This window comes from Halichoerus grypus, chromosome 8, assembly GCF_964656455.1.
Source record: "Halichoerus grypus chromosome 8, mHalGry1.hap1.1, whole genome shotgun sequence".
NCBI classification, from domain to species: domain Eukaryota; kingdom Metazoa; phylum Chordata; class Mammalia; order Carnivora; family Phocidae; genus Halichoerus; species Halichoerus grypus.
The window spans coordinates 42,555,320-42,761,322 of NC_135719.1; the positions used below are offsets into that span (position 1 = coordinate 42,555,320).

The 206,003-nt window shown below is 38.6% G+C and overlaps 2 protein-coding genes, 2 long non-coding RNA genes and 1 pseudogene across 7 annotated transcripts; 2 read left to right on the forward strand and 3 right to left on the reverse strand.

Annotated features, from left to right (window-relative positions):
• Positions 1 to 4,718: 4,718 nt before the first annotated feature.
• Positions 4,719 to 65,531, reverse strand: BBS4 (Bardet-Biedl syndrome 4). 4 transcript variants are annotated; one of them, XM_078079128.1, is made up of 17 exons: positions 65,404 to 65,443; positions 58,108 to 58,273; positions 53,548 to 53,599; positions 26,815 to 26,894; positions 22,978 to 23,041; positions 21,660 to 21,771; positions 20,611 to 20,683; positions 16,442 to 16,495; positions 14,983 to 15,110; positions 12,066 to 12,120; positions 11,083 to 11,151; positions 9,951 to 10,103; positions 9,678 to 9,849; positions 7,828 to 7,924; positions 7,081 to 7,222; positions 6,346 to 6,547; positions 4,719 to 5,681 (listed from the first exon to the last, which is right to left on the reverse strand). In XM_078079128.1, the coding sequence occupies exons 2-17, from the start codon at positions 58,213 to 58,215 to the stop codon at positions 5,566 to 5,568; spliced, it is 1,677 nt and encodes a 558-aa protein (XP_077935254.1). In that variant the 5' UTR covers positions 58,216 to 58,273; positions 65,404 to 65,443; the 3' UTR covers positions 4,719 to 5,565. The 4 variants fall into 4 exon arrangements, with proteins under 4 accessions (XP_077935254.1, XP_077935255.1, XP_077935257.1 ...); XM_078079129.1 differs by having other exon boundaries at positions 7,828 to 7,897; positions 65,404 to 65,434; XM_078079131.1 differs by lacking the exon at positions 58,108 to 58,273 and having other exon boundaries at positions 65,404 to 65,531.
• On the forward strand, positions 18,324 to 20,112 carry LOC118543612 (uncharacterized). The gene is made up of 2 exons (XR_004921158.1): positions 18,324 to 18,504; positions 19,978 to 20,112. It is a non-coding gene; the product is annotated as an uncharacterized LOC118543612 (long non-coding RNA).
• Positions 45,813 to 47,016, reverse strand: LOC144382748 (uncharacterized). The gene is made up of 2 exons (XR_013450139.1): positions 46,108 to 47,016; positions 45,813 to 45,991 (listed from the first exon to the last, which is right to left on the reverse strand). It is a non-coding gene; the product is annotated as an uncharacterized LOC144382748 (long non-coding RNA).
• Positions 65,532 to 78,145: 12,614 nt separating the features above from the next.
• On the reverse strand, positions 78,146 to 199,135 carry ARIH1 (ariadne RBR E3 ubiquitin protein ligase 1). The gene is made up of 14 exons (XM_036104739.2): positions 198,445 to 199,135; positions 149,871 to 149,938; positions 126,543 to 126,687; positions 118,971 to 119,063; positions 118,428 to 118,483; positions 102,990 to 103,056; positions 101,117 to 101,223; positions 98,843 to 98,885; positions 98,261 to 98,332; positions 94,303 to 94,433; positions 89,990 to 90,047; positions 84,352 to 84,612; positions 82,565 to 82,677; positions 78,146 to 81,547 (listed from the first exon to the last, which is right to left on the reverse strand). Exons 1-14 carry the CDS (start codon positions 198,811 to 198,813, stop codon positions 81,463 to 81,465), a joined length of 1,668 nt encoding a protein of 555 aa, XP_035960632.2. The 5' UTR covers positions 198,814 to 199,135; the 3' UTR covers positions 78,146 to 81,462.
• On the forward strand, positions 166,866 to 166,958 carry LOC118543615 (U6 spliceosomal RNA; annotated as a pseudogene).
• Positions 199,136 to 206,003: the final 6,868 nt, after the last annotated feature.

Consider the following 206,003-nt stretch of genomic DNA (forward strand, 5'->3'; position numbering starts at 1 on the left):
ACCTTGCCAGATCCAGTTATCCCTTGTGGTACCTTTATTATTTTTAGGATTCCTTGGGTTTTTCTTCATAAGCAACCATATCCTTTGTGACGTTCTGTCTATACCTTTTTATTTCTTGCCTTTGTAGCACTGAGCCTCTAGTATAATGTTGAGCAAAAGTGATAAAAGTGGACATCCTTGCCTTGGTCCTGATCTTAGGGGCAGAGTGTTGAGTGTTTTACTACTAAATGTGATGTTCACTGCACCTTTTTCCATAGATGCCTTTTGTCAAGTTGATGTTACCGTCTGTTCCTGATTTGCCGGGTTTTTATGATGGCTTTTTAAAAATTGCTTTTTCTGCATCCTACTGAAATCATAGGACTTTTCTCATTTATTTTGTTAACACGTGAAAGTACTTTGCTTTTCAAATAGTAAACCAAGAGTTCATTACATTTAAAATTATACTGGGATAACCCCAACTTGGTCATGATATACATAGTAACCCTTTTATATACTGCCAGATTTAGAAACATCATTAGTTTTTGATGTAGTGTTCAGTGATTCATTAGTTGCGCGTAACACCCAGTGCTCATCACCACACGTGCCCTGCTTAATACCCATCACCCGGTTACCCCATCCCCCTTCCCTTCTGTAACCCTGTTTGGTTCCCAGAGTCCAGAGTCTCTCATGGTTTATCTCCCTCTCTGATTTCTTCCCAGTTTTCCCTCCCTTCCCCTGTGGTCCTCCATGCTATTCCTTATGTTCCACATATGAGTTGAACCATATGGTATTTGTCTTTCTCTGCTTGGTTTCTTTCTTTTAGTATAATACCCTCCAGTTCCATCTATGTCAATGCAAATGGTGGGTATTCATCCTTTCTTGTGGCTGAGTAATATTCCATTGTATATATGAACCGCCTCTTCTTTATCCATTCATCTGTTGAAGGGCATCTTGGCTTCCTCCACAGTTTGGCTATTGTGGACATTGCTGCTATGAACATTGGGGTGCGTATGCCCCTTCTTTTCACTACATATGTATCTTTGCGGTAAATACCCAGTAGTGCAATCAGTGGGTCGTAGGGTAGCTCTATTTTTAACGTCTTGAGGAACCTCCATACTGTTTTCCAGAGTGGCTGTACCAGCTTGCATTCCCACCAACAGTGTAAGAGGGTTCCCTTTTCTCCACATCCTCGCCAACACTTGTTTCCTGTCTTGTTAATTTTAGCCATTCTAACTGGTGTGAGGTGGTATCTCATTGTGGTTTTGATTTGTATTTCCCTGATGGCTAGTGATGTTGAACATTTTTTAATGTATCTGTTAGCCATTTGTATGTCTTTGGAAAAGCGTCTGTTCATATCTTCTGCCCATTTCTTGACTGGATTCTTTGTTTTGGGAGAAGATATTTGCAGACACTGTGGATAAAGGGCTGGTATCCAAGATCTATAAAGAACTTCTCAAACTCAACAACCCAAAAAACAAAGTTATTGGTTGTAGTGTTCTGTAAATGTCAATTAAGTCGAGGTGGTTTATATGTCCTTACACTTACTAATTCTAACAATTGCTGAAAGAGGGAGAGCTAACATATCCAACCAAGTTTGTGGCTTTAATTCTATCGATTTTTACTTCATGTATTTTGAAGTAATAATGTTAGGTACATACATATTTGTTATGTTTCTTCTACTGAATTTTATTATTATGAAATGTCCCTCTTTATTTCCGGTAATGCTCCTTGTTTTGAAGTCTACTTTATCTGACATTAATACAGCTCTCCAGATTTAGGCCTGTAGCTTGAATGGTATAGCTTTTCCATCCTTTTGCTTTCAGTGGCAGATTTGTTTATCCTTTTTTTTTTTTTTAATTTGACAGAGACACAGCGAGAGAGGGAACACAAGCAGGGGGAGTGGGAGAGGGAGAAGCAGGCTTCCCGCCGAGCAGGGAGCCCGATGCGGGGCTCATCCCAGGACCCTGGGATCATGACCTGAGCTGAAGGCAGATGCTTAATGACTGAGCCACCCAGGCGCCCCTCCTTTCTCTACTTTTTAATTGAAATGTACAGTCCAATTACTTTTTTTAGTCTAATCACATTTTAATGTAATTATGGACATGACTGGATTCACATTTAACATTTTGCTATTTATTTTGTCTTTGTCCCATCTTTTTTTTGTTCCTTGGTTTTTTGGGGTTTTTTTTAAGATTTTATTTATTTATTTGACAGAGAGACATAGCGAGAGAGGGAACACAAGCAGGGGGAGCGGGAGAGGGAGAAGCAGGCTTCCCGCAGAGCAGGGAGCCTGATGCGGGGCTCGATCCCAGGACCCTGGGATCATGACCTGAGCCGAAGGCAGATGTTTAACGACAGAGCCACCCAGGTGCCCCATTCCTTGGTTCTTCTTTTCCTGCCTTTTAGAGGAGGAGGGTACTAACTGTATATTTTTTAGAATTTTAATTTCCAGAGGTGCCTGGCTGGCTCAGTCGGAAGAGTGTGCAACTTTTGATCTCAGGGTCATTTGAGCCCCATGTTGGGTACAGAGATTACTTAAAAAAATAAAATCTTAGGGGCCCCTGGGTGGCTCAGTCGGTTGAGTGTCCGACTTTTGGTTTCAGCTCAGGTCATGATCTCATGGGTTGTGGGATGGAGTCCCATGTCGTGCTCTACACTCAGTGGGGAGCCTGCTTAAAGATTCTGCCCCAAACCCCGTCTCTCAAATAAATCTTAAAAAAAAAAACCTTTCAAGCCTAGAGTTCCATGTACCCCCTTCCTTAGTTAGTTATATGTGTTAAACCTCACAATTTTTTGCTTGGAACAGTCATATCATTTTTTCTAAAAAATTAAACCTAGTATTTTATATTTAGCTACTTGTTTATATTTGTTATCTTTGGAGGCTTGGTCTAACATGAGCTACTCTGCTATTACCAGACAATAACAATTCCTCCTTAAAAACAAAATGATCATAGGGGCACCTGGGTGGCTCAGTCTGCTAAGCATCCAATCTTGATTTTGGCTCAGGTCATGATCTCAGCATTGAGATTGAGCCCCCATCTGGCTCCGGCTCCGTGCTGGGTGTGGAGCCTGCTTAAGATTCTCTCTCTCTCCCTTCTCCCTCTGCCCCTCCCCCCTCCTTCTCAAAAACAAAATGATTATAATCATACATTCCAAAGCTTTACTGTCTTTGGAATGCAGTTTTGTACTAATATACTCCATAAAAAGGGCACTTTTCTCATATGCTAGTTTATACTTGCACTTTCCTGCCTCAGTTCAAGCCATCTAAAACCACGTCTGTGTCTGTGATCATGTACTTTGCCTCATTTTCCTAATTCTGTGAAAAACTGTGAGGACATGAGCAACTCCTGTATTAGAAATTAGAATAGCTCCTTTCTCACCAGAGTGAATGAGAAGCTGCGAATCTACATGCCCAAAAGACCGAGCAGGTATGACCTAGTACAGCTGTGCCCCAAAAACAACGTGGGCTTGAACTATAAGTGGATTTTTTTCAGTAAATGCATTGGAAAATCTTTTGGAGATCTGTGACAATTTGAAAAAAACTCAGATGAACCATGTAGGTTAGAAATACCAAAAAAAAAAAAAAAAAATTAAAAGGTATGTCATGAATGCATGGATAACAGTTAAGAGCAGGAGTTCTGCATCCAGACCTGGGTTCAAATCCTGATCCACCACTTTCCATGGAAAACTCATTATACCTCTCCCAACCTCCACTTCCTCCTTTACAGAGAGGGGATAATAGTATTGCTCTGTTGGGAGGGCTCGGGGAGACCAATCCCTTCCTGAGCCTGTCCTTCCCTGGCCTCCCCGAACACCACTCTCCTGGGTTTGTCTCTATCACGGTCACTTGCTTCTGTCTCCTTTGTGGGCTCTTCTGCTTCTCCCTTTAAATACTCGTTTCCCGCTTTTGGTCCCCCTGGCTTCTTGTTCCTAGCTTTCCTCTGGGGACTCCTTTCAAATCTGTGGTTTCAGCCATCACCCAAATTAAGTTACTCCTGCATCTTTACCTTCAAGCCAGATTTCGCACCTGAAATCTAGCTGTTCGTCTACTATCATCATCTGGATGTCTCGAAGATAAACACGTCTAAAACTAGACTCCACAACCCTCCACCTGAGTCCCCCAGTGTCCCTCTTCTCTGGTTTGTGTAACTCTCCCCAGCAGCACGTGCCCACGCGACAGTCTGTTCTCGCCTGCTACCTCCAGCCCCCAACTCCTGTTGACTTGACCTCCCGAATCTCTCCCAGAGCCCCCTCTCCTCCTCCTCTTAGTTTATACCCTTATTTTCACCAAGACCTTCCAGTTGCAGGGACACTAGACCCCACACCGAGATAGAGGTGAGCTTTCTCAGTTGCGCAGGGGGTAGACCCCAGGTCTGCCACACACCTGCCACGGGGTAAGGGACCTGCTGCCGCTACGCTGTCGTCTATCTCTGAGACCCCAGAATCGCAGAGTTTGCTGCTCACTTAGCTGCTGCCTCAGTGTCGAAACAGACCCAGTCATAATATAAAAAACTCCTTCATATGGTTTGGCAATAGGTCTGTCCTCACCTTCAAATTCTGGTGATTATAGGGCACTTTAAGTGCAAAATGGGGACTGGCCCTCATGCAAACTGCTGGCCCCCATCCCTCGGGGCGGCAGCAGAAGCTATGCGGGCACTAAGCAGGAACTTGGCCATGAGGTGCCTTCTCTGGTTTCAAACTAGTTTTGGAAGCAGGTAAGAGAGGACTGTGATCACAGGTTCTTTTAAAAAGGTTTTATTGTGATCTCTTCTTTTTACACCTAACAACTTTCCCCAAAGGGATGATACATAATCTTTATTCTAAAAAGGACACATAGATGATGTACTGATAGCATCTGGCCAGGGGTATCATTGATTATTTTAAGTAAAAAGAAGCTCTTTTTTTCCTTTTCATCCTTGGTGTCGATACCAGCCCAGCCCTTCACTCCTACTTCTCATCATTACGGACACGATCTGGCTCTGCATACGCTCTGATATCTCTCAAGAACAAGACAGAGGGACTTGTTTGGGATTCCCTTGGACAGGTGCAGCTGGAATATCCAACAGGCTAGGCCTCGATTTATAGAGGTTTTTTTCATCATTTTTTCCCCTTCAATTTAGACTGTTAGAGCTGGATTACTAATCCAAGATCTGTGTATGCCTTCGGGGCTGACAAGCCGCACAGCCTGAGGGTCACCTCAGCTAAGCCGAGGCTTCACCGTAACAGGGCTCCTGAGCAGAGGTCGGCCTCAGACTTTCCTTCCACAAAGGAAGGGGTCAGTCATCCAGGAGGTCAAAGTCATTTCAAAAGCAAACAGCATCGTGTGCCCTGCTGGCTCTTGGAGCTACAAACACAGAGCCATGAGCCTTGCACTTAATTCTTAAAGGACCCGTCTGGGCTCTCTCCTATCTCCGGGCTGACGGGGCTAACGGGAGGCCGAAACGGCTGCAGGCTCCTTGTGAGCATCGTAACACTTCTGCGTCCCCTGGTGCCCAGGGAACACACTGGCCACTTTGCTGCCTGTGTCACGTGACCCTTCCTAACCTGCTACATCCTCACCAAAGAAACCCCTACTCCGGGGTCATCCTACTCCTGTTTTTCTCTTATTTGTGCCGATGCTTCAGCTGGGTGTGCTTCCGCAGTGGGCTCTGGCTCCAGAGGCAGAGATGGTGGCTTTGTGAGCTGGGATGTCCCTCCAGCACCTAGTAACAAAACAAATAGTGGGAATGCTCAGTTCCACAATTCTGGAAGAAATCATGATTTTTATTGTCAAATTTCAAAAAGAAACCCCGTATCTTCTAGAACCAATGGGATAGTTGGTCCACTTTGCCTTCAAAGACTCACTGAGAAAAATCCTCAGTTCCCTGCCCCCACGCTGACTTCCGCAGTCTTGCTTGAATTCTCCCTGCTTTATCGTAACAGAAGGTACTGTCGTCTGTTGCTAACCTTGAATAGTGTTAAGCCCCAGTGTTTGGGGTTTTTTTTTAATAATTTTATTTATTTGAGAGAGAAAGAGTGAGAGAGAGACAGCACGAGCAGGGGGAGGGGCAGAGGGAGAAGCAGACTCCCCGCTGAGCAGGGAGCCCGATGTTTTGGGGCTCGATCCCAGAGCCGAAGGCAGACACCCAACCGACTGAGCCACCCCAGGCGCCCCAAGCCCCAGTGTTTTAACCATTCACCTAAGCCTCCCAGTCGCTGTTCCCTACTGCACAACTTGCCTTAAGAAAGCAAGTGCCAATTTGGCCAGCATATGGCTTTTTCCCCTTCCAGGAAACACTACTTAGACGTGTTCTGAGTCTGAGCCTCACTTAAAGCTGTCACCTCTCTGCTGGCATGTGCGGCTTGCAGCCCCGAGGAGCCTCCTACCTGAGGGGAGCTTCCTGTGTGCAGCTGCTGAGGACATCGCCTGTCCCAGAGCCTGATTAGAGCCCAGAGGCTGCTGGACACCGGCAGCTTTGCTTGTTGAAGTGGTCCGGTGCTTTGACTTGGCATCTTTAACTGGTTTCGTCCAGACCAGTGCCTCCCCAACCTGGAGGGCAGCTCCCAGTTTCTGGGCCATCTCTACCATCTAGTGCCCACATGGGAAGAAAAAAAGTCACAGATATCACTGGCAGAGACAAGCCTACCTACTTCTCCCTAGGCCTTCCACCTGGGAGTTGAGCTGAAATCGTGTCTGCCGGTACCAGTATTTGAGGAAGTATTGATTGCAAGGAAATCCTTCTCCAAGAGCAGAGGATACAGATCCCCCCCAGTGGATGGCACGGGAGTGCATACAGGGTCTCAGAACCCGACGATCCAAGGTCGGTGCGCTACCGGGCTAAACTCCTGCCTTTCCCATAAGAGGGGAAGTGGGAGGGAGCTGCAAGGAGACACAGACCTCAACTCAGTTGTATTCTATCAATAACATAACTCAGCCTGAATCTCCCCTTACTGCTTTCTTCTAGGAAAGTTCTTCCTCAGGCGGTGACTGACAAGATTTCATGCTGCCAGGAACATCAAAGCTGAAACAGGCATGAACCTTTCGGACACCCTGTATTCAGATTATTTGGGCTTGGCTCAGAAGTCCCCAGACAGCCTCCTGGGAGCTAATAAAGGACACACCTCAGAGTCAAACTCCAGCGAGCCGCTGTCCCTGAGCAGGCGGACGCTCCTCTCCATCTCCTGGTACTGGGCCAGGGCGCCCTCCTTCTCGCCCTGCTTGTACAGCAGCACCGCGTAGTTGAGGTTTACTAAAGGCTTACACCTGTGGCAAACAGGGATTCTGTGGGGCTCCGGCTTTGCAGCCGTGCTCATTCAGAGATCCTTCTCGTTGCACAAACGACCAGGCACAAACTGGTTAAGAGACTTCTCCATTCTACAGCAAGGTGAGAACACATACTGTGTGGACCTCTGGACAAGCATCACGGCTGCAACTGCCCAACCAGCCGAGCAGGAGGTGGTGGGAGCGAGTCTGCCGTCCCAGCCCTCAACAGCGCCCCCCCTCCCCGGGCAGGCTTGAAAACGGGGGTCCCTAGCCTGCTGCCCGGCAGACGCCGGTGGAATGAATCCCAGGAGAGTTAAGTTTATCTGAAACCAAGCGCAGAGTCCCATCTGCTATTCCAGCCAGCCCATGGCCGTCAGCAGCCCAAGCCCACTGCCATCTCTTTCTCTGGCCTCCCGACTGCTAAACTCGGGGCTGGAAACGTTTTCTCGGAAAGAGCCCGCGTCAGTTCCAGCTGAGCCATGGCGCGCCGAGGCCTGCAGGCTTCCGCGGTTAGGCCTCCGAGAGCAACACCCGAGCTGTGGCGCCACCTGGCGGTTTCGGGGAGTCCAGCCCGCCCCGCTACCACTCCTGCCAGAGCAGCTTACTTGTCCAGGCGGGCGGCTTCTGCGTAGGCTCTCTTGGCGTTCTCTGGATCTTCCAGATTGGTCAGGGCCACTGCAACAAAGAAAGTGGGCACCGCGGCTGGAGAGCCCAGCGTAGAAAACAGAAGGAACGTTTCAAGGCCACCGTTCACTCAGCCCATCCTTTGCCCTCTCAGCTCCTGAAGCCACGGCCTGCAGTCACGCAGCCCGGACGCCCCAGTGTCATCATCAGCTGGGACGGCCCCTCCCCACAGGCAGTCAGTTGACGCGTCTCCAGAATCCTGTTTTTTGCGCTTTCTTTTTGGACACCGCCCTTGTTCAGGTGCAAGTTGTTTCAGGCCTGCCATTTTATCCCCACAGCAAAGTCCCCATCTGCCTCCATCCACTTGCCACAAAGCTGCCGGGGTCGCCCTAACTTACAAACAAATCGGACCATGTCACCACCTGACTTCAGAATCCTCACTGGTTCTCTGTCACCCAAAACCTTGATCTTTAACTTTTGTTTAGCAACAGAACACAGTCTCCTTTTTATTTTATTTTATTTTATTTTTTTTTTTTTTGGCTCTTATGGTAATGTTTCTTTTTTTTTTTTTTAATTTTTTTATTGTTATGTTAATCCCCATACATTACATCATTAGTTTTAGATATAGTGTTCCATGATTCATTGTTTCACAGTCTCCTTTTTAATCAGTACTTTCTGGAAGCCTGTTCTATAAAACAAAGCAAAACAGAGCTGTCTGGAAGCCGGACCCACTCCACCTCCCCCAGCCATGCGTCACTTCCCCCGGACACATAAGCGGTCTAGGAATACAGTTGGAAAACCTCGGCCTCTAGGATAAAGACCAAAGTCCTTTATCCAAAGGCATTCCGCTCATGCGGTCCGTGAGGTGGCCCCAGACCATCTCTCCCGACCACCCCCCCCACTGCGCTCCACACACAACTGCCACTCAGGGCAGGGCCCACACGGCCGCTCGGGCCGCACACCTTTGCTCCCAGCTCCTCGGCCACACTGTGCCGGTGAGTTCCAGCCAAGCCTTCAAAACGCAGTGTGAAGGCCATCTCTACTTTGGGAAGTCAGAACGCTGCTCGTGCCTTACAGTCGGGCTGTCTGTTCCCATTCCTGCATCCCCATCAGAACAGAGCTCGCTCCATATTCAGGCAACCCCCAGTGAACCACGATTCAATTTGCTTTTGCAACCTTCCTCTTATAAGTAAGAACCCCACAATAATGATTCTAAAAAACCCACCTGAAGACCACACTGTCAATGAGAATATGGAAAAGTGCTTTCAGGCTTACATTTAGTAAGTCTAGTATGTGGAGAAATATCCCCCAGAAATTAGTCAGTACTTTAATGTTTTAGTAATACTCACATTAATAATAATAGACCAATTATGTAATGACAAAAAACCAATAGTTAATATTCATTGGTTATTTAATTATGTAATCCTCCCTCTCTACTATGAGATCCAACCAGTACGCAGTGGAAGGAGGACCCTTCCTAATAAAGCCCAAGCTCTTAACACTCAATGGTATCTGGAACTTAGCTGGACTCTCTTTTTCTCTCTCTCTATATATATATGTAAATAAATTGTCAAGTCAGGGAAAACAACTGGTAAAAGATGAACTAGGGATGATCTTGATTTAACCTGTTGGTCTCTGAATGAAATGCCCCCAGGCTAGAAGCAACCAGATACTGTCTTCTTTTTCAAGCTCCAGGACACTCAGCTAGGCTCCTACAGGATCTGCGAGGCACCGGCTTCTACAGGACATTTAACCACTGACCTCCTAAGATTCTAGATCATTTTCCGTCATCACAGACTACAGAGGGGCTCTCCCCACAAATGTCTCTTACCAGCCAAGAGCATGTAGAGCTCCCCCATCTTTGGCTGGAGGTTGATGGCTGCGCTGAGGAAATGGAAAGCCGACGCATATTGCTGCATGGTCAGGTGGACAAGGCCCAAATTATACAGAATCTTCCAATCGAAGGGAGCCAAGTAGTTGGCTCGCTTCAGGCAGCTGATAGCCTGCGGGGGAGAGAGGGCGCCGGATGAGCGGCTGGGGCAAGGCTGGCAGCCCCAGGAACTGCCTGTATGAACACAAACAAGGATGATGGGGAGACACTCACTGCCACGTATTTCTTCTTGCCGAAGAAACACATTCCAATGTTATTCCAGAGCGGAGGACTTTCTGGAACGGCACAAGCTACAACTCTGTATTTGGTGAGGGCAACATCAAAGTCCCCGTGGGTCTGCATCATGCTGCCTGCTGCCAAGATGGCCTGAAAACACAGGACATGAAAAGCCAGTAATGGAGCCATTCCCCAAAGGCTGTCACAGTGAAGTGGTCGTTCTGGGTGTAGCAGGGACAGGACATACACACTTCTTCCGGGCCACAGAAAATATATTCAAGCTCTCAGGACAGATGCTTGGGAGGAATGTCCCCGCACCCACTGTGGCTTTCTCTGGCACAGTACAGAAAAAGAAAAAATGTCAGTGACTTGCCCTGACTCATTTGTTTCCTACTTCTAGTCCACGAAGTCAGTATCTCAGAGTCAATGCCCTTGCAGTAAAAGCGGCCTTTCATCTGTTCCCCACGGCCCCTACTTGGTACCCCCAAGGGTTCCTGACAACCCAGAAACTGCTGTCTGGCCACTTAAGGTCCAGCTCCTTCTGGCACCACCCAGGGGGGTCAGCTGGAGGCCTCCGCAGCCCAGCCCTCGTTTCTCCGAGGAAAGGCGCCCAGGCAGGAGCTGGCAGGATCAGCCTACCATACCTCCTGTGACAGAAGGGACAGGACCGGGTCCGCACCCTTTGTCAAAGCCCGTTCTGCTGCATCTCCCTCCATGATGTTCATCCACCCACTGCACGATCTCAGCCCCAGAGTCCTATCTGGACAAGAGTTGTCCTCGCAAATTCATTAAGAACCCAGAAGTCACTTCACCAGAATCTCCTCGGACAGTAGTTGTAGAGACCTTGCTCATTTCCTGAGTAACACATGGACCTTCACCAGCACAACAATTTCACTGTCTGCCTGACAGACAGGCCTGTGACAGTAAATGTGCACTTGGAGAAAATAAGCAGCAGAGCGCTAACACTTTACAATATGTTCAAAAAAGAAAGGCCATGTCTGTTTATAATTTTTCTAAGAAGCAGGTAATTTCTCAGGTATCCAAACTGCTTTCTAGGACCAGGTCAGCTCTGACAGCAGTGGGAGCGTCTGTGTGAAGGCTCTGGGGTTTGACAGCCTACGTACGATACCTTGTAGTTGGTAGGGTCATAAGTCAGTGCATTTCCAAGGTGTTCAAATGCCTTCTGGTAAATACCGAGCTTGGAGAAAAAGCAAACCAGAGAATTACATCAGTGGGGAGACAGCAGTTAAGGAGTCTGGCCAACCATGCCCCGAACAGCAACACCCAGGCTTTCTGGTTGTCATGATAAAAAAAAAAAGAGCTACAAGAGACCAGATTAAAAAAAAACTAAAAATCCCCATATTTGTTGATTTGTCCCCTGAAGGTCAAAGTTTCCATCTGCCGGGAGCCCCTACGCTCCGCACTGATGCCTCCCCGGCAGGAAATGGGCAGGTAAGCCTCACTCCCCGGGGGCCAGCCTCCAAGCCAAAGCCCAGGAAGGCCCAGGAGTAAGCTCCAGAAAACAAAAGAGACAGAAAGGCCACCCGAGAGGCAGAGCTGGTGGACCAGCTGCGCAGGGCACTTGAGGAGCTTGGGGGGAGCGGGCAGGGAGACAGCCTCAGGGGTGCCAGGCTGGTAGAGAGAAGTGGAGGCACTACAAGAAAGCCATTCACATGCGGGAAAACGTGGAGGGGAGAGGAGACTTGTCATTCTAGCCAACGCTCTTCCTGCTCTTTCCCGTTGCACCTGGCTGGGCAGAAGCAGCAACAGAAACGGCCCCCGGCCCCAGCCCTGCCAGTGCTCCGCTGCCTCACAGCTTCTCCCACAACAACACGATGCCAGCCCCGCCCCCCCAAGTTATTTCTCATATCTGCCCTTTCCTTACATGGGTAAGAATTAGAACTGCAGTAGCCTCGAACAGACTTATTTGCCTGATTCGAATGCAGAAAATTACATTCCTTTAGCAGACAAAGAATATCAAATGCAGACAGTAAGGTTCATGTGCTTCCTATGCCCTTTAGTGGAATGTGTTAAAGTGCAGGGACGTGACAATCCAAACAAATCCAAAAGCATTTCTAACATCAGTGCATGAATGAGTAGAGTTCTCATTACCTGTAAGTAGAGTAGTCCTAAAGTTGTAAGAAGTTCCGTATTTTCTGGCGAGAACCTGCAACACAGAGACCCAAAGAGAGTGCTCAGAGGGAAACAAGATGTTTATGAGACACCGAGACCCCTGCCCGCTGACGCACCCTCGTGCTGCACCTGGAGACACTCTTGTGCCTCCTACTCCCCGTGAAAATTTCTGAAGGTGATCTGGGAATTTCCTCCAAAAGTGGTCCTCTCGGGGCACCTGGGTGGCTGAGTTGTTAAGCGTCTGCCTTCGGCTCAGGTCATGATCCCGGGGTCCTGGGATCGAGCCTCGCGTCAGGCTCCCTGCTCAGTGGGGAGCCTGCTTCTCCCTCTCCCACTCCCCCTGCTTGTGTTCCCTCTCTCGCTGTCTCTCTATCAAATAAATAAATAAAATCTTTAAAAAAAACAAAAACAAAACAAAAGTGGTTCTCTCAACCCTGGGACTTGGAATCCAGACTCCTTTGTCAGGACCCTTCCCTAGGGCCAAAGTCCTAAGAACCACCTATGGAATATTCTCTGTGACTGTCCCTGATTATACAGATACAATTAAAGACTGATGCTCCATAAATCAAGTCCGTCTAAAACACACAGTTGTAGCCAGTTCCCTCTCGTAGGTTTGTAGGGCTTTTTTGTTTCGTTTTTCTGGCCTCACTGTACTGACAGTACCAGCAGAGTTTTCTGTGTGTTTAGGATCCCAACGGCCCTAATGCTCTGCTCTCCACATTAAACAAAAAACCATACTAAATAGCCAAACGAAAAAAAGAAGTAAGACACAAACCAGCTCAAGGAAAAAATTAGCTTTTGGCTTTGGGAAGTAAACACTGATTTAAGTAAAAGATGATTTGCTTGGGGCGCCTGGGTGGCTCAGTCGGTTAAGCGACTGCCTTCGGCTCAGGTCATGATCCTAGGGTCCTGGGATCGAGCCCCGCATCGGGCTCCCTGCTCAGCAGAGAGCCTGCTTCTCCCTTTCCCTCTGCCTGCCACTCTGCCTACTTGTGCTGTCAAATAAATAAATTAAAAAAAAAAATCTTTAAAAAGATGATTTGCTTTCCCAGTCCCTCACTGATCCTTCCCTCTGTCACAAAACCTAAGCAACACTGAGCTGAGATGTTCTGTCCGTAGGATCATCAGCAGATTCAACAGTGAAAATGCCAAAAGGCAAGGAACAGCGTCTCCTGCTTCTAAGGACCGAGTGGGGCACTGGTTACCTACGGGGAGACCAGACCAAAGGGCCAAAGCCCCAGCCAGAGGAAGCATGAGCTGGCCAAACAGAGCATACTCAGTTCAACTGAGTATTTGCCCTTCGCTTTCTGCCATAATAAATATCCACTTTGATCACGTCCCACCCACAAACCAATTACGTAACTTCCCTGATTTTGGTGGCATCCCCCTTGGCCCCCACCAAAACATGACTACCATCTCCAAAGCAATGGGTCATAAACAATGGTCTCCATTCTCAGTGAGGTTCCAAATGTTCAGCTGTCCCCTTTTTCCCTCGGGAATTATACTGACTTAAGTCCTTGATGAGTCCTGGAAGAATGTCACCCTCCAGATTTCTGTGAGCTAATCTCAAAGAGACAACTTTAAAAGGCAGAAGGCTTCCTTCCACCCAGCACTATAGACGCTTAAAATATGCTACATGGGCTCCTTCCTACTTGTCCCTATAAACTTAGCCTCTTGCTGACAACTCTCTTGTAGCTTAACAAATCAAGGGATATTTTTTTAAAGATTTATTTATTTTAGTGGGGAGAGGGGAGAGAGAGAGACTCTCAAGCAGACTCCCTGCTGAGCAGGGAGCCCAGCGAGAGGCCTGATCTCACAACCCTGAGATCATGACCTGAGCCGAAATCATGAGTTAACCGACTTAGCCACCCACGTGCCCCAAACCAAGGGATTTTTATGTCTTTTTAGACACAAAATGTGGTTGAAGAAAATTCAGAAGAGTGTTGTGACTGGTATAACCAGAAAAGTGACTGCTGTGGTAGAAGACAAAGGTAATTAACAGAAATCTAAGTTCAGTTCAGAGACTAATTATCAGGAATAATACACTGTGGCCACACATCCTGTTAAGTGACAAAACAAATGAGACATTTTGCTATAGCTATCCCACTTAAAACAAACAAGACCCTATACAAAAAAGACAATATAGTATGTGTCCCTGGAGAAGAAACTTGGAACACCATCCTGGTAAAGCCAGTCCGTTCCATTATCAATAGGGGTTTGGCCTACCCTAATGATATTTAAAAAAAAAAAAAAAACAAGGTATCGGTCTCATGTTAATAAACGCCACATGTTTATTAGTGAATCAGGAGATTTCTGACTCCAATGTCTCCGGAAACAAGATCTCCTATAAAGTTTGAAACCACAATGGCAGACTACCAGCTGACTCCAAAATCTATCCTCTCCTTCCTCCTGAGCAAGTGTGTACCCACTTCCCTTGTGGCTAGTGGCCACTTCACCTCACAAACCATGGGATGTGAGCAGGAATGATGTGTGCAACTTCTAAACCATTAAAACCTTACTTCGAGCTGCTTACTCAGTAGTTTCCTGTACCACCGCCCCTCACCACAGCCTGGAACATGGATACCACATTAAGTCAGCTTCAACTATGCAGGTGAAGGCAAAACTGAAGGAATGGTGGGTTAATAAAGAACCTGGATCCCGGATCGATCTTGTGGAGCAGAACTGTCCAGCTAGGCTAGACTAGCCATACTGATAGGTGAGAAACCCAAGTCTTCCTTATGTAAGCAAACCACTGGGAGCTTCTAACCTTAGCTTGAGCTTGACTCATGTAACTAGTAATCTGTCACGGTAATCCGTAATCAGTCTTAAGCTTGGGGGTTCCTATGTCTGCTCCCATTTATTTTCTCATTGCCTTAAAGAAAACAGACATACTTACTCCACTGCTTTCTTGTAGATTTCGATGGCCTTGTCCAAGTCTCCCTCCAGCAAGTGGATCTTCCCCAGCATTATGTAAGTCAAATCATGCCTGTTAAGATGGAGGGCATTGTGCAGCTGGTCTTGTGCCTAATATGATTGATGGAGTAAAGAGAACCCAGTCACTACCACGAAAGGACAATGGCTTGCTGCGGCTATTGTAAAGACAGAGCTCCTGCTGTACTCAGGCAGGAACACGGCATCTCAGCAAACAGCCCCTACTACCCAAAAACACTACAACATACCAAAACTGCTTGATGACAGGACAGCTGGCAACACGAGGTGTCTGCCTCTGGAGCCACGTGGGAGAATTTTTTATACATGATGATTAACCTTTCTGAGTGTCTCCTGCTTCGTGATAGTCATACCCATGGCTCATACTTCATAATTCAAAGGAGTGCCGTAGTACAGAATAGAGCACTGCCCTGAATTCGATCCCAGCTGCACCACTGATGAACTGCACAACCTTCCCCGGAGTGGACCTCATTTTCCTCAGCAATAGTTTGATAAATGAATGAACACACTGTTCTCCTTTATTCACTCAACATGTATCCATTGAGTACCTACTGTTCTAGGTACTAGGGATACTAGAGCTAACAAAACAAATTCCTTGCCCTGGAAGAGCTTTATCCTAATCGATGACCAAAAGGGCTTTAAGTCATTCATTGATTCAACAAGTATTTACATCAATGTCAAGTATTATATTTGTTAGCTTTACAGTAAAATATAATTCTCCTTCTTTTCAGTACAGGTCTGACCAAAGACCAATCCCACCTCTCCCGTGGCTCAGAATAATCCTATGAATAGAAATGTACTTGCTTGGAATATTCTCTGAGGAGAAAACTCTGCTAAACAAGCATATAACACTACAGATCTGCCCAGGAAACCTAAGGAGACCCATTAAAAATATAAGTTCTTACATGGAAAATAATGTTAAAAACAGTAACTGTCAGAAATCAGATCGACTTAAAACTTAAATTCATTTCCAATAACCTTAAAAACTAAAATCAGTTGCCGTCAGACCATAAAATAGCTCACACAGTCATGATTACACTTTTAAGACCTAAGGGTTCACTTTTTGATATCTAAGTTTTATCGAACATTTGTTTCTATACTGGAAAATTACAGTGGGGATGGAAGAGAAGAGAGGAGAGAAGCGATTCGACTGCAATTCCCTCATAATATTTCTAGAGTTTGTCATTTTCTTGCTAAAATCAGAAAAGAAAAAGAAAAAAGCAGATGGATGAAAAATGAGAATAAATACAGGGATAAATGTATGGCACTTTCCATTTTTGCTGCCAAGATCTCTACAAGCAGTGCTCAGGAATGACACACCACGAGGGATAGCACCTCCGCAGCGAGCAGCCCGCGGTGCGCCCCCAGCCCGGCACGCGACCGCCACCACCACTCCCACACAGTACCTTACTGAACTGTTTCAGATAAATGTAGCAGACTCCCACGTTGTGACAGATCTCCTACACACAGAAGACAGCAGGGGTGTAAACTCCACAGTTACTATCAGAATGACACGACAGGCAGCTAGACTGTTACTGTCCAGCAAAGCTTACATTTTAAGTGGCACTACAGGTAGGTTTTTACTAGATTTCATACTTAAATACATTTAATTCTATAAAATGGGCTCTTAAATATTAAAAACTCAGATTATAAGAGATAAAATCAGAATGAACAGGTGATCTTCCTGGATCTCAGAGGCACACACCCAGCCCCAGGCCTGCCTTCTCTAAGAGCTGCCCCCTGCCCTCCTCTCAGAAGACATTGCCCACAGCCCCTGCTCCACCCCTAAGTGTGTGTGTGTGTGTGTGTGTGCGCGCCGACCAGATTCCTTCTCCTAGGAATCTGGGACTTGACCAGGTGGTGTGGACTCGGGGACCGACAACAGCATCTGGAGGCCGCTGAGGCGGAATACATGTCATTGAAGCCAATCTGCTGAAGTCTGCAAACCCTGGCCCACAGGCCAAATCCATCCTCTGCTTTTCTTGTAAATAAAGTTTTACTGGAACACAGCCACGACGACTTGTTACACATTGCCTACAGAACTTTCACACTAGAACTTTAGAGTTAAGTAGCTGCAGTAGAGACTATATGAAGCCACAAAGCTTAAAATACTCACTAGGCCCTTTACAGAAAGTCTGCCAACGGCTGACCTACAAAAAGAAAAAACTGAAGCAGAAATGCAGAGTAGGCTACCTTGGTTACTAACAGCTTTCCAGTTCTAGTTCACCTTGAGTTCTACAGAATCTCTCAAGTTCCCTTATATTGAATCTCCCTTTACTAGCAGCAGCTTCAGAGAAAGGAGGAAGCAAGGGTGAGGGAAGTGCTCTATGGAAACAGTGAGGACTTTCTGTTAGTAGTGGAGAGGTGTGGAAGCACATTTAGACCCAGAAGTGTCCCTGTCTGGCAAAACACGGACCCCAGGGCTCAGAGACAAATGGTTTAAAATGTGTTCCAAGTCTCCTAAAATAACAAAATAGGGATCATTGATGGAGTACCTACTTCACAACAGGCTCTATGCCAGATGGCTTTCATATATGTATTACTTTAATTTCCCCAGCAAATCTGAAACACAGGTATAACAATTCTGATTTGAGAGAGAAGAAAATTGAAGGTCAGAGAGGTTAAGTAGTTTGCCTAACTTGAGACAAAGTGTCAGCACTAGGATTTCTTTTCTTTTTTTAGGTCTAAATCTTCAGAAGAATTTCAACTATACATAAATGTAGACAGAAACATCATGGACTCATCACTCTGTCCCAATAACCATCCGATCCATACTCCCATCTACCCCACTACTTGACAAAATGCCAGCTAGCATAACATCCACAAACGTTTTATTATGTATTTCTAAAGGACAGGTCTTTTTTTTTTTTTTTTAAACTACCTACAATACCATTATCATACCTGAAAAAAAAAAATAACTGCTTATATCAGACATTGAGTCATGTTCAAGAAGCATAAAACCCACAAATTTTTTTTCTTAAATCACAATCCAAATAATGTCCACACACTGCAAAGCACTGGGACTTGAACTCAGGCCCGCCTCCAAACTTGTGTCCTTTTCTTTATCCATAACAATGTACACAGGGAGCTAGAGAGGAGAAATGTATCCATGCTTGCCCTTTAAGTGCCCTAAAGCTAACTAACCCCTAACTCTTTAAAAATCATTTGTCACAGATATTACTTGAGAAGGCAGCAGCAACAGGCCTTAAACAAACTGATGACAAAGGAAATTTGAAAAGGAAAACAGAACAAATAAGAGTTAAATCGTGTCTTTCACAGAATGAGGGAATCCAGCAGACATCCTGCAAAAGGCAGCCGGAGAGTGGAAGAATCACAGGCCTGAAGTGAGGAATCTCAGAGTCTAGGCCTGAGTCCTAGCTCTGGTTCTGCCACCACCTCACTATGCCCCCTTCGGCAAGTGACTCCAGCTAGCCAAATCCTCAGCTTCTCACCCCTCTCAGGTCAACAGGTAAATTCTCCCTACTGAACAGAGCTGTTCCAAAAGTCAAATGAGATACCAGCAGGAGGAATTATTATCCCCTGCTGCAGCCGCATTGTGGGATGCCCTGATGAGTCCAAGAAAGTAGGGCTACAAGGTCTTCTGTGGCCACAGGAACTGAAGAAACAAGTAGGACACAGAGTGGCAGTTCAGGGCATGACCACCTCTACTCGCGCCAATGGAATGGCTATCCCAAGTGAGTCAGTAATAGCAGAATGAGCGCTTTCAACCAACTGGATGGACTAACAGATACTCTCATAACCCCTGTGTGACTCTGAGCTTTCCTGTTCCACTTCCTCCCTATCTTCCTCTACAGGCTCTCTTCCTCTTCAGCTCAGGCCTTCCACACTTTTTCTTGGGTTCCAGCCTCAGCTCACTGAAGAGTGATCTCATCCAATTTCATGGTTTTAATCATCACCTTTATACTGCTGGCTCCAAAATGGGTATCTCTAGCCCAGAACACCTGAGTTTCAGACTTCTATATCCAGGCATGCATTGGACACATCTCAATTTAGATACCCTACCAGAAGCTAAAACTCATCATGTCCACGATGTTAAAGACAGGATTTAGCTCTGACTGGTTATCATCCTCCTCTCCCAAAACTGCCTTCTCTTCCTTCCTGTATTTCCTATTCTAGTTGATTGTCCCATAATCCACCAATCCATCTTCACATCTCCAAGGCACAGCCCAGTGCCTGTCATGTAGCAGACACTCATTTGTTGAAAGAATGACTAAATGAATGAAAGAGTAAATGAATTTTCCGTTATCTGTGGCTTCACTTTGGCCTTTAGCTATAAAATACCTGGTGGCATCTCTGTCTTCAGACCTACAGAAGTGACCAACAAACTGAAACTTCTCAAAAATAATAGTGCTGTAAGAACTGCAGGGAAATCCATGCTAGCTCTCTGTACTAACCAATCGAATCCTTCACACATAGAGATAGGTCTTTCCAAGAGTCCTCAGCTACTTGAAAAAAAATCAACAGCCTGAGAAAGAAGAACCAAAACAAAGAGAGGAAGGAAAAGGTAATTCTGGAAGGCAGAACAAAACTTAAAGAGTCAGAGACATGGAGAGGCTATGTCCCTTAATGTACAGCAGAAAGGCAAGGAGGGGGAATATGTGAGATACAAGTTAAGAGCCACAGGAAACAAGTACAGAACACGTTTAATACAGTGGAAAACAGTGTGGCACATGCCGCTGCTTAATATCCACTCTCCCTGTTGTCCTTCCTAAAAGACCCTAACTTTGTTTAGAGTGTCAATGTGTCCAACGTAAAAACTACACGTCCCAGCCTTCCTTAAAGGGGTGGGGATGGTTGATATCACACAAGTGGCAGTCTGTTGGGGATTTCTGGGAAAGCTATACTTCCCTAATATAGGCTATGTCTTTTTCTCTTTGTTGTTTCCTTTTTCTCCCTGCCTGGAATGATGATGTGATCTTAGAGCTGCAGCAGACGACTTGTGAACATGAAGAAAAAGCCTCAGCCTTGACATCCTTGGACCACCAAGTCAATGTTGACAACTACTCACCTGGATCGGTTTCGTGAGAAAAAATAAACCCCTAATTGGTAAAGCCAATGTTTAGTCAGAATTTTTATTGCAGTTATAATCCCTGACTGATACAAAGGGATAATGGAGGAGAAGAAAAAAAAAAATCAAAGAACTACTCAAAGAAAACTTCCCTGACCCAAAATAGGGCAAGGATCCTTAGAGAAAAGCCAACTGAGGGTCTACAGATGAGGGGAAAAAAAGAAAAGAAACACTTCTAGACAACGATGATTGATATTTCAGAACTCCAATGAGAAAATCCTCAAAGCTTCTAGAGAGGAAAGTGGAGTTATCAACAAGAGTCAGACTGGTAAGAGACTGCCCGAAAACCAGGCAGCAATGTCTGCTAAGTTATGAGGAAACATGACTTTGATCTTATGCTTAGTTAAATCATCAATCAAGTGTGAGGATAAAATAAAGACATTTTGGGCATGTAGGTATTCAGTAGCAATAACAAAAGACAGCCATATGACAAATGGAACCATTAGCACATCACTAATAACAAAGAACTTCAAGTTCTCTACTTACCCAATCTTTCTGGTTAAGTTTAGCTGCTTCATTATATACTTCAATGGCAGCTTTATGTTTTCCCAAAAGAAATCTGTGGAAGAGATACATTTTCTTTAATTATTAACTCAAAGCTTTTACAGGACTAACTCCACTAGTCCCTCATTTGACTAATATTCCATCCAGGAGAGAATTCTGGAAGCCTCTTCCCTATTAGCCAGCTGTGCTGTTTTGGCGAATGAGGCTGGCATATATCAATAACAGAAGCTCTTTTGGTAGGGGCTGCACTAATCGCTGTCCCAGGGTCTTGGTCTCACTCTACACCAAATTTAGTGAAAGTCTTCTGTAATTTATTTTCTGCAATGTACCACAAATGTAGAACAAAAAAGAAACAAGCTAAAATATATATATATATATGCCAGTTAAGCAAGAGCTGCCAGCATTCATCATCACCATTTACTTAAGGGACATCCCCTTCCCTTCCAAGACTAAATCTCTTGCCTTGATGTTGGATCACAGTTCTAAAAGAGAGGCAAAGGCAATCCGGGCCTCTATGCAAAGACAGTGCAAGTATGAACGACAGTAGGTAAGAAAGTGGGGATGGGAACCCCATGGACACTTTATGGCTCGGGAGTAGAAAAACTATCAGTGTACCTAACAGCGTAAAGACAGAGGTTGACTATATCCAGGAACTGTCAGGACATCCACTCAACAAACACTTACTAAAACTTACTATGTCAAGTATTATACTACGTGTTGGAACAGCAGATGAAAGAAATTTTATGGGTTGCCAATAAGATTAGGGGACTGAGGGAACAAGATGTCACTATTTGTATGATAAACAGTATCAGGCTTTCCCCATCACACTACACTACACAATGTTTGAAATACTCATTGTTAACTCATTTTCTCAAATTTCAAAATCAATCCACTCTTTAAAGTGAATCCCATTGAGCAACTCTCCCTCTATGTATCAGGCTGATCAGGCTGCCAGAAGCAGCCTCTGCCTGAGAATGCCTTCTACAGTGTTCTCTGGAGTGCCCCGGGGCTTGCAGGCAGCAAATACTCACAAAGATCTGGCCACCTGCTTGAGGTTATCAGCACACTGAGGGCTGAGAACAGCACAGGTCTGAAAGAGTTCTAGGGATTCTTGGATATTTCCTTCCAGGCGAAATATTAATGCTGCCAAGAAACAGAAACACAGAAAAAATCATCACATTCTGGGGAGAACAGAGTCTGGTATCAGAAAAATTGGAGAAGAGGGAGTTAAGAAATCATACCAAAGAAATCCTTTGGATAATTCTAACTTTAACACAATCAGATATGACCTCAGGTAGGCTGAAACAAGTAGCAAAGTTGTTAACGATCTAAAACTTTTTTTAATAAGATAAACCGACCTACTCCATTCCCAGCATCCACCATGCAGATAACCAGGTGCCTTGAAAATTATCCCACAAATTCTTCATAATAAGGACATTCCTGGGCTTCCCCATCAAACACTCTATTCATCATGATAATCCAGACTTCCAACCGCCTCCATCCAGCGGTTTCCAGAGAATACCCAAACAGGGAAAGTGCAATCAAGGAGATTCTGGCCGCGAATGAACTAATATTTTGGACTTGGCTTTCAATATAGCAACCAAACTGCATCAGTAATTTTTCCCAGGCTTAAATTTTTAGAAGAATTTACATGTTTAAGTATTATGAGGCACTGAGAGTCCGGAACTTGTAATATTGGGAATAAAAGAGCATTTTTTTTTTTGCCATGATATCCTAGATGTGTCAGTATCTTACAAATTATGTCAGAAAATTGTATATTAATCTGAAGGCTACCAATCCAATGAGTGGTAAACAAAACCATTCATTTACACCAAAGAATCAAAAGGAAAAGTTCCTAGAAAAACTAAAGATGCTAAAGAGTAAAATTTCAGTCAGTAGTTCCTATATTTGGTTTCTGATAAATTTCATCTATTCTCTGCTTTACCCTCTATACCTCTAGGTTTCTTCCCTTCATCCTAACACCCTTATAAAAAATCGTCAAGCCTTTCCTCATCTCTTTTAGCCTGACTACAAGGAGCCCTTCCAGAAGCCCCTTCTGGACTTGAAGCTGCTGCCTGAGACAGGGACCCTAACATGCACTCTGAAAACACTAGCCAGACACTAGAGAATGGGGGGGAAGGACAGCAGCAAATTTTTTTAACAGAATCTGTCATTTCTGATGTCAAATCCCGCACAAGAATTATGTTCTGATTTCAAACAACATAATACTGAATAAGACCTTTGTAGAACATTTGAACTTAAAGTGCTTCTTAGGTAGTTTGCTCTTCCTTCAGAACCTAGGCAAAGTATTCATTTCTCTAGCAAGAAGAGAAGAAATACATGTCTTACCTTGGACATAGATAGCATATTCACATAAGCCCTGAGTCTCCTGAAGTTGCTCCTTGATAACAGCCTAAAAGAGGAAGAAAAATACTTCTGAGTAGTAGTTCGGAGCCTCGAAGTGTTTTGAAGAAAAGGTAGACATTGGCTGTGAGACAGGAGTCCATCAAAATCCTAGAGGAGAACACAGGCAGCAACCTCTTTGACCTCGGCCACAGCAACTTCTTACTAGACACGTCTCCAAAGGCAAGGGAAACAAAAGCAAAAATGAACTATCGGGACTTCATCAGGATAAAAAGCTTTTGCACAGCAAAGGAAATAATCGACAAAACTAAAAGGCAACCTATGGAATGGGATAAGATATTTGCAAATGTCTTATCAGATAAAGGGCTGGTATCCAAAATCTATAAAGAACTTACCCAAACACCCAAAACACAAAAAGTCTAGTCAAGAAACGGGCAAAAGACATGAACAGACATTTCTCCAAAAAAGACATCGAAATGGTCAACAGACACATGAAAAAATGCTCTACCTCACTCAGCATCAGGGAAATACAAATCAAAACCACAATGAGATACCAGCTCACACTGGTCAGAATGGCTAAAATTAACAACTCAGTAAACAACAGATGTTGGTTGGGGAACCCTCTTACACTGCTGGGAATGCAAACTGATGCAGCTACTGTGGGAGACAATATGGAGGTTCCTCAAAAAGTTACAAAATAGAGCTATCTATGACCCAGCAATTGCATTACAAGGTATTTACCCAAAGGATACAAATATAGTGATTCCAAGGGGCATCTGAACGCCAATGTTTATAACAGCAGTGTCCACAATAGCCAAACTACGGAAAGAGCCCAGATGTTCACTGACAGATGAATGGATAAAGAAGATGTGGTATATATACACAATGGAATAGTACTCAGTCATCAAAAAGAATGAAATCTTGCCATTTGCAACAATGTGGAGAGAACTACAGGGTATTATGCTAAGCGAAATAAGTCAGTCAGAGAAAGACAAATACCATATGATTTCACTTATATGTGGAATTTAAGAAACAAAACAGATGAGGTGCCTGGGTGGCTCAGTCAGTTGGGTGTCTGCCTTCAGCTTAGGTCATGATCCCAGGGTCCTGGGATGGAGCCCCGCATCAGACTTCCTGCTCAGTGGGAAGTCTGCTTCTCCCTCAACCTCTGCCCCTCCCCACCACTCATGCTCTCTCTCAAATAAATAAAATCTTAAAAAAAAAAAAAAAAAACAGATGAACATAGGGGAAGGGAAGGAAAAATAAAATAAGATGAAAACAGAGAGGGAGGCAAACCATAAGAGACTCTTAACTGTAGGAAACAGAGGGTTGCTGGAGGGGAGCAAGGTGGGAGGATGGGGTAACTGGGTGATGGGCACTAAGGAGGGCACTTGATGTAATGAGCACTGAGTGTTATATGCAACTGATGAATGACTAAATTCTACCCCTGAAACTAATAATACAGTGTATGTTAACTAAATTGAATTTAAACTAAAAATTTAAAAAACAAACAAAAGAAAAGGTAGACATGGGCAAGGAGCATATGTAAGAAATCTATAGAATACAAATAATTATTAATAATGTTCGTCTGGAATTTTTTTTAAAATCTCAACTCTCTTCTGGTTACTTACTATAGAACAGGGGTCAGCAAACTATGGCCCACAGGCCAAATCTGAGCCATACAGTCTGTTTTTGTAAAGCTCCCAAGCTAAGAGTAGTTTGCATATTTTTAAAGGGTTATAAAAAAATAAGAGAAGATGAGGAATATAAAACAGAGACTGTGGCCTACAAAGCCCAAAATATTTACCATCTGGCTCCTTACAGAAAAAGCTTGCCAACCCTTATCTAGAATCCAGGCAAGCTAAGGAAAATATGAAAAGATTTCCAGGCATCATTGTAGATGCTAGGGGCTCTCTGATAGCAAAATACAGGCTCTACCTTCCTCCTGTGACAGGCTAAGCTCAGGATGAGATAGGAGTTCAGAGAACAAGCACCTGAGTAACTTAGAGACTCAAGGAAGGCTTTCTGGAATCAACAGTTTTAAAATCCTGTGTTGGCAGGGGTTGGAGGAGAAGCTGAGGTGGCTAAGAGTCAGGAAGAAAAGGGCTTCAATGCCATGCTAAAAAAGTTGAGAGCAGGGGTGCCTGGGTGGCTCAGTCGTTAAGCGTCTGCCTTCGGCTCAGGTCATGATCCCAGGGTCCTGGGATCGAGCCCCGCATCGGGCTCTCTGCTCCACAGGAAGCCTGCTTCTCCCTCTCCCACTCCCCCTGCTTGTGTTCCCTCTCTCGCTGTGTCTCTCTCTGTCAAATAAATAAATAAAATCTTAAAAAAAAAAAAAAAAAGTTGAGAACAACGAGAAAATCTTGGTAAGTTTTAAGCAGGAAGTAACCTGATTCTACTTGCTTAATAGAAAAGTCATTTTTGGAGCACTGCTGAAAACAGATGGAAAGAAGGCAAGATTGGTATAAGAATCCTCACAGTTATTTAAACAAAAATGATGGAAATTAACTAAGGCCTGGAGAGAGAAGAAAGTGGACAGTTTCAAGAGATAGTAGACAGGCTCTCCAGAACGTAATGATTATCTGTAATATATTAGGGACAATGGGTCAGGGGATTCTGACACAGACAGATGGTACCTATCCCTGCAATAGGGTACAAGAGAAGGAATAGGTTTGGAGGAAAGCAGATAAATTCAGCTACACGAAAAGCTGAATGTGAAATGCCTGTGAAGAATCAGTAAGTATCAGCTTGGTCTGAAGACCAGGAGGAAATGTATGAAATGCACAGAGAAAATGGTCAAGGATAGGACCTAGGAACATCCCCAACTCTTAAGAAATAAAGGAGGAAGAGAAGCCAAAAATAGGAAACAGAAGAAGTTGTCAAAAAAGGAAAAGGGAGGGCACCTGGGTGGCTCAGATGGTTAAGCGTCTGCCTTCGGCTCAGGTCATGATCCCAGGGTCCTGGGATCGAGTCCCGCATCGGGCTCCCTGCTAGGCGGGGAGCCTGCTTCTCCCTCTGCCTCTGCCTCTCTCTCTCTCTCTCTCTGACTCTCATGAATAAATAAATAAAACATTTAAAAAAAAAAAAAAAAAGGAAAAGGGAAACAAGAAAAGGATAATATCATAGAAGGAAAGAAAGAAACCTTTTAAGATTCATGCTGGTAATAAATATTGCTAGTTCTGTGCTGCCATAGGCACAAATGCCACAGTTCAAAATTTAAAACCACAGCCTTAGAAGCATACAAAGTTCCAAATGCCAAAAAGAATATGAAGGATACATCTGGCATGTTAATACTACTGTCTGTCAGCAAGTATGTATCAAAGATACAGTATAGAGAAAAAGGAAATACAAAGTTTTTAAATATACAAATGATGATCAAGTTCACCATAATAAGAGAATTAATGAAATTTCATTTTTCACCTATCCAGAGATCAAAAAATTAAATACTATGCTGTGTTGAACATTTGCCATCCACCAAGGACCAACAAGTACCAGACAGCAACTGCTCCTTCACCCTGGTCTTAAAATGAGAAGACACGCGGGACACACCTGAACCTGACCCCAGCCTATAGTCAGACCCAGCCAAGCCACAGCCAGTCTGAAGAGCCATGGGAAATAATTGTCTGCTGTTGGAAGCCACTGAAATTTTGAGGTTGTTAAGCAGCATTAGCATGGCAAAAGCTAACCAATACACAAAGTGTGTGGAAACAGGAACTCATACATTATTAGTGGGATTTAAACTGCCACAAATCTGTGTGACACACTCTGTTAGTTGCCTAACAAAGCCTGCCTCTCATGGTCTGCATCATTACAATTGCTCACCTTGCACGCCTCATAATCCTTCCGGATATAGTGGAGATGTATCAACCAGTTCTGCTTCTCCAAAATCGGAAACTCTTGAGCTGGGCAGCATATTTTGACAAAACAAACAACATCGTCGTTATTAGATTTTCTCCTTAAGCACTGTGCTCACATTTAACTACAAGCATACTGCAGCATCACATTAAATTCTTCATGCTGCTGCCCACAAGAATATCATGCACCAAAAATGTGTAGATTTTTAAACTAAGAGATACTTGTTCTACTATTACACATTGAATATATGCTTCTCCTCAGTTTTTGTGGCTTATCACATCAGTTTCTCAGATCATAACATGGCCTGAAAAAAATAAAATCATTCTTCGTCTCTTCTCTTTCTCTCTCCCTGGTTATTGAAGGTGAATAAGATGACTCTCTAAAGGATATTTCAGGAATATTACCAACAAAAAAATACATAACACAGTTAATGTCCCATCTGATAGATCAGAGGACCAAAAATAGTTAAATACAGTCCTAGCAATAGGAAGGTAAAACATACTGCTACCCAAGAATGAGAAGGAACAATGACAAAAAAATCTATTGGAGTCACTGAAACGATTTATGATAAACCACAAAATGAGTTACTATTCCTTTGAATTCAAAAGTTTAAAAATATGGGTAAAAATTCATTAAGAAATTACTTTTCTGTGGGGAAAAAAAAAGAAAAAGGTTCACACCAACCTCAGGACAGTGGTGAGGAAGGGGGAGAAAGGAAAATTAAAAAGGAGACTTCAGGGGCACATGTGTGGCTCAGCTGGTTAAGCATCCGACTCTTAATTCTGGCTCAGGTCATAATCTCAGGGTCACGGGATCCAGCCCCACATGGGGTTCCGCACTAGGTGTGGAACCTAAGATTCTCTCTCCCCCTCTGCCCCTCCACACCCCCGTCTTAAAAAGCAGGGGGGGCGGAGAGACTTTAGATCTTTAATGCTTTAATTTCTCAAAAAAATAAAAATCTCTAAAGGATACATGACTAAATGTTTTTATTTATTAAATCTGGCCAGCGAGTATACGGAGGTTCGTATTTTTTTATGCACTTTAATACATATTTGAAATATTCCCTTTTAAAAATGCAGAAGAAAGAATACAGCAGGAAACAAGATGGAAATGATTTCTAATTATTTGTAATCATTTGTTCTATAACCATACAAGATACATTACCAGAAAACCTAAGACATACAGGTCCATAAAGTAACAGGAAGGGAAAAAAGCTTACTGTGACCCAGCGCCAGCGGAGCCGGAACACAATAGGGAATATCAATGGAATTTATAAGATACAATTATGAGAGAAAGCATGGGTATGGTTTTCTAGGCCAGAAGGAAGGAAAAAAAAAAAGGTAAAATGTTAAGCAATTGACTATCTTCCAATAACCCATACTCTGAGTGGGACCACCCTTCTTCTAGTCAGCAAGGGCCTATGTGAGGTTCTTTGATGACTTTTGTTTCCTTCCTTCTCTTTCCTCAAGCCCCATCAGTCATCAGATCTTAGCCATTCATGTTCTGCCTGACCACTTCCAGAATTAAATTTCCTATTAAAGGCCACACAAATCACTAAGCTAAGAGGTGGGTGTGGGTATGGGGTGAGTACGCACACCCGCACGCATGTAAAGTGGGTAAAGAAATACACTGTAAGTGCAGTTCTGGGATTAGTGGCTTACTGAGTAATCTTGGGTCAAGTCTCATTTGTAGGGCCTACCGCTCTGTCACCTACCCTCTGAAGGGAAAGAGTAGAAGGAGACACTGAAACCTCTGAGTTTAAAATATCACTAAGTATCACCGCTTCTACAGCTTTAGGCTGTAGACAAAATTCATAAAATGCAAATTTGGGTTTTGCTACTATTAAAAATCTCACAATAAAAGATTAGTAATTTTTTCTGTTTCCTGGATGAAAAATGGAGAAAAAAATATTCAATTTGCAGGGCAGCTTAAGAGCCCAGAGGCTTATGAAAGGAAGACCTAGGGATTAGAAGAAGGGAAGGCATCACCAAATCCAAGGACTTAAGGTCATTTCACACTCCTGGAGATATAGTTTATCTAAATGCTAAGAGAATTTTAGCTTCATCAAAGATTTTAGAACTCATTTCAATGCCCCATAACTGTCCTATTACTGTATGATCTTGGGAAATGTATAATTAAAATAGAGACTCATTCATTCATTCAACAAATATTCACTGAGCACCTACTATGTGCCAGGTACTGTTCTAGGCACTGAGGATACAAAAGTGAACAAAACTGACCTCCTGCCTTTAATCAGTAGGGACAGGGCTGGGGGGAAGTCAGAGAGTGCTAGCAGAAGGGATAGATGATAATAAAATAAGTAACATATGAGTGATATTTTTCTACAGAGAAAAAGCAGAGAAGAGGGACAAGGAGTACAGGGTAAGGGATTACACTTTTAAATAGGAAAGTCAAGGAATAAAATACCCTCACAGAGTTGGGAGGACTGAATGACAATATATATAAAGAGGTTCAATTTCTGGCACATAGTAAGTCCTAGAAGTGTAGCTGTTGTTACTGTTGTTTTTATTATCTGTATTTTTATTTATTTTTCAAAGATGAGGGAATTCTGGATGCCTTAGAAAGAGTCTATAAATCTTGAGTCTATAATTAGAATTTACCTGTAAATGTGTAAATTGAATTTCTTGTATTCCTAATCATTGCTCACTCCAATTCCCTACAAACAGGGGTACTGGTTCTTACATGCTTTCACAAGTATTATGAGAATTACCTACACGAAAGATCCTCTAAAAAAAAGACAGGCCTATTAGTAAAGGCAAAGTAGAGCCTCCTCTATTTTACAGCAGAGAAAGGTGGTCATCTCTGATGCTACACTTCGGGAGCCTCTATTACCACAGAGATCAGGCAGCCAGCTGATGAGACGAAGCAAGGTGATGCCTTTCAGCTGTTGTACAAATACCTCGTCCGTATCTCCACTTCCCACACTGCCCCTCCACCATCATCGAGGCAGTACAGGTGAAAGGCTGGCAACCTGGCAACCATACTCCCTTGGCCCTTCTCTTCTCCTGACCCCATTCTACTCTTTTGTGACATCTCTCCTCTTTCTTTCCCCCTCTAAGGGTGCACCAGACTTCTATGTGAAACAATTACATAACCAAATAAACATGACAATTGCAAGAATTCTTCTCCCTTGTAATCTGCCCTAGGTGCCAAATTCTCTTAGTAATGGCCCTAACTCAAATTTTATATTACACTTTGATTAATGCTAGGGAATAACATCCTGGATATATGAAGGCTGAGCAGAAAATTATTGTGCTTTGAATTTTCAGTTGAAAAATTTTCTAAAATGACTAACACTTTTGTAAGTACATTATAAATGAAGCATTTTTCGGTAAAGGATCTCTTCCAGGATGAGCACATAGCACATGGTTTTTATACGTAGAATTCCCATCCTGATTCAGTACATTATTTAACTTCTCTGGGACTCCATTTTTCCCTCAATAATTTTCAGTGGAGGGTGCCTGGCTGGCTCAGTCCATTAAGGTTCTTCCTTCGGCTCAGGCCATGATCCCAGGGTCCTGGTATTGAGCCCGCATCAGGCAGGGATCCCTGTCTGCTTCTCCCTCTACCCCTCCCCACTGCTTGTGATCTCTCTCTCTCAAGTAAATAAGCAAAATCTTTAAAAAATAATTTTCAGTGGAAAATTATGAAAAATCTGAAAGTGGCCATTCAATAAATGCTAATTTCCTCATATTATAATAGGACTTATAACACTTTTCTACCTCCATATATTATTTGGGACATTGAAAAATACAACAAATCTCCTGAGGCAAGGGAAACAAAAGTAAAAATAAACTACTGAGACTATATCAAAATAAAGAGTTTCTGGACAGCAAAGGAAACCAACAAAACTAAAAGACACGACAACCTACTGAATGGGAGAAGATATTTGTAAATGACATATCTGGTAAGGGGTTAGTATCCAAAATACATAAAGACCTTACACAACTCAACACCCCAAAAATAACCCAATTTAAAAATGGGCAGAAGACATGAACAGACATTTTTCCAAAGAAGACATACAGATGGCCAACAGACACATGAAAAGATGCTCAACATCACTCATCATCAGGTAAATGCAAATCAAAACCACAATGAGCTATCACCTCACATCTGTAAGAATCAACAACACAAGAAGCAACAAGTGTTGGTGAAGATGTGGAAAAACAGGAATCCTTGTAAGCTCTTGGTAGGAATGCAAACATGCAGCCACTGTGCAAGACAGTATGGAGATTCCTCAAAAAATTAAGAATAGAATTACTATATGATCTAATAATTCCACTACTAGGTATTTACCCCCCAAAATACAGAAACACTAATTCAAAAAGATACATGCAACCCTATGTTTATTGCAGTATTTAAAATAGCCAAATTACGGGCACCTGGGTGGCTCAGTTGTTAAGCGTCTGCCTTCGGCTCAGGTCATGATCTCAGGGTCCTGGGATCGAGCCCCACACCGGGCTCCCTGCTCTGCGGGAAGCCTGCTTCTCCCTCTCCCACTCCCCCCTGCTTGTGTTCCCTCTCTCACTGTGTCTGTCTCTCTGTCAAATAAATAAATAAAATCTTTTAAAAAAATAAATAAAATAAAATAAAATATCCAAATTATGGAAGCTGCCCAAGTGTCCATCAATAAATGGATGGATAAAGATGTGGTATGTGTAGGTATGTGTGTGTGTGTATGTGTGTGTATATATGTATACATACACACGTACATATATATGATCGAGTATTACTCAGCCATAAAAAAGAACGAAATCTTGCCATTTACAGCAACATGGATGGATCTAAAAAGTATAATGCTAAGTGAAATAAGTCATTCAGAAAAAGACAAATACCATATGATTTCACTCATTTGAGGAATTTAAGAATCAAAACAAAGGGGGTAAAAAAGACAAACCAAAAACAGACTCTTAACTACAGAGAGCAAACCGACGGTACCAGAGGAGAGGTGGAGGCGGATGGGGGAAGAAGGTAAAGGGATTAAGAGTACACTTATCTTGATGAGCACTGAGTAATATATGGAATTGTTGAATCACTATATTGTACTATATTATACGCCTGAAACTAATATAACACCGTATGTTAACTATACCGGAATTTAAAAAAAGAGGACAAATCTTGAAACGAATGTAAATGTAAGACATTTTTATTACTATCAATCTGAGCTTTGTATCAGTCAGGGTCTAACAAGGGAACTTGGAAACCACTTGAGAATTTAAAACAGAGGGATTTCAATGTAGTGAACAGGTGACGAAAGAAATGAGAGGCCCAACAGGGAATGATGGGGCAAATCAGAGGTTAGCATGGGAGCAAAAAGCCATTACCACCTGGAAGGAAAAGCTGAGGAAATGTGTTGCTGCCAGTATCCAAGGCTGAAGTTACCAGGAAGAAACTAAAAAGAAGATGGCCTGACTGGCAGAAGCAACAGAAGAGATACTTCCAGAGACCACCCACTCCTCCAACTTCCCCAAGCAGAGAGAAAGAGGAAAACCATGGTTTCTTCTTCCTCCTGCCCTCCAATCTCCTTCCAGTTCCTCCCACTTGCTAACCCAGACAGAAACTGCTGACACAGGGGCCTGGTAAGGAAAGAAGCCTGCAAGGGTCAGCTCTTCACAGCAAAGAAGGGAAGGGTGAGGAATGGATCTAGGAGCAAACAGGCCTGATCAGCAGAAACATCAACTCTGTTCATAAATGATGATGGAGGAGGAGGAGAAGACTGGACCAAGTCAGTACCCACCCCACGATAAATGCAGAAGCTGGCTTTTAAAAGTTATTATTCTTAAATTATTTGCTATCCAACTTGTTTGCTTCTTGTGAGCTTAAAATAAATGAGGAAGAAAGAAAAAGTCATATAAAAAGATCAATTATGGTTTTACTATATATCCTATTTTACTTCCTCAAATCAAAATTTAACAATTACGTTTATCCTTTTTAGGGGTGTGTGGGTGTGTATGTATCCTCCCATGTGTATTTATAAATTTTTATTATTTATATATTTATATGAATTACTTAGATATATTCTATAAGCATACAGAATATATAATTTATTTATATATATTTTATATATATCTATCAAAGTGTTTTTCTCCCCTATTTGTCCACTGAATGGTCCTATGAGACTAGTGAGTCCTATAACTAACTCATGGACTATTCCAACATTGCAGATGAGGAAATTAAGACTCCAGAGGCCAAGTGATTTGCTCACATTCACCAGCTAATGAATGAATGAGGCAGGGCTATAATCCAAATCTCCACAGTTACTCATTAAACTACACCAAGCTTCTTCCCAATCATAAAAGACTTTCCAATTTTAAAATGTGTTTGTGCTGTCAACTAGATATAGCTTAGCAACACAAAATTAAATAAGATTTAAAAGTTTTTCTATGATAAGAAAAGCAGAAGAGGACTTTTTATTTTTAAGGAACTTCTATGCCTATATAAGCATGGGGGCAAATGCACATGTGTACATGCACACACAAGAGATTAAACATATTTGGAAATTGTTTGCTTATATCTACTGAACCTAAATCTATCCTTCCCACTGACCAAGCAATCCTACTCTTAGGTACATGCGTGTACCCAAATAATTTCATGGTGGCATTATGCATAACACCTTAAAATTAAAGTATCCCAAATGTTCATCAAGAGTAAACTGAATAGAGGAACCTGGGTGGCTCAGTCGGTTAAGCATCTGCCTTCAGCTCAGGTCATGATCCCAGGGTCCTGGGATCGAGCCCTGCATCCGGCTCCCTGCTCATCAGGGAGTCTGCTTCTCCCTCTCCCTCTCCCTCGGCCCCTTTCCCCGCTGGTGCGCTCACTCTCTCTCTCTCATAAATAAATAAAATCTTAAAAATAAACAAAGAGTAAACTGAATAAACTAGGGTATAGCCTCACAGTGGAATATTATATAACAAATGAAAAAGATATAAAAAGATATTTTTTAAGTACATACTGAATGATTCTGTTTATATTAAGTTCAAAAGCACAGCAAAACTGATCTACATAATCTAAGTTAGATGTAAGTAACCACCTTTGCGAGGAGTAGTTAATGACTGGTAGGGGGCACGAGGGAGGCCTCAGGGATGCTGATGATGTTCTATATCTTACTCAAAATGGATATATGAATACATTCACCTTGTGAAAATTTATTGGGCTATACAATTAGGATTTATGCACTTTTCTTTAATGTATACTATGTATTGATTTAAAAAAAGTGTCAGGAATCAAATTAAATACATCCTCCACCAAAAGAATTAATTTCTACAAAACCAGTACAGAAGAGGAGGGGGCACACAACTCAGTCTGCGACTAAGGGTAAAATTCTCTAGACAAGACATAAAAGGCATTAATCATAAAAGAAAAAAACTTATAAATCAGCCTCATCAAAAGTAAAACTTCTAAAAATTAAAATCATCAAAAGATGCATTAAGAAAGTGAATAGGTGGGGTGTCTGGGTGGCTCAGTCGGTTAAGCATCTGCCTTCAGCTCAGGTCATGATGCCAGGGTCCTGGGATCGAGCCCCACATCAGGCTCCCTGCTCAGCGGGAAGCCTGCTTCTCCCTCTCCCACTCCCCCTGCTTGTGTTCCCTCTCTCGCTGTGTCTCTCTCTGTCAAATAAATAAATAAAATCTTAAAAAAAAAAAAAGTGAATAGGTAAGAATCAGTCTGGGGGAAAAATCGTAATACATAGAACAGACAAAAGAACCTGTACCCCCAATACAGAATTCTTACAAATCAGTAACAAGAAAACAAATAATCCAATTTAAAAACAGGCAAAAGCCTTGAATATTTCCTTCACAAAAGAAATGACAAGTATATAAAAAAGTTGTCAACATCACCAGTCATAAAGATAATGCAAATTAAAGTCACAATAAGATACTATAACATATTTACCAGCATGTCTAATATGAAAAAGACTGACAGTACCAAAGAATTTATAGCAACCAGTCTGGCAGTCTCTTATAAAGCTAAAACATACACTTTCTATATGACCCAGCAATTTCATTCCCTAGGTACTTACTGTCCAGAAATGAAAACACATGCCACCCACACACAAAAAGATATGTAAATGAATGTTCACAGAAGCTTTTACATAACAGTCAAAAACTGGAAACAACACAAATGTTCATCAATAGGAGAATGGATAAACTCGGATATATCAGGTCATACAATGGAACATCAGACAGTACTTTTAAAAAATAAAAAAATTAAAAACAACTGATACATTACAGCAACATGGATGAATCTCAAAAACAATGAGGAAAAGATACATAAAGCTAAATAGTACATATTATAGGATTCCCCCTGTATGAACTTCAAGCACAGACAAAATTAATTCATAGAGCCAGAAATCAGAGTGGCTCTCCCTAGAGAACTGAAGGGAGGATTGATTGGAAAGGGGCATGAGGAAACTTTCTGGGTGATAAAGATGTTTAACTTGTTCTGAGTAATGATTACATGATATATATGTTTGTCAAAATTCAAGAGTTGGGCACTTAAGGGGCACCCGGGTGGCTCAGTCAGTTAAGCATCCAACTCTTGGTTTCGACTCAGGTCATGATCTCAGGGTTGTGAGATTGAGCCCTGAGTCGGGCTCCACACTGGGTGTGGAGCCTGCTTGAGATTCTCTTCCTCTCCCTCTACCCCACCCTCATGCACGCATTTTCTCTCTCTCTTAAAAAAAAGGGGGGAGGTTGGGTGGCACTTAAGATCTACAGATCTTACTAGCACTTCCACTTAAATTAAAAATCAGCATTGTTCCTCAAAAAAAAAAAAAATCAAACAGAATTACCATATGATCCCGCAATTCCACTACTCAGTATATACCCAAAAGAAATGAAAGCAGGGAGCCTGTTTCTGCATTTGCTGGTAAAGTACTTAGTCCTTCTAAGGAAGCTAAGGCCATGTTGGGGTAAAGCCCTCACTTCATCCTGCGAATAGCCCGGCAGCTGCCAGCCCAACACTTCACCTGCATCTCCTGGGCCCTCCTCCTGCACAATGATGAGGTGATGGTTACAGAGGTTAAGATCAACGCTCTCATTAACACAGCCAAAGTAAATGCTGAACCCCTCTGACCAGGCTTGTGTACAAAGGCTCTGGCCATCATCCACACGATGTACAGAGCCTCATCTGTAGTGAAAGGGTGGTAGACCTGCCCCCTTCACCACTGCAGCCTCAGCTGAGGAGAAGAAAGTGAAGCATAGAAAGAAGAACCTGAGGAGTCTAACATGCACTTTGGTCTATTTGACTAAACCTCTAAACCTCTTTTATAACATGTTCAATAAAAAAGTGAATTCTAAAAAAAGAGAGAGAGAAAAAGAAAATGAAAAAGAAAACAGGGACTCAGACAGACGCTTGTACACCAATGTTCATAGCAATACTACTGACAACAGCCAGAAGGTGAATCAACTCAAATGTCAATCAATGACTGAATGGATAAACAAAATGTGGTATATACATACAATGGAATATTATTCAGCCTTAAAGAGGAATTAAATTCCGGGGCGCCTGGTTGGCTCAGTCATTAAGCGTCTGCCTTCGGCTCAGGTCATGATCCCAGCGTCCTGGGATCAAGCCCCGCATCGGGCTCCCTGCTCCGCGGGAAGCCTGCTTCTCCCTCTCCCACTCCCCCTGCTTGTGTTCCCTCTCTCGCTGTGTCTCTCTCTGTCAAATAAATAAAATCTTTAAAAAGAAAAAAAGAGGAAATTAAATTCCAACACATGTACAACACGGATGAACCCTGAAGACTGCATTATTGCTAACTATAATAAGCCAGAAACAAAGGACAAATACTGTATGATTCCACTTATATGACATATACCTGGACAGATCAAATTCATAGAGACAGAAAGTAGAACAGTGTTGGATAAAGAAAATGTGACACATACACACACACACACACACACACACACACAATGGAATATTATTCAGCCATAAAAAAAGAAGGAAATCCTGCCATTCAGGACACGGATGGACCTTGAGAACATTATGATAAGTCAAGTCATAGAGAAAGACAAACTGTCTTTGATCTCACTGATATGTGTAATATAAAAGAAAAAAAAATCGAACTCATAGAAAACAGATTGGTGGTTGCCAGTGGTGGGGGTGGAGGGTGAGCAAATGCATGAGGGGAGTCAAAAGGTATAAACTTCCAGTTATAAGATAAATAAATTTTGGCATGTAATGTATAGCACAGTGACTAAAGTAAACAATACCGTAACCATATATCTGAAAGTTGCTAAGAGAAGAGCTCTTAAAAGTTCTCATCACACACACACACAGAAATTTTGTAATTATATGAGGAGATAGATGTTAACTAAACTTACTGCGGTAATCATTTTGCAAAATACACATCTATCAAATCATGTTGTAGGGCGCCTGGGTGGCTCAGTTGGTTAAGCGACTGCCTTCGGCTCAGGTCATGATCCTGGAGTCCCAGGATCGAGTCCCACATCGGGCTCCCTGCTCAGCAGGGAGTCTGCTTCTCCCTCTGACCCTCCCCCCTCTTGTGCTCTCTCTCTCTTTCATTCTCTCTCTCAAATAAATAAAATCTTTTTTTTAATATATTTTATTTATTTGACAGAGAGAGACACAGCAAGAGAGGGAACACAAGCAGGGAGAGTGGGAGAGGGAGAAGCAGGCTTCCCACTGAGCAGGGAGCCCGACGTGGGGCTCGATCCCAGGACCCTGAGATCATGACCTGAGCCGAAGGCAGACACTTAACGACTGAGCCACCCAGGCGCCCCAATAAATAAAATCTTAAAAAAAAAAATCATGTTGTACACCTAAAATTAATACAATATTATATGTCAGCTATATCGCAATAAAACTGGAAAAAAAGAAAAAGAAAAAAGGAAAAAGAAAGTAGAATGGTGATTGCCAGGTGCTGGGAGAAAGGAGTAATGGGGAGTTATTGTTTAATGGGTACAAAGTTTCAGTTTGAGAAGATGGGAAAAGTTTGGAGATGGATGGTGGTGACAGTGGCAGAACAATGTGAATGTACTTAATGTCACAAACAGTACACTTAAAAATGGTTAAAATGATAAATTTTATGTTCTGTATATTTTACCACAATAAAAAAACATGCCAATGCTCAGCTCAATTTAATCAGTGGAGTGGTCGGGCAAAAGCCAGATTACAATAGACTAAGAAAAGAGCTGAAGATATGGAGACAATTAAGATTATCTCTTCAAAAAGCAAATCAAGGGGCGCCTGGGTGGCTCAGTCGTTAAGCGTTTGCCTTCGGCTCAGGTCATGATCCCAGGGTCCTGGGATCGAGCCCCGCATCGGGCTCCCTGCTCAGCGGGAAGCCTGCTTCTTCCTCTCCCATTCCCCCTGCTTGTGTTCCTGCTCTTGCTATCTGTCTGTCAAATAAATAAATAAAATCTTTAAAAAAAAAAAAAAAAAAAAAAAAAAACAAAAAGCAAATCAATAAAAGTCATTCAGTATTACAGCAGAAACAGTGAAGTGAGATAACTGTTTATCCAAGATGCTGTGAGAGCAATTTCATGTGCATTGTAAACTGAATTAGATAACAACTAAATTACCTTCTAACTCTACAATTCTGTGTACACAAGAACTGAAATACAGGAAAAGGGAGTGGTATTAATGAAGTCAAAAGCATATTATCTATAAAATCATCACTGGGAACCAAATATATAGATTGTAGTTAATCTGTAGAAGAAACTGTTATACACAGAATAGAAAAGGACATATTTCCAGAGTATCTGTAACGTTCCCGAACTCCACAACCTTTAAATTCTTTAATACTGACACATTATGGGGCGCCTGGGTGGCACAGTGGGTTGGGCTTGGTTTTGACTGGGGTCTGATCTCGGGGTCATGGGATCGAGCCCCACAGCGGGCTCTGGTCTCAGTGGGGAGTCTGCTTGGGATTCTCTCTTCCTCTGCCCCTCTCCCTGCTCCAAAATAAATAAATAAATCTTAAAAAAAAAAAAAAAAAAAAGGAATTACTGACACATTAAAAATATTCTATGGAGGGGCACCTGGCTGGATAGTCAGTGGAGCCTGCCACTCTTAACCTCAAGGTTGTGATTTTAAGCCCCAAGTTGGGCATGGAGCCTACCTAAAATTAAAAAAAAAAAAAATTTTTTTTAATTAAAAAAGAAAAAAACTATGGAAGCAACCCAAATGTCCATCAACAAACTGATAAACAAAATGTGGTATATACGTACAATGAAATATTATTCAGCCTTAAAAGGGAATGGAATTCTATACAACATGCTACAACACAGATGAAACTTGAAAACATTATGCTAAGTGGAATATAAGCAAGACACAAAAAGGCAAATACTATATGATTTTGCTTATATGAAATAACTAAAAGAGGCAAATTCAGAGAAACAGAAAGTAGAACAGAGGTTATCAGGGGTTAGAGGTGAGGAAGAAATGGAGAGTTATTATTTAATGGGTATACAGTTTTTGTATGTGGTGACAAAAGACAGTGGTGATGGTTGTACAAAACAGTGAATGTAATTAATGCCACTAAATTGTACATTTAAAAATGTTTAAAGAGGTAAATTTTATGTGACATATATTTTGCCACAGTAAAAAAAAAAAGTCTTCTATTAAAAAACTCTGAAAGCAAACCTCAAGCTGAGACCAAGTTTCTCACAAGTAAATATATTGTCTCAGGTTGTAGACAAAACTCATCTGGGGCTATAGCCACCCCCAAATGGAAAAGGCCTCCAGTGGAAACTCCTTAAAGAAAATAAATATACCCATGAAGTAAATCAATTCACTCACCTCAATGATGGATAGGGTCCTCAACTGAAAGCCAGAAGAAAGTCACCTGAGGTCATACCATAGGGAAAAATAAGAGGACTTAAGTAGCCCCATGTAGAATATTATTTTCTCAGAACCATCAAGTAATTCTGGTAAACAAATCCAAATAAGAAGTTCCTAGTTTGTGAAAAAGTCCAGATATATTTGCACAAAAATCCCAAGTAGAAAGTCATTTACCCTTTCCACAGTTGGCACTCACCATCCTCAAGACCAGAGTCAAGCGAGGATTATAAGCCTCTCAGGCTGAGGGGTGGGGTGTGGTTGGGGGACAGCATCCAAATCCAGACTCTGAGATTCTCAGTCAAAATGCCCTCAACTATTCCTCATTCAGATGAAGTCTTCTGCTTGCTAATCCAACTTCTGTGTGAATTCTTCATGTTAAATTTATCAGCTTCCTGCCTTCTACTTCCAAGTGTCATACTGTTTAACCAGAGCAGTGGTTCTCAACTAGGAACAATTTTGGACCCCAGAGACATATGGCAATATCAGGAGACGTTTGGTTGTCACAACTGGGCACTACTAACTTGTACTAGGTAGAGGCTAGGGATGCTATTAGCATCCCACAACATATAGGTTAATCTCCCACAATAGAGAATTATCGTGCCCAAAATGTCAATACTGCCAAGGTTGAGAAAATCTGAACTACAGGTTAGTAAGACACCCAAGGATTTCACAGTGAAATGTGAAAGCTTTTGTTCAAAATACTACTTTAATTTTTAATTTTTCAACTAAAGTTCATTAATTCTTAAGGCTGATATTTATCCTGTTTTCTTTATATTCCTTATATTTTCCAAATTTCTAAGATGAACTTATGTTGATTTTTCTGATTTTATTTTAAAATAAAAATCATTATCCTTTCCTTTTTCTGTAATAGTCTATTTGCCTAAAGACAATTTCCTTCAGGTTGGCTGTGTGTATTTTTTCTACTCACATTTTATTCTTTATTGCTCTGTATCTGGAGCAGGAGTGACCAAAACTTGAGTTTACTGCACCATCTTAACTGGAAGCCCAATCTGACATCAGATTTCAAGAGAAATTACTGAGCAATATTAAACCAAGTTTTAGGGGCGCCTGGGTGGCTCAGCCATTAAGCATCTGCCTTCGGCTCAGGTCATGATCCCAGGGTCCTGGGATTGAGCCCCACATCGGGCTCCCTGCTCAGCGGGAAGCCTGCTTCTCCCTCTCCCACTCCCCCTGCTTGTGTTCCCTCTCCCGCTGTGTCTCTCTGTCAAATAAATAAATAAAATCTTTAAAAAATATATATATTAAACCAAGTTTTATACAAAACAAACTATTTTCTGATATTCTATTCTTCAGAGTCAATCATTTTACAAACCTGTACAATATAAAATGTGTGATTCAGATATTTACACTATTTAAGATGTTTTTATCATAAAAGGCAAATGAAAGCAAAAGAGAAGTAATCAGTAGCAGCACTACAAGCAAAGAATCAGAATAAACACAAAGAGAAAAACAGAGATGACGCAGACGATGACAGAAACAGAAGCAAGCTCAGGGCTAGTGATTCCTAAAACAACACTGTGCCAGAGGGAGAACAGTCTGACAGCCTCCTGTGCATCCTCATTTGTGTATCCATATGCCACTTACTTATCTGTCTGTGCTCTGCAACCAGCAATGATTAATTACCCTGACTCCTCAAAATTTACTCCCTATCAGCTGATGAAATTAAACTAATTAATGGTAATCCTGTCTCCCTTGCCCATTACTGGCAGGCCTATCAATCTGATCCAATGATAAAAGTATTCCTAAGAGGTTCTGGGGGAATAAAGGCCTTTCTTATTTTTAAAAGAGAACTACGGGAAGCCAGACCATATCTCTGGCATTGGAAAAATGGATGCCAAATGCTACTAGCAGCTTTATTTCAGGAAAAAGCAGGCATTGCATAGCAGAGTGGAAGGGCAGAAAGAACTTAGGGCTTTATATATCATTGAATTGCTTGACCAATGCTAGAGCCCATTCTAATTCTGGACTTCCTCTTCTATTAACCGAAAAAATTCCTTATTATTTAAGCCACTTGGAGTTGGATTTTCTGTTATTTACTACTGAAAATACAGAAAGGAACAACAAAAAAAATTAAAACCTCACATATTCACACTACTCACAGATAATCATGGTTATCAATTTACCATTATTTCTTCCTAATCTTTTCATATGTGCATTTTAAGAAAAATATTTATCTGTAGACAATTTTAAATTCTGCTTTTAAAAAATAAACATTAGGGAAGCCTGGGTGGCTCAGTCGGTTAGGCGTCTGCCTTCGGCTCAGGTCATGATCCCGGGGTCCTGGGATCAAGTCCTGCATTGGGCTCCCTGCTCGGCAGGGAGCCTGCTTCTCCCTCTGCCTGCCCCTCCCCCTGCTTGTGCACACTCTCTCTGTCTCTCTCTCTCAAATAAATGGGTAAAATCTTAAAAAAATAAATAAACATTATTTTAAATAGCTACTTAGTATTTATTTGCATGAATGATCACTTAGCCTTGTTTTACTGCTGAATTTGTAGTTTCCAATAAATCACTACTATCAATAATTCTGTAATGAATATCTTTGCTTAAGAAAAAAATCAGGGGCACCTGGGTGGCTCGGTCGTTAAGCGTCTGCCTTCAGCTCGGGTCATGATCCCGGGGTCCTGGGATCAAGCCCCGCATCGGGCTCCCTGCTCGGCAGGAAGCCTGCTTCTCCCTCTCCCACTCCCTGTGCTTGTTTTTTTTGTTGTTTTTTAATATTTTATTTATTTATTTGACAGCGAGAGAGACAGCAAGAGAAGGAACACAAGCAGGGGGAGTGGGAGAGGGGAGAGGCAGGCCTCCCGCCGAGCAGGGAGCCCAATGTGGGACTTGATCCCAGGACCCCGGGATCATGACCCTAGCCGAAGGCAGACGCTTAATGACTGAGCCACCCAGGTGCCCCCCCGTGCTTGTGTTCCCTCTCCTGCTGTGTCTCTCTCTGTCAAATAAATAAATAAAATCTTTAAAAAAAAAAGAAAGAAATCATACATGTGTTGAGGATACTTTATTAGGATAGATTCTTAGAACAGGAAGTACTAAGTTAAATAATATAAACTTTTACAGTTCCTGATACTGACAAACTTTTACTCAGAAGTATTATGTCAATTCACACTTGAATATTTCTCTGCATACAAGGGTGCCTTGATAATTTTTAAATATAAATAACTTACTCATCACTCTAGTTCTACATGATACTTAAGACATGAGGAAAAAGAGGATAATGCTTAGCTAAAACTTTATTTCCAAAATTAAATCAAGACTAGATTCTCAATTCCTTTAAATCTGTCTTTCTTTTCAGACTAAAGAGAGAGAAAAGAATGTTGGCTTTTTTAAGCTAAATCGTACTGTATAAGGTTCTTAAAATCAAATTTTTAAATAAAATCCTGAAATAACTGAAGCATACACCTCTTGGGGGGGGGCGGGGAAGATATGAATCAATCACTATTAAAATAGCCCTAACCTCAACGACAAAAAGACAACCCAATGTAGAAATGTGTAAAGCATTTGAAAATAGACAGTTCTACAAAGAACATATACAAATGGCCAATAAGAACATGAGAAGAGATGCCCAATATCGTTATGGAAATGTAAATGGCAACCACAAGGAGATACCACTTCACACCTACTAGGATAGCTATTTAAAAAAAAAAAAAGCAGCAGCAGAAAATAACAGTGTTGGCAAGGATGTGAAGAAATTGGAGCCTTTGCACATGCAGCTGCTGTAGAAGACAGTTTGGCATTTCCTTAAAAAACTAAACATAGAATTACCGTACAATCCAGGAATTCCATTCCTAGATATACACCCAAAAGGAATGAAAGCAGCATCTCAAACAGAAATCTGTGCACCAGTGTTCACTGCAGCATTATTCACAACAGCCTTAAGTTGGAAACCACCTGTCTGTGTCCATTAACAGACGAGTGGATAAACATAATGTGAGATACACATACAGTGGAGTATCATTCAGCCTTAAAAAAGAATGACGTCTGTATACATGTTGCAGCATAGATGAACCTTTAAAACATTATGCTAGGGGCGCCTGGTGGCTCAGTCGGTTAAGTGTCTGCCTTCGGCTCAGGTCATGATCCCAGGGTCCTGGGATCGAGCCCCGCCCGCTTCGGCGGGGAGTCTGTTTCTCCCTCTCCCTCTTCCTGCCGCTCTGCCTACTTGTGCTCTCTACGTCTCTGTCAAATAAATAAATAAAATCTTAAAAAAAAAAAAAATTATGCTAAATGTAATAAGCCAGACACAAAAGGACAAATACTATTCTGAATATATCAAAGATCTAGAAGAGGCAAATTTCATAGAGACAGAAAGTAGAAGTTACTAGGGACTAGGGGGGAAGGTACAAAGGAAAATTATTGCTTAATGGGTACAGAGTTTCTGGTTGGGATGAAAGTTTTGGAAATAGACAGTGGTGATGGTTGCACAACACTGTAAATATAACTAATGCCACTGGACTGTATGCTTAAAAATGGTTAAATTTTATATATTTTACAATTTAGAAAATAATGTAATATTACTTTATTTATTTATACTTTATTTATTTATTTACTTTTGGCTCAGTCATTAAGCATCCGCCTTTGGCTCAGGTCATGATCCCAGGGTCCTGGGATCGAGCCCCACATCAGTCTCCCTACTCAGCAGGAAGCCTGCTTCTCCCTCTCCCCCTGCTCGTGTTCCCTCTCTCTCTGTGTCTCTGTCAAATAAATAAATAAAATCTTTTTTAAAAAATAAGATTTATTTACTTTTGAGAGAGAGAGCGCGAGCAGGGGGAGGGGGCAGAGGGAGAGAGAATCTTAAGGCAACTCCGCGCTGAGCACAAAGCCCTATGTGAGGCTCAATCTCACAAGCCTGAAATCACGACCTGAAACAAAACCAAGAGTCAGGCGCTTAACTGACTGTGCCACCCAGGTGCCCCTTTTCTGGGGACACCTGGCTGGCTCAGTCGAAAGAGCATGTGACGCCTGATCTCAGAGTTCTGAGTTCGAGGCCCACATTGGGTGTAGAGATTACTAAAACTAAATAAGTAAACTTAAAAAAAAAAAGATGTTTTTCTGCTCTAGAATCAAATCTAGGACCATATGTTATAGTTTGCATCATGTCTCTTTTAGTCTTCTTTAATTTTTGCCTTCCATGACCTTGACATTTTTCTTTTTAATGCAGGCTACTTATTTTGTTGACTACCTCTCAATTTGGGTTCATCTAATATTTCTTCAAGATTAGACTGAAGGTATTATTTTTGGCAAGAATACCATAGAAGTGATTTAGGAAGCATAGATACTGATTTGCTCCATTAATGTGATGTTATCATTTGGTCAAGGTAGTGTCTGGCAAATTTTTTCACTATGAAGTTATTACTACTTCATAATTAAAATATATCTTATGGAGAGAGATTTAGAGACTTATGTAAATATCCTGTTTCCCATCAAACTTTTACCCACTAGTTTAGATCCACTGAGGAGTTCTGCATGAATCAATTATTGCTATGATGGTTGCCAAGTGGTAATTTTCTATCATTCATTCTACACTTACTAGTTATCATTCTATTTTAAAAGAAAGAGCTTTTCCTTATTAGTATACTTCTATCAGTATGCACTGGTATATTCTTATTTTATTCCATGTGTTATAATCCATTGCTATATTGTTGGAAGCTTAAATCACTCCAGAACTGGCCAGTGGCCAGAGAAAGCCCTTGAAATTCACTTCTGTGTCTTTATGACAAACTCCCATCACTCTGTAAGCCATTCTTTACTTTCTGGCACAAGATATCCCAGGTTCATCTTGTACTCTCCTAGCCTTACACATGGAATTAGGCATTTCTCTAAGGAACCCTGGTTCCTTTTACTGGAACTACATAGAAACTAAGATCTGGGCACTAACCGTGCTCATGGCTACTAGGGTGTATTGATGCTAACCCTTCTCAGTGGACAGAAGTAGGGGAAAAATATATTCTATAAGTATGTATCTGTATTAAAATCCATGCCTTCAATACTAATACCTCTAATTCCAATCCGCCCCTAATCCATTAGGGTTTAATTTCACCTCTCCCCTTTCTATATCATGTAACTCCCTTCTCCAACAGTAAGAAAACTTGACTCCAATAAACCATAGCATATTGGCTTCTGCTTGCATTTTATTTTTAAGATTTTTGTTTTCCAGGGCGCCTGGGTGGCTCAGATGGTTAAGCGTCTGCCTTCGGCTCAGGTCACGGCTCAGGGTCCTGGGATCGAGTCCCACATTGGTCTCCCTGCTCCTTGGGAGCCTGCTTCTCCCTCTGCCTCTCTCTCTCTGTCTCTAATGAATAAATAAATAAAATCTTTAAAAAAAAAAAAAAAAAAGATTTTTGTTTTCCCAATTTTTATTGAAATAATACATGATTCCAAAAGTCGGAACTACACAGAAAGACATACCTAAAGAAGTGTCACATCCCCTATCCTTTCCACGGCATTTCCATACAAGGCCCCGTAGATAGCCAATCTCATTTGTTTCTGATATATCCTTCTGGTGGTTCTTTTTTGTGAAAATAAGCACATACATATTTTTTATTTCCCCTTCTTTCTTATAAAAATGTAGCATACGGCAACTACTCTTTTGTACTGTTTTTTAAGGTAACAATTTATCTTGGAAATCAGTCTATATCAAATCATATTAATCTTATTCTTTTAAAGCGGTAGTGTACTCTATTATGTGGCTATACTACCGTTTATTCAAACATTCTTTATACACAGGCATTTAAGTTTCCAATATTTTACAATCACAGCAGTGCAAAGAATAATAGTTAATAAGCCTTTGTTTATTGTCAGAGATGTTATCTTCAGAGTAAAGTCCTAGAAATGTGATTATAGTTTTATTAGATGTTGCCAAATTCCCTTCCATAACAATTGGGATTCTCACCAGCAATGTAAGACAGTGTCTGTTTCCCACAGCCTCGCAAATTGAATGTGTACTCGCACTTTTTAATTTTAGCTATCCTGATAGGTGAGGAATGGTACCTTAGTATGGATTTAATTTTAACTTCTCTTACTCTGAGTCAGGTTGAACATATTTTTCATGTGCCCAAAGGTCATTCTTATAGTGTGTTTGTGTGTGTGTGTAAATTGTGATTGTGTTTTATCCATTTTTTATTGAGTATTTGGTCTTTTTCCCCCACCCCAAGTTTTTAAGAGTTCTTTTTTTTTTTTTTAAGATTTTATTTATTTAATTGACAGAGAGAGAGAGAGAGACAGCGAGAGAGGGAACACAAGCAGTGGGAGTGGGAGAGGGAGAAGCAGGCTCCCCACTGAGCAGGGAGCCCGATGCGGGGCTCGATCCCAGGACCCTGGGATCATGACCTGAGCTGAAGGCAGACGCTTAACCAACTGAGCCACCCAGGCGCCCCAAGAGTTCTTTATGTATTAGGGATATTAGCTATTTATATGTGATATATGTTGCAATATATTCACCCACTCTATTTCTCTTTGTCTCTCTTTATTGTGCCTTTTGCCATGCAAAAAAAAAAAAAATTATGAGGTAATATTTTCATGAGGTAATATTTATCAATCTTGTATAGACCTGGCAATACCTTCTTTTAGTACTTGCATGGTTATGTACTTTACATTTAGTTTAGATCTCTGACCCATTTGGAGTTTATTCTTGTGTATGGTGTGAAGTATAAATCTAATTTTTTCTTTATCAAAATGGCTATCCAGTTGTCCCAGCACCATTTATTTAAAAAATACATCTTTACTCCAGTAATTTGAGACACCACATACTTTATCATATACTAAATTGCCAAATGTAGGGGGGTGCCTGGGTGGCTCAGTCGGTTAAGCATCTGCCTTTGGCTCAAGTCATGATCCTGGGGTCCTGGGATTGAGCCCTGAGTCAGGCTCCCTGCTCAGCTAGGAGCCTGATTCTCCCTCTCCCTCTCCCTTTCTCCCTCTGCCTCTCCCCCCTTGCTCATGCTCTCTCTCTCAAATAAATAAAATCTTTTATAAAAAATAACAAATAAATAAATTGCCAAATGTATTTGAGCCTATTTCTGGCCTTTCTTTTTTTTTCCCACTGGCTTCTCTTCTTTTTCTTTTTTTTTTTTTAAAGATTTTTTTTTTTTTAAGATTTTATTTATTTATTTGACAGAGAGAGACAGCTAGAGAGGGAACACAAGCAGGGGGAGTGGGAGAGAGAGAAGCAGGCTTCCCGCGGAGCAGGGAGCCCAATGTGGGGCTCGATCCCAGGACCCTGAGATCATGACCTGAGCCGAAGGCAGCCGCTTAACGACTGAGCCACCCAGGCACCCCTTTTTAAAGATTTATTAAAAAAAAAAAATTATTTATTCATTTGAGAGAGAGAGTGTGCACTCAAGCAGGGGGAGGGGCAGAGGGAGAAGGACAAGCACAGACTTGCACTGAGTGTGAAGCCTACGTGATATTGGATCTCATGAACCTAAGATCAGGACCTGAGTTGAAATCAAGAGTCAGTCGCTCAACTGACCGTGCCACCCAGACGCGCCCCACCCCCCACTGGTTTATCTTCTAATTGGGTACCAGTAATATACTGTTTTAATTATAAAAGGTTCAGAGTATTTTTAATACCTGCTAGGGAAAATTGTGAACTCATGCCAATAAATCAGACAATTTAGATGAAGTGAAAAAATTCCTTGAAAGACATAAACTACCAAAGCTCAATTAAGAAAAATTAAGTAACCTGCTTAGCCTTATCTCTATTAAATAAATTGAATTTATTGTTGAAAACATTTCTACAAAAGAAAACGCCAGGCCCAAATGCCTTCACAGAAACATTACAACAAATACTTAAGGATGAAATTAGTCAATTCTCCACAAACTCTTCCAGAAAATTAAAAAGGAGAGACTATTTCCCAAATCATTTATGAGGTATAAGGAACACTCATACTTTGTAGAAGGAAATACAAAATGGTTTAACTACTTTGGAAAACAGCCTGGCAATTTTCAATAAAACTAAACATATACTCACAATACCATCCAGCAATCCCATTCCAAGACACTTCACAAATGAAATAAAAATATGTTCACACAAAACCCTCTAGGCAAATATTTATGTAGCAGCTGTATTTGTAATAGCCAAAACCCTAAAAGTCCTTTGGTGAATGGATGGACGAATGAACTGCAGTATACACATACAACTGAATACTACTTATCAATAAAAAGAAACTCAAACACACAACGACATGGATAAATCTCAAAAACATTACACTAGGTGAAAAAAGCCACCCAAAAGGGTGTGTATACACACATTACATAATGTATGCTTCATTTAAATGATATTCTCGGGGCGCCTGAGTGCGTCAGTCGGTTAAGCGTCTGCCTTTGGCTCAGATCACGATCTCAGGGTCCTGGGATCAAGCCCTGCATCCAGCTCCTGGCTCCTCAGGGAGCCTGGTTCTCCCTCTCCCTCTGCCTGCCACTACCCCTGCTTGTGAGCTCGCTCCCGCTGTCTCTCTCTCGAATAAAATCTTAAAAAATGAATGAATGAATGAATGAATGAATGATATTCTCGAAAAAATAAAACTATAGGTAGAAAAAAATCAATGATTGCCAGCAACTGGAAGTGGAAGAAGTGGTTTACTACAAAGTCAAGGTGAATTATTGAGGGTGATTAAGCTGTTCTTTATCTTGATTGTAGTGGTGGTGGTAGTCACACGACTATTTTCACTTGTCAAAACTCCCAGAACTTCATACTTTAAAAAAAAGGTGCATCTGACTGTTTATAAACTATACATTATCATACAAACACTAATCAAAGCAAAACTGGAACATCTCTATTATCAGCAGACAAAGCTGACTTCAAATAAGGAATATTATCAGGAATAGAAGAGGGACATTACATAATTATAAAAGAGTCAATTCACCAAGAAGTCAAACAATCCTAAATGTCTATGCATCCAACAACAGATCTTCAAAATACACAAAAATTGATAGATCTTTAAGTAGAAATAGACAAACCCATAATTACATGTGCATACTTTAACACTCTTCTCTTATTAAGGATATCAGTATCTTCTTGATAAGGATATTAATATCTGTATCGATAAGTACCTAGATTAACAACATTATCAAACAACTTGACCTAACTGACATTTACAGATTACTCCATCCAACAGGACAATACAAATTCTTTTCAAGGCACATGGAATATTCACGAACACAGATCACATTCTGGGCCATAAAACAAACCATATAAAGTATGTTTTCGAACCATAACTAGAGTTAAACTAGAAACCAATAACAAAAAAAAAAAATCTGGAAAAATTCCATAAAGGGAAATTGATTAGTACCTTTATTAATTATACATGGGTTAAAGGGGAACACAAAGGAAATTTTAAAATATTTAGAATTGTATAAAAGTTAAAACAGGGCGCCTGGGTGGCTCAGTCGTTAAGCGTCTGCCTTCGGCTCAGGTCATGGTCCCAGGGTCCTGGGATCGAGCCCCACATCGGGCTCCCTGCTCGGCGGGAAGCCTGCTTCTCCCTCTCCCACTCCCCCTGCTTGTGTTCCCTCTCTCGCTGTGTCTCTCTCTGTCAAATAAATAAATTCTTTAAAAAAAATAAAAAATTACAAAAAAGTTAAAACATAACATTTGAAATGTATATGAACCAGTTAAACAGTGCTTAGAGGGAAACATAAAGTACTAAATGCTTACAATAGAAAAGAAGAAAGACTCAAACTGATGATCTAAGTTCCTACCTTAAGAAACTGGAAAAATTCCTCATATCAGCTGGAATGGTGGGGGGTGGGAGGCATGGGGTGGCTGGGTGATAGACATTGGGGAGGGTATGTGCTATGGTGAGCACTGTGAATTGTGTAAGTCTGTTGAATCACAGACCTGTACCTCTGAAACAAATAATACATTATATGTTAAAAAAAAAAAAGACAGTAGGAAGGGAAAAATGAAGGGGTGAAATTGGAGGGGGAGATGAACCGTGAGAGACTATGGACTCTGAGAAACAAACTGAGGGTTCTAGAGGGGAGGGGGGTAGGAGGATGGGTTAGCCTGGTGATGGGTATTAAAGAGGGCACGTTCTGCATGGAGCACTGGGTGTTATGCACAAACAATGAATCATGGAACACTACATCAAAAAAAAAAATAAAGCTATTAAAAATGAAAAAAATAAAAGAAAAAAGAAAAAGAAACTGGAAAAAGAAAAAAAGAAACTGCAAATTAAACACAATATTAGATAAGAGCAGAAATCAATGAAATTGAAACAGAAAAGCAAGAGAGAAGAAAAAATAAAATCAAAAGTTGGTTCTTTGAAAAGATCAATAAAATGGATAAACCTCTAGCCAGGCTGACCAAGAAAAAAATGACAGTAGACATAAATCATCAAAATCAGGAACACAGGGACTATCACTACACATCCTACAGATATTAAAAGGAAAATACAGGAGTGTCATGACCTTTATGCCAATAAATTTGATAACTGAGATGAAATGGACAAATTTCTTTGAAAGAAAAACATTACCAAAGCTCTCCCTAAAGAAATACATATAATCTGAATAAACCCATAATATCTATTAAAGAAATTGAGTTTGTACTTAAATGCCTTCCAACACAGAGAAATCATGACCTAGATTGCTTCATTGTCACACTCTAGCAAACATTTAAGAAAAGACATAACACCAATTCTAAGCAAAATCTTCCAGGAAAGAGAAGAGTGAATAGCTCCCAAATTGTTTTGATGCCACCATAAACCTGATACCAAAAAAAGACAAAAGCATTGCAAAAAAAAAAAAAAAGAATAATAATAACTATAGGCCAACATCCCTCATGAAAAGAAGCAAAAGTCCTTAACAAAAAATAGCAAATTGAGTCAGTAACATATAAAAAGGTTAATACATCATGACCATGTGGGGTTTATCCCAGGAATTGAAAGGCGGTACAACATTCCAAAAATTTAATCAATGTAATTCACCATACTGACTGATAAAATCTTGGGTTATGGAACGCAGAAATTAAGGTCAGGTTAAGAGGTTATACCCTCGATACTTTAGGTGCCTGTGTCACTAGCTTGCACCAAGTCCAAAGGTATCATTTATACTGCAGTCATTGTACTCTACATGCATGATACCCCTGGAACTGTATATAGTGGTACTGCAAATGTGTAAAATGGTTGAAAAAGGCAATGCAACTTTGTGCTGGACTAAAAGAAATAAAAGATCCAGATGAAGAGATTTTTACCTTCCAGACATTCCACTTGGCCTTGTTCACACCTGAAATATTCTGTTTAGTCCTGGCATTTATACTTCCAAGGGGAACAGTGAATTCCACCAGAGAACCAAAGTAATAACGGCAAAAGAGTTCTAGACATTTCATATGAAAAAGAGTTGAAAAAGCTGGAAGGCATACACTACACTGCAATAATTTGCTTATTTCTTATACGCCCTGAAGACTATCAATTCCTGAGGGCAGAATCCAGGCCCTATTTATCTTTATATTCCTGGTACCTATCACTGGTCCTGGAACTGGGTAAATACTCGTATATGAGGGGTTCAAGAACAGGGAAAACTAAACTTTAATCATAGAAATCAGAAAGTGGGAAGAAAGGATTGGGAGGGGCACTACAGCACTGTTACATCTTATAGCATAACGTGTCCAATGTGACCCTTTGCCCCATTGCTATCAGCTTTGTATCTCATTAGCCTGATTTGGGCACATGCCAATTTTTGATTGGTATATACTAATTAGTCCCAGCTCTCCTGGACTGGGACTCAGTCGAACCATGGAGTTTGACTCTGGAAGAAGCATGGAAAGAACACTGGAGAGACAATCATACTACCCACTAGCCCCACGTAACTAGCCAAATCACCCCAGCGATTAAACGAAGTGACAGACATCACAGCAAGATGGTTCTCATGTCCAAAACGATGTAATATAAAAAATATTAGCAACTATGTTAGATATTAGAAGAAACACCTAAGCTTCACAAATAATCTAAATTACAGATGTAATGCTCTTTCAATGAAAGATGTATTCCTGAAAAACCCTTTGAAAACAAATTCTGAAGGCAATCATATTTTCCAACAACTTGTATTAGAATTTCAAAGAGGAACAGAAATGGCCCAAGTAAGCTAAACAATTTATTGACAAAATGAAATGTAAAAATCTTAGCAGACAACAGGAAAACACATGCTGCAAAAGGATGTATTGCATTGTCTCATAATGCAGACAAGAACTACACCCATGACCCTGAACAAGTCATGCCTCTTCCCCTCAGCCTTCATTTCCTCATCTAGAAAATAATAAATGGGTAAATAATAAAATAGATGGTCTCTTCTGCTAAGTAAAAAGTCTGGGTATTTTCTAAGTTTGTTAGGCATTAGACATGTTTATTAGACATTGACAGAATATCCAATATAGTAAACTACAATCTGATGCAAGCCTTCCTAAGACTTTATAAGTTAACAAATGAAGGAATCCTATTCCTCTAAATAAAACAGAACATAATCTCTATTAGATTTTTAAATGCAGCTCTTCACAGTATATGCCCTTACCTAGTCTTCACAGACCAATTTTCACAAAACCTCACACTTACTTAACATAGACATGAGATTATGTGAGGCCTGACATGTACCATGGGAACTTCACAGTGTTTTTTCCACAAGTAGAAAATACACACTTACATAATAATAAAGCCCCATTTAAACACACTTACAGGCATAATCAATCCCAAAATATCTAACAACTCCATAAAATAAAAGCTAGGTATGGAGGATTATTTAGACTATTACTGCTTTTCTCCAAAATGCACATTTTTAAAAGCTCTAATGCATCTAAATAAAGAATCAATAAAAAATCTGTGCAAATATACACACACAATGAAATTGCGTACTGACCTTTTTTCAGCCGGGGTTTCTGAGATTCAGCAGATGCAGAAACTGGAGTTCTCTGAAAAGAAAGAAGTCTATGTTAAAGCATCACCATAAATCTTGCTAACTTAAAAAAGGATTCAAATAACCACAATCACTAGCTCTCCAATCATGCAATTAATCCATTAACTACATATAGGCACAAAGAAAAATTAAAAACCATTTTTTAATATGGTTTAAAAAGCAATGTCAAGTCATACTTTTGCTAGCCAAACTATTAATAATGTATAATGCACATCTACATATCTACATACTTATGTGTAATATATAATTACATATATATATATATTTAAGATTTTATTTATTTATTTGAGAGAGAGAGAGCATGAGCGGGGGAGAGGGAGAAGGAGAGGGAATCTCAAGCAGACTCTAGACAGAGTGAGGAGCCTGATGTGGGGCTCGAGCCCACAACCGTGACCCAAGCAGAAACCAAGAGTCAGACACTAACTGACTGAGCCACCCAGGCACCCTGAGTAATATATAATTATAATGCATAAAATGTGCACAAATAAATGTACTAAGCTCTTAGACACTACATATTAGTATTATACTTAATGCTATACATCCTAACAGCCAAACCAAAAAAGTAGTAACTTTGATAAAAAGAAGTTTATGAGGTCTTCTATATAGAAATTACCTATCACTCAATTCTAGGAATTGTTTGTTTTAAGATTTATTTATTTAATTGAGAGAGAGCAAGTACAAGCAGGGGGATGGGCAGAGGGAAAGGGAGAGAGACTCCTCAAGCAGACTCCTTGCTGAGCACTGAGCCTGATGTGGGGCTTGATCCCATGACCCGGAGATCATGACCTGAGCTGAAATCAAGAGTTTGCCGCTTAACCAACTGAGTCACCCAGGCACCCCTAGGAGGGAGTTTTTTTTTTTTAAGGGACATTATTGAATATAATAAATACTATCTTATACTCTAACTTTGCAGAAAATCTTCAAATGGATTTTTCTTATAACTACCTCCTTTGTTACTTTTGATATGGTAAGATATAAACAAAAATAATGGCTGCAAATTTCCAGAAGTAATGAGAGACCCTAATCTTTAGATTCAGAATGTTCAATCAATCCTGACCAGGTTAAATGAAAATAAATCCACACTTGCATACATCACAAGGACCTGCACCAGAGACAGTAAGTTCTTAAAAGCAACCAAAGAAAAAAAGTATCACCAGATAAGCTATACAGAAAGGACAATTAGACTGATAGCTGGCATCTCAACAATTAAAAATGGGAAATAATTACACATAAAGACATTATAAGAAAAATCACTCCCATGTCTCAGGTGCTAAGTAAAATGAATGTTAATCTAAACACAAGGTCAGCAAACTATGGCCTGCAGGTCAAACAAATCCAAACCATTTTTATATGGCCAACACACTAAGAATGCTTTTTACATTTTTAAAAAAAGATTTTATTTATTTATTTATTTATTTATTTATTTATTTATTTATTTAAGAAAGAGAGAGAGCGCGCTCGCGCACACTTGTGCAAGCAAGGAGGGGCAGAGGGGGAAAGAATCTGAAGTAGACTTCACACTGAGCGGGGAGCCTGATGCGGGGCTCAATCCCATGACCATGAGACATGACCTGAGTCAAAACCAAGAGTCAGACACTCAACCAATTGAGCCACCCAGGCACCCCTGTTTTTACATTTTTAATAGTTTTTACATTCTTTAATATTTTGTAACACCTGAAAATTATACAAAATTCAAATTTAAGTGTCTAAAATAAAATTTTATCAGAACACAATCGCACACACGTTTATTTCTTATCTATGGTTGCTTCCACACTACAACTGCATAGTTGAGTTACTTGCAACAGAGACTGGCCCACAAAGCCCAAAATATTTATTACTGGCCCTTTACAAAAAGTTTGTCAACCTCAGGTCTAAACTCTTACATCTATCAAAACTAACTTTCATGGCACCAGGCTGACTCAGTCGGAAGAGAATGTGACTCTTGATCTTGGGGTTTTAAGTCTAAGACCCATGGTGAGTGTAGAGATTACTTAAAAAAACCTTTAAAAAATTTTTTGTTTAAATAAACTTTTAAAGGATATACATTAAGAAAAAGGAAAAGAACGCCAGAATGAAGGAGTGGAATGAGCAAAGGAATTGGTAAAATATGGAAGTATTCTAAACATCCACTAACTGAATAAAACAAAAGTATAATTTGTGGTGTTGAGAAACACAAAAACTACAAAACTGAACAACAGTAGCATGAACTGACAGAAGGCAATGAGTAATGAAGCATTTGATAATCCCTACATTACTGAGTTTTAAATTTAAACTTTCAGTTGAATATTTTTAAAAAATTGTATACTCATTAAAGGAAGACTAAAGAATAGAGTATATAACTTACAAGTAATTAAATGAGGAGAGAGAGAAAAAGAAAGAAAGAAAAAAAAAAAGGCAAGAAAAGAAGGAGAAAAAAATGAAATTCTCCAGTTATCACGGTGGATGTTTTAAAAAATCTAGATGTATGCTATTTATATAAAGACACATCTAAAACAGGCAAAGAAAAACAAAGTAAAATGATGGAAAAAGATACACCAGGAGAACAGAAACAAAAAGAAAACTAAAGTAGCCATATTAACATTAAACAAAACAGACTTCAAGAAAAAAAGCTTTAGGGGTGCCTGGGTGGCTCAGTCGGTTAAGCCTCTACCTCTGCCTTCAGCTCAGGCCATGATCCCAGCATCCTGGGATCAAGTCCCCCATCGGGCTCCCTGCTCTGCGGGAAGCTGGCTTCTCATTCTCCCTCTGCCTGCTGCTCTGCCTACTTGTGCTATCTCTCTGTCAAATAAATAAATAAAATCTTTTAAAAAAGAGAAAAAGCTTTATCAGGGAAATGAAAATGAATTAAGATAAAGACTAAAAATGAACAAGGCAAATTTAAAAACCTTTAGAGGGCTCCTGGGTGGCTCAGTCGTTAAGCGTCTGCCTTCGGCTCAGGTCATGATCCCAGGGTCCTGGGATTGAGTCCCACATCAGGCTCCCTGCTCAGTGGGAAGCCTGCTTCTCCCTCTCCCACTCTCCCTGCTTGTGTTCCCTCTCTCGCTGTCTCTCTCTCTGTTGAAAAGTAAATAAAATCTTAAAAAAAAAAAAAACCTTTAGAAAAAATATAGGATAGGGAAGGACTACTTCAGTAAGATATAAAAACACAAACCAATTGAGAAAAGATCTAAATATTCAACTACATTAAAATTAAGAACTTCCAGGGGTGCCTGGGTGGCTCAGTCGTTAAGCGTCTGCCTTCGGCTGAGGTTATAATCCCAAGGTCCTGGGATCGAGTCGGGGGGAAGCCTGCTTCTCCCTCTCCCTCTCCCACTCCCACTCCCCCCTTGCTTGTGTTCCTGCTCTCACTAACTCTCTGTCAAATAAATAAATAAAATCTTTAAAAAAAAAAAATTTAAAAAATAAATAAAATTAAGAGCTTCTGTTCCAAAAAGGAAGTGAAGATAGAAAACTAAGAGAAGGGGCGCCTGGGTGGCTCAGTCGTTAAGCGTCTGCCTTCGGCTCAAGTCATGATCCCAGGGTCCTGGGATCAAGTCCCGCATCAGGCTTCCTGCTCAAGGGGAAGCCTGCTTCCCCCTCTCCCACGCCCCCTGCTTGTGTAGCCTCTCTCGCTGTGTCTCCTTCTGTCAAACAAATAAATAAAATCTTTTAAAAAAAAAAGAAAACTAAGAGAAGATACTTGCAATACAAAACCAAAAAAATAAATAAAAAGATGGGAGGATTAACAGCCAGAACCTATAACTAACTACAAAACAATCAGTAAAAAGAAAACAGGGGTGGGAGGATGGGTTAGCCTGGTGATGGGTATTAAAGAGGGCACGTTCTGCATGGAGCACTGGGTGTTATGCACAAACAATGAATCATGGAACACTACACCAAAACTAATGATGTAATGTATGGTGATTAACATAACAATAAAAAATTAAAAAAAAAAAACAGTAAGAAAAACATCCAAGTAGGAAAATAAGTAAAACATGGGGCTCCTGGGTGGCTTAGTCAGTTAAGCATCTGCCTTCGGCTCAGGTCATGATCCCAAGGTCCTGGGATCAAGCCCCGCATCAGGCTCCTTGCTCAGCAGGAGCCTGCTTCTCCCTCTCCCTCTGACCCTCCCCCCACACTCGTGTTCTCTCTCGCTCACTCACTCTGCTCTCTCTCAAATAAATAAGTAAAAATTCTTAAAAAAAGAAAAAAAAAAAGAAAAAGCAGCACAACATATGAACCAGGCATTGAACAGAAAAGGAAAAGAGACAACCACTGCTGCTCCACCTAATTAATAATCAGGTAAATGTCAGTTAAAATCAGGGGTGCCTAGGTGGCTCAGTAGTTAAGCGTCTGCCTTTGGCTCAGGTCGTGATCCCAGGGTCCTGGGATAGACCCTGCATGAGGCTCCCTGCTCGGCAGGAGGCCTGCTTCTCCCTCTCCCACTCCCCCTGCTTCTGTGCCCTCTCTTGCTGAGTCTCTGTCAAATAAATAAATAAATAAAATCCTTAAAAAAAAAATCACATTAAGACTTGGGGCTCCTGCGTGGCTCAGATGGTTAAGCGACTGTCTTCGGCTCAGGTCATGATCCCGGGTCCTGGGATCAAGTCCCACATCGGGCTCCTGGCTCATAGCGGAGCCTTCTTCTCCCTCTGACCCTCTCCCCTCTCATGCTGTTTCTCTAATAAAACTTAAAAAAAAATCACATTAAGACTTCATTTCATATCAACCATATTGACAGAATTTAAAACTATGACAATATCAAGGATGTAAGCAATAGGAACTGATGGTAGAAGTATAAATTGTTGCAACCACCTTAGAGTTTCCCACAAGTAATGAAGTGAAGATGTACCTACTCCATGAATCAACAATCCGTTTCTAGGAATATATGTTTCTTAGATTAAGAGACATATATAAGAATGTTCACATTAAAAAAAAAAAAAATGTTCACAACCAGGCCTGAGACATTCTTACTCTTACATTTTGCACCCTAAGCACCTCACTGGCCTTACCCTGGCCCTGTTCACAATAACATTATTTTCAATAACTAAAAATCAGGGGCTCCTGGCTGGCTCAGTCAGTAGAGCATGTGACTCTTGACCTCAGGGTCATGAGTTCAAGCCCCATATTGCGCACAGAGCTTACTTTTACTTAAAGAAAAACTTAAAGAAGAAAAAAACCTAAAACTAAAAATCAGAAGGAAAAAATAAGTTGAACTTATAGGCTCAGAGAGTAGAAATGTGACTCCCAGGTTTGGGAGGTAGGGGAGATAGGAAGAGATTGGTAAAAGGGTACAAACTCTCAGCTATAAGATGAATAAGGTCTAAGGTGACTATAGTTGATAACAACTGTACTGTATAATTGAAATTTGCTAAAACGGTGGAATGTTCTCACAAGGAAAAAAAACATGTGGAGTGAGGATGTGTTGTTAATAACTTGATGGTGGGAATCCTTTCACAATGTATATCAAATGATCACATCGTACACTTTAAATATCTTATAACTTTGTCACCTGTACCTCAATAAAGCTGAACAAATCAGAACTCAAATCTCTAGTAGAATGGATAAATTAATTATAGTATTTTCCTATAATGGGATAATATATAGCATTGAAAAAAGAATAAACTAAACAATTTCTTAAAACCAATATATCGGGGCGCCTGGGTGGCTCAGTCGGTTAAGTGGCTGCCTTCGGCTCAGGTCATGATCCCAGGGTCCTGGGATCGAGCCCTGCATCGGGCTCCCTGCTCGGTGGAGAGCCTGCTTCTCCCTCTCCCTCTGCCTGCCGCTCTGACTACTTGTGCTCTCTCTCTACCTCTGTTAAATAAATAAATAAAAATCTTAAAAAAAAAAAAAACAATATATTATCTAGAGGTATTAAATATAGTAAAACTGTAAAGAAAAGCAAAAAGATTAACATAAAATTGATAAAAGAGATACTTCTGATGGGAAAGGAGGAAAATTTAGGAAGAGACATTTAGGAGGATTCAAAGTTATTGTTAATGACCCATTTCGTAACCTGTGAAGTAGAAACACAAGTTTCCATTACACTGTTCTTTAAAACTTACATATAACCTTTTATTCATTCTTTTAGAGATAAAATATACTTCATAACAAAAAATCCTCAAAATAAAACAGAATACATACTTGTTTTATTAGCTATTTTATTATCTTGACTTAACAAATACAGAAATCTTACTAAAACAAATAATCCATTTTAAAAGGGGCAAAAAATCTGTAGATACTTGACCCAAGAGAAATGGTTGAATAAGCACATAAAACAATACTCAATACCATTATTCATTGGGGAAATATAAATTAAAACCACAATAACCACTATACATACACTAGAATGACTGATATTAAAAGACTGACAATATGAAGTATTAACAAGGCAAGGACGTGGAAAACTGAAACCCTCACATACTACTCGTGGAAATGTAAAATGGTATACAGCAACTTTAGAAAAGTTTGGCAAAGGGGCGCCTGGGTGGCTCAGTTGGTTAAGCGGCTGCCTTCGGCTCAGGTCATGATCCTGGAGTCCCGGGATCGAGTCCCACATCAGGCTCCCTGCTCAGCTGGGGGTCTGCTTCTCCCTCTGACCCTCCTCCCTCTCATGCTCTCTGTCTCTCATTCTCTATCAAATAAATAAATAAAATCTTTAAAAAAAAAAAAAAAAAAGAATTTATAAAAAAAATTAAAAAAAATAAAAAAATAAAAAAAAAAAAAAAAAAAGAAAAGTTTGGCATGGGGCACCTGGGTGGCTCAGCCAGTTAAGCAGCCAACTCTTTTTTTTTTTAAGATTTTATTTATTTATTTATTTGACAGAGAGAGAGAGAGAGGGACAGTAAGAGAGGGAACACAAGCAGGGGGAGTGGGAGAGGGAGAAGCAGGCTCCACGCTGAGCAGGGAGCCCAAAGCGGGGCTCAATCCCAGGACCCTGGGATCATGACCTGAGCCCAAGGCAGACGCTTAACGACTGAGCCACCCAGGCGCCCCCAAGCATCCAACTCTTGATTTCTGCTCAGTTCATGATCTCAGGGCCCTGAGGTCAGGGTCTTGAGATCGAGCCCCATTATCAGGCTCTGCACTTAGCTTGGAGTCTGCTTGTCCCTCTCCCTCTGCTCCTCCCCCCACTTGCTCTATCTCTAAAATAAATAAATAAATAAATAAATAAATAAATAAATAAATAAAATAAAATCTAAAAAAAAAAAAAGTTTGGCAGTTTTGATTTTTTGTTAACATACACTTACCAACCCAGCAATTTCACTCCTAGATAAATAAAAACATATCCATGCATGGGCGCCTGGGTGGCCATGCAAAGATTCACAGCAACATTATGCATAATAGCCAAAAACAGGAAAACAGTCTTAATGTCCATCAATTGGTAGATAAACAAAATGCATATATTCATACCATGGAATAGTGCTTAGAAATAAAAAGGAACAAAGTACTGCTATGTACAATATAAATGAACCTCAAAAAACATGCAAAGTGAAATTCAGACACATAAGACTACATATTGTGTGATTACATGCAATTGTAGAGAAGGCAAAACTATGGAGACACAAAGCAGATCAGTGGTCAGCTGGGGTTAGGAGTAAAGAGTGGTTGTAAATGGACCCAAAGGAACTTTTTGGAATGATGGAGGTAAGTGGATTGTGGTAACAGTTGTGCAAGTATATAAATTTACTAGAAGTGATCAAACCGTAAATTTTATGGTACGTGTATTAAACCTCAACAAAGCTGTTTTTAAAATGCTAAAGAACTCTATTTTTTATCTGGGATTTTTTTTTTTTTTAATTTTATTTATTTAGAGAGAGAGCGTACACACAAGCAGGGGAAGGGGCAGAGGGAGAGAGAATCGTCTCAAGCAGACTCCATGCCCAAGGCAAGGCTCGATCCCACAACCCTGAGATCATGTCCTGAGCAGAAATCAAGAGTCAGACGTTTAACCAAAAGAGCCACCCAGGTGCCCCTAACTGGGATATTTTTTTAAACTTTGGGGAAGAATCTTAAAGGTTCAAGTTGCCTGGCTGGCTCAGTCAGCAAAGCATGCAACTCTTGATCTTGGGGTTGTAAGTTCCAGCCCCACAATGGGCACAGAGGTTACTAAAAAAATAAATAAAAATCTTAAAGACTCAAAAAGCATCTTCATGAGTCAGCAACCTTTCTGCAGAAAGGAGAATTAAAATAAATTATAATTTTTTAGTGAGTCTCTTTTTCAAAAAGTCTTTCAGAACATTCTGAGACAGGATTCTATTAGCCCACTTGATCTCATTTATAGCTGGGATGTATGTAGAGTACATCATGTTCTTCTGGTTCTTCATTTTTATGTAGTTCTATGACCATTTATTCATCTAACAAATATTCATGTAATATTTGGTATATGCTAAGCACTATATCTGAGCCAAATCAACTAGTACAATAGTAATTTTTGCTTTCCGTACTGAAAGGTTTAATCTTTAAATTTACAGGAAGAAAAACAAGTATATATACAAATACATTGAATAATGGGAATTAGGGAGTTATAAAAAATTTGTAAGTATAAATCATAGAAAGCAGTATTATTTGCTTTTATTAAGATCTCGAAATCATTTCTCACATATTCTTTTTTTTAATTTATTTTTTTTTAAGATTTTTATTTATTTTGACAGAGAGAGAGAACACAAGCAGGGAGAGTGGGTGAGGGAGAAGCAGGCTTCCCACCGAGCAGGGAGCCCGATGCGGGGCTCCATCCCAGGGCCCTGGGATCATGACCTGAGCCGAAGGCAGACGCTTAACAACTGAGCCACCCAGGTGCCCCCATTTCTTACATATTCTTAAATAAAATATATCAGTCCCCAGTTTTCCTAAGGAACTAACTGGTAATAATCCTTGATAGTTTAGAATTTCTGTGTGTCCCACGTTAGCCTAGTTTTATTCCATCCCTCCTCAAGGCCTTTACAACAGCAGTCTTATATTTTCACTTATGCATTTGTCCAAAATTCTCTTTGTCTTAAGTCTTTTAATCTTCTCCACATCTATATATCCATATCTACCGATCTATGTGTTTTTTTCTTTATGCCACAAAATTAAGATCACACAATATACCCCTATTAAACCGGGGGGTGCCTCGGTGGCTCAGTCAGTTAAGCGTCCAACTCCTGATCTCAGCTCAGGTCTTGATCTCAGGGTCATGCATTCAAGCCCCATGTTGAGCTCCACGCTGGTTGTGGAGCCTACTTTAAAAAACAAAAAAAGGCCCAAAATGGAGTTATTAAGTCCCATGTCAACAAAGACTGAATTATACTTTCTACCTCTCCCAGAATAGAATCTTAAACCAGTAATCAGAAATCACCCAGTCAGGGGGCACCTGGGTGGCTCAGTCAGTTAAGCATCTGCCTTCAGCTCAGGTCATGATCCCAGGGTCCTGGGATTGAGCCCTCCATCGGGCTCCCTGCTCAGCTGGGAGACTGCTTCTCCCTCTGCTTGTGCTGTCAAATAAAATCTTTAAAAAATAAATCTCAATTAAAGAAAAATCACCCAATAAGTATTAGTGAGGTAATATGCCTGATAGACCCCTGCCATCATCTAAAGGAAAGTGATCTTGCAATAACCAACGTTTTTGTCTCGTGTAACTTCCCTGTTCCCACTCCTTTCTGCCTATGAAGCCTTCCATTTTGTACAGAATGAATGCTGCCTGATTCATGAATCATTGAATAAAGCCAGTAAGTTCTTTAAAGTCCACTCAGTTAAATTTTATTTTTTAACACTCCACTCCACATCAAGCTTTTTTAAAATGTATACCATCCACAACAACATATATAGTTCTAACACTTTTTAATGGCTGCATAATAATCCTCAGAATGGAAGTATCAGAAGTCATCTATTACCCTATTAATGGGTATTCACCTTGTTTCCAGCATTTTGCCACTATAAACAATACTGCAATGAATACCCTTGTACTATATGCTTATAGTTTGCTTTTATTTCAGTGGGATACTGCTCTGTTGATTGAGTGAATGAGACTGTTGGGCCCTTTTAATTTTATTACAAGATACCAGATCACTTCCAAAAAGGGCAGAAATTCAAATCTCCCTGCAGCAGTAACATGAAAAGATGAAATTACTACAAATATAACACTGCTAGCAATAAACATGACAATAATGAAAATAATCAGTTAACTTCAGGCTCAAGTGCTAAAGTCATATTGAAACAAAATTTATCTTTAAAACACTATTAGATTCAAAAGTACAGGACAATTCTGCCATCACAGAAATCAAGTTCATATTCTATTTATGAACACCTATCATTGCAGGTAGAGATATAAGCTATATTTATAGCATTGTGTTACCAGTAAACCTTACATTTATGTAGGTGAAGTATTTTCTTTGATATGTTTCTAATATCTAAAACCCAGTAACATTGGGGCGCCTGGGTGGCTCAGTTGGTTAAGCGACTGCCTTCGGCTCGGGTCGTGATCCTGGAGTCCCGGGATCGAGTCCCGCATCGGACTCCCTGCTCGGCGGGGAGTCTGCTTCTCCCTCTGACCCTCCCCCTCTCATGCTCTCTCTCTATCTCATTCTCTCTCAAATGAATAAAAAAAAAAAAAAAAAAAATCTTAAAAAAATAAAAAATAAAGATAAAACCCAGTAACATTAATCAGGCTTTTTTTTTTTTTTTAATTTATAGCTTAACAAAAATTTTTGCTTTGGGCCTCCTTCCCTGTATTCAGAGTTGTATGATTACACTAAAAATAATTTGACTTCTCGGGTGCCTGGGTGGCTCGGTCACTTAAGCGACTGCCTTTGGCTCAGGTCATGATCCTGGAGTCCTCGGATCGAGTCCCGCATCGGGCTCCCTGCTCAGCGGGGGGTCTGCTTCTCCCTCTGCCCCCTTGCTCATGCTCTCTCTCTTTCTCTCAAATAAATAAAATCTTAAAAAATAACAATAATAATTTGACCTCTCTGGATATGAAAAGAGAACAGAAAACAAACCCCCCCCCCCACAGCATTGGCCTTGCTCCTTAACGGCCAAAACTAAGTTGTAAAAGTCAGCCAGAAACTATTTTGTCTCCTACGTTTCCCAAAGCGTTTTTCAAAGGGCAATACATTCCAAATAAATAATAAAGTCATTCTAACAAACGAGTAGAACATGCTTTGAAACCCAACACTAAAACAACGTAAACAAGGTTTCACACTGAGAACTTCACAGAAATTAGATCCAATTAAAAATATACACTTCACAAATAACTACCACTGGGTTATCCCGAATTCATCTGGGCTACTTTGTATTAGCAGCTCTGTGGAGTTTAATTAATGCCTAACTCAAGCTTCAAAATCCCAAAACAGCACCTTCCTAAACTAAATTACAACAGAGAAAAAACATGGTCTCGACCCACCGGCAGAAGGCAGTGACGCTCAAAGTTTCCAGGCTTTGTCATATTCAATTCCTAATCCAGGGGATTAAACACAAACCGTCTCTGCACAAACGGTAGTGCTTCCTTTCCAAACCTCGTGAGACAGAAAAGATGGGACTAGGAAAAGCGCCATTTCTGATGAAAATCTCCCCTTTCCGTCCAGCGCACCCCAAGAGGGACCACAATCCCAGCACAGGCCCAGCGCTGCAAAGTCAGCCTTGCCCAGGGGGACCAGCTCCCAGGAGCGGGGCCGTAACGCCCCGCGCACCCCGAGCGGCTCCAGAGCCCGCTCCGCACTTCCCCAGGGACAGCTGCGTAGGACACAGGCAGCCCGCCAACCTGCCTCGCCTTTCTGCTCCGCCCGGCTTGGCCCTGGCCTGCTTGCCGGCCGGGACCCCAAAAAGAAACTCCGCGCTCACCTTCACGAGCGGCTCCTCAGCCATCTTGGCTCCGCCCACCGCTTCGCGGCCGGAAGTTGGCGGTTTCCCAGACGACCAGGCAAACGGAAGTCGTGGCACTGGGGAAGCTGGGAGGGGCCTGAGCGGGGAACTAAAGAGATCGCGGGTCCGAACGCTTCACCTGGGAGGGTCTTCAGGAAACCTGTTAAGGGTCGGGTGGTGCTTCGCGACGGCTTGAAGCTGATGGGCCCGGTGAGGGAATACACAGGCAGTTCTCTTCCTCCACGGCAACCCTGACCGCCCCCACGACGTTGTCTTGGGCGCTGCTGGAGAAACTCGGGATCGCGCTGGCCGGAATGGCCGGACACACCCGGGAAGACCGCGCAATCCTTCCGCCACTTTGCGTTTATTTCAGTCCTTCCGGGAATCCTGGCCCTCAGACCCTAGGGTACAGAACCCCATTCTCGACTTTCAACAAAACCTCCTCGTTTCTTAGCTTTCACTGTCTGAGGTATTCGCCTTATCAGGTTCCCACTCTCTACGCCAGAATTTGCAAATCCGCTGCCGGTGGGCTGCATGTGAGCGCAGTCTTGTTTTGACTGGAAATATTTAAAAAACCAGGAGATTTCACAAGAAAGCCAGAAACCCGGCCTCGGGGCATGTAAAAATCCGACAATGGGCTTCCATTCCCAAATGTCAGTAAAACGTGAGAAACCGCTGCGACTGTACTTAGGTTCGCCAGTTTGCCACAATCCACTTCCTGACACACTTAAGCCGTTTTACATTACCCATCAGGGCCCTGGGGTGGTGAGTTAAAAGCTTAGTTTTTCCCGTGAGTGATCGTGGAAAAGCATGTGGACTTTGGAGTCAAACATGAGTTCTGAACTTGACTGCTGCATGACATGAGCCAGTCATTTCTTGAGCTTCATTCATTCTAGTACCTGGAACTAACCATGTAATGAACAAAACTAACAAGATCCCTGCACCCACAGCACGGACCTTAAAGTAGAGAGAGGAAATCAGACATTAATAAGATAAGCAAAATTTATGAAGAAACAGCACACTAAGAAATACAAATGGCTGTTAAACATGAAGTATAACTTTGCAAGGAAGAAAAAACATGCAAATTAAAGTTTCCAAGAGATACTTTCCACCTCTTACATGGCAAAGAAAAAAATTTTCACTAACATAGTTGTCAGGAAACATGCATTTTTCATCTGTGGCTAGTGGGAATGTGAATTGATACAACCTCCATTGAGAGCAGTTTGGCAATAACTACAAAATTTAAAATGCATAAAGCCTTTAATTCCCTTATTTCAATTCTAGGAATTTATTCTATAGGTATATTTGCGGGAAATGACTTTACATACAAAGTTATTCAATGCACCATTGTTTGTAATAACCAAAGCCTGAAAACAACCTCAATGTCTAATAATTGAGTTTAAAATTTTATGGTAAGCCCATACTATCTGGTACATGAAAAGAGGCAACAATTTACATATTGACATAGAAGAATTGTCAAGATACATTATTAACTGATAAAAACAAACTACAGAAAAATGTATATAGTATCTGTGTTAATAAAGAGAAGGCAAAAAATGAAGAGGAGTATTATGTACAGAATTGCTTGTCTACTCAGAAAATAACTCTGGAAGGATATTCAAAATGTTAAAAGTGGTTATTAGTAAGAACAACTGGATATAGAGGGACAGGGAAGAGAAGAGACTTTTTACTCTATGCCTTGTGTACAATTTGGATTTTTTACCAAGTGGATGTATTACCTATTCCAATTAGAGAAAATAAAATTAAATGAAAAGAACTACATAACTATATAATTAGAAGAGTGGTAAATGCTAATAAGGAGAAATAGGGAGTAGAAAGAGCAAATAACAGGGAGATCCAATATAGATTTGTTTGGACAGAGAAGTAAGAGATTTTTTATAATGAAATCTAGGGGATAAGGCATTAGCTTGGGGAACAAGGGATGAGGATGTGGGCAGGCCTGGGGAGAATCCTAAGGCAAAGGAAGAGTTTGTGCAAAGGCCCTGAGGATGGAAGAAGTTTGGCCAGTTTGCAGCACTAAAAGACCAGTGTGGCTGGAAAGAAGAAAGGGGAAAGGAGTTGGTTGCAAGAGGTGGAGAGGTAGGAAAGACTAGTGGTGCAGATCCACAGAGCTCATGTGCGGGATTTTATTCTAAGGGCATTGGGAAGGCACTAGAGAGTTCTGAGCAAAGAGTGACAAGGTCAGACTTATCATGTTAGGTGCATCTGGCTGGCTCAGAAGAGCATGTGACTCGATCATGGGGTCATGAGTTTGAGCCCCACATTGAGTTTAGAGACACTCAAAAAAATAATGAATAAACTTTAAAAAAATAAAGAGTTCATGTTAGCTAATGAGTGGAAATGAATCAAGAGGGGGATAAGAATTGATAATCTAGGAGAGACTAAAGGATACTGCAAACAAAAGACAATGAATAGTTCACTTGGACTAGAGTGAATAGATTCTCAAGGATGTTAGGAAGTACATTTTTCCATGCTGTAGAATTGGATATGGGAGAATGAGAGAAGGAGGGATAGATATCACAGGAAAATTACCAGGTTTCTAACTTTAAAAGCAACTGGATGAATAGTACAGTCAAGTACTGAGATAGGGAGTCTTAGGGAAGCAGATAAGCACACTTTCCAATATATAAAATCTCCCTGAAAGGGGTCCTGTGAGGACTACATGACATTCTTTACGCCTATGTTATTAAATAAAGAGATGTTGTTATTATCTTATGTTTATATATCTTTCCTTGGATCGCAGATCTTAGGAGAAAGATGGAGCACTTTCTGTGCATGGGCCTTTTTCATAAGAAAGCATGTTGGTTTCTCAAATTGCAATAACTAAGTTTAATGTGCTTTAATTAGATAGGTAATTAGGAACAAATTCCTCAAAAAACATAACATCTTCACAGGAAGATCCCAGAATCACAAAGACACTGATTCTTATATAACAAATGAGTCTTCATTTCCCTTAGAAATCCTCCTTGGATGTAATTTTGCTTATCAGGATCATTTCAGTCATACGGCTGGTTAAGGCATTACAAACAAAATGACATTCATCTTTTTCTCCCCCATGGTAGGGCTTGAGGATGCAGGAGAGGAATCAGGCATCAGTAACTTTTAACATCCCCAATATATGTATAAAGAAAGAGTTACACCCCCAAAAAAGAAAAGAAAAGGAAAGAAAAGAGGAAGGGAGGGAGAGAGGAAGGGAAGACAGCTACTACACTGATAGGGTCTAACCCAGCCAGCTTTGTTCTGATATCACCTGCTAGGCAACTCTCTAGCACAGCACCTTATGCCTCTTGTGTGGTACTGGTCCTCCCAAAACTCATACCACCAACTCCTAAGAGCCAGGAAACACCTAGGGAAACACACTATAAAATAATGTGAAGCTCCAGTGGCCTTCATGAAGCACTTTAAATATACCCATTCCTGATACCACAGATACACTCAACAGTGAATGTGGGCAAAGGAATATACATTGCATTGTGAGAAAAACTACTGGCAACAACTTGAATCACCAGGGATTGTTTACATAAACCAAAGTACATCCATACTAACATATATTATAGCCTATAAAAGACTTCAAGATGGTGAAATAATTATATGGAAAAAAGTAAAGTGTAAAAAATAGAGTATGCTTCTGTTTCTTAAAAAAAAATAAGGTGGGGAGGATATTCACATTTTGTAAATAAAATTTTGAGAAGAAATTGCAAGAAACTGGTAATGATGTTTGTACAGGGAGTAAAGAGGGCTATGCGAAATAGAATGGGAAGATGACTTATTTTTCATTGTTTACCACTGAATAAAATTTGACTTTTTATTATCCATTTATTTTTAATTTTATAAACTGGTTAATAAAATATGTAAATGAAACCACTTTGAAAATTCTCATTCCTGGAATTCACTTCTGATTTGGATGTTGAAAATCACAAGAGGATATAGCTCCCATCCTAGCAAAGAAAAGGACAGATTAGCTAAAAGATCAAAAAATCTTTTTAAACCCATCAGAAAGATAAGGACATAAAGAAACATAAATGAACCTTCATAAATGAAGGACTTAGCACTTCAGAGGAGAGACAGACCCATGGCTACTCATATTTCTGGCTGAACTATGCTGGGAAGAGGAATCCACCATAGGGGAATAAAGACAAACCAGTTGAAATTTAACAAAATGTTAACAGGCCCATAGAGACTGGCATGACATTAGCATCGAGAGAACCCAAATCCACAGAGAAAGCCTGAGCCCATTCACCAATCTTATGTCTTGGATCTTAACCAAGTATGGGGAGATAACAGATGAGAAGTGGGAGTGGGGTAGATAATAGAAGAGTTGAGACAGATCAGTCCTTCCTTTGAGGTAAGTGGAGCCTCTCCCAAGTGCAAGATACCCTTTAAAAAGGAGGGAACAAAGGAGGAACACTGAGAAATCCACCAGAAGCACTCTTGAAGGTTAAGCAGTGGGGCAGGAGAGCTGAGAGATCCATCCCCAAAGCACTGTGGGCATTATTCCTCAAAAGACTAGGGTAGGGCACATACAGGAACGGAGAGAAATACCTCCCCATACCCCATTCCAGTGACCAAAAAAAACCTGGCAGCTAGATCACTTTGTCTCCATTGAGATCTCTCACATTTCCAAAGACTGACTGATGACTTGGCTGTGAAGCTAAGTCAGATCTCTGGAATCTTGCCAATGTCCCAAACTCAGGACTTACTGAAGGGAAAGTGCTGATTCTGCCTTCAAAATTTAAAGCTAATGGTGAACTGAATTAAACTAAAGCCACAATAAAGCCCAGACCTAGGTTAACTGAGCCACTACTCAAGTTGGTTGAAAGAAAAATGGGCATGCCCCATTTTGAAGGTAAGTAATATTTCCTTTGGTTTCTCCTGGTTTTTTTGTGCAAAATGTCCAGCATACAATCAAATCAAAGGCATGTGCAAAAGTAAGAAAATGAGATCCATGGTAACAGAGGAAAGGTTCAATAGAAGAACTAGAGACAACCTAGATGCTGAATTATCAGGATCTTTAAAATAACTCTGATTAAAATGCTAAAAATTCTGGTGGAGGCCAAACACTGGAATCAATAGATAGGGTTTTTGAAATAGCTATGATAAAAATGCTAAAAAATCTAGTGGAAATGTAGACAACATTCATGAAGAAATGGGAAATTTTAGCAGACACATGTTAACTATACAAACATAATGAAATGCTAGAAATGAAAAATACAATATCAGGAGCACCTGGCTGGCTCAGTCAGTGAAGCATGCGACTCTTGATCTCAGGATCATGAGCTCAAGCCCCACGCTGGATGTAGAGTTTACTTTAAAAAAAAAAAAAAGTTTATTTAAAAAAGAAAAAGAAAAATACAATATCAGAAATAAAGAATTCATTAGATGGAGTTAACAGGAAAGCATTTAGGGAACTTAAGGACAGCTAAACGGAAAGTATCCAAACTGAGAACAAGAGAAAAGAATGTGGGGAAAATCATCTGAGATCTGTAGGATAATATCAAATCATCTAGTATATGTGAAGGTGGAGTCCCAGAAGGAGAAGAGAGGTGAGAGAGTATGGAACAAGAGAAATATTTGAAGAGATAATGGACAAGAAATATCCAATATTAGTGAAAAACATCAACACAGATCCGAGAGATTAGGTAAACTACATACAAGGAAAACATCTCTAGTCAATCTGCTGAAGATCAAAGATAAAGAGCAGATGTAATCATGGGGGGTGGGAGGGTGAACCTACATTATGCACAGGTAAAAAAAATAAAAATGAAGGATGACTTCCAACCAGAAACAAATGAGACCTGAGGATAAATAAATGACTTCTTTAAAGTACCGAAAGAAGAAAGAAAAGGTCAACATAGAATTCTATATCCAATTAAAATACCACTCAAAGATAAAAGTAAATTAAAAACATCCTCTGACAGATAAAAGCTGAGATAATTCATCTCCAGAGAAACTACAAGAAAAAGGCTAAAAGAATTTCTTCAGATTAAAGAATAGAGAGTCTAGAAATAACCACACAGTCAATTGATTTTCAACCAAGTTGCCAAGTCAATCTAATTGGTGAAGAAAAATTTTTTAAAACAAATGTTGCTGAAACTGGATATCCATGTTGAAATAAACTTCATTTTGAACACAAAAATTAATTTGAGATGGATCATATACCTAAATGTAAAACTCCAAACCAAAGATGTAAAGCTTAAAACCACTGAGATGGGTCATAGACCATCTGCGACCCACCTCAACATAAAACCCCAAACCATAAAACTTTTAGAAGAAAATATGTTCTTTGTGACCTGGAGGTCATAAAACTATAAAAGAAAAAATTGATAAGATAGACTTTATCAAAATAAAAATTCCTGCTCATCAAAATATCCCAATAAGTGAATAGATAACCCATTGTCTACAAGCAAACAACAAAAATCACAGCACATATATCCGTTAAAGGACTTGTATCCATAATTCATAGAATAATCATCACAAAAAGACAATCCAATGGGAAAAGACATGAAAGACACTTCATGAAAGATATACAAATGTAAGGTAAGCATATGAAAAGTGCTCAACATCATTAATTATCAGGGAAATGTAATGTAAATTAAAATCACAGAGTTATTTCATACCGACCAAAATGGCTAATAAAAAAAACACTTGTTAACAACAGTAAATGCTGACAAAGATATGGAGCTACTAGACCTCTATCACTGATGGGAATACAAAATGGTAAACCACTTTGAAAAACAGGAAGGCAGTTTCTTGAAAAGTTAAACATACACTTACCATATGACTCAGTAATTTTCTACTCTTCGGCATTTATCCAAGATAAATGAAAACATGTATCCACAAAACAAAATTTAAAATTTACATAAGAATATACATAGCAGCCTTATTCATAATTGCCCCAAGCTGGAAACAACCTAAAAGTCCATCAATAGGAGAATGGATAAACAAATTGTGGTATATTTATAGAATGAAATACTACTTAGCAATAAAGAATAATTTACCAAAACATACAATATTGTTGAATCTTTAAAGCATTTTAAGTGAAAGAAGAACGAGATGCAAAAGCATACATATTATATGATTCCATTTTTATAAAGTCCAAAAGCAGGCAAAATAAATCTTTCATGATAGAAAATAGCAAATAGTCATTGGAGTAGGGATGGGAGCAGAGATTATTTGAAAGATGCACAAGAGAACTTTCTGGGTTAATGGTAATGTTCTCTGTCTTCTTCTGGGTTGTTATTACACAGGTGTATACAATTGTCAAAACATCAAACTTAGCATGTAAGATGTGCGCATTTTATGAAATATTGATTTCTATATATCAATTTAAAATAAAAGTGAGTGGAGGATTCCTATTCCAGGAGCATCTGTCTCCAAACCTTTACTAACCTATCCGATTTGTTCTCCTTCCTCCGTGTCTGTTCAGGCTAGGCCCTTGATTATAGAATTTATCTTAAAGGACACACAATTGAGTGTCCCAAAGAAATAGCATTTAGAATCTATGAAGCAATTTTGTTGAAACAATAGTTTATTTCCATTGGTTAGTGGGCAACCATTTGACCATCGTAAGGCACTGACTTGTACTAATATGATTTTAACACGAACAGATGGTACAATAATTAACCTACTCTATTGCAAGCTAGTAAAAAAAAAAAAAAAAAGCAAAAATTCTTCAAAGGCATATAGAACACTATCACTCTTCATTAAGCCCGTTCTTTGACATTTGCAGCCGTGACCTTTACAATGCTCCAAACCAGGTGCAGGATTTTTGGATACAGACTCATTTCCTATCCAAAGCAGGCATCTTTCCCCAAAGCTGTTGGGACACTCAGGTTATGCTTTCTTCTTTATTAGAAAACTCTTTAGTATTTGCCCTAGTTATGTAGAAATGAACCACAAGGCAGGGTTATATGGTAGGAATTTATTAATGAGCAAACAACTTTGTTCATACCAGGAAGACCAGCAATTAGGTTATAAATGACTTGAGAGCATATGCAAGAACTTACAATTTTAGAGCATTCCATCAGAATGTCTACTGCCCAAGTAGGCCCACAAGAGGTGCTCCATAAATGCTGGCTATCATTTTATGCTGTACTCCCTCTGAGCAAATGATGTGACCTGCTGAGGGAGAGTACACATAGGGAGCCTCCCTGTAAGGGTAAGCTGGAAAATTCAGTAGGTGCTGTTTTTAGATTGTGTCCCTCAGAAAATTTAGGATGAAATCCTATGCTGTTTGTTTACTCCCCAGGAATCCCACCATGGCCCATTGATTCCAGAGAACCGAATCCTCACTGTACAACCCCCAGATTCACAATTCTAAGAAATAGCCATTTAACGCACACTTCAGTGGCTTCTAGGGCACCGCTTTGTTCTTATACAGAAACCAACATTAGCCATCGGAAGGCAATCTAAAATCTACAAAGCCTAGAGAACTCTCTGGAGAATTAACTACTATACAGAATTAATTTTATATTCCTATGATCACCTTCAAAACTCCTAACCTGAAAGTAACTCGAATACTCCATGGCAAAAAGCAGGGAGCTTGAAAAGCAAATACCAAACTTTTATACAGGTGCCAAAGAAGACACCAAGCCAAGAAATGTTACTCTGTGCATAGGAAACCAGCTCCCAATAGGTAAGATTGGCCTTCTGAAAAGGGTTTGAGAATATGAAGCTTGTTTCTTAACTCTCATTAAAACACTAGGGTGGTTCTCAAATGTGAGGCAGAAAAAGGCATACTTTGGGTCCTTCTTAGTACAGTATCTGAGGTTAACAACAAAAGAAACATTTTGACTAGAGAGCCAAAAATAAGAACTGGTCATTGAGCCTCCAGGGCAATCTAAGGCTGGAAATCCCTTAGCCAGTGAATGTAATTTTAGCAGGTACTTTTGGTCTGTCTAAAGCAACTAGTGCGATGAAATACAGTGTAATGGTCAAAATGTACTTCCAGCTCTGCCACTGTCTGGGGGACCTTGGACAATCCATTGAGTCTTTATGTAGAATCAGGGTTAATAGCTTCAGATAAACCAGCAGACTCTGTTCACTGCCGTACCTCCAGTGAACAGTGCTTGATACCATGGATATCACTGAAGGATTCTAGGTTTGAATTTTCATTCTGCCACATACAAAAGGAATACCCCAGGAAAATTACCCACCTTTTTTGAGCTTCTATTTTCTTACTTATAAAATGGGTATGGTAATTCTTTCATAGGATTTTTATTTTTTATTTTTAATGTACGCTCTACACCCAATGTGGGGCTCACACTCACAACCCCGAGATCAAGAGTCACACGCTCTTCCAACTGAGCCAGCCAGGATTGTGAGTTTAAAAAATACGGACCTGAAGCAGTTCGTAAACACGAAATAAGTTAACCAAAATTGCCTATTATATACTAATTCTTTACATTTATTTTTAAAAAATTTTCAGGTCATTTTGGTTTTGTCGAAGACAACTTTTGTGACATGCAGCTAGCAAACCATGACCTCCCAAGACCTGCCTCCCAACCCATAGGGGTAAGCTCTCAGAAGCCACATTTGTACAGATGATCCTGGCCCACCGCTGTGTGGTTCTCTCACTTGTCTGGCACAGTTAATATGTAACACCGGGGGCTACAGGGTAGCTGACAAGAAAAGCAGAAGCTGTTAGAATGATGTGGATTTACAGATGATACACAATGCCAGTTTAGTTCCTGGGTCCAATCTCATCCTGCCTTTGGGAGTCTATGAGACAGCTCTGGATCTTTTTTTTGTCTAAATTAGTACTAGTATGCTTATTATTTGTAACTAGGCTTTGTTTTCCAACTAATTTTCTTTGATTCTCACAATATCCCCATAAAACAGACAATAGAGCATGATGGAATGAACACATGGAATTAGACAAGCATGACCCTGCCACAAACTCTAATTTTTGAGTGAGTTAATCGTCCATGAACCTGTTTTCTCATTTATAAAATAGAACAGCAATGTTTACTTTTAGGGCTGCTTATAAGATACAGATAATATAAGGCATCTGGCAAGAAGCACTCAGCAAGTTAGAGCTCCTATTAGTATCCCCATTTTACAAAAGAAAAGCCCATAAAAAACTATGGCTAATATTGAGATTTTTTCCCACTACACCACACTGGGAATAAAAACAGGAAAATCCACTGTTTTAACACACAAGAATGAAAACAACAGTGAGAAACTGGAGACTCTCAAGTGCTCTGAACTTAACTCTCAGTGATTAAGTACATTGACTTGGCACAAATAGCTTAATGACAGCTTTGCTAATAACCATTCAACTACCTTTGCTCAGACTCTACACTAACTTACTCCCCAGACAGATTCCTCCCCCTTGGGAAGAGAATATATTGCCAACTGATGGGAACATTCTACTCTGCTCACCAGTTCTACTGTTCTTTTGGTTTTGTAAAATGAATTATTTTCTCCAAGGTGTACCACATACCAGAAAACTGACAAAAAACAAATTGGGTACTTTGCACTAGACCCTTAGAAGACACCAATCCACAAACCCCACTCAGCTAGGGCCTACAGTATAGTCCTTTCCTGAGCTTGTGAATTTGCCACAGGTCCGTTGTCCTTCATGACCTACAGTGCTCACCTGTACTCCCTCCTTGAAACTATACACGTCTAGATCAACTGTCCCAACCTTGTCTGCATGTCTCAGACTGTGTTGCATAATCATCAGGGATGGGGGTAAGGATAGGACTTTAACAATTACTGATGCCCAGCACACAACCAAAGTGATTAAATCATAATCTCTATGGGGTGCAACGTAGGCATTAGTTTTTACTCTGCTTAGTGATTCCAGTGTCAGATGGACAGTGGCATTCAGTAGCAAACCCAAGATTAACACAAACTGAAAAACAGTATGGCCCAAGTGTAATTTTTTTTGACCTACATTTAAGAATATTGTGAATTACCAACATCTCAAAATTGGGATTTCACGTACTGTTTATTTCCCATGCTCCTCTCAGAGCCCACTTAGCCCACAGTAGTCTATTAAAATATTTACCTGACTCTTGTAGATATGATTTTGAGATTCCTGTCTTACTTGACACCCCTTGATTACTGTAATAAAGTTGTGCTTTTGGTATTGTCAGAGCTGCTACATATCAATGTGTGATTGATTTATATACTAATTGGCTCCTACTCTGAAAATGGCCCTAAACAAGTGGTTTAATCATAGTCTGAAAACTGCTTTTCAAAAAAAACTCATAGTATTTTTCCCAACCTGCTGCCTAGAGAAAAGACCAACAGTTGCCTTAAACACTGATTTAATTCCACAATAAGCAAAAAATTAAAACTCAGAAGTTGTCTGTTTACTCCTACAATAGGCACTATTTATTTCCAAGTTGAGCATTTCCAGGTTAGCGATTTCATCTTGGGAGATTAAGCAGCAAATTCCTTAAAATGAACCAGAAATACACCAACTTTATCCCCAAAGAAACCTGACAAAATCTGAGGGGCCCACACTTTTTCCTGTTCCTGAAGGAGCGAAGATTTCCCCATAATGCTCACTACTTATCTTTTTAAAGCCCCATATGCCATCCAGTTCCAAGAAATGCTGAGAACAAGTAGATTTCAGTTGTTTGTACATTTTCAGTTATCACTTACAAAACAAATTCTGTAACAAGTTCTAGTAAGCTATCCAAAATTCTTTATATTAAAAATTCACTTGAACAAATAACTAGACCAATTAACTGCAAATTGCTTGGCCACTATTACCAAGTCAAATAATGCTGAACCCTTTACTCTCAACTATCACATGTGATAGTCTTCCCATGAGTACTGTCCTAATCAGCAAGGTGGGAAGGGCTATTCTTCTCTCATAGCTGGTTTCATTTGATTGGGCAAAACAAAGAGCCACATTTGTTGAAACTGCATCAACAAATTAAAGATCAGAGATAGTACATTAACCTTCCTCAAACAGTAGCAGTGACAGGCATTTATATAGTCTTTTATGTGGTTTCAAAGTACAATGCTGTAGTTAAGAGTGCCCTTTCCAGGTACTGAATGCTAGGTCATTCTGAGACTAAATTAATATACAAAGAGGTAGTACAATGTTGATTGAGTCCCAGATAGAAGAAACTGAAATCTTGGGCAAGTTACTTAACCTCACTGAGCCTTATTTTCTTCTCACAGACGGTAATAGAAATTAAAGTGCTTTGAAGATAAAAGTGATACATGAACTCTCGTAAGTATAGATCCAAATAAAACCAAATTAAATTGTCTTCAAATCTGGATTTGGCTAGAATATCAATGATGGGGATCTCCCAACTTATGGGGACCTTCTCTAAGAAAAAACTCTCCCTCCACCCCTACAGGAGATACTTAGTAGCTTTTAAGAGTGAGCTAAATGGAAGCAATGTGAGGGAGTTTAAATGACTTTTAAAATATTTTGTTTAAAAAATTGACAAAAATCTGAGCATCTAATATCACTGTTACAACCCAAAGAGCAATTTAAATTCAATGTTCAAGACAGAAATTGGAAAGCTTTCAGAAAATGCTCCGAAGGCTTCATTAACCAAGTTAATTGTTGGGGATGGTCTCATTCACAGTTCCCTGCAAAGAAACTGAACCAAATCTCATCATTTTATATTAAGTAGGAACAGTGAATAAGGCACATAATATAGGTGACTTGGGCCACCAATATATCTTTTTTTAAAACTATAAAAATAAACATAAGTAACTAATGGAATAACAAAATAAAAGTTTATTTTATTAGAATTAGGAATGTTCTTTCCCTCTGGGCAACCTGAACAGTCCAGTTACAATGAAAATCTAAGAACAGTTATTTCCACACCACAGGGTGCTCTATGCACAAAATTACAGGGTTAGGAGCATTTAATCAATTTACCGATCTGATTGTCTCACCAACCCGCCCCCTCCCATCCCCCAAGTGCTCTATACCGGGATTTGTAGCTAAAAGATTTTGTTACATCAAGTCCTTTTCTCTCTTGTACTAAATTTCAGTTCCTAATCATGGCTGAACCACATTTTACACTGCAGATTCAACCATTTCAAATCAAGTCAGTCAGTCTTGGATCTGTTATATATGTGTGTATGTATACACATGTGTATTTAATATATTTATTTAAACACACATAAAACACATACAATCTGGGTCGCAGCAAATTACACAGAATTTAGAGTTTGATGATATTATATGCTACTCAATTTTACCACTGTGTGTATCCTGAGCTTTGGATCAAAATTTTATTGAAAATCATTTAAAGTCCATCTACTGCTGAATGAATTGTTCAAATGAAGCATGCACTTTCAAAAGACAATGTAACTGCCCTCAAGAAGACAAGGAGACCCTGGTGCTTACCGTGAATAGAGCCCTCTGACAAAAAGACTTAGGTAGGTGAAATAGGGAAGCTGTCATACAATATGGCTTGCCTATCGCAGCTGGGGTCACTGAAGCTACTAACAATGAAAGCAATTAACTCAGGGAATTCCATCAAATATGGAGATAGCTGTTAAAAGCTTGGAAGTTCAGAAAAGGCCAGTTCACCTTGATCCATACGAATTAGGGAATGCACCCACACCTGCAATACCCTTAGGTAATATGCCAACACTGAAACTAAAAACCATCTCTAAAAAGCACTGTTCCTCCATGGGTGGGGGCTGATATTATGAAGTGCACACACTGTTTTTGGATACTTGTTGCAAGGGCAGCATGTAAAGAGGATTCATGACACTGAAACCTAGATACTGCAGTTAACTGGTTAAGATTTTTAAAAACACCACACATACACAAAACATTTTAAGGGAGCCACATATATCTAGATAGCAACTCTGGCTGCTTTTCAAAGTTACCAAGGAAAGGAACTCATTCAAGCTTTCTGTTAAAAAAAAAAAAAAAAAATCTCCTTAGTTTTGATAAATGTCTTTTAAGATTGATGCAGTCATTTAAAATAAAGTCAAATGAATGACGGGGGAGAGGGGAGGAGAAGAGACTATGGAAGAAGCAGACACTGAGTTCAGATTTGCACCTGAGGTGGCAAGGGAGGAGAGGATAAAAGGTATGGGTGAAGTTGATCCTAAAGCGACAAGTGGTTTAAGGAAGCAGCATAATATACTCAGCAAACATTCACTGATTTTTGATGGGAAAAGAACAGTTGCAAGTACATCTCATGTAACAACCTTTTTCTAAAAGGAAAAGTAGGGTTGATTCAGCAAAGCCTAACTTAGGCAAAAGGCCAGAGGAAAGTGAACCTACTTCCCAATGGAGTAATAAGATGTACAATGCAAGAGCAGACAAAGCTGCCTCACAAATGGTAAACACTCCCTAGGCGCAAGACATTTAAAGGAAGACAAAGAGGTCACGAAAACTGGTACTTAATATTAAGACCTCTTGATCTAGTTGCCTAGCTCACTATGCACTCCTGTATAAAACTGACAGATTTAGGGATGCTGACCTGTTGAAAAATACCACAGCCAGAATGGCCTAAACAGGTATATAGTTAATAAAACCACCACCATCCTTTACTTTTAACATAGCTCTTAGTAGAAATTTCATAAAAATGGACATCACAGCTAAAATGCATTATTAATTCTCCTATCTGCTGACAATAGAAAAGAAGCAAACTCAGTGATTTCTATTTAAATGCACTAGATGGGAATATTATGTTCTAGGGGTGTTTGCCTTCAAACTGAACCCACAGCAACACACACAAGCAATTTCAGTATCTGCCATTTTAAATTCACAATCTGAAACTAAGTGAATGGCTATTTATTTATATTTATATTTAAAGCAAAAACATTCTATTTGACACCCTAATGTAAAGAAGGGGTGAGAGAAGAGCCATAACTAAAATCTTAAAAGGCTCAAAAGCAGCAATTAAGGGGGAAAAAAAAAAAGAAAAAAGTTGAAATGTCTCCTCTGGATGTGACAGGGAGCATAGGAAGCCTTCAGGTATGTGCATGACACGGGTGCACAAAGGCTTAGGTAGATGAATGAGGCCATGGGAGGGGGGGAGGTTGGGGACTGGGTCATTCTTGAACGACAGCAAAAAGCTCCCTCTTGCGGCCCTTATCAGGCCATGGCATTTAGTCAGAGCTTGACCTCCCCGTCCCTGATCAAGAGCTGGAATTCAAGGCGTGAGGCCCATGGCCAGCAACGGACATATCAAAACGAGAAAGGGCAAAGTAATCTCAGGAAAGGAAAATCACAGAGCTCTAGTTAGGTCTTCCAGAGGTGCTAAACCAACACACCTTTATCCCAACCCTCAACCCTGGAAAGATAAAGCAAACTGAAAGAAAATGCACAGCAAATAGACATAATCTTGAAGATTTTTAAAGAATAAATATTTTTTGTAATTAAACATTATGCAAACACGTGCCACGCTTGCTTTGTCCATGCATATGCGCTATATACAATTTTGAAAAATACTGTGTTGTCTTCTTGTTTTAAAAGTCATATACAAAGTTTTTTGTTTTTTTGTTTAATTCCTCTTGCTGCCTACCCCTTTCCCCGCCCCAAGAATTTTCTTTACAAGGAACTAATTCACTAATTCACTCATGACCTTGGGGTATGAGAGAAAGAGAGTCAGTCTGTGTGTGTGGGTATCTGTATGTGTAGGGGAGGAAGGGGAAGAAGTTCTTTACCAAAGTACAACAAAATGGCTGGTTTGGACATGAAAAGCAGTGTCAAGGAGCAGTTTTAAATTTTAACTGTACTATACTCAGGAAAAAGAAAAAGAAAAAAAGGAGTCAGCTTTGAGAATGAAGCTACGTTACAAGTTAAAGTTGGAGGGCTTTTAGTGTGTCTGTCACACTTTTGTTGGCGGCCTAGAATACTGTTGTACAATGGTTTATCTACCTTTTTTTATTACAATATAATTTACTTAAACTTTCCGTTAACAAAACAGAATTCTGGTACTACAGACCAGAGGTGTCAGAACAGGCTTAGTGCCTCCTTGTTTGTGTTTGTTTTGTTTTGTTTTGTTTTAATTGCATGAGCACTCTAGATGGTAAAGTTTTCAGAGTTCATTTTATGCAGGGCCATTCTCAGTCCTCAATGTACTCCCACAGATCTTTTTCATAGCCTTCATGCACATGCTGTAACAAAACCCTTCGTCGACTCTCACAGTATCTGCAATCAAAGAAAAAAAAAAACACTTGTCAGCCTCCAATAATAAAAAAAGGGGCATTTACTTAATTTTAAAGGCACTCGTACAGTTTATCCAGACCTGGAAGAAGCATTTGTTTTTTTTTTTAACAGGCACATTTCAGGTCTAGATGTACACAGCTAAAAACAAACCGTTTTCCGATTTTAAAAGGTATTCTTCAAAAGTTGTGATTCCCAGTTTTGAGAATTAATTCTAGAGTAATAAATTGTAAGAAATTCCTAAGTCCCTTAGAAAGCATTTGATTCAATTCTGTCATTCTACAGATAATAGTTTCAGAAAAATAATTTCAAGGGTTACTGATTCCCACCTATAAAATCTTTGTTAACTGTGAAAGTGACTATAAACACAATGTAGTAACTATAGTTGACTAAGGGAAGTGAAAACATTACTTGGGACTAAATCTCCAAGTCTTCCAAATGCCCAAATTTTCCTACTACTATTAAAAAGATATTAGTATATATATGTCAGGAAACAACTTTGGGGAAAACAGCAGCTCCATGTTGAGAAAGCAAACATTTTGCATCTTTAGCTTAAGAGGCAGCACATTTTGAAGTATCCTCTACCCCTAGGACAAAGTAATCCTCTCCTTAGAAAAAACAAATCTAATAAAAACTCTAAAAAAGCTTGGTTAGCTCACTTGTCGATAGCCATGAACCCCAGAATCCCCAGGCTACAACCAGCACCCTAGTATCATCCCTCCTCATAATAACCATTTGCCCTTTCTTAGGTTCTTTCTTCCTCACAATGTGGCAACTAAGTAGATAAAGCTGAGTGGAAGATGCAGAACCTGCCAATGGGATAAATGCTTGACTAGCACTACTATCTGCAATTCGTTGCCCAAAAGACAGAAGCAATCTGTGGGAAACATGGTAGCAACACAGTTACTGAATATGCTAAATCCAAGTTTTACAATCATCTAACTTCGCCACTAAGGCATAGGGTCAGAAACTTTTGCTCCACAACTGGTAAAGAAATCTCACCTGTACTTATCTTGTACTTTTTGCTTTATATCCTGCAGAGAATCTTGGGAAATATCTCGTTCAAGGTAGCCCGAAAGCACCTCTGTGGCATTCTCTAGATCTGCTTGGTTATTCTGCAAGAAATGAGGAAAAATACATAGTAAATATTAGCTTAGATGAAAGCTAAAAGATACACCATCTGCTTCTTTGCCTATAGACTGCTCTCAACACTGACTGTGTAATTTTCACAGGTGGTTTCTGCACCTGTAAGCTCTTTAATCGCTTTCACCTCTAACAACTTGTTCTCTTTTTTCCAGGATAATTTTTTATGTTAAAAGAACGAAAGATTTACCCATTACCACTGGAAGAATATCAAGAAAAAGTCCTGAAAGTGATTAGGAAAAGTCTTTTTGGAATATTCTAGTTCTGCAAACTGCTATCTGCTGAAACACAAAGAGAGGGGAAACTTGAGGAAAAAATATAAACCCATTCCTGTTTACAGCTGGCTGCACCTACTTCTTCTAAGAGAACAATGCATGTAAGATTAAAATTGTTATCCTTTACTACTATGGCTAGTTCTGTACATTTACCCATTTAATTCCCATCTGCTAGTCAGGGTTATTGTCTAGTCATCTATGGACATCAGTGTTTTATGCATCAATTTTTAATATGCAGTTTACGTTAGTTTCAGGTGTACAATATAGTGATTCAACAATTCTTTACTCAGTGCTCATCACGGTAAGTGTAGTCACCATCTGTCACCAAAAAACGTTAATGCCATCTTATTGACTAAATTCCCAATGCTATACTTTTCATTTCTGTGATTAATTTATTTTGTGAGTGGAAGTTTATACCTCTTAATCCCCATCCATCTATCTCAACCATCCATCCACCCACCTCTCCTCTGGCAACCACCAGTTTGTTCTCTGTATTTAAGAATGCTTTTTTTTCCTCCTTCTTTCTTTGTTTGATCATTTGTTTTGTTTTATAAATTCCACATGAGTGAAATCAATTTACTTATTAGAATTACACTCTCTAGGTCCATCCATGTTGCTGCAAATGGCAAGATCTCATTCTTTTTTATTATACATTAATTTTAATTTTTTTTAAAGACTTTATTTATTTATTTGAGAGTGAGCAAGAGAGAGTGAGGGAGCACAAACAGGGGGAGCGACAGAAGGAGAGTTAGAATCAGGCTCCCCACTGAGCAGGGAGCTCGACGCAGGGTTCGATCCCAGGACCCTGGGAACATGACCTGAGCCAAAGGCAGATGCTTAACCAACTGAGCCACCCAGGCGCCCCTATGCATCAATTTTAAATGAGCATGCCTACTTGAAAAACCTTTACTGCTAAAAGCCCCCGTTAGTCATTACTCTTCCACTGAAGGTAACCACCATATTAACTTCTAATACCATATATTAGTTTTGCCTGAATAAAGGCTTTTACTGAGAACTTATGATGTGCCAGGTGCTATATAAGCAATATACATGTATTGTCTCACTTAAACCTTGTTAACGTCCTTGAGAAGTATTTACTCCATTTTAAAATAAAGATATAGATAACATTAAGTAATCTGCTGCAAGTCAACAGAGCTAAAAAGTGATTAAGTTTCAAATTCAGGGCTGACTCCAGAGCCTGCACACTTAATCACTAGCTGGCTAAACCACATCAACTTGAATGTAGTTTAGGACAAGAAATCTAAATTCTGAGCAAATAGGAACCTTTAAAACTCTATGTATCTTATCTATGAAAGACCAAGTAGACCTATGACACAGGGATATTTTCCCCCACTCAGTAACTATTCCTACCTCAAAGATAATGGACTGGTTATTCTTTTTGAGGTAGAAAGCGAAGACATAAGTGTACATGAGTGTGGCACGACACTGGCAGAGGACATCAACTGCTTTCTTCAGGAACTGCACCTCAATCCAGGACATGTTGTGCTGTTGCATCTCCTCCATTTTCTGCTTCACCTGAGCATAGAGTTTGTGCTCAAAGCGTAGACTCTGCATGTGGTTCATATAGCGATTACAGTAGAACAGGTACCTCTGCAGGGCTGCCCTAGATCGCTGTCCCATTAAGAAAAATTATGGACATGTAATTATAACAAATGTATCAAATACACACAAAAGCTGATATCATATTTACAGATGAAACAGTATAGGAATTTAAGGTAAACTCAGGAATAAACAGATATCTCTTACCACCTTTTGTTATTTAATACTGCTATGAATATCCTATAGCTGCACTTCCCAATATGGCAGCCACTGGACACCTGTGGCTATTTAAACTAAAATAAAAAATTCAGTTCCCCAGTGCTCAATAACCATTTGTGGTCAGTGGCCTTATAAAGAACATTTCCATCACAGAAAGTTATACTGGATAACACTGTTCTGCAGTATGCAATAAGTAAACAAGTAAAAAGCATCAACATTTTAAAGTAGAAAACAACAGAGAGACAGCCAGACATCACCTAACTCCTCACATAATACCAAAGAAAGTCTACAGTATCAACAGGTAGGTGCCCCTCTCACTCCCCAACTGAGTTTGAATTTGAGTATCTAGAATTAACCACCAGTTTCAGGAAATACAGGGATAAAAGAACCTATTAAATGATACCAGGGAGTTACAATCAGCAAAATCCAGAATGTGAAAATTTTACAGGACAAAAGGACTTAGTTTCCTCAACAAATAATGGCAACGTGGAGGGGAAAAAGGAACAGTAGACCTATAGATTAGAGAATACTCAAAAGATATCAATCAAATCCAATTTGTGGACCTGTGTGGATCCTGATTTGAACCAACTTATATAAAAGAAAATTTATGAGATAAATGGAGACATTTGAACACTGGATAGTTAATGATATTAACAAAGTATTGCTTTAAAAACATATATATACAAAGATAATAATGGTATTGCAGTTATATTGAAAGTTTTTTTTTTTTTAAGATTTTATTTATTTATTTGACAGAAAGAGACACAGCGAGAGAGGGAACACAAGCAGGGGGAGTGGAAGAGGAAGAAGCAGGCTTCCAGCAGGGAGCCCAATGCGGGGCTCGATGCCAGGACCCTGGGATCATGACCTGAGCCCAAGGCAGACGCTTATCAACTGAGCCACCCAGGTGCCCCAAATCTGTTTTTTTTTTTTTTTTCAAAGATTCTATTTATTTATTTGACAGAGAGAGACACAGCGAGAGAGGGAACACAAGCAGGGGCAGAGGGAGAGGGAGAAGCCCGATGCGGGGCTTGATCCCAGGACCCTGGGATCATGACCTGAGTTGAAGGCAGACGCTTAACCAGCTGAGCCACCTAGGCGCCCCATATTAAAAGTGTTTTAAAGATACATGAAGTATTACCAAAGAAACAATATACCTGGTCTAGATTTGTTTTATATTATTTATCAGACTGCAAAAATAATTCACCTTGGTCTCTCACAGTATACTGTAAATCTCTAGAGACAGTCTTTTTTAAAAAGTAATATTGTTTTTTTTGTTTTTAATTTTATTATGTTATGTTAGTCACCATACATCATTGGTTTTTGATGTGGTGATCCATGATCCATTGTTTTCGTATAACACCTCGTGCTCCATGCAGTACATGCCCTCCTTAATACCCATCACCGGGCTAACCAATTCCCCCTCCCCCCTCCCCTCTAAAACTCTGTTTGTTTCTCAGAGTCCATAGTCTCTCATGGTTCATCTCTCCCTCCAATTCCCCCTCCGCCATTTTTCCCTTCCTTCTCCTAATGTCCTCCATGTTATTCCTTATGTTCCGCAAATAAGTGAAACGAAAAGTAATATTGTTATCTCTAGTGCCTAATATGCAGAAAATGATTAATAAATGTTTGTTAAATGCAACCACTATGAAAGGGTTTCGTACCACACACACACATTTCTTTTTTTTCTTTTTTAAGATTTTTTATTTGAGAGAGCGAGCAAGAGAGAGAGAGCACGAGCAGGGTAAGGGGAAGAGGGAGAAAAAGACTCCCCACTGAGCGGGGAGCCCGATGTGGGACTCAATCCCAGGACTCTGGGATCATGACCTGAGCCAAAGGCTGATGCTTAACTGACTGAGCCACGCAGGCGCCCCTACGTATTTCTTTTTACTGTCATTTCCTCTTCCTCTCCTTATGCCTCAGAGACTACAAATAGCACAGACGCTACTAGGCCCATGGTTGGGTTCCTGCTTAGAAATACTAACTCTGAACCACATAATTAGCCAATTACATGATCCAGTATCAAACAACAGTGAAATATCTAAAAAAAAATCTATTATTACTACTCAAGAATCAGAGAGGTATCAAATCAATGCTTGTACACTGACTGGAAAATTATGCCAATTATATGTCATTGTTATTAGATTAAAAGCAATATTAATGTTATTAAATGTGTTAATCAAAAAATTAATGCCAATTATGTATAAAATCTAATATGTAGAAAATACTCTGCTTGGCATTTTATCTCCCCCCGAAGCATTAATATTTTCAAGTCTGTCAAATTTCCAAGATTAAATGGAAAAACTAAACTACCATATAAAATATATGATGTTAGTGGACTTTAGTAACTGATTTAATGATTCAATAATTCTAAAATAGCTTCTCACTAAAATACCTCTAAAATTCAACATGAACCCATTTCACCACTGCAAATAAGACCAACTTTTAAATCAAATGCCAGAACCTGGATTGAGAAATGCACTGAGTGATGACCTAAAAACAGTTTGGAAAAAAAGTCCAAAACAACAAACCTGACTGCTTAGAGCTTAGAACAGGGATAAGCAAACTCTGGCATGTGAGCCAAATCCAGCTGCTGCCTGGTTTTGTAAATAAAGTTAACTTGGAACTTTGTTCAACTTCTGTCCATAACTCTGGCAAGACTACTCATCTGAGTCTATGGCTGATTTAGCATTACAAGATCAGAGGCAGAGTCGAATAGTTGTAAAGAGACCATATAGTCTGTAAAGCTGAAAATATTTACCATTTGACCCTTTACAGAAAAAGTATACTAATTCTCCTGGCCTAGAAAATAAGAAAATCCAAATGTCCACCACGATCAGCACCACGGCACAGTATGTTAAGTCAACAACTTTCTACAACACAGGTACACCTTTCCAAAGTACTCAACTACCCATCTATGTTCTTTCTGGACTGTGTGCCAACCTTCTAGTACTTTTTAAGGCTACAACTCCCAGTGAATAGTATGTCAGATTACGGGAGTAGGGAAAGTGAGGAAAGAAGAGGCCAGATGAGCATGCAATGTGTGCTCCATTCTGGGAGGAAGAGCTCCCACTAAATAAATAAACAAATAAAGCCACTCATAAAATCTTTCTCTGTACACCCACAGGATCAGAAGATTCTAGTTCAGTCCAAAAGATGCAAACTAGAAAAATAATGTGTTCTACCCTCTAGAATCTACATGTTAGAAACTGGCTTAGAAGCTATGCACAATAATCCACCCTCCCTGTGGATCTCAGAAAGAGATTCTACCAGCACCCAAATGAGGCCAAGGATAACTCATATACTTTCTCTACTGGTGAATACCGTATCTGGCTAGATCTAGCTAGATTACTATTCATTCAGAAGTAAAAACTAAAAGCCTATATACCACAGTAATTAGGAAAAATATAATGCAGCTTAAGAAAAAAAAAAGAACATTTCTCTGTAGACTATTCTCTGTAGGATAACTATTATCAGAATTAGAATAAACTTTAGAGAAATTTATGGTTTCTTCAACAGGATTTAAGACAATCGTGACTACTTAAAACAGAAGGGGAAAGCCATAAGGGAGAAAGGCTAAGATTAAAACAAACAACAACAGAAAGAAATGCAATGACAAACTGAGCTAAATAAAAAAATACAAAAGTAGAATCAAGTCCAAATGGGAGGTTGGAAAAGCATGACTCTTCAGTATACAACTTTTATATTAAAACTACATGGTGTGATGCATCTCAAACTGGAGTCTAATCATACTCAATGGGAGTGGGGTAGGGGAGCCAAATGATCTGGTCTAAACAGACCATGGGATTTAAAAGTATTTTAAAATCTGATGACAACCTAAGAAAACACAAACACTCTGGGATAATCTCAATGAATTTATAATTAAGAACCAAAGTTTTATTTCAGGTCTTACTTTGTGAAATGGCTAAAACTGGCATTAAGCAACATTAACTGTACTAAGCTAATGAGGAAAACAAGTGAAAGAGAATACATCAATGATAAATTCTGATCAAACCAAATCATGATGCACTATAGGAATAAAGGTTTGCAATAGTTGAGATCTAAAAAGTCAGTGGGAAAACAAGTTGCCACATGGCACTTAGTAGCATAGTACCATTCAATTTAAAAAAACTTGGGCCATCCAGCAGTTTATCAACAGTAATTTTATTTCAACAAACAATTTACCTGTCAAATTAATTTTAACTTGAGTCTCAAAGGTTTCGTAGTTTTCTTGATTTGGTTGTATAGTTGTATATGAGCATAGACGTTTATAGCTGGTTTTATGTTGAAACATTTAAGTAATTTTATAGTGAATATAATTTAAATCAACATGGAATTTGTGGGCATTTTTTTCCCTTTAAAAGGAACACAGATATTGTGAGAATCTGTGAAACACCATTCACCATTTATAAATACAAAATATTATTTTCCAGCTTTTTAAAAAAGTGAGACACAGAACTCTCACTTCTAACAATATGATAGACTAGGCTGTATATATTCTTTTGTATTTATGGTCTTTTCAATTAGAAATCAATTTTAAAGGAACATTTAAAAAGTAAAAAAATAAGCAGCAGATGTTTTGAATGACATCCTAGTAAGGAAAACCATTTGAAAAGAACATTTTTGGGACAACTAGGGAATGTCAATATGGAATAGACTAATGTAAGGAATAATTAAATTCCAGGATTCTACAATTATGACAGAATTACTAAGCTGAAAGGAACTCAAAGTGTTGATGAAGGTAATTCACACCTAGTGTTTGAACCATCTACAACAGTGAGTTATATCCCTAACTAGTAACAGGGAACTCTCCTCTCCTGAGGCAGTCCATTCTAAATCAGCTCATCTATAATCCTTACCACTTCTTGATGAATAATGAGGTTAAAAAAAAAAAAAAAGAATGTATATAAACAGCAGCAAAACTATTTAACAAATACTGTTCTCTAGACTCCTTGCTGGGGTGAGAAAATCTTGACACCAAAACTACTAAAACCCAGAACTGTGCTACATGACTAGATTAATTAAAAGAAAGCAAACAAATCTATAAACAGGAGTGCTACTGATAAGCATTTTGGATAAGATTCCCTTTCTAAATGTACACAGATACCCAGTATTTACTGGGGTGTCTTTCCACAACTCTTTCAGAATTGAAAACTTCTGCTGAATTATTCCCTAATAAACACGTAAGCACATTCTTGTTCAACTGTCACCTGAAAATAAACGTACTTACCTCCTGTGCATCTCTTGCTGCCTTTGCGTCATCCTCATTATAGCGGTTACAGTTGTACCTTAAAGTAAATTAAGAGAATTCTGTAAGGCCAAAAATCAATGAAAAGGGAACAAATCACAGAAGTTTGGATTCAGAGATTATCTAGAAGCAATATTCTTCTTTATACAGGTAAACTGAGGTATTTAAAATGCCCAGGGTTCCACCTTTATGACAGAATTACAAGACTGAAAGGAAATCAAAGTGTTGTTGGATTCCCCACCTCCTGAAGTAGTTCATTCCAAATCAGCTCACTTGTAATCATTAGAAAACACTGTCATTCTAGAATTTCCATTCCTGACTGCAGTGTGAACTTTAAAAAAAAAAAAAAAAATTTATTTATTAATTTGAGAGAGATAGAGAATGAGTGGTGGGGAGGGGCAGAGGGAGAGAAAGAGAAGCAGATTCCCCGCTGAGCAGGGAGCTCGATGCGGGGCTCAATTCCAGGACCCTGAGACCATGACCGGAGCCAAAGGCAGACGCTTAACAACTGAGCCACTCAGGCGCCCCTGCAGTTTGAACTTCTAACTCAGTTTTTGAAGAAAGAGGTCTTATTTCCTAGGTTGTCTGTTATTTAAACCAAATATTTCCAATTTTTCCAGTTACTCACCTTCTTATCTTTATAAATCAAAGAGAACCAACAGTTGATGGACTACTATGTAACAGTTGCTGTGCTATATGCTTTACATGCTATTATAGTTTCAAGAGTCACTGAAAACTGAATGACACACAAAATGAGAAGCAGGGGAAACGTGCCCAGAAGTCAGCTCAGAGTAGAGATGAACAAGACTGGCATTTCCCTTGTTCTGATTAACTCTACCTCTGCTTTTCTGGGAGTCTACATTATGGGAGCAGCTGATACTTGAGTGCTTACTACATATCACCCACTTACTACTAAAGTCTTTAAATGTACTATCAGATTCAATTCCCTGAACCACCTTATGAAATGTGTATTATTATCCTCATTGAGCAGACAAAGAATTAAGTTTTGAGAAGACAAGTAACATACTTAAGGGTCATATAACTAGGGTTTCAGAGCTAAAAATGCTGGTCTCCCAACTGAGGGCCATGCCCTTAATTATGGACTGTATCGTTCACATGCTGTAAGTCATGTCTTCAGAATCTTTTTAACAGTAATCCTTTTAGATCTAAAGGAAGAATTTTGAATTTAATTTAAATCTTGTTAAACTGGACTCATTGTTCCAGCCTGTCAAGTTTTCCAGGATTTTAATGTCTATAAATTTAATCTTCTTCTATGATGTTATCCCAAAATGTATGCATGATTCTCTAACTAGTGAAAGAAAGTTGTCAGTAAAACTGACCAGAAAAGCAATAGATAGTTTACGTGAATAAAAAAGGTAAGGACAAAATCTTTCAGAATTGAAAACTAGAAGCAATATTCTTCTTTATACAGGTAAACTGAGGTATTTAAAATGCCCAGGGTTCCACCTTTATGGAAAAGATCACCTTTTTTTCAATTCTGAAAGAGTTTCAGCAAACCTTGGAAGTATTCCTTTAGGAAGACTCAAATTCATTTCCTGTAACTCCAAGAAATGGACATTCAATTAATCCCAAGTATCTCTGCGTATATTCATAGCCTAGGCCACAAACTTCTCAGCTAACACTGAAATACCTTGCTGAGGTCTACAAAACACTCCCTAATCCATCATCCTAATAATACCATTTGATTTGGGGATTTGACATTAAGAGAAAAGTTACGTGGTTTATATGTAGTTTGTGGAATCAATCACAAATTTTGGAAATTTGGGATTACATTTTGTCTGCTTTCAGTTTGTGGTAGCTTTCTATTTTCCTTAACTACTCAGTAAAATAACCAACAATAGCTTACTGATCTCATCTTTCAGTTTTTAAAGTAACCCAGACCACAATTCACTCGAGTCAGATTTATTAACTTCCCCCCAGCTTGGGTTATAATCCTCTCTTACCAAAAATTACTTTACTTAATTTAGCCCAAAGGTCGGCTCTTCTTGCCCTCTACTGGTCAACTATTAATACCTCTTCTTCCTATCTAACATATCCTTAAAAACGTTCCTTTTGATATTTTTAAGGTATTTATAAGCCTCAACTCATTCTGGACTTTACTCAGCCAAAATTATTAAGGAACTGAAGGCCAGAAAAGCAAAGAGAATTCATCTATACTTCTAATTCAGATGATGGACAGTGCTACTTGGAATGCTATTTTGAGGATTCTGAGGCATTTTCAGATTTAAATAAGGAAGCATAGCATGATTCATTTGCAATGTTAGCTATGGGTAAAGGCAAGACACAGGAAACATTTCTGACAACCCTGGTCCAGGCCATTCTTCATTCTCCTGTATCCATCATTTGTTTTGTTTTTGTTCAGTTTTCTTTTTTTTTTTTTTTAAAGATTTTATTTATTCATTTGACAGAGAAAGAGAGAGAAAGCACAAGCAGGGGGAGCGGAAGAGGGAGAAGCAGGCTCCCCGCAAAGCAGGGAGCCCAATGTGGGGCTCAATCCCAGGACCCTGGGATCATGACCTGAGCTGAAGGCAGACGCTTAACTGACTGAGCCTCCCAGGCACCCCTCTGTTCAGTTTTCAATATAGCTTCTTTAAAATTTGAGTTATGATCAGAGATTTCCTTACATACAAAAAATGTATCTTTGGGATGCCCAGGTGGCTCAGTCGATTGAGCGTCTGCCTTCAGCTCAGGTCATGATCTCAGGGTCCTGGGATCGAGTCCCGCATAGGCTCCTTGCTCAGCGGGGAGAAGTCTGCTTCTCCCTCTGCCTGCCGCTTCCCCTGCTTGTGCTCTCTCTCTCTGATAAATAAAAATCTTTTTAAAAAAAGGTATCTTTAACAAGAAATGTATCTTTTAATAACTCTTCTTCTCTATTCATTAGGCTTATTGGTTTAAATATACTAGAGTGAATTTAGTTTCTGGGAATAGTCTAATCCCCCAGTTTGCTTCTTAAAATCTAGAGTACCTGTCGGGCTAACCCCCAATACCATTCTTGGCTTTGACAGTGGTAAAATCACTTTCTTTACTTCCACACAACCAACTAGTTTTACCTAAGTCAGAATTAATTTCAGGCCAAGTAATCCCTCTCACTATTCCTCTAATGAAACTAATAAAAGTTCCAATGAAACTAAAAGAAAAGACTTGCCATTGTCTTAAGGTGAGATCCTCCTCCTGTCCTGCCTCTGCAATTTCTTCCCCTCCCATTCACTCTCTACAAAGCAGCCACAATTCTGAGGTAATGTATGTAAAGCACATAATATAGAGCCATCTCATCTAAATTACAGATCTAATCAGGTCACTCCCCACTTAAAATCCTTCTGATAATGTCCAAACTACTTTAGGTCCCAGTCTACTTTGTAACTCTTTTCCTATGCCCCACAACTTAGGAGGGGCCACAAACTGAAATGCCAATAAGCAGGTAACACAAATTAGTGAAATGGGTCATCTGTGTATTAAAACACTCAGAAATACTCTCATTTTTACCAGGAGATGTGTTAGCTCCCTTTTTTCTCAAAACTCAAGACATCATGAATCTAACTTACATTTTCCCAAACTGCTAAGAAATATGGACAGAAGAGAGATATATATTATCTCTATTAAAAGTGATGCCATCTTTTAAATACATAGTGCTATCATGATATATGCAAATGCCCTCAAGATTCAGTCTTGCGGAAATATTTCAAACTAGAAAGTAAAGGCCTCATCTAAGGGGCTACTAATCAATTCCAGGCAAATGCTGCCAAGCATGAATGCAGGCTTGTTCCTATGTTTCAAAGAAAGGCTAAAAATCTGGATTGCAGTGCGCAATTTTCCAATTTTTAAAGTTTGGGACACATTTTTGTCTAATAGCATACGAGGGTAAATAAAACACAACTGCAGGTTGGGTCTTGCCAATAATCTTTTAGTTTTCAACTACTGCCTAGACAGACATACTAGACAATCCAACTCTTCTCTAAATAAGTCATGTACTTTCACATCATTCTACCTTTGTTCATGAGGCTCCTTTTGCCCTGAACATTTTTCCTACCACTTTCAACTAATGAACTCTTAATCCCCCTTAAAATTCTCAAATATTACCTGCTCTGTGAAATATGCCTCATTTATCCCTGTCTCTGGACATCTTGCATATACTTTTAACAATGATCACACACTATATTCATTTATCTAGCTCCCAAGTTAGATGGTGGCTTCCATGAGGCAGAAACATTTGTTAATACACAGCATATATTACATACTTATGTGAACATTTTCTCCCCTTCATTTCCCCAACCTACCAGGCAGATCCATGTGGTTCCCAAGGGCCAAGACACACCCAGCAAAACTCTGCTTTACAGTTCTGGTTACGACAGACCATGTGATTACAACCGCCATCCTTCTCAATTGTGACATGGCATTTGGGACATTCCTATGAAGAGAAACTACAAAGTTGGTGTCAATGCTACACTAGGTTGTATTACTACCACCGAAGAGAAGCCAGTTCTAGATTTGGTTTATTTTTAAATACCACATTTATTGTTATGAATACACGTAAAGAAAGCACTCCGAACAGTGTGCAATACAGTAAGTACTACTAGAAAAGCTATTACCATTATTACTGGCTATTAAGATATACAACAATTAAAAAAGATTTGTTTTAGCGGGGTTGGGGACAAAAACATGAAGTACTTTTAACCATACATGTAGAATAATAGTTTTACAGGAGGTAAAACATTTTGTTCATGTAAATATAATTAACTGTCCAGTGTCATCTAGAAATAATTATTGAGTACTTCCTGTATACCACACACTGTTCTCAGTGTTTTATATGCATTAACTCATAATCCTTATAGTGATCCTATTTTCATTTGTCAGATGAATAAACTAAGGGAGAGAAAAATAATAAAAACACTGGTCTGAGGTCACACAGGTAGCAAACGGTAGAGTCAGGATTCAAGCCCAAGCAATTTGGCCTTAAGAATCAGGCAAGAAGGACTGGTAAGATAGGTAAATTCTTCTTGTGGCTACTGAATTTCCCAACTTTCTCTGTCAAATACCCTTGTTTTATTTATTTTTGTTGTTGTTGTAGCTTTTAAGTAAACTCTACCCTCAACATGGGGCTTAAACTCACAACCCTGAAATCAAGAGTCACATGCTCTACTAACTGAGCCAGGCAGGCACCCTCAAATACCCTTGCTTTAAGTCTTTCTCATTGTGGTCCATTTATAACTGTGCTACAGAGATCACAGCTTTTTCCAAGTCTGTGTCATATTCTTGGTTACTAACGAGCCAAAGTTATTACCCCTACAGCAGGTCTATTGTTATTTTTCTTTTGGAAAATCTAGAAAATCAAACTTATTCATTTTAATGAAACTATAAATAAGATGTAAAGCTTATATTTTTGCTGCATTTGTTTGATGCCTGTAACTCCCACAAGGGGGGAGTATCACCCATTATATTACTTACACAATTCTGCCTTTGTGAAACAGACTACCCTGGCCCATAAACTATAGTCATTTTAAATAGGGAAATATGGCCATTTCTAATTATACATTTGAAATCAAATCTCTGAAATCAACTAAGATATTTTACATTTTCCCAAAGAATCAAATTCCAGGTCTAAAATATCTGTTTCATTCTATATTTCTGGGTTATAATTAACGAAATAGTATTAAGCTCTCAATATGTTAGGATACCACTGATAATCTGCAAAGCTGTTTAAGGAGCAAATAACAATAATAAAGGCTTCTGAAGCCTCTCAAGAGAAAAACTCTTTGGTTTTTCTCAAAACTACCAAGCAGATAACTTTGTTATTACTAATTGCCATTCTTCCTTAATAATCTACTTTCTAAACAAAGTGAAACATATTCAAGCCTATACTCCCTATTTTTTTTTATTTTAAAGATTTATTTATTTTAGAGAGAGAGTGTGTGCAGGAGCAGGGGGAGGGGGGAAGGGGAGAAGAAGAAGACTCCCCACTGAGCTAGGAGCCCAATGCAAGGTGGGGCTCTATCCCAGGACCCTGAGGATCATGGCCTGAGCCAAAACCGAGAGTCCGATGCTTCCGATGCTTAACCAACTAAGCCACCCAGGCGCCCTGTACTCCCTATTTTATTTTAATTTTTATTTTTTTAAAAGATTTTATTTGTTTATTTGACAGAGAGAGACACAGCGAGAGAGAGAACACAAGCAGGGGGAGTGGGAGAGGGAGAAGCAGGCTTCCCGCAGAACAGGGAGCCCGATGCGGGGCTCGATCCCAGGACCCTGGGATCATGACCTGAGCCGAAGGCAGACGCTTAACAACTGAGCCACCTAGGCGTCCCCTGTACTCCCTATTTTAAACATCTTGGGGGTTTATAGTATTTGGGGGATTTCTCTAGATGCAGAAAGAGGGCTACAGTTTAATCAAACTACTTAGTAAAAATACAACTGCCCTATTCTAAATACGAGTTTTACAGAGCATACTAAAAGATTCTAGGTAAAGCCCTATCTGATGGAAAATCAATTTTCAAGAAAGTATGCCTGGCTGGGAAATTTTTTCAACAACAAAGTAACAACTTCCTAACAACACAGAAAGGTTTTCTTAAGTGACATGAGTTATTTTTACCATGATAATTTTAGAGAGCACAAAAATACTGATTTCAACCACACATTCCTCAAAGGCATAGGCATTTGTTTAATGTAACAAGACTATTTCACTACTAAGGCTTTCTGGGAGATAAAAATATATTCACGTTTTAATCTTTTTGGGTACAACAGGGTACTAATGATATAAAATTGTGTGTTTTGGCCTCCATCTTTTTTTTTTTATTTATTAAATTTTTTTTTTTTTTTTTTTAAGATTTTATTTATTTGCGAGAGAGAGAATGAGAGACAGAGAGCATGAGAGGGAGGAGGGTCAGAGGGAGAAGCAGACTCCCTGCTGAGCAGGGAGCCCGATGTGGGACTCGATCCCGGGACTCCAGGATCATGACCTGAGCCGAAGGCAGTCGCTTAACCAACTGAGCCACCCAGGCACCCCTGGCCTCCATCGTTTAAACACTCTTTTTTATCACTGTCCTGTGACTGGGTGATGGAAAGCTCTAACACTAGTCAAACAACTCAGTATTCTTTAAGCATCATCTTCACATGTGAAAGGCAATACTAAAAATGAATAGTCCATGAGTAACACTACCATTCATCACCCTAGTCACTTCCAATACAGATAGGATATAAGGTTGAATTAAAGATTGGTTATTTATACAATTTTCTACTAAGAAATTGCTGGGTACACAGTTGGGACTCAAACATACGCTTATTACTTTGTGACAGAAAAGAAGGGTGCTCAAGACTACATCCATCTGCAGAACAAAACATCTGTCTAGGTTTAAAGCAGTGGTCCACGGTCATAAGGAGACTGAATCTTAAAACTAGTATCATAAGCAGTAATGTACTTCAAAAATAAAAACAAAAGAACAAGGGATATCTATATTACCCTCAAAACTTCCAGTTCTTAGGAGTCAAGCCTCTTCAATCATTATTTTAGAAATTTAGTATGTTAAAGATGTCAAACATGTTAAGCCCAGTGCAGTTACATAACAAAAACAATTACTCAGTTACTCTTGATACTGCTCTAAAGAACGACTCCTTAAGGAGGGGCCCCTGGCTGGCTCAGTCAGTAGAGTGTGTACCTCTTGATCCCAGGGTTGTGAGTTCAGGCTCCACACTGGGTATAGAGATGAAAGAAAAGAAAAGAAAGGAAAAGGAAAGCAAAGAAAAGCAAAAAGAAAGAAAGAAGAAAAGAGTTACACCCAATGTGGGGTTCAAACTCACAACCCTGAGATCAAGAGTCTCATGTTCTACCACTGAGCCAGCCAGGCGCCCCAAACCCTGGAGATTTTTAAAGGCAGAAACGTAAAGGCAGAACAATATGAAAAAGCATTATCAAACCCCTGGGTAGAAAAATTGTTAGCTTTTTCTTCTATAGGAAACCAATGTTTTCCTAACAGACAAATCTAAAGAAGAGTACTGTGCATGTTGCAGTAGTGCTCAATAAAATAAACTTGGAACACTAAAAAATTGGCATTCTGGGGGGAAAAAACAAAACAAAACCCCAAACTCAACCAAAACCCCCAGCCCCCAAAATAACCAAAAAACCCCCAAATCTTAACTGAGAAAAGGTAAAATGAAGTCCTTAACTAGGTAAACTTATTTTGCTAATGCACCTATTCTTATAACAGTTTCACTACCAAGAGTTTACTGAAGGAAAATACCAACCTTTGTGTTGGCTGCAATCCAATTAGAGGTTTCACTATCATCATCACACTTTTTAATCCACTTCTTTAACCACTGTTTGAAAACAACAACTGTTAGGGTACAACAAAAGACTTAAGAAAAGGATAGCAAATTACTTCAACATTAAAATACAGTCAAGTTTAAATGTAAAAGGCAAAGGACAAGATTATCACTGGATTTACTTCTTTTTAAACCAAGGGAATCCTGTAGTTCTCATATCCTATATATATAAAATCAACCAAAGGAAGACTTTTTCCGGCTGAAGCCAAGTGGGGAACCTAGAGCTTGATGAGAAGCCCAGCTCCAAGATGTGTCATTCCCCTTAGCTAATTACAAAGCCTGCCCAGGGAGGTGCCTTAACCACTGTTATCCTGATAAGCATCAGGAAGGGACTTATTCCTAAGGAATGCTTCATGAATACTTGCGATGTTCATCTGAAATAGAAAGGAAAAACACAATCTTCTATCTACAAATGGATAACAAAATTGTGGGCCCTGGTTTTCAGTCAAGTCTCAGAAGTGTTCTATTACATTATTTAAAAATGAAAATGCCAGACAAACTCACCTTACATTTAACAGGATCGTGCCAATTTTCTCCACAGTTAAAGCTGTTAACATAAGAGTTAAAAGAATTAAGTCCTACCTACTGTAAGTAAATAAACAAGCAAGCAATTTCATGTTTCATAGTTTCTCAGTGGTTTCATCTGTTTCTAGTAACTGGCAAATACAAGGGCATGAGCCAAGTTTACATTATTCCACAGCAGATTATTTAGAATTTAGTGTTAGGAGAGCGTGTACTGTGGTGTGTGTGTGAAATAAAGAAATGATTATAGGCATGAAGACATGCTCTGATGACAATTATACAAGAAAGGATTCTCTAAACATCCACCAAACTGTTAAGATAAAAAAATTCAGTTTAATCCCATCTGTATTTTTCTGATCGTTTTATATATGTATAGTTCTGTGCTGTAAACAATCTTGAATTCACCAAACAAATAATTTTCACTATTTTGAACTTAAATTTTGACCAGTGCTTTATTAGCATATATTAAATCTCTTAACACCCCAAATGAAGAGTAAAAGTCTGATTTTGTAGAGTAATTATGTAATTTAATGCTAATGCACAGTGAGCAATACTCAGGAAGCGAACAGGTCACATCTTTGCATGATCCAAACAAATCAACCTCAGCCCTGTAGAGATAAATTGTACCAAGTAAAGTATAAAACATAAGAATGTGACTAAATATTTTCTAAGAATATACTAATTGTTAATTCCTTCCTGTACTCTAGGCACATGGTATATACATTTAAGAAAGTATAAATTAAGAATAAATACAAATGCTTATGAAAAAATAATTGTTGAGTGGCTATTAGCTAATCAAGTAATTCAGGAGTGCCAAAAATCCTTTGCAAATGAGAAGAACAAAGTGCTATCAATTTAAATGAAGTCAAAGATAATGGTTACTTCTGGAAAAGAAGATGGGGAGTGGGATGGAGAAGGGAACAAAGGAGCTTCAAATGAATCTGTCATGTTTTATTTCTTAACAAAAACAAAATACTGACTTTGTGTAAGCTGGGTTAATAGCTACATAAGTATTCACTGCTGTTATTCTCTGTATTTTGGTATCAACTAAAAATATGTTATAAAGTAGGTATATAGGGGCGCCTGGGTGGTTCAGTCGTTAAGCGTCTGCCTTCGGCTCAGGTCATGATTCCAGGGTCCTGGGATTGAGCCCCGCATCAGGCTCCCCACTCAGCAGGAAGCCTGCTTCTCCCTCTCCCACTCCCCCTGCTTGTGTTCCCTCTCTCGCTGTGTCTCTCTCTGTCAAATAAATAAATAAAATCTTAAAAAAATAAATAAATAAAGTAGTAGTATATAATCAGACTGTACCTCCTGTCTACAGGGTAAACTCTAAAATAGTAATGTATCTAAAACTCTAAAACAGTAATGTAATCTCTACCAAAATAGCATGTATTTCATACATATTTAATCTCTGTGAGTTTACCTGCTCCTTTTGGAAATATTTAGTATTAATGACGTGTAAGTCTAATTCTATAGCTGTTTGTGGAGAAAAAAAAAAAAGAATGGTATGGGATACCCTTATAATGTCTATTTGCCAGCTCTTAGAGCTAATTGGTTTGATTGTTTTCTTACTCCTAAAAGATCCACAAGGAAAAAATGGAAAATCATCTTAACTCTCTAATAAGAATATGTGGTATTGGAAATTCTCTATTAAGTCAAATCTAGAATTCAAAGGCTGAAGAGTATGTTATAAACTCCAAGAACAGAGGTTACCAGGAAGGCTGGGGCCAGAGGAGCCACAGGGAAAGTGTTGGTTAAAAAGCATATCTCATCAACCATGTTTTATCTCTCCAAATTTATCTGCACATTTTCTTTCTAGGATTAAGATTAAACTTGTCAGAGCAAAGGAAAAATAATCCTGTGTATTTTATTTCCTAAGAGATAACTTGAAAACAGAGCAAGAACGATAAAGGGACCAAACATAATCTGACAAAATAAGCAGTCCATCAGAAATGAGAAGAACTAAGTTCTTGTCCCAGATCTGTAAGTTTGCTCCCATATTAGTTTCAGTGGAGCACACTGATTATAGCTGCATTTTTCCCCCATTAGAAAAAAGAGCAACAAGGAAAGAGAAAAAATTATTTAAGATGTGGCCTTTTAATCTAATTCTTATTTAAAAGAAATATACACTATTTTAAATCAACATCACCCACCCTCCCCACTGAGGTAAAAAAAAAAAATTTTCTACTATTTTACTACCAAGAATAAATAGAAAAGCTATGTGTACTATTTCAATTTGGGAAATCACTTGCTTACCAAAACTGGCGCCCACATTTGCAGCGAACAGGTTTAGCATCAGGATATTGGACTTTAACGACATGGTGGCAATCTGGGGCAGGACACCACTTTAACAGTCGATTGCACTGAAACCCAAGTTAGAAAATAAAAAATGACAACAAATTAAATCATGAATGCAAGATATCCTAGTACAACAAGCAATTAACTTACATTGCTTTCCCAGTGCAAGGGCCAAAGACAGAGATGATGACACAAGCATATAAAAGCCTGCCCCCAATATTTAGTAGTCTTCTAAAGTAATGCTTTTAGATGCACTGTTTTTCTAAGATTACAGATCCCTTGAAGACCTGGTTTTATAAATATGTGAACTGTCTCCTGGTTCTACCTTCAAAATCGTACTGATAAACTTTAAAATAATTACCCATTTGTGATCATTAAGAAGCATCGATTTGGTTATGGTTCTACTTCAGGGCAATTTTCAAAGATGTAAGAAAACAACATACACTCCTACTTAGGGAAGGTGTTTAGAGCTATAGAATATACATGTAAATTTCTCTCTTTGACCATAAAAATGTCTTTTTTTTTTTTTTAAAGATTTTATTTATTCATTTGAGACACAGAGATACAGAGACAGAGAGAGAGCATGAGCAGGGAGAGAGGCAGAAGCAGGCTCCTCGCTAAGCCAGGAGCCCGATGGGGGGCTCGATCCCAGGACCCTGGGATCATGACCTGAGCCGAAGGCAGACGCTTAACCGACTGAGCCACCCAGGCGCCCCCATAAAAATGTCTTCTAAGAACAAAAGTCAGTTCCTAAATCATGGCAACAATCACATTTTAGTTCTTAAAAAAAAAAAAAAAAGTAAAACGTTTGAGGTATTTTTATTATGAAACAAAACATGGCTCAACTAACACTCTGCACCAGAATTAAAGTTTATTGACCATTTTAAAAATATACTATTCCTAAAATACGCTGTTTTCTAGAAGATCTGACCTTCAGTTTAATCTAAAAGACATAAAAATTACTTTGTAGAATTAAAATACCAATTTACATTCACGATCTTATACAGAGGCTCACAAACATCTTCTATAAAGAGCCAGATAGTAAAGATTTTTGTTTGTGACAGCCACGATGGCTTCTGTAGCAATTACTTAATTCAGCCACTGTAGCACAAAAGAAGTCAGAGAACAAATGGGCATGTTCTAATAAATATTTACAAAAACAGGCAGGTCATAGTTTGCTGACCTCTGTATTTGATAAAAGAAAGGCATTTGATAAAAACAAGTAACTATAGCGGCACCTGGGTGGCTCAGTCAGTTAAGTGTCTGCCTTGGGCTCAGGTCATGATCCCAGAGTGCTGGGATGGAGCCCCGTGTCCGGCTACCTGCTTGGGGGGTTGGGGGGCAGCCTGCTTCTCCTTCTCCCCCAGCTTGTGCTCTCCCTCTTACTCTCTCAAATAAGTAAATAAAATCTTAAAAATAAATAAATAAATAACTACAGCTCTCTTTATTAACAAAGTTTATTGGTAATGGAAGCTAAAACAAGCAGGAATATAGCAAGGTTAAACTGCCAAGCATTATTAAACATCACATCATTAATAATCAGCTACAATTTTTGCTAGCGATAAAGGAAGAATACTGAAAAAATAATTTTATCACCAAAGTTCTAGATCTATGAAGAGACATCTATTTACTGGTTTGTCACATTCCTTTGAGAATAAAGGTATTTGGTATACCTCATGAATAAAGTCCATAATCCAAGCTTATGGTCATAATCCAAGACCTTTAGGTCTTTCTTACTATCAAAAGTGTTTCGTATAAGAAAAACTAATTATATCTATTAATAAACAATTCCTCTTATTAAAAAAGGGAAAACTTAAGAGAAATCACTTACCTCTACAAAGCTATTTGTTATTAAATGCTGATACTTTAATTTAACTTTTGAATCTGTGATCAGGCGCCTGAGAGCAAGAATAAAAGTAGTTTATTAGGAAGTTCTCAGCCAAGAGTATTTTTCCACATTTATAAAATAAAATTTCAATGTGGTGGCTCTAAAAACTGCCCTAAATTGAAAATACTTAAATGTATATAGACTATCAACAAATATAACTATAGAAATCAAGACAACAATTTCAAAGTTTCTGTAGTTTTATTTTGGTAGAACCCCCATCCCCAAGTTTCTTATACACAAAATCTTCCATTTTTACCCAGTTTGTTATTACAGTCTAATGACTTATTAACTATTGTGGAGTTTAGGCTCCTTTCAGTGTCTTCTTACTTGCCTAAGACAGCAATTTGCAGCCAACTTCCCTAAGATGCTCTCCCAAAAACCAGTGTGTGAAATCAGAGATATTGACAAGAATGTCAAGATCCACGTTTTGCTATACATAAATTTGAGGGTCTTCTTCTGAGATCTGTTGGTAATTTACCAGAAATGTTTACTGACTGCAACCTGGCTTCCCTTGTCCACCTAGAACATTCTATATATTCATAGCAATTTCTAGAACTCATAGGAATCCATGAAAGTAAAGAATCCTGAAGCTTAAGTTTTATTAGTCTTAATGGTAAACACTCCTGTGAGTGTTTAAAGAAAATGGTGTTAAAGCAGAAAAAGAGTTAACCACTAACAAAACCTGTAAAAACTATCTAAAGTGAAGACAGCAGACAATAACGTTTTGTATAATCTAGCCCCATCGACTTCTTGAGCTTCTTATGGCACTGCTTGCCTTCCACAAGACCCCATCCTGTTCTGTGCTACTTTCAGTGTACTCCTGTCACGTTTGTGTTCTTTCAAAATAGTGGGTATCATCCTTCCTCAGAGGCTTTTGCATAGGGCTACCTCTCTTGAAAAAGAAAGAGAAGAATATCTGGTGGGCTCAGATGGGATAGCATACTGAATACTGGATTCACACTTACTAGCTATGTACTAGGGGTAAGTTCTTTGACCTCTCCATTTTTCAGTTTACTCATCTGTAAAATGGATAGCAGAAATAAGAGTTGTGAACTAGAACAGTGCCTGGCAAATAGTAAACACTCAATAAATATTAGATGCTGCTGTATTATTATTATTTTATTTAACTCAGCTAACATATAGTTACCAACTAAAGGAGGCCTTTTCTGACAATTACCCATACCAGTTCCTGCTCGGTTCTCATGGCATCTTATACATCTCCCCATCAGAAAAATCTGTCATAATTTTTTTTTATTTTTAAAGATTTTTTTAAAATTTTATTTATTTGACAAAGAGAGACACAGTGAGAGAGGGAACACAAGCAGGGGGAGTGGGAGAGGGAGAAGCAGGCTCCCCGCTGAGCAGGGAGTCTGATGCAGGGCTTGATCCCAGGACCCTGGGATCATAACCTGAGCCGAAGGCAGATGCTTAACGGCTGAGCCACCCAGGCGCCCCTGTCATAATTTTAATTAGAAAGTTATCTGTGTAGAGCTGGAACAAACAATCCTAAAATCTGTATGGAACCAGAAAAGACCCTGAATAGCCAAAGAAATGTTGAAAAAGAAAACCAAAGCTGGAGGCATCACAATTTCAGACTTCAAGCTGTATTATAAAGGTGCAGTGATCAAGACAGTACGGTACTGGCACAAAAACAGACACACAGATCAATGGAACAGAACAGAGGACCCAGAAATGGACCCTCAACTCTATGGCCAACTAATCTTTAACAAAGCAGGAAAGAATATCCAACAGAAAAAAGAGTCTCTTTAACATATGGTGTTGGGAAAACCGGACAGCCACATGTAGAAGAATGAAACTGGACCACTTTCTTACACTATACACAAAAATAAACTCAAAATGGATGAAGGACCTAAATGTGAGACAGGAATCCATCAAAATCCTAGAGGAGAACACAGGCAGCAATCTCTTTGACCTTGGCCACAGCAACTTCTTGCTAGACAAGTCTCCAAAGGCAAGGGAAGAAAAAGCAAAAATGAACTACTGGGGACTTCATCAGGATAAAAAGCTTTTGCACAGTAAAGGAAACAGTTGACAAAATTAAAAGGCAACCGACAGAATGGGAGAAAATATTTGCAAATGTCTTATCAGATAAAGGGCTGGTATCTAAAACTATAAAGAACTTATCAAACTCAACACCCCCAAAAACCAAAAAATCCAGTCAAGAAATGGACAGAAGACATGAGCAGATATTTCCCTAAGACGACATACAAATGGCTAACAGACACATGAAAAAATGCTAAACGTCACTCAGCATCAGGAAAATACAAATCAAAACCACAATGAGATACCGCCTCACACCGGTAAGAATGGCTAAAATTAACCAGTCAGGAAAGGACAGATGTTGGTGAGGATGTGGAGAAGGGGGAACCCTCTTACACTGTTGGTGGGAATGCAAACTGGTGCAGCTACTCTGGGAAACAGTACATAAGTTTCTCAAAAAGTTAAAAATAGCCCCACATTGGGCTCCCTGCTCAGCGGGGAGTTTGCTTCTCCCTCTCCCACACACCCTGCTTGTGCTCCCTCTCTCTCTGTGTCAAATAAATAAATAAAATCTTAAAAAAAAAAAAGTTAAAAATAGAACTACCCTACCACCCAGCAATTGCACTACTAGTTATTTACCCAAAGGACACAAACGTTGTGATCCAAAGGGGCACCTGCACCCCAATGTTTATAGCAGCAATGTCCACAATAGCCAAACTACGGAAACAGCCCAGATGTCCATCGATAGATGAATGGATAAAGAAGATGTGGTATGTGTACGTGTGTGTATACACACACACACACACAATGGAATACTACCCAGCCATCAAAAAAAAGAAAAAGAAAAAGAAATCTTGCCATTTGCAATGACATGGATGGAACTAGAGAGTATTATGCTAAGTGAAACTAGTCAGAGAAAGACAAATACCGTATGATTTCACTCATATGTGGAATTTAAGAAACAAAACAGATGAATATACAGGAAGGGAAGGAAAAATAAGATGAAAACAGAGAGGGAAGCAAACCGTAAGAGACTCTTAACTATAGGAAACAAACAGAGTTGCTGGAGTGGAGCTGGGTGATGGGCATTAAGGAGGACATGTGATGTAATGAGCACTAGGTGTTCTATGTAACTGATGAATCACTAAATTCTACGCCTGAAACTAATAAGAGTATATTATTAATAATATATAATATAAATTATATTAATAAAATATAATTAATAAGTTACCTAAATTAAATTTAAATAAAAAATTTTTCAAGATTTTTATTTGTGTGTGTGAGAGAGAGAGAGAGAGAGACAGAGAGAAAATGAGTGGTGGGGGAGGGGGAGAGAGGGAGAAGGAGAAGCAGACTCCCCGACTGAGCAGGGAGCCCAATGTGGGGCTTGATCCCAGGACCCTGGGATCACAACCTGAGCTGAAGGCAGATGCCCAATGGACTAAGCCACTCAGGCGCCCCTAAATAAAAATAAAATTTTTAAATCATTTGTTTAATATCTGCCTTCATGCTCCCTCATCCCCAAACAGTAAGCTCCATGAAAGGATCCCTCGTATCTAACACATTGCTTGGCCTGTAGAAATATTTTTTAAATGAGTAAAACCTCCACGTGTCAGGGATGCTGGAACTGAGGTCTAAAAATAATTAGTGTATTTGGTGATTCCTCAAAAGGTTAAAAACACAGGGGGTGCCTGGGCAGCTCAATCTGTTGAACTTCTGACTCGATTTCGGCTTGGGTCATGATCCTAGGGTTGTGGGATCAAGCTCCACACTCAGCGGGAAGTCTGCTGGACTTCCCCTCTGAGTCCTTCCCCCTTTCTCTTGCCCTCTGCACTATCGCCCACCCCTGTGCACTCACTAGAGTGCACTTTCTCTCTCTAAAATAAATAAATCTTTTTTTTTTTTTAAAGGTTAAACACAGAATTACCATACGACCCAGCAATTCTACTCCTAGGTACATATATCCAAGAGAATTAAAAACAGGTGTTCAAATAAAAAACTTGCACATAAATGTTCAAATAAAAACACAAATTTTTTCACAAAAAATGGAAATAACCTAAATGTCCAAGAACTAATGAATGAAGAAGCAAAATATGGAATATCCATAGAATGGAATATTATTTATCCATAAAAAGGAATAAAGTACCTACACATGGTACAACATGGATGAATCTTGAAAACATTATATTAAGTGTAAGAAGCCAGGCACAAAAGATCACATGCTGTATGACATTTAAATGAAATGTCCAGAATAAGCAAATCCGTACAGACAGAAAACATATGTGATTGTCAGGGTCTAGGGGAAGGAGGGAATGAGAAATGACTGTTTAATGAATATGGGAATTCTTCTAGGGGTGATGACAATGTTCTGGAATTAAGACAGTGGTGATGGTTGTACCACCTTATGAAAAGCCACTAAACTGTATAGTTTTAAATAGTTAAAATGGTAAATATTATCTTATGTTAAATTTACATCAAAAAATAAAAAATAAGAATGAGACCCAAAGTCAGATGCCCTGATTTCCCATTTTTTATTTCTATTACTCATAATGCTTCTCTGATGTGACAAAAGCCAATGATTTCTTATAACTGATCTAGACTAGCTGGTGAAAACAAAGGTTAGCCATAGGTACTAGACCAAGGTTCTTAGGTCTCAGTTATTAGGTCACAGTTTATCTCGTGACAGAGAAGAGTAAGAAAGTGATCTCTTACCCTTGAGAATAAGTACTCTCAAGAAGACAAGTGTTATCCTGGCTATTGATAAACTACTTCTCTTGACAAAGACCTGTTGCCATCACTTATATCAAAAATAGTTATTACACCAACTCTCATAGTAGAAGGCAGCTCTTTATGAAGGTAAACATAAGGACTTCTACTGATAGTCTACTATACATTATGAGCACAGTGTCAGATGCATTTAAGTACCCTTGAGTTTTGGGATAATTCTGTCTTTACAAATGAGATAACTGAAAAGTTATGATTTGAAACCAGGTGACTTTAAACACAAGGATTTCTTTTAGTATACAAAGTAGTAAACCACATCTTATGCTGATTTAGCACCCTGAGTAAATCAATAATATTATGTTTCAATTTAGGACTAATGATAAAATATTTTTCTGTAAAAAGGGTTTTTTTTTTTTTTCCCTGACAGACCAATTATAGACAAGTATAAATAAGGAAATAAAAATCATCCGCAACTCTATCACTCAGGAGAAATAACCACTTAACATTTTTATAACCTGGACCTTTTCCTCTTTTTGGGGGGTAAATGTAGGATATATAATTTTATTTTATTTAAAAAATATATTTATTTTCATTTATTTGAGAGAGAGTCCTAAGCAGACTCTGTGCTGATTGTAGAGCCTCATGCAGGGCTCAATTTCACAACCCCGAGATCATGACCTGAGCTGAAACCAAGAGTCAGATCTTAACCGACTGTGCTACCCAGGAACACCGGATATATAATTTTAAATAGAGAATGTACTACATATAATTTTTTTTTAAGATTTTATTTATTTATTTGACAGAGACACAGCGAGACAGGCTCAAGCAGGAGGAGTGGGAGAGGGAGAAGCAGGCTTCCCACTCAGCAAGGAGCCTGATGTAGGGCTCGATCCCAGGAACGTGGGATCATGACCTGAGCCGAAGGCAGACGCTTAACGACTGAGCCACTCAGGTGCCCCTGTACTACATATAATTTTATATCTTAGCTTCATCACTAAGATTATAGGCATTTTCCAATGCATTAAAATAATCCACACATTTTTTTTAAGATTTTTTTTTATTTGAGAGAGAGAGTACAAGCAGGGGGAGCGGCAGGCAGAGGGAGAAGGAGAAGCAGGCTCCCTGTGGAGCAGGGAGCCCGATGTGGGGCTCAATCCCAGGACCCTGGGATCGTGACCTGAGCCGAAGGCAGATGCTTAACCATCTGAGCCACCCAGGCGCCCCCATAAATCTTTTTTTATTTTTATTTTTGTTTTTATTTTTCTTTTAAGATTTTATTTATTTGACAGAGAGAGACACAGCAAGGAAACACAAGCAAGGGGAGTGGGAGAGGGCGAAGCAGGCCTCCCGCCGAGCAGGGAGCCCGATGCGGAGCTCGATCCCAGGACCCCGGGATCATGACCCGAGCCGAGGGCAGGCAGACGCTTAACTGACTCCACCCAGGCGCCCACACAAATCTTTTTTTTTTTTTAATAAACTTGAAATAAGGACCCCCCCACATCCAAACCTTTTTTTTTTTTTTTTTAAAGATTTTATTTATTTATTTTGAGAGAGAGAGAGAATGAGAGACAGAGAGCATGAGAGGGAGGAGGGTCAGAGGGAGAAGCAGACTCCCTGCTGAGCAGGGAGCCCGATGCGGGACTCGATCCCGGGACTCCAGGATCATGACCTGAGCCGAAGGCAGTCGCTTAACCGACTGAGCCACCCAGGCGCCCCAAACCTTTTTTTTTTAAAGATTTTATTTATTTATTTGACAGAGAGAGACACAGCGAGAGAGGGAACACAAGCAGGGGAGTGGGAGAGGGAGAAGCAGGCTCCCCGTGGAGCAGGGAGCCCGATGTGGGGCTTGATCCCAGGACCCTGAGATCATGACCTGAGCCAAAGGCAGTCGCTTAACCGAATGAGCCACCCAGGCGCCTCTCCAAACCTTTTTTTAATGGCTATGTTACATTCCATCTTCCTTGGACATTTGGGTTGTAGGGTTATGATAATGTAATCAACATCTTTATAATAATCTGCTCAATTTCTGGTCATTAAAAATGAATATAACATTCACTGTCATCTCTGGCTCATCTCTTCCTCTTATAGTCCATTCTCTAATTCTGACTTTACCCTGAAAATAAATTCAAAATCCAACCATTTCTTACTACCTCCTCTGTTACCATCCTGGATCAAATTGCCATCATCTCTCACCCAGACTGCTGTTAAGAGTCGCCCAACCTCCCCGCTCCTACTTAGTCTCTTCCTAATGCCAGCAGTCAGAGCAACTCTCTATAACCATGTCACTCTTCTGCTCAGAATCCTCTCATGGCTCTATCTCAGAAAAAGCCAAAGATCTTATATAATGGCGTATAAGGCCCTACACAATCAGCTTCATGCACCCCTCCCACACACTTCTCTGCCTCCCTTCAATATATTAAGTTTACATTTATAGTTCAAAAATATTTTCAAAACTTTAGATAATCATCATCAGTAACTTACTCTATATACTTTGCTTTGCGGACTACTGAATTTTGACAAATTATTCATTTTGCATTTCAATGAGACTAGGAAATTATTTCAGTATGAACTTGAGCTCTGATCCCTTAAGCCAAGTATTTTAAAACAGACAGTATTCTATAGCTTTTGTACTAAATTTCCTACTTTAGAATACTAAAGTAGTGCTCTTCTGTTTCACTGTGGAGAAATAATGGGAGGCATTCAATTTATTCCACTATGAGACATACAACTCCAATGTCACATGTTACCAAAGCATTCTCCATAAAGTCTCAGTGGACTACCTTAAAAATAGATACAATCTTCGGGCACCTGGGTGGCTCAGTTGGTTAAGCATCTGAACTCCTGATTTCAGCTCAGGTCATGATCTCAGAGCTGTAAGATGGAGCCCTGCTTCGGGCTCTGCACTGGGGATGGAGCCTGCTTGGGATTCTCTCTTTTTCTCCCTCTCCCTTTGCCCCTCCTGCACCCCAATGGGGAAAAATGATGAGTTAGATGCCATTAAAATGCAAACCTTTGTTCATCAAAAATCATTGAGAGAGAGAAAAGGGAAGCTACACATAAGGGAATTTAGTTGTAATATATATCTAACAAAAAACTATCAGGATATTTAAAGAATTCTTATAAAGCAATAAAGTAACAAAATTTTAAGTGATCTGAATGGGCACTTCATAAAAAAAGATATCCAAGAGGCTAATGGAAAGGTGTTTGACATCATTACCCACCAGGAAATTAAAAGTTAAAACCCTAAGGAGATCTCCTTACATACCCACCAGAATGGATAAAATTAGTGATTATAAATATGGGCAAGGAGTAAAGCAGTCACACACAACTATTTTGGAAAACCACTTGGCAGTATCTTTTGAAGCTAAAACCTCACTCCTGAGTATATATTCAAAAGAAGTCAGTGCATGTTTATCAAAAGACACATATAAAATATTCTTTGTAGCTTTCTCATAGTAGTCAAAACCAAGCAAACAAACCAAAAAACTCCCAATGTCTTCTCTCAGGAGAAAGAAATACGTTAGTCATAACAAAAAAAACCCAAACAAACCTAAAAACATAGATATATTTAATACATGCACATATCTCAAAGACATTAATTACGTTAAATGAAGCAGATACACACTCACAAGAAGAATACATGTTACATGATCCCATATAAATGAGGCTCAAGAACAGGCAAAACTAACTGATGGTGACAGAAATCATGACAGGGAACAAGGGTGAGATGGATCCCGTCTTAAGGCGCCTAAGGATGAACATTCTGGGTACTGGAAAAGTTCTTGATCTGGGTGGTTAGTAAAACAAACATACTTTTAAGGTTAATGTGCTTTACATACTTTAGTCACTATATTTAAAAACTTAATAAAAAAGTAAAATAAAAATCAACATACAGCAAACTGAGCCTATTGTACTTAAGAATAAGGATTTTCCCCTGTAAAAGATGAGATGCTTACAGTACTGAGATTAACACATATCAAAATTTAGTCTGTCTCGGGGCGCCTGGGTGGCTCAGTTGGTTAAGCGACTGCCTTCGGCTCAGGTCATGATCCTGGAGTCCCTGGATCGAGTCCCGCATCGGGCTCCCTGCTCGGCGGGGAGCCTGCTTCTCCCTCTGACCCTCCCCCCTCTCATGTGCTCTCTCTCTCTCATTCCCTCTGTCTCAAATAAATAAAATCTTTAAAAAAAAAAAAAAAAAAAAAAAAAAATTTAGTCTGTCTCTTGCCTCAGATAGTACAAACTGTATGACTTCAGCTTCATAACTGTATTTGTAACCTTTAAGATACTGTTAGAATAAAAACCATATGATTAAGATGTTAGGAATATTCTTCTTGGAGCAGCACTGACTTAGAAGACTACATTTACTTCTTGCTGGATCCACTCAACTACTTGATGTAATATTTATGTAGTTATATTACAAAAGTACTGGTTTACAATTTTGTGAATAAACTTATTGACAAAACATGAAAGAATCTGTTCCAGAACAGAAAAAAACAACTATAAAGTTGGCAACATAAATTAATTATGTATCTAATAGAAACTAGGAGGTGAAAGAGATAAAAGTGAATGACAACAAAGACGTATCAATTTCTTCACCTTCCACAGTAAGGAGTTAAGATATACTGCTTACAGTTGATGGAACAGAAAATAACTATTAAATAGCATTTAAGTTATATTATCTAATTTAAAACAATTTATTTTTGCATATATGTAATATCCATTCTGTAAGGCATTTAGAAGAGAATTTAAAACCAAATGTAGTAACAATGGCTGTAAGAGTGCTACTTGCATTCCACTTTGAGAAGAGTCATTTCAGGAATGAATGTGACATCTATTTTGTATTGAATGCAGAGAAGTGTTTAAAGTCATATGTAATAAAGATGGATAAAAGAGTGCTTATAAAAAATTTAAAAATTAAATACATAAAAAATAGAACAATTTATTTTTCATATACCATGACCCTAAGATTCATTTTTTAAAAATCTTATGTATCATTAAAGCTCAAAGTTAAAGCATTTGGTTTAATTTTGCTAGAAATGAGCAACAAGTTCCTGTCATCATCTCTGTTTTAAAACCTCCATATATGAAAATAAATCATAAAATTTTTTAGCAACATCTCATAGGATGTTGAATTAGAACACCACAATTCCAGATGTGTTAGCACTATCAATGATTAGTCAAGATGAGACTAAATAATATTACTTGAAGGTATTTAAAGACTTAATAGATACAAGTTTACCTTTACCATCCCTAAGATTAATAGAGAAACTATACATAGAAAAGAAATTTAGGCCCTAAAACAACTATATTAAAAAAATAACCAAGTGCTAAGATGAATAAAAATAGATGAATATTTATTTGGTCTCAAGTGATAAATAATTTAAAGATTTTATTTATTTATTTGACAGAGAGAGACACAGCGAGAGAGGGAACACAAGCAGGGTGAGTGGGAGAGGGAGAAGCAGGCCTCCTGCGGAGCAGGGAGCCCGACGTGGGGCTCGATCCCAGGACCCTGAGATCATGACCTGAGCTGAAGGCAGACGCTTAACGACTGAGCCACCCAGGCGCCCCTCAAGTGATAAATAATTTAGAGAAATTATTTTCATTAGTCCATGAAAACATCAAGGACAAATCTTAGGACAAAGAAAAATTCTCAAAGTATCCAGTTACCCTCCTGACTATGGAAGCATAACATTGTGTAGGGGAGACCCACTTAACCAAAGAGCCTTGATGGTATAGCACAAATTCATCACTAATGTATACAATGATGATATATGCTTAAAGCAAGAGAGAATAATATATTTCCAATTACTTATTCAAGGATACATGCGTATTACATATCCATTGCTAAGGAATAAAAAAATGAATCTACCACATAACTTAACTCAGGCACTTATGATCACACATCTTGAATGGAAATAGGCATTTAGTGAACATAAATGGGGGCCTGGAGTCATACAGCTTATGGTCTAAGAAAGAATACAGACATGAAATAGGCAATTACAAAAATGTATAGTAAGGGAATATGGGCGAGTTAAGGAGCACATAGGATATATATCTGCCCAAACCAATATGCAAATCTAAACTAAGACCTGAAGAATGACTAAGAGGATGAGTAAGTTAACAGAACTGAAGAACAAAATAGGAAGAGAGTATTGCAAATAAGTCAAGAGACCTTAGAGAAAAAGTAAACAAAGTCAAACCAAACCAAATGCAAATAAAATGCACAGTACTTTCAAGAAGCCAAGTTTCACACTGCTAGAAAAGAGAATGTGAGAAAAGTTGAGATGAAGCTGCACAGGTAAGCAATATAGAATGGAAATGAAGAACTGAAAGGTGATGAAACAATTTAAGGGAATCACTTAGGAACCAGTCATAGATTGCCAGCTAAGAGAGTATGACAGCCTGGATCAGGTTAATGGCAGTAGGAACAGAGGGAAATGGATGGATTTAAGACTAATTAGGATGTGGAAATGACAGAATGTGGTGTAAGGATCACTCTGGGAGAAAAATGAATCAGGGATATCATCAGGCTTCTAATTTAGGCAAGTCTTTAACACCTAGTGGTTACCATCTCTTGATGCTGAGCAGCTGGAAGAATGAGTCTGGTGGTGGTAGGAGAACTGGACAAGGCAAAGCCTGAGGAACATACATATGACGATGCCTGACAGGCAGTGGCACATGTGGGTTCCAAGCTCAGAAGAGAGAGGTGACCTGGACATACAAATCTGGGTCCAATGTATGATTAAGAAGAGTGTATAAAGTGAGAAGAAACCTAGAACCCCAAACAGCAATATTTTAGGAAGAGGCAGAAAAAGATGATTTGGCAAAGTCAACTGGAGTAGATCTGAAATAGGCCTAGGGAGGTGGCCTTGGGTGTTGGTATCTCTGTAAAGGGCATTTTACTGGAAATGAATACATTAGGAAAATAAAAGGCTATGGCAGCAGTTCTCAAACTCAAGCATACATCAGAACAACACTAGGAGGGCTTGTTCAGATTGCTGGACACCATCCCCAGAGTTTCTGATTCAGTAAGTCTGGATCTGGGCCTGAGAATGTGCATTTTTAACAAGTTCCTAGGTAATGCTGATGCTGCTGGTTGAGGGATTACATTCTGAAAACCACAGGGTTAGGGTAAAGAATAACAGACTATACATATGGACACTGAAATCACACTGGATGACAGCAAACCTTGGGAGAAAGAGAGTGAGGTGTTAACACTATAATTAAGTGGGAGCGACCCAAGAAGTCAAGCAAATAAAAGCAGAAAGGACTACAGCATAGCTGGATAACATAAGACTCAAGGATATACATGGATTTTAAACTGAAGTCGAGAAACTAAGGGCTTAGGACAATGACTTTGCCTCCTGACCATAAGGTATATCAGGGGAAAAGCCACCTTCAACTTGAGAAGGTTATAGGAGAATGTGTGTTCAGGAAAGAATCTGGTTTCAGGTTCAAGTCAAGTTCCAAATGAGTTGAATTCAAATTAAAACAAACTATTTTTTAATCTATCAAATTTAAAAATTAAAAATGGTAACACCATGACTGTGAAGGAGTCTATTTCTTTCATACTAAGAAAAAAACTGTTACGCATATTTCAATTATTTATTTATAAGAAAGAAAATGGAAGATATATACCAACAGTATACAATGATATAAAGTGAAAAATAAAAATTCCTCTTCCTAATCCTCAAGCCCTAGCTGATATCACCATTGAAATGCTCTTATAAGTATTCTCCAAATTTTCTGTGCATGTGCCAGGCTGCATATCTAAAGAGCACAAGAAACCCCAGAGGATACACACAAAGAGAACCACATCTAGATATATCACAGTTAAACTGTCTTAAGCTAAAGACACAGCAAATCTTAAAAAGTAGCAAATAGGGAACAATGAGATTAACTGCTGACTTTTCAGAAACAATGAATGCATGAAGGCAGTAGAATGACATATTCAAAGTGATGCTAATGCATGAAAGGCCAAAGAGCATATAAATTTGTAGAAATTGTCAAACTGCATTACAAAAAGGTTGCAACAGTTTATAGTCTCTACTGTACTATATTCTCACATTACGTTTTACCAAACTGTTTAATCCTTACTAATCCAAAATGCAAACAAAAAACACAATTTTTTAAAACTGGAGTATCAAATTCTGATTTACATTTACGTAGTTTACATAATGTTTATTAGCATTCAAATTTTTCTTTTCTTTTTTAAGATTTTACTTATTTGTGAGAGAGAGAGAGAGAGAGAGAGAGAGAGAGGCAGGCACACGCACAAGCAGGGGGAGCAGCAGAGGGAGAGGGAGAAGCAGACTCCTTGCTGAGCAAGGAGCAGGATGTGGAACTCAATCCCAGGACCCTGGGATCATAACCTGAGCCGAAGGCAGCTGCTTAACCGACTGAGCCACCCAGGCGCCCTTCAAACTTCTTTCATCGTGAACTGCTTTCCATAGGATTATCCTCTTCTTGATTTGTAAGAGCCCTTATGATATTAGCCACATTCATTTTATGTGTTGAAAATATTTACTCCATTCCCCGCAAAAAAAAATTTCATTCATTTTCATAAATTCATAGCCACATCTCCCTAATCCAAATGCCTCCCCACTCTACACTATCCTCCACTATACCAAAGTTGTATTTTTTTTTTAAAGCTTATTTATTTTTAGTAATCTGTATACCCAACATGGGGCTTGACCCCATCAAGAGTCACATGCTCTTCTGACTAAGCCAGTCAGGCGTCCCCGACCCCAGCCAAATACATTGTATTTCTTAAAATATAAATCTTATTTTAACAGTCTTAAACCTTCTATGATGAAACTCAAACTGTCAAGGTCCTTTTATCCTCATCTCTAATATCCTGCTACACTCTACTCTAGCCACCACAGAATACTTAATAGAGAAAAGCTCATGAAATATTTTAAAAATATTGGTATTCTTTAAGCAGTGTTACCCTCCACTCCCTTGATCCAAATTTTTACCCCATTTATATTACTCCTTAGACTCTTCAGGTGGAGGGGCACCTGGGTGGCTCAGTCGGTTAAGCATCTGCCTTTGGCTGTCATGATCCTGGAGGTCCAGGATGGAGCCCGGAGTCCTGGGATAGAGCCCGATGCATTGGGCTCCCCAATTAGTCGGGAGTCTGCTTCTCCTTCTCCCTCTGCCCCTCTCCCTGCTCCTTTTCTCTCTCTTGCTCACTCTCAACTAGCTAAATAAAATCTTAAAAAAAAAAACAACTCTTCAGGTGGAATAATTTGCTTCTTTCTAACTGTACTTTATACATGCCTCTATATATAAAGTTTAAACTCTGCATTTTAGTATTATGAACCCCTTGGGAGAAGGAAATCTATCTTATGCTTCCAAGTAAGTGTTTGCGTATGGATAAAATGATACAGTGACCTGTGCTGATGAAATGTACTGATGAAACTGATGTATTGATGAAAGAACACAAGGAATCAAAGTATCAAGGGATAAGATATAGACAACTGGAAGGATGGTGGTACTTCAGGATGATACATAACTTATTTCTGCTAGCTTAAAACAATAATGGAAAAAAGGTTCACTGAAAGATAGAAACAGTATTAACATAGAGCTAACAACAAGCAATAGTAAATACGTTTTAGTAAACCAAAGTAGGTTGAGGTTAATAAATTGGAATCAGTGAGCTATATAAACTGTACTGGTTAAGTCAATTTAAGGCTCTATTAGGTAGCTTAGGAAATTTGCTCATTAAAGTCCATGGCTGTTTTTACTTTTATTACCTTCAAATCCCAGTGCTTAAACACAGACAAACCTTTCTGTATAGGCAATTATCCAGTACTAACTACATAATCTGTTTGCAGATAGTTCAGGCCCTCAATCTGTTTATCTTCCTAGGTGAAGTCAATTAGGTAGCCTGAGGCTATGAAACAGCACTGATTCAAGAATTAAACAACCCAGGATATCAACCACAGGTTCAGGACTAAAATCTATGCTTGTTTCTTCAACTTACTTTCTCCCTTCATAAGAGAACCTTTCTCAGGAGCAGTTAGCCAACAACTTCCAGATGTAGTGCCTTTGGGAGCAGTGTTCCAAATGAGGCCCCATTCCCCCTGGGTACCTCCTAGTGAATGACGGAGCCTGGAAGGGAATTACGGCCCAGCCATTTCTGCTTCCTGAGGCATTCGTCTATAGGCAATCTAAAGTGGAGTTCCCTACAGGGCTGCCAGAGACTTACAGCTGCCCCATAGTCAGAGTCTCTTCCTACTTCCTTGTCTCTTTTAACAGGTGTCATACCTGAATCAAAATGTATCTACTCCTTTCTCTTTAACCTGCACAGATACTATCCCACAACAATCTCCTTCCCTTTTAACTCTATCTTGGCATCTGCTTCCCATAGGACCTCAACTGACATACCAACATATCCTATTCTCCACTTCCAAGGTTTACTAAAATCTAGCTATCATATATTGCCCAGTATTTTGCCATATGTTTACAAGAATAGTATCTGGACATTTAACTAATAAGTTAGAAATGAGCTTTTGTACAACGAAGGAATGTAGATTAGAAAGTCTCTTCCAACTAAAATTTCCACCTCCTCTGAGATTTGAGCAAAAATTAATTTGGTTTAACCAACTACCCAATATTCAACATGCATAATCTATCAAAAATACTTACATAACTGTGTTGTCATCCACTAAGATATCACAACCATGAGCAGGACACGAAATAGTCTGAAAAAGATTGAAATTTAAACTATGTCTTCATTCAACAAATATTTACTGAATGCTTACCATCGCCAGGCACTTCGGTAGGTTGAGAATACCTTAACATTTATAGAATCTTAATCGTTCCCTTTCTATTAAAGGAAATGTATGTGTGTGTTTATCATCATAAGGTAACTAGAACTGCTGACCTGAATAATTGGTTTGTCAATATAAAACTTGAAAGGCACAAGCAAGACACCTGACAAAACTGTTCAACAAGTTTAGCCTATATACACATCCTAATGCTGCTGAGAAACATTACCTGAATTGTATCTTTAACTGGACTGCCACATTGTAAATAGAAAAAAAGCCTTAATTATCTTTTAGTCTTAATATAGAAAAAAGTTCCCCATGCAATTCATAACTGACAATGCTTCACCTGTTTATATTTCTGCAAAGGTCTAAACACTGAAGGAAATTCAACAAAAACTAAAAATCAAATTGGCATCTTTACCTGTCCCATGCCTTCCTCCATTATTTTGGTAGTTAAATATTCGCTCCAGCACTGCATACAAAACTTATGTCCACATTCAAGGCCAGTGAAATACTGCAACAAAAATAATACATGGACTTTTAAAAGACATTATCAGAAAAATCACTATACATAGTGACTCAGTAAGTCTCTTATTAATTAGGTCACATTTCTCAAAGTGGCTAAAATGTCTAATTTGACAAGACTAGTTGGGCTCCTAAAATAAACTTCTTGGTGGTGAAACTTAGACATGCAAATACATTTAACATAAAATACCTAATTAATGAGAAATGCATCTACAGTAGATATTTGTAATTTTTAGGAAAGGCAGACAAGTTCGTATTAAATATAAGAATATGTTATGTACCAATAAGCATATGAAAAGATGCTAAAAATCCTTACTTAGAGAAATGTAAATCAAAACCACAATGAGACAGGACTTCACACTCACTAGGACAGCTATATTCAAAAAGATAATAACAAGTGTTGGTAAGGATGTGGAGAAATTAGAACCCTCATACACTGCTGATGGGAATGTAAAATAGTACAGGTGCTTTGGAAAACACTGGCAGTTTCTCAAACAATTAAACATAGAGTTACTCATGATCCAGCAATTCCGGTCCTAGGTATATACCCAAAAGAAATGAAAACATAGCTCCACACAAAAACTTGTATACAAATATTCACAGCACTATTATCCATACTAACCCCAAAGTGGACACAACCTAAATGTCCACTGACTGAAGAATGGATAAACAAAATGTGGAATATCCATATAAAAGAATAGTATTCAGGCATAAAAAGGACTGAAGTATTGATATATACTATAATGCAGGTAAGCCTTGAAAACATTATGCTAAATGAAAGAAGCCAGCCACAAAAGACCACATATTGTTTGATTTCCATGTATATGAAAGGTCCAGAGAATAGGCAAATTCATAGAGAAAGTCGATTAGTGGTTGCCTCGGATTGAGTGGCTTGCGGGGTAAGGGTCCGTAGCGACTCTAAGAGGAGACGAGGTTTCTTTTTGGGGTTATGAAAATGTTCTAAAATTTACTGTGGTAATGACTGTACAACTCTGTGACTATACTAAAAACCACTTTAAGTAAGTGAACTGTATCATATGTGAATTATATCTCAAAGCTGTATTAAAAAATGTCACACACACACAAAAAAAAATGTCACACAAATACAGACTTCTGAGTTGCACAGAATGTAGCTTACCTAATCAATAAAATCTTATGGAAACCAAAAGATTTATTCAGATAGCTAAGAATAATAGTAACATTTGTTCTAATCTTATATTACTTACATGATTTGAAATACTACTAATTTGATGGATAGTTAAATGAAGTATATTATATCCTATAATATACAAATAATGGTCACCAGTTTCAACTAAGAATATTTTACAATATTTACTCTAAATTATTTTTAAATGAATAGGTAATACAGGCTCATGGTTAAAAACAATTATTTAATAGTATGAGTTTATGTTGAAAAATAAGTCTCCCATTTTTTAAATTTATTTTTTTTTTAAAGATTTTATTTGACAGAGAGAGTGAGAGCACAAGCAGTGGGAACGGCAGAGGGAGAGGGTTAAGCAGGTTCCCCACGGAGCAGGGAGCTTGATGCAGGGCTTGATCCCAGGACCCTGGGATCGTAACCTGAGCCAAAGGCAGACACTTAACCAACTGAGCCACCCAGATGCCCCTGAAAAATAAGTCTCCCTTATCCCCATCCTTGTCCTCTACTTCAGGAAAGTAATCGCTATTTCAATATCTTACATATTCTGCCAGACACGTTCTAACATACACAGGTACACACAGCAAGAGTAGCACACACTCTCATCTTATTTAATAGATTTCTCACGTGGTTCTACATTAGTACACAGGGGTCCACCCCTTTATACAGTCTGTGTGAAGGTACCATAATTTATTTAAACAATCCACCATTAATGGACATTTAGACTATGTTTTTTTCTTCCACTATGCTACTGCACTGGCTATATATACATCATTGTGATCATGCAAATGAATCTTGGGACTAACTTGTACAAGTGACATTATATTTACATTTACATTTTAATAGATTATTATTTTTTTTAAAAGATTTTATTTATTTATTTGAGAGAGAGAGAATGAGAGAGAGCACATGAGAGGGGGGGAGGGTCAGAGGGAGAAGCAGACTCCCTGCCGAGCAGGGAGCCTGATGCGGGACTCGATCCAGGGACTCCAGGATCATGACCTGAGCCGAAGGCAATCGCTTAACCAACTGAGCCACCCAGGCACCCTACATTTTAATAGATTATTAAATACACTTTACTTTTACATTTACACTTTAATAGATTATCAAGCTTCATTCAAAGAGGTTGTAGCAGTTTATACTGTTCAAGAGAACCTGGTTTCCCAACAACCCTGTCAACATAGTATATTATCAAAACTCCTTGATCTTTGCCAATCTAACAGGTGAAAATGAAGTAACTTCATTAGTTTTGATTTTAATTTATTTTATGAGTGAAGTTTAAACATCTGAAAGAAGATTTAAGACTATGTATTTCTTTTTCTGTGCACTCTCTTCACCTACTTTGCCCATTTTTCCACTGGGTTTATATTTTTCCTTAGTGATTTAGTGGGGATTGTTACCTATTTAGAAAACTGGCCATTTATAAGCATAGAAAATATTTTCTGTTTTAAATCTGAATGCTCACATTTTGTTGCCATAAAGAAGCTCTCTACTTGTATGTAGCAAAGTGTATTAGTTTTAAAATTTCCGGCTTCTAAATTAACTTTAATATAAAGAGTTAGGAAGGAATTTAAGATTCTACTCCAGGTGGCAACCAAGTTGTTCCAATACCATTTACTGAAATCACCTTATTTGAAATGCACCCTTCTACAATACACCAAATTCCCCTCACACATATTTAACTCTATCTTGTTCCACTGCGCTAATTATTCTTGTATTTGGTAGGACTAGTTCCTCCTTACCCCCGTCAATCTAGTCTTCTTTTTCAATATTTTACTATTATTCTCTCTCTCCAAATACTCAAGTCATCTTTTTATCTCCTTTAGTATTTAAAGTTTTCTTCATAATAGATCTTTCACATTTCTTGCCAAGTTTATTTCTAGCTCTTTTATTCTTTTTGTGGCCCACATTAAGTGGTACTTTTTATTCCATTCCATTTTCTAACTAGCTGTTATTTGAAAAATGCTCATGAAATTTCTGATATTGCTTATGACATTCAGATACAAATAGTTAGGATACAAAATTCTATACAATAGCACAACAACTATATACAGAATGCCCAGAAGCAGATATGGAAAAAATGTATCAAAATCCTGAGACTAGCCTTATGGATCAAATGACATGGAAAATATTTACCCAGCTTAAAATGTGGTGCTATTCAGATTGACAAGGATTCTAACTCATTCACAGAACAAGTGAAGGTAAGTATTTTGGAAATCAATATTCTCATCCATTAAAAAAAAAATCTAGGAAACAAAAGAATCTATTCTCAATACTCCCCATTGGTAAAGGAGATCTGGCACTAACTTGTTGTCAGATCACTAATGGAGAGCATCTGATTTTCAAGGCTATGAGAAGGAGCATTCTGTAAAGGACAATAATAGCAGTGTAAAAGATCAATAATTCTAAAATGTTTTATTCATGACTTAAAAATACATATGTATCCTCCTCATGTGCTTTGTTTTGTTTTGTTTTTTTCAAATAAGAATCCTTGAGATTGGGCGCCTGGGTGGCTCAGATGGTTAAGTGTCTGCCTTTGGCTCAGGTCATGATCCCAGGGTCCGGGGCTCAAGCCCCACATCGGGCTCCTGGCTCAGCGGGAAGCCCGCTTCTCTCTCTCCCTCTGCCTCTCCCCCTGCTCATGCTCTCTCTCTCACTCTCTGTATCTCTGTGTCTCAAATGAATAAATAAAATCTTTAATAAAAAAAAAAAAAAGAATCCTTGAGATTGAGAGACCAGAGGTCACAATGGTTACCAAGTGATCATTTCAAGTAACATCTCCACCTTTGGGAACTTCTGGACCAACGATCATTATAAGAAAAAAACAAAGCTTTTTATTCTTTAAAGGCCTCTTTTTCAATAATTCTTCTAATTAGATAACAATACCAAACAAGATAAATTAGAAAAATAAATCACACACTCATGTCTAAAGATAAAGCAAAAACTAACCTGTGGTATAAACACATTTATTGTGCTCAAGAGTGGTGTCATTATCGTGGACATATCTGGGTATCACCTTCTGGTTCCATTTCCCTTTCCCTCCTCCTCCTTTCACATACTTGTTCCCTTACTACCTTGTGCTTACCTACTTGGGTCCGTGACTCAAGGGATAGGATTACTTATCAACAAACTTATTCATAAATAAATCAGACACAGAATACACTAAAAATACACAAAATATTACCTAAAACAGAAATTAATGGTCCTTTAAAAAAAGAACTGAAAGAATAAACACTCTTAAAGGGTTCATTTATCCCTGCCATTTTACATACACAGCAACTAATGTCAAACAGCAGTAAGAACATTAAGAAATATCTTTCCTCCATCAGAAGTTGCTCATATAATCTCTAAAGTTAAAGCCATTTTGTTTACAAAAACTGAATAATCAGGGCATCAGTTCCCTCATCCGAAAAATGGAATGGGTTAAAAAGGAATATACGTTCAGACTTAGATTCCCAGCACAAAGATTCAGAGGTGCCCAAGGGGTGAGGGATGGGAGGGTGGATTATCCTCACAATCGTCAAAGTTGCCTTTATGTAACATATCTGATTCTTAGAATATACAAATTATTTACTTCATAAAAATGAGATATCACAGCCCAACCTATATTCCCTAGTAGAGTGAGGGTGTTAGCAAAGCTAGATCTTATGCTTTAATTCAAAACAACATTATTATAAAGTGAATGACTGTTGCCAGGGCTAAGAAACCCTTGTGTTGAGGCCAATGTATTGGGGAATTTATGAACTTTAAAAGTGCCCCAAAGTCTCAGGAAATTGTTTTTTAAAGAAGAGATCACCCACAACAGTTAACCCCAAAGTGCTAAACTTGTTTGCATGTGGCACTGTATAAAGCTAAAGTTGCTTTCTGGAAGGATAAAGGTATTGAAGATATACATTAATAAAAGGCAAGTATCAGTGTTTGAAGAGAGTGATGGAAATTGAAACATGGGAATTGTACAACAGAGGTAAAAAAAAAAAAAAATCACTCATCCAATTAAAGCTTTCATGGCGTCTCAGGTGACATTTACTTGCAAAACTGAAGAGGTTAAAATTATCTTTCTATATTAGTCTAAAAACCATGAGAAAAGAAGTCCTAGTTTTATCACACTATATTTTTCATAACACTTGGCATAGTTTCCATAACTCTTTAACTTACTTTCCAACCCATGTTGCTGTTTGCTTTCTTGTCCTGTCATTTACATAGCCTAACTTCCTTTAAAGAGCAATTTGTTCATCTTTAGTGCCTCCATTTCCTTTCCCGTCTTCAAGTCAATGATTCTTCAGCCCATGCAGTGTGGTTTTTCTCATCTTACCATACTACTTAAATTAACTTTCCAATAGCATTGGTAAACTTCATGTTGTTAATTCCAAATTCACTTTTCAATTCTTTGAAGTTTTTTGCAATGTTTTTACCATTCTTGGAGGTACAGTCTCTTCCTCTGGCTTCTGTATTGCTTTATTTTCCTGGTTCACGTGACTATCACACTTTCAGAGGTTATTTCACAGGTCAATTTCTGTGGGAAATTCTCCCCGATCTAACACTGGGTTAGGTGTCTCTCTCCAACGTGTTCCCACAGTATCATGCCCTATTCAAGTGCTTACTTTTCTTTCTGAATATGTCATTTTACTTATCTACCCAGCTAACCTGTAAATTATCTGAAGCAGGCATTATGCCTTTATTCTCCACTGTGTTTCTAACACTTTAAATAGTGCCTGGTGCATTGAATAAATGAATAAATGAATAGTAGGTTCTCTATCATCAGTTATAAGTGCAAGTAAAATTTACAATGCAAATCTCCAGTCTTGATTTTTAATTCTAATTTGTTAAGACTATTAGACAATACCAAGGGCACTGAGAAAGTTATAGGGGATATTTGTAAGCAGCTAGCTTCAGTACTCAAATTACATTTAAGATTTAAACGAGGGAGGAGCTGGTTATAATAGAGCAGGAGGAGAAATGCCAGGGAATAAGGAAACCCTGTATAATCTGGGACAAATTCCTTGGGTCTCAGTATTACCTCACAGAAACTTTTATGAACTATACAAATGTCACCTGGCAAACAGAATTTGTTAAAGACAGACAATAAAATGGTCAAAACATGAATTATTTTTAATATTAAGTAACGTTGATTGTTTTTTTTTTAAATACTCAAGACTGTGATTTAAAGGAGGGAAATTATACAATTCTCAGAATAGTAGAGATTTGAAAGAATATCTTAACTCATTTGAAAGATAAAAATAACTCAGACCCAGTGAGATTTAATAATTACACAAAGCCAAATAGTTCGCATCAGAGCTATAATTAAAATTTGAGAATTTGGAAATGCAACTCAACACTTTACCTACAAAGTTATTTTAACTCATTGTTCTATTTCTCCAAGAGTACTTAATTTTCTTTTAAAACCTCTTTTCTAAGCACTTGGATGTGAGCAAATTAGTTCCCTTCAAATGGGCCTCTACAGAGATACATATATAAACTTCTAAAAAAACAATGAAAAAACTTCAATGTGTCAAAATACTGGTGACAAAGACTTTGTATATAGTAACTATTAGAAAGAGCTGCTTAACTATTAAAGCAGAGAATATGAATAAGATAGTTAGAATTAAGTTATTTCTTAGATATCTTGAAATATCTTAAAGAGGTGAATTCCAAGTGACTAAATACATTTATGCCACAAATAGTATTTTCTTGTAGTTACTAAAGTAAGGCCTTCATAGGAAGATTATGTTTAAGCCTAAAATTCTTTACTAGACACACCAAAATAAATTGTCTATATTCAGTGGGTTTTAAGGGGGATACTTTCACTCAATTAACTGGTCCCAGTGTCTGCTCCAACTGTTACCACTTGCTATATTTAAGAATTTCCATCAGAATGGATCTGTATAAGTGAAACTCTTCTGTTATGAAAAATCTTGAAAGCTCCCTAGTAAAATACTATTAAAGACATTTTATTAGTGTTTTGGGTATTTATTTTAAAATGTTAGTTTTAAATCTATCTTATTTTGGATAAAAAATAATTCTACTCACTGCCCACCTATTAAACAATTCTCCCATGATAGTAAAATAAACTCAGAATAGATTTAGGTGTTTAATGACAAGTTGCTGCTTTAAAAAGCAAACAGGGGAGGAAGGGGAAAGAACAAGCTCTATTCTTTCTCTTCCTTTCCTTTATCCTTAATATTCTGATAGGTTACTGTTTTACTACAATACAATCCCAGACTCCCAGATCCTCCTCGGTTTAAATAATTTAAGTTGATTTACCCTCTGAAACAGAGAGTTAGTGCTAGCCTTAAACTACCAGATACTCACCGAGTTAGGGTAGTTCAAGTAGCAGATCTGACAAGGCATATCCTGTGCTGATGACCTTGTATTCATCTGGCGTGTTCGAGACTTTTTACTTGGATTAATTACATGACACTCAGCAAAGAGCTTCTCCAGGTTTCCATCAAAGTACCTGCATTATTTAAACAGAAAGGATGAGAGCCCAGCAATAGCACACTGTTAGAGCTCTCCAAAAACCTGATTTTCTATAGGGAACAGCAATGAACTGAATTAAAATAAACCCAGATCATAACCTTTTTGGCTCAGAGGAAAGGAGGTGTATGGCTACAAACTATAGCAAAATAGAGGTGCATGCGTGTGTGTGTGTGTGTGTAAAGCAGATTAAGTTTTTGTTGCTATTTTGGTATTTTTTACTTCGTTTTTATCCTGGGAAGTTAAGCTATTAGTATTTTAACAGTACTACAACTAAAATTTAAGAATGCAAGTTGTACTATCTCTAGTGGTACTTTAATGAAGACTAATAGTATTTTAAAAGGCTAGGCTAATATTTTAAAGAAATGACTTTATTAATAATTTTAGTTACACCAGCTTAAATATATTAGCAAGTAAACTACCTACAAAGCATATCTTATCCCACAAATCACTTACATGTCTCATTCTACAAAACAGATTTCATTTCTAAATTTTTTTTAAAAATAATTTTTAATTTACTAGCAAAGGGGAGGAAGGAGGAAACAAAAAAAGTGTATCTTAAAAATGTTTTTATATCAAATAATCTATATACTTAGCTTTTCATAAAATATGTTTGTTCTTTACATACAAAAAAGAGGTTCTCAACTTAAAGAATAAGTGATACTCAAAGGAGATTTCCAATTATTTTTAATGCAGGTCTTGTTCAGGTTTTGTGTCAAAGCACTTACTGTATCTCTAGGAAAATCACTCAAATGAGAACAAATCACATTACTCTCCCAAGATTAACAAATATCTATTTATAAATAACTACAGAATGTTTCAATGAAATGATCAAATTATTAATCAAAATGTCAACACATTATAAAAGGGGAACTCATATAAAGTTAAAGTTGTCACTGATGATTCAGCTAATCAAATTATATAGAGCAGAAAATCAAATGCTTTCCTCCTAATTATCTCTCAGAAAACCTAAGATGTCAAGTTTTATTTGAAAAGTAGAAAGCAGGGGCGCCTGGGTGGCTCAGTCATTAAGCGTCTGCTCAGGTCATGATCCCAGGGTCCTGGGATCGAGCTCCGCCTCAGCTGAGCAGGAAGCCTGCTTCTCCCTCTCCCACTCCCCCTGCTTGTGTTCCCTCTCTCGATCTGTATCTCTCTGTCAAATAAATAAATAAAATCTTTAAAAAAAAAAAAAGTAGAAAGCATATGAAGCTACTAAATATGAACAGGTAAAGAAACTAAACACCTCGTTTTTAGAAAAAATATTCATGCTCATAAGAAGAGACAATACTTCTGCCATCCAAATTTGACATGAAATTAGTAACTCCTAATACTCTGGTGATCATTCTAGACACCATTCTATGCATATACAGACAAAAAGACATGTGTCTATAATTTCATGTAAATAGTATTTATTCCAGATTTATAACCTTCAGTAAACAATATGTTAAGATATCTTTGTCAATGAACATAAGTTTTCATCACTGCATAATATTCCACTGTAGGTATGTACTGTAATTTACCTAACTAGCCTTATACTAAGGGACATTTAAATGTTCCACATATAAATAATTCTAAATGAAAATCTTGGCCCATCTGATTGGGGGAAAATATCTAGACTTAACTTGCATTTCTTTGTTACTGAGGCTGAACACATTTTTCTGTGAAGATCTTACTATTAATTTATGAGCTCAGTATGTCAACAGAAAGGGTAGCCCTTCTCATGGACTACTTTCTTCCCCTCAGTTTCTAGTTTGCCCTCAACCTTGTTTAATGATGTTTAACTCTCACATTTAATTTTCATGTAGGCACACTGATCATGCAACCCTGTTTTGAGTTCTGGATTTCATATCAAGCTTTACAAGATCTCATTACCTAAAGATTATAAAAATTCATCCATGATTTATTTAGGCTTAAACTGTTTTCCATTAAAACTGTTGATTCACAAGGGAATTATTTTTGTGTAATAAGGAATAAAGTTGGGATTCCATTTCATTTTTTTTTAAAGATTTTATTTATTTATTTGTGAAAGTGAGAGAGAGAGAGGGAGCACACAAGCAGGGGGAGCGGCAGGCAGAGGGAGAAGCAGGCTCCCTGCTGAGCAAGGAAAGGAGCCTGATGCAGGACCCAATCCCAGGACCCCAGGATCAGGATGGGAACCGATGGGAACCAAAGGCAGCCACTCAACCCAGAGGCCCAGGCATCCTGGGATTCTACTTCATTTTAATCTAAACGGCTAACCATTTGCTGAAGGGTGTTTCAACTACCCCAAACACTTCCTCCTACCTTTAGGTCTCAGCTTAACGCTCAGTTCCTCCCCACTGCGGCCCCCAAATTAGGTAAGGTTCCCTGTATAACCTTCTCATGGTACTTTTGTGCTCTTGCACAACACTTAATCACATGATCAACTCCGTAATCATTTATGTTTTCTCTACTGGGGTGTAAACCCCATGAGGACTATCTTATTATTGCTGTAGCCCCAGTATCTAGAAGAATCTTATTATAATCATTTTTTTTTAAAAGAGGAACCGAATTAGAGTAACTTCTTAAAGATAATCCACAGTAACAAATCTGAATTCCTTTGCTTTAGGCGTATTTCAGACTGTAACGGGTTTATCAACTTTTTGAGACACTCTAGAAGACTTCGGAGAACTTTCAAATACTGCACAGGTAAACAGAATGGGGAGTTTAAGAATCCACTCATACTGTCGGACATAATGGGCCTAGAAATCTTTTTCTTTTATTAAGTTCCATTTTATAAGAAATTTAACATTTTAAAATTCTGTTTTGTTTTTATTAATTACATGGTCTACCAATGACTGTAATAGTTATTTGGAAATACTGAAATCTAATTTATTTTCACTAAACACTTAAAATCAGTACTTAAAGTCTTTCTTAAGTTGTCGACTTTAAATATGTTGGGCATCCTTATGTTACATGACCCTACACTTAACCCTCCAGTTTTGGTGGAAATCCCTGGAGCTTTTCCTAGTTGATTTATCTTTTTTTTTAAAGATTTTATTTATTTATTTGATGGAGAGAGAGACAGCAAAAGAGGGAACACAAGCAAGGGGAGTGTGAGGGAGAAGCAGGCTCCCCACCAAGCAGGGAGTCTGATGTGGGGCTCGATCCCAGGACCCTGGGATCATGACCTGAGCAGAAGGCAAGCACTTAAGGGCTGAGCCACCCAGGCACCCGGATTATCATTTTATGTAATTGTTTCACTAATCATATACATTGTTTTTACATTATATAGCTTTCCTTTCAAGAATGGTAAAAACTTTTTTTGTTCCTTAACCTGATTACCTAATTACTCAGACATAATTCAAATGCTTACTTTGGCCAAAATGTGCCCCCCCGCCCCAGTATTCTTTATACTGACAACACCCATTTCCTTCTGGTACCTGTTGTTATTGAAGTCTGTGGTCAAAATAATTTTTCTCATCTTATAATTCAAATCCTTTTTCAATTGGCATATTTATAATTTTGTTTTCTTCATTCTTGAAATTCAGTAGTTCTGTAGGCTTTATCTTAGCATTCAAACTTTCTTTTTTTTTTAAGATTTATTTATTTATTTATTTGACAGAGAGAGAGAGAGAGCAAGAGCAGGAAAACAAGCAGGGGGAGGGGGAGAAGGAGAAGCAGGCTTCCTGCCGAGCAGGGAGCCCGACGTGGGGCTCAATCCCAGGATCCTGGGATCATGACCTGAGCCGAAGGCGACGCTTAACGACTGAGCCACCCAGGCGCCCCTCAAACTTTCTCTTTCAAAATGCCATTCAGGTCTCAATCACTTCAAGATCCTTTTTAGTTATTAAGACTATGCCCTACTGGATTTGTACCCAGTCTTTATTAATTTGTCCTCTGTGTCTACCATTTGCTAATTCCTTCTTTGTCCTTTTCCTGTCTTATATGTCTCTATTTTCCATAGTACCTGCTCTGTTTCTTGCTGTTGCCAATGTGGTTTAAGTTGTGTGGGATTACCTGTCCCTTTTTTCCTCTTAGTTTCATCAGCTTCCTTTTTATCTTGTTCTGTTGTTTTATCAATTCATCTTTGATCCCTCATCTCACAGTCTATGTTTATTTTAATTTCCTTAAGAGAACAAAGAAGCTTTTTCTTTCTAATTATGATAGTTTTATTAAGGACAACTATGCTCAAGAATATGGGTGGATTCTTAACTCCCATACTTTGTTTACTTGTTCACGATTTGAAAAGTCCTTTAGTTACATCCTCCCTCATGCGAAACAGGCCAAAATTAAGAGATTGATTCAGTGTGAAGCACTGCTGTTCAGGTATCTAGTTTACTCAGTTAAGACACAATTCTCTCTGCTTCTATGACTTTACTAAATAGCTGCAAAGCTTATTCTACGACATTGCTTCCCTCCTTTCCTGCAACTCTTGCCACCCACCCCCTTTTGAGAAAACTATTCGTTTGATGAAAACAGAAATAATAGCAGTGTGGTTTTTCCCTTAGTGCAGTCTTTCCTCAGTCAGGGAAGGGTAGAATTAGAGTAACCCCACCTCATCTATCACATGGCCTAGACGTCTCTAGATTAAGATAGTTAGAAGGGCAATTGGAGAGGTTTCTCAGTAGAGATTTTAAATCCTCTTCTCTAAGGTTTTCTGTTCATTTAGCATGTTTACCGAAATATGGTTAAGCAAATTGGCACTTAATTAGCCAACTTTCCAGAATATCTAGATCTTAATTTCTCATTTTACTTGACTTCTGGACAGAAATATACCAAACAATTTTAATTAAATTTTAAGGCACTAACAGTTACGGCCTAAGAACTGTGTGTGATTGTGGGGATAGGAGACATGGCTGGTAGGGTACATAGCTGGCTATGTTTCTTTCTGAATGATGGTGGCATCATTGTTTGCCACTTCAATATTTAATTTTGCCATTAGGAGTTTATCTTAAAAGCCTCTACATCTTCACACTTCATAAAAAGACCACTGTTGAAGAAGTACTAATTTTCACAACAGAATCAGAAAAGCAAAAAGGTTAAGCTAATATAAAGTTATATAGTGTGCTTTTCTACTGTATATTCCGAGGCTGTTCAGGTTCAATCCTTATAGGTTTTTAATGTTCCCATTATGTATTTGTAACAAGTCAATTATCTAATGCTATAGTCTAAGAGGGAACAAAAACACACACATACATGAAAACGAATAAAAATACACTATATATGTCCATGTATAACATGCATGTACACACACTTTTATTTTGTTTCAATATTCTCGTGTGGCATTTTATGGGTACCAGACTTCAATTTCAAAAGGCGACAAAACAGTCACAATTATCCTATACCTTAATTATAGTTCTGATAAAGCACTAAAAAAAGGTCTGTGACTCCCAACATCTCTTCCAGGAATTGCGATTTCAACTATTCTTTGGGTCCTATTAACCTGCTTCTAATGGTGTAATTTTTCTACTTTTAGAAGAAGTATACTTGGGCAAAAATGTCAAAGGAGCAAAGGAACAGCTTGTTTAAATCATATGATGAATAAAAACTGTGATCATATTTATGAAAAGCAAAAATAATAGATTGAGTACGAAAAAGGAGTCTTAGAACGGTACAACTGAACCACAGAGTAAAAAATACACTAGGAAAGAAGGCTTTCCCACATATAAACATTAGTTTCAAAGCTTAATCCTCCTATTTCATAGGAAGAAGCCAGTAGATGCAGTATAGTAGTATAAGCACGCTATTAAGAAATAGTAAAGCCAACAGTTCTCTCTTCTAGGGAATGAGACTAACTAAAACCGAAGATCTGGAGCAACAGTTTTCATTTAAAACCCTTAAAACTATTAGACTTTTAAAAACCTGTTACTTTGATAAAAATTTAAATCTAAAAAGGGCTCTTCAAGTAGAATGTGGTTTTTAATGGTATTCTCTCAAAAGAAGGACTAAAGTCAGAATGTAAAATGACTGGTACACATATGAACCTCTACCAGGTAAAGTTCAGAATTCCAGAGAACTAAAACTTATGGATAGAAAAGTAAGGACTTAGGGATAGAAAATCTTTCTTCTAAGGAAGACTTTTGGCCCTCATAAGAAGAGAGATGTCTATAAGAACTTGTTTTAAAAGTTTTGTGGTTTTTTATGCTAATCTAAAAAGTAAGTTTAGTTCTCATTTTAATATTAATGTATTATATGTGGTTTATAGCTAAATAAACATACTGGTCATGTATTTTTTTTTTTTTTTAAAGATTTTATTTATTTGAGAGAGAGAGAGGACGGGGCAGGGGAAGCAGAGGGAGAAGCAGGTTCCCCGCTGAGCAGGGAGCCTGACGCAGAGCTCCATCCCAGGACCCTGGGATCATGACCTGAGCCAAAGGCAGATGCTTAACCCACTGAGCCACCCAGGTGCCCCTGGTCATGTATTTTTTTTAAAATACTTTCTGAGATTGTAAGACTTTTCTCCTATGAGAAAATCAACCTAATTTAAAAAAAAAAAACAACAACGCATGATCCTGAGCTTGCTTACTGCTGAGCAAAAGACCACTTGACAAAGAAGCTACTAAACAAGTTGCAGCACAAAATTTTATTTATTTATTTATTTTTTAAAAGACGGCATTTTTAAATAGTCTCTACACCCAACATGGGGCTTGAACTCACGACCCTGAGATCCAGAGTCGCATGTTCTACTGACTGAGCCAGCCATCCCGTTATTACATAACTTTTTGAAGTTTTTATTTAAGTTCCAGTTAACATACAGTGTAGTATTAGTTTCAGGTATACAATATAGTGGTTTAACACTTCCATACAACACCCAGTGCTCATCACAACACAGGTACTCCTTAATCCCCATCACCTATTTAACCCAACCCCCTACCCACCTCCCCCCTGGTAACCACCAGTTTGTCCTCTATAGTTAAGAGTCTATTTCTTGGTTTGCCTCTCTCGCTCTCTTTTTCCCTTTGCTCCTTTTGTTTTGTTTCTTAAATTCCACATATGAATGAAATCATATGATCTATCTTTCTCCGACTCATTTATACTCTCTAGCTCTATCCATGTTGTTGCAAATGGCAAGGTTTCATTCTTTATCTTACTGCATAATTTCTGAAAAACTTTCTGCCATTTGTTCCTTCATACTTTATCCTTTTTGTTCTGAGCCACGACGAAAGCAAATATATTAAGAAATGAACCTCAGTGAAACAGATGTAAGATAACTCCTTCTAGGCCTGAACTAGCACAATTGTAACAGAAACACAATAATCTATGTCATCTTCCCAAAAGGCTCCCACCCCATTACAAAAAAATTTAAATATACTAAAGTCAAAAGAACAGTAAATTGAACTCCCACATACCCTTCATCCAGCTTTAACCATTATCAACATTTTGCTAATCAAAAGGCTTTTCTGAGAAATAAATTTTATTCTCATACAAACTTTTAAGGTAGATCTGAAACTATGCCAAACATTTTAAGAAGAAACTAATGACTATTCCCTCACAGGTAGTTGTCCACGTTCCCTGGCTTGATTAGGGTTATTTCAATTTACCAAATTCTTCTAACCTAAAGCTTCTGAATCTTCAAAAACATCACAGTATCCAAACCTTTATAACTTATTTACACATGTGCATTTCTCCGCACCCCCCAACCTGAGGAAAAGCTTCAAAGCTTTTATTATTTTCTCAAAAGATCTATGGCCCCCAAAATGACAAGAACCAATATTATTTTCTAAAATGATTATTTTACTTCAAAGAAAACGAAGACAGTGGCTTCTGTGCCCTCTGTCCAAATATGTGCATGCAAGGGAAATGTCTACACCCTCTGCTCTGCTCAATGGTCTTTTCCTCCTGCTACACAGAAGCAGCACAACTTAGTAAGTAAAATGAAACTTGTTTCACGCAATAGTGGATCTGAGTCCAACTAAAGAGAAATATGAAAAATACATACAAAATATTTAAAAATGATATTATTTTATTATTTTGATAACGATGTCTCAATATATTTAACAGAAGTCCTTAAGTCATAAATGTTGAGAGCCTATAAACCAAAAAGTATATTTAAAATCTAGCTACATTAAAACTAAGAATAAGGAATCAAAATACAAGACAGTATATATTTAATATCCATTTTTACACAGTTCCCTCATGTGGGAGGGAACTACATGTGGGAATTGTGCTGGTCAGTGGCAGTGTTAACGGCTGTGAGGGAAAGAGATGGACAACTATTTCAATATGACATGCTAAGTGTACAAAAGGTAGGAGAAGAATGTTAGTTAAGTATAGAAAATAGCAACTAACTTCAAGAAGTTAAAATGACTTACCAGTAAATGTGTTAAGAATTCAGAGATTAGGGGCGCCTGGGTGGCTCAATTGGTTAAGCAACTGCCTTCAGCTCAGGTCATGATCCTGGAGTCCCAGGATCGAGTCCCGCATCGGGCTCCCTGCTCAGCAGGGAGTCTGCTTCTCCCTCTGACCCTCCCCCCTCTCATGTGCTCTCTCTCATTCTCTCTCTCAAATAAATAAATAAAAATCTTTAAAAAAAAGAATTCAGAGATTAAGGTGATCCTAGGGGGATCAGATGAGTTGCATATGATACAGGATTGTACATGACGTCTGTGAGTACAACCCCAGAATGAAATATTACTGATGCTCTCTGAATTTGTATGAAATACAGCTCTTGAGAAGATTGGGGCCTGAATAGTCAAGGGCATCCTGAGAGAGTGTAGAGAAATAAGTACAGACATACAGAATAGAGTGAAGGTATGGAAGGTTTTCAAAAGTCTGATGGTACAGCTTTGATGTGGTAGGAACCAGAAAGGTAGTGGAGGTTGATAAAATGAGTTGACATGGTCAAAGTTTAGGACGGATGTGATACTAGAGCCCAGGAAGGCAGTGAGGAAACTGTCTTGGCAAAATGTTGATGTACTTCTGGTAACCAAAGACACTATTAAACCTAAAACAATCCAGAAAACAAACCAGATCTTTCCCTTTTAAGGTTGTTCCTTTTCCTCTGTGTACAAATGTGTTTTAAAGTTATTTTTATTGTGATATAACACAATTCTAGAAAAGTGCATACACATCAATGGGCAGCTTACAAATTGTTATAAAGCAAACACCTGTGCATAATCAACCTAGGACAAGAACTAGAATACAGCTAGTGCTTCAGAAACACTCCAACATCCCTTCTCAGTAACAAACTCCTCTTCCCCTGAGATATAATCACTATCCTATTTTTCTTTATAGTTTTACCACCTAAATATGCATCCTTAAACAATATGGCTTAGTTTTGCCTGTTTTTGAATTGCATATAAACAAAATCATATAGGACATAAAATATTTAGAGGCCTTCCTATCACTCAATATGATGGTTTTTAAGATTCATCTATGTAGTCACTTGCAGCTCTAATTTATTTTTTGTTGCTGAAGTTATTACAGAAATATACCATAATTATAACCATAATTATAGGGTTGTTCGTAGGTTGGAGCTTTTATAAATAATGCTATGAGCATGCTTATGACTTTCAATTTAGATGTGCATATTTCTTTCTACTAGGTATATACCTGGAAGTGGAATTACTGGGTCAAAGATATGTGTGTAAATATGAACAGAAAAAACATTTTTACAGTCTTTCTAAATTAACTTATCTGTAGATTCCTTTGGATTTCCTAAGTACACAATTCATATCATCAGTGAATATTAATTGTTTATCATCTCCCTTACAGCTATGATACTTTATACTACTGGCTAGGATCATCCTCAGTATTATGTTGGACAGAAGTGAAAATAACAGATATCTGTGTCTTGAACTCTATCTAAAAGGGAAATTTTTTCAACATTTCAGCATGAACTATGATATCTCCTATAGGTGTTTTTACAGATTTACTAGATGAATATACTTCCCTTTTGTGCCTATTTTCCTAAGGCCTTCTTTTTAAAATCATGAATGATGACTGATGTTTAGGAACAGCTCCTCTCTATTGAAATGTTTTTCTCATTAAAATTTGTTCAAGTGACCATATTGAACTGTTCCAGGTTAAACAAACCTAGGATTCCTGGGATAAATCAGAGTTGTCCAGGCTGGGTTATTATCCTTTTTATGTACTGCTGAACTATATATAATTTGCAAATATTGTGGGTTTTATTTTTTGCACCTATGTAAGTGAGAGAAACTAACAAGTAATGTTTCAGTTGGGTTTTGGAATCAAAGCTGTGACAGCCTTATGAAGATGGGGGATCCTCACTTTGTTTTCTGAAAGAATCCAAGGTTAGAGAATATAAGGTTGGAGTTATTATCTCATTAAGTGTTGGTAGAACTTTCCAGTATATCCATCTGGACTTAGACTTTTCTTTACAGAAACTTTCACTTTATAGTGACAGCTCATATAGGTTTTCTATTTATTTCTCATCCATTTCAATAAATTGCAAATTTCTAAGAACTTATCCATTTCGTTTAAAATTTCAAATTTTGACACAGTTATCCACAATACCTCAGAAGTTTTTTTAAAATATCTGCAGGATTCAAAGTGACATTCTTTTTCATTCCTGGTATTAGTTATTTGTGCCTTTTTTCTTGATTAATCTCACCTGGGTATCAATGTTAATCTGTCTTTAAAATCTTTTGGCTCCTTAAGCCACTCTACTGTGTTTCTTTTCTGTTTTATTAAATTCTGCGCTCTGTTATTTCTTCTTGTAATTTCTCTGAATTTACTTTGTTGCTCGTTTTCTATTGTGACATGTCTAATTCATTACTTGAGACTTAAGATGAAAGCTTAGTTCATTACTTTCCTTATAAGCACAACTTAGACTGCATTCCACGATTTCCCCCTTAATATTAAAATAGTTGCTTAAATAACATTATGAATATTTGACACTTTGACAACATTGATAGAACTTAAAATGTTGACTTAAAGGAATACAAAGGTTAGTCACAACATAAAGGCGTTTATACTAATTAAAAGATGGTATTGTTTATGAAAACATTTTCCATAACACAGTATTCTTTTTTTTTTTTTTAAGATTTATTTGACAGAGAGACAAAGGGAGAGAAGGAACACAAGCAGGGGGAGTGGGAGAAGGAGTAGCAGGCTTCCCGCTGAGCAGGGAGCCTGATGCAGGGCTCTATTCCAGGACCCCGGGATCATGACCTGAGCCAAAGGCAGATGCTTAACGACTGAGCCACCCAGGTGCCCCTGAACCCAGTATTCTAAATTGGCATTTGTCTTTCAACCTACTGAGATATCGTCTTACTATCACTTCCACTGTTGCTGTTAAGTCAGCTGTTCTCTAAAAAGAATATATAAATATACACTTTCTATATATTTTTTCTCTATGTACATTATACATACACAAATTTTTACTCTTTGAAAGTAATCATCCTTGTATCTAGCTTTCATGATTGTCTATTTTTGCTGTTGTTTCTGTAGTTGTACTATGATGTTTTAAAACGTGGATTTCAAAAAAAAAAATGTGGATTTCTTTTTACCGTATTTCATGAAATCTAAAATGCTTTGGACCTGAAATTTCATGATCTTACCAGAAAGTGAAATGGGAAAATTTTCACATAGGTCAGTCTATCAATCTTGTTGGACTACAAGCTGCCATCAGTTGAAAGAAGCATTCAAATTTTAAGCACAATAAAATATCTTAGAATCAATGAAACAGTATTTATTATGCATGGGAACTATTAGGCTTCTTAAATTCTGTGGCATTTTTTTCTCTCACCAAACTGGAAAATTATCAGCCATTATATCTTCAAATACTACCTTTGGCTCATTCTCTCCTAAAACTCAGTAAGATCTTTTCATTATATCCTCCACATTTCTTTTTTTTTTTTTTTTTTTTTTTTTTTAAAGATTTTATTTATTCATTTGAGACAGAGAGATACAGAGAGAGAGAGCAAGCATGAGCAGGGAAGAGGCAGAGGGAGAGGGAGAAGCAGGCTCCCCGCTGAGCAGGGAGCCCGACGTGGGGCTCGATCCCAGGACCCTGGGATCATGACCTGAGCTGCAGGCAGATGCTGTTAACCATCTGAGCCACCCAGGCGCCCCCTATATCCTCCACATTTCTTAACTTCTCTTCTGCATTTTCCATCTTTTGGTGTATGTACTTAATTTAGACAGTAGTTTGGTCTGATCTTCTAGTACACTAAGACTCTCTTTAGTTTTGTCCAATATGCTGTTAAATTAATTCACTGAGTTAATTTTGCTTATTTTGTTTAGTTATAGAAATTCTGTCTTTTTCGAGTTGTTTTCCTAACCTTGCTGGAACCAGATCGTGCCTCTTAACAAGCGGTGTCAACACTTACACTTGACTTATTTCAATAGCTGCTTTCAGTGTTTAATTTGACACTGGTTCCATACCCATATGAGCTGCACATAAAGAAATGGAATTATGAACTGAAAAAATAAAACACAATAAACTAAAAATAAATTAATAATAAAAGAAAAAAATCTTTCTCATATCTTTAAGATAGCTCATACTTTCTAGTTCCCTGTTGATGGTATACCCATTTGATCCAGTTCTGACAATTCTAATATCTGGAGTCCCAAGTTGTTATGTTTTAATTAAAAAAATAATTTGGGGAAGTAGTTTGAGGCCTTAATGTTCTTTTCCTAGAAGAGATTTTTATTTGTTTGTGTCAAGTGCCTGGGTACATTAACAGTCTGGGACCATCTTAATCCACATTCAAGGTTTAAGGTTTTCTAGGGTACCCAGATGACATGAATACTATCTTTAATCTTTAGAAGAACTGGTTTATCTAATCCTCATTCTTGGTGGGCCTAAGACTCCAACTTTCCCCCCCACTAATTAAAGGGCCAATAAAAATCACAGCTACCTTAGCTACCTCTCCTAGATCAGAATATACTTCCAGTGCAAAGCAGACTGGAATGCTTGGCTCATCTCTCTAGATTTCCATATTCTCTCAGGCCTTAACCCTCTAATTCCTATTTTACTAATTTTTTTATATTCTTGATTCTTAAAAAAGATTTTATTTATTTGAGATAGAATGAGAGAGAGAGCACGAGCGGGGGGGAGGGGCAGAGGGAGAGGGAGGAACAGGCTCCCCAATGAGCAAGGAGCCCAATGCGGGGCTTGATCCCAGGACCCCAGGATCATGACCTGAGCTGAAGGCATTTAACTGACTGAGCGACCCAGACGCTCCAGATATTCTTGATTTTTAAAAGATGTTTCAATATCATACAGATTTCGTTACTGTACTTAGTGGATAGAATGGTCCAAATTACCAGAAGTTTCCCAGAGTCTCATATTTTCTCTGTCAGTTAAAACTCCACCTTAACATCTCTTCCACCCACTCTGCTTTCAATTAACCATCACCATCCTAAGTCAAGCCAACATTTTCCTTTTACCTGGGTTATTAAAATAGTTTTCCAATGGGTCATCCTGCCGATGGACAATCAGCTCATATTGTCACTACATTTTTTTACTGCAAAAATGCCCTTATATCACATTTCTCCATAAAACAACCTTCAAACCTTTCTACTTAATAGGAAAAAAAGCCAAATTCACTTGCTTAGAATTCAAGGTCCTCCACAGTGTGCTTCCTATTAAATACACCCCATCATTTTCCTTCTATCTTTCTTGTACTCCAGTTGCTCTAAATCCCATTACCATTCAACATATGTTCCTTAAACTACCCCCTTCCCCCGACTTGATTCCTGAACCTGAAATGCCCAGGTTCCCACTTTGCCTGCTCTCCCAAGCCCAATCAAATGCCATCTCATCAATAAATCCTTTCCTACCTGAGCCAGAAAGAACCTTTTACGTATTCCCTTAAAGTTTTATCTATAAGTACCTTAAGTGTAAAATGGTGTATGATACACTGTTCTGTGTACCTCTTCATCACCAAACCTCTGCTCAATGTCTTTTACACAGCTGATATTCAAAAACATTCTTGAAATTTATGAAGTAGTAAGATAGGGAGACTAGGGACAACAGAATAACTTCAGATGAAGTAACTGATGGAGAAAATTGCTCCGAGTTCATACAGCTAGGAGGTGGTGGAGCAGAGATCCCATGTTCTTAACCACTATAGTATAATAAGAAGGTACATTTGCCGCTTTCCATACATGCTTCCCAATAACACCTAAACTGTTTAAACAGTAAAAACCCACTATATTATATTAGAGTGATGAATGCCATCACAAAAGCCTGGTTTCTGACAAACCAAATTTACTCTCACATCTCAGAAGTTAACTGTGAAATAATGTATTATTAGTAATGTGGCTAAGAAAAGTTCCATACCATCACGATAACATACAAGTACTCGTTCTAGTAACTATTCACTAAATGGTATTAATGCTTCAGAATGAAAACTGGAAAGCTCTTTACAACATAGTCTGCATTGAAATCAATCTTCAAGATTCTTTGATTACACCTGTCCATGAAAAGCAGTGAGTCATCAACCACCTATGTATTTCCCCTCACCTCAAATATACCAGTTAACTCATTAACACCAACCTTATAGAGAAGATACTGATTTTTTTTTTTTTTTTACTTGTCATCAACTCTAAAGAAGCTTGATTTGGGGGCGGGGGGGCGGTTGTCTCTAGTTCCTGACATATTGAAATCTGATTTACATGCTTGTCATAATTTACAGAAATTACATGCGTATTATAAAAAATAAAACCTAGAAATGGTTGAACTAAAATATTTACTAATCACTGACTATATATTAGGAATTGTGTTATGTACTAGCAATGAAAGATGAATAAGATAGTTCTTATGCACAAATAACTCTAACGGAAGCGTTGAAATATTATATCAAATACATATAAAAGGGCCAATGAAGAAGTGATTAACTGTCTTGAGAAATAAGAATAGCCATCTTAGAAGTAAAGCTTAAGTTGGGTTTTAAAGAACAATTAAGGGGGTGCCTGGGTGGCTCAGTCAGTTAAGTGGCTGCCTTCAGCTCAGGTCATGATGCCAGGGTCCTGGGATCGAGCCCTGCATCGGGCTCCCTGCTCAGTGGGGAGTCTGCTTCTCCCTCTGCCTGCCACTCCCCCTGCTTGTGCTCTCTTGCTCTCTCTCTGTCAAATAAATAAATAAAATCTTTAAAAAAAAAAAAAAGAACAATTAGGAAAAGGGACAATATGGAAGGCATGCCAGGCATGGGCCAATGACAGTACAGTTCCAAAAGTGCTCCCTAGGGCTTTGTAGCTAACAGCCTACATAGATCCACAGAAGCCCCATGTCAGACAAAGGAAACAGTTGCCAAGTTGAGTCAACACAAACATGAATTTGGTGACATCTTAAAAGTTGTGTACTACTAAAGTATAATATGAGAACAGAAATAAAGATAAAAGAAAGGCAGACAGAAGCTGGATTTTCAGAGGTTCATTTATTTATTTGAGAGAGAGAGTGCACAAGCAGGGAGAGGGGCAGAGGGAGAGGGAGAAGGAGAGAAGCAGACTCCCCGCTGAGCAGGGAGCCCGATATGGAGCTCGATCTCATGACCCTGAGATCATGACCTGAGACGAAATCAAGAGTCAGAAGCTTAACCGACTGAGCCACCCAAGTGCCCCAGAAGCTGGATTTTTAAATGTCTTGTCAGGGGAGGTGGGTGGGAAGAATGGGCAAAATAGGTACAAACTTCCAGTTATAAAACGAATTAAGTCACAGAGATGAAAAAGTACAGCACAGGGAATATAGTCAGTAATACTGTAATAACATTATATGGTGACAGAGGATAACTACATTTATCATGGTAAGCACTGAGTAATGTATAGAATTGCTGAATCATTATGTTGTACACCTGAAACTAACATAACATTGTACGTTAACTATATTTCAATAGTAATAATAAAAAAATCTAAAATTAAAAAAAAGTCTTGTCATAAAAAGAAAGGGAAAAAAGAACAACTCACTTTCCCAGTCTCTCCTGCTGAAAGGATTCAGGCCTAGAAGGAGCAGGATGACCTATAGTTATGAAAAGCACAGTACTTGAAGATTTGATGAGGAATTCATTCTCTCAAAGGGGTAGGATACATCCATCTTTCAGAGGCCAAAACAGAAATACTAGTTGTGCTGTCACTTGCCCAATATTCATGGTATGAGCTGTGATGCCTGTGACCAATGGCAAGAGCAATAGCACATTTACTAAAATAGTTTGACACTATGATTTGGGCACTTTCCTGGATGCATAGCCTTCATTTACTGGCTGATCTTCCCATCTTTAATGTCATTTTCACCTATCCTCTTCAAGTATATTTACAACTAAAAACCCTGACTGATATACCAGGAAAGGAGAGGGCTCAAGATATGACAGATGAAATAATGGAAGCAACATCCCACAAAAATTATAAGACCAAAGCCCAGATAGAAAGGTTAGCCTTTAAAGTTTAGAAGTAGAAGGGCAGATAAGAGTTGTTGCTGCACTTCTGATTCTCTGATTTGTTCTGTTTTGCTTCATGTGGAGGAGCATGGGAAGAAATCTAGTGAATAGAGAAAATTCTATTTAATTTATACAACAGAAAAGAAATTAATCTACATAGTAAAAATTCAGAAGGCTGGGTAGGAAAGAAAATGGCAAAGGTCTGGAAAGCTGCTATGAGAGAGAAAAGACGACACCAAAAAATTTCAATGGTCCCTTCTCCATTAATTCCTCACCACCTTCACCAAAATGTATTTTTAAAAGAATAAATTACTTGGTTTTGGGGTCAAGACAAATTTGTTTAAACCATGGACTGGAAGTCTGGAGGCGAATAAGAATTATTGGCAAGAAATCTTATAGCTCTAGGGCCCTCACTAGACCGTAAAGTCCTCCCCCATGACAGGGACTAGGGCTCCCTAATGAATAAACAAAAAATTAATATGCCAGGTATATGGAAATGAGGAAAGAGATGACAGAATTTGAAGTACTTCATAATTTTGCCTAGGATAAGACTTCTCTTTAAGGATGTCAAAATGAATAGAAATGATGCTTGAATATATTGTGTTACCAAATGGGAAGTACGATTTTTTTAAAAAGTGCTATATAGGGGGCACCTGGGTGGCTCAGTCGTTAAGTGTCTGCCTTCGGCTCAGGTCATGATCCCAGGGTCCTGGGATCGAGCCCCGCATCAGGCTCTCTGCTCGACCAGGAGCCTGCTTCTCCCTCTCCCACTCCCCCTGCTTGTGTTCCCTTTCTCGCTGTGTCTCTCTCTGTCAAATAAATAAATAAAGTCTTTAAGAAAACAAAACAAAAAAAAGGCTATGTAGGGGCGCCTGGGTGGCTCGGTCAAGTAAATGTCTGCTTTCAGCTCGGGTCGTGGTCCCGGGGTCCTGGGATTGAGCCCCGTGTCAGGCTCCTTGCTCAGCAGGGAGCCTGCTTCTCCCTCTGCCTCTGCCCCATGCTTGTGCCCGCCCCCCGGGCCCAGAAAGAAAGACAGACAGACAGACAGAAAGAAAGAAAGAAAGAGAGAAAGCAAGCAAGCTATGTAACAAAATTATTGGCCATATTAACTTTTCTTATGATTCCTGGGATCCTAAATTGTTACAAGATTGTCATACGAGTCACCTTCATTTTTATACTCAAGGAAAGGAAGATGCACAGTGTCACTCACATTCTGAGTTTCTTCTTATTTTCCAAGGGTATTAAGGGATGGGGAAGGAGAAAGAATGGAAAGGGGCCTAGGCATTGGTGTTTTTTAAAGCTCTTAGGTGATTCTAATGTGCAACCACTTTAATAGTTTATCAGTTCATTCTTTGGGGTTTCCCAGCTAGATGATTATATGGTCTACAAAAATTTCTTTTCCTTTTTTTAAATTTTTATTTATTTGACAGAGAGAGAGATAGCAAGAGAGGAAACACAACCAGGGGGAGTGGGAGAGGGAGAAGCGGGATTCCTGCTAAGCAGGGAGCCCTGTGCAGGGATCGTTCCCAGGACCCCGGGATCATGACCTGAGCCGAAGGCAGACGCTTAACGACTGAGCCACCCAGGCGCCCCTCTCTTCCTTTTTTAAATAAATGTTTTCATTACAAATGAGTTCTTATTTTCTGAATTACACAGTTAATGTGTTATTATAACACTTCTCCTGGGATTACTGAAGAAAGTTCACAGAATACATAAAAGTATAAAGAAAAATCTAAATATAATCCAAATCCTCCCATCGCCAATTTTTATACCACTTATTTAATTTTCTGCGTATTATTTTAAATAATAGTTATCAGAACTTCTAGTACATTTAAGTGCTGGTGACAGCCAGTACCCTGTTTGATTTTATTGGACATCCTTCCAAAGTTTCAAAATTAAGGTTAATTCTGCTTTGGATTATTAGTTGATGCCTTTCATGACACTGAGAAATTACCTTCTTAGTTTGTTAAAAATTGTTTTTTTCTAAATCATGGGTATCACTAACCCGTTAAAAAGTAGTAAATACTATAGATGAATTATTTTTTCCCTAATGGTGACATATTCTTGCTTTCCTAGGAGAAATCCTACTAGACCATTAATTCTTCCAATTTAATTAAATATTATTTATGAATTCAACAGCTATGTTCATAATAAAAGTGATTTATATCTTATGCAGTCTTTCTCAAATTTTGTAACAAAGGTTATTCTGATTTGGCTAATAGGAATTAATGATGTCTTCTCTTTTTCTATGTTCTGAAATAATTTTCAATAGAAACTTGCAGTTCCTTGATGGTTTATTACATAGAACTTGACCATAAAATCATCTAGTGGTTTTTGGAGGAGAGGGATCTTTTAGTAAATATTTACTACATTTTTCCATGGTTATTTTTCTACTTCTTGGGGGACAATGAAGTAATTTCCATTTCCAAGCTTTCAAATATATTGGTAAAAGTGGTACTCAGTATTTATTTATATATTTATAAATTTATAATATATACAATTATATAACATATATAATATATAATATATATATTTATATTTATTTATAATTATGCATTATTCCCAATGTTGTTTGTGCCTTTCCCCCCTACCCCCATCATATTTGCCAATGGTTTATTTCCTCACCCTTTTCGACACAGCTTTTACTTTTTAAGAACAGTCTTAGCTGACAGCAAAACTGAGCAGAAAGTACAGAGCATTCCCATTTACCCCTTGCCCCCCCCCCCCCAGACACACAACCTGACCCACTATCAACAACTCATACCAGAGTGGCACATGTGATAGAATCAATGAATCTACATCGACACATCATTATCATCCAAAGTCCACAGATTACATTAGGGTTCACATTTGTGTTATACATTTTATGGGTTTGGACAAAGGTACAGTGATATATATGCAACATAAAAGTTTCAAGCAGAATAGTGTCACTGCCCTAAAAATCCTTTTTGCTCTATATATTCACCCTTCCCTCCACCTAACCCCTGGCAACCACTGATCTTACTGTCTCTGTAGTAATATCATATAGTTGGAATCATACAGTATGTAGTCTTTACAGATTGGTTTCTTTCACTTAGTAATATGCATTTAAAGTTTCTCCATATCTTTTCATGACTTCATAGCTCATTTCTTTTTAGCACGAAATAATATTCAAGTGTCTGGACATACCACAGTTTATTCATCCATCCACCAACTGGAGGACATCTTGATAGTTTCCAAGTTTTAGCAATTACGAATAAAAATGCTATGAATATTCATGGGCAGGTTTTTGTGTGGACACAAGCTTTCAGCTCATTTGGGTAAATACCAAAAAGTATGACTGCTGGATCCTATCGAAAGAGTGTATTTAGTTTTGTAAGAAACTGCCAAACTGAAAGCAAAGCAGCTATGCCATTTTGCATCCCCACCAGCAATGAGAGTTCTTGTTGCTCTGCATCCTCATCAGTATTTGGTAGTGTCAGTGTTTTTGGATTTTAGCCATTCTAATAGGTATGCAGTGGTATCTTGTTTTAATAAGCAATGCCCTGATAATATATGACGATGAGTATCTCTTCATATGCTTATTTAACATCTGCCTATCTTCTTTAATGCATTGTCTATTCAGATTTTTGCCCACTGGGTTTTTTTTTAATTAGTGAGTTTTAGGAGTTCTTTGTATATTTTGGATAAGTCTTTATCAGGTATCTTTCACAAATATTTTCTCCAGGTGTGTGGCTTGTTTCTCATTCTCTTGATATTTGCCTTTTAAAAAATCGTTTTCAAAGATGTTTTTGTTTTATGTATTTTTGTTCTCTATTTCAATTATGTTGCTTTTATCTTAAATATTTATTCTACTGTCTTTGGGTTTATTTTGTATTTTTCTAAGTTCCTGTTTCAAAGGCTTTGTTTTCTACCTCTTTTTCTTTTTCTTATAAAGATACTAAGCCTGCAAATTTCCCTGTATCTCTTCAGCCATATCCTACATTTGTACTGTCACTGTTTAATTATAATCATTTTTGGATAATGAGTTACTTGAAAGTGTGAAAATAGAATGCATATTGATTTTTACTGGAATTTATTATAGCCTAAATTTGATCAATTTGAAAATAACATACTCTGAAAGGTACTAAATACCAATACCTAATTTAAATTCTGTTTACTGATAAACAGTCTAGAAGAAAACACATTAGTGTAAAAAGAATTATGTGCCAAGGGAGATAAGGAAAAGAGCATCCACAAAACAAGAATTAAGTTATTAAAATAAATAAAATGGATACTGTTGAACTAAACAATTCAAGATGGCTCAATAGCAGAATGGGTGCAAAAAGAAACGCAAGTTAGTGAATTAAAGATAAACTTGAGGAACTTCACAGACCAGAGTAGAAAGACAAAGATGACAAGTCAGAAAAAACATTTTGAAAAAAATTAATTTCCAAAAGGGATCCAGAAATTTCAACATGTGACTAACAGGGATTCCAGAAAGCATTAAGAGAATCAAGAAAAGGAGAAGAAATAATAGCTAAGAATTTCCCCAAACCAAAAATATTAGTTCTCAGACTTAAATGGCCCAAATGAATATGCTTTCAAAAACTACCCAAAATTTCAGAATATTGAAGATTTCTCTTAGAGTCCTTAAAATTTTAATACATATGAAATGACTTAAATGACTAAAGATATATTCTGGAGAGAAAAAAGTAAATTTGGAGAAAACGGTGGGATGCAAGAGACTAGCCAAAAGGAAAAAAAAAAAGTTAAATATATGCTAGTAAAAGTGCTCATAAAGGTGACCACTAGAAAAACTGAAATAAAACATGTAACTCTGAGATGGAGGCGGGGGGGGGGGGGGGGGAGGGGAGAAAGAGAAAGAAGACTTGGTATCAAGCCAACAAAAAAACCAAACAGAAAACATAATAAATACAAAGCACTACTTACAATGGCAGTAATTAAATCTAAACATATTAGTAATCATAAAGTGTGGCAGTGTTAATATCAAACATAGAGTATAATGTGAAACTCATTAAATGAGACAAAAAGATATTGCATATTGGTTTTAAAAACACTATTTAAAGATTTAAAGGTTCCCAATAACATATCTTCAGAATATATAAAAAACTGAAATTACAAAAAGAAATGGAAAAGTTCACACACAGAGAAGTTTCCAAGGAGCTGACTACTTTTTAATTCATACTTACCACATCTAAGTACAGTATTTAATTGAAAAATGCTTTCAGCAGTATCAACAGTGTTACAGGAGAAAATTTTCTTTGAAGAAATACATTAATAAGAAACAAACTGTTAAGTCAGAAGAATATCAGATATAAATAATGAAAACTCCTTATCCTGTCACAAAATAAACCAGAAAATAAATGTTACCAAAATTAAGAAATACCACTGACTTCAAAAAAGGTGGTCAGATCCACAGGGGGCGGCGGGGGCAATCACAGTCAGGAGCATTTTATTCTTCATGAACCCTGGGAAAACTATATATGTTTAAGAACATAAGCTTTGGAGTCCAACAAACATGAGTTTGAGTGCTAACTCCTTTTGTTACCAAACTAAGATAAATATATTAAGCCTTACTTTCCATATCAATTAAGTGGGGATAATAGTTTCCAACACCATAAAGCTATAAGGAGGATAAAATGAAATAATGCCTGGCACAAAGGGCTCAATAACCATAACTATTATTTGTTATTATTAAATTGTAGTTGGGGTGCAATGTGTGAGAAATTGAGCAATAGGGACGCCTGGGTGGCTCAGTTGGTTAAGTGCCTGCTTTCGGCTCAGGTCATGATCCCAGGATCCTGGGAGCCTGCTTCTCCCTCTGCCTGCCGCTCCCCCTGCTTGTGATCTCTCTCTCTCTCTCTGACAGATAAATAAATAAAATCTTAAAAAAAAACCAAAAAACTGAGCAATGCTCTTAGTATTATTTAATATCTGTTTTGCAAAGTTCTTTCAATTTTAAAATCAAATGGGAAGTATTTTCCATTTATTTCTCATAATATTTGGGTTCTCAATTCCCAACTAGTGTTAATTCTTTATTAAAAATAGGATTGCTAATTTTAGACTGAAGAATATGGCTGATAGAATAAATATAGGCTGTCACCTTACCACCTTAACAAGTACTCCTAACTTTCAATCTAAGGAAGAAAAAAAGATTAAGAATGGCATTAATATTGTCCTTCACTAGTCCTGTAATTTCTTCCCTTTTAGAACCAGAAACATTTTCAGAGAGAAAATAGAAAAAATACTCAATGGAATATCATCCTGCCTGAAATCAGAGAACCAGTCCAAACAGCTATTTTGATGGTCAGGATACCCTCAGCAACTTATTTTTACTGAATAAATGTCATTAATATGCTTAACATAGATTTTAAAGTTTTATGGGCAAAAAAATTTTAAGTAATTAATGGAAGATATTATTCATATGTTTGAGGACTGTATCAAGTGCTTTTTAAAATGTATTTCATCTTCTTCCTTTAAGCAGGCTCCACACCCAACTTGGGGCTTGAACTCAGGACCCTGAGATCAAGAGCTGCATTTTCCACCAACTGAGCCAGCCAGGTGCCCCCTCGACCACTTTTTCAAAACACATTTTTAGTTCTCAGTACTCAAGAGGATGTAATTTTGAAGATACTGAAGGAGAGCCCCCACCTTAGCTCCAAAATAAAAGGAACATTAAGTCTGAGTTCCCTTAACATTAAGTTTATTGCAAAATTTACAGATGAGAAATACAAGAAATTAAAGCACATACTACTTGCTCACTGGTTTTTTTCACATACTGGTCTATAAATCAATTCCTTATTTGCTTCTTGTAAATTCAGTTCAACAAGTTTTCTGTGCTACTTGTAAGTACAAAGCTGACAATATAGTTCCTTACCTTTCCATTAGCTTCTCTTTATCCCAATTGAAGTGGCTAAGGAGTATTCTTGTGATAGTTGCTGGATTCTAAAGAAGGGGGGGAAAAAAAGTTATTTTAAGGTAACAGTACTTCATTGACATTTAGTGAATTTTTAGGTTGAATTTAATTTCATCCCATCCAAATTTCCTTTCCTAAGATATTTCTTTATTCTACAAAGATAATACAAAAATAACTGTGAGATCAAGAGTATTTAAAAATAGTCTGCCACACTAATTTGTCAGTTTTCTATAGGATTCTAAAGCAGAATTCAAAACTAGCCAAAAAGAATGAATAAGGTTCATAAATACAATGGAATATTAATCAGCCATCAGAAAGGATGAATACCCACCATTTGTATCGACATGGATGGAACTGGAGGGGATTATGCTAAGTGAAATAAGTCAAGCAAAGAAAGACAATTATCATATGGTTTCACTCACATGTGGAACATAAAGAATAGCGCGGAGGACCACAGGGGAAGGGAGGGAAAACTGAATGGGAAGAAATCAGAGAGGGAGACAAACATGAGAGACTCTGGACTCCAGGAACCAAACTGAGGATTACAGAAGGGAGGGGAGTGGAGGGATGGGGCAACTGTGTGATGGGTATTAAAGGGGGCACGTGTGGTGATGAGCGCTGGGTGTTATATGCAACTAATGAATCACTGAACACTACATCAAAAACTAATAATGTACTACATGCTGGCTAACTGAACATAATAAAAAAAATTTTTTAAAAAGCCAAAAAGAAATTTAATGAAAACTTGCTGTATTAAATCAAGCACTAATTAAAATTAAATCTTACAATTAAGATTTAGCAGACTGTCACTCTGTTAATCAACAAAATTTCTAATTAATAAAATTTCTAATACCTTATTGTATTGAATAGTTCCAATGAGTCTAAACCATTTATAAGTCACAAGGTCCTTCAGAGATATTTAATGAAAAAGACAAAATATTTGTAGGTAATAATTTAGAGAGTATAATCTGAGGATGCTGTTTCATTTCTAGAAGGAAAGGCTAACAGCATGAAATAAACCCAAAATTGACTGTCCTATTGTTTAATGCTGTCATTTATTTTTATTAATATTTATTTCCATTTCTCATGAAACTAGTCAGGTTACTATCTGGGTACAGAATTTTTACTTAAAATGCTAGTTACAATGTCAGAGGTGGAACTAACTCAAACCTGAATCAAATAACATTTCAAAAAGGATCTCTGCATATAAAACTACTTTTGTGTCACCATAGTTAGACCACAGTATTAGTTAACAACTGATTTAATTAAAAAGTAATCTTGTATAAAAATGTCATGAAACAATACAATTTGTCACAGGAAAATTCACATACATTCAATACCCCCCCCAAAAAATCCAAAGATGCAGACATGGTAACTCTCATTCACCCACTTTAAACACATTTTGCTAGTCCATTTAGGTACTCCTTGCTTCTTGGGCCCAGACTCCCTTAAGAATCCTCCTTTAACATAGCATTCAGCAGACACCACCACTTTACAAGAGTTAACATGTGAAAAAACAAAACAAAAAAACAAAAACCCCCTATTAACTGATCCTATTTTATGTTTATTTGTACAGAATATACTGACACTGTTTTGTCCAGCTTTCTCAGAAATATGATTCAACAATTTATTAACACCCCAATCCCCTAACCCAATCCAACTCTGTTTGGAAACAGGTTTTCACAACAGGATTTGCCTGAAATTGAAATAGTTATTCATTTAGGTTTAGTCATATGTAAAATAAAGGCAATAATCCTATCGACTGGTAGAATTACGTCCAATAGTACCCATGAGAACTGTGTGACTATAACTCTGTGGCACCCAAATAGACTGTGTTCTCTGCCACTAGACAGAGTGCTTGGGGAAAAGTGTTTCAGGAGTTGTTGAGTCTCAACTTGCAAAGAGAAAAAAGGGAGAAGAGGACAAATGCCCTCTGATGCCCTTTGATGTTGCTGTAGTGTCTTTTCTGTGCTTGAGTTCCATTATCAAAACCTGGTCCCATCCAGAGGTTCCCAAACCTGTTCCTGGCTCATCAAAAATTATTATGGAAAGTTCAGTTAAAACACAGATTACTAGGGTCCACCCCCATAGTTCTACTTAATAGGTTTGGGGTAGGGCATCCCCAAATGTGATCATGACCCAAGGGATTCAGAAAATTAGACCAGCAGTCTCCTAGGATGAAGAAAACATGACAATTTTTCTATTTTTTATCTCATCCTTCCTGTGTAGGTGTATGTGCCTGATGTACATATTACATTGAAGGTAGATGCTCAAAAGTTTTTCCTAATAGGATAGATTGAAAAAATTCATCTAAACCACAGTGGCATGATAATGCCAAAATACTTATATATTCTGCCAGGGTCTAGGCTATGGGGCAGGAGATATTTCACAATACTAAATAAATAATTATATTTTGGTCTCTATTTCAATGTAGCTGGCTCAAGTCATTTATGCACACTGCATATAAGGAAAGGTACTGGGAGAATAACACATAATGTGAATCTACTATATGCCAAGGCCTGTATAAGGTACTTTATATACCCCATTTAATTCTCAAAGCTCTCTGTAAGAGAGCACTTACCGGCCATGTTAAATACGAAAAAACCATGACTAGATTCTTTGGAGGTTATAAAAATGACCCAATATTATCCAGTTAATTAAGTGGAAAAGTTGTGAATTTTACCCTAAGACAATCTGAAACTAATATTCTTTCACTTATTCCATGTAGTAGAACCTAAAGGAATATTAAAGATCTCCTTTAACTACTAGTCATATGTATAAATATCCTTTACATCCTCCACCAAAGGGTGTTATCAGGACAGGATGAGGAGGGGATGGCAGAAAGCTAAGAGACACAAGGGAGCTTTCTGGGAATGTTCTATTTTTTGAATGTGATGGTTGGTTATATGAGGGAAAACATTTCTCAAAACAAACTATACACTTAAAAATGGGTATATTTAGTCATATAGTTATACACCAATAATGTTAATTTATTTAAAAACAAAACAATGTGACTTCTAGTCCTGGCCAAGATGGAGTAATAAGCTCATTGCAGGGGCTCTCTCTCCCACTGATTACAACTAAAAACTGGACAAAATGCTCTTAAAATTAAACAGCAGGCAGATTGGGAAGGGAAGTGAAGAACAACAAATAACAACAAAAAAGAGTGGTGGGTACTCTGCTTTTTATCGTTTAGTTCCTGGCTTTGACCCATGAGTGGGCCAAATAGGGAAACTGTTGTAGCAGGCATGAGCAGCTAATACTAAGAGGAGAGCATCTTTTTTGCTAGAGGATTATGGCAAAAGGCTCCTAACAATGTAGGGGAAATACTTATTTTTTTTCTTTTTCTCCTGTTTTTCTAGGTCCTGCCTGAGGCCAGCTGCAGCCATGAAACTACACTGCTGCAGAATGACAAGAGAAAATCCATTCCTTTGAATAGAAGAATCAGGAAGAGGGTCCCTGTTGTGAAAAAAAGTTGGGTGATCCCTATTCTTTTCTTTTTTCTCTTGCCACTTCACCTCAAGGCATGACAGGTAAGAACTAAAACCTAGAAAACTCCATGCTTCTGGCTAGAGGAATGAAGAAAAGGACTTCTGGGACTCAGAGAGTATGGGGAAATCGCTGAGCAGAGAAAGATGGAGGAGTAAACCCCTAATTCTGCATATGAACCTGGGCTCACCCTGCAAGCTATGCACATGTGGGCGGCTAAAGTACAGATGAGGCTTTTAGAATAGAACTATAATATAAATCACTGCCCAAGTCCTAGATCAATCTAAGTGGGAATGGAAGGGCAACTCAGCACAGCAAAAGCTTTGAAAACTGAACAGATAATGGAACCACTACCTAAAGTGAGAAAGAATATGCAGTTATAACCTAACTGGATTGACTGGTTTACTGAAACAAAAAATCCTCACCTCTCTAAAGGATTTAACAGGATTCAGAATCTCACAATATTCAAAATGTCCAGGATAGAATCCAAAAATTAACACACATTGCAAGAACAAAAATCTGACCAATTCTCAAGGGAGAAGATAATTAATAGATGCCGACCCCAAGATGACCGGATATTAGAAATACCAAAGACGTTTAAAGTAACTATTGAAAACATGATCCATTAGGTGAGAATGGACACCTTAAAATGGATGAAACAAATTCTTAGTAAAGAAGTTATAAAAAACCAAATGGAGGGCGCCTGGGTATCTCAGTCGTTAAGCGTCTGCCTTCGGCTCAGGTCATGATCCCAGAGTCCTGGGATCGAGCCCCGCATCGGACTCCCCCTGCTTGTGTTCCCTCTCTTGCTCTGTCTCTCTCTCTCTGTCGAATAAATAAAATCTTTAAAAAACAAAAACAAAAACAAAAACAAATGGAAACTTTAGAACTAAAAAACACAAAGGTTACTAGATAGGCTCAATAGCAGAAAGGAGATGACAGAGAAGTCACTGAACTTGAAGATGTATCAATAAAAAATTATCCGAACTTAACAAAAGAAAAAAACTATCCTTTTTGTTTTGTTTTGTTTTGTTTTTAAAATAACAGCCTCTCGGGGGCGCCTGGGTGGCTCAGTCGTTAAGCGGCTGCCTTTGGCTCAGGTCATGATCCCAGGGTCCTGGGATAGAGCCCCGCATCAGGCTCCCTGCTCAGTGGGAAGACAGCTTCTCCCTCTCCTACTCCCCGTGCTTGTGTTCCCTCTCTTGCTGTCTCTCCCTGTCAAATAAATAAATAAACCTTAAAAAAAAAAAAAAAGAACAGTCTCTCAGGGCCTTGTGGGAGAATACCAAAAGCTGTCAGCCTAGAATTCTATGTTCAGTGAAAGTATAGTTCAGAAATGAAGACAAAGATATTCTCAGACAAAAACAAAAAACAAACAAAAAAACTATGAGAACTCACTGCCAGCAGACCTGCTCTAAATGAAATGCTAAGTTCTTTAGGTGCCAGGGAAATGATCCCAGGGAGGAACATGGAATTTTGGGGAGAAAGAGCAAGAGAAATGGTAAATGGGTAAATATTAGGGACTATTTTTCTCCTCTTACGTTCTTGAAAACATAAAATTACTGAAACCAAAAATTATAACATGTAATGGAGGGGGAAAGGGTTAAACACTTCTGTTTACACATATGACAACTATAATATAAAGGGACTGGGAGAAAAGTAATCTATATAGATGAAGCTTCTATGTGTTACTTGGAGTGGTAGAATATTAATTCTAAGTAGAATGTGAAGAGTTAAAATATTTATATTATAATCCCCAGAGCAACCAATGACTAACTAGAAATCAAAAAGATTTTAAAGAACCACTTACAATGGCACCCAAATTTGAAATATTTAGGTATAAATTTAACAATATATATAAAGAATCCATATGCTGAAAACTGCAAAATACTGATGAAGGAAATAAAAAAAAGACCTAGATAAATGGATAGATACACTACCTTCATGGGTTTGGGAGACTCAATATAATTAAAATATCATTTCTTCCCAAACTGATCTATAGATTCAATTCAATACCAATCAAAATCCCAATAGGATTTTTGGGTAGGTATCAACAAAATGATTCTAAAGCTTATATGTAATAGCAAGGAAACTAGAATAACCAAAATAATTTTGAAAAGAACTGATCAAGACAGTATGGTACTGGTACAAAAAGAAAAACACACAGATCAACGCAGAAACGGGCCCACAAGCAGTAAAGAATATCCAATGGGGAAAAAAAGATAGTTTCTTCAACAAATTGTGTTGGGAAAACTGGACAGCAACATGCAGAAGAATGAAACTGAACCATTTTCTTACACCATACACAAAAATAAAATCAAAATGGGTGAAAGACCTAAATGTGAAATCCTAGAGAACACAGGTAGCAACCTCTTTGACATCAGTCATAGCAACTTCTTACTAGATATGCCTCCTGAGGGAAGGGGAAAAAAAGCAAAAATGAGGGCGCCTGGGTGGCTCAGTTGGTTAAGCAACTGCCTTCAGCTCAGGTCATGATCCCAGGGTCCTGGGATCGAGTCCCACATCGGGCTCCCGGCTCAGCGGGGAGCCTGCTTCTCCCTCTGACCCTCTCCCCTCTCATGCTGTTTCTCTCCTGCTCACTCTCTAATAAATAAATAAATAAATAAATAAATAAATAAAATTTAAAAAAAAATAAAAAAAAGCAAAAATGAATGACGGGGACTTCATCAAGATAAAAAGCAGGTGGTTGAGCAGCTGCCTTCAGCTCAGGTAATGGTCCCAGAGTCCTGGGATCTTGTCAGGCTCCCTGCTCAGTGGGGAGCCTGCTTCTACCCTTCCCTCTCCCTCGGCCGCTCCCCCTGCTTGTGCTCTCTGTATCAAATAAATAAAATCTTAAAAAAAAAAAAGCTTCTGCACAGCAAAGTAAACAATCAACAAAACTAAAAGGCAACCTACAGAGTGGAAAAGGGTATTTGCAAATGACATATCTAAAATCTATTAAAAAAAAAAAAACTTATCAAACACCCCAAAACCAAATAATCCAGTTAAAAAAGTGAGAAGACATGAATAGATATTTTTCCAAAGGAGACATAACAACAGACTAACAGACACATGAAAAGATGCTCCACATCACTCATCATCAGGTAAATGCAAATCAAAACTACAATGAGATATCACCTCACAATTGTCAGAATGGTTAAAATTAACAAAGGAAGCAACAGGTGTTGGTAAGGATGCAGAGAAAGGGGAATCCTCTTGCGGTTGGTGGGAATGCAAACTGGTGCAGTCACTCTGGAAAACAGTATGAAGGTTCCTCAGAAAGTTAAAAGAACTACCCTAAGATCCAGCAATTGTACTACTAGGTATTTACCTAAAGGATACAAAAATAATGATTCAAAGGGATACATGCACCCTGGTATTTATAGCAGTATTAACAATAGCCAAATTATGGAAAGAGCCCAAATGTCCACTGACTGATGAATGGATAAAGAAGGTGTGATACACACACACACACACACACACACACACACACACACACACACACAGAGGAATACTACTCAGCTACAAAAAGGAATGAAATCTGGGGCGCCTGGGTGGCTCAGTTGGTTAAGCGACTGCCTTCGGCTCAGGTCATGATCCTGGAGTCCCGGGATCAAGTCCCACATCGGGCTCCCTGCTCAGCAGGGGGTCTGCTTCTCCCTCTGACCCTCTTCCCTCTCGTGCTGTCTCTCATTCTCTCTCTCAAATAAATAAATAAAATCTTTAAAAAAAAAAAAAAAAAGGAATGAAATCTTACCATTTGCAACTACCTAGACAGAGATAAAGAGTATCATGCTAAGCCAAACACACACACACACACACACACACACACACACACACACACACACACAGAGGAATACTACTCAGCTACAAAAAGGAATGAAATCTTACCATTTGCAACTACCTAGACGGAGATAAAGAGTATCATGCTAAGCCAAATAAGTCAGTCAAAGACAAATACCATATGATTTCACTCATATGTCAAATTTAAGAAACAAAACAGATGGACATGGTGGGGGGGGAAGAGAGGCAAAGCAGAAAACAGACTCTTTTTTTTTTTTTAAAGATTTTATTTATTTATTTGATAGAGCGAGAGGGAACAGTAGAGAGAGAGAGGGAGAAGCAGGTTCCCTGCCAAGCAGGGAGCCCGATGCGGGGCTTGATCCCAGGACCCCGGGATCATGACCTGAGCCGAAGGCAGACGCTTAACCATCTGAGCCACCCAGGCGCCCCAGAAAACAGACTCTTAACTACAGAGAACAAACTGAGGGTTGCTGGAGGGGAGGTGGGTGGGGGGATGGGTTATATGGGTGATGGGTATTAAGGAGTGCACTTGTGATGAGCACTGGGTGTTGTATGGAAGTGATGAATCACCAGATTCTACACCCGAAACTAATGTTACACTGTATGTTAACTGGAATTTAAATAAAAACTTGAAAAACAAATAAATACATTAAAATGTTATTATTAAGAAAAGAAGAGAACACCACCTGATCTCAAAATATACTATAAAGCTACAGTACTGGCAAAAGGATAGATATACGAATCAAAGGAAGAGAAGCCACAAATAGATACATACAAATATGGCAAAATGACTTTTTACAAAGGTGCTACAATTCAAAGGGAGGAAAACAGTTTTTTCTAAAAACAGTGCTAGAATAATCAAGACATCTATATATTAAAAAAAAAATCAACTTTAACCTAAACCTTAGACTTTATACAAAATTAATAATGGATCAGACCTAAATGTAAAACATAAGACTATAAAACTTCTACAGGAAAACCTCTGTGGCCTCGTTTTGGGCAAAGAGTTCTTAGATAACAAAAGCACAATCCATAAGAAAAACTGATAAATTGGAATTCACCAAAATGAAAAGGACACTGTTAAGAAAATGGAAAGAAAAGCCAGAGACTGGGAGAAAATATATGCAAATCATATCTTATAAAGGACTTGTATTTAGAATACATATTTTTAAAATCTCTTGAAACCTAATAAGAAAACAAAAACCCAATTTTAAAAATAGGCAAAAGCTCTGAACAGACACTTCACCAAAGAACATCTACACAGAGGCATGAAAAAGAACAAGATGTTCAACATTATTAGTTATTTGAACACAGGAATTGAAGCCACAGTGTCACCACTACAAGCCTGCGTGGGGTGGAAGAGGCAACCTATCAGACAAACCCAAGTGCTGCAGAGTATGTGGTTTAACTGGAACTTTCATACACTGCTGGTGGGAATGCATAATAATACAGCCAACAGGAAAAAATTTAGCAGTTTCATACAAGGTTAAACATATACTTACTACAAGCCCCGAATCTCACTATTAGGAATTTACCCTAAAACTTATCTTCACTCAAAAAAACCTATATAACAAAGTTTAAAACAGCTTTATTCCTACCTGACAAAAACTGCTAACAGCCCAAAAATTCCACAACTGGGGAATGGTTAAAGAAACTGTGGTACATCCACAATGGAATACTAATCAGCAAAAGAAAGAACTATTGATACATACAACAATATGAATGAATCTCAAATGCAAATTCTAAGTGAAAGAAGCCAGATTCAAGAGGCTACATATTGTATGATTCCATTTATATGACACCATGGAAAACACAAAACTACAGGGATGGTGTATAAATCCCTGGTTGCCAAGAATTAAGGGTGGGGGAGGCTTTGAACAAACAGGGCAGCAGGAAGGAATTTTTAAGGCGGCCATTATGGAACTGCTCTGTATGTTGATTGTGGTAGCAGATACAGAACTCCAGGCCCTGGTCAAAATTAATGGACTTGTACACCCAAAAGTATAAATTTTATATAAATTAAAACATAAATTTAAAATATTAAGTTATAAAAGTAATTTAACCTCACTTGAGCATCTATAATGGAGTTCTGACTGTTTAAAGTAAAGTAAGTGTCAAAAGAATGATGCTGAATAGAAGGAACACAGACATGAAATTATTCAGTGCCAGGCACTCTTTATACATCATATTTCATTTAATCTTCACATCAATACTTTATACAAGATAGGCATTATTTACATTTTACAGATGAAGTTAGAGAGATTAACTCATTTGACCCACGATGAAATAGATTAATAGGATCGGAATATTAGGAAAATTTTATAAAAATTTATGTTGTAGCACCACCCTTAAAGATTCTGATTTAATTGCTTTACGCTGGGGCCCAATCAAAGGAGAGAAATCACCTATGCATGCTACCAAAACTCTTGATTACTTGAGTAGAAAGTCAATTCAAACTCTTGGCTGAAATAACTCTTCATCCTATTCTTATTGGCGGTCCTCATTTTTTAAAGATATAAACAAACAAAAAGATTTAAAAAGTTAACAAGCAAAATCAACAATTAGAAAATTAGTACTAGCAGCAGCACATTTAACTTTTAGGGCAATAAAACAATCTGAAATCTCATATATTCCCCAGTGGTAAATTCTAAAACAATGGTCCCTCATTTGGGCTGGATATTAAAATCTCTTGAGGAACTTTAAAAATACCAATACTTGAGGGTGCCTGGGTGGCTCAGTCGTTAAGCGTCTGCCTTCGGCTCAGATCATGGTCCCAGAGTCCTGGGATCGAGCCCCACATCGGGCTTCCTGCTCGGCAGGAAGCCTGCTTCTCCCTCTCCCAATTCCCCTGCTTGTGTTCCCTCTCTTGCTGTGTCTCTCTGTCAAATAAATAAATAAAATCTTAAAAAAATTAAAATTAAAAATTAAAAAAAATAAAAATACTAATACTTGGACTTCGCCACAGCAATTCTGATTCAGTTGTCTAGAGTGGGACATGGATACATGAATTTCTCACCCAAAGTGTTTTTTTTTTTTAAAGATGTATTTATTTTGGAGAGAGTGCACATGTGCAGGGGGGAAGGGCAGAGGAGAGGGAGAAAGAGAATCTCAAACAGACTCCTCACAACCTAGCAGTGTAATACTATAGTAATTTAAAGAAAATTACATTCTAAGGTTATAGCAGCAGTATATGGCTTCAAAGTATCTACAAAGTTCTGTTTTAAAAAGTGGGTGTGATGGGGCACCTGGGTGGCTCAGTCGTTAAGCAGTTGCCTTCAGCTCAGGTCGTGATCCCAGGGTCCTGGGATTGAGCCCCACATCAGGCTCCCTACTCCACGGGAAGCCTGCTTCTCCCTCTCCCACTCCCCCTGCTTGTGTTCCCTCTCTCGCTGTCTCTCTCTCTCTCTCTCTCTCAAACAAATAAATAAATCTTTTTTAAAGAATAAAGTAAAAAAAAATAAAAAGTGGGTGTGAATATGCCAACTCTCCAGCTGAGGCCTTAGTATCAATGCCCTATCATCCTCCATCCTTTGAACAAGTGGCTCTCAACTTTGGTAGCACATTAGAATCATATGAGGAACTTTTAAAAGCCCAATGTGCAGGCCACACCCCACACCAAATACATCAGAAGAGGAGGGTGAGGGAAGAACCTTGGCATTACCAATTTTTTGAAGCTCCCTGGCAATTCCATTACATAGGTGAAGACTACAATTCTAGATGTATACATGTATACAGATGCCCACATTTAAAAGAGTGTGACATAAATAAATAAGTAAGTAAGTAAGTAAGTAAGAGTGTGACAGAATCTCCTGGTAGAATTAGCCAAGTTACTGAATGGCATTGCTATGATTAGTATTGTGGGGAGGCAACTATTTTTGGAAAGGTCTCAATATACAACCTTATTTTAGGAGAAAGCTCAATATTAAATGAATGGGTTTCATAATATATAACAGTAGTCTAAGATGAAACAGCAAAAAAACACTTTTTAACCCAATTAACACACACAGAAAGGCCTCAGAGCCCAGCTTTTCATTTATCTCAGAATTTGATCTGCAATACACTCCATCTCAACACTCAGTTTGACAATTTTTCTACACAAAAATGGGCTCATAAAAAAAGAATGAAATCTTGCCATTTGCAATGACATGAATGAACCTAGAGAGTACTATGCTAAGCAAAATAAGTCAGTCAGAGAAAGACAAATACTGTATAACTTCACTCATATGTGGAATTTAAGAAACAAAATAAATGAGCAAAAGGAATAAAAAGGGAGAAAGGCAAACCAAGAAACAGACTCTTAACTGTAGAGAACTGATGGTTATCAGTGGGGAGGGGGCGGGAAGATGGGTGACATAGGTGATGGGGATTAAGGAGTGCACTTGTTGTGATGAGCACCAGGTGATGTATGAAGTATTGAATCATCATACTGTACATCTGAAACTAATATAACACTGTCTATGTTAACAATATTGGAATTTAAATAAAAACTTAAAAAAAAAGAATGGCCTCGTTTTTATAGTATGTTACCATCTAGTTTAATCTATAAGCTCCTTGAGAGCTGCTGATGATCCAAATTTTACAGACGCTTGCTCTGTAATGCCTTAATATTAGAAACCCCAAAGCCATAAAATATAAAAACTTCTGTATAGAAAGAAGTATTTGCAACACCTACAATACACAGTAAATAAGCAAATATACAAGTCCATAAAAAACAACCCAAAACAAATGGATGGTTTATGAAGTCTAAGAATATAACTGGCTGCGGGGCGCCTGGGTGGGTCAGTCGTTAAGCATCTGCCTTTGGCTCAGGTCATGATCCCAGGGTCCTAGGATCGAGCCCCACATCAGGCTCCCTGCTCAGCAGGAAGCCTGCTCCTCTCTCTCCCTCTCTCCCTGCTTGTGTTCCCTCTCTCGCTGTGTCTCTGTCAAATAAATAAATAAAATCTTTAAAAAAAAAAAAGAATATAACTGGCTGAAAAACAAGAAAATATTCAATCTCCTTAATTACAACAAGTGTTTTTAATCTACCACGATGGCTAAGATCTTAAAAATTTACAATATCCAGGGACAAAGGAAGGGAAATATTTCATGTTAGTGAAACGCAACTTTTGAGAGTAGTTTGGCAGAACTGATCAAAATTAAAAATGCACATGACCACGGGGCGCCTGGGTGGCTCAGTCGGTTAAGCGGCTGCCTTCGGCCCAGGTCATGATCCCAGGGTCCTAGGATTGAGCCCCGCATCGGGCTCCCTGCTCGGCGGGAAGCCTGCTTCTCCCTCTCCCACTCCCCCTACTTGTGTTCCCTCTCTCCTGTCTCTCTCTCTCTGTCAGATAAATAAATAAAATCTTAAAAAAAAAAAAAAATGCACATGACCTAAGACAGGATCTAAAGATTCCACTTCCAGAAACCTACTCTGCAGAAATATGTTAAGTGTAGAAGGGGGGCACCTGGGTGGCTCAGTCAGTTAAGCATTTGCCTTCGGCTCAGGTCAGGATCCCAGGATCAAGCCCCGCATCAGGCTCCCTCTCCCCCTACCACTCCCCCTGCTTCTGCTCATTCTCTCTCTGTCAAATAAATAAATAAAATCTTTTTAAAAAACAAAAATAAAAATAAAATAAAGTGTAGAAGGGGAAGAATAAGAAATTTCACATGCACACTATTTGGAAAAGCAATAAAGCAAAGATAACCTGCATTTTTCCAAAGGGGGATTGTCTATAAATTATGCCATATCCATACTCAGATTATGCAGTAATAAAAAAAAACAGAAAAAAAAATCTGTATGCACTGACATGGAAGGATATCCACGAGACATCACTGAGTGAAAAAAGGAAGTTACTGAGCAAGGTACAATATTCCATTTTTTAGTTACAAAAAGAAAGTTAAGTTCTCTCGTGTTCCCTCTCTCGCTGTGTCTCTGTCAAATAAGTAAAATCTTAAAAATATATATTTTTTATCTATTTGAGAGAGAGAAACATGAGCGGAGGGGAGGAGCAGAGGGAGAGGGAGAAGCAGACTCCCCGCTAAGCAGGGAACCGGATCCCGGGACCCGAGCAGAAGGCAGATGCTTAACCGACTGAGCCACCCTGGCACCCCTGGTAAAGTTCTATGATATGTAATAAAATGTTTAGAAGGATTTATATTGAAGATGCTCTGGAGTTACCATCCCTGGGGACTGGTCTGGGAATGGGGTGGGAAAAAAATGTGTTTTTTTGTTACTTTATAATATGAATAGAAATTTAGAGTATTACTTTTATAACAATCAACTATAAACAGTACAAGGCCTTGCTTCTCAAACTGTAGTTCACAAAATCACAATCACCTGAGTTTGTTAGAAATTCAGAATCGTGGGGTGCCTGGGTGGCTCAGTTGGTTAAGTGGCTGCCTTAGGCTCAGGTCATGATTCTGGGGTCCTGGGATGGAGCCCAGCGTCGGGCTCCCTGCTCAGCAGACAGCCTGCTTCTCCCTCTCCCTCTGCCTGCCTCTCTGCCTACTTGTGCTCTCTCTCTCTCTGTCAAATAAATAAATAAAATCTTAAAAAAAAAATTCAAAATCCTAAGTCCCAATCCACATCTACTGAATCATTTCAACCAGACTCTCAAAAGTTCCTGAGGTGACGTGTATGTACAGTGAAATTGACAAGCACTGATATAAGCTACAGCAAGTTCTGAGAGATGGTTATACTAACCATAAAAGTTTTCATTTCCAAATTCTCCTTAGATTTAATTAAATACTTGATTTCTTTAAGAAATTATCATGTGTAATCCAAGTATAATTTTTCTTCTCTTAAAAGGTATATAAGTATGTTGAGAGCTTTATACTAAGAGTTACTAAAAACTGCAATATAATTAAAGCTTAGTCAATGACATACAATAAATTCTTTATGTATCCAAAGTTCACACAGTACCATATACAAAATGGAAGAACAGTACTTGTCACCAAAAGATGCTCTTGACTTTGATCATTCGGGGTTTGGTGAAGAGTATAAAAACCCAAACTAGGTATCTTTAGCAAAGGGGGAGTTAATAAAAGAAGTTCATGCTTAATTAGTAGAAGGACTGGAGGAGTGGGGCTATAAGGCTATGTGTACAAGAATGACACCAGAACATAACACACTGAATCACAAGGAGCTCTCCCTGCTTAAGCCACCAACAGAACCACTAAATTCAAGAATAACAGATGACTGTGATCCAAGGATTAGAAAGCAGGAATCAGGAAGTCATCACTACCACTGCCACAACTGCCTCTAGATACCCAGGATGATGTACACAACAAAACAGTCTAGCTGCTGCCTTGCCACAAATGCCTCTTGATAATGCAGAAAGATGAAGAATGGATAATGCAATGCTACCTTTCTGCTACTGCAGAAAAATTTCACACCCTTACAACCCAACAAAAAAAGGGGGGGGGGTGATGGGGCAGTGGCAGAAAAGAGAAGAAATAGTTTTTGGCTTTCTAGCCCAACACAGCACAGAAAGGTAATTTTGGAGAACTGAGGAAGATAATCACAGAATTCCCAAATGGCTTAAAAGTTATATGCATTTAAAACAAATTTACAACTAAACAACACGAATCCTCAAAGTTTCCAGTTTCAAATATGTACTTCTAAGCTATCCTTCAAGAAGGAAGGTAAAAGAGACGGGGGAAATGTTGAAAGTAATGATGTTAAGAGACTTTCCCACTGGAGATGCTTCTTGGAAGATTACTTCAGCAAAAATTTCACAGTTTAACTCACTACCCTTGGAGATTAATTAAAATGAAAATTTAACACTGACAAGCTCTGACCAAATATAATTCTGTAGATCCATGATACTTAACTTGAAATTGTGCTGAGGTATGCATCTGAAATACAAATGTAATCCTGATGTACCAAAACTTGTCAGTGAATGCATTTAGTGAATTACCATCAATAACATCTCAAATTTGGCTTTGCTGTTCTTCACTTGCCCTTGTACACACATTTTATGAAGGCAATTACTTCCTTCTATGTCATCTCAAATTTAGAGAGTCAAGATTTCACCTCTAGAAGAATGTCAAGAGTTTAATCAGAATTTAATAAAATAAATAAAGTGTTTCTGTAAAAAGAAGAAAGGATACTATTACTGCGTGTAATCATTTGATTTATTCTGTAAAAATTCAACTGCAAGCCAAACGGGCATGTGATGAAAGGGACACTTTTATGTGAAGGATAGGTAAAACTTCTATTTTACATCAGAAAACAAACTGACATCTTTACAAAGCACTGCATGCTTCAGCATCTAGTTGATCAAGAGCCATGTCACCTCCAACAAACAAAACCCTAGTTTTAAACATTTACCATTACATGAGGCCCCACTCAAAGCAAGATTTTGTTGGGTCTCAGTCTCCTGAGGAGGAAAAAGTCCTGCATACTCTATCAAGGGGAAAAAATAATCCTACAGAACCAAAAGGAAAGGCCAAAAACCAGGTAACTACCAATTCCACATTACTTTGGTATAACGGAGCTAATTTAAACTATAAATGAAGATTCTATATAGACCACCTTATATTACTTTACTATTTTTGCAGTAATTCAGAACTGTTAGAGAATTATTTAAGAATCTTCTTAGTTATCTGTTCATAAGCTCACCTCTGGGTTCCAATTGTCAAGCCCGAAGTATTAGCATTCTATACATAGCTATTGTGGCACACACTGAAAATGTTCCACAAACACACAACCAAAACATTTGAGTGACTTCAAGGTACTGCACTTCACTTAACACAACCACTAGCCATCTCCAAACTACCTAAAGATGGCATACAAATTGAATTAGTTGTGCAAAGTGAAATGAATATTAAGTGTTGTGTAACAGTTATCTCTTCTTCTGGAAGCACTTCAAAAAAAGAGATACAGGGCGCCTGGGTGGCTCAGTTGGTTAGGCGACTACCTTCGGCTCAGGTCATGGTCCTGGAGTCCCGGGATCGAGTCCCGCATCGGGCTCCCTGCTCAGCAGGGAGTCTGCTTCTCCCTCTCCCGCTCCCCCCTCTTGTGCTCTCTCTCCCTCTCAAATAAATAAATAAAATCTTTAAAAAAAAAAAAAAAAAAAGAGATACATACACATTCCCAACTACTTCTTAATAACAAATTTTAACAGTACAGTATTTGAACTAGTACTTCCTCCCTTCTCATCACAGCAAATCAAAATACCTATTGTAAGTGGTAGGATTCTGATTAGCAATTCACTATTTCTTACTTACACTCTATATATGTGTATATGGTACACAAAAATTTGTAAAATAGAAACATAAGTGAGATTCTTTAAAAATCACAGTGCTTATTTAAAGGAGTATAGAAGTTTTAATCTGTATCTCAAAAAGACCCTATTAAAAAAAAAGCCACTGTAAATTTCTTTCAAGCTCAAAAAGTAGTCATAAATCCAAATGATCTTGAAATAGACACAAATATACTGCTGTATCATTTAAATAAAGTTTTATAACCTAGCTGTAATAGGCAATGTATGTCTCCAATACGTTTTCCTGCCAATTCTTCTCAAAATACACAGGCTCAATGGCTAAGAATCATGAAAAAGGAACATGTGGCATATACAACTGGAACCTTCCTCCCTTCGTGATGTTTATAATGAATACCTGGACTGAGAACACTTCTACATATATTTGCTGAGAGGATTTTAAAGAATGAAGATAGCAGTGCTCACTTCAGCAACACATATACAAAAACTGAAACAATACAGAACCCTGTGCAAGTATGACATGCAAATTCAGGAAGTGTTCCTTATTTTTGTGTCAAAGAGTTTAGAGAACATCAATTAAGGAAAAATTTCCCTGGTTGATGAAAAATGACTGTTTAAACATTTAAACCTTTTTTTAAAGATTTTATTTATTTATTTGAGAGCACACGTGTGCATGAACAAGGGGAGGGTCCGAGGGGGAGAGATAAGCTGATCCCCCACTGAGCAGGAAGCCAGACATGGGACTCGATCCCAGGACCCTAAGATCATGATCTGAGCCAAAGGTAGATGCTTAACTGACTGAGCCACCCAGGCGCCCCTGCTTAAACATTTTTTTAATTTAGTGTATGTGCACAGTTTTAGAAGTTAATTATAACCTCAAGGTTTAACAATCCTCTCTGCCACATCTCAGTCACTACTGATTTCCAATCCTCTGAGGCAAGCATTTTAAATTCTTTTCCCTGTTTCTTCCGGTATTTACTACTTTTATCCTAAATAATATGCTTCTGCTCAGATAGTTACTATCTTTCTATTTTAGATATTATCTATTACCATCCTTGCAAATGATGAAGATTCAGCGCTCTTAACATTCACCTTCCCTCCTATCTTTCTTATATAATTTTATCATCATTTTTATTTAAGCCACTATCCATTGTTTTTAACAATCATAACAGGAATTCCAGAGGAGAGAGAAGAAAATTACGAAAGCAGTATTATAAATTCATTTCCCAAAGCGTTAGAAGGACACAAGTCTTCCAGTTGAAAGTGTCTACCAAGGCCCAACACAATGAGAAGATTCACACTTAACACATCTCTTCAGACAACCAAGAGATAAAGAGAAAAGGCTGAAACTTAAAAAAAAAAAAAGTCATCAAGAAACGAGAACCAGACTGGTCCTAGATTTATTAGCAACAGTAAGTGCAGAAGGCAGTTATCTTTAATAAACATTCCAATCTAGACTTTCTCAGCTAGCCCATCCAGCAACCAAAGTTGAAGGCAAATTAAAGACACCATCAGAGCCACAACAAAAAATAGCATAAGAAAAATATATAAATTAATATATACTTTTTAAAAATTAATTTAAATTATAAAAATATAAATTAAGGATGTAGCCCACCAAATGAGATTAAATCAAGAAAAAGACACAGATCTAAGAAACAGAGGCTCCAACTCAAGAGTACAATAAGAGGCTTAGTGGGAAGGGCATCCTGATTAGAAGAGCAGGATGGAGGGTTCCAGGAGAGTGTAAATACAATCCAAATGACCTTGATACCAGAAGCATTGTTCTCAGGAAGGTCCAGAGCATTTGGCATTAAGCCTGTTTTAAAAAAAAAAGTAATAATCCCAATATACTACTTGGACTGTCATAAAAGCAAACATTGTTCAATAGTGTCACTTAAAAAAAAAATCAAGCTATGAGCAAATTAATACTTGGCTATGATCACAAACCAAAAGGACTTTGATAACAAAAATATAGGTGGTACAGAGTGGGTTATCAAAGGTGAGAGAAGGAAGGAAGAGGAAAATGTCAAAAGGTAATGGAAAAGAGGTATATTAAAGTTATAAATGTAAAAAAAAAATAAAGTTATAAATGTAATCATTTGGAGATGATAATAACTTTTTCATTTGTTACCACATACATGTTTAAAACAAATAACAAGTTGGAGAAAAGAGCTACAGTAACAATCATAAAGAACTCATTAAGAAAAGGTGCAAAGGATATGAAAAGACAGTTTAGAGAAATGTTCAATTAAACCAAGCAATATTTTATCAGGCTAATGAAAATTTTAAGATTCTTAATAGTGTCAGCAAAGGTGCAAAGAAAATGACAGTTCACACACTACTGGTGTAAAGATAAACTCAGTAACCTTTGAAAACATTCCATCTTATTTAATTTATAAAAACCATAAATGTCTATAACCAAAGTCCAGCAAGCCCACTTCCAAGGTTAGGTTAGGTCAAGAAAGGAAAAGGAAGCGAACAATAGGAAGGAGACACACAATAGGGAGAGGAAAAAATGCCAAACTGGTATGTTCATATCAGAAAATACTGTACAAACAATTTTTAACCCCACAGTAATATTGAAGGAAAAAAATAGCAACTTACAGAATAAAGTGGAACCAGAGCAGGAAGTGAGAAAGAGCACCAATATAACCCACTTATTTTTCTTCTAAAATATTTCAATTGTAGACTGACATTGACATAAGAACACTATTTTTTTAAAAAATCAAATCTGAGGGGTGCCTCGGTGGCTCAGTTGTTAAGCATATGCCTTCGGCTCAGGTCATGATCCCAGGGTCCTGGGATCAAGCCCTGCATCGGGCTCCTGGCTCAGCGGAAGCTTGCTTCTCCCTCTCCCACTCCCCCTGCTTGTGTTCCCTCTCTCGCTGTGTCTCTCTCTGTCAGATAAATGAATAAAATCTTTATAAAAAATAAATAAATAAAAATCAAATCTGAGCAATGACAGATCCAGTTAACAGTTCCCATCTTCACACCCTTACTAAGAATCCCTTTTCAAAAAGACAACCAAATTTTGTAAAGGTACCACCAACATCCATTTTAAAAGGGAAAAAAACTGAAAAGTAGAAGTTATTTCTGAAATGTCAATCGTGGCAGTCAGGATTAGAAGGAACCTAGGTCTCTAAAATTCAGAATTAGTTTGTTTATATTGATCTAGATTGGGCAATATTAAAGAAATTATAGACTTGTGACAAATACTCATTTTAATACAAGGTAAACAATGATTTACAATCTATTTAGACCATGAAATCCTTCAAATACATTTGGAAGAAGGGGCTAAATATGAAAATAGGAAAGTAAAAAAGTTAACCAAAAAGGTTTCCAAGACCCCCAAAAAAGGGCTCAAACACCAAAATACCTTGTTTCAACACAATTGATTCAAAAAACCTCTACGGTATACCATGAAACTTCAAAGAGATTGCAGACTAGTCCTTCTCAATGCAGTATACAGTTTATTATAGTATGAACTACTAACCCCAGCCTTTTGGCCCAGAATTTAAGCAGTGGCTACTTGAGATCTTAGGTTTTATAGTCATTTTGAAAATCCAGCAATCTTCACTGAAAACCAAATACAAACCTGTATCTGCCTTTTCATTTGGGAAGCTTGAAAAGCACTGTATTAACCTATTTAGAAAAACATAGCCTCCTCCTTTTAGAAGCACATCAACAAAGAAAATGATGCAAATAATCTGTATCACTCAGCTATCCCTAGAATCTCACTTTGTCAGCCAATACTAGAATAATATAAATAAGCAACCTCATACTTTACCTTATATGTAAGCTTTCCATTTCTTTTTCTTCAAACATTTGCATTATATTGCCTGAGTTCTTAAAGCTTGCCTCTGATTTAGTCTTAGAATTCAGTATAAAAAATGCTGTTGCTCTCTCATTCTAACACAGCATTTAAAAAAAGGAAAGAAGCCAGGTATTGGTATTGCAATTGCTATCATTTTGCAAGCAAATGGATATAAATATCTAAGTAAATGGTACAAATATTTAAATAGAAATCCTTAAACTTCCTCATAGAAGTTAAACAACCTGGAAAATTTAGATTATTTCCATCAAAATATTCCAGATTCGGACATAATAAAATATACACACATGGCCAGATCAATCTAGCTTTCTTCCTCCTTTTTCTCCCACAGTTTTACAAATGGGTCCTCTGTCATCATAGTTTCTGAAAATCAACCAGGTCCATGAATCAAGCAAATAACATTAATATCCTCCATTTAACCATTTCTTCTATTATTCAGCATTTTTTTTTAAAAGATAGTGGCAAACACCAATTTACTTTGTTGCCTAAGTAATAAAATTAATAAAACTGTGCCCTTTATAAGTGGATATATCAAGTTTGTCATGTCAGAACAGGCTTGTCATCAAGATTTACAGGATAAACGGTATGCCCTTAAATAATGAGGTACTTGCTGCCAAAATGTGCTTGCACATATGTGTGTTTAATGGTCCTTTAATGACTTGTCTTTGGAATGATTCTGTCCTACCTTTGCTGCTGCAGCCCGCCTGTCCTTTGCATCACTGAATTCATACTTCTGGAAGTACCCAATATGCACTGTAACAGACAGATGGACAGATCAATGGGCCACAGCGGCAAAGGCCAGATAGACAGACTTGATAAAAATTAAAATCAAGGTATATAAAGGGAAGGGGGAAACCAGAAGAGAACATATCTACCTATATTCTATTAAGCAAAATACCTGAACTTCAGGCCTACAATCCTCCCATACACATACCCAAATAAACTATTTCTGATTTCCGTATCATTCCCTTCTTTCAAGCAGAAACAGTACCACCGCAATGGGTAAAATAATCAGTATTTTTAATACCATCAACAGTTACAGAGCAGGCATTTCTGTAACCATGCCACACAATTTCTTCAGAGGTAGTTACTTTTTAATACAAAATTATTTTTCACATCCAAAGACTTTCTATGCCAAAATTAATAAGGCAATTATTACACGCAGAAAACTTCTGTCATACCAGGGTCTATATGATTCAAGTATACTTGGAATCACAAAGTAAAAGTAGTATTTCAGCATTTTACCATTCTACATTTCCCTGTCTTCCTATGTAAAAATGGTTGCTAGCACCACATCTAGATAACTTTAGGGGCTTAAAAAAATATATTAGCGTCATTTAGGCCAATTACCAAGATACAGTAAAACATATACAAAACTACCAACAGTATCTTTAAAATCTATTTAGAGTCCTTCTGTTACTTCAAATCCATTCAAACAAGTATTCACACTTCAAGAAATTTCTGAGTTATTTTTTTTGTAAAGATTTTATTTATTTGACAGAGAGAGACACAGCAAGAGAGGGAACACAAGCAGGGGGAGGGGGAGAGGGAGAAGCAGGCCTCCCCCATGCGGACATGGGACTCGATCCCTGGACTCTGGGATCATGACCTGAGCTGAAGGCAGACGCCCAACGACTGAGCCACACAGGCGCCCCCTGAATTATTTTAAAAACACACCTTAATATCTCAAAATGCTAGCTCACTTAAGCTTCATTAAAAGCTTAGATCCATGTAAAAGTCCCAAAATTTTAATCAAACATTTTATTTTGCATGCATCTAAGATAATGTAGATTCTTTCTCCATGTTTAAGAAAGACCGAGGAAAAACATTTCCCCTTTCACTTCCAAGGGATCTAACCATTTATTCATTTCTTACTGTAACCTCTCAAAAACATGAGCAGGTAATTAGACATGATAATCAAATGTAATGCATGATCCTGGATGGAATTCTAGACTGGAAGAAGAAAAACTATAAAATGACCTATTGGACAACTGCAGAAATGTGAATGTGGTATGTATATTAGTATTTTCTATGATAATGTTATTCAAATATAATCACATACCATAAAATTCACTTTCAAAGTATATAATTCAGTAGTTTTGATTATATTCAGAGTTGTGACAAACAGTTCTGTCAACCATTAATTTTAGAACATTTCATCAGCCCAAAAAGAAACCTTATACCCATTAGCAGCCACTCTCCATTCTCCCTTTCCCCACTCAGCCTCTGACAAACACTCATCTTTTTGTCTCTGTGGATTTGCCTATTTGGGACATTTCATAAAAGTGACATCGGGACACGTGGGTGGCTCAGTCAGTTAAGCATCCAACTCTTGATTTCAGCTCAGGTCATGATCTCAGGGTGGTGTAGTTGAGCCCCATGTTGAGCTCTGCACTAGGGCAGAGTCTGCTGGAGATTTCTCTCTCTCCCTCTGCCTCTCCCCCTGCTTGTGCAAGCACACTCTAAATAAATCAAATCTTAAAAAGAGGGGGGGAATCAAAGTACGAGGCCTATTGTGACTGGTTACTTTTGTTATTTACTTTTGCTTATTTTGGAAGATCAACAAGCTGAAGGCTTGCCATGGACATCAAATAAATCTGTTTTACTGAGGGAACGGAGAGGAACAATTAATCTGAAAGTCAGTTAAATGAAGGCTTCTTAAAGTTTCAACTAAACTATTTTTCTTTTTTCTTTTTTTTTAAATTTATTTATTTGACAGAGAGATAGCACAAGTAGGCAGAGCAGCAGGCAGAGGGAAAGGGAGAAGCAGGCTCTCTGCTGAGCAGGGAGCCCGATGCGGGGCTCGATCCCAGGAGCCCGGGATCATGACCTGAGCCGAAGGCAGCCGCTTAACCGACTGAGCCACCCAGGCGCCCCTAAACTATTTTTCAAGTACTCATTTTACAGATGAGGAAAGAGAATTAAATAACTGACACAAAGTCATAAAATTGATAAAAAGCAAAGCTGGACCTGAATTTAGTTCTATATATGATGCCAAAGACTTAACTACTCAGCTATTTTTTCTCTTAATAAAATTCACCAATCCTCACTGATACTACCTCCTAATTGCTTGAATGCCTCTCCCTTCTCTCTAGTCCAGCCTCACTAACCTCATCAAATATTTCTTGCTCAAATTATTGTAATAGACTTCTCGCTACTCTCCTTGCTTCCTAATCTCATCCTATTCTCATTTATTCCCTATACTGCCATCAAAGTGGTCTTTCTAAACACTAATTCCACATTAATTTGTTTCACTAGGTCCTAGGGGATAAATACATCTCACTTAGTACTACGTTAAAACCTTTCATAAACTGCCTGTCTAGCCTCACCTCCTACCACACTACTTCCCATACCAGACCATTAACAGCTTCTGCCTTTGTACATTCTATTCCTCTCTTCCTCTGGCTGGATGCCTTCTCCTATCCCACCTGCCTAATGAGCTATGATTATTCATTTTTCAAAACCTAGCTTCAGACCCATTTCCACCAGGAATTATCAGTCCTTCCCAGAAAACAGCATTAAACATTCCTTCTCTGACCCTGTATGTCAGATATGTCAGTGATATGTTGCACATATCACTATATTATAACTTATTTATACATGCCTCTTTAAAGAGTTGTCCAGTATTTATATTCCCCCAGCATAGCATAGCAGCTAAAGAAATATTAGTTGGTAAAAAAAATCAAGTATTCAACGTATTTAATGTCCCCAATTAAAGTGAAGTATTATGTTTAAGATCTCATTGGCCTCAGAGAATATGCAATGAGAAAAAGACAGCCTCTTCAACAAATGGGGTTTAGGAGACTGGATGGCTACATGCAAAATAATGACCACTGGCTTACACCATACACAACAAAGATACATTTAAAATGGATTAAAGACCTAAATGTGAGACCTGAAACCATAAAAATCTTAGAAGAGAAACACAGGCAGTAATTTCTGACATTGCATGTAGCGACTTTTTTCTAGATAGGTCTCCTAAGGCAAGAGAAACAAAAGTAAAACTGAACTATTAGGACTACATCAAAACAGAAAGCTTCTGCACAGCAAAGGAAACAATCAACAAAACTAAAAGATAAACTACAGAATGGGAGAAGGTATCAGCAAATGACATATCCTATGAAGGATTAATATCCAAAATATATAAAAAAACTTACATAACTCAACACCCAAAAACTAAATAATCCAATTAAAAATGGGCAGAAGACATGAACAGACATTTCTCCAAAGAAGAAATACAGATGGCCAAAAGACATGAAAAGATGCTCAACATCACTCATCATCAGGGAAATACAAATCAAAACACAATGAGATATCACCTTGCACCTATCAGAATGGCTAAAATCAAAAACACAAGAAACAACAGATGTTGGAGAGGATGTGGACAAATAGGAACCCTAGGGCACCATTGGTGGAATGCAAACTAGTGCAGCTACTCTGGAAAACAGTATGGAATTTCCTCAAAAAGTTAAAAATAGAACTATCTTGGGGCGCCTGGGTGGCTCAGTCGTTAAGCATCTGCCTTCGGCTCAGGTCATGATCCCAGTGTCCTGGGATCGAACCCTGTATCAGGCTCCCTGCTCCGTGGGAAGCCTGCTTCTCCCTCTCCCACTCCCCCTGCTTGTGTTCCCTCTCTCGCTGTGTCCCTGTCAAATAAATAAATAAAATCTTTAAAAAAAAAAAAAATAGAACTATCTTATGATCCAGTAATCACACAACTGGATAAATAGCCCAAAATACAAAAACACTCATTCAAAGGGATAGATGCACCCCTATGTTTATTGCAGCATTATTTACAATAGCCAAGTTATGGAAACAACCGAAGTGTCCACTGATAGGTGAAAGGATAAAGAAGATGTGATACACACACACACACACACACACACACACACACACACACACGGGAATATTACTCAGCCATAAAAAAAGAACGATATCTTGCCATTTGCAACATGGATGGAGCTAAAGTGTATTATGCTAAGTGAAATAGCCAGTCAGAGAAAGACAAATACCATATGATTTCACTCATGTGTAGAATTTAAGAAACAAAACAAAAAAGGAAAAGCAAAGAAAAAAAAAAAACAGACTCTTAACTAGAGAGCAAACTGATGGTTCCAGAAAGGAGGTGGGTGGAGGATTGGATAAAATAGGTGAAGGGGATTAAAGAGTACACTTATCATGATGAGCAATGAGTACTGTATAGAATTGTTGAATCACTATATTGTATACCTAAAACTAACATAACACTGTATGTTAACTATACTGAAATTAAAATAAACTTAACAAAAAAAAAATTTTTTTTTAAAGTACATGTGAGGAGGGCGCCTGGGTGGCTCAGTTGGTTAAGCATCTGCCTTCAGCTCAGGTCATGATCCCAGGGTCCTGGGATTGAGTCCCACATCAGGCTCTCTGCTCAGCAGGGACTCTGCCTCTCCCACTCACTCTCCCTCTATGTTCTCCCTCTCTCTCTCAAATAAATAAAATCTTAAAAAAAAAAAAGTACATGTGAGGCCTTTAGCAGTCAAGAAACACCTAGGGATTCCTGAAAAATCCGTTCTCAGCACCCAGCATTCCTTCCCACCCACTATAATCCCATAATTTAGAAAAACAACTGCCCCCACTCCCAAATATCCTAGGGTTCTGAAGGCATTTTAATTGAGCAAATGACTTTAAAGGCACAGTAGCAAGAATCTGAAGGTCCATTCCCAGACTGGATGAACTTTTTCCTTAGCTTATGGCTGCGTGCATATCCTTACCATAACTCTAACTGTGGTTCTTCAACTTTTATCATAATATAGTAATTTGGAAAAACAATTTCATCTATATGGCTTATGTCACACTATAGAAATGAGTAGTTCTGGTAGTGCTAATCTTTTTTTTTTTTTTTTTTTTTAAGAGACTTAGGGGGCAAGGGCAGAGGGAGAAGGAGAGAGAGAATCCTAAGCAAGCTACACGCTCAGCGCTGGGCTCCATCTCACAACCCTGAGATCACGACCTGAGCCAAAATCAAGAGTACGACACTTAACCAACTGAGCCACCCAGGCGCCCCTGTACTAATCCCTTCTTAAAACAATTGTAGACAGCCCTCTTCCAATCAGGAAGCATGGGGTAGCTAGAGCACTGGAAGCCTCCCTAGGAAGTCAGTCAGACCCAGAGAGACTATTTTTTAAATCTCTCTTCAAAGATTTGTTAGTATACGCTGGAATTGTCTAGCTTTGACACACAAACAAGTGAGCTAGGGGAAAAGGTGTCTAATCTTTGACACTTCATTTTAATAAAAACTGATTAGATTCATTCACTAAATGACTATACAATTAGAATAAAAAATATTCTACAATGTAGGAAGTCGAACATTTTATATGTGTGACTCATCTTTATACATTACAATTTTCCTCAAAAGTATAGTTGAATTAGAATGCAAAGAAGTGGAACACAAGACGCCCTGGCTACCTGGGTAGCTACACAGAACACACAAGCACACACATGCACACACACACACACCTTCAAAAAAAATAAAACAATGTGGACCTGTTCCAATAGCTGGGGATGGAGAAAGTGAATATTCAGGGAAAAAGCATCATATCCTCCTAGTTCTTTTTCCTACCAGGAAAAGACAGGTAGGAGATGAGCTTTTACCCTGACCACTGTTTCAGTTTTCACAGGCTTTTGCAGATCTAAATACTCCAAAGTGATTATTACAAGAGATGCCATAGAATACACAGTGCTTTTCTGTTCCTAAATTAATAGAACAACTTTGTAGACAGAAAAAAAAACCGATCAGCCTCAGAAATTCATAAAATAATCCTATATGATACTTAGGGTCTCAAAAGGAGGATAAAAATCAAGTTAGAAGGGTGGAGGTTCTACTTTTAAGAGAAAAGTATTAAGAATGAAGATATTAATAATAGTGATTGCCTCTGTGGGCGTAGACCAGGTGGTGAAGATATTAAGGTAGGAGATTCTTTATCTTTTGCACTTTTTGAATTTTGAGCCAAGAAAATACACGCATAGTCAAACAATAATTTTTTTAAATCCTAAAGAAAGTCTTACCAACAGTCTTAGGATACTGAGGTTGTTTAAAAAAATTTTTTTAAATCAAAGGTTATGGAGGAGAGTTCAGTCATATTGAACTCAGCCTGTAACTCACTTCTGTATTTTGTGTTGGTAACACAGAATGAAGAAAATCCTGATTATAATTATAAAGATAAGTTTGCATTGCAATTTCAGGATATTCTTCACTTAAACTGACCCAGAAGCTTAAAAAAGGGAGTAGAAAACATTTTATTCAGAGCTAACTAGTTAACACCATCTAGCAACTGCCTTTATTTTTATAAAGCAGAGTCAGAATAAATGTATAGAACACGATTAATAATATGGTAACATTAGGATGAATAGGTATATTCACTTGCTACTACAAAACCTTCCAATGTCTACAATGAGGATATGAATAAACAGATCTGCTGCCTCTGCCTTCTCTGGCATTTATTTAACTGAACAGGGTACATGTGCTGCTGTAGCATTCCACCTTAGGTAACTTTCTTGAGCAGACATGCACAACTCTGAATCCAAAATACCAGCGCATAATAATCTTCCTAATCAACAGTCCATAAGAAGTAAAGCAGAAGCTTTATACCAGATTCCACACACAAAAAAATGTTAGTCTGGATATAGTTTAATGCATCGGTAGTCTCCAATATGTCAAATAAATCTTTAAAATAAAAAAAAAATAAATAAATAAAATAATAGAAAAGCTGGGGCACCTGGGTGGCTCAGTCGTTAAGCGTCTGCCTTCGGCTCAGGTTGTGATCCCAGGGTCCTGGGATCGAGCCCCGCATCGGGCTCCCTGCTCAGCGGGAAGCCTGCTTCTCCCTCTCCCACCCCCCCGGCTTGTGTTCCCTCTCTCGCTGTCTCTGTCAAATAAATAAATATTAAAAAAAAAAAAGAAAGAAAAGATATCAGGAGGAAGGGTTAGAACCAGGTAGGTTCAAGCAAAAAAAAGCTACAGAGAGACTATTAACATATGGAGAAAATCGAAATCACAGCTGTTTAAATATGAAATGCACTCACTTCTAGAAGTGGCTGTGAGGGTTTAAGTCACTAAGAATAGGCTGAGGGACCACTTAACAGGGAGCTAGTGCTTAGTAAGTGGTTGGTCAGAACAACCTTTTTTTTTTTTTTTTTAAGATTTTATTTATTTGACAGAGAGCACAAGCAGAGGGAGAGAGAGGGAGAAGCAGGCTTAATTTACTGTATAATTTAATATATTATATTAAATTTACTGCCATCCTTAATTCTTTTGTTTGTTTGTTTGTTTTAAGTAGGCTCCACGCGTGAAGCCCAACGCAGAGCTTGAATTCAGGACCCTGAGATCAAGACCTGAGCTGAGAACAAGAGTTGGGATGCTTAACCAACTGAGCCACCCAGGCACCCCCTTAATTCTTTAGCTATTGTTTATTTGTTATGCTTTCATTCCTAAGGATGACTAGAAAATCTTTGTGAATTTTAAAGTCCTACTTTCACCCTTTAGGCTTTATAGTAGAGCAGAATGCAACATTATAAATCAATCTTCAGACACTGCCATATGTTCCAAGGACCCAGCTATTAACTATAGTAATGCAATATACATTGAGATGATTACAACAAAAAACAGATAAAACATTTAGGTCCAGTGAAATGAAATTATTACATTTAAAAAATCAGTTAAGGGGCACCTGGTTAGCTCAGTTGGAAGAGCATACGACTCTTGATCTCGGGCTTGTGGGATTGAGCCCCACACTGGGTGTAGAGATTACTAAAATAAATAAATAAACTTTAAAAAAAAAGTCAGTTAAACTGGTGAATAAAATTATATACATACTTTCCTTTCCACATTAAATAACAATCTGAGGCCCACTCAAGTTTTCACTTCGAGGCTGAAAGGTAGAGATTTCCTTACATGATTTTAAATGGTATCAGTAATAAGCTCCTCTGAGAACTTCACAAAAGAACTATCTTATTATTGAGCAAAATGAGTCAAGTCAGCTACTCTCCCTTTAAACACATCAAGCACTTGTTATCTTGTGCATCTGTAACAATTTCACAATGTTATTCTTCCAAAATTTCTTGGTGCTTCTATCACAACAAGAATGTTGTTCGACTTTGCAGACCACTGGTCTCAGTTTGTAATTTCATATGTAAATCATGAATACATTTTGCATAGTATAAATGCATTCGTAATGTAGGTCAAGCAGTGGAATTATTTAATGTTAAAACTTTGTGTTTTTAAATGCTTACACTGGACTCCAAAAAGTAAATGTTAACAGCAATTCTGGCTTGAAATTTTGAGGTACATACATAGGTTGTAAAGTTTAAATGGGGCATGTGGTAGACTTCTGACTCTATTCCATTCTTGTTTATTACTTATTTGGATTCACAGGTCATAGCAATGAAGTCACAAGTCAGAGCCCATTGGACTCAGTCTGTACAAGTCAGTCTCCTGGGGCATAGAGCTGGATGGAAAAAAGTATAGTGGATCTAGAGAGATAAACAGAAAATACCCAGCACGTAAGACAATAACATTCACGTTTTACATTTACACGTTTTATATTTAATCATATAAAATACTGAGTTCCAACCCCAGCTATGAAAACCTTGGCAAGTTATTCAATTCCTCTAAAGTCTCGATTTCCTTATCCATAAAATAGTAAAAATACCATCTACTTCAGAGAACAGTTGTGATGACTAACATTCTCTTAAATAACTGGTTAAGAACAAAAAATGGAAAGCATATTAGAGAATGAGAGAAGAGTTAATTCAGTAAAGCCTATAGGAATGTGAACAACTGACAAAAAAAAAAAAGAATAGTATCAAGACTAATTTTTATCAATAATAAAATCAATAAGAAAACTCATTCATATTTAATTTGGACTATTCAATCAATGTTTGTTTAACAGCTATGTTCCTGGAACTGTGCTGGTCAATGGGAATGCCAAAATTAATACACTAATCCTACCCTCAAGGATTGCAGAATCTGTTTTGTGGAAGAATAAAGAATAAAGAATAGAGATAAGAGGGGCGCCTGGGTGGCTCAGTCGTTAAGCGTCTGCCTTCGGCTCAGGTCATGATCCCAGGGTCCTGGGATCGAGCCCCGCTTCGGGCTCCCTGCTCCACGCGGGGCCTGCTTCTCCCTCTCCCTCTCCTGCTGCTTGTGTTCCCTCTCTCGCTGTGTCTCTCTCTGTCAAATAAATAAATAAAATCTTTAAAAAAAAAAAAGAATAGAGATAAGAGATTTTTAAACAATAAAAGTATGTACAAAATTTTGAGACTCACTCACAGGTAAGGATTCAAAGAAGAAATGATGTTTAAGGTGGGTCTTAAAGTATGAAAGAGTTTATCAGGGGAAAGCATCAAAAGCAAAGGTAAAGACTTACAAAGGCAAAAAGAAAAAACTTCACATTACTTTGCTATGCCAGTATGAGTAAGAAGAAATGTCAGATAAAGCACACAAGGGTCGAATTAGGAAAAGCCTGATCTATCATGCTGAGGAATCTTTCACCGTAATATGTGTCCTCTTGTAACCTAGTCAGCTTAAGAAGGTTTCTCATAAGCATGATTTCCTATCCCATTTCCACCCCACTGCTTATCATAAATGAAAAAGATTTGGTATACTTTGGTCTCAGACTATAAACTAAGGCCAAATATGAACATTTTTTACATTGTCATAAACTGAAAAGGATGACCACCCTGTAAAAAAAAAAAGGAAACATGCAGCATTTTCTAAGAAATCTGTGGTGACCATAATATTGTCACAAGGCCCCACTTTCTATCAATATCATCCTTTTCAGGTTCTTTGGATTTTTCTAATTTTGCCAATGAGAGACGCTTTCTAATAACCTCTAATAGTTATAACAAGACTCTACTTGTCCACACAAAAGTCAATTAATTTGCTTCTTTCCCAAAAACCAACAAATCTCTTTGGAAGGCAGGGCTTTCCTTAACCACGTAGCAAAGGTGGGTCAACACACAACACAGTGAAACACAACAGGGTTCACCAGTATAAAAATAATACTTCAAAACACAAACTGGTAAGTTGTGGGATTTCTGGGTAATGGCAATACACTAAGAACTTCAACTTTGAAAACCAGGCCAGGGCAAGACCAGAAACAGAAAATAATTGAGATCAGGCTACAGATGGTTAAAAGTGAGCATGAAGGGTCCTGAGTTACTGCCTTTATAATCAAGTACTTATTTACATGTCTGCCCTTCCTAGATCAGGAGCCCTGGGAAGAAATGTTCTCTGCTCATCTTTATACACGTGCCAAGCATATGAACTGAGGGGACGCATATAGATGTAAAAGTTAAGTATTGATTTGGCAGAACATGGTGACAGGGAGATGCATAGTAGTCTCAGGAATAGTAAAATCTAATAGAAACAAGTTTAAGATAGACCGTGGCATTAGAGCAGATGGAAAGGAGGTTTGGTCTTTTAGCTTCCTATCTTGAAAGCATCCACACTAATTATCTTTTGCCACTTGTACTTGAATTTCATAACTGGATAAGAACTTCAGAAATCATCAAATCCAAAACTCTTCTTTTGTAAGGGCAGATTCAGACCAGAGCCTGATTTAGTCTAAGGTCACACAGTAACGTAGATAAGAGGACTAGACTCTAGTCTAGACTATAAGGTACAAGAGTTTTACAAAATGTGAATTAAATAGATAAAATGATTGTTATGTACTTAAAATTTTAGAAATACTTGTTCTCTCACATATGGAAGAAGTTTTTAGATACTGATTTTGGTAAATCTACTGTATTACACAAAAGGAGGCTGGCTGCTCTATACCCAGGTTTAGAGGGCTTTCAAGTTCACGTTTTATTACTTATTAAGTGTAGCCATCAAAAAAAAAAAGTAGCATCAATTTTTTTAAATCTCATAACCCGGGGCGCCTGAGTGGCTCAGTCGTTAAGCGTCTGCCTTTGGCTCTGGTCATGATCCCAGGGTCCTGGGATCAAGCCCCGCTTCAGGCTTCCTTCCTGCTCCAAGTGGAGCCTGCTTCTCCCTCTCCCACTCCCGCTGCTTGTGTTCCCTCTCTCGCTATGTCTCTCTCTGTCAAATTAATAAATAAAATCTTTAAAAACAAAAAATAAATCTCATAATCCCAGAACTAAAATCTAGTCTTATAGCCATATCCCTATATTTTACCCTTCCTTTCCACATACTATCTGTAGTAACTAGCCTCCTAGATGCCACAAATGATCCTTCCCTCCCGGTATTTGTTTAGACCCCTCCCACAGTAGGTTCAAAGGCTAGGTCATAGAAGACATTACAGCATCTGTCTTGCTTCCTTTGATTACTTGTTCTGGAGGAGGGAGGACACTAAAATAGCCCTATGGAGAGGCCCATGTTACCAAAAGCCAGTGAGTGAGCCATCTTGAAAGCACTTCCAGCACAAACCAAGCATGCAGCCTCAGCTGACAAGATAATCACAACCTCCTTAGAGACCCTGAGCCACAACCACCCAGCTAAGCCACTCAAAACTGAGATAATGTTTGTTGTTTTAAGCCACTAAGCATTGGGGTAATTTGTTATGTAGCAATAGTCAACTAGCTAGTCAACGAGCTACCATGAAAAATCATTTTAGTATTGTAAAGTTTCTCTACACAAATACAAAGAAAACAGTACAAGAATTTGGTTCAAATAGTCCAACTAAAATCTGGAAAGTTCAGTGTAGCAGAAAGAGCTTAAAAGGCGGGACACCTGATTGGTGCAGTCCGTGGAGCAACCAACTCTTGGTTTCCACTCAGGTCATGATCTCAGAGCCCCATGCTGGCCCTGCACTGGGCTCTGTGCTCAGCACAGTCTGTTTGGGATTCTCTCCTCTCCCTCTACCCTTCCCAATTGTGCTCGCTTGCACTCTCTCTCTCTCAAATGAGTAGAATCTTTAAAAAAAATTTTAAAAAAAGAAAGAAAGAGCTTAAAAGTCAAGAAGACCCAGTTTCAAGGACCTCCACCAGTCTCTGACAGAGAAATCCATTTCTCAGCTTCTCTAACTTCAAATTACTCATCTGTATAATGGAAATAATGATATTTCCCTGGGATTTATAACAAATTAATACATGTGAAAACACCTAACACATTCCACAAATGTCAGCTATTACCACTTTTGTCTATGTGAGTCTCCCCTTACATAAAAATTAGTGAGTCAGATCTTTTTCCCCTCCATACTGTTATTTCCCACATCTCAGATTCCTTACTCCAATCTTTAAAATGTCATATTTTCTGGGGGAAAAAAATATGTGTGTGTATATATATATGTAACTAAAAAATTAAAAATGTCATACTTTCTGGCTGGAATCCAAGTTCAAAAGTGCATTCAACAGTCCACAAAGTAGTTGCTTGCTCCCATGGAATGCAGGCTTCAAAAATCCCCAAGACAAATCTCATAGACTAAAAATATATTCACTGAGTTTTTATTTTTTTTAGGATTTTATTTATTTATTTTGACAGAGACACACAGCGAGAGAGGGAACACAAGCAGGGGCAGGGGGAGCGGGAGAGGGAGAAGCAGGCTTCCCGCTGAGCAGGGAGCCCGATGTGGGGCTCCATCCCAGGACCCCAGGACCATGACCTGAGTCGAAGGCAGATGCTTAACTACTGAGCCACCCAGGTGCCCCATTCATTGAGTTTTTAAATATTTATTGTTCCCTTTCCAGGTAGGATAGAGTAGCTAAGAGGTAAACCAGCATTCCCATCCAGAACTGGAAAAGCCAGATAATGTCCAGATATTATTTGTCTGAAGGCAGTAGAGAGCTTTTACCTGGGAGCACTTATAAATTCTGGAAGCAAGCAGAATAGTGGTTCTCCCTAAGATGTTCACATCCTATCACCTGCAACCTGTGAATGTTAAATTACATGGTGAAAGGAAATTAATGTTGCAGATGGGAACTAAAATTGGTAATCTGCTGACCTTAAAGAGATTATCCTAGGTTATCCAGGTCAACGCAGTATAATCAAAGAGTCACATTCAAAGTGAAAGAAGTACAGGGCATCTGATTAGCTCAGTTGGTAGAGCATGCGACTCTTGATCTCAGGGTCATGAGTTCAAGCCCCATGCTGGGAGTGGAGCTTACTTAAAAATAAATAAAAATTTAAAAATAAAGTAAAAAAAATAAAGTGAAAGAAGCGCATGTGAGATTTTTTTAAAGTGGAAGAATGGGACAAAAGTAAAAGAATCAGAGAGAGATTTAAAGATGCTATGCTGCTGGCTTAAGGGGCCACAAGCTAAGGAATGCAGGTAGCCTCCAGAAGTGGACAAGTGGGTAAGACAGCCCAGTGAGATTCACTTCGGATTTCTGACTTTCGGAACTGTTAAATAATGAACTAGTGTTTTAAGTCACTAAGTTTGTGGGAACTTAATACAGCCAAAAAGGGAAACTAACACTGAGACTTGAGGGGTGTCTCAAGAAATGGAGGAATGGTTGGTCTTTCCCTCGGGACATCTTCTGAATCCCTGGACTAAAAATAGAGCCAAGACTAAAAATCTAAAGGTAAAGTCTATGAAATCAGAGTGGTGCTTCCAGCAGTCTCGGGAGTCAATGATTAAAGTCTGAGATCCCTAGGCAAGGGACTGCTGAGAATAAAGCAAGTTCCTAGTTGAAGATTCTAAAGGGCCAGAGGCAGATCAGAGGCTGAAACTAAACAGGGCTAGAACTCAGCCTGGCTGGATTGAGATCATCATTCACTCTCTAACCACACAGAAGGAAGAATGAAAATCCTCTCTGGAGAAATCTATCGTCATCCAGAATCTCTAAAATACTTTATACCCAACATACGGCATGCAACCAAAAGTATGTCAATGACAGGAACACATGACTGAAAACTGGGAGGGAAAAAAATATATGAAGAGACTAACAGTTAATGGAATTAGGTGACAAACCTTTTAAGAATAAATGATTATTATGCTGGAGAAAACAGATGAAAAAGAAGTCACCAGAAAATCAGCACCTACAAAAAAGAATCAAATGGAAACTCTAGAATTAAAAAATACAATATTGGGGGGCGCCTGGGTGGCTCAGTCGTTAAGCGTCTGCCTTCAGCTCAGGTCATGATCCCAGGGTCCTGGGAATCGAGCCCCACATCGGGCTCCCTGCTCAGCAGGAGGCCTGCTTCTCCCTCTCCCACTCCCTCTGCTTGTGTTCTTTCTCTCGCTGTGTCTCTCTCTGTCAAATAAATAAAATCTTAAAAATAAATAAAAAATACAATATTGGAAATTAAGAACTAATTAGATGTTTAATAGCAGATCAGACAAAGGAAAAGACAGAGTTAGAGACCCAGAAGATAAATCAATAGAAATCATCCTATCTGAAGCAGAAAAAAGAGAAGATATACAAAAGAGCACTGAACACATCTGGCACTAACAAAAAGCTCTAGTACATGGGTAACTGGAGTCGCAGAAGGAAAGGGGATGAAGGCAGAGCTGAGAATTTCCAAAATTGATAAAAAGATATCACCCCCAGATTCAAAAGGATCTGAAAACCCAAAGAGAGATAAACACAAAGAAAACCACTAGACACAAAGTAAAAAATCTCACAAACACCCAGAGTAAAGAAGCTTCCTCCCACCACAAACAACAGAAGCCAGACAACAGCAGAATCTTTAAGGTACTGAAAGAAAATAACTACAACCTAAAATTATATACATAGCAAAATATTCTTCAAAAATGGAACTGAAATAAAAGTACATAAGAAATATTTACTAAGTACCCAATATGTGCCAGGTACTGTTCTGGGCACTGGGGCTGCAGCAATGAATAAAACAAAGTCCTGCTCTCACACAGCTTTCATTCTAATGTAAGAAATGAAAATACAGACAAATTAACAAATGGAATATGTTGAGTGGTATCTCTACTAGCTCCTCCTTGAAAAAATTAAGCCTCCCATCCCATTTCCAACATCTTTCCCCTACTATTCATATCTTATGATTCACATTTCCTAGATTTTATATAAGAACAGAGGCTAATATTTCTGTTAATACCCCCCCCAGAGCATCTAACATAACATAAATAAAAAAAGTTTCTGATTAATCAGTAATAATTTATAATTTATAAACTATTGCTAATTTATACTAAATTCAAATAGTGTGGTTAGTCCTATCTCCTGTTTGCAAGCCTACATGACATTTTCTTAATGATTCAGAAATATTTCAAAGTATCAGAGCAGCAATTCTTAACCTGTTTGATCTCAGAACTCCCTTTTCACCTTAAAAATTAAGACACCAAAGAGCTTTGTTTATGTGAGTTAGAACTATCAATATTTATCATGTTAGCTACTAAAACAGAATTTTTAAAATATTAACTCATTAAGATAACAGTAATAGATCCCATTATAGATTAATACAAAAAACACTTCAATGAAAATAAATTATATGTTCTAACACAAAAAAGATGGTGAGAAGAGTGCACTATTTCACATGTTTCAAAGTCTCTTTAATACCTGGCTAAATAGAAAATAGCTGGATTCTCCTATCTGCTTCTGCATTCAGTCTCTTGGATGTGTTGTTTCTTTTAAAAATTTTTTCTTTTTTAAATTTTAGAGAGAAAGCACGAGTGGGAGGGGCAGAGGGAGGGAGAGAGAATCCCAAGCAGACTCTGTCCTGAATGCTGAGCCCAAGGCAGGGCCGGATCTTATGATCCTGGAGTTCACAATCTGAGCCAAAATCAAGAGTCAACTCACTGTACCACCCAGGCACCCCTCTTCGATATGTTGTTTTATTTGAAGAATAAAGGAAATGTGGCTTCATAAAAATAAGTAGTTTGAAAAAAGAGGAGCACTTGGGGCTCCCAGCTGGTTCAGTGGACAGAACCTGCAACTCTTGATTTCGGGGTTTTAAGTTCAAGCCCCACACTGGGTGTAGAGATTACTTAAAAAAAAATTTTTTTAAAAAGAGGAGCACTTTCATTGGCTTTTTAGTTAATTATGGATATTCTTTTTGATATTACACCAAAATTCAAAAAGTGGTTGTTTCTTAAAGGCTGTTTGCAAGGTAGAATTTGAAACCATGTCAAAGAACTTTTCATACTCCTATATTAAAATCTGGTGGTCTATCTTGTACTCTGAATGGATCATTTACCAATGCATGATTGTGAAGTATCATAATTGGTCACTGGAAAATTGGTCATTTGGAAAATACTGGTTAAGTTAAACTGATCTACCAAATATTGATGTATTTTATTACACAATATTTCATCAGAATTTTTAAATATTAGGAAGCAGTCTCACAGTGGCAAATAGAAGTTTTCCAAAATTCTAATTTTCACTTAAAAACTTAAAAAAATGTTATCATTAACAATACACTGTAAGCAGGTTTCCTTGAAATAACAGGTGTATTTCATTCATTTGGAGAAACATTCACCATATGTTTGCCATTTGTCTAAAAAACCAGTTAGTCATTCTTTCAAGAAAATATGGTGTTCCATCAAACAAGCAGCTTGTTCCACCCACAAATCAAACTGCACAGATGTTTATCTTCTAGACAACCTCTGTAACTTTAGTATGCCCAAGTGCTTCATGCTTATCTCCACCTAAGCCTATTTTGCCACCAAAGCTATGAAAAAGATGTGTACTTAAGTGATAAAATATAATAAAACTAGTGACTTTTAGTACTTCATCCAGAACAAGTGAAAATGGTATTTTTTACTGTGTGTAGAGATGAAGAATACAATGACTACTTATATAGTTGAGTGCCACTGATTTGATTTGTGCTAGGATTCCCATGGTTTTACCTACCTACTGCTTTCTGCACCATCAGAACAAAGGTCAGCACATTAAAAAAGGCAGAAGTCTTAGTATTATCATACAGTAGTTTTGCTTTCATGGACCATACTTTGAGAACCACAGCATTAGTGACTCAACTGGTTTTAAATCACTGTCAGTTCATATAAAGTGCCAGGGAACTGCATGCAAACAAAAAACTTTTTAAGAGTGTCACTACATACTCAGAGCGCTTAAAAAGCTTGTCCTCTTGGAATTTAAACACTTTTTTCTTGCTTCTTACACTATCACTGTGGCATTACCTACAAATCATAAAATAACTTATTAGCAACAGAAGAAAATCTTATCTGGCTCCCTTTGGTTTATGATAAGGAAACTAAGGGAGCAAGCATTTACTAGCAAGGACAAACTTCAAGTATTTACTGAGTTTCTACTATGGCAAAGACTGTTAGTATGCCATATGCTATGGATGCAAAAGATTCAGCTCTCATACTCAAAACCCTCACATATAGCTAGCTGGAGACACTTAGGTATTGGAATGGCTATACTACACAACCTCATGCAGGTTATACCAATATCCACATGAAGTGCCATGCAAACAAAGATAAGGAAGCACCAGAAGGGTAGAGAAGAGGGACCTGGCAAGAAATACGGTAATATCTGAGCAGGGTCTGAAGAGAAGTACATCAGGCAGTTGAGAGGAGAAAGAATATCACAAGAGGGAGGAGCATGAGCAAATTTAAGAAAACACAAATGTGTTTTGTATATAAGAAATTATAACCCCAACACAAAGCAATAAAAAGAAAGAAATTATAAGTGGTGCAGTTGGGGGAGATGTGAGAATCAGAAAAGCAGCAGCTGACACTGAAAAAAAAAATCAGCTGACACCAAGATGAGGAAGCCATGAATGCCATATAAAGGAATCTGGACTAGACTTATAATAGTAAGGGGTAGGGGGAGGGTTGGACAATGAAATTTTTTTTAGCAGGAAAATGACTACTACATTTGTATTTGGTAGTATGACATAGACTGGAAGCCTGGAGACAATGAGGCAAAATAAAAAGAGGCCCTAGATTAGGATTAGTTAGTAAAAAGAAAAGGAATAACAAATTTCAGAGGTAACTTGATCAGGGCTAACTGGATATGGGAAATGCAGGGGGAAAAAATTAAGGATGACTCTCAAATTCCAAGAACAATTAACTGGGAAGTTAGTCAAAGAAAAAAGAGCCTTGAGGAGACAATGCAGTAAATTTGGGTTTCAAATGGGTTTCAGAGAAATACCTGTCCAAAATGTCACACTTTACAGGTTTTGACTTGTAAATACTTGCTAAGAATCAGAAAATACTTCTCAGTCTCTAGCTTATACTTAATCCCTTAAAAAATGTACAACTGTGATTAAGAGAAAGGATATATTACCAAGTAATTGGAGTCTGTTAATATTTGAATTAGAAGTATGACAGTTTCAAAGGAGATTGCAAAGTAAGCCTGGGGAGAAGTGTCTGGGATTTATAGCTATTATTAGCTTTGTCTAAACAAATGTCTTAGTAATAAGGAAATGTTACCTAATACTTCATTATCTGCTGTACTTTTTGCCAAATGTATTAAGTGTCAGGTCACTTCTGACACTTCTTTAAATGGAACATAGCAAAAATTAAAAAATGTTATTGAATGATGTTTACATTAAGAAAAAAATCACCTGGGGGGCGCCTGGGTGGCTCAGTCAGTTAAGCGTCTGCCTTCGGCTCAGGTCATGGTCCTGGAGTCCTGGGATCAAGCCCACATCGGCTCCCTGCTCAGCAGGGAGTCCACTTCTCCCTCTGCCCCCCCCCCCCGCTTGTGATCTCTCTAATAAATAAATAAAATCTTTAAAAAAGAAAAACACATGGAAAAACTTCCAGTACAATATTTGGATTTCTCAATCAAATCCTCACAACCTTTTGACCTCAATACTAGCATTCTCATTTTTAAAAATAAAAAAAAAGGGAGTAAATGCTTGCTCCCTTAGTTTCCTTATCATTTTTAAAAATGAAAAAAAAAAGAAAAAAAAAGAGCTCTGAAAAGTTAATCGCCAGAGCAGCTGCTATTTCAGTAAGAGCTTCTTTTTTTTTTTTTAAGATTTTATTTATTTATTTATTTGACAGAGAGAGAGAGAGAGAAACAGCGAGAGAGGGAACACAAGCAGGGGGAGTGGGAGAGAAGTAGGCTTTCTGCTGGGCAGGGAGCCCTACAAGGGGCCTGATCCCAGGACGCTGGGATCATGACCTGAGCCGAAGGCAGACCTTAACGACTGAGCCACCCAGGCGCCCCCAGTAAGAGCTTCTTAAACTGCCTTCTGAGATACAAACTACCCATCAGTTTAACTCAAATACCAACTGGGCATTTACTATTCACCAAGATACATCAAGAAATGAGACATTATTCAAGATAAAGCCAGATGACCCCAATCACTGATTAAATGAAAATTGAGGAATAAAGCAAAACTTTAGATTCTTACATATGATTGTAGCAATCCAATGACTCTATAAAATGTGCCATTCTTTTAGAATTGAAGACCCAACAATGGCCCACATTTAATTCACTTGGGCAGTTCTGTTTTGCTCTGTTTTAAATATATCAGGTTTTTTTTAACACTGGGGGGGAAAAAAGGACAAAAACTGCCACTCCTATCTCCACAGGCCCCAAAGGATACAGCCAAGCCAGGTTAGAAGCCTCTGGTTATAGATCATCCTCTCACAAGTGATCATTAAATGTCGGTCCAAATAAATTCTTTTATATTTATCCCATCATTTAATAGGAATAATTAAGCTATTTAACAAAAATACATAGTAATAGTATGATAACATACAAAGGATGACCTGTATATTGTTGAGGTCTTAGCCAAGATACGGCCTGTGATACTATGCCTATTAAGAGAAAGCGTCCAATAGAAAATAGAAAAGCAGGCAATAATCATTTTATCAAAAATACGAGTTCGTTGTTGTACGAAGGAGGGTCTGATTAACTTCAGGAAGAAAAGCTTCCAAAACAATAATTATGTTAAAAAACAAACAACTTTATCCAAAGGGTGACCCTAGGAACAATGGGTGAAAGTTACAATAGCAGATTTTAATTACATTAAAAAAAAATCAAGAGTTAAATTTGAAATGAGCTACATCACAAAATAGTTCACTGTCATTTATTTGTAGTTAAGCAGAGATTGGAATGTTACTGAGAAGATTCTTAGAGACAATGAACAAGAACAGGGGCTCTCAACCCTGGGTATGCATTAAAATAATCCAGGGAAAATTTCTGTTTAATGAAAATGCCTGGTCCAAACTCCCAGAGACCCACTGCTTAGTCTGGTGTGGGGCCTGAGTGCCTGCATTTAAAAAAAATCTCAGGGAAAGAAATCTGAATAAGACTGAATCAATGTCAATATACTGGTTGTGACATTATGCTATAGTTTTGCAAGATGGTATCATTGCAGAAAAATCAGCAAAGGGTATGTGGGATCGCTATGCTATACATTATTTCTTGCAACTGCAATTTAAAGTGTGAAAAAATCCTCAGGTGATTCCACTACGTAGCTAAAGTTAAAAAAAAAAAAAATTAGTGGACTGAAGAAAAATTCCTGCCAATTCTAAGAGACTGCAAATTATTCTTTTAATCTTAGCCATTGAAAAGTAATTAGGAATACTTATCATTTAAAGTTATAATGCTCTGCAAAACCAAATACAAATAATTCATAGTTAATCCAACATAAAAAATCCAAACTACTATGCCTCTCATTTGTATATAAATTAAATGGATAGATAAGCATTATACAATGGTTGTCATTCACCTCTTGATGAAGCCAAATGATATATATATGATGGCAGAACCTCTAAGATGGCCCCAAGGATCCCCTCATCTCTTGGTCTTCACATTTGTGTAACCTCCTCCTCTTGAGTGTGTGGATACAGTTAATCACTTTTAACAAGTAGAACAGGACAAAGTGATGGGACGTCAATTGAGATGAAATTTTTATAAAGACTGGCTTCTATCTTAGGGGCTCTCGGACTCCTCATTCTAAGGGAAAGAAACTGTGTTATAAGCCACTTTCTGGAGAAGCCCACATGGCAAGGAACTTGTGTCTCTGGCCAACAACCAGCCAGTGAAAATCTGAGGCCTGACAATAGATCGGGATCCTCCCCTCCTCAAGCCTTGAGAACTGCAATTTAGCTGATACCCTGGTTGCAGCCTTAACAGAGTTAACAAGAGACCCTGAGCCAGAGGCACCTAGCTCAGCTGCACCCAGAAACATGACCCATAGAAACTGTATGATAGTAAGTGTTGCTTTTAAGCCACCAAGTTTTGGGGGAAATGCAGGGTTAAAGATAACTAATACATATAGCTACCACAGGTCAAACCCAAAATAAAGGAATCTAATCTGATGGCTTCTGCCTACCTTTCTTTAGAGTATCAAACCTCCCAGCTTCTGCAACATTATCACTCACAATTTACAAACTCTGTCACCATTATCCAGTCACCTTCCTTGTTCTCCCTTCATTCAATTTCTTAAAATGGCTCTCTATCCCTCTTTCCTATCTATCCAAATCCTAGCCATCTTCCAGATAACACCCACAGATTTCTCGTCCATAAATACCTATTCCTATCCACTTAGCGCTTGATGAAACGACTTTCTGACCTAATACAGCTTTGAGGGTCTAAATTCAAAGAAATCATCAACTCCTTGAGAATGTCTTCTCATATTCTCTTCACTATTTACTACAGTACTGTGGGAGCATTTACAGTATCCAAAACCTTATATTTTTTCCAATATATTAAGTAAAGAAACTCAAATATTTTTGTTTCAAAAAAAAAAAGAAGGAAGTGGAAGGAAAACCAAGTGCTCCAACCTAGAATGTAAGATGCCACTAGTTTGGTTTGCATGTTTGAAATAACTGAGTAAAGACCACTTTATCTGAAGGATAGCAGTAATGACAAATCCCCTCCAACTCTATTAGCTCAGCAAGTCCTGTCCAAGCTCTTGAAATTTTCCTTTTATTAGTTCTTTTTTTTTTTTTTAAGATTTTATTTATTTATTTGACACAGAGAGAGAGAGAGGAATCACAAGTAGGCAGAGTGGCACGGAGCAGCAGAGGGAGAAGCAGGCTCCCCGCTGAGCAAGGAGCCCGATGTGGGACTCGATCCCAGGACCCTGGGATCATGACCTGAGCCGAAGGCAGACGCTTAACGACTGAGCCACCCAGGCGCCCCTCTTTTATTAGTTCTTAAACAACTTGCTTTCCACCATTAACCCACCTCTCTTTTAATTTATCACTGTGGGTGATAACACACGGAGAAACAGTTAAATTTCAACTAGATCAGTGGTTCTCAAACTTGAGCTTGCATCAGCATCACCTGGAATGCTCATTTAAACAGACTGCCGGACCCCACCCCCAGAGTTTGATTCACAGGACTACTGCCATAAGCGATTTAACAAGAATTAATATAATTTGAAACTTACAGCTCAAGTAAGCTCAAGGAGATCAGGTGGGAAAAGATAGAAGTTCAAGAGGAATAAATCATCCCGAACACTTTTAACAGCTTCAAGATACACAACTCTCTCCCCTTCCTCTCACTCTTCCACCCCCTACCCAAATAAGTTAACCAATTTGAGTTCATCTTGATTTGCACACTTGAATTCATTTCTTGGAAACAATGAGCATCTCCAATTAACTAAGGTTTTAAAAGGATGTTAGATAAACAAAACATCAATGTAAAAAAAAAGGCCAATCTAGTAGTTCAACTCTCTTAACTACTCTCCAGATTAAAAAAATAAAAACAAAAACTGAAGGTTCTGAGATATAAACAAAACTTGCCATTTGGAGGAAAAGCCAGGGCTAGAACTGACTCTGAGCCAATATGCTGGTATATACTGCCTCTCAATTTATGCTTGAAACCTCACTTCAGAAGTTAAGTCTTTTTTTTTTTTAATGTTTTATTTATTTATTCATGAGAGAGAGAGAGAGAGAGAGAGAGAGGCAGAGGCAGAGGGAGAAGCAGGGTCCCCGCCCAGCAAGGAGCCCGATGCGGGACTCGATCCCAGGACTCTGGGATCATGACCTGAGCCGAAGGCAGACGCTCAACCATCTGAGCCACCCAGGCACCCCTTAAATCTTTTAATTAAATAAATAGGTGAAATAAAATTAAGAACTTCAACAGCCACCAGAAAATTTCCCCTGTTGTCTTTAAAACAGGTTATTTAGCATAATAAATCTTAAAATAGCAAGACAGCCACCCACTTCTTTATACCTCCTCTGTGACCACTCACATCCATCAGCCCATGCTCCTCTTCTGCAGCACATCTTTTAAAAGTGGTATTCCCGGGGCGCCTGGGTGGCTCAGTAGGTTAAGCATCTGCTGTCAGCTCAGGTCATGATCTCAGGGTCCTGGGATCAAGCCCCCCATCGGGGTTCCTGCTTAGCGTGGAGCCTGCTTCTCCCTCTCCCTCTGCAGCTTCCCCTGCTTGTGCTCACTCTCTCTCTCAAATAAATAAATAAAATCTTAAAAAAAATAAAATAAAATAAAGTGGTATTCCTAGGGATTACTGCCCTTCTCACTCTACTCATTCTCCCTGAGTCAAAATCATGACGGTAGATGAACTATGACTATTCCAGTGGTTGAGAACTATCATTGGAGTGGCTAAAAATATATAAAAAGCTCAGGCTCCAACTCAGACTTAACTAATGAACAACAATCTCTGGGAATGAAGCCCAAGGACCTCTATGTTCCCCACCTCTATATGCTCCTTAGGCAAGAACCATGCCCTATAATCTACTTAACACAGTGACTGGCATACATACACAAGCACAACCAAGATTTGCTGAATAATGTTGTGGAAACACAAAATAGCAAGTTTAAATGCCCCTCAATTGCAGAATTGTGTGGTGTTTAATAAACTACCAAGCTACTAAGGCAATTACATTAGAAAGCCACTGTTTAATAATACTAGTTAAGTAAATACAGTTGGGTAAGTGAAGGGCTTTTAGTACTTCTCTAACATTGGTATAGGTTAAAGAAAACCCCTGATCTTTTCTTGAAAGTTCACAAGATATTCTAGGTAGCCATAAAGATTTAAATATAACAAAGCCAAATCAAACAAACTGTAACAAGAGCATTACAGAAAGCTAGAAAACCAAGAGTCTTCTGAAACAAAAAGTGTTTACTCATTTGAAAGCTAAAACTAACCTGAAGATATCTACAATTACAATATTAATCTACTGTTGCCCAGAACTAATCTCCCCAAAGTAGTAATCAAATTCCCAAGGAAAAATTAATCTGGCAATCTTTTCACATTTCAATCTTTTTCCCCTGCAAATTTATTTTCAAATTCACTAATAACATACCTGATTTCATATTGAAAAGTAGCACTGGAAGCAGGGGATTTAAATTTTTTAGAATTAACAATAAGCTCTCTAATGTGAAGTAAAACAAGGATTTTTAACTTGATAAACTTAAAACTTATTGCCACACTAAACAAACATTAATTTTTTTAATTGAAAAACCTAGACAGGGGCGCCTGGGTGGCTCAGTCGAGAAGCGTCTCCTTTTGGCTCAGGTCATGATCCCAGGGTCCTGGGATCGAACCCCGAGTTGGGTTCCCTGCTCAGCAGGAAGCCTGCTTTTCCCTCTCCTACGCCCCCCCCTGCTTGTGTTCCCTCTCTGGTTGTCTCTCTCTGTCAAATAAATAAATAAAATCTTAAAAAAAAAGAAAAGAAAAAGAAAACGCTAGACAACTGGTATTTAAAACCTCAATGAATATAAAAAGGTCTTATAAATCAATAAAAGATAAAAATCCCAAAAAGGGAGCAAAATGAGCAAAAGCAAAGGGCAATTTACAAAAGAAATAACAATGTCCAAGAAACATGTTAAAAGTTCAGCTTCATCTTTTTTTTTTTTAAAGAAGCAAAGTTTTAAAATGACTATTTTATCCTAATCAAGCACTGACTGGTGGGGGGAAAACTAATAACCTTTCTGAAAGCAACGTGGTAGGCAGTATGTATCAAATGCCTTGAAAATAAGCACACCATTTGACTCAGCAATTCAATTTATCCTAAGAAAATAAAACATTCAAAGATTTACCTATGAGGATATCCCCAGTGAAGTTAATAAAAGCCAGAAACCAGAAAATAAAAAGGAAGGCCAATAATAATGGACTGATTAAATAAATTAGTTTAGATTTATAATCAGATATAACACTGGAAATGGAAAGAGTTATTAACAAGAGAAAGTTGTTGAGATTCCTTCTGTTTTTGTAGCCTTTTTTCTACTGAAAACATAAAATATATAGTATGATTCTGTATGATTTTATAGTATGGTTTTCCTTGCCTAGTTTTTTCTTAGAGTGTGCATGTATGACCAGTTTAACTTTTTAAGTTTAAATCTACTAACATAAAAAAACCCTATCATAACCAAAGCCTAGTTTAGATCTAGGAAGCACGCCATTTGGAGAAAAGATGACCTGGGATAAATCCTATCCTTTGATTTACTGGGAGTTCGAAACAGAAACTTAACAAGGAATTGATATTTATATATTCAGGAATTCCACTTAAGAGCATCCTTAACATGACAGTTTTCAAAAATCAGGCATGGACACCTAAAAAAAAAAAAACAAACCCTAGTATTTTGTGGTCCTTATTAGCTCAGTTCATCTGTGTTTATTCTCTCTCCTCTAAACTAACAAAGAAAGAATGATGTCATATGCATTAGCTACATTCCTGTTCCAGAAGTGACATAAAGAACTTGTAAGGTTTGGCCTCAGTGCTTAAGACACACCTAAGAGCTGAGAAAGTTGGATGAGATTTACTACATGAAAACAAACAAGTTAAAGAATATCCACTATCCATGAGTTTTTAAAAACCTAATTAACATGTCAATAAACTAGGTAAGTTTGAAAACATCGGATTTTATATGCTGTAGTGGTAAATAAACGAAAAGAGAATTCAAGGTTTTACTCTAAATTCTTTTAATAAAGTTTCCTCAAAAAAAGAAAAAAGTCTCCACTTAGTGGCCTAAGAACTGTCTTATTTTTAGAATCAGAAAAAGAGCAATAAAACTTATCTTCCTTCTATATCCCTTCAATTTCCTCCTTAGATTGCAGTATCCCTATGAAAGTTTGAGATGTCCACTGTTTAGTAGTACCACTATATATCACAGATACTTTTTTACTATTATTCAAAACAGGGTCTCCAAATGAGCCAAAATAGAGGGCTCAAGTGGAAGTGTTGCTTACTAGACAATATTGTAAAAATCTGTTAATCATGTAAACTGAACAAGTAGGCAGTGACATACTACTGCCACTTTCCCAGTGAATATTAGCCAATTAATTTTAAGGTAGGAAAAAAAAGAGTAATGACTGACATACAAGAAGGCAATAGTAACTTGCTCCTGTATATAGTTTCTTCATATATAACTAGTGTTTTCTAAAAGTTGCCCTGAATCAAGACTTCATTTTTATTCTTGAATCATATCCCTCACCCATCATAGCTGTTTTTTCCCCCAAACAAATGTAAAGTTTGGAATTCCTAAAGCTAAAAATGCAAAATCTGACCCACGCGGTTAAATGAGTTGTGGTTATCAACTTAAACCAAGCCTAACTCACCAAGAAATAAAAATTATCAGAGAAAATTAGTCCAGAAGCAGAAAGTCCTTACTTTCTAACTCACAATAGAGTCTTGTCTAATAATAGTAACACTGCATTTTGTTGTTTTAGCTGCAAGGCTGGGTATGCAATCTACAGTAACTATTCCAACAGCTTCAAGTAAGTCATAGGCTACCAATGAAAAAGTAGCATTAGGTCTCAAACAAACAGCAAAGACATAAAAAGATGAGAGCAGAAACCTCACCATCGGAAAAGAAGGCCCATCAGCACCTCTTCCGAGAAACAGTTCCCTTCCCCCACCCTTAAGTAGGCATTTAAGACTGCCAAGCAGATCCATTTCTTTATTAACTGGTGCCCACTTGGGGCAACCGTACACCAAGCTGCTCTTAGGCCTACTCCAACCCCTTCCAAAAGGGCTCAAGCAAGACTGAAGGCCGGGATAACCCTCTCTGGGGCCGCGTTCTTCCTGCTCTTCTCCACCCGCCCCCCCTCCGCCCCCCCCCGCCCCGCCCCGCCCCTGTAGGCGCTCCTCCGGCCAGAAGGACACCGGGCCCAGGGACGGGCAGGAATGGCCCGCAAGAGAAGTCTTAGGCGGCCGGAGGCCTCCGCCATAGCAGGACCTGGAAAGCACCGCCCCCAGCGCACCTCCCCACACCCGGCTAACCGGCGAATGTCTGCTTTCAACACCCCCTATCCCCAGCAGAGGCAGCGGAGGAGACAGGGCCCGGAGGCACCGGGCTGGGCTGCGCACCAGGCCGGGGCCTGCCCCTCGGGCCGCCGAATCTGCTCCCCTGTCCGGCCAGGTCAAGCCAGCGCGGCGGCCACCCTCACCTGGATGACCTCGTTGACCTCCCGGATACATTCCACCATGTGTTGCAGAATCTGCTCGGCCGTGAGCACCTCGTAGCGGTAATCCTCCTCCTGCTCGTGCCCTGGCCCGCCGCCGCCGCCGCCGCCGCCGCCGCCACCGCCGGGCCCCAGAGCGCTGCCGCCGCCGCCGCCCGTCTCCCCGCACAGCAGTCCGTCCCGCTCCCCGCCGACGCCCAGCCCGGGCTCCACCAGCTCCACCTCGCCCAGATCCAGGTTATCATCGTCCGGCTCATCGTCGTCCTCGTCTTCCTCCTCCTCGGCGCCGCTGTCCTCTTCGCTGCACTCTTCGTCCTCGTCGAACTCGTAGTTGTAGCCCTCGTCCGAGTCCATGGCGCGACACGCGAGGGCCCGGCGGACGCTGGCCCTGAGGCGGGGAGAGGGCGGGGACGCCGAGGCCCCAGCTCTCGCTCCGGCTCCGGCTGATGTCCGGACGCAGGCCTGGCTCCGGCCCCGCGGGCCGCGGCTCCTCCCCGGGCGCGGCGGTTGGCGGTTGGCGGCTGGCGGCGGCGGCGGGGAGGGCGCGGAGGAGGGAGGGAGGGAGCGAGGGGGCCGCTTGCCGCCCGCCTCAGTCAGACGCGGCTCCGCTCCGGCCTCCGAGAGAAAACAGTCCCCAGCGCCACCTCCACGGCCGCTGCTACCGCTACTGAGCCAACAAAGGGGCGTGCGTCACCGCGTCGCGCTGCGTCGTCGCGTCACTCCTCTTGGCGTCACCGCGCCCCGCCCCGCCGCCCCTGCGTGGAGAGCGGGGAGACCCCACGGCCCGGCCTGGCCCTGGGAGCGCGGCACCGCGGGAATCGCCTTCTCGGTTCCGGCTGCGGTCGCTCTGTGGACCGACACCAGTGAATCTTGTTCCTGAGAAGGGTGCGGCCTCCTCGTCACCGAGAGAAAGGCCCCTGGACCCGGTGGTGGTTTTTGCCGCAGGCCATAGGGATGCAGCCCCCTCACTGAATCCAGCGAAGGTGGCCTTCCCACCGGGCGGTAGAGACACTTCCCGCCCGCCCTGGAGTAATTCGGGGAAGTCCTTGGCTGTTGAGCTAAAATTCCTGTTGCCTGAGCTACTAAATGGAAACCTGTTTCATGCGGAACCCGTGAACTGTGTGACAGGTGAACCTCGTAGTAGTTCTGCTTCTGTACTCCGGTACAAACGTGCAGTGGTTTTTAAGTCGCTGATAGTGACGTCATTTTAGAGAAGCGTTTCCTGAACTGAGCTCAGCAGGAACCTACCTATTCAGAGCCCTAAACAATGTAAACAGTCATGGCTTTCCTTAATGGAGCACCATGTAAGGGCTCTACGTATGTTTTCTCTTCTTCACGGAGCCACAGTACCCATTGTATATCTGAGGCTCGAAGGGAAAGGGACTTGACCAAGATCACAGAACACGCCCTGTTTCAGCGGCTGGGTCACCTAAAACATCAATCATAAAAATACTTTATAATGCATAATATGGATTAGGTACTACAGAGTATGTAAAATGCATTGTAATATAATCCAAGACAAGCAGTAATAGAAATATCTACAAGGACCAAATATAGCAGAGAGACAGTGCTTGTCTCTTATCTAGAAATGTACTGTGTGAGCTGCGTGTTGACTGATGGCTAGGAGTTTAACAGAGAAGGTAGGGAAGATGATCTAGCCTGAGAGAATAACAGAAGCAAAAGCACAGTAGGTGTAAAGTAGTTTTGTTTCAGCAGCTTATAGTGCAAGGAGGGTAAATGGGAAAATAGGCAAGTTAGGGGTCAGGACAGTAAGAGTATTTTATGCCATTCTAAGAGTGGACTTAAATCTTTCTAAGTAAGACCGGAGAACCAGAGAAGTGTCCTGAAGGAGGAAGAGGCCTAAGAAAGCACCCTCTTGGGATACCCTGAAGGATTGGCCAGATTAGACATTTTAAAAAATCTGAATCCCTAATTTACTGATAAATCTTACTGTTAAAATGACAGATTCCCTTCGGAAATTGATTTTTAAAATTGAAAAATTCCTTTATAATGTAAATAAGCTTCTACCAATTTGTCAATTTTGTAAATGTTTAATCAGATTTCCTAAAATAATCAGGATTTGTAATTTAAAGCTTTTAACAAAGGGCGCCTGGGTGGCTCAGTTGGTTAAGCGACTGCCTTCGGCTCAGGTCATGATCCCGGAGTCCTGGGATCGAGTCCCACATTGGGCTCCCGGCTCAGTGGGGAGCCTGCTTTTCCCTCTGACCCTCTCCCCTCTCATGTTGTTTCTCTCTGTCTCTCTCTCTCAAATAAATAAATAAATAAAATCTTTAAAAATAAATAAATAAATAAAGCTTTTAACATGAATGCTGGTATGTCTTGGTCCTTTGATTCTGTTTCTACTTAGCAATTTTAGGTTGTTGCCACAGCTGGGGTAAGCTGACGACACTAGCAAACCCTTCTCTCTACCCCATCTCCATTGTTACGTATGTGGGGGGAAAGTTCAGTAACACTTGTGAGTACCCTCAACTCCTTTGCCCCATTTTTCTTTTCATCCTACCCCTACCTTGAATAAATCCTACCATCCTTTATGTCCCCTTTGGTACTGGAGCTGCTGCCCACTACTGGAGAAATTTGCATAATCACATGCATTCTATCATTAAATTCCAATTATCAAGCACAACTGAACCATCAACACCATTCAGCAATCCTGTTAAATTTTTCTGAATTGTCCTCCCTCTCTAACAACTTTTGCAAACCTTCACCAGTTTTCTCAAACCCCCACGGCTGTCTTTTCAAATCCTCTCAATAACTTCACATCACAGAGAAATTTGAAATCATAAGGACCCATGTGACAAGCTTGCTGAGCAAAGAAGAGAGTGTTAAGGGATAAAGTCAGAAAAGGCCTATCAAGGCGGGGGGACCAGCCGGGCTTGTAGGCTATCTTAAGAAGTTTACATTATTGCAAAGGGAAGCATTAGCAGGTTTTAAGCAGAAGAATGAAACAATATAATATGCATTTAAAAAAATAACTATGGCTAAAAGAAGATAAGAACTATGGCTGCTTTGTGGAGAATGGACTATGAAAGCAGAGACCAATTATGAGGCTATCTCAGTAGTCTGGGTGAATAATGATAATGGCTTGGGCCAGAGTTGTGACAGTAGAGATGATGAGAAGTAGTTTCAGGTATAATTTGAAAGTAAAGCCAATAGCTTTGCTGATGGCTTGACTGTGGGGTTGATAGAGGAATCAAGGATGCCTACTAGATTTGGGACTTGAGGAACTGGGTGAACGGAGGTACCATTTACTGAAACGTGTTAAATTTGAAGTGCTTGTTAGACATCCAAGTAGAGATACTGAATAGGCAGTTATATCTACTAGTGTATAAGACAGAAGGTCAGGGGAGGTAGGGCTGAAGATAGAAATTTCCGAGGTTATGTCAACAATGTTGATAAGCAGCATAGGCTAAAGGTTAAGAGCTTAGGCTTTGGGGCAAACAGACCTGAATTTGCCTGTGCTCCTCCAGTTGCTGTCTATAACCTTGACCAAATTACTGAACCTCTCTGAGCTTGACTTTGGAGGATTATAATTCCTATTCTCATAAGATTATTTGTGAATATCAAATGAATAATGTATTTAAAGCACTTGACATAGTGCCTGACACATAGTTAAGTGCTCACAAAATTTGAACTTTAAAAAAGTGTCATAAGTCACCTTGCATCTTGTGGGAAAAACTATAGCCAGTTGGATTTATAACCTTTTAATTGATTTTTTAATTATGCAAGTATGCACATGGCCTCAATCATCCTCATTTTCTGAGGAAGAATATTGGTCTGCCTTTTTTCTCAGAAATCTTTTCCATAGTCTCATAACTTCTTTTTTGGTCAATATCATGGACAACATCATAGGGCTTCTGAATCTTGGGGCCTCTTATTCATGGATAAACGTTCCTAACCAGATTTTTAGCAACACTCATTCCATTGATATTTTGGAAATTATCTTGCAATCAGGTTAGGTTATAGTGCTATTTAAGGAAACCAGTATAACAACTTCTCTCTGGCCCCAAATTGTCCAAGGGATGACCCACATACAATGTTTTTTTAAGTGACTTGAGCTTAAAGGTATTGTCGGTATACTGCTTTCTCAGTTGTGGTGATTACTGGGTAGAAGTACAGTAATCTGTAAACAACAGGACAAGGTCCTTGGAAAAAAAACAGACAAGTTAATATTTTCTTGATGCCCAAAGAATCGCTATTGGTAATTAGGTACTCCCATTACCCCCATGTCCTAATAAGGTCAAAAGATATTAGTATACATTTATTAAATATCTACTCACAGAGCAAAACTCCATAAATATTGATATGCTCACCAAATGGTATTTAATGAAATTCCAATAGGAAGAATATGCAAATGCTTTTCAGATATATAGAGATTAAAATAGTCCTGGAATTTTTCTAAGGGCAGATATACAGAGCTGTAAGCTATGGCCTCCGGTAATGGCAGGGCACTAGGGTGAACCAACCCTAGCTGGTACAGAACAGAGGTTTGCTGGGATGTGGAATTTTCAGTGCTAAAACTGGGAAATATAAGGCAAACTGGGATGGTTGGTCACCTAACCTGGCACCTCACCAAAAATTTTTCCATAATGTAATTAAAACACTATTTCCAAAAGTAAGTGGAAAGAAATTACTTTTTATCATGTTGTTTATAAACTTTGTTTCAATGCAGCATTTTTTGCCCTTTTAAAAAATGTTTTAGTTGTTCTTGTGCTTTACCAGGCAGGAGGTAAAAAAAATTAAATTTTAATATAAATTTAAGATTAAATTTTAGTACAAGTGTAGAGAGATCCTAATAAACTAATTGAGTACTTTGAATTTCTTTAAAAACATCTGTCTGTGTATTTACAAATTAAGTAAGTACACAATTAAACGTTACATCATTGTTGAGAAGTAGATCTTATCATACCAGTTCTTTTTTTTTTTTTTTTTAAGATTTTATTTATTTATTTATTTAAGAAAGCGCAAGCAGGGAGTGGGGCAGAAGGAGAGGGAGACGCAGACTCCCTGCTCGGCAGGGAGCCCGACACAAGGTTGAGTTGCAGGACCCTGGGATCATGACTTGAGTCAAAGGCAGACAGACACTCAACCAACTGAGCCACCCAGGCGCCCCTTATTATACCAGTTCAGTGTGGTAAAAATAAGACTTAGAGAAACTGAGGTTATATGCTTCATTAGAAGTCTGGTAGAGATATTAATAACTGAGATAGAACCCGAGATTCCTGACTGCAGCCCTTTCTCTAACTATCTTTCTTCCAGAGTACAGGGTCTAAGGATTCTATTATTGAACTTAAGATTTTATGAAAGTAATTATCTACAACAGGTGGTAGGATATGCTGAAACTAGAAGGAGAGTACATGCCCTCGTGCAATTAGACAAATGTACAAAATGTACCATAGTGTCTGTGTTCCCTGTAAATGCAAGACACGTTAATTTGGCCTTAATGTGTGCTTATACTCCAGCAAAAAATAGCAAATGATCATCCCCCCAAAAGGAAACATGTTTGTCCTAATGACTTAACCACTTGAAGAAAAGAGTGGGTTTATTTTTTTTTAAGATTTTATTTATTTATTATTTGAGAGAGAGGGGGAGATTGAGAGAATGAGTGGGAGGAGGGGCAGAGGGAGAAGCAGACTCCCTGTGGAGCAGGGAGCCCGAGCAGGACTCAATCCCAGGACCCTGGGATCATGACCTGAGCCGAAGGCAGACATTTAACCAACTGAGCCACCCAGGCACCCCAAAAAAGTGGGCTTATAACAAAAGTTTTCAAAAGAAATGCTTCTCTGTGGTTTGCAGTATTTCCAGTTTGTTGTGTTGCCTTATGAATGTATTTGAATGAATGGATGAAAAATAGGCAGAAAGTGAACAAATGTATTATTGAGTCTCTTATGCCACAGTAGGTGTGTGTATGTTTTAATTTGGTCCTTACGATCTTGTGAAGTTGGGATTCTTAATTTTGTTTAATAGATAAGGAAAAAGGCTCAAAGATGAAAAATAATAAAAATAAAGTTCACAATGGATACAGAGCTTTGATTCATATCCAGGTTTTTAGAGTTCAAGTCCACTGTTTTTACCATGCAATTCTCAGTAATTGTAATAAGATCTTATTCCTGTTCTAAAACGTGCCTTTGTATTTGTTATAATGGAGTAATTGCTATCAAACCTACAGCTGTCCAGATTGGCAGCATAAACTGACTGTATGCAATGTTTGTTCCTACTTAGAAATATGTCATTAAAATAGAATAGTGAATAAGTAGATGTGTTATCCTCTATTTACATAGTCCTGCTTTATTCTTGTAGATACAATCTTAGCATTTTTAATGAAAACTTAAAATATGTAAGTCATGATTTTTTTTGGTCAATGAATCAATAATTACTTATTAGTGTTTACCAAGTGCAAAGTACCTTTCAATGGCATTCTGGAGAGATTAAAAAAAAGAAGGCTGCCACCTAAAAAATCAAATTACTTAAGGGGAAGAGACTTAAATGAACGGGTTACCTATAAAAATGGTAACCGTGCATCAACGAGAGATCACAAACCAAGAAGAATGTTACAGGTGGTAAATGCTAAAGGAGCTTAAAGAAGACAGACGTCACTAGACTGGGGTGTTCTAAGAAACTCATACCTTTATGCCTTTGCATCTGCTATTCCCTCTGCCTGACATCCTTCCCAGCCACTCTTTACCAGCACCTAATCCACATGCTTAGAGACGGCTGTTTTTCCAAGCCATTCCAAACCTGGCACTTGATGCCTAGAACATGAGTAGTCTATGTATCTCCCATTCCTAACAAACTTCCAAGTTTTTGATACTGTTGGAATGCATTAATATAAACCAAAAGCTGTAGGCCAATAGACATTTATTGCCTTCTTACCGCAAATGTGTTGAATCTTGTCAACATTATATCACCATTGGTAATCTTACCTCTTAATTCTAGGTCTTTATGAAAACATGAAGGTTGTGTGGAGGAGGAGGAGGGGGCCCGTTGTGCATATCCTTCACAGCTCTCCTGATCTAGGGTTTCTATAGGGCAAATACCATCCCCAGAGGTACCTCAGCTTCTCACACTTCATGGCAAGAGAGGCTTGATGTTGGCATTCAGCAGATTGGACACAACTGATACAACACAGCCAGGTTATGAATGGGTAAAGGACTACAGCAGGGAGCCAGAGGGAAATGCCTCAAGGACCTGAAGATCAGAGTGACCAAGGGGACCCCGGAACAGCGGCATCTGACAGGCCCACCTGGCCCCAAAGATTTCAGAAATGAAAAAGCTTTTCGTTTTTAAAAGTCTTCCTTTTTTGGGGGGTTCTCTCTTGGTTTGGGGTTTTTTTTTTTTTTCATCTGTTGTGTTTGAGACAATAACCTTGATTTAAAAGCCATAGTCGCCTCTTCTAGCTCCAAGAACCAGACGCCACTCCCTATGGTTATTTTGCAATGTGGCGGGAACCGGTTTTTCAATTCTGTCCTTCCAACTATACCCTCACAGACAGCATCAGTAAGGTAGTAATGGAGGGCTTGTGGTAC

Excerpts from the sequence above, each read along its gene's own strand:
- BBS4 (XM_078079128.1), bottom strand. The coding sequence starts at position 58,215 with ATGAGCCAGGAGCCCGATGTGGGACTTGATCCCAGGACCCGGGATCAT. Across the intron at positions 26,895-53,547 it reads GAAACCCCGGCTGAAAAAAG|CTCAAGAGTTTCCGATTTTG; the intron begins GTCAGTACGCAA and ends TATGCTGCCCAG. Across the intron at positions 12,121-14,982 it reads ATCTACAAGAAAGCAGTGGA|GTTCTCGCCAGAAAATACGG; the intron begins GTAAGTATGTCT and ends TCTGTGTTGCAG.
- ARIH1 (XM_036104739.2), bottom strand. The coding sequence starts at position 198,813 with ATGGACTCGGACGAGGGCTACAACTACGAGTTCGACGAGGACGAAGAG. Across the intron at positions 118,484-118,970 it reads TGGAGGAAGGCATGGGACAG|ACTATTTCGTGTCCTGCTCA; the intron begins GTAAAGATGCCA and ends AATCTTTTTCAG. Across the intron at positions 103,057-118,427 it reads GTGGATGACAACACAGTTAT|GCGCCTGATCACAGATTCAA; the intron begins GTAAGTATTTTT and ends TCTTGCTCTCAG.